This window comes from Thamnophis sirtalis, unplaced genomic scaffold (genome assembly GCF_051295495.1).
Source record: "Thamnophis sirtalis isolate CommonGarterSnake01/CBP01778 unplaced genomic scaffold, rThaSir2_p1.2 scaffold_4, whole genome shotgun sequence".
Classification (NCBI taxonomy): Eukaryota; Metazoa; Chordata; class Lepidosauria; order Squamata; family Natricidae; genus Thamnophis; species Thamnophis sirtalis.
Genome location: NW_028261384.1, coordinates 19,710,473 through 19,988,669, shown reverse-complemented (window position 1 = coordinate 19,988,669; position 278,197 = coordinate 19,710,473). Strand labels below are relative to the sequence as shown.

At 38.3% G+C, this 278,197-nt stretch overlaps 1 protein-coding gene across 4 annotated transcripts; it reads right to left on the bottom strand.

Moving 5' to 3' along the window:
- Nucleotides 1-42,201: 42,201 nt before the first annotated feature.
- NRP1 (neuropilin 1) lies at nt 42,202-212,661 on the bottom strand. Of its 4 annotated transcripts, XR_015696320.1 has the most exons (21): nt 212,509-212,661; nt 212,171-212,278; nt 211,694-211,846; nt 208,373-208,547; nt 151,505-151,686; nt 145,593-145,820; nt 130,144-130,299; nt 127,188-127,354; nt 98,597-98,755; nt 95,389-95,533; nt 89,914-90,248; nt 74,244-74,388; nt 73,006-73,110; nt 69,588-69,647; nt 58,321-58,482; nt 55,255-55,526; nt 52,416-52,521; nt 51,008-51,064; nt 46,948-47,241; nt 46,753-46,862; nt 42,202-45,591 (listed from the first exon to the last, which is right to left on the bottom strand). XR_015696320.1 is itself a non-coding variant. In XM_087712543.1 (20 exons), the coding sequence occupies exons 3-19, from the start codon at nt 211,758-211,760 to the stop codon at nt 46,949-46,951; spliced, it is 2,814 nt and encodes a 937-aa protein (XP_087568669.1). In that variant the 5' UTR covers nt 211,761-211,846; nt 212,158-212,278; nt 212,509-212,661; the 3' UTR covers nt 42,202-46,862; nt 46,948. The 4 variants fall into 4 exon arrangements, 3 of the variants coding, with proteins under 3 accessions (XP_087568669.1, XP_087568668.1, XP_087568670.1); XM_087712543.1 differs by having other exon boundaries at nt 42,202-46,862; nt 212,158-212,278; XM_087712542.1 differs by having other exon boundaries at nt 42,202-46,862.
- Nucleotides 212,662-278,197: the final 65,536 nt, after the last annotated feature.

The following is a 278,197-nucleotide window of genomic DNA, read 5'->3' as shown; positions in this document are numbered from 1 at the left end:
TTCAGTTATATGTTTATATGAGTTGTGGTGGTGCAGTGGTCAGAATGCTGCGTTGCAGGATAATTCTGCTGACTGCCGGCAGTTCGATTCTCATCAGCTCAAGGTGGTGACTCAGCCTTTCATCCTTTTGCAGTTGGTAAAAGTGGACCCAAGTTGTTGGTGACAATATGTTGACTCTGTAAAGATCAATTAGAGAATGCTGTAAAGCGCCATGAAGTGGTATCTAAGTCTTAAGTGTTATTGCTATTGCTATCCGGTTATAACTATATGAAAAAGTTTAACTAGGAGGTAGATTAAAGAATGTGAGTCTTAGATTTGTATAAAATGGTATAGGTGAGGAGGGACTTTGTAAATCTGCCACTTGGATGAGCTTCAATTGTAATAACAACCAGACCATAATGCTAAGGAATAACATGTGAACTGGCACTGGTTTGACCAAAACCATATGAATCATTCGCAACAGATGGCATTAAAGATTGAATTGCTTTTTGGGTATGTAACATATGAAAAATATTTCATGGGGATTTTGCCTGTTCCTCTATCTACTTATTCCTAGTCTACCATAGAAATTACATGTTTATATGATTAAGTTATTTCTCTATAGAAGCAGAAAAATGATCCCCGTACCTACCATTAGATATGAATGTACATTGTGAAGAGCATTTTGGCAAACTCTCCCACAAAGGCAGAAAAGCTGTCTTGTGTATTTGACAGTGTAAAAGTGCTTTGGAAACTTCCAGTATTGTAGTAGGGGTGGTGGATATGAATGCAAGGACTCCTTGCTTAATGACTGATCACTTAGTGACTATTTGAAGCTACAAACATACCCCCCCCTACAAAACAACTACTTATGACCCAGTTCTGGCGTGCACACACCCATGGTTACATTACAACACTTTGGACACCTGACAATCGGTTTACCTGTATGACCAGTTACCATGTTCCCAGTCTTTTCCGCTGGTTCCTGACCCAAAAAAGCCCATAATTTTGCTTTTAAAAAAATCATAAAATCAGATATGATTGCATGGATATCTCAACTGATGACTGTCATGATTTGTGATGTAAACTCATGTAAGCCATTTAAGTCAAAGGCTACCTATTGAAGGATGAAAGCATTTGAGAATAGTAAAGAGTTTCTGAACGGACTACTGCTAAGTGAATAAATAAATACACAGAATGGCAGCAAATGGAGTTAAAACAAGCTCTAATTAGGTCTCTAGATGGAATGGGATAAAGAAGTATTTTATGTATGGCTTTACAGACATATAAACGGCTGTAAACAGATACAATGGTTGTGATTAAGGTAGCTTTTGTTCAATAGAGCTTTGGTAGGAAATGAAGTTTGAGGTTCCAGAAACTTCTCAATCACGTTTTAAACTAAGAGGCACACTTAGCTTAAAACACTCAGAGGAGCAGCTAAGCTTAGCATGCTATAGTCATACACATCTATGTGTCATTCCTGTCTTCTTTTGATATTTAATTGTGTATGAATATTTTAGCAAGAAAGGAAGCATAGTCAATAGGAAGATTTATGGTGTTCTCCTTTACAGCTTATTTGTGTGTGTGTGTGTGTGTGTGTGTGTGTGAGTGAGAGAGAGAGAGAGAAAGAGAGAGAGAGAGGGAGGGAGGGAGGGAGGCAGGCAGGCAGGCAGGCAGAGGGACAGATACATACACACAGAGAGACACAGAGATAGAGAGAGATTTATTGATTGTAGGCTTCTCTTCTAATTTTTCTCTTTCTTACATGTATTTAGAAATGAGTAACCACTCCAAATAAATGAAAAGCAAACACAGATACCACTTTCTCATCTAAAGAAGTGTGAATATTTTGTGAAGGTTTATGTGTTCTGGAGTTTGTAAATCAGCATTTAAACAAATGGGCAAACCTTTGTGTGTGTGTGAATGTGTGTGTGTGTGTGTTTGTGTGAGGGGGGGGGAGAGGGAGAGGGAGAGGGAGAGAGGCAGCCAGGCAGCCAGCCCACAAGATACAAGTTTTTCATACATATTTATGATAAAGTTTAGGACTAGAATTGGGGAGATCCCCCCTCTCTTTTTCTCTCCCCCCTCCCTCTTTCTCTTTACTGCTCATGGAGGTTATTATGGTGAAGAATGGAGGAGAGAGAATCTCATCTTGACCTCCTAAATAAAAGGTGGGTTATAAACTGAACAAAAACAAACAAACAAACATGGAGAATCAAGCCATATGGTTGTTTACGTATCAATAAAGAAAAATGGTAACTGAAACATGGTTAAAATAAATAAAAGAATGGATGTAACAGGGAAGCATCAAAGTATGGTGAAATACTGTGAATAAATATATATGTAACATAGTCCATACTTTTATGTGGTTCTTCAAACAGTAAAATACTTGTTCAAATAAAAAAAATGGTGATAAGGCCTTCTTTAAGTGCACAGTATGACTTATTTTATAATTTCCAAACAATGGAGGATACTTTCTGGAAAAAAAAAAGGGAGACAGATATGCATGATAGAGATAGATACATCTTCTAGGGTCTTATGAAGAAATAACATGATATTGTAATCTGTCTCATCTCTACAGAATCATCATTACTTAACTCCTTAATTTATGAGCCTTCTGGACACAGGCAAAGATCATAAGAAAGGGAGAAACACAATAAAGAATTCTTCCCAATTCATTTAGCTTCTTTCTTTCTTTCTTTCTTTCTTTCTTTCTTTCTTTCTTTCTTTCTTTCTTTCTTTCTTTCTTTCTTTCTTTCTTTCCTTCCTTCCTTTGTTTTTTTGAGAAAAAGAGCTTTTCTTGCTACTTGCTCAGGCTTACTTGCATAATGCCAGTGTGCACTTTACAATTCCAGGAAGGCACAGACAAGGGAGCTTTAATGAATATGTTAGCATGAAAGGTATACTTGCAACCACCTGCTATTCAGTCAGTTGTGTGAAAGTCTGGTGCAAAGTTAGCCCCAGTGAGATTTCCTCTCTTATTGCCTCCTACAGAAAACACTTCTCTGAATGGATTTTGAGCCTCATGCATATCTGTCCAGCTGTGTATGTTGCATTACAAACATTTTCCAACTAGGTGCCTCTTCAACTCTTAGTATAATACTATAAAATATATTAACATTTATTGCATTCATATATAAAATTATATTTATTAAAAGTAATAAAAAATTGCAAAGCAGATAACAACAATAGCAATAGCAATAGCAGTTAGACTTATATACCGCTTCATAGGGCTTTCAGCCCTCTCTAAGCGGTTTACAGAGCCAGCATATCGCCCCCACAGTCTGGGTCCTCATTTCATCCACCTCGGAAGGATGGAAGAATGAGTCAACCTTGAGCCGGTGAACTGCAGATAACAGTCAGCTGAAGTGGCCTGCAGTACTGCACCCTAACCATTGCGCCATCTCGGCTCTTATCAAAAAATGATAAGAGCAGGAAATGTGAAGAAAAAGACAAAAGGTTAATTCTGGCTGCAGAAGACCAAGGCTTAAGAACAAAAGGATACAAATGCAGAATGGAGAAAGCAGCAATAGACAATAAAAACCACTTCTGCAAAGAAACTGAAAAAACTGTGGACTACCTAGTTAAATGGTACAAGAAGATAATCCAGACTCCTTAGAAACAGCAGCATGGAAAAGTAGCAACAATGGTTTACTGGGATATCTGCAAGGAATGTTGCTTGCTTGCCTGCGAGCAAGAACTAGTGAGGTCACAAAATAGACAAAGTAATAGAAAATGAAGAAACTAAAGTGCTTTGGAACTTTAAAATCCAAACAGTCAAGCACTTATCACAAAATACCCAAAGCTTTACAATTGATAAGACAAAATGTCTGAATAAACATTATACTACCTGGAGAGAGCAGAATAGAACTGGAGAAAAATAATAAAATACAAAGATCTGTAAATAGAAGTAGAATTGTGACAAAATGTAGCAAAGGTAGTAAACAATATTGGGGTGCAATCTCAAAATGTCTAGAGCACCAGCTGAATATCATTGGCAACAACAAAATTGCAATTGCAAAAGGCAGTTTTACTTAGAATGGACAATGTAACAATACCTTTAATACCATCAAATAACAATATTGGCCTATCCCAGCACCTTGGAAAGCACTGGATAGGTGGCCTTAATGGCCAGCTGACTCTGTGACCAACAAAAATAAAAATTTGCTTATATGCTTCCTGGCTTGACGAGACTGGGTAGCTGCAAATCCCAAGTGGGGAGAGATTTCAATAAATCATATAAAATAAGCTGCAAAAGAAGACATTTTTGAATAGGATTTTCTTGACATGATAAAGAATAAAGACTGTTAAATCACAAATAAGATAAGGGGTGACTCAGGATTTTATGTTTTAAATTGAATAATCTTTATTGTTTTTCTTAGGATTTGTCCTGTTTGGATTGCAGAAATAATGAAGCTATCAATGAAATGAAGGTGCCTTAATCCAACATTTTAATTATTATACTACACTGATCTTCTAAACTGAATAACTTATGATAAATTAAAAAAAAACATCCAGATCCTATGTCTGGCAAACTAAGTCCTTAAAGTCATAGCCTCAGATTGCAATGCTATGAGTACCCCATCAAAAAAGTTTGTTGCAGATACTATAAGAGAAGGGTCAGGACCTGGGGGTGGAGTCAAAAGAAGAATCACCCTAGAATCTCTACGTGGCCAGAAAAAAAGCTAAATCCAATCCCTCTTGATTTTCATTGATCCTCATTTAACACCAAGAGACTCAGCCATTGTGGATTATTTACATTTATATAATGCCCATCTTACAAGAAGTGACTCTGGGTAGTTTATAGCAAAAATATAAAATAATAAGAATGTTTAAAAAATATTTATACTATTTTTTTAAAAAAAACATTACAGGTAAGTCCTTGACTTGCAAACATTTATTTAGTGACTATTCGAAGTTATGGTGGTACTAAAAATAATGACTTACAATAATCACAGCTTCTCCACAGTTATGTGATCAAAATTTAGGTACAGTATTTGACAATTGGCACAATTGCAGAATCCTGGGGTCATGTGATCTTCTCAGGGGGCTTCCAACAAAATCAATGGGGCAAGTCAAATGCACTTATTCATCATATTCACTTAATTCCTCTAGTGATTTACTTAATAACCATAGCAAAAAGGTTGTAAAATCATGTGTGATTCACTTAACAACTACCATGCTTAACAATGAAAATTCTGGTCCCAGTCAACATAAATTGAGAATTACCTGTAAGATACACAAGTGAGTCACCTCAAGTTCTCATTGGTCTCTGAGACCTTCAGGCCCGATGACATAGCCAGATATTGAAAGGCTTCCAGAAAATAATTAGGCATAGTTTCTTCCCCTTAGTTCTATATGATGTTCACCACAGAAAAGAAGGCCCATAATTGTGGCACATAGCATGCATCTCATTTGGTATGATGGGATAGACAGGTGTAACCAGGGTCAGGTAGACCCTCAAAGTCATGGGGTTTCAGTAGTCAAAGCAAGCACCTTAAATTAGATCCTGAATAGATTGGCAACCACTGTATCTTGTGGAGCAAAGGTGTAGCATACTGTTCTAAAAGGACACATCTGGCACAAGCTGAAGTTTCTAGATAAACTTCAGGGGCAGTTCCATGTAGAGTTTATAAGCCATGGATTTCGGCATAGTATGTTATATAAACCAAACTTATTGATGCTTATTCCATAAATTATAGTTAGATAACCTTGTTGTGGCCTGCCAGCAGTCAACGGAGCTGGCAGAAGATTCAGACAGTGAGAAGGCTGGGGAGGATCATGGCCCAGTCATGGAGGCTGGGGAAGGCTCTGATGAGGGCTCTGTGTCGAAGGCAGAAAGGGGGGCAGAGCCTATGCTAGTTATCAGCTGCCTTCAGAGTCAGATATCAGTGAGGCAGACGAATAGCTGGAGCCTGTTCCCAGTGTGCGCATGCACAGAGTTGCCAGACGAAGGGAACAGCTAAAGAACAGAGGTTGCCTTGGGAGTAAGGCCAAAGTTGGATGATGAATGGCCCCTCCCAGAGGAAATAAAACAGGAGCGAAAGGGGAGTAGAGTTTGCAGGAGACAATTAGTTCGCTTAGTTGATTTGTGACTCTCCGAGACTCCTTGCTAAGTTTTGCAGATATCGGCCTGTCAGCTCTCCAAGCCAGATAAGGTCTGTGACTATAAATCCTCCCTTGAAAGACTTTGCTGGATGAGAATGAGCAGAATTCACAGTAAAGTAATAAACGGGATTTTTGTTGGGACAAGGAATTTGTTTCATGCCCTTGGGAAGCCTAGGTCAGAACAAACCTATACTTTTTCATGATATATGAACTCAATCACTGAATTATATGCATTAATTTGATTCTTAAAAGGTTTGCCAAGGAGGAAATAATTATTCAGGTATTAAAACCAAATATACTTTCCCCAATAACAGCTGGTGATGGAAGAAGATTGCTAGTTCCCATTGACTAAAATGTGGACTGGAGTATGGACTACCAAGTATGGACTGCAAAATTCTAGATGTTACAAAAGAAAGGCAAATTCCTTGCTATCATTTAGTGGTCATCTACTACTAATATATTAGCTGGAGCTGCTACTTGTCAGTTAGACAGTTTGTAGGGTGCTGATCTAACAGACTGAATTGTTTGTTGCTTTCCTGTGCCAGACACTTTTGGCCTCTCTTGCATGTCTTTTTGCTTGTCAGTAGCCAGGTGCAGGAAGCTGCTTCCTGTATGAGTTAGACCTTCCTGTAAATTTGCTGTTGATTACCTTGCATGGTTTTGTCAATTCTGTTCCCTTCAGGGCATAAAAAGAAAATTTTGTAAGTCGTCGCCAAAACATAACTGACAGAGAAAGATGATTAAGGCAGGCATCTTGAGAAGGAATATCAATCAAAAGAGCTAAAATTAGTTTCTGAATTTTCCCATATTTATGCTCCAGCAAGAAGCTCAAATTCATAAAAATAGATGAGGCTTCTCTAAATTACAATTAAATCTTGTAAACATAGGCTTTGACACTATAATATCAAGCTGATTGTAGAAATGTACTTCAATATTTTTTTTTAAAAAAATAGAATTTATTATTATTTTCAAAACAAACACAACATATAAAATCTTCCTTCTTCACATACTGTAGAAAGTGAATCAGTTGGTTACAAACGGCTTTTGTGCATTTCTTCCACAGTCATCAAGCATTTCATATTAACTCAAGTATTTTAACTCAAATATTTATACATGTTACCCTTATACCTCCATTTTTATTTGACTATAATTATTTAAACGTCCATCATAAAATATACCAAGATTTAATACATAATCACATACTGGCATTTCATTTAATATTTCTAAAATCCTCCAATAACACTGAATCCTTATGTCCTATTCTAGCTAAACATTCATAATATTTAATATTTCTAATCCTCCTTTCCAAATCACTGTTGGCAATTTTCATCTAGTTTCCTTATATTGTACCCATACATATATATAGGTTGTCATCATTATTCCTCCTTTATTTGACTATATCCTGTATCATCACACTCCCCCCTAATTATCAAAACTTAACTGTATCTAACTTAGTTCTTTTTTATTAACCTTTATATATAATCCAAAGGACTTCAATATTTTTAATAATTTAGATATATTTGGCACCAGATTGATCCCTGTATCTAGAATTACAATTAGGCACATATGCACGCACAAATGTGCATATGTTCAGTAAGCAGTTCTTGAATTTTGGCCTATACATATCAGATTATACGGTATATCAGACTACGGTTCAGAAAATTTGTTCAAGCATGTTGGCAAAAATTCAGTCCAATTGTCAATTGTTTATTTGATTACAAATGCTTTAAAAAGAAAATGTTTAGTTAATGGAATGCAGTCATGGAATGATGATAAAACAATACATTCTTTAACTGTAAGGTGGGGATTAACAAAAGGTACAGACTAGGATTATGGATCAAGAGCCTCAAATGATGTGTTCTTTGTTCATGGACAAGGGGAATTATAATTATTGTCTGGTAGAAGAAGTCAGGAACTAGGATAGAGTTCAAAAGTTCAAGAATCTGAACTACTAATGATCAAGGAAAATTGGTGCCAAATAAGAATCAATGGACTTCAAATAGCTGGGTTTACATCTCTTATGGAGACACAGAACAGAGGTGGTATTCAGCTGGTTCTCTCCAGTTCGAGTGAACCAGTAGCGGCGGCTGGAGGCTCCGCCCACCTGCCCTACGAAATATGTGAGCAGTGTCCATACCCAGAAGGTGGTACACATGCACAGACGTGGCACCTGCACTCACATTAAGGTAAGTGAATCCCACCACTGGCACAGAGACTCCAAACTGATGATGTGTTTGACCCCGCCTTTGGGATCAGCCTGGTCATTCTTATAATTACCTCAATATTCATGGAAATTAGATGTTATTCTGGCTTCTATGACTCCTTAGATGACCATTCATCTCCCACCAAGCTGAAGATTATGGTACATCTAATGATCTTTCATTTCTGGGAAATCAAAGCTGATAACCTGTGACAAAGAGATCGTACCCCAGGCTAAACCATTGTTGACTTAACAATTAGAAAAGAATAGAATAGAGCTGGAAGAGACCTTGGAGGTCTTCTAGTCCAGCCTCTGCTCAAGCAGGAGAATTTATACAATCTCAGACCAATTGTCTATACAAATTGTACAAAATTCACAGTATACAATTAATTCAAAGACAAAATTTAAACAATGACGAGCAATGAATCCATGTATGCCTTGAGTTTTTGACTAAGCAGAAAGAAAAAACACAGCAAATTGAACCAAAGGAAGGAGAATTGGCTAGCTAGATGTGGGATGTATTGTATCCCTAGAATTCACAAAACTTTAACAAAATGCCTTCAGTTCTTCGACTGATCATAGTTATAATGCTTATTCTAAAAATGAATTATACGTTCCATCTATCCTAACTGATGTACCAAAATGGTGGTTATATATTTCTGCATAGGTCTCCTAAGACTCTCTGGTGACCATACTATATTATTATCTCCCCACCCACCAATTTGTATTTGGCTCAAAAACATATTCTAACATTTATTTTTTTTAGGATGAAATATTTTGCACAATTTTAACAGTGAAAAATTGTTGCGTGAATGAAACTAAGAGTTCTTACATGGAGTGTGATGCTCTATTTGGATTCATTAGGATCCATTCATGTTTTATTAGATTTATATACTACCTTTCATTTTGTCCAACTCATTGCTGTATATAATGTTCCCCTTTCCTAGTTTCCTCCCAACCATAATCCTGTGAGGTGAACTGAGAGAGAGTGAGTGGCTCAAGGTCACCCAGCTGCTTCGATCCTTGAGGGAGATCCAGAATTCATGGTATCTGGGTTTCTAGTGCAATACCATATTTTTCAGAGTATAAGATGCACCAGAGTATAAGATGCACCGGAGTATAAGATGCACCATGATTTTGAAGAGGCATTTTTTTTAAAATAGGGTTTTGCACTCTTCAGGCCTCCCAAACCCTCTGCATGCCTTGTTTTTTGAAAAAAAAAAAAGAGCATGCAAAGCTTTGGGAGGCTTGTAGCGTGCTCCTGAGGGCTGGGGAGGTGCAAAAACAAGCAAAAACCAGGCTGTTTTTTGCAAATAAAAAAAGGCATGCATAAGTTTGGGAGGCTCTTAGAATGCTCCTGAGGGCTGGGGGACAGAACAAGAACGAGCAAAAAACAGCCCGTTTTTCGGAAAAAAGGGGGCATGCAGAGGCTTGGGAGGCTTGTAGAATTCTCCTGGAGGCTGCGGGGGGGGGAATGGCTGTTTTTTGCTCTTTTTTCCCTCCCCTGCTTTTAGGAGCACTTTGCAAGCCTCTCAAACCCTATGCATGTCCATTTTTGCAAAGGGGGTGGGGTTTCGGGAGGCCAAAAATGCTGCATTCACTGTATAAGATGTATCCAGATTTTCACCCTCTTTTCCCCGGTCTGCTTTAGTGAATAACGTGCATATTTTGTGCAGATCCAAATCATTTGCAAAGCCTACACATCCTAATTACAGCTCTGTAAGCAAAAACGGAAAAACTCTGAAGTTCACAATGTATCTTCAGTCCCACAGGAAGAAATAAAAAGTTATAGGGAAAGATTACTGTACAAAAAAAAAAAGAAACTTCAGAGAACAATGCAACAAAAAATCTGTTTACACTGATTACTATGTTCACTTATTCATATATTTTCTAATATAATTAGAAATTATGTTGAATCTAATATTTTATTTTATTATGGTTAGAGTTCAAAAGTCCAGTGTAGGGGGAGAAACCCAAAGAGGTATCAAAGAGGCTGTCTTCCAAAAGAAATTAAGAGAATTACAGACTATCCAGATAAAGAGAAACCATGGAATTCATGATGTTCTCTGAGCTTGTGTGCTTGTTTGTTGATGTTTCATTACCCAACTAGATAACAGTATCAGTGCAAGATAAATCAGCCAGCAGGCATTGCTAATTTTTTTTTTAAGCCAATCACAATCGAGTAAAAATTGACAGCCTTTTGGATGTTTCTGTAGATTTGTGCCTAATGTAACCAGAGAATTCTCCTTAATATAGTAAACCAAGTAGAAAGTTAGTTAGAGTCCTTTTATTTAAAAGCATTGTAGTTGATAGAAAGGACAATGTAAAAATCGCCTTAGTCATTTCATTTAGACAAGGGAATAAGCAATCTGATGGTGCCATATTGAGCATCTGTGGTGAAAGGTTGAGCTTGGCAAATGAAAAGACTCTTTTGTACAACTTTGAATTCAGTCTACATTATCTGATTGATTTGATCTTCACACACACACACACACACACACACACACACAAATACACAAAGAAAGAACTCAAGAAAGATACTGCTTTCTAAGAAATCACAGTCACAACCGATGGTTGAATGAAGCTATAGATAAAGAACTAAAGCTGAATCTTTTCTTTTGCCTTCAAAGGGAAGTTCTGGATACTACAGGGACAACTGAAATCATAACACACAAAAGAAGTGTGAACTTTGACTTTCAACTGCACAAAGTAAAACGTCATCGTGTTAGTTTTTTTTAATGATTAGTCATTACAAATGTCTAACAATTTTAAGGAGAAAGTTAGCATTTGTGCATACAATATGGAAAGTGAAGTTGTATCATACTTTACAAAGAAATAATAGAATGATTCAAAAAATATATTTTGTTGTTTTCAGCATAACAACCCATATTTTGCAAATGTTTTTTGAAGCAAAGGCTAAGAACGGTTCTGGGCATGATTCACACCATTTTTTAGCACAAGTGGTTTTTTACTTTATTTTCTCTTTTTTCTTTAAAAAAAACATTTAAAAGTTGGTAACTTACCAAAACTACTGCTTGAATGGAGGGAAAGCAGGCAAAGATGATGGTGTATGTCAGCTGAGAGTGATGGTGTCAAATGTTGACCGGCTCAAATTTTTAAATGTAACCACAGGGATGCTGCAGTAAAGTTCACAACTGACCACAATTCCATTGTTGCAGCACAAAAGTTTAAACAGTCATTGAATGAATGGATGCTATGTGAGGACTATATGTTTTTACTCATATTGGATTCACATTAAGCATTTATCCCTGTAACATAAATCTGTTTTCATCTCTTGATGAGTCTCTTGATGGGAGGAGCAGAAAGAACACAATTTATCTATTTATAGATAGAAAAGAAGACACTGAATTGACAAGAAAGATTTTAAGCTGAGACATAAAACCAAATCTAAGTCCTACACACTCAGTGTTGGATCACATGCTGTCAAATACTCTGAGAAAGCATAATTAGGTAAATCAAAAATAATGTGATTCATGGATTTAATCACTGACAAATAAATGCAGAACAAAAAGAATAAAACAGTATCTGCTGGGTTTGCTCTTTCATTTAGTGGATTTTTTTGGGGAAACTGTGCATATCTTTTGAAGTACGGCTGCTATTTGAAAAGAACAATATCTCTGTTCATCAGGAATTAAAATACCAAGTACAAAATTTGCATAGCTCTTTCCTTACTATCCAATTTTATACCTATTTAAATTTAATGTTGGGAAATCACCCATAGAATGATTTCTGTCTCTGAGCAAAATGGCGAACTTAGTCCGTTCCACATTTTTTCACTGATATTTAGTCCCGGCTCCCATTGCAAGGATTATTAGATTTATATAGTAACTAGGATGTAGGTTTTTTTTAAAAAACAGAGAAATATTTCTCACCTCCTATCTTATTCCTTAATTTATATTTTCTTGAAACAAAAAGGTTTTAACATATGAATGGACTTTTGGAGCCAGCTATAAATAGTGGATGCTGAGTTAAACTAAACTTCTACAAAATTTGGTTGAAATGTCAAACAATGAACATTTAGCACTATCCAAAGATATTCTAATAGCCCAACCTTTAAACTTTTGGTGTTCCTTAGAATAGATTACCTTCTGTCTTTGAAAATAACTTTTGCTACTCTCTTCAAACAACTGTTGTTTGAAATACAAAGTGAAGATCTTCAGTTTATCAAGAAACATCCATTTTCACAGAAATGTTTTTGGGAAGTTTAGTTATCATTCAAACATAAGAGATAGCAAAAACAAAATCCTGCAGGGAACATTCTAACTAATGTTAGCCTTTTATATACCCAGAATATCAAAACAATGTATACTTCAATTTCAGCTCAAGCAATGGAGCCCTTCATTCCAGAAAGAAAGATTTTGAACATTTAAAATAATTTTCTTTTACTGCTAATATAAAATAGATTTGTTGATCTTTGATCTCCTGATCAGCTCTGCTTATGGGTTGTAGCTTTTATCCCTTAAAGGATATAAAGTTGAACATCAAAAGAAAAAGGTATGCTTTTTTAGTTTAGTTAGAACACTGCCAAAGAATGAGAATTACATATGATGAATCATTCTTAAGAAGGATCAACATATGAATTATTTGATGTAGGAGGAAAAATATATCCACATCTAGAAATAGCCTAAAGATCATAAAGACTTCAAAAGATTTTAGATACTAACTGCTATACTTATTAGAGTGTTAAAAACTTAGAGGCTAACTAAAAATTATAGGTAAGCTTCTGTAACAGCAATTAGAAAAAAGATTATGCTAGAACAGAGGGAGTAATAGTGGGTTCTTAGATAATTGCTTGTTGTTCCAATCTCTCTCTCTATAGTGTGATATGGAAGCGTGCCGAGCTGTCATCGGGGCTGCTGAAGCTTGCGAGGGAGATCTTGAAGCGGAGGAACCCAGGGCTGCGGACACGTGGCTTTGATCTGGTGATTCTGGGATCAGCGGCCACGAGGGATTGGAGAGGATGACCGGTGCTTTTTTCCTCAGCCCCGAACTGGGTTTGATTCCCAGCATGCCTCTTGATCAGCTGAAGAGAATGTGATCCAAAAAGGAAAGGAAAGTGTCCAAATTAGGATAGGCAAAGACGAGAATTCCCGCTTGAGGGAAACCCGGTGGGTTTAAATTGAAGTTTGCCTGTTCTTCATGGCAGCTGCCCTCAATTAGGGATCATTGATCCCTGGGCCCCAACAACGCTTTCAAGCGCTGTCAAGAAAGAGGCTTTTGGCCACTCCGGCAGTATGAAGAGCCGAGGTGGTGCAGTGGTTAGGGTGCAGTACTGCAGGCCACTTTAGCTGACTCTGACTCAATTTGCTAAAAAAATTGTAAACCGCTTAGAGAGGGCCGAAAGCCCTATGAAGCGGTATATAAGTCAAATAAATAAATAAATAATAAATAAATAAATAAATAAATAAATAAATAAATTTCCGCCATTAGGATCTCTTGAATCAGACAGCTGATCCAATTGAGGGCAGCTGCCCTACAGATATTAGAAAAGTAAACTGTCTGTCCTAATTGTATGAATTGAATTATGCGCTAAGTATGAGTTCAGTCAGAATGGCAGTGATTTTGAGGCAGGGTGAAATCCAGCAGGTTTTGGAGAACTGATAGCAGAAATTTTGAGTAGTTCAGAGAACAGGAAAATGCCACCTCTGGCTGGCTCCAAAGTGGGTTGGGAATGGAGATTTTGCAGTATCCTTCCCCTGCCACCCCCACCATGCCACACCCTTCCCACCAAGCCATGCCCACAGAACCAGTAGTAATTTTGCTTGAATTTCACCACTGTAGTAGGGGTTTTTGCCATGAAATAGCTGCCATGAGAGACTTACATATTCAGAAGATGAGTGACATGGGGGGAGTAGCTAAAAGAACAAAGCACCTACAGACCAGAAATCACCCTTAGTGGTGATTACCAGAAATCACCCTTAGTGGTGATTACCAGAAATCACCTTTAGTGGTGATTTCAGAATCCAAATTCCAAGTGCTGCGAAGCTATATAATGTTAAAAGCTGATACTTGGTTTTGCAGTATGCCAGCTTCATATTCATTTCTTAATTAAAATGAAGCTTTTAAAGAGTCATATGAGAGGGAGGAGCTGATGTCACAACGACAAGACGTGCGATCTTGGAGCTCCAAGATCATAGTCGATACTTTTGCAGTTGGACGGTCCTTTTGGACCTAAATCGTCCTGAAGAGATGGTGATAGGGAAGAGTACGTCCTGCTGATCTCAGGGGCACCGCAAAGTCCCTGATTGATCCAGGAGAATCTCTTTTTGCTGGTGACAGAAGCTCAGCCATTGAAGCTGCTGAAGTTGGGACAACTCCAGAACGGGAGGAAAACAGAAAGAGAAAGTGTGTCCATCTGGTGAGGAAATTATTATTATAAAAGAGACTACCCCCCAAAAAATTAAAGCTAAATGAAATTTGAAAACAGATGAGAACAAGCAGTGAAATTAAGCTACATTAGACAGTGTGTTATCCTTTTTAAAAAAATTTCTTTTACGGATGGAACTTTTGCAAATGTTTCCTATTATTTAAATTGAACGGATTAGTTTTTCTTCTACTACTTTTTATATTCTTTTTTTATACCTATGGATTAAAATCTTTTTCCTTATTTTTATAATGCTGATTGGATGGTGTTTTTTTTCCTCCATTTAAGAATTTTGTTTTCTTTAAGCCTGGAATATAAAGGAGATACAAAAGGAATACAAAGAGGGATGTAATAACAGAGGGAAAGGAAGTAACACTGACACTTGGAAGCTGGAGGCTTGGAAATATTGTCTATTCTTTTTTCCTCTTTGATCATTTGATTTTGCATTTCAAGGTTCCTCAGCTTGTTTACAGAGAGTGATAGTGAGAAGAGCATGGGTTGTTTATACAGGTGCTTTTTGGGAGCTTCATTGGCAGCTGGAGTGGAGTGAAAACAAAGTCTTATCTTGAAAGATTATAAATGAACTTGCTTTAAATTTAATAAAAAGTTTTGAATGCCAGAGTGGCAGTGTTTACAAGTTGGAAGAATGACGCAACATTAAAAAGAAACCTTAATATTACAACAGATTATGTTTGAAATCCATAAATTATTAGAAGTAATAGAGAGAATTGAGAAGAGATGGAAGAACATAGATCCTAGAACAGCAAAATTTGATGGAAAATTGAGGACGTTCATCAAATGAAGAAAGTGGAGGTCAGAATTCTAAAAACTGAAAGAAAAAATAAACAAAGAGACAAGAAAATTGTTGATACTGATAGTGAACTGAGCGTGGTGAGAAAAGAAAAGAGTGGAATATGGAAAGGGGAGATAGATGGACTGGAGCTCTAACCCAGATCTCAAAGTATAGAAGAAGAAAAGAGAGAAGAATAGATGGAACTAAGGAGAGAAATCTTGTCAGAAGCACTAGTAATAACCAAAGACAAGCTGATCAAAAAAGCAGATGGAGGGTTTCGAGCTTATACAAGATATTCAATAAGTTGCAAAGAGAAGTCCATACAAAACTTACTAAGGAAATAACCAGAATACTAATGCCACAAATGGCAAGAGACATAAGACTGCACTATTACTCGAAGTTGATGTAATGAAAGATTATAATAAAAAATTAAGTCAAATTTAGTTAAATTTAGAGGATTATGTATAAAATGAAGTGATAATGGATACAGTTAAATAATTGATTGATAATGATAATAAGGCATATATATATTGGTTTGATAAGAGGAAATTTGATATAAATTTGCAAATGGTGACTACGAAAGGAGATTTAGAAACTGTTATTAAATATAACCAATTTTTAATTAGAACATGTTATAAAGATATAATGTAATTAAGTCAAATTTAATTAAATTTAGAGCATTATGTATAAAATGAAGTGATAATGGATACAGTTAAATAATTGATTGGTAATGATATGTTGTATATATATATTGTATTTTTATGCTGATAAATAAATAAAGGGAGACTAGTATAGATCTATTTCAAGCTATTTAGCTCTCATCAGCTAGCCATACCCTTACTGGGATTAGAACCTGTGCTGTATTACATTTTAGGCAGATGTGTATAGGTTTGATAAGAGGAAATTTGATATAAATTGCAAATGGTAACTACGAAAGGAGGTTTAGAAACTCTGCTATTAAATATAACCGTTTGTTATATAGAACATGTTATAAAGCTGTAATGTTACTGGATGATTTTGGGAAGAGCTTATGTAATGCCATTATGTGGTTTTGCTTTAAATTTGGAATATTTTATATAAAAGGATGTAAAAACAATTATAGTCAAATGAAGGTTGAGGTATGATGATAGTAATATATATAAATATACTTGATTTAAAATATATTATTTGATATGAATTGTAGGTGAGGACTGTGGAAGGGATGCACGGAAGTTTTTGTAACCAATCGACACGCTTTCTACAATTTGTAATGGAAGATGGTTTTGTGGTGGGGTTTTTTGTGTTTGGTCTGTATGTGTTTATTCAAAAATAAAATAAAAATTCTTTATAAAAAAAGAGTCATATGGGGCAAGGATCGTCGTGGTCATCAAAGAACATTTCTGGAGAACACCGCTGTCCTCTCATTCATATAGTCATTGTGGTCATCTACCATAACTAGAAGGCAGCTCATATTCCATGTCTCATTTTTGAAATTGCCTCCTTGAGTTGCATCTGCAAATTCAGCACAAAGGCAGTCTGATAACTACCACAGAAGCACATTGGGTGGAAGATATTGCATGGTCTGATGATTATACATTCCTTTTATTGATCAACTGTTGAAAAGCAGAGGCTGCCCACATCCTGTGTTGTGTAATCAGCTCCACAGCTTTTATCTCCAAAGACGCCATAATGTCTGTCACTCCTGAGAACTTGAGTTCCTAACAGCTATCTGGTTAAATAAAACAGACAAAGTGGTAGGTTGCAGGCATGTTTATGACGCTGAGTCCCAGGCTGTCAACATTCTCATCCAAAGATAATATATTATCACAGAATTCCAGGCTGTTGCTGCCACCTTCCCTATCATATTTACTTTGGAATAGGATTTTTTTAACTGATTATTTGTTGAGCTGATAAATCCATAATATTCTTTATGTAATGTGTATGGCTGAAACCCATTATCTTTCTAGCTATGGGGAGTTACCCTCATGGAGTTCAGTGGAAATTTCAGGTGAATAGATCCTTAGAGAATTGTCTGAATTATTTTCCATCACAAGTATCTTAAGTTATCATAGGACCTTCAACATGTGTTCATAATCCCTTTACCTTTTGGCAGGAAGTATGGCTGAAGTAATTCAGACTGCCCAGGTAATTTGAGTAGTAACAGTTATGTAAATCATTGTTTTGAACCTGTTTAGATATTTGCCATCTATCAACACTTGAAATGTCTGACATTATTTTTCATGCTGAAGATAAATTATTTTATAAATGGTAATTTGAATCCATTTCCCCAACAACTGCCAAACCCTTGCACAAAACAGTATATTTCGAATTTTAAACCAGGTCTATATTTTGAAGGCCTGGAGTACAATAATAAACTTTAAAAGCCTTAGGGGGTAGGTCCTGCAGCGTGCCAAATGTTGCTACCAAATTGTAATGTTGAATGTAGTAAAAAAGGGCATTACTAAATGATTGGAGTAATCCTATGAACCCTATTGAATTAACTGTAAGGGTGGACAATTAATTTTCCCAAGGGGCTACATGAGAAACTGGAATTGTTGTGAAGAGCTGAATCAATAGAACTATTGACTTAAGTATAGATTAGGGTAGACTTTATTGGTCAGCAGTATATATAAAAAAGCTAGGTGCCATAATATATCACAGTCTGCATATGCCATCAATGTGGTGCAACTGTTAAAAAAAACAAATGTAATCCTATGCTACATAAACATAAGTATAGTATTAAACTTAAGAGAAGTAGTAGAAAATAGTAAAGACTTATAGTAAATGAAACTTAGGTAGAACTACTCTTTATTGGTGAGGTCCAAAGTATTACATCCAGCTCCCAGTGCTATAATTTAGAAGCACCCTAACAAACTTGAACTTGTTCAGAGAAAAGCAATCATGATAATAAAGGGTGTGGAAAAAGGAATATATGCTTCCAAATGTGGAGTATATTTAACTTAGAAAAATACATTTCTGGGGAAACCCAGGTGCATTTCTCAAGTAGCTGAAAGGCTGTTATGTAAAAGAGAGCACATATATTACCAGAGTTGTTTCAGAAGACAGGTAGAAAGCAATGGATGAAAGGAACAGGATGTAGATATTGGTAGGATTTCAGGATAAATTTCCTATGATAAGGCCATTGTTGTTTTCTTCAGTGGAATTTGTAAACAAAGGTCTTCTACCAGGGATGGTGTATCATTGGATTCCTGCATTGGGCAAGGGATTGGGTTATGGTAAAGATAAATGTTCCCTTGCACATCCATGCTAGTTGTTCCTGACTTTAGGAGGTGGTGCTCATCTCTGTTTCTAAGCCGAAGAGCCAACACTGTCTGAAGACATCTCCATGGTCAGGTGGCCAGCATGACTAAATGCCAAAGGCGCATGAAGCACTATTACATTCCCACCAAAGGTGGTCCTTATTATATATTCAGGAATGAAGACAGAGGCTCGTGTTCGGTAACTCTGTAACCAATTTATTATAACACAACTTGTAACATTAACAGGATACGACCAGGCAAAGGTGCTGGTTGAACAATGTAACAAACAGAAGGATATTCTGTGTAGAGAGGCAGCGAAGCAGCTCCAGCTGGACCGGAGAGTTTGTCTGCTCTAGTGCTGAACAACTGACAGTTTGAAAGAGTCTGCCTTTTATAGTTCCGCAAACTCGCGCGCCTGACAGCCCGGCAACTGACAGGCGCGTCTGATTGGCTAAGACGCGCCTGGCTGCTGCCGAACTGTCATTCGTAACAGCGAGGACTAACTTTAACTATACAACACTTCTTCCCCCCCAGCTGTGCGCATGCGTGATGTTTGCGCACGCATAGTCTTGTAAGTAAACAGGAGAACGGCGGACACACCCCGAATGCCGCAATTGCATTGCAGGCGGATCATCGCAGTGATGTCCCTGTCTGAGCTCCTCCCCTCGGGGAGTGAAGCTCCAGGTGACGTCTGATGGCCGAGGAACTCTGAATGGATGACTCTCACTGAATGGTAAGCTGGGTGAAGGGGGCGCGGCCGAGGATGTTGTCGGCTTGTGACTAGGCCGGTAGGCGGCCTCTGGACGGGGAAGGCTAGGTCTATGTTGGCCTAAACGTAATGGGTTGGGGTTTTCGACTCCGGATTGAGAAGCAACGCTGGGCTGTGATACTGAGCTAGGCTGGCCTGGATTGGAGAAGGCTGGAGAGTTGTGGTTATTTAACTGCGGTTGCGGATTCAGGTCTGGCTGAGAAACGGTTAAGCCAGGACCTTGCGTGTCGGCTTGAGAATTATTTTCTGATGACCGTCGTTGTCTCAATTGATCCAGGTGTCTTCTCCAGGTTGATCCATCTGAAACTCGAATCCTGTAGGAAATGGGCCCTGTTACTTTGGTTATAACTGCAGGCACCCATCTCGTCTCTCCTCCATAGTTTCTAGCCCAAACCAGGTCCCCAGGTTTGAAAGTGCGGGAGGGGGTTGGAGGCCCCAGGTTGCCAGACTGAATTCCTGAATAGACGGGATGCAATCTATCCAGGGTGGTCCGCAGGCGCCTGCCCATCAACATCTCCGCGGGGCTTTTCTGTGTCAGGGGGCAAGGTGTGGAGTGCTGTGCCAATAAGTAAGCATCCACCCTTGCCTGCCAGTCTCCACGGTGTAGACGGCCCAAAGCCTCCTTGGCAGATCTAACCGCCCTTTCCGCTCGGCCATTGCTGGCCGGGTGGTAAGGGGCAACCAGCGCGTGGCGGACCCCTTGCTCGGCCAGGTATGTTTGGAACGTTGTGGAAGTGAATTGCGGGCCGTTGTCGGACACTAATGTGTCCGGCAACCCATGGGTTGCGAACAATCGTCGCAAGGCTCGCACAGTACTGTCAGATGTGGTGGAGTGCATGAGCAATACTTCCACCCATCGAGAGTACGCGTCCACAACTATAAGGAAAGTCTGACCGTGAAAAGGGCCAGCGAAATCTATATGTATTCTAGACCAGGGACCCCGAGGCATCTCCCATTCCCGTGAGGGAGAGGAAGGAGGAGATGGTCGGGACTGCTGGCAGGTTTCGCATTTGGCGACCCAGGCTTCGATCTCCGCATCTAAACCTGGCCACCAAACGAAACTGCGAGCAAGGGCCTTCATTCTGCTGACTCCAGGGTGACTTTCATGGAGGCGTTGCAGAATCTGTTGTCGGAGGACCGTTGGGATGACCACACGGTCGCCCCACAGTAGGCAGCCTGAATGTATAGAAAGCTCCCACTGTCTGTTCTTGAAGTGCTTGAACTGTGGTGGTAACTCACCCGCAGGCCAGCGTCTCAGGACCCAGTTCAATAGCTGTGACAGTGTAGGGTCAGACCGAGAGTAGGCGGCCACATCGGTAGAAGTCAATGGCAATTCTAACTGAGCAATTGCCAGAACAGAACGGCAAGGAACCGCTTGATCTTCCGTGTCCGGAAGAGGGCAGCGACTAAGGGCATCTGCATGCCCTATTTGCTTGCCCGGACGGTAGCACAGGGCGTAAGAGTACGCCGCTAAGAACTCCGTCCAGCGGGTCATCCTTGGGTACAGGATAGGAGGGGTCGGTCTATCACCAGCCAGTAGCCCAAGGAGTGGCTTATGGTCTGTGAATAGGGTGAAGTGCTGCCCGTATAGGTAGTCGTGAAACTTTTTGATTCCTGACACTGCAGCCAGAGCCTCCTTGTCGATCTGGCTGTAGTTCCTCTCAGCCGAGGACAGTGTTCTGGAATAAAAAGCTATGGGAGCTTCTGAGCCGTTGGGCAGGACGTGACTCAAAACAGCCCCCAAACCGACAGGGGAGGCATCACATGCTAGAGTCAGGGGCATCTTGTTGCTATATTGCGCTAAGACTGCCTCTGACGTCAGCAGGGATTTGACAGCCACGAACGCATGCGCTTCGCGGCTGCCCCATTGCCAAGGCGCAGATCGGTCGAGCAACCGATGTAGCGGCTCGGCTAGTGATGCCTTGTGAGGGATGAAAGGCGCGTAGAAATTTAAAAGCCCCAGGAACGATTGGAGCTGCGCCTTTGAAGTAGGAGTGGGAGCGTTCCTGATAGTTGCCAATTTAAAAGGGGTAGGATGAATTCCCTGGGCATCAATTGTGAAGCCCAGGAAGTCCACTTGGGGCACAGCAAAGAAACATTTGCTGCATTTAAATTTAAGACCCGCGCCCCTGAAACAGTCGAGGACTTTCCTCAGTACTTTAATGAGGTCTGAGCGGCTGTCAGCAGCGATCAGGACGTCATCAAAGTAAGGTACCACTCCAGGGAGCCCATGGAGCAGACGTTCCATGAGGCTCTGGAAAATCCCCGGGGCAACGGAAACGCCGAATTGAAGGCGGCGACAACGGAAAGCCCCCCGGTGGATGACGATGGTTTGGGCAGCCGCCGCATCGTCATCCACAGGGAGTTGCTGGTAGGCCTGCGCCATATCCAGTTTGGCGAAAATACGGCCCTGCCCCAAGGAGTGGAGCAGGTGCTGTACAACAGGGACTGGATAGGGGTTTGCCTGAAGGCCAAAGTTGATGGTCGACTTATAGTCGGCGCAGATCCTAATGGAGCCGTCGGCCTTCACCGCAATCACAATGGGGGTCTCCCAAGGTGAGTGGTCGACGGGCTCCAGTATGCCCTGCGCCACGAGCTTATCGAGCTCTGCTTCAACCTTTGGCCTTAAGGCAAAGGGCACCCTGCGGGCCTTCAGTCTGATTGGTGCAACCTGGGGATCCAAGCTAAGGGATATGGGGCTACCTTTGTAATGGCCTAGCTGGTGCTATGTCTGGGGGCGTGTCCACAGTAGAATGAATCCCCTGAAGGGAGATACCCAAGGGAGAAAACCAATCTAACCCCAGAATTGCTGGTAAGGGCTTCTGAACAATTAAAGCAGGTAAAACAGCGCAAAACTTGCCATAAGAAACCCTCAAGGCATATGAACCAAGGATAGAGATATGGGAGCCTTGATAGTCTGTTAAAATTGCGTTAAGGGGTGACAAGTGAGAATGTTTTACGTGGGGGCACAACAGAGAAAAAATGTCCCATGAAAGAAGGGATTTTGAGGAGCCGGAGTCCACTTCCATCTGACACGGCTTCCCTTCAATCAGTATATTAATATTGACTTTGTCCGTACCCTGTGAGGATGAGTTGATGGAAGTGTCATGCAGAGACGAAGAAGCTTGATTGATATTAAAACATTCGTCTTGACGCTGAGCAGGTTTCCGCTGCTGCGAGCTCTTCGGCGGGGGTGGAGGAGGACCATATGGAGGAGGTGGCTCGATTGCTGCAGAAGGAGTAGGAAGTGAGGCTTTGCAGACATGGGCTAAATGTCCTTTCTTTCCGCAGCGGCGGCAAACCGCTGCCTTGAAGGGGCAATTAGCCCGGGCGTGCGCTCCGCCACAGCCAATGCAAGCAGAGGAGTTTGAAGGGAAACGGCTGATGGCTTGATTTTGTCGAGGCTGCTGACGGCGGGGTTGTGCCCCGAGTCTATCTACCTGAAGTTGTTGTAGATAGTCAGGCAGGGGGGCTAGCTCATCAATTAGATTTGTAATGTAAGTTGGCTGCTGAAGCGGAGGAGGCGTTGGAGCGGTTGAGGCTTGAGTAGCAGGTAACCCTCCAGCAACTGTCATCTGCGCGAGGTAGCGTTCTATTTCGCTGGACGATGAATCTGCCAACTCCGCAGCGCGAGCCTCGTCTATGGCATAGACTAATGTGACCTTAGGCTTGCCCAAAAGCCTACGCCTTAGGAAAATATCCTTGAGGCCACAGACGAATTGCTTTGCGAGGTTTGTCTCCAGATCTGGGAACTCACACTGTGCTGCAGCAACTCTCAAGGCTTGCAAAAATTGATTGACTGACTCTGCAGGCTTTTGGACTCGCCTGCGGTAAGTGAAGCGTCTGGCTATTTGAGAGGGAGTAGGCGCGTAATATGCCTGAAGTCCATCTGTTAGTTCTTGCCAGGTGAGGTCGTACACCGCTCTTGGGGCGGCAAAGGACCTTGCGGTGGCAAACATTTCCGGACCGCAAGCCGTAAGGAAAAACTCACATTTCCTCGCTTGAGAATAACCCTGACGGTTGTTTGCAATTAAAAAGCATTCGAATCGCTCAAGAAATGCCTCCCACGTTTCGCCTCCAACCCCAAAGGGGGCAAAAGTTGGCATTCCGGCCATGGCAGTTGGTTGAAGTGTAGACGATCTGACTAGAAGTGGCAGTTGATTTTTTTCTTCTGGTTACAGGTCCCCAGTCCTCGTCGCCAGTATTATATATTCAGGAATGAAGACAGAGGCTCGTGTTCGGTAAATCTGTAACCAATTTATTATAACACAACTTGTAACATTAACAGGATTCGACCAGGCAAAGGTGCTGGTTGAACAATGTAACAAACAGAAGGATATTCTGTGTAGAGAGGCAGCGAAGCAGCTCCAGCTGGACCGGAGAGTTCGTCTGCTCTAGTGCTGAACAACTGACAGTTTGAAAGAGTCTGCCTTTTATAGTTCCGCAAACCCGCGCGCCTGACAGCCCGGCAACTGACAGGCGCGTCTGATTGGCTAAGACGCGCCTGGCTGCTGCCGAACTGTCATTCGTAACAGCGAGGACTAACTTTAACTATACAACAGTCCTTATTTTTCTACTTGCAGTTTTTACGTGTTTTCGAACTGCTAGGTTGGCAGAAGCTGGGACAAGTAACGGGAGCTCACTCCATTACCAAACGCTAGGGATTTGAACCGCTGAATAGTCTTAGCCACTGGACTGGATTAGTGCTTGATAAATGAGTCAACCAGGCATCATGGAGAGGTGGAAGAATCTGTTTATACAGGCTTCGATAAGGGAATTCTCAGCACTTCCTCTGCAGTCTTCTCTTTGTTGTTGTGTTCTGGTATCTACCATCTTCCTTCACTTCAGAAGTTGTGAATGTCCCAACACTGGAAGTCTTTAAGATGGTGTTGGCTAGCCATTTATCTGAAATGGTATAGGGTTTCCTGCCTAGGCAGGGGGTTGGACTAGAAGACCTCCAAGGTCCCTTCCAACTCTGCTATTGTATTGTATTACTTTCTTTCCCCCTCCTCCCTCTTTAAGTTTAGCCAGCCCTTAAGCTTGCAGGCACTTACAATCAGGAGCTATGGGCTATTTACAAGGAGGCTGGCGTTTTTTCTTCACCACACATACCTTCTTCTAGGTTGATTTCCATCTAGAATCCAGAATCATTTTATCATTTGCTTTGTTGTAATTTTTGAAAACAATAGCTGGGCTCTAGCTGTTACTGAATAATTATCCCATTGTTGTATCAACACCATGGTTGTCCAGGCCTGGTTCGAATGGAAACAAGGTAAGGTATACTGATGCTAGACTTGTACTTTTCAACTGTGGAAAGGCTGATTGATTGCTTGAAGCTGTCCATCAGGTGTGAATGCATCTTGTCATAGAGTATAATAAGTGTGAAAACCAGAAGTTTTAACAACATATGCATAACCCCCTTCCCCTCTCAGCGCTTAAAAATAAATCCATCTGTTCTGTTTGCCTTCTAAGAGATGAAAGAATTATATGCAGTTTCAAATACAGATGCTTTACTTGTTTCTCTGTAGCTGGAATGAAGATGTTGGTTTGATCAGAATCTGTATCGAGTAGTACCACCCCCAGCTACATATTCTGCTCTCTTACCTTAATGGATTGAAAATCTGGGATGTTAATTTGGAAGGCTCTGTTGTAAATACATCTGATTAATGTGTGGCCTGTATATTTTCTTGGTTTGCAGGTGTTGTTTTCAAGTTGTCTTTATTATCATCAAGTACAGTATAATGAGCTAATTAGCAGTTTTAATGCCATTAGAACTAATATTGATGAATTTGGCTAACAGATTTTGCAGTTCCACAAAATAGTGGACTATAACAGATGTTGTACATGAACATCCATGTATTCAATGTCTGAAGGTCCTCTAGGAGAAAATTAAATTGGATATAGCAGATTTGTTCACTGTAAATTGCTACAGGGGGGAATATCTGCTCCTGAATGAGAAACAATTAGCTCAGACTGAATATAAGTGCATTCCTTATGTATGGACATAAGAAGGAAAATATTCATGTTGCAAATTGGAAGAGCAACTTGATACACCTAGAAATGTGATGGCAAGCCTGCTTTAACACATTGTCTAAGATACCACAGTGTTTGGGTGACACTCCAGTATCTCACAACTATTCTCAAAAGCATACCCCATTCTTAGTGAAATCACACATTAGCTTCAATCACCTCTGATCTACCAGTAAATTCAAACAAAGAGAAACCACTTAAACCTTTGACACTGGGACAGCAATTGATCAAATGTGTCCCTCTAGGAAGTCAGCAGACACTGGTAAACAAACATAAACAGAAATTGCAATAAGAGAAATCTTATTTCAACACTGCATCATAACAGTACATCCTCATAAAATTCCACACCAAGGAAGAGATTTATACACATAAGATATCATACACCACAGAACTAGAAACAGACCTTTGTCTCCTGGATGTCAAATATCCCAGGTAGGAACATCTCAATTTACAATTCTAACACATTTTATACCGTAGCCCACTACTTCATGATCAAAAAACATTGTCACTATAAGTACTCCCATCCTTAGCTTCCTAACCTTGTAGCTACTCTCGATAGCTGAATTATGTGTTTGTTTTGCTGATGAATAAATTTCATCTCTTCTAACAGGTGTTCTGTGCTCATTTACCCAGCTGCAAAACAGACCAGAATTTTCTTCTAACATACTAAACAATTGTGCTGGTGGTGGCAATTTGCCAGTAGAATCAAGTTACATATTTTCTGATTTTTTGACATGCTGAACCCAAAAAGCTCACCATTACTATCCTAGACGATATACAGTTATATCAAGTCCACGAGCTCTAATTTAGCATTAAATTCAGAGAACTTTAATTCATGTAAGTAAAATATACGAAGTAGAAGATGGCACTATGGAATGGAAATATATCTTTAAGCCAGAGAAGTTGATTGTGAGAAGGCCAACATTTGATTCAGAGAAGAAATGAAAAAGAAACATAGATCCAAAATTTCTGGATTTGACATGAATATTTAGAAAGATGGATACAAAGCTATCCCTTTGTTTCCCGTTCAATTTATGTGTAATACATACAAGAAAGGTGTGGCGTTTCAATCATGCAGTCACAATAACCATTTTGACTTTTTTGATCCATATCAGGGACATCTAGTATGTATGTGTGTACATGTGTGTGTGTGAATGCAGACGAGCGATAGCATTTAACCTAAAAAAAACCTAACATCTTGAACTCCAAACATTCCTGGCCGCCCAAGGAATCCGCCATGCTGCACACATAATGTTTTACCTGATGATTTTCTGCCTGTCCTGTGGCTATGAATTGAGAACACAAGCATTTGATTCTAGAGTTGCAACATATTTCTGTTAAGATAAAATTTTTGGATGGGATAATCTTCCTTCTCATCATCTCTGATCTGTGCACTGCCCTATTCTGATCTATTTAGGGTCTTAGAGTTCTCCCTAAAGCTTGACATAGATGCCTCAATACCCAGCATATCTAGACGGCAACTGAGTAAGTCTTGAACCTTGCTCAGCAGAGAACTAACATATTCCTTTCCAATGCTAAAATGGAGCTTCTGGATTTGTAAAAAAAGCTACCTTAGAAGCTACTTTAGCTGCTAAAAATTCCATAACAATGAAAAACCATTCCAAAGTGGGTGGATCCTTTGTATCCTCTTTGTATCCATATTTCCAAAACTGCATTGGACTTGAACGAAAGATCATTATGCATTCAGGCGCAAAATGACAATGATGAGGATTTAAACTAGGCTGTCCTGTGATGCACTTGTCTGACAATGACTGTTTCCTCTCTCTCTTTTTTAATACCCTGTCAAATGTCATAAAGAGTCAGATTGCAGATAGCATTGGATGGCATTTCCCAACCCACGATCCCATAAATTATGACTTCTTTTGTTTCCTGCTGACGGAGGCATTTTAGCTGTCACAGCTTTCTTGTAAAAGGTTTGTCCTTGCATTAAACTCATGTGTCTTCCTCTTATTAATGGCAAAGGTGGATGTGGTGTTGATGTCAAATAAAGTATAGAGAGGTATTTTAGGGTAGGGGTTTTTCAAAACGTTCCTGGGGTTTCTCAGAAAAAAACAAATAAAAGGTCAGGAGGAGATAAACATCTCCAAAGCACAGCATGTCTATTGATCTACTTTTGGCAAAGAGCAACAATAGGAAATTCTGTGGAGTCCTGAGGTTTAAGTTCAGTTCATTTGAAATAATAAAAACTGACAAGAGGCATGGGGTTCCATGATAGCCAAGCTTATATATATTACCACAAAAGTTCCATGAGAAATGAACTGGCATGCCTGCAAAGATAGAAGCTTCAGGATTATATTTTCCATCTTCTCTTTAAAACCACCCCATAAAAATGAGGGTAAAGTGCATTATGAATTTAGAAATGTTGTTTGTCTCAGGAACAGTGATATCCACTAACTCGTTTTTTTTTTTTTTTTAAAAGAGAGCTTTGGAGATGCAGCATTGGATATTATTTTTCTAGCTAATTTGAATGACTAAATCCCCAGGCTGAAGAGTTATTGGGAGCAGAGGTAGTATTCAGCCGGTTTTCTCTGGTTTGGGTGAACCATTAGCGGCGGCTGCGGAGACTCTGCCCACCCGTCCCTACATAATGCACACCCTTCTGCACATGCACAGAAGGCGGTGCACATGTGCAGAAGGCAGCGCATGTGCTCACATTTGCGAACCAGTAGGGAAGGTAAGTGAATCCCACCACTGTTCTGCCAGTAATGTTTGAGGAGTCCTGAAGAACTGGAAAGATGTGGGAGTCATTAGAGGAAAGCAAGAAAGGGGGAAAAAAAGATCAGTAACCCTCACAAACCCTGGAAATATGCTAGAGCAGATAATTTGTAAATATCTTTTTTTTTCATGTGCAGACATATTACTTTAAGATCTAACAGCCCTCGTCAAGCCTAATATACTTCCCTCCCTCCCACCCCCCCAACCCCTCCCCCAACCTTCCCTCCCGACTTCCCAGAATCCATACACGGTATAAATCTTTAACAAAAAGAGTCTAAAATATATTTGAAAAAAGAATAAGAAATTGATAACATCTTTAAATTGAACTTAGCTCCTCCTTGCTAGGCTAACTTTAAACAATTTATATCATTCCTGATCTTAATCGTAAGCTATCTGAAATTTCTTAGACCCATATTTACTTTGAGTATAATCAATCCATTTTTTCCAGTCTTGTTTATATCTCTCGTTTGAGTAGTCCTTAAGATATGCCGATATTTTAGCTATCTCGGCTAAATTTGTGACTTTCAATGTCCATTCTTGAATAGTAGGCAAATCTTCCTTCTTCCAGTATTGCGCCACCAACAATCTAGCTGCGGTCATTAGGTGCAGAATCAAATTAATCTCTACAGCTGTACATTCAGTAATTATACCTAACAGAAATAACTGAGGGGTAAACTCTATCCTTTTTTTAAAGAACATTTTGCATAATCCACCATATTTTTATCCAAAATGCCTTGACCTTTTTGCAAGTCCACCATATATGAAAATATGTAGCGTCCAGCGAATCACGTCTCCAGCATTTAGGTTGTAAGTTCGGATACATAGAAGCCAACTTTTTAGGATCTAAATGCCATCTATAAAACATCTTGTAAAAGTTTTCTCTCAAGTTTTGGGCTTGTGTAAATTTTACATTTCTTACCCAAATCCTTTCTCATGTATCTAGCAACCAAAAATTGGTTTTATGCAAGTCGAGGATAATTTATTTAAACAAATAAGAGATCAAAGTTTAATGCATATAAAGATATTATATAATGTATTAATACAGATGGACTCCGAAACAGAACTAGTTAAAGACTGTATGATAAAGTGGGCTCAAAATATTGAAGAACCAATAATTTGTAAATATCTTAAAGAAAGTACTGTGGTTACTGAGAGTCATCATAACTGAAGGAGTTTGGGAAGTTTCGTCTGAGGAAAAGAAGACACAAGATATCAGTGCTTAATATATAAAAAGCATGTTCTGCTAAGATGGTGAGTGAAATATTCCTACCTTCACATAAACTAGAACCAAAAATAGGGGTATAAAATCCAGCTTCCTAAATTTCTTTTAAATATAAGGAAAAATAATTTTCTGATGACAAGATCTGTACATTAATGGAACAATCTGTCTACAGAGGTTGTGGGTTCATTTTCTCTCTATCAGATGGATATTATTGTGGAAGAATATGACACAAAGCTTACCATGAACCTCCCAGGCAGTTGTATGGCATTGTAAAAAAATAGGATATTGAATTTGATAGAAACATAAAAAACTGATGGCAGAAAAAGAACCAGTATCTGTTTTTTGAGGTTTTTTATTTTTAATTAATTAATTAATTGACCAAATTATTAATTTTCAACTTTTATTTATTTATTATTTTTATTTTATTTGTATTATTAATTTATTTTAATGTTTGTCATATGGTAGACGAGTCTTTATCTCAAGCATGTTTAAACTCAGCTACTGATGATTGACTCCTTACCTCTGCTGGCAGTTGAATCCAGACTTCCAGTACTCTTTCTGTGAAGTAGTACTTTCTAACTTTACTTTTGAACTTTCCTCTTGTCAGTTTGAGGTTATGCCGCGTGTTCTTGATTGCTGCTTAATATTGAAAATGCTGTCTTCTAGAATGTTATTCACACCCTTAATATATTTAAATGTTTCAACCATTTTCCTCTTTTTCCTTTTGTCCTCTAGGCCAGGGGTCAGCAAACTGCGGCTCTGGAGCCTCATGGGGCTCTTTTCTCCCTCTGCTGCAGCTCCGTCACTGATCGGCGCCACAATTTTGAGAGGAGCTTCCGGTGGGGGGGGGGAGGGGGAGAGAAGCACAGTGCGCCCAGGGGAAGACTCTATAGCAAGGGGAGGGTTTTCCAGTTGTCTCCACAATTGATAGGGCTTTCGGTTATGACAGGTAGAGGAAAAAGTATGCTGCGTTAGAAGGAGACTCTATGGTGGGGGAACTGAACTTCTGGTCAGCTCCAGAATTGAACAGGGGGCTTCTGGTTAGGACCTTTGTGGCTCCCGGTGTTTTCTTTTCTGTGGGAAATGGGTCCAAATGGCTCTTTGAATGTTTAAGTTTGCCAACCCCTGCTCTAGGCTGTATATATTCAGTTCTTCCAGTCTCTGGATCACTATTGTTCCTAAGTACAAAGACCCTAAAATTTAAGATATCACTCAACCTGTTCCCAAGTCTTGCATTTCCTAGATATCTTCACTGAAAGACAGGTTTGAAATGAATTAGTTGATGAGTTAGTCAGTTGATATAAATGTAGTCCATTGATAACTTTATCAATTTATCATTTTTGTTTTACTCTTGGTTCTTGGAAAAAGGATCTACCTTTTAATCTTCTCACTGACTTTTCATGAAAAGGATTGCTGCTGGAGTAGATAATCGCATATGCTTTTGTTCTCAGATATTTGGAAACGGGATTTTTTTTTTCCAGGTTCTGGGCAAATCAATTTGCCTTTCTGTGAAAGCAACATAGCATCTCGAATGTAATCATTTTGTTATGATCTGATGAGCATTTTCTTATAATTTCAGATACGCCCGCCAGCCCAGGATAAGAATTATTTTTGTCCTGTTTTCCGCTATTCTATAAGAAGAGAAGACCACTCCAACTTTATGAGTAAGAGCAGATGGATACTAGGGCATGAGGGACATGTTTTGCCCTCTTTAATAAAATCCTGAAGTGACAAAAGAAACTCTTGCTGAAGGATGTTGCTTTATTTGCTCAGATTCATTCAACTTCTGGGAACTTCCAAATGCCTAAAAATTGATTCTTCCTTAAAATGCCCAAAGGGTAATATTTCCTTTATTTGCCTCTGCTTACTTTTACTTGAAGAATATCTATCCTTAGAGTAATTACGCTTCTTCTGCCAGTCAATAAGAGAAGCTCACTTTAAAATGCTCCAGAGTCATCAGGCTAGGAAAAATCTTAAAGGCTTAATTATTATGGGTATCTTGAGTCCCAAACAGTAGAATCTGTCAGTGCTAGCTCTCACTCAGTGAAATTGTTCAACATTGGATGAAATCCTTGTAAAGATGTAGAATGTTCTGATAATTTTCTTCTTTATACAGACCATTAATTGATAAATATAAATCATATGATGTGTGACTGACTGGAATAAAGAGCCTAAATGACATAGTGGCTAAAGTAATGAACTAGGATTAGGGAGATCTATCTTCAATTTCATTGGGTGGTGAGACTGATTCATTGTTGTGGCCTGTTGGTTACCAGCTCCTCCAGCAGCAGAATAAGGTGTGGGAGTCAGGGCTAGCATCAAGGCAATTTGAGAGCTCTGAGGGTGAAGAATGAATGGAGCTATCAGAGGCAGAGGTAGAGCCTGGGCTGTCTGTCAGCCCTCAGATGGAGAGTCAATAGCCCTCAGGTCTGGAGGTTGCTGATGAGGGAAAGGAGGAACAGCTTGATGCATGGATGTGCAGAAAGCAGAGGAGAGGAGAGCAGTGGAAATCTGTGGGCTAATCCTTGGGGCGGAAGAGCCATTGCTGCTAGTGAAGGCCCACTTAGTTCTGAGGACAAAAGGCAGGGGGCGGAGATGAATAGGTGTGGCAGACAGCTATTTATCTTCCTGCAGACAGACTTGTTAGCTTGCTGAGAGAGAGAGACTTTTTGACGGGACTGCTGATGCTCCTAATAAAGGAATAATTTATTTAACTAAAGCAAATTGGTCATGTATGGGAGCTAGGCCAGAACACTCACCTGTGTCATCTTTCACAAGGTTATTGGTGGAAAAAATGGAAGATGGAATCAGTGATATCTTCAGGATTAGTGTCTTCAGGGTCTCATACCACAAGTTCTACCCTTTGGGGCATTTCTGCAAAAGAAAAAACTCTAGTGGGTGCAGTGGTTAGAATGCAGTATTACAGGCTAACTCTATCAAATGCCAGCAGTTCGATTCTGACCATCTCAAGATTCAGCCGTTCCATCCTTTCCAGATTGAGGACCCAGATTTTTGAGGGCATTACACTGACTCTGTAAACCGCCCTAGAAAAGGTTGAAAGCACTATGGTGGTATATATATCTAAGTGTTATTGCTGTTGTTAGTGCTATTGTGATACTTGTAGAAAAGAAGTGGCTTTGCATCAAAACAGAACAATGTTATTGTCACCAGTCACACACTTGCTCATAACATCTTTCAAGCAGTACTGACTAGGACCCATGATATGATTTATTTTGATGAGTTTGGACAGGGGTGTTAAACTCAAGGCCTGGGGGATGGATTCAGCCTGCAGGGTGCTTACATCTGGCCTGTGGGGTCACCCTGGAAATAGCAAAGGATTGGTCCAAGGTTGCCTCTGCCAGCAAAAACAGAGCTCAGAAGGATCATACACCACCCTCCCATGCTCTGTTTTTGGCTGTAACAGTTTCCTCCTTCCCTCTGCCAATAAAAATGGAGCTTTGCATGCTGTCCCCAAGCTTCGTTTTCACGTTGCAGCTGAAAATGGAGCTCGGGAGCCCATTTTTGCTGGCAGAGTGATCGGCTACCACAGACACCTAACGCGAGTGAAGTTAAGCTGGCCACACCCACCCTGGCCATGCTCATACTGGCTCCCGAGGTCAAACATAACCCTGATGTGGCCCTCAATGAAATCCAGTTTGACACTCCTGAGTTAGGGGAATGGAAATATACAGATATAATTGTTTCTCATTGCTGGTCATGCTCATAGTCTTTTTTAAAACACATTTTACTAAAGAAACAAGAAAGGAGTTCTCTTTTTTATGCTAATCATTGTGAAAAGGCCATTTGCTATAGCCTCCATTACCGGAGCATTAAAAATGATGACAAACTTCTTTTTATTTATATTTGTGAATTATTATGAGTGCCTTTATGCAGCGACAGGATAGGAGACAGAGTTGAAATGTTTCAGATTGAAATTATGACTTGATTTGTGTGTTCTGGTCACATTCCTCAAATGGCTGATCACCAGCCTGATCTCGAAAGATCTATTTCTTGGCTTAGGTGGCTATTATTTAGGGGTACAATAATTTGGGAGAGGGGGATGTCTCTCTGCTTAGTGTATGAATCACACACCAGTGGTGGGTTTCAAAAATTGTTCGAACCTACTCTGTGGGTGTGGTCTCCGTTGTGGGAGTGGCTTGTCACCCATGTGACCAGATGGGAGTGGCTTGCCACCCATGTGACCGGATATGAAGATGCCGACAACACTTGTCAGAACCATCTTAAATTACCTCACACACAGCACTGGCATGCATAAGAATATGATGTAAACTTGTTTTTTTTAAAGGCATCTTTGGTTTGCGTTAAAACAACTTCAACACACGCAACGTTCTGATTGCACCACGAACGCAGTAGTCATCCTTACCTTTCACAGAGGCACTGAGTTTTATAAGTATGAGCATGATAGTTTTGAATAATCATATCCAAGGACCAGTAGTGGGTTTCAAAATTTTTTGGAATCTCTTCTGTAGGTGTGGCCTGCTTTTCGGGTCCACTGGTGGAACCTCTTCTAACTGGGTCGGTAGATTTGACGAACCGGTTCTACCGAATAGGTGCGAACTGGTAGGAACCCACCTCTGTCACACACTGACTTTACCTGGATCCATTTCTTCTGCAGGTGTGTTGCTGTAATGCATTGCTACTTTGGATTGAGATTTACTAATTACTTTGTAGGAAGAAGATAAATAAATTATGAGGGAACAGTGCTGAATAGATGGGCCTTAAATAAGCTAGATGGCCTTTTATTGATTTCTTTATTTATGACAGTTCAGATTTTTCTGTTATCCATTTACCTCTGCCATACAAATCCTTTCTTTAGTCATTCTTCTTCATCTTTAGAAATCCTTGGATGTTGTTAGCTGTTTCAGGCTGTCATTTGTCTCTTACAATCATAATTTCCATCCCTTTTGACTTGTCTCCAACCTTTAGGCATGTAACTTTATATTGGCTGTGAGTCTAGTTTAGATATTTTTGTTATCTTGTTTATTGGGAAGATCAGCCAATTCTTCTTTTTTTTTTTTCCTTTTTCCTTTTCCAGCAGAGCTTAGCATACAGGTATCACTGCTATAATCAGTCCATTGTTTTTGGCCTCAAAAACTAATAAATCTTTTAAAATTCTGCACTCAAGTTGTAGGGAGGTAATAAAACTTGATCAAGCCTACTTGTTAATATTCCCAATGTTTTCCCAACCACTATCAATAACTGGATGGTTACAAAAATCAGTGCATAAAAAAGAGATGACAAAAAAGCAAAAAAGAAGCAAAAAAGAAGTCGAAGGTGCAGACATTAATAGGCAGAAGGAAAATGGGGAATTAATAACTTTTGTAAAGTTGTGTACACTAAATAATCCACAAATAGAATATTTATGTGAAGTATATTGAAATTGAATAGAAATTTTATGGGACATCAGAATGGAATGATCTTCCTACAACTTGATAGACCTTCTGAGAAAAATATTAAAATTGCTCTAGGCAAATTACTCATGTTTTTTTTAATTTTATGGACATTTTGGGGTTGATTGAAATGGAAACTCAAGATAGTATACCTATTTTTAAAAAAGATATAGATGCTTTTAAATCATAACCATGATTTCAATTTTAAAGAACTTTCTAAAATAATATGATTTTGATTTTTTAAAAGAAATATAATTATTTTATGTGAATATAAAATGTAACATACAGAAAGAAGCAATGGTGGAGGACTGTAAAAAGATTAAAATTATTTTTTGAAAATAACAGATAAAGGTACTGATTTATGAATGGTTTGGGTGCAAATAATTTTTATTCAAGCTTATTTTATAAAACAGATACAGTCATGAAACCAAAAAGAAGAATCAAATGAAAACACAGTTTGAAACAGATAAAGATAAAAAAAGATGAGCTAAAGAAATTTCCAGAGAAGTATTTTTCAACAAATTAAGCTTTTACAAAGACAATTATCTGTAGTATGTTAGCAGTAAGAATGAAGAATGTAAAGAAAACCATTTTGAGTTTACAAACAAACCAGAGAAGTGGTTGATATATAAATTACAAACTGAAATGTCGAGATATATATATACCAAGGTATATATATATATTCTCATTATTGAATTTTATCCAGTTAGGTTGAATGCTGCGGGAAAAATCTATAATATCATTTGGACCTTTGTAACAGTAGCCTTGTCTGGAAATACCTGATTAAAAATTCATGGCATATTTCATTTTATGATGGTACAGATTGGAATATTTGCAGAAACACAAGAAGAAAATAGATTAGTCTCTGACATCAAATCAAAAGTAATGACTTGCAAGAGTTTAATTTGGGTTACTAGAAAATGCATAAGTTTAATTAGTATGTGGCTGAGGGGAATTCAGAAAGAAAACTTCTGTCAAAAGCTATTCCTGTGAAGTGTAATCTACAAAGCACACAGCATAATTTTGTTGTCTGTATCATACTGAGTTTATGCCAAGTCATACAGAAATGCTTCAAAATCTTACTTTATATTTTTACATTTGGTATTTTCTGCTTGGATGTGATCCCCCAAAGTCCATTAAGAAGTTACTCTTAGTTTCAACTGTTCCAGAAAACCTAAGCAGAAGTTTTCCCTGAGAGAACATTTTTATCGCAATTTTTCCCAAGAGTTATTATTGAAAGTTGTTTTAAATGACTCCTTGAATTACATTAAACTTTTGAATGTGATTTTGGACGAACTGAATTATTTATCAGGGAATTGTAGGATTTACTAAAGAGCTTTTTATGACTTATAACTTGTTTTTGAACTCTTGGAAGCATCCTTTGGAATCATGATAGCGGTACAAATGACTTTTAATATTTACTGGAGACCCAATGATTGTAGAAAGTTCTGGCTTTGTCATTAACTTGTTTGTATTCATTCTGTCAAATACTTAATCAGTTTTTAAAAAATCAAAGCAGTGATCCCCCCCTCCCGTTAATTGTCCTTGACAAGTTATACTAAGTTGAAGATCTACTTTTTATATATCAATTGGTACCTCACAGGCAAAAAATTGGGATATAATTCTGATAAGAACATCAACAGAAACCATTACAGAAGAACAAATCTTTGTACTGTATTGATATTCTGTTTTCCTAAATTCAAAGGTAATTGGGTGGTGGTGAATGTTTTGGTCTTTGTTTTTCCTGTCAGATAAACTAACAATAAAGATCTTAAGCCCCTGGAGAGTATAAAAATCTTACTTGCCGAATAATAAGCTAACAAGCAACCTCCTTTCAACCTCTCAACAATTAAAACCAAGCCAAATATTTCATCTCAATCGTTCTATTGATGTGACAGTTGCATCATCTGCAGCTTGCTGATGGCGGTGACAATATTAATGTCTGAGAAAATGGGTGCCTAGAACATGCATCAGATGTTGGGAGCTGCTGAGATGTAAATTTTCCCTAAGTCATATTTTCTAACATACACATAGTTAACAAAGCTTAGCCAAATGTGAGATGGAATGCTGTTGTGCATTCCTATGACATGGCAACTCAACATTTTGGAATAAATGAGATACTTGGCACCCACCTCTACTTGTTTCAAGGAACCTCTCAGAAAAATAACTATAACAGAATAACAGAGTTGGGAATGACCTTGGAGGTCTTCTAGTTCAACCCTTGCTCCAGCGGGAGATCTTATAATATTTTAGACAAAGGGCTGTCTAGTGTATTTTTAAAAGCCTCCAATGTTGGAATACCCATATCTTCTGAAGACAAGTTGTTCCACTGCTTGATCATTCTTATTATCAGGAAATTTCTCCTTACTTTTAGGTTGCTTCTCTTTTTGTTTGGTTTTCATCCACTGCCTCTTGTCTTGCCTTCTGGTGCTGTGAATCAAAATTTATTTGCTGTGAAGCTATGCTTTATTTTCCCTTGTTTAAATGCTTTGTTTCTTTCCTTTGTTTAAATGCTCTGTATTTAAGTTAATGTCCTCTTATTTAATGCTAATAGTTCTTCTACAATATTCCCAAAAAGAAACATATAGAAAACTGTAATTTCCTTTACAGTAGTTCATGCTACTTAAAAGTCTGGCATGACAAGCTTTACTCCTCAAAAATTAAAATTCAATTAAATAATAGATTATCCCTTTTAGCATTGAGCTTATAATTTTGACTTTCCTGCTAGCTTTGTCATTTTGGGTGTTAATTTATCAAATCTTTCTCATCTTTCTGATTTCTAATTTCCCATTAAAAAAAATATCTTCATTTTCCCTTCATCTCTCAGTTTTAAGCTTAGTTTTGATTATCTTGTAACTGCTAAATTTATTCATATGAATGATTTTTGATTCCAGAAATCCAGCAAATTCATTTTATAGTGATAATTGGTACATCCTCTCATTGTACCTAATAATTTGTCAGCTTATGGAGCCGTAATTAGTTAAAGCTTACTTTTTCCCCATCTGTTGAACTTGATGCCTCTGGTTATCTATATTAATTACAGTGAAGTCTATTTTTTTAGTTCTCTGTCTAGGGCAGTGTTTTTCATCTTGGCAACAAGATGTGTGGATTCCCAGAACTATCCAGCCAATCTGGAGTTGAAGTCCATGCATCTGAAAATTACCAAGATTGAAAAATTCTGCTTTAGAGAATACCAAACATCAGGGTTTTTTTTCATTAAAGCTATAGAGGTGAATCCATAAGGTGCTTAAATTAATCCTCATGTAGAGACTTCCCTATTTAGTGTCTGTTCACAATGATAATAAAAAAGTAATATCATATGCTATCCTCATTTTTATGGTTTCGCAGGTCTGTAAAAAATGGAAAGCTAAAGTAAGATTATAAGGATTATAATTCTTCCCCAAATCCCAATAACTTTAACCTTATACTGTCTACTGTCGACCTCACCCCATTCCTAAGAGGTGTGTAATGGGTGTGCATAAGTGCACCAACGTGCTTACCGTCCCTGTCCTAATGTTTCTTTTTATTCGTATCCATTTCATGTATCCCAAATCATGTTTATTCATATATATGTTGTCTAATATATGCTTGATGAAATAAATAAATAAAATAAATAAAGTTGTGGTTTCACTTAGGAGCTGATTCACTTAATAATTAAGTTGCCAGTCCTAATTGAGGTTGCTAGATGAGGACTACTTCTATTTAGATTTATCTGGATATTTTGTTCTCCACATTGAATTGTTCCTAGACAATATTTCCATTCACTTCAATTGTGGGAGAGATAACATTTTAGTAGAATTTTCAGTTATTTATTAAACACACACACACACAATAGTAGTGCATAGGAACTACACATATAGTGCATGGAACCATTATGTCCCTTGTTTAATCTGATAATTTTACATCTATATTCCCCAATTTTCCTAGCCAGCACAGATACTGACAAATCTCCTAACATTGTGTTTTTCTTGCATTCTCACCAGCATTCTAAAAATATACTGAGTGTCTACTTTTTAATAGATCCTTAGAGGGTATTTAAGATATTGATATTTTTATTATCCCAAGTTTACTTCAAGGAGTTCCAACCAGCAAATAGGATTGTTTGCCTTCTCATTTTGTTTTCACCAAAATTCAGTAAAATAGGTTTATATTTCATCTAAGTTATCTAGAGCGGGGGCATCAAACTCAATTTCATTTGTGTTTGACCTCGGAGGGCTGGGGATGGGGCATGCCTGGGAGCGTGATCATGGAGGGTATGGCATGAGACTCATGTGGGGGATGTCAAGTGCTAAGGCAGGACTTCCCTGAGATCCTCCCTCACTCTCATTATACAGAAAATCCTTGAGTTACAAATGTAAGAGTCTGCCAATCACATTTGTAACCCAAGGATTCATTTGATTGAATCACGTTAAATGAATGTGATTACTCCCTCCTTTCCCCAATGCATTAATTAATTCAATGTGCAGGTCATTAAATGCCATGAGGTAGATCAGAGTGGGGAAGAGCCTGTGGGGCCCAGTGCTGCAGCAGGCCATCCAAGGCTTCCCCCAATCCACTGTGATACTTCATGCTCCCCTGGGACCCCACAATTCTGTCCCCCAACCCCCCATCCTGCCCAATCAGGTCCCCACAGACTTGGCCTGCTTTGCTAGCACCCCTGATTCCACCTACTCCCCCCCCCACTTCCCATGGAGATCTCCAGAGCTCCAGAAGAGGCAGAGAAGCCTCTACCAAGCCAATGGCAGAAAAGCAAAAGTGTTTTATTCAGATGATGGCAAAACTGTAAGAACGTGAAATCTAAGGAAAACATTTTTGCCAGCTTCAGAGTAAAGGACTTTGGTTGAGGCCATGTGGCCACCAGGCCTCTGGTGCTACCTCAGGGATTGAGGTAGCAGAAGCAGCAGCAGCAGCCAATCAATGAGGAGCTTGCTTCCTTTATCTCATTGGGCTGAACTGCAATCCCCTTGTTGATTGGCTCCTATGGCCCAATCCCTGAAACTGCTCATTCAAACTATCAGTCAAGAGCAAGCAGGAGGCTGCTCATTGTTGGCCAGACTGGGCCCAAACTAATCCTTCTCTGCTCTCATGGCAGAGAAGCCAGTCTTTTATTCAGATGGGAAAAGCTGTTTTCCTTACATCTCAGTTCTTATATCTTCACAGACTTCCTAATAAAAGACTTCAGCTTCTCTGTCATGTGGGTCAGCCTCTTCTGGAGCTATTTGAAAAATAAGTAAAGAGGAGGGCCAGATGTGACCCATGGAGGCTCCATTTCGATCTGTAACAGGCTGGAGGAGGCCTCTGGAAGCCCTCACTGCCTATTTTGGCTGGCAGAATGCTGCAGGAGGCCATTCGGGTAAAAAAAAAAAAAAAACAGGCTGCGAAGGGGCCGCTAACATAGGTATCACGGGCCAGTCCTTTGCTATTTCCAGGCTGGCTGTGCAGACCAAATCTAAGCACCCTGCAGGCTCGATCTGGCCCATGGTTCTTTATACCACTGAATTAGAAGTTCTATGATTGAATTAAAGCTGAATTTGCCCCCCCCCCCCAGTTTTAATCCAATGTTGAATAAAGTTCTTGCACAATTAATCCCATGTGAAGGTGGTATTACATGGTAGTGTTTATCTCTTTATTGAAAGTGAAGAAAGGCCAACTTCAGGCTAGGGCTGAATAGGCATAGGCTAAGTTGCCAAAACTAAGGGGACACTGTTCTCCTCCAGAATCATTCTTAAAAATGCAAATCTTTGGATAGCAGATGATGATTCCATATAACCTTTAGCTGACACTGGAGGCAAAAGCTGCTATTAGAATTGTGTCCTTCCATAGGTTTCTGATTTTAACTGTAGGGATAGAGTACTGGAAGAAATAGGTCTTTGATTTCAACTAGCCTGGCTGTTATACTTTGCAGTTTTCATGAGGGCCAAACCCAACTTCTTTGTTGGAGAATCAGCATCCATTTTCCATGGGGTAGTGACCAGAGAATAATACTGCAGTTCCATGTTTAATAGGGCCAGTTAGATTCTGTGTGAATCTGATAAAATTTATAAAGAAAAATTCATTCGGATCTGACCTGATTTTGACCATGTTGCTGTCCTGCTATCTGACCACTGTTTTCTTCATTTGTCAGTCTGCTACCTCTTTCCTTGTCAATTCTACTGTTTATCTACATTGCCCAAATGTAGCTATGGCTATGATGATGTTCTGTTTTTCAGAGATCAAGGCAAAGCTGGATTACAGCCTCTGATGCCTTAAGACACAACCCAACAATAAACCCCCTTAGCCTTCCCATTTGGTTGACTGACAAAATATTAAGACTCAGCAAGTACTGAACGTGAAATAAGTTTAAAAATTCAGTTTTCTTCCAGGCTAGTCCCCACAACTATATAAATAAGTAAATACTGTTTTAAAAACTTTATTAACACTAAATAGCAGTAAGCAATATAAACACATTATTTATTATAACCAGGACAACAACAAAATATGTGAATTTCAACAATTTAAATGCATTTTTAATAAAAATCGTTATAAAGGGAAAATGTAAATGCAAAACTTTATTGAAAGCTATTTTTAATCATATTTTAAAAAAAATTTAAACACTCTACCAAAAATGGTAAAGCAAAATAAGTTAGGGGCATGATACCTAGGAGTAAGAACTCTGTGTTACTCTTCTTTCCTGGATGTCCTACTTCTGTGATTGATTGATTTAGTGGTTAATCCATAACTGGTCAGAACTGGGCAGTGTGGTATCAATGTGGCTACCAATCTTCATTGTTATTCATCACGCTCCCTGGTCTACCTAGTGATAATTTAGATTATTTTTTTTTAAAGATAAACAGAAGGCTGAAAACTAAAGGGCCAGATTGAAGCATCATTTTTCTTTATCATAATTTTTCCAGGTCACAAATAGATAGTCATAGGTTGCTGCAGTGTTTGAAAATGCCCATAAGCTTAACAAAAACATAAGTAAGACATTTGTTGCATGATTAGGTCTATGATGGCAACCATTTTGGAACAAGATTTTTTTTTTTCCTCATGGAAAACATTTTGTGAGAGATGTTTTTAAAATGTATCTTCTATCCCTGAAAATGCCCCAATTTAACTGCGCTTTAATTAAGAAGTTTGACCTCAATATCTGACAACTAATGACAGTCCTGTAATGTCTTGTGGAATATTCTGGAAGTCCTGAATGTAAATTTTGAATGCCAGCCAGTTTAAGATATGTAATTACAATTGTGTTTCTTAAAGAATGTGTTTCTTAAAGAATGTCTTAAAGTTAATGTTTTTTTTTAATTGACAGAGCTGTACGGATAATAAAAGTCATGAATGTATGGGTATTTTATGAAAATGTTTAATTCAACTGTTTCTTTGGAATGTAGTAGTCATTGTCTGCAAATTTAAATTACAATTCAATCCTTTTTTTTTAATGCTACTCAGTGTCCGAGAATACAAACGTCATTTAAAGTTAAGGCTTTGCTGTTCATTCTGAAATAACAATTTAAAAGTGTCATATTGTCATAGAAAATAAAAAAATTCTGTAAAAAAATTTGCACAAAATTTATAATGATACAAAACATGAAGCAATCATATACCAGTAAAATGAAATCATTTTACTACAGAAGAAATTTTATAGGTTTTTTTTTTGATAAAGAAAAAAATATGTTATTTTACACTTTCAAAATTATGAAACAATCTAAAACAATATAAACTGAACATTTTGTAACACTGCCTTTACAAATTAATAACTTTATAAACATATAATTCTTAAATATATTTTTCAGTGCAAGATTATTTTTTTTTCATTTAAAATTGCAGTATCATTTTTTCTTTCTTTTGCGAAGGGCAGTTTTCATTCAATTTCTGTTTGACAACATCAGAACCCAGTGTTCTGCTCCAGGATTAAACAGCTACATCACCGGGGTTTCTTTACTTTGCTCATACTATTAGCAATCTGGCTAAGTTCACATATCTGCTCTGGCATATTTGCCCAGTGCTAAAAAAAACACACCACACATTCTGAACTTTGCTTTCCATGATGTTGTACTACTACAATTACCAGATGCCTGGTTACAGATTCTTCTTTGCATGGAGAGCAAGCATTAGGATGGAATTACAAAATGAAAGTTTGTAATGGGCTATGCTTTTGTCTTACATACCTTTATTGGTTTAAGCTAACTATCACATTTTGAAACTAATGGAGGATGCAAAGTGGTGATATCAGGTGGATTGTGTCCAAAACTTATCTGTTCCAATGCCAAGAAAACAACTAATCCCACAGTCATTTAAACAAAAGTCAAATAATTTAAAATTAGCCTAGAATTCCAGAAATTTGATTTTCCTTTTAGCTAGAGGGAAAAAAAAGCTGTATGCAGGGCCTATTCATGCTATCATGTTTATATTATCAGAGGACAATGCTTGTGTTTGCATTCTTTATATAAGTATGCAACTTGACCATATTTTCCTTAAATCTTGCTCAATATAGTGTGACATATTGACAATAATGATTAACCAGATTGTATCTTTAGTTTAAGAATGTGTGATCTATAAAGTTGCACTACAACAGGGGTGTCAAAATGGATTTCTTCTAGGGTCAGATCAGCATTGATCCGGCCCTCGAAGCGGCGGGGGAAGACAGGACATTGCCTGCAGCACATTGCCAGCCAAAAAGGGGAATAGGGGGGCTCACATGCCCCACCGTACCCCATTTTCAGCTTACATGGCCCCCTGCAGCACTCTGCCAGCCAAAACAAGGCATGCCCCCCCCCCCCATGTCCTATTTTGGCTGCCAGACACACCGCAGTGCAAGATAGGCCAGATTTAAGCACTCCACAGGTCGGATCTGGCCAATGGGCCTTGAGTTTGGCATCCTTGCACTACAACATCATTAGTCTAAATAAAAATTAATGAAAATTGGAATACAACATTTGGGCAATTATAATTCTTCATTAGTTCCTCTGATGTAGTGAAAATGCCTACTTTGGATTCTGTAGAATGCCTAACACATTTGTTTGTGTTAAGTAAATACAGTGATAGTATAGATTGTACTCAGCTCAAGAATGATGATAGGGGTAGTTCATGTATGCTTTTCAGCTGTTTTAAAATAGCATAATGTGAGTATTCACATGCTTGAATCAATGATGCAGCTTTTATATTATCCAATATCAGCCTAAGTAAAATGGTCTTCAGTAAAGAGTATTTTTACATAATAGACTGAAAGTAACTGAAAAGTTGAATAATGAATGGATGATATTGAATGGTAATAAAAGCCCAATATTAGAGCACATCTTTACATACATAAATTCAGTCACCAGCATATCTAGTTTTAAAAACATTTCATACAAGTGAATGAAGAAACGTGAGAATTTGAGAAATTCTGGAAATTGCTGCCCGTTATAATAGTCAATACCGAGTTACATAGCTTAATACAGGTAGTCCTCAACTTACCACAGCTCATTTAGTTAAAGCTATAACACCACTGAAAAATGTGACTTATGACCATTTTTCACAGTTATGGCCTTTGCAGCATGTGATCAAAATTCAGATGCTTGGCAACTGGTTCATATTTATGACAATCACCTTTGGTGATCTTTCGACTGGTAAAGACAATGGGGAACCAGATTCACTTAACAACCATGTTGCTAACTTATCAACTGCAGTGATTCACTTAACAACTATGGCAAGAAAGATCATAAAATGAGACAAAACTCACTTAACAAATGTCTCATGTAACAACAGAAAATTTTGGCTCAATTGTGGCTGTAAGTTGAAGATTACCTGAAGTCTGATTTATAGGCAGTTCATATGTGCACAAACTGTTAAAAATCCCTTTTTTTCCATACCAAGATTAATATTGCATCTGTTACTTTTTGAGAAAGTACATGCTTTTGCAATTAAATCTGCCCCTCTTAAATGTTTGTATGCACTTTTGTCACAGATCTTAAGATGCCTATGTGATTATTGACATAGAATCCATAATACATGATGCAACTAAATATACATGAAAGAAGTGCAGTAAAAATTATTTGCATCTGATCTTCTCTTTGGGATAATTAACTAGTAGAGCATTCAATTACAGTGTAAATTGGATAACTAAACAATTGATTCATATACTCTTTTGTCACTGATTTTTTTTATCATGGTAGATATTTTACTTCAATAAACCTTCTTTGGATGATAACTCATATTTACAATGAGAGCAGAGTTGTTAAGCGTTTGCTCTGGTGTGGTGAACACCAGCTGTTTTTAATCAAAGGTGCATTTGAATACCACGTAAAACAATGTGACAGAATCAGTTTATGGTGCCCTGAATGCTTGTTATGATTTAAGATCTTTAAGAGTTAACTGTGTCTTTTGGAGATTGACTTAATTCTTAAAACATGGCTACTGTTGCTAAGCGAATAGAAAGAGCACAAGGGCCCCCAATTACTTCTCATTAGAATGTTAACAGTACTCATTTTAAATCCAGTTTAGGATATGTTATACAATGATTTTTTTTAAAGCAAATCCATTATTAGCAAAGTCAATGCATTACTACTTGTAGCAATATTAGTATGCCTCTACATTAGCATGAAAGAGTCCTGCGCAGAAACAATTACCCTTAAATTGGATAGCTAGGATATGGATGGGAAAAACATTCTTTGCTCTTCAACATCAACAACAAATTGTCATTGCCATCGATTTATATGAACATCTTGGACAGAATTAAAAGACTTACTTCATGGCTTACTAAAGGAGAGAGAAAAAAAAGATAATGTCAGTTAATGCTGCTAAAAAGAAATCCAAAGATCAACTCTGGAAGGTAACATTAAAACATATCCCTTATTTTAAAATACAGCAATAAAAGGAAAGACAAAATTGTAACAAAATCCTTTTTTTTTTTTGCCATTACCAACAAATTAGAGCTGCATTTTCCTTACCTTGACAATGGCAAATGCTTATGTAACAATCTATTTAGAGACAAAAGAGGGGGAAAAGCAAAAGACGAAGAGACCTTATATTTGAAAATACATTCTGTATGAAAGAACAATAAAAGATAGGACAGGAGCAAAATGGCAGATTTTAAGAAAAAGGGTGTTCAGCAACATAAAATTGAAAAAATTCATAGAGAGAGGGAGGGAGAGAGAGAGGGGGAGGGAGGGAAGAAGGGAGAGAGAGGGGGGGAGAAAGGGAGAGAGAGACTGATGGAGAGACAAAAAAGGAATTGATGATAAAGCAATGAGGAGCAGTACAACAAAAAGGCACTTGAGAAGACATAAACGAGCCAGTGCCAAGGACTTTTGCTTTTTTTTCTCATTACAATTCAATAATTCAATGCAGGACACCTGGTTTGCCAATTGTTCGTAGGTGATGGCACATATCTCTTGTATGGAATTCACAAGCACAAAGGTGGAGTACAACACTGAGAAACACCAATAAATTCTGACCGTATTGCTTGGTTAACAGAGTTGACACACTATACCAGTACTGACCATACAGTACTCCCCCCCCACCAAAAAAACAAACACCCTAACCCTCCTTTGCCTATGCACGACACAAGCAATTATACACAAATACAGTATCAGGAATCCATTAAATTGCTGTTACTCTGATGTTCTTCCTTCTGGGCACTCAGCTACAAACAGGATGTCCATCCAATGGACTCCTGCCAAATTACATGTTTTGACAGCATCTTGGATTTTTGCACAGTAAAAAAACAAGTACTTATGGGCCCAGGGTGGGGAGGGGAGACAGAAGGAAATAAAACAAGGAATGGAGGGGCTAAGGTAAGAAGAAAGAAAGAAAAAAGGCAGAACCAAAACTGAATACCCCTCTTAGGTCAATCATACTTGGTCTCAACACCAGCATTTGAATAGTTCAAATTAAAACAGAAACAGAAGTAGACTGTACATGATTCAGATTGTTTAACACAGATTGTTGTCCATGTCTTAGAATATCTGGTACACCCACTGAAGCTCCTGAGAAAAGCTTGGCTCAGCGTCTTCAACGCAGTTTTCAGCCTGTACAGAAAAGGGAGATCTATAAGTCTTTCTGTCTCAATTGTTTGAAATATTTGAGCTCCTCCTCCTCCTCCTCCTCCTCTACCTCATGCTTCTGAATACGTATTCTGTGTGTTCAGTTTATCCTTTTTTAATTTGACACCATCCACAAGTTCGAAATTGTAGTTCTCCAGTGCAGATAAGTTTCTATCGGACATCCCATTGTGCCAACAGGCGCAGTACAGAATGACCCCACAGATGGCGCCCAGCAGCACACCTAGGGCACTCATAGCGATGATGGTGATAAGAATAGGGTCAAGTGTTTTCAGAACATTGCCTGGCTTTCGGGAGATGTTGTCATTATAAGGTTCCCCATTTTCACGGTAAACAGGAGTACATCCTACAGAAGAACAGAGAGACACAGAAATTATGGAGTGGCAGCTTAGCCAAAAGTTGGGTAAATAGGACCCAGTAAGAAATAAAAGGACATAGACAAACTTAAGTAGTATTGTGTGCTATCAGTTTATGACTTAGGTTGGTCACTTATTCTGAACTGGAAGCTTCTTCATTTCTCTCGTGTGTGTGTATATGTGTATGTGTGTTGCTATATTTCATAATATCTGAGTATATATTTTCATTCTCATTTAGGCACTAAACATAGTGCCTAAAATTTAGGCATTGAATTAAGAGGCTAATTTTTGCTTTTGCTTTTTCACATTTTACATCTGTGCTGAAAGAGGAGTTATGGACTACTAGGTTGTAGAAAATGCTTCATTTCCAATTTCCACTCAATGGAAACAGAGAAATTGTTTTTCCTGTTTCCAAAAACTGGAACAAATTTATCTTTGCCTTTGTCCTGTTATAAGGCATAGGAAGATTAGGTAAAACTCAAATTATATAGCAGCTGAAAATACATCACTGCAGAAAAATTCTACATTTGATTTTGTGAAATAGAATTTGCTCCCTATAAGAATATCTTATCTTTCATTAAAAAGTAATTTATCCAGCAAACTGCAGCCTTTTCTGGTTTCTATTAAATTAATCTCTTGTAACTATCTTCATGTGTCATTTCAGACTTCGAAATATAGATTGGAGGAGAAACTTCAGAATTATGGAAAGATGTATAATCCAAGCAGTAGTCTTTCTGCCAAAGTAGCCTTACTCTCCAAAGTAAATTCACAAAGATCGCCAAGAATTCTTTGATAATAAATTCTTAAATGCTCTGAGAATAAGTCAAAATATTAAAAATAAGTTTTAGAGCAATAAACCCCCCATGCATATTTGATTTCAGTACTGCATCAATGTAAAGGACGTTATATAAAAATCTCATCTACTTCTAATGCAAGCATAGGCACTTATTAAGAGATCTCCTGATTAGTAAGCCAAAAGTGGATGCAGTCTCTCTCTCTCTCTCCCTCCCACCCTCTCTCCCTTCCTTCTTTCTCTCCCTCCCTCCCTCCCTCCCTCCCTTTTTTCTATGAAGATACAGGCAGCTGAAAAACACAAATTTTACCAGATGTCTACCCTGTTTACTTTCAGAGATGGCTTTGAAATAGTTCTTGTTCTAAAGGCTTAGGAACTAGCAGTATTTGATGTCACATGTTCATATTTCAGGGTAAAGAATTTCCATTCTAGGTGATAGAGCAAATGTCCTGAGATTTAGTATAAAAAGTGGAAAGAGGGGGACATAACTAAGGCAGAATATCAGCAAATAGCCCAAGCTTGTAAAGATGAAGTGAGGAAAGCTAAGGCTCACAATGAAGAAAGGTTTGCCACAAAAGTAAAAAACAACAACAACAACAAAAAAACTTCTTCCAACATATTAAAAACAAGAAAAAGGTTAAGGAAACAATTGGTCCATTGCTGGGAGAAAGTGGCAAGAAGGTGACAAGCAACAGGGAAAAAGCAGAACTATTTAACTCATTTTTTGCATCTGTCTTTACACAAAGGGAAAAAACAGTCCAACCTACCAAAAACAGCACCACAAAAATCAGATTAGGAACACAAGTTGAAATAGGGAAGAAAATGGGAATAGGGAGAAGAAATAGGGAAGAAAACTCATCTACCCTAGACGAGTTCAAATCACCAGGACCGGATGGATTACACCCCAGGGTTGTGAAGGAACTGGCAGATGATATCTCAGGACCACTGAACTATATATTTCAGAGATCCTGGAGCACTGGGGAACTGCCAGAGGACTAGAAAAGAGCTGATGTGGTTCCCATCTTCAAAAAAGGACCAAAATAGATCCAGGAAACTATAGACCTATCAGCCTGACCTCAATACCAGGAAAGATTCTGGAAAAGCTAATCAAGCAACGAATTAGCGAACACCTAGAAGTAAATAAAGTAATAGCCAAAAGCCAACATGGGTTTGTCAAAAACAGATCATACCAGACTAATGTTATTGCATTCTTTGATAATGTGACAAAACTAGTGGACCAGAGGAATGCAATATAGTTTACTTGGAATTCAGTAAGGCATTTGATAAGGTAGACCATAATCTACTACTATATAAAGTAGAAAAATGTGGGTTAGACAGCATCACCACCAGATGGATTTGTAACTGGCTGACCAACCCCACTCAACATGTCGTCGTCAATGGAACTGCATCTACATGGACGGAAGTATGCAGTGGAGTACCCCAAGGCTCTGTTTTAGGCCCAGTACTCTTCAACATCTTCATCAATGATTTGGATGAGGGAATAAATGGGGAACTCATCAAATTTGCAGATGACACCAAGCTGACAGGAATAGCCAACACTCCAGAAGACAGGCTTAAGATACACAAGGATCTTGACAAAGTTGAACATTGGGCACTATCTAATGAAATGAAATTCGATGATGAAAAGAATAAGGTTCTGCATTTAGGCTAGGAAAATGAAATGCACAGGTACAGTATAGGTGGTACCTGGCTCAATAGTAGTAACTGTGAGAGGGATCTTGGCGTCCTAGTGGACAACCATTTAAATATGAGCTAGCAGTGTGCAGCAGCTGCCAAAAAAGCCAACACAGTTCTAGGCTACATAAACAGAGGGATAGAATCAAGATCACATGAAGTGTTAATACCACTTTATAATGCCTTGGTAAGGCCACACTTGGAATATTGCACTCAGTTTTGGTCGCCACGATGTAAAAACAAACAAACGTGGAGACTCTAGAAAGAGTGCAGAGAAGAGCAACAAAGATGATTAGGAGACAATAGGCTAAAACATATGAGGAACGGTTGCAGGAACTGGGTATATCTAGTTTAATGAAAAGAAGGACTAGGGGAGACATGATAGCAGTGTTCCAATATCTCAGGGGTGCCACAAAGAAGAGGGAGTCAAACTATTCTCCAATGCACCTGAGGGTAGAACAAGAAGCAATGGGTGGAAACTAATCAAGGAGAGAAGCAACTTAGAACTGAGGAGAAATTTCCTGACAGTTAGAACAATTAATCAGTGGAACAACTTGCCTCCAGAAGTTGTGAATGCCCCAACACTGGAAGTCTTTAAGAAGATGTTGGGTAGCCATTTGTCTGGAACGGTATAGGGTTTCCTGCCTCGGCAGGGGGTTGGACTAGAAGACCTTGAAGGTCCCTTCCAACTCTGCTATTGTATTATTGTATTGTATTGTATCCTCTGAATAGGAGGAGGAGAAGACTTTTAAAGTACATGATGGGAAGCTTTGTTTCACATACCACCACCCCTTTAAAAAAAAAAGCCTCAAATGCAATTATGGGAGGATTGGAGAAATTATAATTAGATTATCTAATGTTTCTTCCTGAAGAATAAAACGTTTGAATTAAAATGATCAAAACCACTCTCCAAGCCAGTTGTAAAGAAAATACCTCTTTGATTTGCCACTACAATGCATTCTATTAATGCAACTGTTGATATGTTTGAACATGGCTGTCCCAAAAGTGTTGTTTCAAAAGGCAACTTGACTTGAAGACACTTATATAAGGTGGATGGACCTACTTGGCAGTGGTGATGCATACATCATTGGAACAGTTGAAGGACCAGGTTAGGAGCAGATTATGTCATGAAAAAAAATCTATATGATTATTAAGAGACAACACCAAGTTGATGGCACAATCAATCAACTACAAGTTAAAAATAAACTCAAATGCCACTAAGATTGACATGAAAATCAAGTTAATTTTTAATTAAAAATATATTTTACCTGTTTGATTAATATCTGGCTCTACTTCAACTATTTCATTCCCTGCACCATTTGATTCTGTTAAGCAAAGAAAATTGACATTGATTATTTTAATGACAAATACTGACGGGTTATCATGCTGCCAATATGATACTGAGCATTTTTCTTTCTTTTCTAAGCATGATTATGTTGGTTTGATGGAGCTGTTCATTAACCTGATTTTTCCAAAATTAGCAAAGAAGAAAAAAGCCCTCTCTCTACCATAGCATGGCACAGTTTTAGTGCTATCAGCGGGGGATTCTTGTCTCAGAGAAATGAAAATCCACATATAAAATTAGCATGTTTCATTCATTGCATTTATAATCTTGAAAACCAATGCTATTAATCAGTCATAAGTATCCTTTAGCCATGAAAAATAATTATGTTAACTGCAGTGCATATATAAGGATATTAGAAGAGAAACCTGCTGTTTAAACTCTTATTTGATAAGACTTTGACCTGAATGACCAAAAACACGTGAAATTAATTCCAAAATTAGCCTATAGTAAGTAGGTTACCTATAGTAAGTTTAGAATCAATCTTTTCACTCAGAACTTTAAGGCTAAACAATTTTGAAGCTTTGAACTGTGATAATTTTAATTGGTTTTAATTTTTGTAGTGTTGGATGGCTTTATTGTTGTCCAGTGGTTCTAAACTTGTGGTCTGCAGACTTCTTGGAAGATTTGAAGAAATGTTATGATTTAAATCTTGAGTTAAATCTTAGGGGTCCATGCCAAAGAAGCTATTTAAAGGGAGTTTGTAGTGAAGAAAAGGTTGAGAACCACTGTTGTAGAACATTCTAAGATTGGCATTAATATTATAGGATTACAGCCAGTATTTTTCAATTTTTTTTACTACCAGTTCTGTCGGCGTGGCTTGGTGGGCGTGGCAGGGGAAGGAAACTGTAAAATCTGCATTCTCACCCCACTCCAGGGAAAGTTACTGCAAATTCCCCATTTCATCCTGATTGCAGCTGCACAATTTCATACTTTTATGAATGGTCAACCTATTTCTACTTTAAGCAGACTTATTTAGGGTGTCCAGGTCAGCTATGAAGCTTACCTAAGATTATTTAAACTTAAAGTACTCAAATCAAGCATGTTTAAATTAACTAAAATCACCTATTTTTCCACAGGACTAAGTTCTTCGGGTAACTTGTGAAAACACATGGTAGGGAAAAAAATAAAGGTAAATCAACTATTGATATTTAGGATCCAACATTTGTTAACAAGATTACTATAACCTTTATTTTGTATATAGGTAGAATCTCTGCCTTGAGTATTTATTAAAAAGTTGGAAATAAAAACGTAATAGCAAAAATAATCATCATCAATAGAATCCACAGTGTTTAGTATGGTAAATTTTATATCTGCTACCAAGTGTTACTTACTTCGGCATTCTTCCTGTGTTATGTGGCTGTCAAAGTTGATATCATCAACTGCAATTCCTCCATTTCCCTTTACATTTCCCTTTCCAATTTCTCCTTCCACCATTACCTGATAAAAATAATTTACATTTTGCTGTTTAAAACACTAATGGTCAGAACAAAGACTAATTATTGAATTTTTAAGCAAGCATACATTGAAGAGACCAATCTTTTGTTATCTATCAAGGCTCAAGATGTCATGTGATAGTATTACTTTATGAAGAAACAACTCTTTCAGAGAAAGTGCAATTTTACCCTCAGAGGTAAAGTGTAAAACAGATTGTATTTTTGTGAGGTAAATCAGCATTCAGAGATCCATTCAGTTCTAATATAATCTTTGCAGGTTTGCATATTCCCAACATAATTGATGAGAATTTTTTTTACAGAAGTAGCTAATAAGGAACACGTTCCCTTTATTTAATTCTGTTATCATGTGATGGATTAAATTACCCTTTGGGATTGCAGGCATTTTAGATGGATATTCTCTCAAAATGGCTGCTATGGGATTTACCAGACCGCAAAGTGAGGTTGTTCATTCCTTTTCTTAGTGATCTGGGATGTTTTTTGCAACCCCAACTTAATTTTCCTCTATTGTTTTTTTCTGAGTGTGAAGATAAGACTGAGCTACACTCATACATTATTTTATTTTCTAAAAATATCTGTGGGACCCATATGAGCTTGCCTCCCATTTCTTTTAAATTTAAAGAACAAATAAAAGCTGTGGAGCCTTACTGACCCCCAATGTTGAGTGGGAATGGGACAGCTTGCCACACAGCCAACTCACTGCCATGGCCAACTTGCTGCTTGGCAACTCACTGACACAATTTAACAATTTGATTTAATTATTTAAAATAAATAAAAATATTTTAGTTTTTGCCATTTACATTCTGTCCCTCCTTTCTCATCCTTTCTTTAATGATTCTATTCCATCATTTATTTGATATTAGTGTAATTTTTGCCTGCAACAAGTTGGCCTGTGACAGGTTGGCCATGGCGAGTTGGAATAGACCCAATATGAACAGAACTTTAGTGAAAGGGGAAGAGGGAACAGGAGAAGATAAGAGGTTTCCCAATATACAGCTGAGTATAAACCATGGTGGAAAGAATAATTATTTTAAGCTTCAAATGAAAATACCCAGAATAGCTAAACCAAAATCTTATGAAAGGTCATAAGGAGGATTAAAGTACAGGTGTCTCACCATCTGATGGATGGTGCTGGTGATAAGGAATCTCCTGTAGTGGAAGACCCTCTTTTGGGAGATTCTCATGTGGTCTTCAAAGAGATTCTTTAAATATGTTTGCATATTACGATATTTAGCTATTGCTATAATTCTGTACTTCTGCTTGGCTTATTTTTGACTCCTGTACTTTTTTCATAATATAGATTCATGTATAAAATATTAAACAATATGAATTTGGCTCAAAGAAAGGATTCATCTCCCCAAAACAAATGACATATGAAAGAAAATGAGAGCAGACCTGTAGATTTGATAGGGTATACTGTAGATGGCAAATTCATATTTAATATGGAGTGAATAATTCAGATTTTGCTTCTCCCAAACGCAAATAGTGTAAATATAATTAGATATGATGATATGATTATGTCTGTCTTTGGCAACCTAGTGCTCTATAGACATGTTGAGTCTCTCAGAATTTCTAGCCAACAGTTTTTGAATGTCATGATTAGGAACTCTGGAAGCTGTCCCCCAAGCACACCAGGAAAGCATCACATTGGGAAGCTGTTTCATATTAAGCGAAATAAACATCAATATTGCCAGCCTTCATTGGCTGCAGATTCTTGGGTCTTTCATACTCCTGAGACCCTTTTAAGACATGGGTAGTCAACCTATGGATTTAGGGCAACCCGAGGACCTATGTTTAATTACAAATGCCTTTTGCAAATAATTGATTCAGACTTATGGCAACAGCAATGGGTCCCTCCACCAGCACTCCAATGGGCATGAAGGAAGGAGCAGGAGAAGTATGTATTATGGAAAGGAATGCAGAAGATCAGTAGGTGTCATGCTTTCTAGGCAGACCAGGCAAGAAACATGACCAATTCTATGTTATCGTAAGGTTGTGTTAACAGAATCTTGCAAGTCTGAAAGTACAAATCTCACCTTGTCTCCTTTGCAGCCTAAGAACTTGTGGGGTGTGTGTTTGTGTGTGTGTGTATTTGTGTGTGTCCCTACTGAACCTCTTTCTCTGCTCAATATGCAGCTGTTGACCCTTTCTTATCTGGCTGTTTCCAAGACAGCATTTATCCCACCCACCCCCTCTTTCCATACTCATTCTTACATATCATTATAGCAAGAGACCTTTTGTTTTGCATGCAGGAGGTTCACTTGAACTACTTCAACACTTAAGCAATTATCATTGAGATTTAGTTTTCTAAACCGGAGTTTAGAAGTCTGAATTTTATTCTCAGCAGTGCAGTAAAAAAAAAAAGGAGGAGGACATGGGGGGAGAAGGATGGGGGGGGGGGGAGGAAGAGGACAAAGAGGAGGAGGAGGAGGAGGAGAAGATGATGACTACTGCTATCCTTTTGATCTAGCATATTTTTGTCTCTTACTAAATAAACCTCACTCACCTAAGCTCAAGGGTCCCATTTTACTTTGTCTGGGGCCCTTTGCTCACTGCATTGGTATCTTAATGAAACTCAGGTCTCTGTGGCTCTAGTTCTTATTTTATCCCTATAGCATTTCTCTCCACGAAAGATAACTTAACGTGGAGATTCAGTCATGCACAATGCATGGAATGCTATTGACCCAGCCCCCTTTTATGCTTAAATTTCTTGGCCTACCTGATAATGTTTCACAGATTTGTGGAGAAAAACCCGGCCTTCCTTCCAGCAGTTTCCCTGATTTCCACTTAGTGTCCATAAGACCCGATCGTATTCTTTAGGGATCTGGTACCGCAGTTTGATTCTTAGTGTGCCGACGTGAGGGCCCAACATATGATACCAGAAAGTCATGCAAAGGGCATAATTTTGCAGGTTGATGATAGGGCTGATGAGGCGGACAATTTTGCCTTTCTGGTTTTCATCAGCTTGGGAATAAATAAAATTGCCATCTCCTATTGTGACAAAACACTTCATTAGACACAACGACCAAATTTTGACTGCCTTAAACTTCAAGCATTACAACACGAACAGGCTTTTTCTAAGGAGCTGCAACTGAAAAGCTTTTTGAGAAATATCTTGGCATATATGGGTATGTCTGTCTGACCTTCCTCTTCCAACAAACTGAAATTCATTAAGGCATGGGCATTCCTGATTTTCTAAATGATAAGGCATCATTTTAGTAACAGCATGGAGAAATTCTTAAGAAACAATGTGCTGGGTAGTAAGAGTGGAGATATTAAGATGTGTTTCCGCTCAGATCAATTCATCCCATCCAGTTTTCATTTGTGCTGTATGTATTTCTTGTGCTATATGGTAGAACACTTATAAAATATGTACATATTTGAAATGCAATTTGTCATAAAATATACTCGTTGCCTGGAGTTGCAGTAAGTTATTGAATGGGAAGCTGCGTTAAACAAGTAGAAGAGCAGATAACTCTCCCTCTCACATTACTTTGAAAAGTGAATGTCAGATTAAGTTGCATCCATATGTGGACTGATGAATACTTTAGCCATAGCTTCGTCTGTACTTTAAAGCAAGGGAAACCATGAAAGTTATTGTTAATGTTGCCACCAGAACCCAAATTCAAGTCTTTAGATCACTCCAGGTATAAGGGGAAGTACAGAAATCCCATCTTCATCAACATCCTCCTTCCTCATTTGCTGCGTAATACACAGAATTTCTCTTTGCCCAAGCTCCTTCCATGTCCCTGTTAATCTGCCCACCAAAGAAGTACTTGCAATTGCATGCTTTCAAACTGCTTGTTCGGAAGGAGCTGGAGAGAATGATAGGAGCTTATCCCATCACACAGCAAGACCTAGGTCTGGGTATGCTGGCTTGCTAACCCAGCATCCTAACCCTCTGAGACACCATACTTATTTTTTCTTCATCAGCCCCAAATTGAAAGAACCAATGGTTGGGATAGGGAAGGAATAGGCAGGAGGGATCATGGCTACTTGGTGTATTTCCAGGCTTTAAAGAGATATTTTAATTGCTGTTGGTGTATATTCCAGCTCAGTTATATTTGATGGGATTTAGCTGCTGTATGTGAGGGAAGATTTTCCACCCCATTTTGTGTTTCTGCATTCCAGACTGTAGTTTTGCGAATGTGCCTTCACAGCTCTTCAGTAATCAACCAATTTATTTATTCATTTCCATATATAGTCAAACCATTTTTCAAGAGAGAACATGTCAAATGGCTATACTATGTAAAGAGGTGCAGGAATAGCAATTGACTTGTTCTTTTAGCGGTATCATGAAGCTGAAGATAGTTAAGCAAAAAAAAAAGATATCAGGTATATGGTGTGTGTGTATGTGTGTGTAATTCCTTGTGCACATGTTTTCAGATTATGGTTTAGAAATGTGGAAAGCATTGAATATCTGTTCCTAACAAAATCTCGTTTAAGAGATATAATTTCCCCATTCCCCAACCCTTCAGTGAGAGGACAAGTCATGCTTGTCTCTAGACACTCATGGCAAAGTTCAAATATTTTTCATTTCAAGAATATTATTGCAATTCTGGGTCAAGAACTCTGCCTTTTTTGTCTTAATTACAGCTGAACGTATGCATGCCTTTTAGATTCTGTCAGCCCTTGGCTAACGTGGCTTTTAACCTCCCTTCAATGTCAGTTCTCACTGAGTCGTTTCATTTTACTTTGCATCAATTTTTCTCATTATTACAGCCTTCATTTCAGCTAACTGCCTTTTGCTTAATTTGATGCCGTTTATTTGTACGGTGCCATTCATAGTCAAAGTATTTAAAGTTTTTTTTCCCTACCCCTTAAAAACTAAACCGACTTGTCTCAAGATTCAATTGAACTGTCTCTAAATTTAAGGAGCCCAATTTCCTTGTCATTCTCATTAAGTAAAATGGGGATTGGGGTAGAAAATGGAAATGGGGAAGGAAGGTTCATTGCTAGTACTTCTGACTATCTACATAAATGAAAAAAGGGAATGAATAATTGAAACATGGGTCACAATGTCACCCTTTGTTCAAAAGGTTTCTGTCCTCAGAAACAAGCAGTTAGAAGACCTAAAATCTCACTCTAGGAGGGTTTGCACCTGATAACAAAGCTTCTGAAAACATCTTTAGGAGTAGCTAAAATTATGTGAACTTGCAAGTTTAAGAAAATATGCATACACTTAAAAGCACCAGTTTAATTATGCACAGTAATTAAATCTAGTAATTCTAGGGCGGGATTTGAAATGGCACCATTGTTTTCATCAAGGCAAAGCAGAATTGACATACAGATACAAGGTACAACCGTAACGGGGTCCGCCCAAGACAGTGGTAACAGCTATCAAATTGGTCAGTCACATGACCCACCCGATTTTACAACCTTTTTGCAGCAGTTGTTAAGCGAACACAGGAGCCATAAAACAAATGCGCCAGCTGTTTAACTAAACCCATTTTTTGCTATGGTTTGGTTTTGCTGATACTGGAAGGTCTGATTTTCAGCAAAACCATCATGAAGGGTGATTATGTGACTGTGGGATGCTGTAAATGATTGTGCTGCTGCATGCTTGAAGTGCAATCATGTGTCTGATGGAGGAGGGCGATCAATGGAACTTTGTACCTGGATTTTAAGCCCTTTTTTGGATCTGTTGTAAGTTCGGACGGTGACTAAGTAACTGGCTGTAAGTCATGGACTATCTGTAAATGTTAGTCCTGGAAGATCTTTTATTTTAAAGACAATATTTATTTCCGTCCACTTGTCACTGGATCAGTTCTTAATCCTACTTTACCTGTGTGGTCCTGAATGGGCCCTGTTTTGCTGGTGAGTACTGCCCATCTCAAGTCCAGCTGGGCATCATGTTCCCAGCGACAGATTGTCTTTTGAGAACTGTAGCCAAATCCACAGTTGAAACCATATGCTGGAAGTTCTTCAGTAATGGAATAATGGATGGCTGCAAGAAACCAAGATTTAATTTGTGAAATTATTACTGTACTTTAACTTCTTTTCAAAAAACATAACTAAAGATAATTCTAACAAACTGCCAACAGCTAGCCACTGGCTAGCTTTGATACCTACTGCATTGACTGGCATGCAGTGATCGGCATTAAATAGCAATAGCACTGTGCTGGAGAGGGAAAAGAACCATTTTTTAGCATTCCCATATGGCATTGGTCCGAATCATTGTATAACATGGGAAAGACAGCTTCATAACAGCAAAGCCACCATGGCATAACAGTAAGCCTAATGTCTCACTCAACTAAAGAAGGCTGTCAAGCACTGTCAAACTGGTTTGCCCCATGTTGAAATAAATGGAGTCATGCATAGGATAATCTAAAACCATAGTTTTCAACTTAAACATCTATACAGTGGGTGGATTTCCTGAATTCCTCCAACCAGCATGAAGTTCACATATCTTAAATTTTCCAAGGTTCAGAAATACTGATCTAAAGAACCTGTTGCATGAGATCATTAAGTCTGAAATCTAAACTTACCTAATTCTGCATGATTCCTCAATTGCCTGTTATATCAGAGATATGGGGGCATCAGTGCCAGGGGAAGCTGCTAGAGCTGAAACTCTTTCAAATCAGCTAGAGGCATGGTCAGTGTTTCATTGCTCAAGAGGCAGAACTGGGTAAAAGACTGCAAAGACTCCTTCCATTGATATGGGAATAAACTATAGTTTGGATGACCTGGCACATGTAAGTCTTTTCCCCAGTTGCATCTAAACATGGTATGAAATAGATCCTGCTTTGAATGCAGCCACATAAAATATAGAACCTTTGATTTCATTGCTTTTAGGTTTGGTTTAGGTTTTATTTGACTTGTATGCCGCCCTATTCCCAAAAGACTCAGGGCGGCTAACAATCAGAAGGGGAGGGGGTACAAAAATAAAAATAGAAAACAGAAATTTAAAATACAACAACAGTCATAACCTTGAAGGGGGCTGGATAGTTCAACAGCCCCAGGCCTGCCGGAACAGCCAGGTCTTAGTTGCTTTGCGGAAGGCCGGAAGGGTGGTAAGGGTCCGGATCTCAATGGGGAGATTGTTCCAGAGGGCCAGAGCAGCCACAGAGAAGGTTCTCCGCCGGGGAGTCGCCAGCCGACATTGGCCGGCAGATGGAATTCAGAGGAGGCCTAGTCTGTGGGATCTAGTAGGTCTTTGGGAGGTGACTGGCAGGAGGCGGTCTCTCAAGTAACCAGGTCCGATACCATGTAAGGCTTTAAAAGTAACGACTAGCACCTTGAAACGTGTCCGGAGACCAATGGGCAGCCAGTGCAGCTCGCGGAGGATAGGTGTAATGTAGGTGTACCGAGGTGCACCCACAATCGCTTGCGTAGCTGCATTCTGGACAAGCTGAAGTCTTTGAACACTCTTCAAGGGCAGCCCCATGTAGAGCGCGTTACAGTAGTCCAGTCTTGAGATGACGAGGGCGTGAGTGACTATCCAAAGGGCCTCCCGGTCCAGATAGGGTCACAATTGGTGCACCAGGCGAACCTGGGCAAAGGCCCCCCCTGGTCACAGCCGACAGATGGTGTTCTAGAGTCAGCTGTGGATTCAGGAGGACTCCCAATTGTGAACCCTCTCTGAGGGGCGTATAATTTCACCCCCCAGGATGAGAGATGGAATAGCTGGACCATCTTTGGGAGGGAGCATCAATAGTCCCTTGGGCCTGAATAGAAATCATAAATAGGACAGTAAATTTTAATCTGACATATTTTCCTGCCTTGTCAAAAACAGGTGGATGATACCAGTACTGAGACCAGGTTTTTACTTTAATTCAGAAGATTCCCACAATAAATATACAATTGAAACCAGAAGTTTTGTTCTGAAAGCTGATGGGCAAAAAACTGGAAAGAAAATTTGGAACTTTGTTTATTATGTATATTGACATCAGCAAGAATCTTATTTGTGTAAAGATGTAAAGAACACTAATTTTCACAATGGAAGAGTACATGATAAAAGTACTAGCTAGTAGAGATTTGGCAAACTCTTTTAATTAAAGAAAATAATTTATCTAGTTTTGTTTTTACTTGAAAACTGATTTTTGCTTGAAATAGGTAAAAAGTGAATTGGATCAAAACTTGGATTTTAGGTTTTGATGATTAAAATGGTTTTGTTATTATAGAAATATCTTGCAGTGGTCTGTAAAGCAGAAGCTTGATGTTGTATTGTATTTATATTTTATTACACTGAAAAAAAGTCAGAAGTCAATTTTTTTCTCTTTCTAAACTTTTTTATTCTCTTAGTTTTCCAAGTATCATTTCCCCCCTGAATTTTTATCTTCTGACAAAAGTTAATAAAAGTTATATTAAAAAATAATTGATATGTGATACTAACCTAACCATAAGGAACAGCCCACAATCATCCATGTACATTTTTCCTATGTAAACTGGATCTGCTAGTAAAGATTTTTTTTTCCTCATTTGTAATTTTATTATAAATATGCTATGGCTTCTAACTACGTTTTGCTCATTTTATCAGCTGGATAGATGTAGTTCACGGATCTTATGAAACTGGATACATAATACATCCACTTGTGCACCCAAATGGTTATGCACCAACATCTATATAAGTGTATGAACAATATGTTTTTCTTTGTTTCTGTTTTAGAACCAAGCTATCAATGACAAATTTCTGAACAAAATTACATGGACAATTATTTTGGCAATACTACCAACCACCGTATTCTTATGCAGACAGTGCGATAAAAATACAAAGTACCATGTTCTGGCAATCTGCATGCTTTGCGTGTCTTCGTTTAAAAATATCTGGTAGCAAGACATAAAAAAGAATCTGCTTTGATAAAATTCCCAAAGAGCTTCTATCAGTCTGCAGGCTATTCTAGATTAGACAAGCAGCAAATCCATTGTAAAACAAATCTATGCAGTTGATACATCTTGAATGCAATGTTTTATTTTAAGTAAAACTCTATTGCAATCCTACAATTCATTCCTGTATCTTACTGCACAAATGGAGACTCTCAAATATATATCAAAGTTTTCCTTGCAGGTCTGCTTTCGATATAAAGGGATATTCCACATGTGGAAACTATATTAAGAGAATTTCCTGATGGAGTTCAGAACCTGTCTGGCAACCAAAGAAAGCTCTCCACAATATATGAATTCCTGTTCTACATTTAAATAATCTGTTTCCCCCATCTGCTTCCTGAGCTTCTACTTCAAGGATTTCACAGAATTCCAGAAAGGCTATTCCCTGTATTAAAAGAATGATTTGTTATGTTTTGGTTTCATTAGCCTTTCTGCATCTCCCCATTGCATCTCCATTCATGTGTGAAACAGGTTGAAGAACTGCAGAATCAGGTAACAGGGTTCATATCTGGAATCTGGATCAGGATCCAGATACACATCCAAATGCAGATGTTAGTTTTACACACTGAGATATCCTTTCCTGCACTTTGCACAAGTTACTTATCAATAGGTCTAGTTAGCGAGCCCTTTGCCACTAGAGGTACACAGAGCGGGTTTCTTTGCATTTCTCACAATAGAACTGAATCATAAAGTAGTTCCAAATAAATATAATCATTTCCACTTGGGAATGTTGAATTAATCGACTACTTATCTATCCTGCTTTTTCAAAGTAATAGCAGTAGACTTATATACCGCTTCATAGGGCTTTCAGCCCTCTCTAAGCGGTTTACAGAGAGTCAGCATATTGCCCCCAACAATCTGGGTCCTCATTTTACCCACCTCGGAAGGATGGAAGGCTGAGTCAACCCTGAGCCGGTGAGATTTGAACCGCTGAACTGCTGATCTAGCAGTAGCCTGCAGTGCTGCATTTAACCACTGCCCACCTCAGCTCTTGTATAAATATATTGCCAATGCTGATCAATATATACCAAGATTTTTAAATTATATATGCTCCTCAATTAGCCCACAAGATGGCAGCAGTTATACAAATAGTTTTGGATAAGAAGAAAAGACAATATGGCTGACAGCCAACCAAGAAGACTATAAAGTTCCTTGTACAGCATGAAAAGTATGGTGTTATGCAATTTCTTTTGGTCAGGGTGAGATCATGTTTTGCTTTCAGCTTCTCCCAAAGTCTGCCAAATAGTCTTATACGAAACTGTTTATTATTTTTCAAGGGAACTTGGAATTTGAATTTAAAAATAAAGTTGTTCAACATAATGGGAAGATTGCTTTAATCCACAGTTTCAAAATATGCCAAATTCTTTTATTATGATGATGAACTACAAGAAAGTGTCCACCCATAACCTTCGATAACTCCCAAATGAATTAATTCTACTGTTCCTGTCGAAATAATGAGGCCTGTCAAGGCCTGAAGACTCAACTAAATTCATTTAAAAAATGTATATCCCTAATTTTTTAAAAAAGGGAAAAGCAATTCCTATATATATATCATGGGAAAACTGAGGAGCTCTTGTTTGATATATTATGTTGCTGTTATATTGGATTATATTTTGGCTTCAAGCATTCAATCCTTTTTAACAGGAATGAGGTAGCGTATTGATAGCATTTCTGTCATACTGTGCTATCAATTGTGGTTGGCATAGCTGTATCAGTTACATAAGAACATTTAAAGAGTATTTTAAACTTTTTTAAAACCAGAGGAGACAGAGAGAAGTAGAATGAAAAAAAGAGAAGAGATGACTATTTACTAGAAAGTTGTAATACTGAGTTGTTAAGTATACTTCAAGCCTGCACCAATATATAGCTTCTATATGAATTCAGGAAGCCTGTATCCGCTGCTTACATTTGGGCATACTTCTTTCTCTGAATAAAAGAATATCATTTGCCCTTGACATATGACCACAATTGTAACCAGAATTCTATTGCTGAGTAAAGCTGTTGTTAAGTAAAAGGTGTCCAATTTTATGACTTTTTTGCTTGTTCAGTGAATCAATGCAACTGCTAAGTGAATCATGTGGCCATTAAGTGATTCTGGCTTCCCCCATTGACAAGTTGCCAAAAGCCAGTTGGGAAGATTGCACATGGTGATTATTGATCCCGAATCATAAATACATGTGGATTGCTAAAGACCTGAATGTTGATCACACAACCATGGGGATGCTGTGATAGTTCTGAGGACTGGTCATAAATTATTTTTTCCAGTGCCATGGTAACATCAATTGGTTACATATATTGTATTGATATATAGCAATAGTAATCACATTTCTATACTACTTAATAGTGCTTTACAGCTCTCTATAAGTGGTTTAGAGAGTCAGCAACAATTGCCCCCAACAATCAGAGTCCTCATTTTACCAACCTTGGAAGTCTAGAAGTCTGAGTCAACCTTGAACCAGGTGAGATTCGAACTGCCAAATTGTAGGCAGCCAGCAGTCAGCAGAAGTAGCCTGCAGTACTACATTCTAACCACTGCTCCACTGAGGCTCATATCTAGCTGTATATTGATGCAATTGTTAATTTTAGTATAGATTATAGCATAAACACTTGAAAGCAATTGATATCTGATACACCCAACTAAGTATTTTAAAACAAATGGGAAAACATTTTACTCCAAGTTCTGCATAGGTCAATGGAATGTATGTTATGATGCACATGTCAATGTTAGCTATACACAGCATTATACAGGATTCCCTGCTGTCTCTGAGAGGCTGACATAGCCTGCCTTCCACTCTCAGAGTATCACAAAGATCAACTGTCAGTCAATGCCAATTTGGGTTAGCAGAAACCCACCATGTTGCAACCTTGCAAATTATTTCACTCTGTATAAAGCATTCCCAAACAATCCCAGACATATATTCCCTCATTCATCATTTCTGATGGCTGAGCCAATACAACAGGGATCCTCTTATACAGCCCCAATCTTGCTTCCTGATTACAAGAACAAAAATAAAACCCACAACAAACCCCCCACAAACCACCCAGTTTGTATATTTGCAGCTTTCCAGATAAGCAGCAAAATGCAGCAGCACGATAGATGCCTAACAAGCTGTTTAAATTAGAGTTGAGGACAAAATCTCACCATCCAAATCTCTATAAGACTCTTTGAAAGCACAGACATTACATGCTATTGTGTAATTAAAACAAATCTGGCCTATGAGAGTAGCCAGCAGCTGCATTTCTTGGCCACATCTTGTTCACAGCTGGAACAATTAATGCTCCACATGAGCAGCCAGCTAGCCAAGCCCTTTGCAATGTCATTCGTCTTTCTTGGCCCACCCAGTTTTGATATGTTTTGACAGCTTTTCTGCAAGTAAAGGAATATGATGCAGCTAACCACATAGCCAGTTTTGAAGTAATGGTGAAACAATGGAACCATCAAGCTACCAAGCACCAGAGTAAGTTTGACTATGAATAGACATTCAAAATAGTCACCTCTGTGACATATTTCATTTTTAACAGGCATTTTAATTGCTGGAATGTCATGGAAAAGGATGGATCATGCCTCGGTGCTGTTGCAAACTCCACTTTTGAAATGCTTTTAGTAGTACGGGGAACATTGATTGGTCTAATGTGCGTTAAGATTAAAGAGTTTGAGAGTGTAAAGATCTGAGTTGGAAAAATCTAGACTAATCTAGATGGCAGCAAAGAGATATAGGAAAAAATACCCCATTCCTAAGAGGTCTGAAAAGGGTGTGCATTAGCACATCAATGTGCCTACTGTCCCTGTCCTAACAACCCCATTTAGTATATACTTCTTGTAATCTTGTATATACTTGTGTCTATTATCTTATACATGCTTTACAAAACAAATAAAATAAAAAATAAAATAAATAAACTCTTTTGCAACTCGTTGGTTGTAGAAATTTTTGCAGTTCAAATTTGGTAGGCATATTCATTTAAACTGACTAGGAATTCTGAGACAGTAAGATAGGGAAGTCAAAGCATCAGAATGGCATATATCAAGTTTACTTTTCTTTAATTACTTAATGAACTAAATTCATACAGCATTTCAGTCCAACTGGACTCCAACAGTCAAAAGCTGTGCTGTTCAACTTTGGCACCTTGAAAATGTATGTACTTAATGTTCCAAGATTTCTAAATGCAAACTGTTGAATGAATTCCCTTCTCCAAAAATGCCAGCTACAGGGTACCCTCCAAAATGAAGTTTAACAAAATGTGTATAACAAATTATTGTATAACATCCTTATTTTTCCTTTCGAAATAATAGGATCATCCAACGCAGATGACAGCCTCATATGATATTATTGCTGGAGAACAGAGAAAGCCAAATAATAAAAAATGAGTTTTATGTGCTTCATTGGTTGCAGAAAGATGTTCTATTGAGTCTATTTTGTCAAGCTGTGGAATGAGCTTAGAAAAAAAGCGAATTTCAGAACATCTCAAGATGCTCCTATGCCTTGTCAGGAAGCCATAGTACAGACAGCACATGGCAAGACAAAATGGCTCCAAGTTGCCAAAAAAGTAAAGCAAGGCTATATATTCTCCCATTATTTATTCAACCTATGTGCTGAATTTATATTAAGGGAAGATGGTTGGAAGAAGATGAGTGTGATTTTAAAGTTGGAGAAAGAAATATTCATAACTTTCATTAAACTGATGACACTATTCTGACAGTCAAAAATGCAGAAGGTCTGGAATAATAAAAATCAAGGAACTCATTGCATTAAAAATAGGGCTAAAATAGGGCTCTTTTAAATATAAAAGAGACTAAATTAGGGACAATAAGTAGAGCATCCAGCCTTAGAAATGACAATAAAGATATAAAAGTGTTAAATACTCTCTTTTAGATCAACTCTCAATAGTAAAAGGAACAAACAATTAAGGATTATGCCATTGACTAATACTTGATACAGGTAGCCACAATTGCCTTGGAAAAGATATTTGAATGCCATGATGTGTTTAAGCCTACAAATATCAATATTGTGAAAGCCATGGCCCTGTGATACTTTAAATACTAAATTCTAAATGCATTAGATACTAAATTCGGACTTTGAAGAGTTGAAAGCAGAGGTGGGCTCCTACCAGTTCACACCTATTTGGTAGAATCGGTTCGTCAAATCGACCGAACCGGTTAGAAGAGGTTCCACCAGTGGACCTGGAAAACAAGCCATACCTATAGAAGAGGTTCCAAAAATTTTTGAAACCCACCACTGGTTGAAAGGGTATCAATGCTTCTGAATGTTGGTGTTGGACAAGACTCCAAAGAATACCTTAGTGATATCTACAAACAAGAAGTCTGAAAAACTCTGGTCAGAAAACTTAAGAGGGACATCATGATGGTGATATCGTGTTTTTATGCTTTTAAAAATGTAATACACATAAAAGTACAGGTGGAGCTTTGATGGAGATATCAACTTGCTATTTTTATCATAACCTATAATTACAAAGAAAGACACAGACAGATTTTTCTGTAATAGAAGTTCGCAACCTTATAGCTGTGGGCTGCATTTTGTGACTGATTGTGAGCTACAATGAAAACGTTAACATTATAGTATCCATGAGGTCATGATCTTTTGATTTCTTGGATTTTTAACATTGGGGATAGAGGAGTGATTTGGATATTTTCCCACTTTATTTTAAAAATCTTTTTAGGATTTATACTTTCCATTCTAGTAATGCAGGAAAAAAGTGCAGAAATGCAGTGCTCTGGAAAACAAGGAAGATCTGAGAGTCAAAGACGAAAGTGAAAAATTTGGATTTGCACCTTAATATCAGCAAAAAAAAAAAAAAGATAACAATGGTTGAAGAGAACACACGGGTCATAGTGAAACATGACAAGGAGACCATCAAAATTCATCTTTCTAGGCTCTAAAATCAACCAATGTGGTGACTGCAGTCCTGAGATCTGAAGACATAAAGTCCTTGGAAGAACGGCAATGTTCAGGATGAATAACATCTGGAAGAGTAAAGATAGCAGCCTCCTAGCCAAATGAAGATTAGTTAAGGCAATAATTTTTGAAATTGCTACTTATGGTTGCAAAGCCTGAACTCTGAAAAAGGCAGACAGGAGAAAGGTGGAATACCTTCAAATTGTGATGCTGGATATGATTATTACGCATCCCATGGACTGCAAAAATAATAAATAAAGAAGTCCTAGACCAAGCCTTACCAAAAATATCACTCAAAGGCAGGTTCGCCAAATAAAGGCTGCCATACTTTGGCCAAGTCATGTGAGCTCGTTCACTTTTAAAAAAAAATCAATCATGCTGGGGATGGAAAGAGTAGAAGGGCCTGCCCTGGTAGCCTTTGGCTGGACTATAAAGGATGACACCAGGATAACATGGCATATCTGAAGGAGGTACTGCAAGACAAGGGGGCATGGAAAATGCTGATCCATAGAATGACCAAGAGTCAGACACAACTGAATGGCTGACAATGGATGCAGGAAACTACGTTTTGGCAGTCACAGCAATCTGCCTGTTTTTGTTTTTTTTACATAAGTCATTATTAGATGTAGTTCAGTGTTTCTCAACCTTGGCAAATGCTGGCTGGGGAATTCTGGGAGTTGAAGTCCAGACATCTATAAGTTGCCAAGGTTGAGAAACACTGATGTAGTTAGATTAGCTTTACAGTCCTCAGAGGTCATACAAAAGCAGGGTCATTTCTAATGAAACACAAATCTTTCTTTGCTTAAGAGATGTGAATAAAATACACATATTCAAATGACAAAACCAATAAAAATAAGAACCAATAGTAATACCTTATTATACGTTTCAGTATATAAGCCTTGGAGATGTCCCAAAGGTTCTTTTTCAAAAGATGACTGGACTTTGTCTTTCTCTGAAGACATTTAGCTTCTCATCCAAGAAGCTTCTTCAGTACTTCTGAAGAAGATCTGAAGAAGCTTTTTGGATAAGAAGCAAAACATTTTCAGAAAAATAAAATAAAATCCAGTTGAAAAAGAACCTTTCAGACAACCATGACCTGGATGACTGAGAATCCCCATAGACAAGCCTTCAAAACACAAAGAAATCAAACAATACTGAATCTAAAGTTATAGTCAAGAAAAAAATAGCCCTCAAAAAAGTAATGCTCCAATAATGCTTTTTTTTTAAACACTCTGAAGATAGAAAAAACAGGATGCTGCTCACAATAGTATATGCTGACTGAATAAACTTGGAGGAAGAAAAATTAATTTAAAGCATGGAAAGCGTTTTATGACAAGGAAATTCAGAGGTTAAGAGACAAAATCTTGGAATTAATTACTTTACTCTGATTGCTTTTTGTCACACTGTTGTCTTTTATGGAAGCTTTTTTCATTATTGATACACTCTTTTTTTTTTTTTTTTGCTTATAGCAAAAGCCTCTGTATGGCAGAAACGCACACAAAGACACATAGCCTGTGAAATTACTTTTGAGGCTGTGCCTGATTGTCATTTAATAAAGGAAATGGGAGTAACGGGAGGAGTGACCTTTCCCCCTTTTTACAATTATTAACACAAAGCATTTAAAACTGCTGATCAGACTTAGAGAATTTGAGGGGAGGGGGATCTTTCTGCCGCTCCCACTCTCTCCATGCGGGATAATAAAATAGCCCAATGAAACTGCAAATTAAGAGCTTTTCCAACCACTATTAGCTATTGTATTGATTGAGGAGAAAGGACCAGCTGCCAGTAATAACTTTTTTTTTTGTCTCTGCTCAAGTTTAAGCAATTTGCATAAAATCTTTCAAAGAAGTCTACCTAGGAAAGAATATTGTAAAACTACCAAAACTGTATGATTGGAGGAAAAAAAAAACCTGGCAAAGTTTTTCCAGAAGAGTGGAAGATATAAATAGCCTGAACTTTACTTCTGTTCTTGAGGGCCTTTCTCCCGTTGGTTTGCAAACACGTAATGTATCATAGACAAGATATCATCTTTCTCCCAGAAAGTACAGTGTGCAATTCAGCTGCTGAATATTTTCATAGTATTGTCACAATTTGGCATACATCAACACTCATTCTTTACTGTATACACATTTGGATAAAAGAAGGAAAGTGTTTCGTGAACCGAGCTTAGAATTCAGATGTTCCATTATCCTTCAAACATTTTGAAGGAAGGCAAGTTGGAAGATACTGCAATTCATTTAAATTGTTGTTGACACAACACACAATTCAGAAATGTAGTGCATTTTATCCAAAGACAATTATTTTTATAGCCTACCTGGCTGAACTGTAGTATCAGTTGGTACTGGTTTTTCCGTGATCGCAGCTGTGGTACTCCCTGGAAAAAAATGAACACACACACACGCACACACACACACACACACAGAAAAGTCAAAGTCCATCCATTTATCATCTTATTTGTAAGTGTTCATGCAAATTGAATCATCAAGGTTTATGTATATATATTTCCAAGAGACACTTTATTTGAAAAACATCTTGAATATAACACAACTTTTTTCATTTCCCCCCAAAATTGTATTTAAAATCGTTAGCTAAATTCTATTATTATTCTTCCACTGAACAATCTGCTAATAATGATGTAAGAGACCTAAGCAAGAACAATTGGCCCAAGAAAAGTTTGTAACACTGTGAGTTTGATTTTGATTGTTCCTATAAAGGGGTTTCCCTAATGATTCAGACCTGTCAAATTGGGGGCCTGCAGGCTGGATACGTCACGCACAGGCCACGCCAACCCTAGCTCTGCAAAGCCAAAAAAATGTCATGATATGTCATGATCCGGCCCTTGAAGTGATCGAGTTTGACACCGTGTAATATCTAATTCCATTCCTTTGTCTGGGTGCTGAAGAAAAAATGTTAAAGTGACAGACACAATTCTTTCATGTAGTATATTGTCTTATGGAATGTTTTCGGGGAAACTACCATAATATTTATGTTATGGAACTGAGAATGCTGAGAGTTTGCTTAACTTTGATGTCTTTAAAAAACTACTTAATAAACTTTAATTGTTTCCATAAAATTTTGGGTGGGATGGAGAGGGAAACTGAGCATCATCACTATGTGATGCTTAATAAGAATGAATTTTATTTGGGCTATCAATACCCTCCATGAATCACACATTATATAAGGATAAAACCTACCCTAAGCATTTAGTGATGTTGGGAGCTGCACTATCATGTAAGAAAGAATAAATATTAACCAGACCAGCTATATATATATATATATTACTTCATTAATTATAATTGGACAATAACTCATCAGGATGAAAATGAAGTCCACTTATTTATAGGGACATCACTTTGATTAACAGACAAATCCTAACTAACAAATTAGAACAAAGTTTTATGAGATAAGAAAATTTCAAACAGTAACCAAAGTGTAGTTTATATAAGAAACAGATACCATTTTAGCTCTCTGATTTTTGCAGCTTCTTTTAATTTGCTGATGCTTAGATGTTTTGTACAGACTTAAATGCATTTCTGAAGTGGGAAGAACAGACTACCACCAATAAGTTCTAGTTTAGGCTGAATATTAATGAAAAGGAAAAAGTAGGAAACCACCCCCTTCTTCCTCTGTTCCAATTGTAATGTCTGCTAAATGGAATTTGGAAGAAAACTACCCCAGGTTATAAATAACTGGATTTCAGCCAAGATTGCATTAGCCTACTTAGCAATCTAGCTAAGACAGTTAAATTACAAGTGATTAGCATACTTCTGTATTAAAAGGTTGTTTCAGGGGGAGGAAAATATATCTTTCTCTTTTCTTATTTACACATTGTGTTTTAAACAATAAATGCCAGGATTTTCATTAGGGCTAAAGTTGTACTACAATTGGTTAACATGTATTTTACAATTTAATACTAATCCATTGTTCTTGTTTTAATCAACTTCAGCAAAATAAAATGGCACTAAATTACCCACATACGCATACATTTTTTTCATGTTTGCCTTTTCATCTTTATTTTTCATCTTTGCCTGCTACATAGTAGAATATTTCTGTAGTTTCTTAAGCTATTTATGTAAAACTTGTAATTGTTCACTTGATTTCCCTGTCAAAAACATCAACCTTGGTCTTTGATACATTAATTTTCAGATAACATATTCCTCACTGCAATATACAATGAAGCTGCACTTTTCATACCGGCATTACATGTTAGGTGTCATCATCTGTTCTTTTCTAGAGTCTTCAAAACATCTCTGAGTACAATGAATATGTGTAGCTTAAAAAACTCATCCTGCATTGTCTATGAGTATCTTGTCCTTGTTTTTTTTGTTGGACATTAACATTTTATCATTCATTTCATTTCTATTCTTTGACAAATGACTATTTCTTATTCCATAATTAATTTTAAATCTGATCACTCTGTTAGGCCGATTTGGCTCTGTGCCACTCCATTTACTTCCACCATTACTTCCTTACTATGAATTTTCTCCACTTTTCCTCCACATCTTCATATGGCCTTGCTCTTTGTCAACATTTTTGCAATTGTCTTTTATTCTCTACATGCTTTGTACAACTTACATCATTTTTGCAGCAGTTATAAGCACTTCTCTCCTCATTCAATCTCTTTTACTACATCATACCTTCAATATCTAAACCCATAGTATATTCATTTTGTTGTTTTTAGATCTATGTTCGTTCGTTCGTTCATTCGTTCGTTCGTTCGTTCGTTCCTTCCTTCCTTCCTTCCTTCCATCCATCCATCCATCCATCCATCCATCCATCCATCCATCCATCCATCCATCCATTCATCCACTATAGCTGTCCACCTCAACCAAATGACTCTGGGCAGCTCAGAATTCTAAAATTGTATGACTTACAGACTTATGTTTAAACCATGCATTTGAAGCAAAGTATTTTTTTCTAAACAGATATTTGTCACATAGTGACCATTAATTTATTCTTAGTCTCCAAATAGCCCAATTGTTTATGTTGAATTTTCTTATCTTCTCCTTATTAATCTGTTCAAGTTGCTTAGCAGAATGGTTTCCCCCCCTGGCTCTCATTTTTAGATTATTGCACAATTTCTCCCCAAATATATCATGATTCTTCCATTATCAATATTCACTGGTATCTACCACAACCCAAAATGACACCAAATAATATTTTCTAACATACATGTTATTTCTTCCATTCATAACTAAATTTATACCATCACTTCCTTGCCATCTTTACTAACCTTCCTAGTTTGACAGATAGATCACAGATATTGAAATTAACTATGTATCATAACTTTAGTTATACCTATTTTATATCATTTTTCTGCTAGGCAATAGTACTGGTCAGTTTGTGCATATTTGAGGCATACATTCGCTCACACTAGTCTAGGAAAGCTAAAATATCTCATCTACCTATAGGCAACATATATTGTCCACATCCCTCAATTAAGAAGTATTTTCAATTTATTAATGTATTCAGGTCACATATCTAATCAAGCAGATTTAAATCAAATTATTAATGAAAAGAATTGAAAGGCAGGCATATTAAAGTGCTCAAATTTACAGATGTATTAGAGCAAGTATATCTAAGTATGAATATTAAGTTCAATACCTTGTTGCATATTATGCATGAATATGTTATAACTTTTCTAGTAAATAATAAAGATAAAATAAGTATGGCATTGTGAAAATGATTTATATGAAAACAGAGTTGCAATGAAATGTGGATGGTTTCTGCACCTGTCAAATGGAAGTCATCACCTGTTCCACTGTAGCAGTTGGCTTGGTCATCATCACACTCATCCATAGGACTGGTATCAGCAGAGGTTGGGACTGAAGTAGGAACTGAAAAAAAAATCCCAGCTTCATTCAGTTAAGATAAATCTAAAGGCAGAGCTTTTTTATTTAGTAGAATGCATATACCAGTGATGGCTAACTTTTTTGTCACTGTGTGAAAGTGTGCGTGCACCCCCTGTGCGCTCCCCCCCGATGCATACAACCTCTCCCCACATGCACCCCATCCCCGTGCATGCATGTGAAAGTCCTGCACATGTGCCCTACCCCTTGCATGTGGGCGCATCTTTCACATGCACCCCCCCCCCCGTGCATAGATGGCAGAGACTCAAAAACCAGCTGGCCGGTGGGAGGCGCATGCACATGCATGATAGAACTGAGCTGGTATGATGGCTCTCATGCCTGCAGAGAGGGCTCTGTGTGCCATCCATGGCACGCATACCATAAGTTCGCCATCACGGGCATATACATTACCTGGGAGCAGTGAGAATTACACTCCGAGTACTAGTATTGAAATGGGGAAGTCTTGAAGTGAAAATTATTGAAGTCACTTATGGCTCATATGGACAAGGTGTCTTTTAATGAGTCTTTAGTTAGATATGGAGTCTAAAGCTAGATATGATGAACAACAGTGCTCATTCTCCTTAGTCAAAGTGGGCAAGTCTGATCTCAATGTTCTTCATTTTGATTAAATATGTGAATCAGATTTACTCAAGTTATGCAAGGGAAGGATTTTTTTTGGGGAGGGGGAGGGAGTAGCCCCATCTTTGAACTTTACATATGTTTAAAAAAAAAATGTTCCTAGAATTTTCACTTCACTTTGTTTTGCAGGGAAAGTCTGCATATCTTTAAGCCAGAGATATAATAAAATGTATTAATTGTGTGTCTGAAGAAAGGCTCTGATTTTAAGAAACTTAATATATGGGAGATTGTAATTAAATGGATTAATCATATTGAAATGACCCCTTCATTTACTAGTGTCTTCATTTTTCATTTTGAAGAAGGAGGAAGAGGAGGAGGCAAAATTGTTGAATTCTGCTAGCATCAAAAAAAAGTCTAATATGCTAGTTGAAGATAGGGAAAGCATGATTAAAATCACGCTAAATATTAAAAGCTAATGGAGAATCAATAGCACTATAGGAAAGTAATCAATGAAACAAATTTATCAGGGATTATGCAATTACCTTCAACTTCACAACCGAGCAGTTCCAACCTTAGTCCCAATCCAGCATGTGTAGCTCTTTCTGGATAAACACGGATAAATCTGGTTGTCAATGGGTCAAAGATGCGAAGTTCAGGAGTATCATAGTTGGTGTTGCCTTCAAAAATCTGTAGAGCATACATACAAAATTGCTGCTTTAACAATCAGAAATAGGTTTATTTTTAGCTAGCTGGCAGTCCCTCCTCCTCCCTGGCCATTTGCTTAACAACTAAACAATAATCACAGTTCTGACTGTTCAAAGACGCTCATTTCTTTAGAAAATAAAAGAAAGAAAGGATAGTTGAAGACTCTCTAAGAAGTTTCATGTCTTGTTTTCCAGAAATCTATCCATCAGGACTAGTAGGAAAGTCCAATGTTTCAATGGAATATCTTTTTAATGAAGCTACATTTGAAAAACACATGATATATTGATATATAGAATTTACATGATATATGATACATGATATATCCAGGGAAAGATTTCTTCTAAATGTGTCACCATTCATGTAGTTACAAGGGAAAATTTCAAGAGAGAAATTTTGTCCTGATGCTTACAGTTGTATTGCACATATGCAAATTAAACTTTAGAAGCAATAGCTGCTTTAAAATAGCAGATGTCTATAAAACTAAATCTAAGAAAGATAAATTACTTGTAATACGATACTGCTACAGTATTTGTGGGATTGCTTGGAAAACCAGTCCACTATAGAACTATTTGATTCAAATCTCATTAGTTTTCATTGTATTAATAACAAAAATCTCAAACAGAACTTAATTATACTGAAGCCCAAACTTTTTAATTTTATATGTCAACCTGCTCCCTGGAAGCATAGCTATTTAAAGCCAATCTTGTGGTAGATTCCTAACTTTTCCTACAATAGAAGATAATGATATGTAATAAAGAACTTTTGAACTAGCACAAAATATATTTTATTGAAGCTGTCACTGAAAAGATGAGAATAAAACTACTACACTAGTCAAATGGTTTTTGTGAAAATGCCATAACATGGAAATCAACCATATTCATCTTGATTCATACTTCTGACCTCTTACTAGCTTTGTTACAACTCAAGCTTGATTTAGTTTTCATGTTAGCTCTATGGAAACCAATGAGAAATGTTTCCAAGGGAAAACTGCTTTGTGTCAGGGATATTGGCAGGAACACTTCAACTGAATGTAAAATGTTTTTGACAGTAGCCAAAGTATAGAGAATCTTCACTCAATATATCTAATTTATATGCTAAATTAAGCATTTATTTTATAATTCTGTTCACTTCCTTGAATAGCCACAAATAGTCCTCAACTTATGAGCAGACATTTTATGAGCAGACACATAAAAAGTTATGACAGCCATAAAATGGGTGCTATACAGCTCATAAAGTGCTTCCTTGTTGACATGAGGGCCCCTCCATAGTCCCATGACTGCATGTTGCGTGGATCAGTTGACCATGATTTCCAATGATTTTTGCAGGTTTTTGCGGCAAAAAACACTCATTCAAATGAGTGGTTTCGCTTAACAACTGTAGTGCTTGCTTAATATCTTCAGTGTTCACTCAACGACTTCTGCAAAAATGACTGGGAATTTACTTCTGGCCATATAATGGAACCCAACATATGATTATAAAGACTTCTGATCATTAAACCAAGAACTTCCTGTAGTGAATTACTTAAGCACATAATTTTTTTTTTGGAAGAAAAAGATTTCTTGTGAATCAGAATGATGCATAAATTGAACGGGCCAATTATTGATGCTTCAAAAGAATGTCTCAGAAGTTGAAAGATTTCTTGCCCTTTTAAAATTTTGTTTGCACAAATATTCAGGTCAACCCTATTCATATGTAGCATTGAATTTTTTGGCTTTTGATTTATGGCCTGGATTTAGATTATTTGTTATCTAGAAATTCCTTAGTATGACTTGGTCACCTGTCTATTCCTCGTCTATTTTCCTTTCTGTGAAACATTCAATAATGATTTTATTCATTCATTAAGCCTATTCCAAGTTCATGTTTGTCAAAATTTGTCAAAATACGTTTGAAGGAATGGTGCATCCATATATCTCTTCAGAATTCCATGCTTGGTATTTATTTATAGGTATAAACCATACACTTTATAACAGCACAGGACAGGAGTAGATGTTCTGTGTATAAACTCTCTCTATATATTTATCTAAAAATAAATCCTTTTGTGCTCAAAGGTAGGTATTTCCAGCTCAAATCTAAAAAAGAGAAGTGATTGGTATATTGAGAGCATTTAGAAAATACATTAGAGGGTACAACTACATATATAAAAGTCATCATCATTTATGTAAGTAAAATTCAAATTTCAACTATTGTGAAAGTCCCATTAGAAAAGTGTGCTGATGTTGGACAAAGACAAGTTTATTCACTGGATGCATGCCTTCAAAGAAGACCAGATTAGGAAGTCAAAGTCGTGCAAGGTAATACTACTTTTACTCTAAGGTTACAGCAACAGAATCTTGCAACTCAGAATGTGTTTTCCCACTTCTTTATCTTTATAAGAATTAGGGAGGGTTATGTCTGAAGTGCTTTTTCCGATTACAATTCTGGCCCAGATTCAGATTTCTTTTATTTGGCCATTTTTCTGGGTAGTGGCCCTTCTTGCTCCACAAGGTTATTCTTTCATCCCATTACACTGGATGACTTTGAACCAGTCAGCCTAATCTACCCCAAAGTTGATAATAATGAAGACAAATAATAATTAGGAGTTAACTTGGAGATCCTAACAAAAGGAGTGATATGTATAAAAATAAATTCAAATGAAATTCAATGGTGAAAAGAGTAAGATTCTACATTTAGGTAAGAAAAACAAAATGCACAGGTACAGTATAGGTGGTACCTGGCTCAATAGTAGTAACTGTGAGAGGGATTTTGGAGTCCTAGTGAACAACCATTTAAATATGAGCCAGCAGTGTGCAGCAGCTGTCAAAAAAGCCAACACAGTTCTAGGCTACATAAACAGAGGGATAGAATCAAGATCATGAGAAGTGTTAATACCACTTTATAATGCCTTGGTAAGGCCACACTTGGAATACTGCATTCAGTTTTGGTTGAAATGATATAGAAAAGATGTGGAGACTCTAGAAAGAGTGCAGAGAAGAGCAACAAAGATGATTAGGGGACTGGAGACAAAAACATATGAAGAAAGGTTGCAGGAACTGGGTATGTCTAGTTTAATGAAAAGAAGGACTAGGGAAGACATGATAGCAGTGTTGCAATATCTCAGGGATTGCCACAAAGAAGAGGGAGTCAAACTATTCTCCAAGGCACCTGAGGGTAGAACAAGAAGCAATGGGTGGAAACTAATCAAGGAGAGAAGCAACTTAGAACTGAGGAGAAATTTCCTGACAGTTAGAACAATTAATCAGTGGAACAGCTTGCCTCCAGAAGTTCTGAATGCCCCAACACTGGAAGTCTTTAAGAAGATGTTGGCTAGCCATTGGTCTGAGATGTTATAGGGTTTCCTGCCTAGGCAGGGGGTTGGACTAGAAGACCCCCAAGGTCCCTTCCAACCCTGCTATTGTATTGTATTGTATTGTATTGTATTGTATTATATTGTATTATATTAAATACATAAATAAATGCATTCTATAAAAGGAAGAATGTTTAGAGAGGAACCCATTCTTGTAACTATGATGCTTAATTATTGTTTAGATAGTAAAATATAATAATGGCTATTTTTCTATAAAAGATTTCAGAACAGTGTATTGACACATGAGCATAGAAGTCAGTAGAAATTTAATGCTATCTTAGGTATCCTTCAGATGTCAGATATGGGGGACATAATGAAATTATTATAATACCTACCTAGTTAATCCTAAATAAATATATTAAGTATCACGGGGACAGTGAAGACTAATCACTATTTTTATTAACTGAGAAGAACAAACTTCACTGGGGTCTCTATTCAGGGGTAGGCTTCAAAAATTTCAGCAAAGGGTTCTCTGCCCAGTTGCTAGGTGGGCGTGGCCATGGTGGGTGTAGCCTAGTCAGCCTCCTGCACCATGGTGGGGGCCCATTTTCTATCCCAGGCTCTGGAGGCTTTTCTCGAGACTGAGAGGGCAAAAACTGCCTCCTCAGGCTCCAGAGGCCTTCTGGGAGGCCCATTTCTCCCCTTCCTGAGCCTCCATGTGGACCCTGCACTTACCTCGCATCCATCATGTGGAGACTCCTGGGAGAGGAGGGGTCAGTCAGGGGTGGGTTTTAAGTTTTGACGGAGGGACGACGCGCAGCCAGGTTTCAACTAACAAAACTATTTATTCAGGTTGACGGCGATTCAAGGAACGAAAACTCGCGCCAAGGTATTTATACTCTTTTTAAACCAATCACTGGCCGGGGACGAGACAGCAACTGCTGACGTCAGTCCCTAGGCCAATCAACAGTAACGTTAAGCCGGCAACACCCTCTAGAGCTCTCAGCCAATCAGAGAGCTAGAGGGTGTTACTGGCAGCAAGAATATTTAACTAATATTTAACACCCCTTTCCCCCAGTTCTGCGCATGCCCGTAACGGAGCATGCGTAGTCCTTAAGGTACGTTGGGCGGCGCCGGACCCGCCCAGATCTTCTCAGTTCAGGGGAAGTCGTCGGCGGAGGAGGACCTCCTCGTGGTAGCTCCTCCCCGAAGGGAGTGTAGCTCCGAGGCACGCCCTTTCGGGAAGGCCCAGAAGGCGGGCTCAACTGTAACGGTAGGTATGGCCGTGGGGGCGCGTCACTGGTCGTAGGAGGGACCCTCTGGGTAATGTCCTCGGATTGAGTTGTCAGGCCGGCGTCTCTGTGGTTGACGCTTGGGTAAGCAGGGCCTGGTGTGGCGAAGGCCCTTGATTGCGGTCTTCCTGTTTGAGAATGTTGTGGTTGATACATGAGGGGGCCTGGTGTGGCGAAGGCCCTTAGTTGCGGTCTCTCGGATTGAGGACTTTGTGATTGGGGCAGGTTGAGGCCTGGAGTGGCGAAGGCTTCACATTGCAACCCCGGTGCTGCGGTGTTGTCACTCGGGGGTTCGCGGCCACCAGCCTGCGACGGGAGACGCCTCCTCAATTGATCCAGGTGGCGTCTCCATTGGGATCCATCAGCCAATTGGACCCTAAAAGAACATGGGCCGGTCAGGGCAACGATAGAGCCAGGCACCCATTTTGGCTCCCCCGCAAAGGAGCGAGCCCACACTGGATCCCCTAGCTTAAAGGACCGGGGAGGGAGAACCCCCAGATTGCTCGGCTGATCCCCTGAATAGAGCGGGTGAAGCCTATCCAGGGGAGTCCGCAGGCGCCGGCCCATCAAGAGCTCCGCGGGGCTTTTGTTGGTAGTTGGGCAGGGGGTGGAATGTTGGCTTAGCAGGTAAGCCGCCACCCTTGCCTGCCAGTCGCCCCGGTCCATGCGGCTCAGTGCCTCCTTTGCTGAGCGGACCGCCCGTTCTGCCCGGCCATTGCTGGCCGGGTGGTACGGGGCTATGGGCGCATGCCGGATCCCTTGCTCGGCCAAGAACTCCTGGAAAGCGGTGGATGTGAACTGGGGCCCATTGTCCGAGACCACCACGTCCGGCAACCCATGGGTCGCGAACAGTCTCCGTAGGGCCCTAACTGTACTCTCGGCTGTGGTAGAGCCCATGAGGACTAGCTCCACCCACCGAGAGTAGGCATCCACCACAACCAGGAAATTCTGGCCGTGGAAGGGACCAGCGAAATCGATGTGGAGGCGCGACCATGGGCCTCTCGGAGCCTCCCACTCACGAGCAGGCCCGGCTGGGGGGTTGGGCCTGGATAATTGACAGGTCGTGCAGCGGCCTACATGGGCCGCTATCTCTGTGTCCAGCAAGGGCCACCAGACATAGCTACGGGCCAATGCCTTCATTCGTGCTATGCCCGGGTGGTCCTTGTGGAGCAGATCCAGAACTAGTGGCCGGAGCGCGGTGGGGATCAGCACCCGATCCCCCCAGATGAGACACCCCCCATGGAGGGAGATCTCGGCCTGGCGATTTTTAAAGGGCTGGAAGCCCTCTGCCACTTTGTCTGCTGGCCATCCTCGTAACACCCAGGAAGAGACCTGGGACAGGACCGGATCGGCCTTCGTGTGGGCCGCTACGTCTGCGGCAGAGAGTGGAAAACCGGAGGCGGCAATGGAGAGGACAGAGAGAGAGGGGACGGGGGCGGTGTCCGTCTCCGGTAGTGGGCAATGGCTGAGGGCATCTGCATGCCCTAGCTGTTTGCCCGGACGGTAAAGCAACGTATAAGAATACGCTGCGAGGAACTCCGTCCAGCGAGTCATGCGGGGGGATAGAATGGAGGGAGTCGGCTTGTCCCCCGCCAAAAGCCCAAGGAGTGGCTTATGGTCGGTGACAAGGGTAAAGTGCCGACCGTAGAGGTAATCGTGGAACCTCTTAATCCCGGACACTGCAGCCAGAGCCTCCTTGTCGATCTGACTGTAGTTGCGCTCCGCCGAGGAGAGTGTCCGGGAATAAAAGGCCACAGGGGCTTCTGAGCCATTAGGGAGGATATGGCTCAGAACCGCCCCTACACCAAATGGGGAGGCGTCACACGCCAACGTCAGAGGCATCCCATCATGATATTGAATGAGAACTGCCGATGACGTCAGCGTCTCTTTGACAGCCGCGAACGCATGCGCTTCGCGGCTCCCCCAGCGCCAGGCCGCGGATCGGTCGAGCAACCGATGCAGCGGCTCGGCTAGTGACGCCTTGTGAGGGATGAAGGGGGCGTAAAAATTGAGCAGCCCTAAGAACGCCTGTAGCTCCGCCCTGGAGGTGGGAGCAGGGGCGTTCTTAATGGCGGCAATTTTAGATGGTGTAGGGTGAATGCCTTGGGCATCTATTAAGAAGCCCAAGAATTCTACCCTAGGGACAGCAAATGAGCATTTGCTGCTTTTCAATTTCAATCCCGCGCCCCTGAAACGACAGAGGACCTTCCTTAATATTTCGATGAGTTCTGAGAGGCTCGTTGCAGCGATCAGAACATCATCGAAATATGGAACTACCCCCGGAAGTCCATGGAGCAGGCGCTCCATGAGGCTTTGGAAGATCCCCGGGGCCACGGACACACCGAATTGTAGGCGGCGACAACGGAAAGCCCCACGATGGGTGACGATGGTCTGGGCAGCCGCCGCATCGTCATCCACCGGGAGCTGTTGATAGGCTTGCGCCATATCCAGTTTGGCAAATATGCAACCCTGCCCCAAGGAATGGAGCAGGTGTTGCACAACAGGGACTGGATAGGGGTTTGCCTGAAGGGCCAAGTTGATCGTCGACTTGTAGTCGGCGCAGATTCTCACCGAGCCATCCGGTTTGATCGGGAGGACTATGGGTGTCTCCCATGGAGCATGATCAACTGGCTCGATGACCCCCTGCGCCAATAATTTGTCAAGTTCGGCGTCAACCTTGGCCCTTAAGGCAAAAGGCACCCTGCGGGCTTTCAGCCTAATAGGAGCAATCTGAGGATCCAAACTAAGGGAGATGGGGGTTCCTTTGTAACACCCTAGCTGTCCATCAAACACATCAGAGAACTCCTGTAGGACGTCCTCAATTGTAGAAGAATTTACCCGGTGCACCCCCCCAATGGACAGTCCCAGTGCCGGAAACCAGTCAAGGCCAAGAAGGGCCGGCAAGTCATTCCTTACAATTATAATTGGCAGCTCCCCCTCAAATTTGCCATACTTAACATGAATAGGAAAGGATCCCAGAACAGGGATCAACTTTCCCTGGTAGTCCCTTAAGAGTACCCGGGATGGGGCTAACTTAGTTTGGGAGACGGTCGGGCAAAGGTGTGAGAACATGTCCCAAGATAATAATGATCGGGAGGAACCAGAGTCCACCTCCATTTGGCAAGGCTGACCTGCCAGGTGGACATTGGCTGTGATTTTGCGATTTCCCGAGGAGGCCTGATTGATGGAACTTTCCGCTTCCTGCGGCTCGGACACGTTGTGGCAGTCGTCTCCTCTGCGAGTTGGTCTCGGTGGCTGCTGGCGGCGCTGCTGCGGCTTGGGTTTCTCGTTAGTCCGGAAGAAAGCAGGAGCTGGCAAAGAGGCTCGGCAGACTTGGGCGATGTGCCCCTGCCTCTGACAGCGGCGGCAGATTGCGTTTCTAAATTGACAAGTTTGGCGGTCGTGGCGGCCTCCGCAACTAAGGCAAGACACCTTGGAGTTTTGCGGTGTGGCTGTTGATGGTGCAGGTTGCTTCCGCCGCGGTTGGGCACGGACTTGGCCGACGTTGTCGGGCTCCAGGTCCTCAGTAGGTGAAAAATCATCATAGTCAATTTCATGTACTTGTGAGGCCATTGGAGTGAAGGAAGCTTGCCCTGTCGTTTGAGATGACAGCTGCAGCCGCTCCAAATCTGCTGTTGATTGTTCAGAGAGCTCAGCTGCTCTGGCGATCTCTACTGCCTGGAGAAGTGTAATGTCGTGATGGCGGAACATGCGGCTTCTTAAATGTACATCCCGCACTCCGCACACGAACTGCTCGACTAAATTTTCTTCGAGGTTCGAAAAATCGCACTGGGCCGCCACAGTGCGCAGGGCTTCCAAAAATTGACTGATCGTCTCCCCCGGCTTCTGTACTCGTCTCCTGAACGCGAAGCTGCGGGCAATTTTGGACGGCGTTGGGGCATAGTGCCCCTTCAATTTCGCCATCAAGTTGTCCCAGCCTAATTTGTATGCGGGTCTGGGAGCAGCCATAGCTCTGGCTGAGGCAAACATTGAGGGTTCGCAGCATGATAAGAAGAAGCTGCACTTCTCCTCATCTGTTTGAGCCTGGTTTTTGGTAGCGATTAAATAAGTTTCAAAACGCTCCATGAATCCTTCCCAGGATTCGCCGGCGGAGCCGAAAGGAGCGAAGGGCGGCAATGAATTCATTTTAATTAAGAGTTCAGTAGGCTGACGTGTGAGGAGCGGAGTGACGGAGGTCGTGACAGGAAAATTTTTCCTCAGCGTTCGGTGCCGGCGCGGATAGCGACTTACAGCAGCTAGCTGAAATAACCTCTCTGTACTCTAACCTAGGCTTGCGTGGAATCGCCGGATCCCACCTTCGTCGCCAGTTTTAAGTTTTGACGGAGGGACGACGCGCAGCCAGGTTTCAACTAACAAAACTATTTATTCAGGTTGACGGCGATTCAAGGAACGAAAACTCGCGCCAAGGTATTTATACTCTTTTTAAACCAATCACTGGCCGGGGACGAGACAGCAACTGCTGACGTCAGTCCCTAGGCCAATCAACAGTAACGTTAAGCCGGCAACACCCTCTAGAGCTCTCAGCCAATCAGAGAGCTAGAGGGTGTTACTGGCAGCAAGAATATTTAACTAATATTTAACAGTGGGATTTGGAGGTTCTCCAAATTGGCCATAATATTAGTTATGGGTTTTTCTGAACCTGGGCAAAACCATAGCAGCCCACTCCTTTTGAGTTCTGAGGCATCAATAACTGAGGAGGCAGCAATTCACTTAAATTGCGTTTATTAACGATAACAACTAAACTGACAGAACCGCACAAACCCTGTCTTACAGCTATTTATACTTGTAGCTGCCAGACGGGAAACCAATGGGAGAGCTGTATTTGTTCCGCTGGCCGGCAGGCATGTCTGGACCAATCAGGGGCTTTTTTCTTAGACGCCACCTGCCGGCTGTGTCTGATAGAACACAACAACTCCTGTCTCTATTGATGAAATGTTTACTTAGGAATTAGCAATTGTTTTCAGTTCAGATATCTCATTCCATTCGCCATTTGGCCAGGCATTAAAATGCAGAAGGATGTCTCCAATGGTGGGAAATATAATTAAGCAGGAAAAAGGACACAAGCAGCAGATTAGGGCTTAGTATTCTTTGAAACATTCTGGATATGTCTGTCTCTTTTTGAAATTTAACAGCGCTTGCTATTTGGGTGGTAGCAGCTACTCTAGAGAAAGGAAGCTCTGGAATGCATCAAGGTCATAATTATACATAAATAATTGCTCTCATTGTGTGCTTCTGGCTGAAATGATCGAAAGCAACTGTGTGTGCTCTTACTGCTATGCGTCTTTTTACCAGATCAGGGCTGGAAACAAAGAATTTGTACAGTTTGGAAGGAATGACTACCCTTTTTAAAATGGGTACGTCTGATAGTTGGATCCCAGTCTTCACTATCAGTTTTACAGAATACCATGTGAAACACCTCCAATACAGTCTATAAATCAGATAATTTAATAAGGTGGTTACCAACCAATCTAGCTTTTAAATCATATTTATTTTTGCAATATCAAAAAGCTGAGAACATGGACCAAAAATTAAGAAACATTCTATCTACTTATCAATATTGTAGGAAAGTAAAAAAAAAAAACACACACACACAATGCCAGTTGCAAATCTTCCCTCAACCCACACCTCAAAAAGGGAAAACTTTGCTAGTGCTCTTGCTATTTTTTAAAAGTTCTGTTATATGCAGGTATATATGATGCAAGTTGTTTTTAGATACAAAGCTACCTTTCTTCTTACATTTAAAAGTCCCTGCAAGATGTGATAGTGAAATTATATCATGTTGATGATTTTTTCAATACTGTATTTATTTATTTAGTTAGTTTATCGAACATGTAGAAGACAATAGGTATAAGTGTAAACATGGCCATGGACTAGGAAATTAGTACAGATAAATGGGAACAGTAAGACAGGGATGGTAGACACACTGGTGCACTTATGTACGCCCCCTTTACAGACCTCTTAGGAATGGGGTTGAAGTGGACCAAGGAAGAACAAGGCAGGAGGCTCCTGAGGTAAAGTAACAGCTCTTTATTAAACAGTTCCGAACAGTAGACAGGCTAGCAGTAGATCAGGACTCCGCCCTGCTTGATAGCTATTTATATGGAGCTGTCAAGCAGGGAGGCCAATAGGCGTGCGTCTGACAGCCCGCGCTCAGCCATGCCGCACCTAGGGTGAATTCCCTGGGGGTCAATCATGAAGCCCAGGAATTCCAACTTAGGCACAGCAAAGGAGCATTTGCTGCACTTTAATTTGAGACCCGCGCCCCTAAAACGGTTGAGGACCTTCCGAAGTACTTCGATGAGCCCTGAGGGCTGGTAACAGCGATCAGGACGTCATCGAAGTAAGGGACAACGCCAGGGAGCCCATGGAGCAGCCGCTCCATGAGGCTCTGGAAGATCTCTGGGGCAATGGAAACGCCGAATTGGAGGCAGTGACAACGGAAGGCCCCATGGTGGGTGACAATGGTCTGAGCAGCCACCGCATCATCATCCACCAGGAGCTGCTGGTAGGCCTGCGCCATGTCCACTTTGGCAAAGGTGCAGCCCCGCCCAAAGGAATGGGGAAGGTGCTGCACCACAGGGATTGGATAGGGGTTTGCCTGGAGGCCAAGGTTGATGGTGGACTTGTAGTCGGCGCAGATCCTGATGGACATGTCGGCCTTGACAGGGACCACTATTGGGGTCTCCCATCGCGAGTGGTCGACGGGTTCCAGGACTCCCTTGCCAACATCTTGTCAAGTTCTGCATCAACCTTAGGCCTCAAGGCAAAAGGTGCCCTGTGGGCCTTCAGCCTAATAGGGGCAACCTGGGGGTCTAGGTTGAGGGAGATAGGGGTCCCCTTGTACTTCCCCAGCTTACCATCAAAAATGTTGGCGTACTCTGCCAGGACATCTTTGATGCCAGAGGCGTGTCTGCTGTGAGGTGCAACCCGGAGAGGGAGAGGCCCAATGGGGCGAACCAATCCAGGCCCAAAAGAGCTGGCAGCGGCTTGTGGACCACCAGGATAGGAAGGCAGCAACCCCTTCCCCCATACTCCACCCGCACTTCATAGCAACCCAGGGTAGGAATCTGAGTCCCCAGGCAGTCCCATAACATAGTGTCTGGTGGAGACAGCTGGGACTTCGGGATGCTGGGGCAGAGGCGGGAGAAGGTGGCCCATGAGAGGAGGGAACAGGAGGACCCAGAGTCCACCTCCATTATGCATAGCAACCCCTCAAGGAAGAGGGGCACAGTTATCTTTTTAGAGCCAGCCGACGCCTGGCTGACCGACTCTGCAGGGGTGGCAGGGAGGTCTTTGTCAATGGCGAAGCAGTTGACAAAGTGGCGGGACTGCTGACGGCGGGTTATCTGGTTCCGCAGCGTGCGGGCTGGCCGTAGGATTGCTTGGAAGCCTCAGGCTGCGGAGAAAGTGGCAGGGTGGTCTGGCAGACTTGCTCCAGGTGTTGCAGCGGTGGCACACAGACACAGCCTCCGCAACCAAGGCAGGTGGCCGCTGCCGCAGCGGTGCAGGGCAGCGCCATCTCAGAATGGCCCTCAGGCGGTCAACCTGGTCTTCCTTGTCAGGGTCAGGCAGTGGCACCAGCTCATCAATCAGGCAAGCCCGGTGCGCAGGCAGAGGAGGCAGAAGCAGGACCCTGGCCATCTCAATGGTAGATTGCTCGGACAGCTCTGCTGCCCTAGCCTTGTCTACAGCTTGTGGCAGGGTGATGTCAGCCTTTGCTAGGAGCTGCCGCTTGAGCCGGATGTCCTGCACTCCACAAACAAATTGCCCAACTTGGTTGTCATCGGGGTCTGGAAATTCACACTGAATGGCAGCACTTCTGAGGGACTGGAGAAACTGGCTAACCAATTCAGTCTGTTTTGAACACACTGCTGGAAGTAATGGAAAAGGTAGGAGCATAGTGGTTCTTCAGCCCAGCCATCAGCTCGTCCCAGCTCAGCTCGTAGACTGGCCTCGGAGCTGCAAAAGAGCGGGCTGTGCCGAATATTTCGGGACCGCAGGCACTAAGAAAAAAACTGTACTTGTGTGCCTGCAAGTATCCCTGCCTGTTGTTCGCTATCAGGAAACACTTGAACCGCTCCAGGAACCCGGCTCACGACTCGCCGGCGGTTCCGAAAGGAGCGAACGGGAATATAGCAATAGCAGTTAGACTTATATACCGCTTCATAGGGCTTTCAGCCCTCTCTAAGAAGTTTTTACAGAGTCAGCATATTGCCCCCAACAACAATCCGGGTTCTCATTTTACCAACCTCGGAAGGATGGAAGGCTGAGTCAACCCTGAGCCGGTGAGATTTGAACAGCTGAACTGCAGAACTGCAGTCAGCTGAAGTAGCCTGCAGGGCTGCATTTAACCACTGCGCCACCTCAGCTCTCTAGCAGCCATGGCTCTAGCGGCTAAGGTCTCTCGGCAGCGCGGAGAGAAATAAAAAATGAATTCTCTGTCTCTGTCCTAGGCTGTTAATCAGGGCCTGTGGATCCCACCCTGGTCGCCAGTGAAGTGGACCAAAGAAGAACGAGGTAGGAGGCTCCTGAGGTAAAGTTAACAGCTCTTTATTAAACAGTTCCGAACAGTAGACAGGCTAGCGGTAGATCGGGACTCCGCCCTGCTTGACAGCTATTTATATGGAGCTGTCAAGCTGGGAGGCCAATAGGCGTGCGTCTGACAGCCCGCGCTCAGCCATGCCGTGCCTTAGCCAATCAGGCGGGGCCTGGCTGTTGCTGGCTGTCAATCGTAGCTGCAAGGACTAAACAGGGGTGAGGTCCACGGTAGACAATTTAAGATTGTCGTAACCTTAAGGTTGGGGGTTAAAGGATGTAACAATGGGTCAGGTAGAGCATTCCAGCCTTGACACTTCCCCAACATCTGTTGTTACATTGTCATAACTGAAATGGATGAGGTACCACAGTATGGCTTTATCCTTCATTACCTTGCAGATGGAAGTTAAAATCCAGCCCAATTATAAGAATATTGTTCTGGCTCAGATTTCTCTTATTTGGCTTTTGTCTTGGTAGTGGCTCTCCCCTTTGTCCTCAAGATTATTCCTTCTGGAAGAATAACTTTGGACCAGTCAGCCTAATCTAACCCACAGGTGGACAGTTGTGAAGAAAAACAATAAGGAGTTCTCTGTATATTACCATGCGTTCCTAACAAAATGAGTGATATGAATAAAAATAAATACATAAATTCTATAAAAGAAAAGCCTATTTATTATAGGGATCCATTCTTGTTACTATGGAATCCATCCTTAATTACTGTTTAGATAATAAAATATAATAATTCATATTGTGTGGTGTGTCTGATTTTGAATATGTTGTACAAGAAAAAGAGCAAAATTATTAAATAAAAATAGCAGTTCAGCTGATTATTACAGCAATATGAACAGGTAAAAATCTATCACATGGTGCTTTCCCTCAAATAATGTATTCAGTAAATTCTGTTTCTTTTCAAGAAAGATATTTGCTTTTAATTTATTCTTTTAATCAGTGTAGTCAGCAGTACATATAGCAAAGCTTAATTAATATTTTAAAATTGCCTGTCCTGTTTTAAATTCTTGTAGCTTTCTAATATCTCAGGATTTTACCCAATTTCCCCACAGACAGAACAATTTAAAAATATTCTGAATATTTACTAGGATTATGCATGTTATAAAACTTTTTTTAAAATAGATTTTGAAAACTAACTTTTCTAAGAAATTAAGACTCTGAATGGACATAATATGTCTGCCAGCATTCATTTTGCCCGGACTGCTAGTTTTGACAGTAAGAACAAATGCTCTGAATTAATACCAGAAGACTAAGTAACCCAAAATATGTCACAGCAAAAAAATATGCTATTTATTTTCTGCTTCATTTAGACGGCTATGTCAGGACAATCTGCATTTCTAATACAAGACAATGTAAGATCCCATTGCTGGAATTATTTATTTTTTCAGACTCAAGGCCATTTAAAAATAGATCCATGATTTTCTTTCTTCCTATAGAAGTTAAGAAGTGGATACAATTTCTGGACAGGTCAAAGTTCTAGCAAACTGCTTTATATTGTGCCTGATTCTAGTAATATGGCCAAGCAATAGTTCATCATGGATTTTTTTTTAAAGTGAAGAAACGTGGGATAGTTTGCATGTACAGATAGAATAGATAATCCTGAATTTACAACAACAATTGAGTGTAGAATTTCAGTTGCTAAGCAATATGGCCATTGAGTTATCACATGATCAATTTTACAAACTTTTTTTTACCCTAGTGGTTAAATGAATTACGGAGTAATGGCCTCCCTAATTGACTTGCTTATCAGAAGTCAACAAGGAAGGTAGTAAATTGCAGTCACATAACCACCAAATGCTACAACCATTGTAAATTAGAGACGGTTGCTGGTACTAAGTACTACTTATAGCCCACAACCGAGCTATACATTTCACATTGACAAAGGGCATGATAGTTAACCAGGATGAGAGAGGGTTAATACTTGGACAGGAGACCACCAGATGGTCTTAATGCTATAGACTACACTACAAAATAGAAACATAATAGTAAAACTCTTTAAGGCGGCAATGTCTAACCATATCCACAATTTGACTAAGAAAGAATCCTTGTAGTTGCCAAACATTAAGCTTGATTCAATAGAGCCTTTATCTTTGTGTAAGTTAAGATAAAAGCATTTGAATTAACTATTTTCCTGATTATCTTAAATTAAGAGGGCAACAAATAGGTTGCTGCTAGTTCATGGATATAGAAAACATCATTATTTTCTACATTAACTGCATAGCTCTGTAGCATTTTAGGCAAAGGCCTAGCATTCCACCTGCTATTTTTATTTGGAAATTCCCAAAATGAGCCTTTTGCATGCAGATCAAAATCCTGGATATAAACAGTACCTACTGTGCTCTTCACCATGCAGGATTACAAATTTACCTTGGCTTTCTTTTTGCTGGCATCCATAATCCATTTCCAGTCTGATCCATTGTAGCTATATTCAATTTTAAATTTTCTCATGAAGACCTTGTTTTCTCTGTGTTTACCTCCTTGGACAATTATGCCCTGGACTGTCTTTTCTTCACCAAGGTCTATTTGAAGCCATTCTTTTGTATATGTATGACCAACTGGGGGTGGCAGTGCCCATCCTATACGACTTGTTATAAGACGGACATTTTCTGGAAGCCAATTCCGATCCAATTCATTTGATGCTGTAATCTGAGAGTCCGTGATGAGCCCAGACACCATACCCAGCATGCCAGAACAAGGATAATCTAAACCAAAGCAAAAGAAAGTACACAAGTGATTTGTATACACATCCCTACCATATCCATATGCATATCATTTCTGAATAGTTTTTCTGCTCATGTATTTTTTTATCATTCTTTTTATCAGCTTTTCTATCATCATTTGCAGAGAAGTGTATTATTGAATGAATTAAAATAGAATAACCAATAAGACACATTTAGAAAGCCTTGTGTTACAGACCCATAAATTGACTTATTAGGCTTAGCCAAATCTTTTCTTGATTGATGTGACTGAGCCAAAGCATGCTTCTGCAAATTTTAATCATTCTCATTCAATTTGATTGAAAAAAGAGAGGGGAATGAGGTCCTGACCACCCAAATTCCAACCTTGAAAGCACTTTATTCAAAAAGGAACATGTTCTTTTCAGTTTATTTTCATCTTGTCTACATAGAAACTCAGAACACGGAGATACCAGCACCTTATCTAGACCAGAACAAGATTTATTCACTTGATAAGGACCTCTAAAAGCAAACCCTACAGAGAAACTATAGCTAGATGCACAGGATGTGGTTCAGAAAGCATATAGAAACTTGTTGCAATAAACCTGGAACAAAGGAAGGCAACAGAGTGGGATGGGAGGTCCAGATGAAACTCTGGAGATAATTATTTGCAAGCTAAAAACTAGCTCATGCTAAGAAAAACCTGGCAAACACATCTAGTTGCATGTGCAATCTAGAAAATGAAATTTATAATCAAATGATTGAACTTCTGCTTTGAATCTCTTTTGGCTGAGGGTATAAAAATAGAATGCAAGCCTTACTTAAAGCTCCTCTTACTCTTTTGCTTTTGCTAAAGCAGCAGGAGAAGCCCCTTTGCTTTGGATCAGAAGTAAAGTGACATATTTCAACTTTCTTTGACTGCATGATTGATTGGCCTTCATTCCGGATAAACGAACCAGAGATTAGCATTTGGCCATCAGTAAGGTACAGATCACAAGCCAAGAGGACTACAGAGTAATGGAATAGTGTGTTGAAGGAACAAGTACCGATAAAGCCAACAGCAATAAAATCTTTGGCCAGTTTATAATGATGATGTTGATTCAAAAGCACCACCAGGACAAAAGTAAGTCCAAAGCACTCTGAAAACACCAAAAATAGGTGGAGGAGGGGAAACCCTTTCACATCAGAAGTTTCTTTAATTGGTAGAATATTTTCAGGAAATTGAAAGGTAGAACTTATCAGCATGAATGAAGATATTTGAGATGGATTTTTTCTCCATTCTTAAGTATTTTTGCAGCTAGCTGCATTGTGTTAAATTTTTGATTACATTGTTTGATAAAAAATAGATTGTCATCTGTATCGTATTCCTCCACCCATCCATTCACCTCTTCCTGTTATTTTCCTTTCTAATCTTTTTAGAAAGACAGAAACACTGGAAAATATGCAACAATTTTGAAATATGCAATTAATCTGATTAATGAAATATCTTAGATTAATGGATTTTATTTTAGGTAGAAAGATAGAATTAACCTCCTAGTAATTTTTTCTTTTAATTAATCTGCTTGCTTGTTCCTTGCTTCTAAAACACCCTCTTTATCTGAATAATGCAATATGAATGCACATATCATTATTACAGGTAGATATGACAAGTAAAAAGCTTACATTTCTAAATTCACTCAGACACAAGGAAGTGTATACCATCCATATGCAACATGATCTTTATTTCTTGTTCTCCACATAACTGAATAGAAATATCTTACAAGAAGAAGGAATCTAGATGACTGGTAGACTAGCACAAACATTTTTAATCATTTTTATTAATCTTCTGTATGCATTATCTCCAAAGCCTTGAACTGTTCGATTTGAAAAGAAATTAGTAACTAAATTATTATTCTATTCTTATGTAAGGTAGGATAAATGATGGATTTTGTCTAATGTTAACTTACTCCTTATACTAAATGGATAAGCATTGAGATGTTGATGTGGCCTCTGGATTGTTAGTGTGTGTTAGGATGTGGTTATTATTTACATGGTTTCATTTCCTAATTCACAAAGTTAGTATTTAGTTTCATAAATTTTCATGTTTTGCAAGTGCTCTACATATTTAATCTCTACGAATTCAGAAAAACCCTAGGTGGCAACAAAATCTACTTTTTTGAGTAGCTGTTTACTCCATCTAGTGACCGCTAAGTTTTTGCAGCTTCTATCTGCTCACATATGCTAGCCCCTCTCTCTGTTTCTCGTTTCCTCCCTCCATGTATGGATGTTGTGTGTGCATGTGCTTGTTTGTGTGCGAGCCCTTATAAAACATCTTATGAATACATACACATTATATGTATACAGTTATTTTTTAAATATTTTCCCAGTGCTAATTAATAAGCACATTAACATTTTAAGTGCTGTAGCTCAAAATACAACTACTGATTTGCACACTTGAAAAAATAGAAAATCACAATAACAATTTGCTGTCTTTTTAAGATAAACAGGAATTATTTACATGCAACCCCAGGGTTGCATGTTGAGTCTCTTACTCTATATACTTTATGTCCATGACTGCATTCCCATTCATACTAGTAATACTATTAGTAAATTTGCAGATGATACAACAGTGGTGGGACTCATCTCCGGGGACGGGGGACGGGGGGCTCTGTCTATCGAGATGAAGTGGAGCAGTTGCTTTGGTGGTGTGGAGACAATAACTTGGTCCTTAACACCAAAAAGACCAAGGAGCTTATAGTGGACTATAGAAGGAATAGATCAGACATCCAGCCTTTGCTTATCAATTGAGACCGAGTGGAGCAAGTGGGCAGTTTTAACTTTCTGGGTGTTATCATAAAAGAGGACCTGACCTGGGGCACTCACATTGCAGCACTGGTCAAAAGGGCCCAGCAGAAATTATACCAGTATGTTTCCCCAAAAATAAGACAGGGTCTTATTTTCTTTTGACCCCCAAAATATGGCTTGGGTCTTATTATCAGAGGAGGGCTTATTATTTTGGGGTTGCTGGGCATCTGCTCTCTTGTGAGTAGGCTCCCAAAGAGCCGGGTACATCCTCAGGGGCAAACGGCTGTGTTGGGCTGTCACAGCAGTGCAACACAGCAGCCATGAGGTGACCACGGTCATGAACAGCCACCTGGCAAACCTCCTTTCCAGCCAGGCATAGCGCCATTCACTGACCTAGGAGTATCCTGAAGGCACCAAGCCGTGTGAGCATCTGTTCCTCGCCCCCTGCCTCCCATGGCTTGGCACCTTCGGAATACCCCTAGGTCAGTGAATGGTGCTTTGCACTGCTGGAGAGGGTAGTTACATGAGCGCCTGTTCCACTCCCCGCTTGTGCACCTCCCAGCCTCACCATGCCATGGCCCAGCTGTTCCTGCCAGGCCAGGCACCGCTGCCGCCCCTGCTGCCATTCCAGCCTGGCTTTTTCTTGGGCTTCCAAACTCCAGAGATCGCCTGCCTAGTCTTCTGGCAGTAGTCGCTCTAGGAGTGCGCTCTATGGTTGATTGGCTGTCCCAGCAGAGTATTCTGGCAGCCAGCGCACAACCATAGAGCTCACTCCCAGAGCGGCCACTGCTAGAAGACTTGGCAGCCGATCTCCGGAATTTGGAAGCTGGGAAAGAAGCCATGCTGGAATGGTTGGTAGCGGCAGCCGCGGTGTCCTGGCCGTGAGAGCTGGCCAGGGTATGTTGAAGCTGGGAGGTGTGTGAGCAGAGGGTGGAACAGGTGCTTGCACAACCCTCCTTTCCAGCCGTGCAGAACGCCATTCACTGACCTAGGGATATTCCGAAGGTGCCATGCCATGGGAGCCAGGGGGTGGGATACAGGCGCTTACATGGCTTGGTGCCTTCGAGATACCCCTAGGTCAGTGAATGGCACTGTGCCTGGCTGGAAAGGGTGCGACAGTGCAACACAGCCGTTCACCCCTGAGGCTGTTCTCGGCTCTTCAAGAGCCTGCTCGCAAGAGAGCAACCTCCTGGCAACCCCCTTCTCCATCTGGGCACAGTGCCATTCATCAACCTAGCAGTATCCTGAAGGTGCCAAGCAACACGAGTGCCTTTGCCCCCCATTCCCATGGCTTGGTGCCTTTGGGATACCACTAGGTCAGTGAGTGGCGGTCTGCCTGGCCGGGGGTGGTGGTGGGGGAAGAGCTTATATTTTTGCCCACCCGAAAAATATGGTATGGCTTTATTTTCAGGACGTCATATTTTCATCCTGGTCCATGGTACTGATGAAAAATTGCTGGTGACCTTTTACCGCTGCACCATAGAGAGTATTTTAACTTACTGCACCTGTGCATGGTTTGCCAATTGCACAGTGGCAAATAGGACAGGGCTCCAGAGGGTTAATGTCATTGCCCAGAGGATCATTGGTTGTCCTCTCTCCTCTTTGGAAGAGCTTTATAGCTCCCACTGCCTTAAGAAAGTTCTAAACATTCTTAAAGATCCATCTCACCGTGGGCACCCTTTTTTTGAACTATTACTATCTGGCAGATGATATGGGATACTAAAAAGAAGGACAAATAGGCTGAAAAACAGTTTCCCAGGGCAACTATAACTATATTGAATTATATGGTGTAGTGCAATATTAATGCAATATTGGGTTTCCAATTTCAATTATATAGCATGAGAAGGATGTATCTTTGTATTTTTATTTTTATAGTTACAATGTACACTGAAGATGGCATTTAATTTTGTTATATGATGTGCAATGACAATAAAATATCTCTGTCGACTGTCCAGTTGGCAAATCCAGAAAAAGAAACTCCTGGTACATTATTTTATTTTATAAACTTTACTGAATAAACCACATTGGCACAGAAGAAGCGAAACCAACTCTGAGCTTCCTGTGCAAAAACAAGCATAGTTAATCCCCCTTTCCCTACAGACCACCCACAGTCCATTACGTCCACCAATAATTTCTATTCATATTATTATGGGAACCAGCAGGCCACGCTGGGACATCTGCTTGGGGTGTCCTTGAGGGGGGAGCAATGTCTCACAGAAACCTACAAAGATGAATGTCATTCCTCCCATCCTTGCATTCCATTCCACCCCTCCCTTTTCTTTGTCAAGTTGGAATGAAGCGGAATATAGGTAAAAGTGTAGATGAGTCCTGACAATCACTCTTTTAAAAACAAACAATAAGGTAAATTCTTCATCATCCTTACCAGTAATTTTACAGCCATAGATTTCAAATCTCAGTGATATTCCAGTTTCCCAGGTTACAGGCTTGATTCTAACAAAACGTGTCAGAACTGGCTTGGGAAAAGATCTATAAGCAATCTCGGTTGGGTTGGTGTTCCCCATGAATAGCTATAAAAGAGAAACCATTTAAAAGATTCCTTAAAATATTTCAACTGTGTTTGTTTACTCACATAAATATATGAGTTATATTGTAAAAATGATTGATGATAACAATGTTAGTAACAATTATAAATTCAAAAATGATCACATTCCTACAGAAGAAAAGAATAATGCAGAGTAAACATAGAATACTGAATTCCTGCAGTTCCATATCGTAACTTATAACTGACAATTTTTACTTAGATAAAGTTTAACAATATAGAACTGTAGAATAAAACATAGCGGGATTAAGATTACTGCTAAGGACAAAATTTGACTCATTGAAGGTGAGGATATATTGTTTTGACCAATTTAAGGTGAGGCTACCTTACTTTCTTATGAATAATTTGAATGCATAGTTTTCTTATGATAATTCCAATATTTAGTATAATCTAAGTATTCTATTTTTCTATGTTTCACTAAAAATTTAATACAATCAATAAAGGCATTTAAAGACTGATAACATCTATTCTGCTCTCTTAAGAAAGTTTATTATAATAGAATTATATTTAGATGCAAAAATCCAGAAGATTATCATATGGAAGCAAAGATATATTTTAATGTTTAGTGTTATCATTTTAGTATGATTTTTGGGGGGGTTTAGCTTTTAATTGGGAGTTGCCTGGAGTTGGTTAGAAGATGGATCGCTATATAAATGTTTTACATAAACAAACAAATTTAGATTTTTTTTTTGTATTGTCTGGCTTTTTACAACCCAGACATGAATACACCTATAAGAAAGTCAAATTCTCCATTGACTAAGTTCAAGGAAGGTGACTAATTTCCTTTTTTATTAGACAATGCAGTCTCCATTTCCTGATATTAGGCATTTTTCCGTTGTTGGGTAGTAATTTCTTAAATCTTTCCCCAACTTTCCTGCTTTGTATTTTCTTAGAGCGGAATATAGTAAAGGAAGTTGACCATGTTATTTAAACCTGTGCATGTAAGTAGCTAAAATGCAATCAATTGTAATATTAATTTTAGCTGCTATTTATCCATTATAAATGGGTTTTAATTGTTCAATTGTTTCTATTTTCTTGGGACTGGACAGCTAGAAATATCTACGTCTCCATTTTAGGACATTTAAAACATTATTGTCTCCCTTTTCCTTGTAATAGTCTTGCTAAAAATTGCTCTTTCTGTTGTTGTTTTTTTTAATGGGAAGGAAGTAGGAATGGAAGATCTGCAGGAATCTCTTGCAAACATTAACTCTATTTAGTACCAACCATCTGTTTAACTTATTAATATTAATTGCACAGGAAAGTTAGGCCAAGGCCTGTGGTAAAGTTTGGCTGTCTTTCAGACAAACAGGATGAAACAGCCAAGTGGTTATCTGTTATCCATGATAAAGGAAGTGCAGCAGAAGTACAAAGATTGGACTGTGTAAGACTTTTAAGGTATTTCCAAAATAAATAAGGCATATCTGGGAAAATGTACGAAGCTTTGACTGACCACTTTTGCTAAATATTATGGAACCTATAGCAAATGGGAGGACAATATATCCATCCAATGTAACATTTCAATGCGGCATTTCCTTTTCTCCAATTTTTAAAAGATTACTTGTTGATAAAATAGAAGACAAGCAAGCACCAGCACACAACTTCAAATATAATTACATGATGCTAATTTAGTGAAAATGAGAATTTTGAGTTGGTACCATTCTGTAGACTTCTTCAATATTTTCATATTAAGGAGTCATAATTAACTGGGAAACACATGACTCTTTTATTTATGCTTCAGACATTTACTACGAGATATATTATTATCTTGCATGGATTTTTTTTAACCATCTGCAGTCTTAACAAAACCTGGGAATCTCAATATCCTCCCCCCCCCCAATTTAATAAAATTAGACATAATCCAGACAAGACCAAGGATGTTTAGCTTGGGAAAGCATTTAAATATCAACAATTACAATTAATGGGTTTAAAAGTGTTTCATTTTGGTGATTTAACCTCCTTGTTTTCCATGATGCAGCAATGAAGCATTTTATTATAGAATTACTCTGTCATTCTTGCGTCTATAAGTTAGTAATGAGTGATAGAGCACTAGCAAGAAAAAAAGTATTAGTGATTGGGAAAAAAACTGTAAAACTTATTTCAGTGTGTTAGAATTTGTCTTTTGAGGCTATTTTATTGGCACATTGCTTTTGATTGATTAGTAAAATGACCTATAGGGATAAGTATAATTGATTCTCAAGTACTTAGAATTTTGTTTAACACACTAGTAACTGTGGGCAGCGTAGTGGCTCAGGGGCAGTGTGGTAGTTCCAGACCTGAGCGTCACATGATGGGATGACCTCATGTTCTCGCCCCAGTTCCTGACCACTTAGCAGTTCAAAATGCAAGTAACTAAATAGATACCACTTTGGTGGGAAGGTAACAGGAGTCTGTGCTGGTCATTACCTATAAAGCCCTACATGGCATCGGACCTGGGTACCTGAGAGACCGCCTCCTGCTGATTACCTCCCAGAGACTGATTAGATCTCACAGGTTAGGTCTCCTCTGGATTCCATCTGCCAGCCAATGTCGGCTGGCGACTCCCTGGGGGAGAGCCTTCTCTGTTGCAGCTCCGGCCCTTTGGAACGACCTCCCCATGGAGATCCGGACCCTTACTACCCTCCCGGCCTTCCGCAAAGCCACCAAGTCCTGGCTGCTCCAGCAGGCCGGGGGCTTGTGAAATATCCAGCCCCATGGTAACTGTGAATGTTGTGTATTTTATAGTGTTGTTTTGTTTATTTATCCCCTTCCCTTGTTTATTGTAAGCCGCCCGGAGTCCTTCGGGAGTGGGCAGCATACAAGACCAATAAACTCAACTCAACTCAAACTGTGACATCATGCTAGCCACATGACCATAGAAATGTTTCTGGACAGCACTAGCTTAATGGCCTTGAAACAATGATGAGCACCACCCCATGCAGTTGGCAGCGACCAGCGGAGTAAAATCTGCAGGGACGCCTTTTACTGGTAACTGTAACTAAATATTGCATTTTATAAATCTCTAAATAGTCAAGATACAGCTGAAAAATATTACCAAAGGTTTATTGTTTCCATCTTTAATGGATATCCAATCTTCTCCATTGGAGCTGATATCCACTCGGTATGTTTTCAGGAAATACATTTTTTTAGTTTCTTTGGAGATGGCTCCTTGAGTCCCAATGGCAGATACAAAGCGGAGAACGCCTACGTCTACCTGTGGGAAAGAAAGAGGAAAGATAGGGAGAGAAGGGAACAAATTACATGTAATCCATATTCTAATGTCTCATATGCTGAACAAGTAACACTTTCCTTTTTTAGGATGTGATAAGATAATCCTGTTATTGCTAGTAGTTCTCCTGTTGATTAAACTATGACATCTGCTTCAGGATTTTGCTCTGATAATACTGTTGGGGCATAATGTAGTCTATCTACATTTCCCAACAATAAAAATATATCTCCTCAATATATAAATGCAATCAATCATTAACTCTGATGGGAAGAATGGTTAGACAATGTGTAAATGGTCTAAACAGCCAGAAATGTTCTACATCCAGTAGCTTCCAATTCTATTATTCTGTTCTGTTTTTCCATTTGAGCAACACTTCAGCAGGCTGATAAGATATTTTGCTAAGATGAAATCAGAAATTTCCAATTTTGTATTCATGAGAATTTAATTTGCTTACATAGATAACACTTTTTATTCACCTATATCTATATCCATCTATCTACATCTATCTATATCTACCGGTATCTATACCTATATCTATCTATATATTTCTGTTTGTGTGTGTGTGTGTGTGTGTGTGTGTATGTGTGTGTGTGCGTGTGTATGTGTATGTGTATATGTGTGTGTGTATGTGTATGTGTATCTATATATCATTTATCTGTCTGTCTGCCTATCATCCATCCATCCGTCTGTCCATCCATCCATCCATCCATCCATCCATCCATCCATCCATCCATCCATCCATCCATCCATCCATCTATCCATCCATCTGTCTATCTTTATCTATTGCATATTTCAGTATGTTATTGCAACTGGAAGATTTCAAAACATGTATATTTCACTAATTTACAGTCTGCATGTATTAAATAATCATTTAGGGAAAATAAACCAAATCAAAATAAAACACCCCCTCCCAAAATTGCAAACCCAAATCCTTTTACTAAACTGGTTAAAATGGCATAAGATTGCACTGGGAATACATACCTACCAATAACTGAATGTTAAAGGTAGAATGATAATATAAAATAAAATATTTTCTTATCTTACAAATATGGCATCTATGGACTTATATTTTGTTCATGGTGAAATTCTCTAGGAGATTATTCTCCAAACATTACCCAGACATTAGAAAGGTTCTTTGAAACTGCTTGTCTTAAATATCCACCACACGTCAACCTTTTTAATTATTTTGAGGTATGCCGGATGCAGATTGCATGTCTCTAGTGTCCGTCAAGCATCCTTTTTCCTGGAAGCATGTCATACATCCAAAAGCAAAGAGAGTGGGTGGATGGATGGGTTAAATCAACATAATCTCTTAGGGAAAATATGAAGGAAGTCCTGTTGAAGATAGACAAGCTGCTATTTAGATTTACCTAGATAATATACAACCACTAGGAAACTAACAATCTTGAGGCACAAAAGTTACAGAGCAAAGCATTTGAGATCAGAGAGAGAAGCATTGTTCCCAATTCTGATTTTAGACAAGTTTTGCTTGCCTAAAGTTTTGGAAATGCTGAACAGTTTAAATATATGTTTGGAGAAAAAACAATAAAAAATGAAAAAGAGATCTATAATTCTTTTCATCTGTTGTTTTAATTGTTATTTAATCGATATAGCTAGTTCCTGTTTACTGACTGCCTCATTTAGTGATTTTTCACAGTTAGGATGGTGGTGAAAAAATTACGATCAATCCTTGCATTTATGACCTTATGACCTAAAACAAAGAAACGAACAATAATAAGCAAGTTATGGCTTCACTTAATGACTGCTTCACTTAATGACCAAGTTGCTTGTCCCAGCTGGAGTTACTAAACAAGAATTACCTCTAATCAAAATCATACCCTTCTCTCGTCCACTCACCCTATATGATAGAAAAACACAGCATTCACACATTCTTTTTACATTGCATAAGTTTGGCAGACTATTTTCGGCATTCTACTGATAGAAAAGGGGTTATCACCTCTGTTTTTACAGGTATGTAATCAAAATCAGGATATTAAAATATTTTGAGCATGGGGAAAAAGAAAACTGCTACTCTGAAAGAAAAATGGTCTATGGTAGAAAGTTAGGAATATTGTCCAGATCAACTTGAACTGATGTATCCCCCAGATATTGTGGTGTTGGTTTGGGTTTTCCATCATGTCTAGTTAAATATGAAATTTAAACCTGAAGGGCTGTTGGACTTAAAGAATGAAGAGACATGCCAAATGAACAATTAAAAAAACAACTCCTTCAAGTGTGAAATAGTGAGTCGCTCAAGATCATACTTTGAAGTAAGTTAAAATGTCTGTAAGTGGGATTTTTTTGTGGGTGGTTTTTTTAAAAACAACAACAACTCCTATTTTCTTTTTATCCTTTCTCTTAAATAACTAGTAAGAACTTTATTGTGAATGAAGTCAGGCAAATAGCCCATAATAAGAGTTTAACAAATTAAAACCCAGTTTCTTTGAAAGGAAGAGGAAAACTCTTGAAATGGAGTCTAATTGTTCAATGATTTAATTGCATGAAAGTCAGTAATTAAATTATGCATTTGCTTTACTGGAGCAGCTGATTCTCAGTGCCACAATAACAATGGAACAACACAACAAAATGCCAACTTGGATAGTCCATGCCGAATCCATCTGTACTTCTCAACTGAGGAGAAAGAAAATAAAATATCAAAATAAAAAGAGGAAAGCAACATCTAAGTCAACAACACTGAAGAATATCTTGGGTAATGTAAAAGCTCTTAATGCTTAAAAAGCCAAAAAAGCAAAACAAATTTATTTAGTCTATCATTACAAATATTTACTACAGATAGTCCCTGACTTACAATCACAACTGAGTCCAAAATTTCTGTTGCTAAGAGAAACAGTTATGTGAATTTTGCTCCATTTTGTGACCTTTCTCCCCACATTTGTTAAGTGAATCACTGCAGTTGTTAGGTTAGTAACATGGCTGTTAAGTAAATCTGGCTTCTTCATTAACTTTGCTTGTCAGAAGGTCAGAAAAGGTGATCCCAAGACTCCTAGACACTGGAGCCATCATAAATATGATTAGATGCCAAGCATCTGAATTTTGAACACATGACTAGGGAATAGCAATAGCGCTTAGATTTTTATATCATTTCACAGAACTGTATAGCTCTGTCTAAGCGGTTTACAGAGCCATCATATTGCCCACAACAATTTGGCTCCTCATTTTACCGACCTCAGAAGGCTGGAAAACTGAGTCAACCTTGAGCAGGTGAGATTTGAATTACTGGCAGCTGGCAGTCAGCAGAAGTAGCTTGCAGTACTGCATTCTAACCACTGTGCCACCACAGTCCTTCTGCTGCATTGGTCATATGTATGAAAAATGGTCATAAGTAGCTTTTTTCAATGCCGTTGAAAATTTGAACAGTTATTACATGATTGTAAATCAAGGATTATCTGTATATGGAATCAGCATGTTATTGCTACTTACATAAGATTTAACTAGACTGCAGTGAACGCTCTGGTTCTCTATTATCTCTAGACTATTAAATCAGAAGAAAGCTTTTCTATATCTTTCATGGGGGCATTTAAAAATCTGATGCCGTTTTTCAGGTTTTGGGAAATCTCCTCTAAACTATGGTAGCAAAATAATTGCTCGGCAGCTATTTTCTCCCCTTTCCCACCTACATTTCTTTTGACTTTTCCTACTTTCTTTTCTAGGCCTTTTTATCGGGAAAAACATCTGTTTCACATTAAGATGAATAATATAGGAATGCAGTGATGAAAGGCTGTATATCTGATGCTAAACATCAAATAACCTGGCAGAAAAGCATGATTTAAACATGTGTGCAAGAGAAGACTGAGAGATTGATATTTGAAAGTTCTATAGTATCAGCCCAATTTAAAAACACCTTTATTCTTCATCCTAAAGATTAAGCGCTTTCTTTGTTCAATATTTTCTTCTTTGAATTCTACATCAAGCAAACAGAATCTGATGACATTTTCTTTTCTATTATGGCCAGATTGTATACACAGAATTAAGATGGCCTGATTGTTTTGTTAGCAAGAGAAAACTGAATGTTTACTTCTATTAAAAACCATTAGCCCAATGGATTGTAGTGGGCCAATGTGCTGTGAGATAAGGATTTCATATCATTTTTAAAGACCAAAATATTTGGGGTATTAACATTGGTATAAAATACTTCTTTGCAGAACTAACCATACTTTTTGGCTTGATTCAGTTATGAGGATTTTTGCCTAATAGCATATAGTTTACTGGACTGAGAATACTGTCTTTATATATACAGCTCACCTCATATTTAAAAAGTTGTCATTCTTTAGAAAAATGAAGACTTGAAATATTGAATATATTTTGTCCAATTGAATTCACTAATATTCCATTTAATTCTTTCCCAATTTGTGTTTGTTTAAATGTATGTATACAATTTATAATCAAATGAATATGTACTGCATCCTAAGTAAAATTATTACTACCAGTCATTAAAAATAGTAAAAGAACTAGCAGAATAAACATCTTAAATATTGATAATATACAGAATAAGGTTAAAAAAAAGGTAAATGGAAAATCAAAACAACATATTTCTTTTAATTGGACTCCAACTAGAACAAGTGGCACTAATGTCTCTTTCTATTTTTCTCTTGGTAATTTGTACATATATTTTTACAGCTCAAGTTTTAATCTGTGCTGTAGGCAGAACAACATAGAAAGGTCTGCTTATATTGTGATGCAAGAAGGCAAATAAAGCCACCACCATTAGAAGACTATCTTATAAATACTAAATAAACTTCAGGGATTATTTTTTTATGTGATAGATTTAAAAAAAAATCAAGGCAACGAATAATCAACCATAGAGGTAGTCAGTGGGCTCTATTGAACTTGGTGGACAACTAAATTGTTCAAGTATGAAGTTTCTTCTTCATTCAGAGTCCATTTAGCAAGAGCAAAGTAGTGTATTTAGCTACTGTGCAGTAAATCATGCAGCCAAATGGGTGGTTAAACAGTCTGTGAGCACAACACACAGTGTGAAATGAATCTTCCTGCTTCCTACAATCATGCAAGCACAACTGCACCATAAATGCAAAGGACTCATTTTGAAAATGAAAATCTGTCATGCATAATAAAACATAGCTGAGACTGCTGTGGCAAGGGAGCAACTGTTGATGCCAGGCTTTTAACACTTTTGCTGTAGCTTTATTTGTACTGCTGCCTGAAAAAATAAAAGATGAAGAGCTGGAGTTTGATTAACAGGAAGCATTTTATTTGTGAGCATGTCTTGCAGCTTGGAAAACTGCATAATCTGTCACTTGACCCCAGATGCTGAAAAGTCAATATTTTAAGAGAATTGTGTCATTTCCTTATAAAGCAAGACCTGTTCTGTATTAAAACATCCCTGACTGTTCCAATCCTCATAGAGTATTTATTTCTACAATATTCTACAATAAACTGGCATATTATCCGTCTGATTTAGCAGTTGGATGCAATAGTCACATGATGTTAATATGTCCTGGTTCCCTGCAGGACCACTGCCAGAATCATATACATACCTCTGTCTGGTTTCATGCATTGCGCTAAGCCATAATTTGTTTACATTGTAATTTTCTGAACAACAATGGCCTAATTTGGAAATAAAACAAAACCACAAAGCATGGTTTGTAAACCATAATGGCTAAATTCACATATTATGCCAAGACACAACTAAACAAAACACATCATGGACTACTGTAAGTGCAGTCTATTTCTAGCTGAGCCAATGTAGATAGAAGATATACAGATCTATCTGTATAAAGATAGATCTGCTAAGTGCTAGAAGTATAATCCATCATCTGGTTCACACTACCATATGTGGTGGACATGACCAAGAGATATCTCTTAACATTTCATATTTGAGGACCTAGTTGCAACAAAATAATAGATGTTTTATTATTCACAGCATCTCAGAAATGAATTGAGAAAATTATGCATTTGATATAACCCTGTTTTTTTTATAAATTCCTCTAAATTAAGCCTAATAATTTAAATTCTTTGGACTGTTCTGCAACAATTTCTTATTCCCTTATTTAAAAGCCAGGAGGACATTTGTTCTTTTAGATAAATAAACTTGGAAACCTACAGTAGATGTCTCACAATAGATTAGAATATGTATTACCAGAGTGGTGTGAATTTATAGACTCTACAAAGCTCTTAATATTTATAGCATGCCATTTATGTAGAAAAAACAAGATACTTCTACTTTCCGTTAAAAGTTTCATCTTCCAGAGAACCTGGAATATAACCTAGTTATATATATGTATATCTTTTCGTAGATTTTCACGGGTACAGGTATGCAGGTCTTGGCATATTCAGGTCTTTTCCCTTGTAAGATTGAGAGTATCTTGGCGACGTTTCGACGAGGTCCCACTGCCCATCTTCTGGTGTGAGGAAAGTGTGATCGGATCTGCTGTCTTTCTATAAATATTGGTGGGGGTGTGTGGAGTGCTGGCTTTGTTGCTGTAAGCAGGTTGGTTGGCTGTGTTGTTACATCTTGATTAGTTGATGGAGTTGATGTATGCAGATTAGTCGGCTGTTTTGTAACATCCTGTGTGGCTGAGGTACTAGCTGTGTGCCCTTTAGTCTTTTGTGTTGTAACAACCTGGGTAATGGGCTGTGTGATGACATCCTGAGGTCTGGTGTAGTGATATCCTGAGCCCTGTGCTGCAACATCCTGGGAGGTTGGCTGCATTTTTAACATCCTGAGAATTTGCGTTGTAACCTCCTAAGTTCTGTGATATAATGTCCTGAGCAGATGGCTGTGATGTAACATCCCAGGCTTTGGTTTGATTTCAAGTTTGCGGTCTGGCCATGTGTTCATAGCATGTGCCAGTTTGTTTTGTGTGGGGGTTAGAGGGGGGTGCAGCAGTTGGTGATGCCGCCGTGGTTTGGCTTCTGGATGGTGGTTGCATTTGGTCTATGCAATGGGTTTGGGTTTGAGTCTGGTGAGGGCGATTGGTGGTGGTGTCTTGTATTGTTCCGGTCCGGTGTTGGTTTTCGTGCCTGGGACTCGTTTGTTGACTAGGGCTAGTTTCCAGATGTCTGGTAGGCAGGAGGTATCGTCATATTTATTCATGTTGTGGGGTGTTTCTCTATTTTGATGGCTTCCATAATTATTCTCTTTTTGAAGTGTTCAGTTTTGGAGATTAACCTGGTTCCTTCAAAATTAATGTCATGTCCTGTAGCTTTAAGGTGCTGGAAAAGGGAGGAAGTTTTTTTTCTTTTTTTCTGACTGCATTCTTGTGTTCTGCGATGCATGCATTTATTTTCCTATTAATTTGTCCAATGTATGTGGCTGGGCAGATTTTGATGGTATTTCATAGACTCCTTGGTTTTCTAGCTGGATCTTGTCTTTGGGGTTTTCTTAAGATGTTGGCTATTTTTTGGTCAGTGCTGAAGGCTGTCTTGATATTGTGTTTGTAGAGAATTTTGCTGATTTTATCTGTGGTGGCTTTGATGTAAGGGAGGAGGGTGATGCCATTGTCCTGTTCTGTGTTTCGGTTCTTGGGGGGGGGGGGTGTCTCCTTTTGGATTAGGTTGGTAATTGTGTTTCTTTGGAATCCGTTGGAACTTAATACGTTTGTGAGAGTGTGTAATTCAGTTTTCAGGTGGTCTTTGTCGGCTAGGTATTTGGTTCTGGAGATGAGGGTCTTGGCTATTGAATTGATCTGTGCAGTGTGGTGATGGGATTGTGCATTTAAGTAGCGGTTGGTGTGTTTTTTTTCCAGTAGATGGTGTGTGCTAGGGAGCCATTGGGTTTTTTGTAGATTAGGATGTCCAAAAAGGGAAGTTGGCTGTTAGCTTCTATTTCCATAGTAAATTGTATTTTGGGTTGTAGGTTTTTGTGTTTGGATTTATTTAAGATGCTGGTTTCAAAATGTTCCAGGTATAGGTATAGGTTGCGATGATGGATGAGAGGGGTGATCCTATAGGTGCTCCTTCTATCTGTTTGTATCTTTGTCCATTATAGATGAAGTATGTGTTGGTTAGGCAGTGGTTGAATATAGATATAGATATAGATATAGATATAGATATAGATATAGATATAGATATAGATATAGATATAGATATAGATATAGATATAGATATAGATATAGATATAGATATAGATATAGATATAGATAGATAGATGAGATAGATAGATAGATAGATAGATAGATAGATAGACAGACAGACAGACAGACAGACAGACAGACAGATAGATAGATAGATGATAGATAGATAGATAATTTCTCCTTCCAGAGTTTACTACCCTCCCCAGGTTCTCTGGAAGATGAAACTTTTAAGGAAAGTAGAAGTGTCTTGTTTTTTCTACATAAATGGCATGCTATAAATATTAAGAGCTATGTAGAGTCTATAAATTCACACACCACTCTGGTAATACATATTCTAATCTATTGTGGGACATCTACTGTAGGTTTCCAAGTTTATTTTTTTACACACACACACACACACACACACACACACACACACACATATATGTTTTTTATTTGTGCTGATAAATAAATCCCAGTAAGGGTATGGCTAGCTGATGAGAGCTAAATAGCTTGAAATAGATCTATACTAGTCTCCCTTTATTTATTTATCAGCAAAAATAAAAAACACAAATGTAACAAAGGCAACAGTAAAAATATTGGGTTTCTGTCTGGATGGTCTCTTGTGACGAGCCGATAGACAGAGAAAGGAAGCAATAGGTTTCCTCCAATATTTGGGCATACCAGGGGTTGTGACACTAAATACATACATACATACATACATACATACATACATACATACATACATACGTACGTGTGTGCGCGCGTGCGCGTGCACCCCCCCCACACGTATATATAAAACATTCCCTAAAGTCAGAAAGGGAACAAAAGCATTTTTTCCCCCAGCGTCAGATGAGCCAAGTGAGAGCAAGCTGGAAGCGTGATGAGTTTTAAGAAACAGATTTTAAGCAACAGACACGAGTAAGTCATGCTACTCAGTGACAGGAGTGGAAAATTACAGGTAGTGCACAATTTCTGAGCACAACTGAGCCCAAAATTTCCATGGTTAAGCAGAGCAAGTGAATTTAGCCCCATTTTTAATCTTTCTTGCCACAGTTGTTAAGTGAATCACTACCATTGTTGAATTAATCATGCAGTTATTAAGTAAATCTGGCTTCCCCTATTGAATTTGCTTGTTGGAAGGTGGCTGGGAAGATTACAGACACAATCACATGAACCTGGGACACTGAAACCGTCATAAATACTTGCCGGTTGCCAAGTACCCAATTTATGATCACAGGATCATGGGTATGTTGCAGCTGTCATAAGTGTGAAAAACAGTGATGAGTTATTTTTTGTCAGTGCTGTTGTAACTTTGAATGATCACTAAATCAATGGTTGTAATACGAGGACTACCTATAATAGCAGACTTTCTTTACTGGTTTCCTTAGCACTTTACCAGTAATTGGGAAAATATCCTTTAAATACCTCTTGGGGGCAACCATTTATAGTTAAGGTTACCTGAGTCCCTGTTCTCAATATTTTTGACGTCCTTATTCCAAAAGGGATATGGCCACAACAACATTTTTTTTCAATTGGGAATTTTTAAAAAAGAGAGAATAATGAAAAATAACATAAAATTATTATTTTCTTTCCAACTGGAAAAGTTCTGAATGCTGAAAAAAAAAACCTGGCTTGCAGGTAGGTTACATGTGTACTTTTCTCATCACTACTTGACAACGAAGCATGGGCTGTCATTCAGTTATTAATATAGTCCTTGTTTAGTGACCACCATTGACCCTGGCAACCATTAAATGAAATGGTTGCTAAATGAAACCATGGTTATAATCTTACTTCTTCTAACCATATTTATTTACTATAGTTATAACCACATAACTATGGTTATAATCTTACTTACTTTGCTGTAAAGCAAAGCTTCCTTTGCTTTATAGCTTCGTTTCTTTTACAGATCTGCATAGGTTGTAAATGTGAGGATTGTTGATAAATTACTTTTTCATAACTGATATAACTGCAAATGATGATCAAACAGGGCAGTTCAGAGGTGGGTTGTTGGGGGTTTGCAGGGAGAACCTCTAATTAAGATCCTGTACAGTTCAGAGAACCCCCAAATCCTACTCCTGGCTGGTCCTGCCTATCCCACCCCACCCCTCCCAGGAGTCCCCACGTGGCCTGTTTTGGGTGCAGGGCGTGCATGGAGGCTCAGGGAGGGCAAAAAACTGACCTACCGGAAGTTTGGGAAGGCCAGAAGCAAGCCCATTTCCGGCCTCCAGAGGGCCTCTGGAGCCTGGGGAGGCTGTTTTTGCCCTCCCGGAGGCTCTCAGAAAGCCTCCAGAGCCCGGGGAGGGCAAAAACGCCTCTACCACCATGGTGCAGGAGGCTGACTAGGTCATGCCCACCCAGCAGAAATTTTTGAAGCCACTCCTGGGGCAGTTGCTAAACAAGTACAAACTGTGAGAGAAAATGAGTGATCCTAAATCAATGATGGAGCTTCCATGGCTGAAAGGACTTTAGTCTGCACTGTATGAGCCTGTTGATCCAGGAATTGCAATATGTATTGTTTTTCTATCTTACATACTTTCTATAGGGAAGTTATTTGCACACTAAATCTTTACTTGTAGAAGTAAATGTCCTTCAAGTCTCCTTCATTGAATCGACTGAAGTCTAAAGGATTATGAAATACTGTTTACGGCAGAAAAAACTAAGCTACAGAAATGATAGATTATGTCCTCTGTAGAAGGTATGCTAATTTTCAATTAAAATGGGTGAGTATTTTTAAATGTTGCCATTATGGAGTGAAGGCAGGTCTTTGCCATTTGTCAATGCCATGCTTATAAGTCCTGTCACCCCCTCCCCAAATTATGATGGGGGGGGAAGAGAACCTATCTTTTTGACAGGGAAAAGACAGTGCTTGTCTAGGCTGTGTCACATCTGGATGTATGGCACATTCTCCTTGTCTTATGTTAATTTTTTCTTGCATAAATCAGAAGCAACTAATTAAAAAGAGAAATATTTAATTCTGACATGTTCTTTGAACTGGCATTCCATCTGGTTCTGTTTTTGAATAATAAAATCTGCTGTAGCTATAAAATTTGGCAATCAACATTCGGATACAGAGAGACAAACAGGATTCAGTTTAGCAGGTTCATACACTACACATTTTGGCTTGAGATACTTCCAAATTTCAGCATAAAAATTGTTCCAGCATGGAAAGTATAAAAATTAAATGTGAAAGAAGAGAATAAGAGAAAAATGCTATTCCTATCTTGGGAAGTAAAAATGTCACTGGTATACATTAGCTCTGATTCCTTTTTTTACACGTAGGCCATGAAAAATAAAATTGGTTCAGAAATATGCAGTACATAATATATCCCCTGGAACCTACATAAGCCTACATTTATGGTAATGGTTTGCTTGGCCTTGCAACCAAATTGGAAATGCCCTTCAGGTATTCCATTAAATTATACCTTTATGGACTTCGTTAAAATCAACATGTATTTTCAAAAGAGCCATAAAAGATATCCTTTTGTGGTTCACCTCTTGTTTGGTAACATCTTAAAATCTGGAGATGAAAGCATAATCAACACATTTCTATGACAACATGGAACATTGTAATCCAAAGTAATCAGCTTTTTATGCAATTGAAAAGTTATTCTTTGTTAGGAACAGAAGCTGATTAACTCCTGGCACCTTCGAAAAAGATTGCTTTCTATCTGCAAGGAGCATGGCTGATTGTACAATATTCCTGCTCCAAAGCCAAAAGCTTTGCTTTGGCAATGAGGTAGCTTACAAATGTGCACCTAAGATATTTCACAATCACTGGGTCAACAGAGAAAGAAATATGAATGAACTCCCCTGCCTCTTCCAAGGTTCTTAGAAATCCTTTGCAAGCCATAGCTTATTCAGAAACTAACTCCTTTTAATTAACATTTTGAATATATTTTGTGATTTAGATTTGATTTTAAACCACCGCTTAATCCTGTAGTTTCAAATGCAGAGGAATGTTTAGCACAGCCTGGATAAAAACCTTTCTGGAACAGAGTCCAGAGACTATAGAACCGTGAAAGCCTCTTAATGAATTGCGCTCTTGAAATTGGAGCTTTCAAAAATCCTCAAAAGTAAGAAACAAATGTCCCAAACTTTTTGGATTTCTTCCATATCTTCCCCTACTTTTACAGCCCTTCTGCCAGTCATTCTTGTAGAAGACAAGTATTGCTTGTGATTACAAGAAGTTCTGATTGCTGGCAAGAAATACTTTTTTAAAAAATTATCCTAATAATTTTAGTTTTGTATTCTCTATATTAAACAATTGATGCATTTTAATATGCAGCCAGGCAAAGCCAAGCAGACTTGAGCTCAGTATAATTACAACAAACCCTTTTCAAGAAACTTGGGTGAATGAATGAACAAGAGAAAATAACTGGTCCCTTGTGGCATGTTGGGCTTTGTATTAGGCTTCCTAACTTGGGTTTGATTAGATTGTTCCCAAAGTCCTTTTTCCAAAAGACAACTGGAGTTTTTCTTCTTCTTCCTTTGAAGATGTTTTCACTTCGCATCCAAGAAGTTTTTCCAGGAGCCATAGTGGTGCAGTGGTTAGAATAGAGTATTGCATGCAAACTCTGTCCACAGTTGGGAGTTTGATCCTGACTGACTCAAGATTGACTCAGCCTTCTGAGGTCGGTAAAATGAGGACCCAGATCGTTGGGGGCCATATGCTGACATTTGTAAACTGCTCACAGAGAATTGTAAAACACTATGGAGGAGTATATAATTCTGTGATATAAGTCTTCATGGTATTTTTAAAGAAAGTCAAGTTGCTTTTAAGGAAAAACAGCACCTTTGGGAGGACCATGACTTGGATGATTGAGAATCTCTATAGACTTGCTGAGATATTCGTTCGTTCTGCTGGTAGGGAATCCTGTTCTGAAATCATGTCTTCATGACATCTCTACCTCTCATGAAATTGCTTGCTTGGACATGTTAAGAGCAGAGAGAACAGGCATTTTTAATTCATCTAGCTCATTCCTACTTTATCCAGGAAAGCCAGATGTTCATGTATCCATTTTCCTCCTTCACTAAATTTTCAGTATGGATATTCTTGGACTAGAATACCCTATCAAAATTAAAGGTGCTAAAACAAAGTGTTGCTATACAGTCTATCTAGGTGAGCGTTTTCCTGGAAAACATATGGGCGCTTTTAGGGAAGTAAAGCTGTGATGAATAAATAAATGACTTTATTTTTCACACAGTTTTGCCACTGAAAATAGTTCCAATATTTTGGAACTAAAGGCTGGGTAGTAAGTTCTTTGGCAGGAAGAAATGTTTTGAAACTTTCTGTACCATTAAAAAGAAGTATGGCATTTAAAATTGCTTGTTAACTCCAGAAATTCCATTCACATACTTATATTTGGATTATTTTATTTATATAGTATATTTCTTCCAAATATCAAGTAATTCTTAAGAGAATTTTCCTTCACTTTATTCTCTCCACAATCTTGTGAGATAAATTGAATATGATAGTGACCGATTTAAAATTATCCCATAAATTGCTATGAGTGATCTTGAATGTAAGTCTCTTTGTCCTAACCCAATACTTCAATTACTCTTCATGGTTGACCAAGGAATATATATTCAATGTTCTTTGAAGAGTTAATATGATCTCAGTAAAATTTTACAAGGATCTCTATCTGCAATCCAGCTGCATTTTTGCATCAGGAAGCAAGTTATGAACATACAACAGAAGTAATAAAGTTGATCTAATGAGTTCAGCACAGGAGGCCATGCAAAAGAGAAACAACAAGCTACATAGGTACCAGCTGCTTGTCAGATGTTCAATTTAAACATCCCATCTGAGTCTGGTTCCTTTTGTAAAAGACAACAGAGATGGATTTCGTTTAATCAGTGTGGGATATTTCTTTTTTCTTTCTTTCTTAAAAAACAAAGCTGCAAGGAACTTTTGTTTGTTGGGCAGATGTAAAATCTAAAACGAAGAATTCCTTTTCAGGAATGTTTTAAACTGGAAGAAAACCAAACCGTTTCAGGTTCATCTAAGATGGAATTGGTTCTCTTTCTCTCCTGACTCCTCTGATGAAAGGAAGTGAGAAGAACAACAAAAGCAAGAAAAAGTTTGCAAGGACAGCGGAATGCACTGATTCTGGAGGGGCAAGTAGTTAACTCACTCAAGCAAAGATCCTTTTGACCTCCTATCCCCCAACCCTACGAGGGAGTTGTAAAAAGGGCAAAGTTCAGTGGAGGAATAAAAGAAAGCTGGAAAACACATGGATGGTAGCATAGAATGACTAGGCAACAAGAGACTTAATGGGACCTGATAGAGACAAAATGACTCACGTGGCCTCTGGACCTTTCTATCCTATATCATCATACAGCCTGCAAACTACTCTAGGCAAAATATATAAGAGAGCTTCAATTTTGCAAAGTAGAAGATTCTCTCCTCTATCAATTTTGAATCTCTCTGACCTACTTCGGCTCCAGTTCATTCATTATTATTTTATGGCTTGCCTAATATAGATTGTGATCCTCTCTGTTCGAAAAATAATTTTTATTACTAGAAAACTCATCACCAACAGTTTATTCTGTCAGGTTTACTTATCACTTAGGGCTTATCACTAGCCCATCATTTAGGGCTACAGCTTTCTGTTTCTAGTCAGGCTTCAAGAACAGCATGACAAATTTCTTCATTATTCTATCTGCATACCGGGAAATGCAGCACCTATTCAATTTCTTCATTTCTTCATTCATTCATATAAGGAAAGCCAACATGGTTTTTTTAAGCCTGTGGCTCTCCACAGTTTTGTAGGGTTAGTTAGCTGCATTCCAACTTATTTTAGCCAGCTCTGCCAAATTCACAGGAGCCACATAGTTTGGTGATAGCTAGGAATAGATTTGCTGCTTATGGCTTGTGTACTGAAAAGAAAATTATTCATGGATTTGGATTTGTCAAAGTCATGATAATACATCTTTTAATGGATAGATTCACTTATCACTTTATCAATTCATGACATGGCTGTTTAAGTATTAGAAGAACAGAAGTCTCACTTTATGTTTTATTTGAATGAAATACAGGATTCTATGCGCTACAATATAATTAAACCTATATTTTATCTTGTGATAATATGTAGCACCAACACTGCTTGCATACAAATTCTGAGCATAAAACATAGACAAAAGAGATTCTCTTTGACTTATCAATATGAAAGTTGCGTTTGCATGCTTATTTATACAGAAAAAAGTTCCCTTGAGCTTAATTTGAGTTTTTATTTGGACTCCAAACAGAAAAAACTTCTTAGAAAGATATTGAAATGAGTACTGCAGCAGCCATGGGACATTTATGTCACTCTTTAACAAAGCTTCAACATTTCCTGGCCCCACCCAGGTCCCATGGAAGGCCTGGAAGAGATACAGGTATTAATCATCCAAGGGGAGGTGTGATGAACTCCCTGTCCATTGAAGTAAGTAATTGCATTCAAATACAGATAGCATTCAATTTCTAACATTTGTTTAGTCAGTTACCATGGTGTTGAAAGAAATGACTTATAACGACTCCTGGGATTTATTATTGTTACAGTGTCCCAAAATTCACATGATCAAAATTGGGCCCTTGGCAAGTGGTTTGGGTTTATAATATTGCATCAATTCAGTATTACATGATTTCCATTTGCAATCTTCCCAGCCAGTTTCCAACAAATCAAATCAATGCAAGAATCCAGATTCATTTAATGAACACATGCTTCATTTAACAATCATGTTGAATAGCTTAACCACTATAGCAATAGTTTGGAACATTGAGTGTAATTCACTTAACAACTTCCCTGCTTAACGCTCCCATTAGAGTTGTAAGGACTACCTATAATGGCATATCCCTAGGCATAATGTGACATCTTTATTTTAGGGTTAGCACAGTTGATAAACTTAAGACACTGAATTTCGTATACTGTAATCTAAGGCTTAACAAGTTTTGTGATAGCAATAGCAATAGCACTTGAACTTATATACCGCTTCACAGTACTTTACAGCCTCTCTAAGCAGTTTACTGAATCAGCATCTTGCCCCCACAATCTGGGTTCTCATTTTACTGGCTTCAGAAAGATGGAAGGCTGAGTCAACCTTGATCTATCTCTCTATTGAGTCAATAAATCATGGTTCATCAGATTGGAATAAAGACATGGAAAATATATGGTCCAAGAGGTCTTTTACCCAAAGTTTTGCTTCAGCATCTAAAGTCTTCTAAATGTACTTTGGATTTTTTTTAAAATATCACAGAGTAGGAAATTGATTAAATGTATGACTGAAAAGTGGTCATATCAATAAGTAGTATGTGTGAAGCCAGCTTTTATAAATAATCAGATATATAAAACTTTTGCCTACCATTAAAGAAACTTTTCTGCTATATGAAACAAAGACAACATGAATAGATAAAAGGAAATAAAGGAAATAAATCACTGCCCATTGTAAAATTCTATGGAGATTCCAAGTCATGGTTATTCCAAAGGTGCTTTTCCAAAAAGCAACTGGACTTTCTTGGTTTTTTTCCTTTGAAAAATTTTCACTTGTCATACAAGAAGCATCTTCAGTTCTAATCAAATTGTGAGGAATGGAAGAATTTATATTCTTGGGAATAAAAATCTTTCCAAGCAAGAAAAACAAGAGAAAGTGCAGTTGCATTTTGGAAAAGTACCTTTGGGATAACCATTGTAATTTTTTTTTAATCTACTAAGAGCACATGAACAGCTAGGTTGATCCTCTAAGTTGACCAGAATTTCCCATGGTTTTTTTTGTTTGAAAATCAGCTGTAAAATGTTACCTATTTGCCTAGTGAAGCCTGGTGAAGTTAAGTAGTAACACCATTGTTTGCTATCAATTTAATGTCCTTTAATTCAATGCTAATATTTGGACGATGTGCTCTTATATTTAGGTGTATGTATCTATCTGTTTATAACACTGCTTCAAGACATTAATGAGACTTTATGAGCAGTATGCTTTCTGGTTTATGTAGAAACCTAAAGAAGTTGATTGTTACAACAAATAGCAGAGTGCATTTTGCTCATGTGAGCTCCAAAGTGCTTCTGAATTGATTTTTTGATATACTATTGCAGATGCTCCCAAGTGGATTTCACTTCCTTTTCCATTCAATTTATGAAACAACACCCTATTCTTTTAATATTTATCATTTTGCAATTGATGGGAAAATGAACATTGATATGCACTGAGGTGGGAAGGATTTTTCTAGAAAGATTTCCAAGAAAAATCCATTTAGAAAATGATTTTCTAAAAATAATTGCAGTTTGTCATATGACATCCTACCTTAATATCTGTACAAATGTTTGTTTCCATAGCAGGCAGAAACACACACACACACACACAGACAGACAGACAGACACACACACACAGACACAGACACACACACAGACACTTTCATATATAAGTTGGCTGGTGAATGACATACAATTTTTTACAGCAAGTTTATATTTCTTTTCTGGCAGTTGTTTAGATTGGCGTTTATAGGAGAGCTTATCTAAACATCTTGTACATGTGCCTGAGGGACAGGCAATGAAAATTTTGAGTGAATGTTTGTTTTTTCTTTCTCTTTCTCGCTCTCTTTTTGATTTTAGGAACATATATCCAGTACTATTTTACAACAACCTCTGGTAATAAGGTGCAGCTAAGGTAAAGCCATTTTCTAGGATTTCTTTCCTCTAAAATATTGCTTTGAGTACAAAAATTCACAATCAATTTATTTAATCTCCCTACATATCCACATTTGATAAACCAAGTGTTCTATTCAGTTTATGTCATTTCATTTTTTTATTATCACACCTGGAAATGATAACAACAGGCATTTTGCTTTACTATGAGGAGAGCACAATAGGGGCAAAGCCTTTGTTTCTGCAGAGCAATTCCACCCATCCCTGAACAACAAAATTGGTTCAATAATACTTTTCCAGGGCTTTTTAGGTAAGGGCAAATGAAAGTATCCTCTACTACATCCAGATCATCCATACATTCAGCTCAGTGCTATGGATTCCAAATGTAGAATCTATCTGTCAGGTCCTCTATGAAATGGGGGTTCCATGAAAAATCAGGGGGCAACATTCATTCAAATGCACTGACATTCACACTAAGTTTTTTAAGTTCATCAGAAGAGAAAGGGCTCATCAATTTGCACTCAGAAGCTTTCCCCCAAGACATTTGTGGCCATAACTCATTGCTTTGCCTCTTGATTGTAGGTCTTGAATATTTTTTAATATACTAGCAAGCAATATAATTCAGCCAACTCATTTGAAACGTGCCAAGCTTTGCAACCCATCTGATTTTATTTTTAAGACTTCTTTTAATGGAAAATAAAAAATGCTAGCCTCTAATTTCGTAATCCCTGTAAAATAATAACGGCAGGTGGCTGCAAGCCAGCACTTTGCTTGAAAGAGTTCCCATGTGTTTGGAGGGTGGGAGGAGCAAAGATAAAGTGGTAAGGAGCAATGTAACCAGTTAGCTTTTTCCATAATTACAGCAATAGTTGCAAATTACCCAGAGTTTCTGTAAATCAGGCGGCATATAAATTTTATATATTGTTATTGTGAATGAATGTTTTGCATTTGTTGCTACGTATTTGTGACTGGGCAAAACTCCTTGCCAGCAGTTGACAGCTTATGTGATTTCTTCAAAAGTCAAAATGTGCCTTTTGTTTTCAAAGGGCTGCCCACCTTAGTCTACTCTGACTTGTAGCAGTTAACTACCAACTTTTATATCACTTGTTCCTTTAGCCTTTCACCAAAAATTTGCCTATCATAAATTCTGCTTGCAAAGTATGTCCTTTGGAATACTTCTCCAAACAATAGAATATATATTCGGGAATACACATGTCCTGCTCATTTTACAAGATTGTGTGCCAAAATTACTGAATGCATTGTTCTTAAAGCAAATAATTTGTTTATGTGTTGACTTTTGTCCAAAAACCTTTATATTCCTGTTTCCTGTTCCTAAATTTGCATTAAATTATAACTATACAGCTGAAGTCTATGAAGATGATTGGCTGAGTTTATATATTGTACTAAACTATGGTTTTGTTTAACTATATTTATGGAATAAAATGCAATTGGATGGATTTGGAATACACTTTGGTTTACAAATTAGAGTGGCTGATTTCACATGACGAATTAAGCAACATTAGAACCTCATGTGATATGCTGAGTCATCAATAGACATGGAATGAATCCTTCTGAAAAAATAAACCTCTGAAGTGATTTGAGTGACTCAGTTGTAATTCTCTTTGTCTGAGAGGGTTTTCTAAATGTTTATTCAAACTTGTTTAAGTTTAGTGAAAGAATGGATATTATTATGCTCATGGAAATGGCTCTATCACCTATAGCAGAAAGGCAGAGTATATTTATTTATTATTTTACTATTATCCAAGGTACAATAACTGTGGTGCTTCTTATGCAATGGCTGCGTTGATTGTTGTTGATGGAAGTGACCATTGTAGCGATAGATAAATATTTTTAGCTTATTTTTCTTATATAGAAATTGTTCTGTTGTTTTATATCGCCGGTCATATAGCTAATATGATTACATAAATTAAATAAATAGAGGTAGTTGTTGACTTACAACCACAACTGAAAATTTATATTGCTTAGCGAGACATTTGTACATGAAGTTTGCCACAGTTGTTAAGTGAATCACTGCAGTTGTAAAGTTAATAACACAGTTGTTAAGTGAATCTGGCTTCCCCATTGATTTTGCTTGTCAGAAGGCTGTAGAAGGTGATCACATGACCATGGGACACATTTATGGCCAACTGTCATAAATATGAGTCAGTTGCCAAGCACCTAAATTTTGATCATGTGTCCATGGGGATGCTGGAAAGATTTTAAGTGTAAAAACAGTCATAAGTCACATTTTCTATTGCTGCTGTAACTTTGAATGGTCACTAAATGAATGATTATAAGTTGAGGACTATCTGTAAATAGCTCTGGAGTACTTCTCTCACAATAGACTCTTTTCTGTAGCTGGAATAGCTTAAGGGTTTGGGTCAGGGGTGGGTTCCAGCAGTCTCTACTGCCGGTTGCTTGTGGATGCGCCACCCGCCTGCTCTTGATGCACGCTGTGCACACATGCACAGAGCAATAAAAATTGATCTGCGTATGCGCAGAAGCAAAAAAACCAAGATGGCGATGCCTATGGCACCGCCTGGAGAACTGGTTCAGGGGCATGGCAGGCCTGGATTGCTGCCGGTTCCAGTGACTGAGGCTGCCAAACTGGTCTGAAGTGGTAGGAACCCACCATTGGTTTTGGTAAAACCAAATCAATCACCTTCTTTCATTATCAGCTGATCAATTTGACCAGTTTCCCCTGGCTAACTTATTTGACTGCATGTAGATGGGAAGTGACACTTTCAGGATAAGCCTGGGGTTTTGGTTATTATTTCTTTCAATGCAAAAAAAAATAATATTTTCAATTTCATTCCAAATGCATTCCTTGCCTACCCAGACAGCTTTCTCACTTGGAGTCACTTGTGCCAATGTTGGAGCCAATATGGGTAGATAAACATTTCTGTGATGGTACCAGCTTTTATTTTATTTTATTTGGAGTTCTAAGTTCCTGTTCTACTAGTAGCATGCCTGCATTTGATTTATACTTTCAACAGCCTGTGTGTTATCAAATACACAACTTACATATACTGAACATTTCTATCCAGCACATAAGAAGCTGAACCTGCATCTTATTAGATTCAAGGTCTACATCTCTTTAGAAGTGTTTTTAGGGTCAAGCATTAATATGTCAGGATTTTCAGGGCATATGTGCACATCAACTTTAAGAGATGATGATAATGACTGTAGATGTTTTGATGTTTTCATTCAAACAATAATCTAGAAAAGCAAGTGTTGACTATTGCTCTTTTCCTTATTTGGCTTTGATTGCTAGTGATCGGAATGTGATATAGGGGAATAAAATAAAATGGGCTTTAGACAAATGTGTCCTATTCTGTAATGTAAGAAAGTGACAATGGTCCCCCATGAGTTAAATCTCAAGCAATAAAACAAACTTGTAATGAGTTAATTTTCTCTCTCTCTGCCACCTCAGAATTTAGCATTTATGTTCACCAGTTTTTCCATGTGTTTCCTTGCTTAAGTTCTCTCTTGAGTTTCTTTTTAAGAGCAATGGGAACCATTCTTGATGCAAGGAAAAGTACTTAAACATCTGGTTTCAGCTTTATTTGACACTGGTCTGCTACCCAGCCGTAACCTGTAAACACATCTGCAAAACATTGTTTCCCTTTTTCCTTTGTTAGTTCAGCATCCTCTTGGTTTGACGATATCTTTTAAAAAGTTCATTAGTTACTAGCACAATATTGATATGTGAAATTCCAGAGGATGCCTTTTTATTTTGTTCATATTTCAAAACATATCCCATACATATATGTATAGTGAATATGTATATTTACACATGTCTCCAAAAGTGTTGATCATAATGGCTAGAATTATTACTCAATAGTAAAGTTAGCCTCTCTTTTTCCTCTTTCTCCTCCCATCAACCTATTCCTCCTATCCATCCATCCATCCATCCATTCATTCATCCATCTTTTAATCAATGAATATGGTTACCATTTCACTACTATAACTCTGAATATATTTAAGATTTTTTTCTATGCACTTCATTCAGTGTTTACTACAACCATTACTACTTCAGCCCTGCCGAAAATCTGTCTTTACTTTTGGTTAAATAAATAGTTATTTTATTTTATTTTGAAACGTGGATTGTTTTTGCTGAACTTTCTGTAAACTGCCCAGAAAAATACTGGTTGAAAAGTGGGTTATAAGCAAACATCTTTATAATTAGACTGGAATCTTCAAGCATGCATCAACATGACTTAGTGATCTGTATGTATAAAATGGAAATTTAGAACAACTATTTTGATTTCATACGCAAATCTGACCACAGGAGTAGTTCTTATACACTCTTACGTGTTCAATTCAGTATAATATTCAACATAATAAGTAATGCATTCTCTTGCCATTTTTGTGTACTTTGAGATTCCTCTGCGTGAGTAGAGCACATGCAGTCATACAAGCAGTTAATTTTCGATTTTTATATAATTTTGTTCCAGATTATATTCCTTTTGAAGGAAATGTGGATAAGTAAATATCATGACTAGGAATTGCTAAAAAAAAGAAGCAGTAACAAGGCAATTCAAAACTCAAGAAATAGAAGGTGCTAACTATGTTTACAAACATACAGGTTTTGCTTGAAGACTTCTAAATTATTGAGGTTATTTAAATACAATGTTTCTGAAATATAACTACTGGTTCTAAATGTACAGACTAAATGTGTTTTAAAAATTTAATTATTGCTGCCAGAGGAAAAAAATCTGCCAGCATTTTAAAAGGAATGTATTGAAAGTACAATAATAAAATCCTTACATGTTATGGATTTGATTAACATTTTACTCCTTTGGGATTCTAATTGAACAATAACAGGAGTTCCTTAGATTTTAAATACCACAGGCAGGAATAGATTTCACTAAAAACAGATGTGGAACCCTTATGTTGGTCTTCTTACTGGTTTTAAGAACTAGCACTGTTGGTCATTGGTACCTATTAACATGTTTGTTATTTGGACTACAGAAGTAGAAAAAACTATATTGTTTTTCCCCATGAAACTATATGTTAATAAGGGGCAGTTATATTTGCATTTCAACTATGCAGCCCTTTTCTCTTAATTAAATGTAAAGGTAACTTGAAGAAAAAAAAGAATATTCTACTTCAATGTAAAAAGGTCCTGAAACATAGATTTCTTAGAACACACATAGATGAATGGACTCAATTTTGGTAAACTTGCAATTTTGGGTTTTATTTCCAATGAGAATGATTCTTGATTACTTCTCCTAATAGTTCAACCTAAGAACCGTGATTTCATGGTTCTTTGAGGTTATTTAAACCAGTTGTTTTATTTTTAAAATGTTAAGTTTTTGTTTCTTTTTTTCAGATGTTTTACCACTCTCAATTACTCTTGGTCATATTTATTTATGCATGTATGTCTTTATTGGCTACGTTGTGCTTATTTATATCCTTGAAACCCATTAAATCATAAATGACTGATTTGGCAATGCCATCTAAGTCCACTGACCAAGGTTGAATACACTTGGCTAAGTCCAATGAAAAGGTTGAATACACTTAGCTGGAGTGCAAAACCTTTACTAAACACTGAAGCCACACAAACAGCCTCTCCCACTTCCAGTTCCCGGCACAGCTCCCTTAACCATAACTTTTTTTTCTTTTTGCAATCCTGTAGTTCCTTAATTGGGCTAGAATCAGAGCAATTAAGTAGAGCTGAACATTTAGCAATAGCAATAGTTAGCAATAGTTAGGCTTATATACCGCTTCATAGGGCTTTCAGCCCTCTCTAAGCGGTTTACAGAGTCAGCATATTGCCCCCAACAACAATTCTGGGTCCTCATTTTACCCACCTCGGAAGGATGGAAGGCTGAGTCAACCTTGAGCCTGGTGGGATTTGAACAGCCAAACTGCTGAACTGCAGTCAGCTGAAATAGCCTGCAGTGCTGCATTTAACCACTGCGCCACCTCGGCTCCTCCTTCCTGGCACCTATGCAGAGTTTGTACCAGATATTTTTTTCTTTGTGTACTGAAAGAGAAATATCTGCTGCTATCTAGTATTAAATTCTCAGCCTTCTGAGGGGAGGGGAGCATCTTCACCACTAAGACACCATGCTGCTCCTTCCTTAACCATCACTACTGTCATGTTATTGCTTGTTTTTAACTTCCCTGTCATACATTCCTTCTACGCACAAGCAAAATCTACCTCTTATAAAATGGAGTTCAGGTATCAAGAAGGCTTCTGCCTTCCAATCCCAGGCCAACAGCTATTCTCCATCCACAAACATTTCCACAAACTGGCCAACCAGGGTAAGAAATAACAAACAGTAACAAGTTAACTATGAAATAGCCAGTGGTGTGATTCAATTTTTTTTTACTACCAGTTCTGTGGGCATGGCATGGCTTGGTGGGCATGACAGGGGAATGATATTGCAAAATTCCCATTCCCTCCTCAATCCAAGGAAAGGATACTGTAAAATCTCCATTTCCACCCCATTCCTGGGGGAAGGATACTGTAAAATCTCCATTCAGTCCCCACCCCACTAACCTGCTTTCCAGCTCTGTTCTGTGCAGGGCAACAAAAAAAGACCCATCTGATCAGCTGGGACTCTGATTGGCTGGGACTTGGGAGGCAGTGAATAGATGGGAGTGGGGCCAATCATAGGTGATATTTGCTGGTTCTCCGAACTACTCAAAAGTTCTGCTACTGGTTTGCCAGAACCGGTAACAACCGGCTGAATACCACCTCTGGAAATACCCATGCACCCCTTCCATCTCCCACCTGGAGGGAGAGCAACTGTTAGTAGATCCAGCATCCCTAACTCAATAAAAACTTCCAACATTGCTCCATCTGAAGCTCTTTCATAAGTTTATGAGGGAAAATTGACAGCCCACCAAGATTTTTTTTATTTAAAAACCTAAAACTAAGCAATCAAGGTGATGAATAATAGTGGGGTTTTTTTTTTGGAATGTATTTTTTTCTCTTGAAAAAGTTGGATGAAAAGATAATACAAATGCAAATCTGTGGAGATGATTGGCAATAAATAGTGCATTTCATTTTTTTCCAGGCTATATTTGTTGAATTTTCCTGTTATTTATTTGTTAGGAGTCAGAATTAAGTGATTTTGGTTTGCCACACCAAAGTGGGAATATGCTTACTTCTTGCCATTAACTGGTTTTTAACTGCTCAGGCTGTGTTGAGGTCTCAAAAGCTGGACATTTGAGAGTCACATTGTGGATTAAAAGTTGAAGAATGAAAGATTTCCTCTGTCTTTCTTCCACATGCTGATAACTACTCAAAAAAGTTTGTAAGCTTTCTTGCAGACAGCTAATCTCAAAGGAAACATTGGATATGACTGTTCTTATTGATGACTAATGATGCATTATTCCTATATGTCAGTTAGGTATTTCCTATGGAAAACAATAAAAACACGAATATTGGCCCATTTTTTTAAAACTACTGGAAGTTTTCAACACTACATTAGTATTAGTATTCTAAGAAATGTGAAAGTTTTTGCTTTGTACCTATTGTCTTCAGATGAATTTGGATAACAGTTAAAGAGGAAAGTGAAAGTTCTAATTAAACACTGCAAGACAAAAAAATATTCTGTTAATTAAGCCTATGAATTCTGATCAGACTCTTAAAAACAAAGACCTGGTGCTTTAGCAGCATTACTTTGATTCAGCTCTACAGCAATTACACAAATAGTTTTTTTTTATTGCCATAAATGATTAAAAGAAAGTTTTTTGCATTTTCAGTTGTAAAAAAAATTAGAAGGAGAGGGATGCAAGTTGTTTGGGTAAGTCTCCCTTACCTGTCACATGCCTCACTCACATGCATCCTATAACCTCTTTCTCAGCCTTCTAGTGCTCACACACACACATGTGCTCATTCCATGCCTTATTTCCCCTGCTTCCTTTCATTTATATGTGTCCTCATTATCTGAGCTATCTGAACTTGCTCCACATCACTGAATTCCCCTCTTGCAACTCATGTATGACCTAGTCTGGGTCTCCCAGAACTTCATCAATACCCCTGTGGCACTTCCACCCTTATTTATTTATTTGGAAAATTTATATTGCCGCCTACTCACTCCTGGCGAGTGAAGACGGCTTACAGGAAGTAAAAATAGAATATAAAAGAAACAACAACAACAAAAATAATAACAACCCCTCACACACTCCAGCGACAACACACACTAATACCAGCCATTTAATGGGTTCCATCCCACCCTGGGTTCCCCAGACCCACTGGCAGAACCGTGTCTTGAAGGCCTTCTGAAAGAGTGTCAGATTAGGAGCTAGTCTAATTTTTAGAAGGATGTTGTTCCAGAGGGAGGCACCCACCACAGAAAAGTCCCTTCTTCTGGGTCCTGCCATATGTACCTCCTTAGGGGATAGGACCCTCAAGATTCCTTGCCTCTCCACTCTAGTGAGTCGGATTGTTGTAGCCTGTTGGCACCCAGCAGCCAAATCAAATGAGGAGGAGACGTGGGAGTCAGGGTCAAGGCAACCTCAGAGCTCCAAGGGAGGAAGAGGGGGCTGGCAGAAAGACAGAGGCAGAGCCTGGGCCGTCTGTCAGCCCTCAGATGGAGAGTCAACAGTCCTCATGCCTGTTGGTGGCTGATGAGGAAGAGGAGGAACAGCTGGGTCCAGTGCCTGCCCTGCAGATGTGCAGAAGGCAGAGGAGAGGAGAGAAGTGGAAATCTATGGGTTGATCCTTGGGAAGGAAGAGCTACCGCTGCTAGTGCAGCCCTATCCTATCTCTGGCCATAAAAGGCAGGGGGCAGAGATGAATAGGTGTGGCAGACAACTATTCATCTTTTTGCCAGACAGACTTGTTAGCCTGTGGTGAAAGAGAAACTTTTGGCTGGGCCTGTTGGAACTCCTAATAAAGGAATCATTGCTTCAACTATAGAGGGTTTGTTATGTTTGGGGAGCTGGGTCAGAACACAGATGGATGTGACTGGCAAGAGACGATCCTTCAGAAAACCTGATCCCAAGCCATTAAGAGCTTTAAAAGTGACAACCAGCACCTTGAATGGTACCTGGAAGCAATCGGCAACGAATGCCCCTCTTGCAGGAAGGTGACACATATGCACTGAGGTATGCACAAAATAATGCAGGACAGATTGTAGAAACTATTATATTTTTCGGAGTATAAGACGCACCCTTGCCCCTCAAAAAAGAGGGTGAAAATCTAGATACATCTTATACACTGAATACAGCATTTTTTGCCTCCTGAAAACCCATCCCCTTTACAAAAAAATGGCTGTGCATAGCTTTTAGGAGGCTGGGGAGAGCAGAAATGAACGAAAAATGAGCCCCCAGCAGCATTCTAAAAGCCTCTTAAGTGCTATGCATGCCCCTTTTTTTTTTGACAAAAAAATGGGTCATTTTTGGGAGGTCTGCAGAGTGCAAAAACGTTTTTTTTTAAATTTGCCTCTTCAAAATCTTGGTATGTCTTACACTTGGGTACATCTTATACTCCGAAAAATATGGTAAGTGATATGATCCCATGATGTCATGTAAAGTACCCTTCAGAAGTTTCTTTATGATACATTGTGAGCTACCATTTTTAGATGAAATCAAACCAACTGTGTTGCTTTGTGCTGCTTTGTTTTAGAACTCCCTCCAGCTTTCTCCTACAGACCTTGCATTACAGGAGACTGAGAAAACTCTTCAGTGGTGGACACTCTAGGGAAAAAAAATTCCATGGTTCCATCCAAAATGTTTCTAGATGGCTTTAGCAAGCACTTTGGGACTTTTCACAGACTGCAAACTCTGCTAGTTTTCTAAAACTGCCAAAGGTTTTTCTTGGCTGGACATTTTCTGTGAACTATGGGGCAATCCTATAGCACATGTTGAGGTTCTTTAATTTAGAATGTTTGGGTTCATGACCCATTTTTTTCCATGATGCAGAATGAATCCTATAATATTACCAAAGTGGCTCGGGTAGGAAAATGTTTTTGAAAGGTCTGGCAGAAAAGGCAGAAAGAAGTTTTTTCTCACAGCAATGACCCACATTAACTTAAGGCAAAGTGCATAGTTTCATTAAGAAAAAAATGCATTGTCTTTTTGCCTTGACAAAGCTAACCACATGTCTTTCAGAGTGCAAATGTTTTTGCCAAGCTGAATGTAGGTTACTTTGCACCAGCTTAATAACTACTTCTTGACTTTTTCTTTCACCTCTGATGAATAGGGCTCTAGTCTCCCATTTCATGCTTCATTTTTAAATTTACAAAAGCAGCTCCTCCTTGGCGCTACTTCTGTGTCATGGACCCAAGTCTAATATTCTGGTATTTAAAAAAAGTATATACAATTTCAACTTTGGTCTAATTTTGTGAAAAGCATAGGTCACAAGTAAAATGTTCAATTGTATATCCATATCCTAAGCAACTCTTGAGTATCATTCATCACCGAGCCTGTTTCATCAGACCATTTCACTTTAAGTGCCTGTTAAACTAATATTGACTTTTCCCATTAAAACAAAATCTGATATTTGTGCCTAGAAGACTGGAAAAAAAAATCCAGGAAGGAAAAGAATGGGTCTTCTTGACCTTTTCTTTATTTTCCCTCTATACCTTTGAGAATTAGTTTATTTGTGATATAAACCTAATAGGGGATGCAAAGAGTGAAGACATTCAGACACAGAATCTATATTTTCTATAGACCCCCCCTATTGTTTTTAAAAAGAAAAAGGAAAAAAAAAACCCACAACATTCTGGAAAATTTTGTTATCCTTGAAAATCTGCAAACAAATTTGAATACCTTTTATAAACATGGTTTGATTTTTCTTACCTGTATCCATTCTCTAGTAGAATCAACTTCAGGTGTCCATCCATTTTCAGGATAATTTAAACGGGACCTTTCAGATGACCACTGAGGGTTATATTGGGAAGAGGCAGTAATCTGGTCAGAATGAATTTCACCAGATTCCATGCCAAGTGGTTCCCTGCACTGGAAGTCTGAGCAAAAAAACAAGCATTGATATTCTTATTGCATCCTTTTTAGAAAGGAATACTTAAGTATTATTATGTTACTTCACAAATAAGAAACTGCTGCAATATAAAGATAGTTCTAATTTCAGCTTTTAGGATTATGCTAGACAATCCATGACCTGCTGGGAGATCATTTCAGAGACATTACCTTACTTAAACGGAGAAACAGAATGACTATAACAGGGCAACGAAAAGTGGAAGTAGGAGCAAGTTTCAACTTCCTGCTTGCTTCTCCATTGACTTTCCTTGTGGAAAGCTGGCAAATCGTCATTGGCAATGATTATCATATGACCGTGGCTGATTGTGGTGGTAGTAGAACAACTGTGGGCCATGCTGAAGAAACTACAACTTTGCCAAATTTCAATTTCACAGAAGGAATGGATCCACAGTAAATTAGCTTATTTAAGGTACACCAATTCACCTTGAATAATTGTCTGTAATTGGTATTTTGATTTTTTTTTTGCATTACAACCTGTCTATCTGCTCTTTACATACACTTTACCCCCCCTTCTAGTCATTATAACAAGCATTAAATTCATACAAAGAAAACATTTGTGTAGCAATAAATAATATAATAACATAAGAAAGGACAAACGAAGGGATGAATATAATTAGTCTTCATTGTAATTTAAATCATGTGTGAAATTTTATTAGAAAAGATCAAATTGGATCTGGTTGGTCAGCAAGTTTCCCCATTGAAGGAAATATTTTTATAAATTCAAGGAGAAAAATTATAACTCATTGTACCAGGATTTTATATAGATAATAAGAGTTGCTACTTTGAAAATGGAAAATGTATTTTAGATATTGTCTGCTGCAATTGCAATGTGCAATTAAGAGCTCTGAAACTTAAAGTGGAATCTCCTATAAAGCTGCTTCATATCAAGAGCCCTCAAGCTTATTAACTGAAGGATTATCTCCATAAAACAGAGAATAAACAATTTTTAAACATTATTTTGCTTAGAAAATAAATCAAGTGAATGATGGGGGAGGAGGTGCAGATCACTTGGCAATAGATGGGATTCATAATTCTTAAAAGACAACAGAGCACTTGTCCTTGTTAAGAGATTCCCAAATTTTGAAGTAGAATAACTTTCCATTCAGAGTGGTAATTAGAAGTCCTTGGTGCTCTCTGAACTTAGCTGTTTTCTTGGAGACATTTCAGGATGTAACTAGTTTGGATAATTAAATGTCTACAAGAAAACAACTAAGGGCCCCTCATTCCAACTGTGACCTACAAATATTCTTCTTTATTATGAGTAGTAATTTCTAGCCTTGCTATGGAGGGATTCCTTCTATAGCGAGGTTGTTGTTTTTTCCTTGACATTGACAGTTATTTCTAAATTTAGGTCCCACTACTCCTCTTTTTTCCTGATCATTCCTCCCTTTTTTTCTGACTCTGACCTTTAGCTGCATCTTGAAATTACTTAGAGCCAAGTTCTCCTACATGGAGAATGAAAATAGTCAAAAATGCCGTTGCCCTCTGAAACTCAGCTTTTTGTTGTTATTTTAATATTATTCATGGCTTCGTGTTTTTAGTTGCATTGTCTTCAGCTGGGCTACGAATGGAATGAGATTTTGATAGTTTTTACTTTCTGAAGATATTTAATTTTAATTGTTACTAAATAAGAGAGTAGCATCTCTATACCAATTCTATCTACTTATTGTACACCTATCTACCTTATCTTTATATTTAATGAAGTCTTTAAATGGTCATATTTGTTTCAGTAATCAGATTTAAGTTGAAAAGTGTTCTGTGCTTACAAAAATAATACATATTCTTATTTTTAATTCTTGAAAACTGAAAAAAACAGGCTTGTGAGAAATTTATATATTACAAAAGCTCCTGTGTCTGTTGATTGTATAACCTTCATTGGATGAAATTGTGCATCATAGTGCGATAGTTTTTGAATCAACATACCTCAAATGGACTAACTTACAGGATGTATACAAAATATGGGTCTTATGATTCCCCTAGAAATGAAATTTTGCAAAATTGTGACTCTTCAGAACTACAGCGCTGTCGCGATTATCTGCAGTCATGTGACTGACACTTCCAAAACTCCTTGCAAGCTTTCTACAAGGAAAGTCAAAAGAAATCTAGCAGGAAATTGGAAGTTTCTCCCATTTCCATTGTTTTTTTGTCCCCCCCCCCCATTCATGGTCATTCAGTTTCTCTGTTTAGGTAGGAAATATCTCTGAAGTAATGACCCAATGGGTTATGAGCAGTATAGGTTTAGCTAATGTTTAAAAATTAGTTAAGCGGTGGAGCAAATTACTCGTATCAGAATGCTCAAGTCTCCAACTTAATGCCTAACATATCTTCATATTCCTGTATTCATATTCTATAAATGAAAAAAAATAAATGAGCTGATCTCACTGATATTCCTCCTCAATGTTTTGCAGCAATGAGATGCCAAATACAGGTTGCAGTATACTTGAAGAATAAACCATATACATAAATAATTAGAATTTATGAAGTCTTGGACAATTGATATCTAGGTTGGATTTCATTGTTTAAATTTAATGTTCTCAGTTTCACCAAAAGTAGGGGAATTCTATAACTTAATGACTTTTTACAGGAACTTATAGGAGTGGATATGTCTCTTGACACTGAAAATGAGAGGAGTTGTGCAGGCAAAAGGACACAAGTCTTATTTAGCTATAGTTTCCATGTGTTTCATACAGCACTTAGCAGGAGAGAAGATACAGAGAATGTTTTATGCAGCACTCTGAAGGATGACTAAAACACTCACCTTCTGGAACATTGTTGTGGACCACAGTATAGTTTGCAGAGAAACCTTCTTTTGCTATTGCACTGTCGGTATAGAAAACCATAGACAGAATGCCAGTTGATGAGAGGACACGACCGGGAGTATTTTGTCCACAGTACCGCCCAATGTGAGGGCCAACTGAAAGGAAGATAGTAATATATGTATGAAAAGAAGAAAAGGGTTGAATGAATCTTTCCAACTACAAATGGTTAAATCTTTCTAACAACAAAAGTGTGCATTAATAGAAGTTCCTCAAGAGATTATAGGAAGACAGACCTATAAGAGAGGAAGTAGAAATTATCCTCCAGTGTTTGTATTTTATTAATCTGAAAACAATCTATTGTTCAGCTCTGCAACAAAAGTATTGCTTTCACAATATTCTGATTACAGATATTTGAAAAATATGTTTAGATATCTTTAATAAAATAAATTTGATTTTTATACACTGGGCCACATACTTTTTTGAATTTTGTGATGTATTCTTAGAGAAGTAAGAAAAAATACATCAAAGTGACATTTTAAAATAAAATACAAGAAGTATAATTATGGAAGTACATAAATATTATTTTCTTAAGTTTTTAAATTAAACATTATACATTTATGACAAATATGACAAAATGGAGTTATGAATGAACATGGAGTAAAAGACATTACAAACAAAATTAGACTAATCCATCTAACAATAATTCAATTAATAATGCAAGATATAGGAATAAACAACATATATTTCCAAATAATGTATTTTAGTTTGATGTCATAAGTTGTAAGATAGATGATTATAAATATGAAGAACATTTTTCAGGACAAACATAAGAACAAACAAAAGATTTTGGCTCTCACAAGCAGGTCTAGGAGATAAAACACTCTAAATGAAAAGCTAAAAAGAAGGAAAGGAAATAAAACAAACAAACAATATCTTATCTTTTAGAATTAAACCAAGCAATATAGAAAAAAGAGAAATACACAGAACAAGAATTTCTTAAAGAGAATTTTCATTGTCTAGATTAGAATAGTTTTTTATTTGATTATTCTTACCATCTCACCAATAAAAGGAAGAAAATAATGTACACAATCTGATTCCATGATAAAACACATAAAAAGAAATATAGTGATGAAACACATATCTGGTAATACAAGTAGTCAGCAATCAGGCAAATGCATCTCTCTTCCAGGAGGGTACCTCAATTTGTTTGATGTAATAGATTTTCTGCTTAATTGCCTTAATTATAAACTTAGCAGTTCTGCTTACAATAGATACATTGGAGTCCAGGAGGAAATAAGAAAATCTGTGATTGAAATTCTAATTGGCTTCACCATGTCCAACATCTTTTTTATTTTTTTAACAATAAAAGTTTTTCAAAAAAATTTTTAAAAAGAAATTCCAATTGGTTGTTTTTTCCAATAGGGATGGTAAGTATCTATGCCTTACTAAGGGGGCATGTAATTGATAGTTGAACAAAACATAAGCAGTATTTTTGATGGCTGAGGTACCGCATATGCATATCCTCTCCACGATATGCCAACTGGTAGAAATACATGGAGTACAACAACTCAAATCTTGCTCCAGAATGGGCCCCCCTTAAAAATCACAATGTATGTATTAAAAATGTTGTATTTAGGTGATATAAAACATACACAGTTAGATGAAGTTTTGGTCAACTTAGTTTGCTTTGGATTCAATTGAATAATAGTACAGTAGTCATCATTTCTTTTTCATAGTGACTTTATCTGGAAACCCAACCAATAATTATGAATAATTTAACTCTACAGTTAACCCTGGTTTAATGACCATCCACTTAGCAAAGTTATGATTGATCTTGCCAGAGCTACTTACAACCTGATTCTGGAGTTCTGACTGCCACCCCCAACCCCGTAGACACATAACTCAGAATATATATATATTCTATTCTGAATTAGCATTCCCTGGAATTCTGGGAGTTGAAATTCACACATCTTAAACTTGTCAAGTTGAAAAACACTGGTCTATCCCTATACATGCTTTGTAGCTTTAAGCTTTCCTCCATTGCTCATATTATTGCCACCAAAGAAATAATTCACATTCAGTATGAAATATTTCCTTTCCATTACGATAATAGTCTTAGAGGTATTCACTGAAGATATATGCCAGTGAACTAGCCTCTGGAAGCTAAGAACAACAAATCTTTTGCTAGTTAAAACCTATAACAGGATTGGCTAAAGCTCCTAAGCCTAAGAGCCTCTCACCACAATTTCCATATGGCTGGGAGCCAAACACTACACAGATTCTGTTCCTTCCCCATCATCATTTCTCCACTCTCAAGAATTAAATCAATATACTTGCCCCTTCCTTCTCTCTCAACAGCTTTATCCATAAAGCCTTATTTCCCTTCACAACTTCCCTTCAAACTCTCCAGAAACCTTTCCAAAATAACCCTTTATGTTTCCTCCTTCTTGCGATCCACTATCTGTTTTCATTGTTTTTTATCCTCAGGTCTCTTTCACTTTGAGAAACCCTTAGAAATTTTCACAAATTTTATCAAGTGCAACCTTCTACTGCTTTCTATTCTAAAGGCAATATTTTGGGAAAGTAACAAAGAGTTGTGTAGTTCTCTGTGTAGTAAGTAAACTAACAAAAACAAAACATGCCTCTATTAACCATTCCAGGTCCCATTCCTATTTCTATTCAACTTTGTTTTTTATTTGTAACAATTCACCTATCATGAATAAATGCAAAATTGTGTTTAAAAGCTTATACACCTTTTCAATATGAAAAATGTCTAGGTTTATTTTTTTTACCCCAATACTAATTCATGAGTTTTTAACATTTTATAGTTAGATAAATTGCAATAGAGGGACACAGTGACTCAGTGGCTAAGACACTGAGCTTGTCGATCAGAAAAGTCAGCAGTTCAGTGGTTTGATTCCCTAGCACCATGTAACCGAGTGAGCTCCCGTTACTTGTCCTAGCTTCTGCCAAAATAGGGACCACTTTGATGGGAAGGTAACAGCAATTTGTGTGCCTTCAGCATTTAGTCATGCTGGCCACATGACCACGGAGACATCTTTGGACAGTGCTGGCTCTTTAGCTTTGAAACAGAACTGACCACCACCTCCTAGAGTCCGGACTGTGCAAGGGGAACCTTTACCTTTAAGTTGCAATAATTATAAACAAACTGTCCAGTATCACAAGCCACCATTTTTTACTGTTTTCAAATATATTTATTAAATTCAAAATGGCAGTTGCAAATCACAGTCAATGTGTTACTTGCAATGAGTGAATGCAATTCTGACCATTTATTATTAATTTGGGAACCATGAACCTTTGACTCCGGAAGACAACATGGACCAATCTCAATTTTCTTGATAACAGTTTTGGAAATGATTTGCCATTGTCTTTTTTTTGTCCTCACCCATAGGCTTTCCTCGACTGTCCAGGATGGCAAAAACAGCCTCTCCAGGCTCCGGAGGCCCTCTGGAAACCAGAAACGGCTCCATTTCTGGCCTTCCTGAACTTCTGGTGGGCCCATTTTTCACCCTCCCCGAGCCTCTGCATGCGTCCTGCACTTATCTGCATCCAAAACGGGCCATGTGGGGACACCTGGGAGGGGAGAGGTGGGCGGGGCTAGCCAGGAGTGGGATTTGGGGGTCCTCCCAACAACACAGAATCTTAGCTAGAGGTTCTCCTGAACCCATGCAAACCCCCAGCAGCCCATCCCTGCTTTAATCACTACACAAAATGGGCTTGCTGTGTGATAGCTATGAATAAAAAACATTGGCAAAAAAGGCAACATATTATAAAATCTTAAGAGAAATCAGGAAAAGAAACTTGGTCAAAGAGAAAGAAATTTTGGACAACTTGTTTTATTTTTGCCAGCTGAATAGCACTTAGCACTTAGACTTATATACTGTTTCATTGTGCTTTACAGCCTCTCTAAGTGGTTTATAGAGTCAACATATTATCCCCCCAAAATCTGAGCCCTCATTTTATCAACCTCAGAAGGATGTAAGGCTGTTAACTTTGAGTCAATCAGAATCGAACTCCTGGCTGTGAGTTGAGTTAGCCTGCAATACTGCATCCTAACCACTGTACCACCACAGCTCTGAATAACTTGCTAAACTTGGACTTTGAAAACTGGCAATATTTTTACATAATAATATATATTTTTAATTTGTGGTTTATTGTTCTCTTCTATGTGTGAGCCATTCATTCTAGAGGTGGTATCCAGCCAGTTCTCTCCGGTTTGGGAGAACCAATAGTGGCTGCTGCAGGTGGCTCCGCCCACCCACTCCCACGTAATGCGTGACCTTCTGCACATGCTCTCACATTTGCAAACCGGTAGGGAAGGTAAGTGAATCCCATTAATTCATACACATCTACAGTATGTGCATACAAACAATATGTAGGAAATGCTGTCCTTTATTTTACATGGGACTAGTCACTATCCATCCTTCTCCTCTCATTGTATTGCTGCCTTCTGTTCAATGAGCAAACATCTGTGTTTAGCTCTTTTTCACTAAATCTTTTGATCACTGTAGCCACTGAGTTTAATTAGGGGGAAAAAGGAGACCCATTAAATTGTACTGCAGTACTTATTCTGATTACTTGATGGGCACATGTTTTATTGGCAGTATGAGTGATTTGCCACTGCCTTCTTTTATAGTTTCTAGGCTTTAGATCTGATATTCCGTGCAAAAAAAGTTTTCTCTAAGTAGTAAAACCAAACTTATTTGAAGTTAATTCAAAGTTCCATGTAAATCATGCCTTTATGAAATTGAATTTTAATTCATTTGAATACCATCAGTTTTCACAGTTCAATTTGACTCCTGTATAACTATGTACATTCAGCAAATGAAATCCTTGTAGAATATCATATTAAGAGGTAAGCAATTTTATTATGTAACAGTAAGACTATCGTATTGAGATAATGCAATATTGATTTGAGTTGAGCAGGATGAAAACAGGTTTTTTTTTTAAAAAAAAAATCTTCCTACATAAGTACAGAGCATACTTGAAAAAATTCTCTCTTTTTATTTTCAATTTCAGGCTCCCAAACCCTTGCAAGTGACAATAAATTACTTAATGTAGTGTAAAAGGTGACCATAGTCAGATGATTCACTGCAGGGAAAATGTCTTGACCAATAATTTATGAGAGTATATCACTACTTGCTTAGCTAGTATGTGTCAGTCTTTTCTGAAAGCTGCTATTAATCCTTCTTTGCCTTGTAATTTGTGAGCCAAAGGTCAAATAGATTTCAGCAGAGCACATTTACTCTTAACTGTTTAAACTGAAATTATAGATTAGCTTGGACCCATTTAAGTTACTGCTGAAAATTACTACATTTTAATACATACAATACTCAGTCTTATTTTTAAAGCATCAATTCTAAAGCTGGAGTTGTGTAATTGGGAAATACTAAATCTTAGTTTAGGGAGTGGGAAAATGAAAAATACATTTTATGCATTACTTTGTCTCTTGGTATAAGAAATTAAAACCATAGGGAAAATGAATTTCACTGCAGGAAAATAGGTCAGCTTTAAATACCAGTTGTCTGCCATGAAGGAATAGGGAGTAATACAAGACATGGAGTTTGCTCATTGTGGTTGTAGGTCATAACAATTGTAAAACTGGTCCAGTGGTGGGTTGCAGGCAGTAAGCCCTGGTAGGGGCATACCAGAGCCTGCACAGAGCACTGGGTACCATTCCAGTATGGTGCTCCGGATGGCCACTCACCCGCCTGAGCTCCTTACCTGTCCTTTAAAGCTTTTGGCACTTCCACGCACGCGCATGGCGCATACAGCAGGTGCGTGATGCTCTGCTGAGCAGCTGGAGCATCGCAGGGGCTTGCAGAAGCATCACTGGCAGCTACAATGCATGCGCACGCACTGCGCACGTCAATTTGGGCAACGCCAGGTCCGTTCCAACCCTACCGGTTGGAACGACCACTGAACTGGTCATTCACATGACTGACTTGATTTTTTTTCAACCTATGTTGTAACAGTCATTAAGCACACAAGGCTGTTGTTAAGGAAATGCCATGGTTGTTATGCTGGCCAATGGTTCATTATGGGCGTGGTTTTGCCAAAAACGAAAAGTACAATGGTAAAACCATTGTAAAACATGGTCACACAACTGTGAGATGCTGCAAATGGCAATAAATGTGAGCAAGTTGTTAAGCATTCAAAGTTTGATCTGCAGAGGTGGAGTCTGAATCAGAGCGGGAAGATGAACAGGTGACAGAGAACGGGAGAGTGGCTCTAGTGCCTGTGGAGGAAACTGGGGAAGGGCAAAGTCAGGCTGGGCAGAGCAGGGTAGAGGTAGAACAAGGGAATTGGTTCAGATGGGGCATGCAGGGAAAAATGGAGAAGAGAGCAGTGTGGATTGCATGGCTTACGAGGAAGGAAAGGGCCCAGAATCCCTTCACAAGGCACTCCTGGGGATGGAGTTTAAAGGAGAGGCAAATGGGAGGCGCGGTGGCCAGGAACAAATGCTGAGTTCATCTGGTATTAACGGCTTATCTGAATTTCTGCCATCCTCCCAACTGGTTTGATTTACTGCTGTGCTACTTCACTTCTGGAACTCCTTATCTTGCTTGCTCTGCCAGATTAATTACCTTATCTTGCCTTGTTGGATTTATAGTTGGAAGTTTTCTGCTTATAACGTTTGGACTGGAGTATTTCCTGCCAAAGGCTGTTACAGGTTTGTGGAACAGCTTTTCTCCAGGCTGGAGAGTTGAAAGGGACGTTGGGGGACACAGTTGGTGTTAATAAAGGGACTGTGTTGTGTTTGTGGCATGGCCCGGGTCATCACAGGAACTTTGAGTCTGGGTTGTAAGTCCCTTGTTGGGTGGCCATAACTTCAAGTGGCCTCTAAGTGACCACTTATAAATCAAGGAGTACCTATATATCTGCACACCTGTGAGCTCCGAAGTATTTTTTGGAGACAAACACAAACCTATAAATCACATGTCTAGTATTTTAAAAGTTAAGCAATTGAATGGCACTTTGGAGATTTCACACAGGGATAATCCAATTGCTGGAATAGATAGAAGCCACAGTTACATTTCCTATTGAAATAAATGGAAATGTGACAAATCTAATAGACGTAGGTTGTTCAAAGCATCTCCCTCATCCATTATGCTACTCCCCTCTCTGGAACAAAAAACAAAATAAAACAAAAAACACAAATTACTTTTATGGAGTACTATCCTTCTCTCTTTTTGCCTATAGAACTTGTATCTCTTATGATTTCTTATTTAATAGTAGGATGGCCAATATCCAGAAAGTGTTTTATAAAATGAATTTATTGGCAATGGCATGTTAAAAGCAGATTATAGACTAACAGAGAAGATGTAGATGGATGTTGACCTCAAAAATGTCATTTTCGAGGTTACATATCACTTTGTGGCATTGACTTGAGTTACTTGCAAGAAATGTTCTTAATGAATTGATTTAGGTATGGTGTTCAGTTATGAAAGCAAGGGAATCTGTTATGAAATAGCAAAGCCTACCACCCTTGACAGATGGAGGCCTATCTTATAAAGACTCATACCACAAAACCCAGAAAAAAATATAAATGTTCGATTTTCCAAGATGAGCTTCTCCTGGGCTTTTCTTTGAACATTCTGAAATTCAATGTTAATCTTCTACAGCCATAAAAGAGAATATAGTCTCTTTGATAAAATACTTTGGCAAAGAGACCAAAATCTATGATAGCAAAATATTGTCCAATGTTATATTTATTGTTAATAGGTCTATGAATGTTACAAAAATAATTGAAAAGAATTGCTTTGGAACTTGAACAGACTCCTCTCTATTAATCATTAAAGTAGCTCTATCTAAAAAAAAAAAAAGATGCAGCTAATTAAAGTTAATGTAATTCTTAAAGCAGCAGTGTCATTTTAATCGTCACATGAAGGGCTGAAAAATAATAGACTGATTTAATGAATAGCCAAACTGGTACTGTACTCAAGCTTGGGAAACTCGGAAGCACTTTCTGAACTAGGCACAATTTAGTTGTTAATACACTACTTATGCTAGTAGATTTATTGTCATCAGTTAATAGAAAAAGTTAATATGGAATATTAAATAATGATTTGTATTAAAAAGTGACATTTATATGCTTACACATACTAAATAATGCACATTTCAAAACTATTGTCATCCTAGAAAATATATAATGGATAAGCAATTACAGAAATGTATATTTAAAATGTTTACAGCTTAAATAAAGGGCATTTTGTAAATTCAAAGATATATTAGAAAAACTATAATACTTGAGCATAATAGTTTTAGCTCCATCATTCTCTTGAACCAGAAAATTGCTACCTTAGGGAAAAATCTTGACACTAATCACTTGGAAATATTTCAAATAATTTTTCTAACTAGTCTTTTTTTCCACACATCAATTGCTGTAAAGATTATTGCAGGTATTCACACCATAAACCTTTCTGCAACAGAGAGAAGCTAATTATTATATTTAAGGCATAGTTACACTATGTTATAAAGCTGTTGCAACGGACAAGTTAAACACTACACAAATGTTTTATTAAAAGTTTGAAAAAAAGATTAACAATTAACAAAAAGCTTACAAAGGAAAAGAAGAAAGAAAAAGAAAATGACAAAAGAAAAATATGCAGCAAAAGATGAAAAGAAATATAAAAATGTAACTTCCAATTTTCTTAGCAGCAAATACAAGCATGATTATAAAATTATCTCTTACTCTATAGTTACAAAAAAGTTATCTTATTTCTATTATCTTATCTTTTTCTTAATCATCAAAATCAGAAGTCATCAGTTCCATTTTTTTCCATTTTTTGAAAAAAAGTATAGGTTTTTCTGTTCGCAATAAATATAGATGCCTTTTCACTAATCGGTGAAGTTTAGTCATGTCTGCAAATGGGATCATACCTATCAACCATTTCTGCATTGTGGGTAATGCTGAATCTTTCTACTTTTGATATAATAATAATATATTTTCAGTTGTCATAGAATAAAAATAAAGTTTCATGACTTTTTGTTCTGTCTATTCGTTACTTCCAAAAAAAAAAGCCTCTCATTTCACTTTAAAATGTTTACAATTAGTGAGTGTATTCGTAACCAAAACTGTTTGGCTTCATTATATATTTATCAAATATGATAAAATGTCTCTTCCTATTATTCATATTTCCACATAAATTTGAAGTACCTTCATTCATTCTAGACAATTTCTCTGGTGCCAAATATCAACATTATATCATTTATAAATATTCAATTTAAGGTTAGAGTTTAATGTAAATTTTAACCATTTCAATCACGTTTTCCTATTATTCAATTTGTATACCGTAATCAAGTTTTAGCCCATTTTATCATTCATAATTTCATGTAATTTCCTTTTGTCTCAAATTTTCAACAAGTTGTACATTTTAGCAATATATGTCCATCATTTGTACATAGTTTTGTTTCAACTTCAGTGTTAAAAACTTTAAAGTATTTCATCTATTTTAAATCTTTCTGATAATTGTATATAAGCAAACAAATACATTCTTTTATCAGATCTTGATTTGATTTTATATTTCCCATGGAAAAACCTAGCTTATCACAATACTAATAATTTATACTTACTTATCACTTATATCATTTATAGAATGCTTCTTGCCATGATGAGAGTCACAGAGGTTTTTTTTCAGGTTGAATCTAGATTTAAATTTACTCCATATTCTCAGAATGGCTTGTCTAACATAATGATTTGTAAAATCTATATTAATTTTAGCTTTGTTATACCATGCTGTCTATACTGACAAGTTCAATACTAGGCAGTCTTTTAGTTATTGTTTTTCCAGCTGCATTGTTACTTACTAATAGGGACTTTTGATGGAGGTAGTCCTCAACTTAAGACCATAATTGGGACTGGAACGTCTGTTGTTAAGTGAGGCATTATTAAATGTATGATGTTTGATTTTATGATCTATTTTCACACGTTCATGACGTTCATGACGTTGTTAAATGAATCATCAGATCATTAAGTCAATCGAGCTCCCCCCTTGATAATGCTTGTTGGAAACTGATTGGAAAGATTGCAATCATGTGGTAATCATGTGATCCAGGACACTGCAATCATTGTAAATACATGCCAGTTGCCAAATGTCCAAATATGGGCAATGTGACAGTTGAGAATGCTGTGACGGCTATTTAAAAGTATGAGGACTTGCAATATAATTATAACTTTGAGTAGGGTGGTTGGGCTAGAAGACCTACAAGGTCTCTTCCCTCTGTAAATTTGTTAAATTTTGATTGGCTTTTAAGTGAATAATAAAGGATGAGCTGTACGTGGGACACAGTGGCTAACATGCTGAGCTTGTCGATCAGAAGGTCAACAGTTTGATGGTTCGAATCCTTAGCGCTGCATAATGGAGTGAACTCCTATTACTTATCCCAGCTTCTGGGAACCTAGCAGTTCGAAATCAGGTAAAAATGTAAGTAGAAAAATAGGGACCACTTTGGTGGAAAGGTAACAGTGTTCCGTGTGCCTTTGGCGTTTAGTCATGCCGACCACATGAGCATGGAAACATCTTCAGACAGCACTCTCTTCAGCTTTGAAATGGAGATGAGCACCGCCCCATAGAGTTAGGAATGACTGGCATATATGTGCAAGGGGAACCTTTACTTTTACCTTAGAGGTACGTTAAATTAACCTGTAAGTGGATAAAGATGTGTGTGTATTATTTTAAAAAGATTCCTATTTAAATCATTTATATACTGTAAGTCTCTTACAGATATAAAACTATTCTTCAAGTTTATCATTGCTTAGTGTGATATGCCAGTGTGATATGCCAGTGATATTTGCAATTATGATAATGATGAAAAAATAATTTTGCAACCAATACATATTAGTTGTATACATTTGCGACTTTTCATACATTGTCACCATCAATTAATATATATTATCCTGTGTAAAACTGTAAGCACAGTTGTATTAGTGACCATTTCACTTATCACTGAATTGATGGACCTGATTGCAGTTGCTAAAAGAGGACTATCTGTATATTATACATAGATTTATTTCATGCATGCATGTTTTTACAAGGAGTCAAAATTCAAAAAGGTGACTCTACAAATTGAAATGATACTACCAAGATAGTAGCAATGAAGTCTGCATACCATTATGACATCAAAAGAGTTGGGGGCAATAACATTATAGGGCTGCCTTTATTTCTGAAAATGTTGATCTACAGTTTTGATTGTGTTCTGTTGTCAGAGCTGGTGTTCTGAAGAGTGCCAGTTAATAACTGAGATTGTCTTACAATACCCTCCAAAGAGAAATGGGGTAGATGGAAATTATCCACTTGTTTTTCCACCTGAAGCAATAGGAAAAGACTAACCTCTTAATCTGAATTAAATTTGGGATGGAAAAGGAAGAGTTTTGATCTTTGGAAGAATTCCTAAGGCATTAATTATTCTAGAAATCTTATGAATAATATTTAGAAGAGTTATTGCTCTTAATCTGCTTAGTGTGTATGTGTGTGCAAACAATTTCTTTATCTCAATGAAACTGAAAAACTAATTCTTGGTAAGCATTTTCTTGTTAAAAGCTGGGCTGTGTGTAGAAACATAAAGAGCCCTGCCAGATCAGGGTAAAAACCCATCTTATTCATCTAATCCAGCAGGTTCTGGAGAACTGGTAGCAGAACTTTTGAGTAGTTTGGAGAACCGGTAGCAGAAATGTTGAATAGTTCAGAGGACTGGCAAATCAGGGGTGGGTTCCTGCCAGTTCTAACCTCTTCTATAGAAGAGGTTCCACAAATCTACAGTGTCATTTAGAACCAGTTCCAGCTCCCTCCCCCCGCCCATCCGCACAGCATCAAGATGAAGAGTGAGAGGAAGAATTCTGGGAGTTGAAGTCCACAAGTCTTAAAGCTGTCAAGTTTGAACGCCCCTGAGGTTTCTTTTCTAAAGGGTTAGGGGTGCAAGGGTCTTGTAACTTGAGAGCTTTAAGACCTGCATGCTTCAAATGCCAGAGTTTCTGAGGCAACATTTCGGTTGCTAAACAAGAGCGTTGTTAAGTGAGTTTCACCACATTTTACAAGTTGGCCACACCCACTCAGTCACATGACTGCCAAGCCACTCCCATTTGGTCACATGACTGGCAAGCCACTCCTACCCAGTCACATGGCCAGCAAGCCATTCCCACAAAGCAGGCCACACCTACAGAAGAGATTCTAAAAATTTTTGAAACCCACCAAATGCACCACTGGCCCCGAGGGGGTGTGAATGGAGATTCTGCAGTATCATTTTCCTGCCATGTCCACCAAACCACACCACGCCCATCATGCTACGGCCACAGAACCAGTAGTAAAAAAAATTGAATTTCACCACTGATCTAATCCATCTTTTGGTCTGACCAGACAATTATCAGTCTGATGTATTCAAATACCTCAGAAACATTGTTCAGAAGATGATAGCTCTTTTTGACTTATTTCCCGGAACTGCTGCTTAGAGTATGTTGTTGCCTATGATTCAGGAGATAATCACATATTGTAGCCATCAATGCTAATGTCCCCTGATCTGCTATGAATTTCTCCAGTTTTCTAAAAGTCCTCTAAGACAGCTATGAGAAAAGTGTTTCACAATGAATTCCTCAATTTAATAATGTTTCATGGATATTAGTTATATTCTTCCCTCACTTTGTTTTTAATATGGCCAAGGAACCAATTTTCTCTCTTTTGCCTCATTGGATGGAAAGTGGATCCATACTCTTACATTCTAAATCATGTTTCACACTCATTCAGCTAATGGTAACTGCCTTCTAAAAATAGGCTGTGTGAATAAGATGTTGGCAATTAATAGCTTGTGATATGGCAAGTATGAGGAGGAACAAGGAAAGTGAAAATATTCTGGAAACCCAGGTCAGGAACAGCAGGAGCAATGGATTTCTCTCTCTGCGTGTGTCTGTGTCTGTGTGTGTGTGTATCTGTGTGTACTTGAATGCCCAAGAGTCTATAGCCGTGATGTTGCCATGCAGCACCCTCTCTATGGGCAGGTGAGCTGTGACCTACTTCAGCTCCGCAGTACATGGACATGTGCCTCCCATGGGCCAGCTGGTTGTGGGGTTGGTGGGAGAAGCGTGTGCATGTGGTGCACAGGGCATGGGTGGCATGGAGCATGCGGGGGATGGGAAGCGTATGCAGGGGCCACACAGGAGTGGGACGCATGTGCACACATGCATTGCATTTTGGGGTTTGGGGTATGCATACTTTCGGCAATGGGTCCGGAAAAGTTTAGCCCTCATTAGTCTATAGCAGTGATGGCAAACCTATAGCACGTGTGCCACAGGTGGCACGTGGAACCATTTGCGAGATGCTGCCCTGTCAGCTGGCTAGCGTGCATGCGCGTGCTGGCCAGCTGAGTTCGCCTTTTTTTAAAGCCATTTCTCGCCTTCCCCAGGCTCCAGAGGCTTTATAGGAGCCTGAGAAGGGCAAAAAAAGGCCCTCCTGAGGCTTCATGAGATTCCCTGAAGCCTCCAGAGCGCAAAAAACGGCCCTATGGGCAAACTGGAAGTTCGGAAATGGACTTTGGGTTTGCTCAGAGGGTCATTTTGAATGCTCCGAAGGCTTCTGGGAAGCCTCCTGAAGGTCCATGAAGCCTTCAGAGTACTTAAAATGACCCTCCGAGCAAACAGGAAGTGACTTCCGGTTTGTTCGGAGGGTTGTTTTGACTGCTCTGGAGGCTTCAAGGAAGCCTCCTGAAGGTCCCTGAAGCCTCCAGAGGGCTTCCGGGGGTCGGGGGAGGCTGTATTCGTCCTCCCCAGGCTCCTATAAAGCCTCTGGAGCCTGGGGAGGGCAAAAAAAGCATGCAAAAAATGGGGGGAACTCCTGTAGTGCGTGCATGTGCACTGGGGGGTCACAACTCATGCATTGCATTTTGGGTGCAGGACACCCGCACACGACCCCCCCCTGCACTCCCTCCACTTATGGCACATGAGCCCAAAAAGGTTCACTATCGCTGGTCTATAGAGTTCCTCCGCATGGATTTATGTAGTGGCCTTGAGCTATCTGTGACATTGTAGGTGATTATAATAATTGTATAAAATATTATTGCATATATTTTATACTGGTTTCTATATAAAACATATCTAAACAGCTTACAAATGTAACAGCTATAACAGAAATAATATGAAGATCATATACAACAAAACAGGAGGGGGAAATAAGTAAACAAAAACAGAAACTAAAACCATTTATCCAGGCTTCCTACAAGAAATACCAAAGAAAATTAAAATATCTAGTATTAAGTGCCTCACAAGCTTCAGGAAAGACTACTTCAGAAAGTTCAGTGATAACACAGGACCAACCACACCCATATACAATTGGCACTAGATGGTTTTTGGCACATGGAGAAAAAAACTCCCCAGACTGGGCCTGCAAAGACCTGTCCCAAATTCTTAGGGTCCTTTTTTATGCCAAAAACAGAACCCTGATCTTGACTAATCAGCCAATTGGCAGCTAACATGACTGCTTCAAAAGATTGTAATATCTGCCACAATTTGCAACAACTTCAATTTCTGAGAGTAAAAGTATCTCCCTATAGAACACTTCATAGTAGTCTAAACTTAACCAACAGTAGTAAAATAACACCATATATCACCTCTCCATTAGTGCTAACACCATGTAAAATTTATCTCTTTAGCCCACATCCGCAAGAATTTGATGTAAGATCACTGTTAACAGCAGAACTCAATGTTAGCAGGATTAAATTCTGTACCACTCTATAATATATAATTGAATTAACTTTGTATTTTTATACCATTATTTTGTGAATGCTCTTATAATCTTTTATCATGACCATATTCAGCATTGGGTGCGGAATGTCAGCTTAACGACCTTAAAATACAAGCAGAATTGCATTTCATTTGATGGACAGCATAGGAAACTCAATACATTTCTGCCTGACTTCTGATAAAGCCTAATGACTTGAAATCTGGACACCTTTCAAGGTTAATAGTAAAATACTCTTTATCTCCTAATTTTAACTATAACATAAAGGTAAAGGTTCCTCTCGCACATATGTGCTAGTTGTTCCCGACTCTAGGAAGCAGTGCTCATCTCTATTTCAAAGCCGAAGAGCCAACACTGTCTGAAGACATCTTCTTGATCATGTGGGCAGCATGACTAAATGCCAAAGGCGCACAGAACGCTGCTACCTTCCCATCAAAGGTGGACCCTATTTTTCTACTTGCATTTTTACATTCTTTCAAACTTCTAGGTTGGCAGGAACTGGGACAAATAACAGGAGCTCACTCCATTATGTGGTGCTAAGGATTCAAACTCTTGAACTGCTCACCTTCTGATTGGCAAGCTCAGCATCTTAGCCACAGAGCCACCATGTCCTTAATTTTAACTATAATGGTGATTAAATCAACCCTTGTTAATCATGGCATCAGTAACATCATGGTAGCTATCGGGGATGGGACTCTTACCTTCCGGGAAACCTTCCCAGACTTCCAAACGATCATAACGGCAGAATGCACCTCCTGGAGGGTTTGTATCTGGCTCCAGTTCAAAGCTTTCAAATTCCAGGATAATCTCTGACATCTTTGGTGCAAAGATAATGTAAGTACATTCAAGGCTATTGGGATATTTTTCAGGGAATCCTGGTGATTTGATCATACCAGTCATAGATGTGAAGTTTCTGGAGCATTCTGGTCCTGCATCACAAAACAGACAACAACATATATAACCCCTTTTGTAAGAGCATTAAAATTAGCAAGAAAACAAATTATACCTCTTCTCTTAAAAAAAAAAAAAGCAGCATGGCTTTTTGCCCCATGTTAATCCATGTATTAGTTGCATAGCAAACTTGTTCCTAATACTGATAATTGTGACTAAAATGCAAGTCCCATTTATTACATAAAGCCCATTTTTCTACCTGACCAAGCTGAAAAAGTAAACTTAGGCCAGTTCTGAAATAGAGGAAAAAATTATGATAATGTCACGTGGGAACAATGAAAGTGTAAACTCCAGAAATATTGTTAGCCCAAGAGAAATAATTATAGTCCCTTTAAGCTTAAATCTTTTCAACTCAGGTTGACAGCCCTTTATTGGTAAAACAGAATGTTTTCCAAGAAGAGGGAGTGTGGTGTTTGGTCTATGGAACAATGGTTTCATATTCCTAGAGTAGTGGCTCAGTAAGTCTGCCAGATGTGACCTATGCCTTCTTGACAAACTAGATGTGAAAGGTAATTCGTACTTGTATCAAGGGTGACTGACTCATTCTGAGCAGTGTTGACACAGGTGCACCAGTAAAGTGATGCTGTTAGTGAAGGTATGATAAATTCTTCGATTACTAGCAATGTTGATCAAATCTTACTAACTTCAGTATTGTGCAAAGCAATTCTATTATAGTGCTACAAACTTCTTACGTGGATGGGCAATGTCCATTGCCCCTGGGACTTCTATTTTTTTGCAGAAGTAACTTCTTCTGATGCAATCACAATAGATGAGGAAAACAACTATCCTAAGCACTGAATCATATCCTGCAACATTGGTGCAGACATGTATACAGGAAGATGCCGTTTCTATAAGAAGCAGCAAGGAGATTTGAAAAAACACTTCCCCATATGGGAATGAATGAGAGTTTGTTTTGAAATTTCATTGCTATGAGGATAACTCCCTGCTGTGTTGCAAATTCCTTCCTTCCTTCCTTCCTTCCTTCCTTCCTTCCTTCCTTCCTTCCTTCCTTCCTTCCTTCCTTCTTTTCTTCCTTCCTTCCTTCCTTCCACTCACTCACTCACTCACTCGCAGCATACTAAAGGGTGTGGGAAGAAAAACTTTCCACAGCAAGGACAACATAAGGACAAAAACTACAATACATTAAAGTCAACTACGACATAAAATGGCAACTGGACCAAAATATATTGAAACTCATTCAATTAGGGCTCCACTCAACAGCCTAAGAGAAAAGCCAGGTCTTGACCACCTTTCTAAAGGTTTGCAAGCCTGGGATCAACTATGTATTTGGAACAAATTGTTTCAAATGTAGGGTCACACTGAATTCCACAAATATATTAGAAAATTAATCTTTCCTTTTTCAGCTGCAGCCTTCATAAAATCTCTTTTAGGTTATCTGATTTTCATTCATACACCAAGGTAGTTTCAAAATAAGATAAATCTATTGTCCCACATAACAATACAGTCTGGGATGATGGATATTGCAGCCTTATATATCCGGACTCCACCAAGTTTGGAAAAACCGTTTTATAGTTAAAAATGTACTTGATCCTTTTACATTTTCAGGTAGAGAATTTCCCCGTATGACAAGAGATATTAAGGCCTAGGGCTTCAGATGTTCTGTACTGTATATCTACAAATAGAATTTCCTTGTTGACAAAGTTATAATCTCTCTCTCTCTCTCTCTCTCTCTCTCTCTCTCTCTCTCTCTCTCTCTCTCTCTCTCTCTCTCTCTCTCTCTCTCTCCCTCCCTCTCCCTCCCTCTCCCTCTCCCCCCCCTCTCTCTCTGACAATTAAATTTTGATGAAGGCTAATCTAAGCAAATGGCCATATTTATCTATTCATTGATAAAGCTAGTGACAACTCTAGTCTGTTGCATATGTTTATAAATAAAGTGACAATATGCGATGGTGTAAAATAATTCAGAACATGTGTCTTCCTGCCTACTCGTATCATGTCAATCCAAAGTTAGCAAACAAGAGAAAAGAATTAGTTCATATTTGTTTCAATTTTTGCTTAGTCTCAGAGATTTATCAAATATTTGTTTTCAATATATTTTGCTCTATTTTTGTAAGCTTAATAAAAGAAAACAAAACTGAATCAAATCGAATTACAGCTATCTTCATGGACACATCCATATTGATATTTTGACAACAATATATTTATACTTTGCCTCTGATTTCTTTAGTTGTTTTTTGTCCCCAATTCCTTTTATAGCCAGACAGGGTAAAATTATGAGGGAGTCATTGGTGCTCTCTGAGCTTGCTTGTTTTCTTACAGATGTTTCATTACCTAACTAGGAACATCATCAGTGCTAGTCCTGATGATATTACCTAGTTTAGGTAATGAAATGTCTGCAAGAAAACAAGCAAGCTCAGAGGGTACCAACGACCCCTCATGTCATTACCTGAGCTGCAAATATTCTCCTTTATTAGGGTCAAACTATACTAATCTGAACACATTATGTGAAGATCTAGCTTTCTGGAGAAGACTCTAATGATGGTAAAAATGAAAGAGAAGAGGACAACCAGCAGAAAGGTGGATGGACTTGGTTACAGTGGCAATGAGTACACTGCTGGATAATCAGTTGAAGGATCAGATTAGAGATAGTTATGGAAGTTCAGAGATTCATCTCTTATCTAGCCTAACTTCTACTCAACTACTTTATACCTGTGCAACATGCAAAATTTATGCTGCAGTTGGGGGTTAGCAAATAATTTTACAGCAAATTGTAAGATGGAGAGATATTTAGAACCACAAATATCTAGAACCACAGCATAAATTAAAGATATCATTTTTTAAAACAGCAATAAATTATAAAAAACCTGTTAAAACCATATGACAGTCTATAGCATAATGTGTTCTATAATGTCCTAATTAACAGGACAAAATGAACAGGTAAATGAGGTTAAGGTAAAGGTGAAATACATAGGGTTTTGTAGCTTTGCCACCCAAGCCATGTAAGATAATTTTCTATACTCACTTATCTATCTCATTGTCCTGTAATACGCATATTCACATTTTTATTACAACTTAATATTAAAATATTAGATACAGATTTCAGTTTATTTTATTTTTTAGACTTTTTATCTCACTTTTACAAGTAGTCCTCAAGTATAACTGACCCTTGGATTATGATCATAGATCATTGTGGTTGTAAATTGATGGATCATGTGATCACACCCAATTTATTTTTTTTGACATCTGTGGTCATTAAGCAAATCAATTTTCCACAGTGAGCATTTTTTTTGCTGGAAATGGAAAGTAAATTTGAGAAACTATCAAAAAGCACCTGAAATTGCAGTCACATGTCCACAGCATATCACAAATGGCTGTAAAGGTTGCCAAATGACTGAATTACAATTGTGTGTGTGTGTGTGCGTGTGTTTGTTTTGTCTGTGCATGCACAAGCAATTGCAGTTGTCATAACTTTACAAATGGATCTTTGGGGGCGTGACCCGACAAAAGGGCAAACGACAAAACCGTGCCCGACTAAACCGCGTCGCTAAAACCGCAACGTCATCAACGTGCCAACAACAGCGCGTCGACAGAAGGGCGATTTACAACCGTGTTGGCAGAAGGGCGATTTAAGTTAACTTAAGGGTTATGTTTAGGGTTATGTTTAGGGTTAGGTTTAGCCTTAGGTTTAGCCTTAGGTTTAGGGTTAGGGTTAAAGTTAGGTTTAGTTTTACAGTGCGCTTCTGTCGCCGCGCTGTTGTCGCTGCGATTCAGCGCTCATTCGTCGGAGCGCTTTAGAACACGCGGTTTTGTCACTGCGGTTTAGTTGGGCGTGGTTTTGTCGTTTGCCCTTTTGTCGGTGAACCCTTTGGGGGATCTACTGTAACTTTGGTCATTAACTGACTGTTTGTAAGGACTATCTGTATTATTTTTATAAATAATTGAAGGTGGCAAACATATCAAATGCTCCTTCCTTCTGCTATTTTTCCCATAAGAATAACTAATTGGAGTGACGGAGAACGACTGCTGCAAAGTCACCGAGCTAGCTTTGGACCTAAAGTGGGATTAGAACTGCTGATATTTAGCCTGGTGCCTTAACTACTATACCAAACTTAACCACTAAACCAACATGGTTTTACAGCAACTGTAATTCTCAAACCACACATGTGCATGGGAACTTCTTCTTTTCTGAACATAGAAATTGCATTTTCACTTTGACATACGATGGCATAAACCTGAATTAATATTACTTTGGGGACAATAACTTTAAATATTCTGACTTTTGAGTGTGCATGTTCTCATTTATAATGTTGCCTTAATGTACCTAATGTCTTTCTGAAGGAGATTTAAGACATCATATAAGGAAATCAATAAAGGGAACTGTTGAGTGTCACTGAGATATCAAGGGAAAAAAATCTGTACTGAAAATGCTCACTTTCACTATATCTTTATGCATCATGACCTTAAAAGATCATTGTTTAATTAGCATGGTATTAAAAACCCAACTTGTTAGGTATCTAAATGTTGGAAGCAAAAAAATTTCTATAAAAATTAACATCTTGGAATAGGGTGAAATTTTGTTTTTTGTTTATTCATTATCTAGCTTTGTTCAGAGCATGTTCCTGGATGCCAAATATTTCTTCATTCTACATCCAAGCAAACATAAGGCTTATTCCAAAAGTGACTGTGATCTCTACTCACAAAATTACTTCAAAAGGAATTTGACCATGGGACAGAAACCATTTGCCAGTCTTTGTCAGAGCAGAAAAACTCCCAGATCCCATTCATGTGGAATTTTGTTTACAAAAATGTTTGCATTCATCTCTCTTCACTGAAATAAATCAGGTGGTGTTTGAAGCATATGTTAATTATTGCACTCTTTCTAGAACTTTCTAGCAGCAAAAGTTTAAAAAAATATTCTGGTGTCCATCCATTCTTAATCCATGATGGACACAATGAGTTAACAAAAATTACCATATTGGGAAAAATATTTGTAATATTATAAAAAGACATGAAACAAAACCAATATATTAAAGGCAAAGAAAAAGATGCATCAATTAAGCAGGACTTTCAAATTAAGCTAATTTATTTAATTCTGACCATTTGCTTTCAACAAATATTTAATTAGTCAGTTAATTGTAAAAAAAGATCAGGAAATCACATTAATAAAATCAGCAATAAAATTAGGAATATACTTCTTTCTCTTTCTCTTATGTTACAAGGTTCAGAAGTTTGCATTTCTTCACTACCATTTTGACATACAGTAACCATTTTTAAATGAAAAAGCTTATTAATTTAAATTAGGGATACATATAAAATACCAAATTTGTTGATCTGCTTATTTCAAATTCAAAAGTTGCTAAATCGATATTCACCCATGAAGGCTCAAATTAGTAGCGAAACTTTGTGAACTTGTTATAGGCAAGTAATAGGTTATATTCATCATGATCTTGCTTTACAGAGTAATAGAATTTTCTATTATGAGAATAGAATGCAAAAAAAAAAAAAAAAAAGAATAGACCAAAAGTTAGGGACTTGATTCACAATTCCACAATCCTATGAAAGCAATTTTCTAGAAGTTAACATTAAATGTCCTTTTAATTACCCTCTCTCCAAGTAATAGTGACCTTCAAATTAAACAATCCCACTGTCAATATTTCATATTAAAAACAATTAGCATGATAAGATTAAGCACCTTGCTCACCTTTTTTAAAAATTTCATAGCGAATGGAGAAGCCTGCTCCATGAGTTTCATAATCAGAGACAAACTTGATTAAGAGGTATGGTCCTGTAGATATCACAGGTGGGGGGGCAATTTTGCCACAAAACTTTCCCCACACTCGCCCATTTGCACTGTCTCCATCAATCACTTCAACATAATCGTACCTAGTAGATAAATTGAAGAAAAAAAAACTTTTAACTTCCAGGGAAGGGGGGAAAAAAGAAAACTAATTAATTTAAGAACCATAGCCATACAGCATAGATAATGAAGAATAATGCTAGTCTGTTTGGAAGCTGTATTATCCTAAAAGATGTGTGTAAAATGAAGAAAAAAAAATTAAAATGGACTACATCATGTCGGTAGACATCATCTGGCGAGATGGAACTATTAGGAAGAATAGCACCATTATGGTTACAGACAATATCAGCTAAAGTAACCAATTAACAAGAAAAAGGAAAACTCGTGAGCACAATACTGTATTATTAAATTGCATTCCTTTGTCTATCGTGGCATTGTTATCAATACATAATACACTAAATTCTTTTCAAATGGTGGTGTTCTTGTCTGAATTCTAAAACATCATTTTGGCTTTAATTTCTGTATAATACTTGTATTCTGATATGCAATCCTGCAAGTGTATAGTCCACAGAATAATAAATGAAGTTTCACATATTATGCTACCTTTATTGCTTTGCTATTTTCTTAATTGTTACACATCTGTGTATTTTTAAACATCATATTACTTAAAATGACTGTGGTAATATAAAAATGGATTTTGCATAAGGATTGAGAAGCTCCATAGAATGGTTTGATTCTGTCTCCTACACACAAGCAAGACACATGTATAAAATAATAAAAAAATAAATATACAGTAATGAAAATGAAACTCGGCTTCAGCTGCATGAGTATATTAAACAATCCATTTTATCAATTTCCAAAGATTGTAAAATAACAAACGCATATAATGCAGCATAAAAATATGGACTTGCTTCTTGCCAAATCAACTTGTAGACCAATTAGATTGAAACTGTCAATTCAATTCTAAGTTAGCTCCCAAAATTGAAATTAAAAGATTATTTTCACAATTATCTGAAGAATTACATAATGGCAGATTATAAGTGATAATTTATATTATTAAAGACCCCAATTATTCGCATAAACACAAAAATGAAAAAAAAAATGGTTACCAAATTTCTGAAACATTAATTGGAGACAAAACCCTGAATAATACTAATGTATAGTGGCATTTATCCTGGCTGTTGTTTAAAGGCTAGATCAGTCAGTCCTCATAAATCTTTGTATGGATATTGCCAGGAAGCTCCAGAAATGGAGACTATACATTCGACAACCTTAGAAAATAGAACATAAATGTCCTAGACCATAGAGACAAAACAAAAGCGGTTCCACCACAAAAGCGCGTAGGACAAAATCGCGCTCGACAAAAGCGCGCTGTGACGTCATCACAGCGCGACGAAAAAGATCGAAAAAATGTAAAAATAAAGCTAAAACCTTCCCCTAACCCCCCCAAACCTAACCCTAAACCTAACCCTAACCCTAACTCTTAACCTAACCCTAAACCTAACCCTAAACCTAACCGTTAAAGTAACGAAAAACGTAACGCTAACCCTTATCCTAACCCTAACGCTAACGCTAACGCTCTAAAGCTAACCCTAACCCTTACCCTTACCCTAACCCTAACCCTAACCCTAACCCTTACCTTTATGTGAATCGGCTTGCTTTAATTTAATTTTTATTAATTTTTATTTGAATTTTTCGATCTTTTTCGTCGCGCTGTGATGACGTCAAAGGCGCGATTTTGTCGATCGCGCTTTTGTCGTCCGCGCTTTTGACGGGTCACGAACAAAAGCAACTCATTTTTACACTGATGACAACAAACCTCCCAGAGATGTCCATGAATATATCAGGAGTTAAACCAGACTCCAGAAAAGTTAACCTACTGCTTCTCAACCTTAGAAATTTTAAGATGTATAGACTTGAACTCCCAGGATTCCTTAGCTAGCAAGTTAGGGTTGGTAAGCTTGAGAAACACTGATCCAACCGGTTATATCTTAAAGAACTCTACTGTACTGTGGAATATGAATTAATCCCTTCCCCTGCTATTGCAATAATCCTCAGAACCATCAGGTTTAATAGGGGTATAGCCTTTATTGTCATTGCACATCACACACACACACAAACACCTTTTTTGTAGATTTTCATGGGTACATGTATGCAGGTTTTGGTATAATCTTGCACGAGAAAAGACCCGAATACACCAAAACATACATACATACATACATACATACATACATACATACATACATACGTGTGTGTGTGTGTGTGTGTGTACATATATATATATATAATGTATTTTGTGTCACAACCCCTGGTATGCCCAAATATGGGAGGAAGCATACTGCTTCCTTTCTCTATTGGCTCATCCCAAGAGACCATCCAGACAGAAAGCCATTATTTTTACTGTTGCCTTTGTTACATTTGTGTTGCATTTGTGCTGATAAATAAATAAAGGGAGACTAATATAGATCTATTTCAAGCTATTTAGCTCTCATCAGCTAGCCATACTCTTACTGGGATTTGAACCTGTGCTGTATTACATATTAGGCAGTTGTGTTAGCCACTAAGCCACAGATTCTCTTCCTTTATCAGCTGAGCCAGGGAAATAGGTATGTATTTTGTGTCACTGGTATGCCCAAATATTGAAGGAAGCGTACTACTTCCTTTCTCTGTCTATCTGTATACACACAGACATCTACACATATGTATGTATGTATGTATGTATGTATGTATGTATGTGTGTATATATATATATGTGTGTGTGTGTGTGTGTATGTGTATGTGTATGTGTATATGTGTATGTATATGTATATATGTATGTATATATATGTGTATATGTGTATATGTGTATATGTGTAGATGTGTATGTGTGTATGTATGTATGTATGTGTATACACACACACACACACACACACACACACACGCACACACACACACCCCAAAATTGGTTTTAGCCTCACTGGTGCAATCCATGACAAAAAAAATACAAACAACATAAAGAATATAAAGAATAATCCCTATGCAAGTAATTAGGAAGAGAAAAAGAAAGAAAAAAACCCCAACCATACATTTCCATGTGTGTGTGTGTGTGAAATGATTGGGGTTGTGTTTAAGAGTCTGACACCCCAAGAATAGAAACTGTTTTAAAACCTATTTGTTTGGCTGGTTATGCTTCATTGTTTTCTGCCTGATAGTAGAAGTGTGAAGAGACACTGACCTGGCGATGTCATCCAATGGTGTTAGAGGGCAACCAACATGATGCCCTACTCTTTGCATTTGAACCAAATGTATGATGGAAAAACTAGGCAAGAAGGAGGGTGGGAAAAACTACTTTTCCCTCATACAGTATATTTATCATTACTGCAATTGCTCTTCCCAGCAATTACTGATACAGCAAGTATAAGAAAGTAGTTTGGGAGCTCATGGGCTTGTTGGAATGCTTTTAGGTTGGAAAAGGGATTTTGATCTGGAATTTTGAAGCTGGGGGAAACATTGGCTCTATCTGACAAAATGCAGTTCAGTGCTGATAAAAATAAGATCTTACACTTAAACAAGAAAAACAAAATGCACATGCATAGAAAAACCAAAGCACATGGTGCCTTCTCACAATTACAGTTGTGAGAAGGATCTAGGATTCCTAGTGGACAAACATTTAAGTAAGAAAGAGAAGTGTGGTGCAGCTGCCACAAAGGCCATTGCAATCCTCGACTGCATCAATAGAGGGATAGTATCCAGAAATGGGTTGCTGCCGGTTCGGCCCGGTTCAGCTGAGCCGGTAGTGGAAGTCAGGCCTGGATTGCAGAACCAGCAGTGACCCAGGCCTGCCATGCCCCCAAACAGGTTCCCTCACTGCCGCTGGGCCTCCACCATTTTGGATTTCCATGACTGCATGTGCACAGTTCACTGTAAATTGTTCTGTGCATGCACGCAGAACGATTTACATTGAAGAGTGTGTGTGTGCATTGTGCATGGGTTGCGAACTGGTAGTAAAACTGGCAGCAATCCACCCCTGATAGTATCAATCATGTGAAGTGATAATCATGCTTTACACTGCACTACAAAATTGGAATACTGCATCCAGTTTTGGAAACTGTGATATAAAAAAGATGTTCAGATGCTAAAAAGAGCACAGAGAAGAACAACAAAAATGATAAGGGGTCTGAAGACTAAACCATACAATGAACATTTGCAGGAACTATGTATGTCTAGTCTAACAAAGAGAAGACTAGATATCAAATGATAGCAGTTTTCCAATATATGGGATGTAGTCACAGAGAAGAAGAAGCTGACCTATTCTCCAGAGCACCTTATGGCAGAACAAGGAATAGAACTAAGGAGAAATTTCCTGAGAGTAAGAACAATTAATTAGTGGAACAGCTTGCCTCCAGAACTTGAAGATGCTCCATGGTTTTAAAGAAGAGATTAGACAAATATTTGCCTGAAATGGTATAGGGTCTTCTGCTCTAACAGGTGGTTGGATTAGAAAAACCTCCAAGATCCCTTCCAACCTTATTATTCTTTTATGTTCAATGATTATATAAAAAAAATGAGTTTTAAAAACCTTTATTTATTTAAAGCATTTTTATAGCCTCCCATCTTATATTGAACTCTGAGCGACTCCCCAGCTATTGAAATTCAGATCTTATTAAAACTTAATTTGGAGATACTTTCCCAGCATTACTCATTGAGTGTTTGATTGATTATCTGCCTTCATGTCAGCACTGACTTTTAGTAGTTACACAGTTTTTCTCCAGGATAATCTATCCCTAATTTGGTCTTGAGATATTCCAATTGTGCAACACTTGCCACTGTAATTGAGTCCATCCACTCTAAGTTGTCCTCTATTTTTTTCCCTTCCTGTTTCCCCAGTATTACAGACTTCTCAAAGTTCTTTAGAAGATGACTAAAATATGATAATTTGACTGGTTATTTGTGAGAATGGGCTTGATTTGTTTTATGATCTATTTCAGTCTTTTTCAAATTCAGATACTTTAAGATATGAATCCCCAGAATTCTTCTGCCTGCATGCTGGCTGGGAAATTCTGTGAGCTGAAGTCCATAAATCTTAAAGTCACTGAGATTGAGAAACACTATTTTTTAAAAAAGTTTTTTGGCTATCTATGGTATTTTTACAATCTTCTCCAACGCCAAACAGTTGATGTTCTTTCTATTATGCAATTTCAAAATCTAAATTCCATTAAAGTAGAACATCAGTAGCCTAATCAACACCAAATGTTTCTATTAGGTAAATACGGGAAAATATAGATTACCGTATTTTTAGAATATAAGATGTACCTTTTTCCCCTCAAAAAAGAGGCTGAAAATATGGGTGCATCTTATACACTGAATACAACCGGTTTTGCCTCCTGAACCCCTGCCCCTTCACCAAAATGACTGTGCATAGCCTTTGGGAGGCTTTCAGAGTGCTCCTGGGGGGTGGGGAGGGCATAAATGAGTGAAAACAGGTCACGTTTTGCTCAATTTTTCTCCCCCAGCCTCCAGGAGCACTCCATAAATCTCCTAAAGGCTATGCATGCCCTATTTTTGACAATAATGGGCCCATTTTCACAAAAAAACAGACTGTTTTTTGCTCATTTTTGTCCCTCCCCCATCCCCAGGAGCACTCTATAAGCCTCCTAAAGACTATTCATGCTTCTCCTTCTTGAAAAAAAATGGGCCCATTTTTGAAAAAAATGAGTTGTTTTTGGGAGGTCTGCAAAGTGCAAAAACTTTTTTTTTTTTTAAATTGCCTCTTCAAAATCTTGGTGCATCTTATACTCTGTGTGTCTTATACTCTGAAAAATACAGTATATTTCTTCATTTCTTTGTCTCTCTACTCTTCCTGTGCATTTTGTTTTCTTCTGTAACTTATTACTCCTTCTTGATTCAGTTCCTTCCAGCCTCTTCTATTGTTCTCTGCTCTCCTTTCTAAACTATTTTGTTCTTGTTTCTTCTGTCTTCTAAACTTTTCTTCTTCCAAACATTTTTCCCTTTGATCTTCTTTTCCCATCTTTCAGTCTTTATCTTGGATTAAAATATCCATCTTCATTCCACTTAGTTGTCAGGTGCCCTCTAGAAATGGGATCTATTTGGCTAGGAAGTATTTCTTTGTTGTTATGGCAACCAGATGAGATGGGAAAATCTCTCACCAGGTAGAACAGATGTTACAGAATTGACATCAAGTCATACTTCAAATTCTTTATGGGATTTTAGTTGCTTCCTTTTAAGAAGCTAATTAACCTCCTTTCGTTAGAGATAGTTGAATGTTTACATTTTCCACATTCAAGCTGTCAAATCTAGATAATTCCAGAATACTGGCATCCACCATTAAGTGGTCAAAACATAAATAATGGTGGCTATGTTATTGCCACTGAAGTTCTAGCCCTTTGTATCCTAGCAATATCAATGAGGCAGTAATGATTTTTCATGTTTTGGAACTATTCTTTTTCCCTTTCCAGTGTTGCTTCTAATTGGGAATCTTTAGGTCACTAATAGAATCCTGATACCAATTCAATGCAGCTATGGATTCTGGCTTTTCATAGTCATATCTACCAGGTCTATGTTTCTGACTTTAGTATGACTTAAGTTCTTGTATTGATTAAATAGGATTTAATATGTATGTTTAGCTTAGTGGGTCATCATTGTTATGAAATATTTCATCAGCTTAATTAACCACACAATTACTCATTTGGGCCTTTTTTTTCATTTTCATGCAAACATAATTATATAAAGCTGTTTTCTAGATCAAAGCGAGTTTATATCAGGAAGAGACAATGGCTAAAGGCATCTAAATGAATGTGTACCACGGTTAGAACTCAGAATTATAATTCTTTGGATAATACTACAATAAGGCTTATTTTCCTTGGCCAACTTCTAACATAATCTAAGGGAAGACTCACCGTAAAAAAAAAAAATTGCTAAAACCTGCAATTATCAAAATGAAATGAAAAACAATGACAGTTAATTAGATCTGAGAACGATGGGAAAGAATCAAATCATCTTTCTTCTGCTAAACATGTATTTCAGTCTCTTGTTCATAGTTTTTTTAAGAGATTTGTCCTTAATCATATTATTCAATTTCATAGACTGAATGTGAACTGAATGTGAATATGTCCATAACTTTGCATACAATTAAACCCAAACACCTGTAGTCTTTAAAACTGAATACATCAAGCCAAAATGTTTATGTTGACTTAATTAAAAATAAAGAGTCTGTATCTGCTTGTAAAGGAAAAAAAAAACATTGTCAGCAGAGGTGGGATCCTACCAGTTTAACAACTGGTTTGCTGAGTGTGCGCTTTGCACACATGTGTAGTTTATAGAGAAATCACCTCCTGCATTACTGCTGGGGAGGAAAACAGATGAGGCATGGCAATCTATTCTGCTGCGCCTATCAGCTGGGCTTCAGAAAGGGGAATATAGGTGAGTATAGTGCAGGGGTGGGGTGGGCCCAACTGAAATTTGGAAAGAACCGGTTCGCTCCCAACTGATAGTTGGAATTACCAATTTGCCGGAACTGTTCCGAACAGGTAGAATCCCACCCCTGATTATTAGGAAACTGCATTTCAGGTATTGTTTTATTCTATTGTTTCTTAATAAGAAGCTAAAGGTTTTTTTTAAATTACCATAAGGAATATCCTAGTTGTTGCCTTTTAAATTCATGGAATGAATTTTTATTTGGACAATCCTATTTTATCTGATTATACCTGAAATTAATGTTGTATTAATTTGTTCTGGCTATTTCATCTATTATTACATATGTGAAAAAGCTCCCAATTACATTAATGGATATGGAACTTTTTACAAAAATGATAACAATTTAAACTGTATCTGACAATTTTGTAGTGAACAATAGGGGAAAAAAGATATGATGACCACTGCCACCCTTAACAATTAAGTTCTAAACTGTCTGGGGTCCATTAGTTATGTTTACAGGAGACCTCAGAGAGCACTATGAAGATGATATCACTAGTTAAAGTGGACAGTTAAAGGCTCTCTAAATTAAAAATGACATTACCTCACCAGTTAAATTTGTATGCCAGCTTTGGTATATATCAAACTGAAAATAAAGCTGACACTGATGGCACTGTAAGCATTAACATATGTGAAACATTGTGCTAACAGCATTTCCTCTTCCACACTGATGTTTTAGTCGCCATTGATCAGCTTTGTGTAGAAGCTTTGTGATTCTTTTTTTACAAAGACAAAGGAACAAAAAGAAGAAATGCTCTCTTGAAGACAGCTTTGCCGATGTTTCATGTGATTAAGCTGGTTTACAAAAGAGATTACAAAAATGGCTTGATGCTACAGTTGCCCTTCTGTCTTGAAGAATACTGTGAATGGAGATTGTTTTGCTCATTCCATGCCTTAGATTATAGGTGCTGCAAGTTTACTGATAAGAATAACAGTATTTCTATGGATGCAAATACGTTTGAGGATTTTATCTCTCCTTTTATTCCTCAAAAATGCCAACTGATGCAGGAAGGCTCTACCCAAATTGTGAAATATCTATTGAAAAGTTAAATAAAAGAAACAAGATGCCGCAGATTCTAAAAGTAGTAAATCTGCTGCTTGATAGGAAAACTATCTGTGATTATAATGCTACTCTAATCTGATGGATTAGGAATAATTCAGAATGAATTTTCAAATAAAAAATTGTAAGATAGGTTCAACTCCTGAAAGATATATAAACAAATCAGGGGTGGGTAACTGCCAGTTTTACTACCATTTCACAACCTGTGCACAGTGTGTGCACTCCACGCACACTGTTCAATAAAAATTGTTCTTTGTGCATGCACAGAACAATTTAAAATGAACTGTACATGCACAGTCACTAAAACAAAAATGGCGGCAGCCCAGCGGTGGTGAGGGAAACAATTCGGGGGCGTGGCAGGCCTGGGTCACTTCTGGTTCTGAGACACAGGCCTGAATTCCACAATCGGTTCGGACAAACTGAGCTGAACTGGGAGCAACCCACCTATGAAACAAATGCTCATTATTCAAATCATTCATCTAGCTTTTCTGTTCGGCTTCCCTTTTGCGTCTCTCAATTTTGTCAAGAATAATAATTTTTTACCCTAGCTATAGCTATCCATAAATAACTTACTTGGTGAAAAAATGGTAATGAAATTAATTCAGCACACTCCTAACTCACATTTTCAGAAATATTTCAATGAAATAATAGATGAGCTAGTATTTAAAATAATCATTACCTGAAGATTACCATATTATGGATAGATTTGGGAGAAGGGGAAATAGCAATAGGACTTTGACTTGTACACCACTTCATAATGCCTTACAGCACTTTCTAAGCAGTTTACAGAGTCAGCATAATGCCCCCAACAATCTAGGTGCTTATTTCACCGACCTCAGAGGTTTGGTAAAAAGCCGAGTCATCCTTGAACTGGTGAGGATTGAACCTTTGGCAGACAGCAGAATTAGCCTGCAATGCTGCATTCTAACCACTGTGCCACCATGGCTCCAATGTACAATCTAATATATAAAATACATTAGAAGATCACAAACTTCGCTTCCCAAAACTTCTAGTTAAAAAGAATAGAAGTTGACATAAAATATTCAGTATCCTGTTACTGAATATTTAAAAGCTGCTGTACATAGCACTACATTACACTACATTATAATAATGATAGACAATATTCTGGACTACAAGTAGAAAATTCTCTTCATCTTTTCTATCAATTAGAATTCAAACAGACCAAAAAAAAATAGACATTCTTTTAAATGAGATTATTTTTTCTTGAATAGTGAACTTGTTAATTGCAAGATTGTGAAAGTAAGTAAGAAACTCTTGTCATACAATTATTTTTCCACTGGTCTATGGCATCCCAGGCTACCCATGTTTTAATCTGAAAAGATTTTTTTTTCCAAGAATGGCGTTACTATCATTAATTGCATGGAGAAATTTTGGGAAAGTTTCTCTTATCTCTGGATAAAATAGACACCTGAAAATAGACTTTAAGAATAAGTATTCAATAAGAAGTATGGAAAGGCATTTTCTTTTTTAAAAAAGCAGGTTCTAGCAAAAGGCCAGAAATATTGGTTTAGGAACAGGAATAGTTCCTAAGAGATTCCTTAGAACAATCTTGATCAATTTAGAATCAGATCTGTTTGAATTATAATTCCCAGAATTGTCTAGCTAGCATGACTTCCAGAATTATGGGAGAATTATAGGAATTGTAGTTCTAATTAATTAGAGACCCCTTGCCTGGGGATGGATGATTTGAGTGGAAACAGTTTAGTTTTTGGTACTTTAAAAATTTCAGGAGTTGTATTATCAATGTCTACAGCTTCAATACCAGCATGGCTCCATCTTAACTGATAAGTACTATGTGTGTTGTTGTCTCTGAAAATATTTAACTGTTGGTCATTTGGAGGCCAAGTGGAGAACAGTTGAAGAAAGATATATTTGATTAATGTGCTGTCAAATTGCTGGGAGCAATAACACTAACATTCTTCATCTTATTTACAAGTTTTCTAAGTTTCTTAGATGAAATTGTCAAGGCTGGCATTTGACCTTCTGTTGACACTCAAAGAATAGCTAATGAAGGTTGCAGCGGAATCACTAAAGGAATAATTCTAGTAAATATTCAAGAAGATCAGCAATGTCAAACAATTGATTTATAACCAGAACCTCCCCATGTACCTTACTACAATATGCATTATTTAAATACTTTTTAATGCCTGTGAAAAGAGTGAAACAACAGTATACTCCACATAAATATATTATAGGAAGCATATTATCTAAGATTAATGTCTAAAACTTTGAAATTTGCGAAGTTAAAGCTAGCTACATATTCTCCGTATTGTTTTTGGTCTTGGATGCAAATAGATATATTTAAACATCTAGGAAACCTTCGTGAGAAGGCCACATATGAGTTAGACAAGTCATTGTGTTATTTGGAGAAAGATGTAGTAGCCTCAGAATAAGGCCTGGCGTCACCAGCAACTGCCTTGTAATGTCCAGCTGGCATGGAGGAACTTCAGGACAGTGAAAGTAGCTGGAGTAGGGTGATTGAGCTGGGACAAATGGATCTTCCTGAACATTTGGTCTTTTGTGACTTCTTTGCACTATGTTTCTGGAATTTCTTGGGTGTTTGGCTTGTCCAATGGGGCAACTGTTTTATACCTTGTTCTGGAGGCTTCCAAGGCATTTGGTGCGAAGGGCAAGCCAACACTGCCTCATGAAGAACCAAGTCAAGCATGCTTGATCAGCACAACATTTACAGAACCCATTCTATAGGAAATTTTTGACAGCTATCTAGGATAAATAGAGTATTCTTCCATTCATTAACAAGCATCTGTCAGCTGAGGCTCAAATATCCACAATAAAGTAATTTTCTCTTATTTTCCTTAATCATGTAAACCACTGAAAATAAAAATTGTCTCCTGAATTCTAATATAATAGAGATATTCCTTGTATTTATTTGTTGTTAGAATCTTTACATGTGATAACCTTTTTGAAAAATAAAAACTTAGAGAAATCAAATTTAGAGTTGAAGGATTTTTATAATGCTTGACAATTTCACAACCATACAAGCAGAACAAAGATGATTCCCCAACCTTCAAATTCATCTGTATAAATAGTCAAATTGTTTTCACAGATGTAGAAATCCCAAATAATATACTCTTGCCTGCAACAGATTCTGTACAGTTCCTAGTCTAACAAAAACCAAACATTACATGACAGTTATATGGCACATTTAGCTGTGCAAATATGTAGACAGGGAAAGGGGAATTGAAAAAAGCCAGTGGCTTAGAATTCTCATACTAAAAGGCTGGCACCCAACAATTACAAATTTTTGGAATCTGAACTAGTACTTGATGTTCATTATGAGGAAGGAACTTCTACTCAATTAACATGACTTAAACTATTGCATGAGAACTCCAAAATATGATTACGGATCATCTCCATATTTCTATTAAAAATACATTTTGAGATGACAAAGTTTAAGATTTGGAAACAAAACAGGAGAATATATGGTTCTAACTTGCAAGTAGTGTCATTATTGGAAAAGACAGAAGAAGCAGCTTGCATCTCCCTCTGGAGTTGGTACCGGTTCCACTCCATAAGTTTGTCATAAAAAAAATGCTGTGCCAGGGATGCATTAGAAACATTGGCATTCCTCAAAGGAGACTAAAATGTGTCACTTCAACATACCCAGACAGGGTTGGCATCCATCCTAGGAGGCTGAGCCTGCAAGTGTGGCTCTCTCAGCCAGCAAAATCATTGCTCAGTTATTGCTACCCAGTGGCATGGCAAATATTTTACAACATTATAGCTCTACAGGATCCATGAGAGCATAGCTATACAAATATGTAGCAAAACACTACTTAAAGCTTTGTGTGTTTTATGTGATACGCAGCAATGGCATTTTGGAAAGTGGTTTGCACTTGGGTTCATGCCCAGATTATGGTAAATAAACATAACCAAGCAATCACATTTGCAATCCTTGGATTCTCCTGAGAATTCAGAGTTCCATGTTTTTAGAAGCACTGCAGTGTATGCCTTGTTATTATGTGGAAAGTAGCTAAAGAGCAATATAGGGATCTCTCCCCTTATTTTCCAATTCTTCAATCAGTGGTGAACATGCTGCTACTAGACAGTCCTAATTTTATGGTTCAGCAATGCAATGTCTGGGAAAGGTTCCCACTAGACTTATGAAAGAATACAGAGTTCCTCTAACCTCTCTTCTATGAACTTTTCTCACTTGGAAAGTTAAGGTTTTATATAAAGGGCAGGCAATTGTATATTCTCTGTCTCCCTCTTTGCCAATCTTTCCAACTTGGTTTCCTCCAGATGTGTTGGTCCCCAACCTTGTAATCCTTAAATAGAATAGCATCTGTAGCACACCAAAATTATTGAGCACTACATTCACTGAAGTTTAAAGCACCATAAATTAAGTAGTATGGTATCTATGAACATTAATGTATTTGTGTGATGTGCAATAATAAAACTACAAAAACTACAAACTACAATTACTACTCCACTCCCTTCTCCTTGCTTCTCCCCTCACTCTCCCTCTCTCCCTCCTTTCCCCCTCCATCCCTTCCTTCCTTAATAAATATTGTGGACTGTGAAATTTGAATAAAACATAGTAATACCTTTACATTACAGTTAGAAGTATTAACTTACCAAGCTTTAACATGCTAATGAAAAACCATGATAGCAGATGTGTTTTATGAGTATTTTAATTTTAAATATTTCTGCTCTAGGCTGTACCACCACTATTTTTCTTTATAGAATAGAATAGAAAGGAATTATTTATTGGCCAAGTGTGATTGGACACACAAGGAATTTGTCTTTGGTGCATACGCTCTTAGTGTACATAAGAAGAAAAAAATACATTCATCAATTATCATAAGATACAACACTTAGTGATAGTCATAAATTCTATTATATTTTTTCTTGGGAAAAAGTTCCATTTTTATGAAATAAGAAATATTCACAAATGTAGGAATTTCAAATAATGTCAAACCATATTTTAGATTAGATAACAGCTCTCCAACTCAACATGGTAAAGTTAAGTCTTTCTGGGAAATTCAGATGCCTTTAATTATTCCAAATTAAGCCCCAAGTATGAAGGTGCCATCTGGAAAATATTAAGAGTTATTTACAACTTGTTTACTTGTCCAGTTCACTGCAAAATCTTAGTTTGGGCCATTTTCTGCTGTTCAAAACAAAATTGAAATTGTAGTTATATTTTATTGGATATTACAATATATTTTAAAAAGTGCATGCCATTTTCTAATAAGTTATTTTAAATTTTGTTAAAATAGTGCAATTGATTACTATTTAGTGTTTTATTCATCTAAACTAATCCAATGCTCAGTGAAAGAACTTAATGCTTTCCAACATCGGTAACTTCTGAATGTATGGGCTTCAACTCCCAAAATTTTCACCCAATGTCCTACTGGCTGTAGAATTCTGGGATTTGAAATCCTCATATCTGGAAATGGTCAAGATTCGGAAACGGTGCACTAAGCATCTCTCAATCTCCTTTTAAGTTCATTGCCCTTCCCCTATCTTGTTCTTGTTTCAACAGAGATGGCTCTCTCATTCCTTACTTATTTAGAACATTTTTGGCTGAGGAGAATAACCACAGAAAAAAGCTAACATAAATTAAGAAATCAGCAAAGAAAAACTGCCAATTACATTGGTATTACATTTTTTCTTTTAAAAAGATTGCTGCCTTTTGTATATTCTCATACGCATTTCAGACTTTTGAAATTCTTTATTTATTTTGCTTCATCGATCATCTCTTTGGCTACAATCCATTTTTGGGAAGGCAAGAAGAGCCAAACTGTCAGCATGCATTATAGCTATATAATGCAGTTTATAGAAATTTCCCTCCAGGGTAATCAGGTAACGATAATCTATAAATGGAGCAGAATGATTGATAGGTAGATAAAGAATTCCACCAAGTAACACTATAGGCCATTAAAGCCAATAGCTAAGCACACAAAAGATTGTACTGCTCCACAGCTTTTACTTGGATTCAAATCCTATAATGAACTCCCTGTGAGCCGACCCAGAATATACAAAGACTTGGCCACCTGCATACATCATTAGCATGAATTAATAGCTTCCTCTGTATACTTCTACAGTCAATTTTTCTGGCATTCATACAGTCTGCAACATTTAGATAGTGTTCTTTGAAATGCAAATTTATTTCCACCATCAAAGCTTTTTTTAAAGGTCAGATACTTTTAATCACAATAGCAATAGTACATAAAGAAATATATTAGTCTTCATCTTGATTACTTTTATAGATAATATAAAAAAATAGGTAAAGCCACATTGTTCCATATTTCTTGAAAAATATTGGTCCCTTTCTGCTTGCTAGAATGTTTCCAGGTACCATTTGAAGTGCAGACTGTCATCTTTAAAGCCTTCATGACGGAACAGAATAACATGGGACCTTGGAGGTCTTCTAGTCCAATTGCTTGAGTAAGAGATCCTGTACCATTTCAGGCAAATTGTTGTCCAATCTCTTCTTTAAAATCTCTAATGTTAAAGAACCTACAACTCCTAGAGACAAGTTGTTCCACTGATTAATTGGGTCTAGGTTACTTGAAGTGAGATTTTCTCTCTTTCTACCTTTTCAATCCAATCTAGCACAATGGACATTCTTCAGGTCCATCAGTCAAGAAATTTTGGCTGTCAAGGAGCAGGAAGTCTGCCTTCTCTGCCCTGATCTTGCTAGTTTTTTGGAAGGCCATGAAGATCTGGCTAAGTGCCTGGGCTTGGAGTATGTGGAGGGCTCAGTTGTCTGCTTATGTTGATACCAACAGATTATAATAATCTTTGTCTGCTATTTGTATTTTTGCATTGTGTTTTAATTATTTTAGTCACTGCTCACCACACAGAGCCACTGGTTTAAGATGGGTGGCTGTTCCAATTGAAAAACAAACAAACAAACAAACAAACAAACAAACAAAAACTTTTCCAGGCAATGGATCAAAACTGAAAGATGTATGCAAGGATTCATTCCTTCCACACTTTTCTTCAGTGCAGATGTTATGACCAGATGAAGAAAAAATGTATTTTTGTGGAATGAAGAACAGTATGAAAAAGTGAAGTAGTACACTATCATTGTAATTTCCAAGTTTACTATGTAAACTTGTAATCAGAACAGAATAAATAGAATAGAATAGAATTCTTTATTGGCCAAGTGTGATTGGATAAACAAGGAATTTGTCTTTGGTGCATCAGCTCTTAGTGTACATAAAATATATGTGATAAATGATGATCATAGACATCATAAAAATACATTCATCATAAATCATAAGACAATAACACTTAGTGATAGTCATAGGATATTAAATAAGCAATCAAAATCATACTAGGAAACTAAATAAAAGAATATGAATAGTAAATATGCAAGCAACAGTATTACAGTCATAACTAGAAAAGGAGATAGGGAATAGGAAGGATGAGCAGAATAATACTAATGTAGTCTTAGTAAATAGTTTGACAGTGTTGTGAGAATTGTTTAGCAGAGTGATGGCATGCAGGAAAATACTGTTCTTGTTGTTCTGATGTGCAGTGCTCTATAACGTCATTTTGAGGGTAGAAGTTTAAACAATTTGTGTCCAGGATATGAGGGGCAGGAATGGGTTCTGGATGCTGCTACTGCTTGTTCACTCAGGGATGCGCTGTGCACACATGCACACTTGATGCACGCTATGCGTGCATGTACAATACTTTAAAAAACAAGATGGTGGTGCCTATGGGGCCGTCAAGAAAACCAGTTTGGGGGAGTGGCAGGCCAAGTTACTACCTATTCAGCCAAACCGGTCCGAACCGGTAGGAACCCATCTGTGGTGAGGGGTCTGTAGATATTTTCACAGACCTCTTTTAGCATACCACAATTGTAACTTACAATATTCAGGTTTCCAATGCTTGAAATAAAATGAGAAATTTCACAGAGGATGGAAGAGGATTTGATACTTCTAATGTCACTTTTAGTTCTTAGTGTAATTTCAGCAAAAATAATCCCCTACTTTTGTCAGGATTTAAATATGAGTTTAGATAAATTTCACAAGCCCAAGGATTCTTTTCTGTCTTGAAATATACCTGTTGTACATTAAAATGCATATAAGCATTTACACAAGTACAGGCTGTCTTACTTTCTTCTAAGTAAATCTCACTGAAAGTAGAACCTTCATCTGAGTGGATTAAAAAAAGATTGCACTGCCAACCGCTTAATCTCATTATCTAAATTCTCCTAATAAAGTCCTAATATGTATTGCAGCAGACCAATGCTCTGCTTTAAACTTGCTGACACACATTAAAGCAGAATTAAATGTAACATGGCATTCATCATAATTTCTCTATAAAAATTAATCCTGTTCAGTAAAATTTACTGCTGCTTTTACTGTGTGTGCTGTTTAAACTAAAATGTAAATATTATAACTGTACTGATATTACGATAAAACATGCCATAGAAATATAAAGCCACTAAGCCCAACTTCAACCACTCTTTGTTTCATATATAATTCAAATATCACATATTTTATGAGTTATGTGACCGTGTGATTTATATGAGCTTTAAGAAATAAGTTTGTGTTTGGAATGGGGGAAACAAAGGCTAATAAAATTTCCCAGTAGCTTAAATGCAGGAGTATATGCTAGTTAAGGTCAGTAATATGATACTAAGTGGAGTGCCAGCTCACAATTACAACTGCAGCATGGATGAATATAGATGATACGGCTCTGGGAATTTCATAAGCATATTCTCTCTCTCTCCCCCTCCCTCCCTCCCTCCCCCTCCCCCTCCCCCTCTATGTATGTATGTATGTATGTATGTATGTATGTATGTATGTATGTATGTATGTATGTGATCTTTACAAATTGATACTTCACAAACATATTTAGTATATTCTATGTATATATAGGTGATTTAAAATATTTAAATATTTATTTGCAATAGAAATTCTCTCTTTCTCTTTCTCTCCCTTCAAGTCAAGCAATCCTGGTAACTAGCTGGATAACTCATTGCAGTTTTCTTGAGATTTCAGAAGTGCTTTGCTATATATTTATGTATGTATATAGTATGTGTATATCAGTGATGGGTTCTGGATCACATCGCAACCGGTACTCTGAGATGGCCCGGGCATCCACCATGTGCACGCATGCTGTGCACACCTGTACACTCACCATCTGTGATGCTCCAGCTGCTCGGTGGAGCATCATGTAGGCGTCTTATGCTGCGTGTGCATGCACAAATGGTCCAGTTGGGTCAAATACAGTTCAGGAATGCAGGTGGGCGGGTGGGCCCTCTGAAGCACCGTACTGGAACGGTGCCCGCTGCTTCCAGCAGGCACCGATACACCAGTACCGGGGCATACTGCCCGCAACCCACCACTGGTGTATATGTGTGTTATTTCTGTGTTTGGCTAGCTATAAACTTTATCTTGATAGCAGGCAACAGAATTCAATTTTTAATGTGGGCCAGTGCGCTCACAGTAAATAAAAAGAGAATTAAAAAGTTATCCTCTTCTATCGTTACACTCTGTTTTATTATTTTATTATTACAGTTTTTTTTAAAGAATACAGCTTAATATAATTTTTTAAAATATGTTGGCTACAGAATCCAACTTAAGCACAGCCAGGAAATCAGGTTTGGGGTGCTTTTAAGCTTTAGAAGCAACAGACATTCATGATGGCTTGTTGTTTAATGTGAGTCCCCTTAGGGGAAAAGGGCGGCATAGAAATATAATAAATTCAATTCAATACAATACTTTAGGAGCTGACATTTCAAGCTTTTCTCATTCTACGGAAGGTTGATCTGACTATTTCCTCTTGAAAGTTTACAATGTGAGAAAAACCCACTTGCTCCTTCATAAAAAGTATTTAAGAGACAGCATCCTGTTCTTGATTGCATGTCTGAAATAGTTAACATCCTCTCTAGGCACATTTAGAAATCCCCATTTACCAATAAAATATACGTAGTCATCATTAATTGTAAACTTAATTTGGTCTCTTGGGTAACAGAAAACCAAGGAGACTCGTTTTTTCTTTCTTCTTTCTTTCTCTCTCTCAGGAGTTAAAACTTAAGGAATTTAAATGAGCCCATTTTAAAATTATATACTATATGGCAAATCACAAACAATGCAGGAGTTGCAATTTCAAAATCAACTCTAATTTTTATAACTCCTATAGAACTACTCGGTGGTTATTTTGAAGTTTTAAGAAAACATAAAAGTAATCTGCAAGAACCTGTGTTTTCTTTTTCTCCCCCAATAAATCTCAAAACTATTACTGTACATTATAGCAGTTAAGGCATCAGGCTAGAAACCACAAGTCTATAAGTTCTAGCCCCACCTTGAGCCTGAAACCAGCTGGATGACCTTGGTCCAGTCACTTTCTCTCAGCCCTAGGAATGAGGTAATGGCAAGCCTATTCTGAAAAATCTCCAGCAAATTCAGACAGCAAAGCGGTTGGGGAGGAACATGAGCCAGTCCTGGAGTCTGTGAGGCTCTGATGAAGGCTCTGTGTAGGAGGCAGAGAGGGAGCTAGAGCCATATGCCAATTATCAGCTGCCATCAGACATCAGTGAAGCCTGTTCCCAGTGTATGCATGTGCAGAATTGCCAGACAAAGGGAACAGCTAAAGAACAGGAGTAGGCTTAGAAGCAAGGCCACAGGTGGACGATGAATGGCCCCTCCCAGACGAAATAAAAGAGGAGCAAAAGGGGAGTGGAGTTTGCAGGAAACAATTAGTTCACTTAATTGGTTTTTGACTCTCTGAGACTCCTTGTCAAGTTTTGCATATATCGGCCTGGCAACTCTCCAAGCCAGATAAGGTCTGTGACTGTAAATCCTCCCTTGAAAAACTTTGCTGGATGAGAATGAACAGAATTCACAGTAAATTAATAAAAGGGGTTTTTGTCGGGCTAGGAAGAAACCTGCAGGAACCTATACACGGAATCTCCAAGAATTTTCTATTCACAAAATGAACAGAAAAAAATATTGATTAGAAGATATACTTTCAGTAGCACACAGTGGGATGAGGATGGGATCCTTAGATTAAATTTTAACTCTTGCCCCATAATATTGAGTGGTTCTAATTCATCCCAGTTCTTTGAGGTAATTTTGTGCTTATTCTTCCTCTGTTGGGGTGGCATGATAGCTCAGTGGTTAAGACACTGGTCTTGTCAACTGGGAAGCTGTTGAGTTCAAGACCTGAGTACCCATTTGGGGGAACCTCTCACTCTTGCACCCGTCCTGCCAACCTAGCTAGCAATTCGAAAGCATGTAAATGCAAGTAGAAAAATAGGTATCACTTTGGTGGGAAGAGAAAGCAGTCTATGACATCATGCTGGCCACATGTCCATGAAAATGTCTTCAGACAGCCCTGGCTCAATGGCCTTGAAATGTCCATTGAGATGACTATCACCCCATATAGTTGGAAACAATTGCAGAGTAAAATCCACAGAGATTCCTTTACCTTTTTACCCTTTCCTCTACTGCAAAAATTGATCGTGTAGTGCAGTTCTTCGCATATCTGTATTCTTCCAGATATTTTGAAGACAACTGCATGGTTGACAATTGTAGGCAGAAACATGAGGAGAAATTTGGCTTGATTTCTATTCTTGTTTTGTGTTTTAACACATTCTTAATCTATAAGAAAATTCATACTCCTGTCTCAAAACTACTTCTGCAATACATTGTTTTAAATAAGCATACTTTAAAAATTTTTTATTATATGATGTTGTTGTTCCTATTTCTTCCTAAAAATCTTAAAATTTAGCAAAACTGCCCATACCATTATAAAAGCCATATGGCAATCCATCTTGATTCTGATCACAACATATTGCATGGTGACCCTTTTGTCCAGAAATTTTAAATAACAAGGAGATCAACCAAACATGTCAATTATTTTGTTTTGGCTCTACATTTATAGAAAATATGGCATCTGACATTAAAATATGATTTTCACAAATAAAGGACAACTGGTTTGTGTGTGTGCAGGCGTGGGTGTGTATGTGTAATTTAATGGTGTTCAAACAATATGAATCAATGAACTATACTTAAAAAGCAATAAAGCCAAGGCAGAAATAAATATAATAAAACAAAAAAAATAAATAATCAATGTCAAATATGCCTTATGGGAGATTGGCAATTCATAAATACCCAGTGAAAAAGAACAGTTTAGTTCAGTGCCAAGATATAAAGCAGAGAATTTCATCCTCGGGTGTATTGAATACAAATGCAGTATTTAAGAATATTATAGCATGTCCATTATATAAGGTATCATGTAAAAATTGATGGTACCAAATATTTAGTTATAATGTCCCTGTCATTCTATTCAGCCCACATTCTAAGAAATTTTGAGCGAATACAGCTTTACATTTTCTGTTTACACTAAGTCTTAATAAAAAGAACAAAGAGATGCTTGGCAGCTCAGCCACTTTATGTCTGTCAATGTGGTCTGTGACATTAACTATAGTGCCATCCTTCCAATTACATCAAATCTGCCCATAATAAGCATCATTACAATAACATCTCTTCATAACACATAAATGCTTGGGGGCACAGACTTGTCTAAATGAACAGGGACTTACGCACATAACTCCCATTAGTGTTAATAAGAGTTGGCTGTGTAATTCCCAAGATATTGGAAAATGTCTATTGTGCACCCAGACATGAGTTTTAATTATGAGGGTAGAAAATATAGGCTGCAATACTAAAAACCCTTAAATCTAGTTGACTTCTACATAATATCTCTTCAAAGAGGGATATTCATGAATTTCTTTTTGTTTGAGATGAGTGATTCAGGATCTTTTCACTTACTTTTGAAAAGGGATTTTTTTTTTAGTTGCAACCTTGCAACACATTAAATGGCCAGTGTGACCTCAGCATTAATTAAGGACTACCATGATATTTCTTATAGTTCAGTTAAATGTCCCAAAGTAATAAATTTTTAATGCATCTAAGAAATAGTCATATTCAATATTTATTTTATCTGGCTTTGCTGAAGAATATTTTTTAAAAAGGCCTTTCTTTGAAAATAGGAATTTATTTTAGATGAAAAAGGGAAAACTCCTGTATATACTAGTCTCTCAGCAACTATCTTATTTCTCAGATTTAGATCTGATTGAGTGCTCAGTACTCGAACAATATTATGAATAGAAGATATCTTTGATAACAACTGGACGGTAAATATGCTAGCGTATTAAGATAAAACACCATAGGCAAAGCTGATATAATACTATTTGACAATAGTAGCTTTCCCACACTTACAAAAGAAAAAGCAAGGTCATTTCATTGAGGACGTTACCTAGTTGAGTAATGAAATGTCTACAAGTAAACAACCAAGCTTGGAGATCACCAAGGACTTCACAAGGTTATTTGTATTACTATTTATTGTGTGCTTATTTCATTGACGTCTTGCCATGTAGGATGATCAAAGTAGTTGACAATGTAAAGGTAAAGGTTCCCCGTGCACATATGTGCTAGTTGTTCCCAACTCTAGGAGGTGATGCTCATCCCTGTTTCAAAGCTGAATAGCCAGTGCTGTCCGAAGACATCTCCGTGGTCATGTAGCCGGCATGTCTAAATGCTGAAGGCACACAGAATGGTTACCTTCCCACCAATGATGATTCCTAGTTTTCTACTTGCATTTTTACATGCTTTCAAACTGCTAAATTAGCAGAAGCTGGGACAAGTAATGGGAGGTTACTCCGTTAAGTGGCGCTAGGGATTCAAACTGGTGACCTTGCTGATCAACAAGCTCAGCATCTTAGCCACTGAGCGACTGCATCCCTAGTGTCTACATGCACCCAAATTTTTAAAAATGCTAAACACAGACTTAGATTGTTCCTTAAAATAGTTTTTAAAATCCTGGTTCAAATTGTGTGCCTTAATTTTCTTTTTCATAAAATGGAGAAAGCAGATCAAACAATACTGCAGAAGTGACACAGGAAAATATATTCTGGATGACCAAGAAGCATGAGCATAGAAACATTTTGAAGAGGATCTCTCCTGAAAATCTTACTGACTAGATAAATCCAGAACAAGAAGAGTGGTCCCTCAGAAAACAAACTCCAAATTGTTAGTATGGCAGGCTTTATTCAACTCCTTTGTAAGATTGTAATATCTATTCATTTTGAAAGCTGTTGTAACTACTTTTCTGAAAATCTCATTGATGCAAACACAGATGTATCTGTGCAGTTTAATATTTAGTTGAGTAAAATGCTTCATATCTCACATAGCCAGATTTAGATTCATAATTATTTAATCGTTTATAATGATTTATTTTCATGATAATAATCAGTGGTGCTTAAGTCACGACTGCAGAAAGTAGCTCTCTAGTTTCTGATCAAAATTTCAAGTATAGGTAGTTCTCCATTTCAAACAGTTAATTTAATGACTGTTCCAAATTATAACAGTCCTGGAAAAAGTGACTTATGACCGTTTTTCACACTTATGACCATCGCAACATCCCCATGGTCATATGGTCAAAATTCAAATGCTTGGAAACCGATTCACATTTATGATGGTTTCAGTATCCTGAAGTCATGTGAGCTTTTGCCACCTTGTGACAAACAAAATCAACAGGGAAGCCAGATTCATTTAAAACAAGCTTAACAGCTGTGGTGGGTCTCTTAACAACTGTGGCAAGCAAGGTCATAAAATGGGGTAATGTAACTTAACAACTGTCTCACTTAGCAACAGAAATTGTAGGCTCAATCGTGGTTGTAAGTCAAGGACTTACCTGAAATACAAAAGAATATCAACTGACACAATGGGAATGAACTGCTGGAGATATATAATTATCAAATCCATGTTCTGGATCTTCAGTTTACATATTTTTTCCATGAATGAAGGTCAGTGTCCTCATATTTGTGAGACCCACAAAGAAATATGAATTGGGGCCCACCAGTGGCCATCAGAGCTGGCAGCAGAGTTGGACAGTGAGGCGATTGGGGAGGAACATGGGCCAGTCCTGGAGTCTGGGGAAGGTTCTGATGAGGGCTCTGTGTCAGAGGCAGAGAGAGAGAGCCAGAGCTATATGCCAGTTATCAGCCGCCTTTAGAGTCAGACATCAATGAGGCAGACAAACAGCTGGAGCCGGTTCCCAATGTGTGCATGTGCAGAGTAGGCAGATAAAGGGAACAGCTAAAGAACAGGGTTGTCTTGGAAGTAAGGCCACAGGTGGTTGATAAATGGCCCCTCTCAAAGAAAATAAAAGAAGAGAGAAAAGGGAATAGAGTTTGCAGGAGAAAATTAGTTCGCTTAATTGGTTTGTGACTCTCTGAGACTCCTTGCTAAGTTTTGCAGATATTGGCCTTTCAGCTCTCCAAGCCAGATAAGGTCTGTGACTGTAAATCCTCCCTTGAAAGACTTTGCTAGGTGAGAATGAGCAGAACTCACAGTAAATTAATAAAAGGGTTTTTTGTCAGGACAAGGACTTTGCTTCAGGCTCTTGGGAAGCCTAGGTCAGAACAATATGATAGGATGAAGCCACAGACACACTAAGGATGATACAAAGTAGTTGGTTGTACCAAACGTCAGGTAATACTTGTAGAGAAACGTTTACTGATTTTTAGCATTAAGAAACAAGGCAATAATTACTAGGAAAATGTGTATATTAGGACTAAAGCTATTAAACACATTTGCTGTTGCAGCTCTATATAATACTTTAGCAAGCCATATAAAATTCAAAAGCAGGCTTCCTGAAGTGGTTTAAAATAAAATGTGCATTTTTTGTTGAGTGCTAATCATCAGCATAGCTTTCTATTTTTCAATATTTATTTGTAAATGCATGCACACATTTTTTAATAGTCAGGCACATGAACTGTGGAGTTCTAACAAAGCAAAGCAGAAACAGACTTTCCAAACAAACTGAAAGAGAAAAAAAAAAGAACATAAGTAGAATGGAAAGCTGTATAAGTCGTGTGCCTTGCTATTACTGAAAGCAAGAGAGCATCAGGGGTAATAGGCTAAAACACTGTCCTGTTGTGTGACATTTAACAGACTTTTGATCATTTTGCCTCCTGATTTCCTGTGTTGTGGACCACTGCAGGGTGCTGCGCATAGAAGGTTATAGATTAAATACCACGCGTAGTCTTCCAATAGCAGTTTTGGTGAGAGGGTTGTGATGTGTACCTTTTACAAAGACTATGATCCCTAGGTATCTCAAGCAAGCAGTTCTTTATCTAGAACTTCTAAAAGCTTTCTAAGTACAAGGCAATCCATAAGCCTGGCAGCTTCAAATTTTCACCTATTATTAAGGCATTAACTTTTCACCATCCTTGTCAGTTCAGTCAAGGCAAATTTGGATCTGAAAATTAACTGGTGCAATCTATGTTAAACTATCTTCTAACCGTGAAATACTAATCAATTTATTTTGTGTCTTTTGTCTTACAGTTGGTTGACATCATAGATCACCCCAAAAGAGCACTTGTGGGGGTTTTTGTGTGTGTTAAAAACAGAAGATATGCTTTCATCATGTAAAAGTAAATGTAATAACAAAGCATGAATGTTAATTAACTTGTAGGATATTTCATAATAGCAACCAGAGGAACCGTTAGGATGGATTATCTGTTCTTGGGAACAAATTCAAATTCACATTCAATCATAAGTATATTTGCCTGTGAATGAGTATAGCATTGGTAGTATCTGAAAACTGATACGCATAACTGTATATGTCAATCAGCTTTTCCAACATTGGTTCGGAAAAGAGGCACTGTAACCTTCATCAGTGTCAAGCAAAAGACCTCTCTCATAGAACAGAGGACACCCTTATTGATGTTTCAAAGCATTAGAGGTACTATGGAAAAGAATCACAGAGAGATAAAGAACCTATTGCAAGGCATAAACGGGAAAATAGAAAATATGCTACAACTGATAATGAATGAAGATCAAGGAGTCCAGGAAAGAAAGGAGACCGCAGAAAGATTTGGATTTGGATTTGGATTTATTTGATTTGTATGCCGCCCTATTCCCAAAGGGACTCAGGGCGGCTGAACAAAAGCCAAGGGGAGGGGAGAACAATACAGAAAAGTAAGACAAAAACAAAACAGGACAATACAAACAATTTAAAAAACACAACAAGAACAGCCAATTCGAGTAGGGGTGGAACTCAACAACCCCAGGCCTGCTGGGACAGCCGGGTCTTAATGGCTATACGGAAGGCCTGAAGGGTGGCGAGGGTCTGAATCTCCACGGGGAGATCGTTCCAGAGGGACGGAGCAGCCACAGAGAAGGCCCTCCTCCGGGTGGTCGACAGCCGGCACTGGCCGGTAGATGGAATTCGGAGGAGGCCTACTCTGTGGGATCTAATGGGTCTATGGGAGGTAATTGGCAGAAGGCGGTCTCTCAAGTACCCAGGTCCAATACCATGTAGGGCTAAGAATGGAGGAAAAGATAGAATAAACAAGCCAGCAAATAAAGTAAGAAGATGAGAAGGAAAAGACGATAAATATAATAATGACTGATGAAATAAACCAAGGGAAAAGTACCTTCAGACCTTTTAAAATGGAATTGGATAAGCTGGAAGATACTTTCAAAAGGGAGATAGGTGCTTGGATGGACACCCTGGAGATCTGCTTAGGAGGATAGAGATGGGATAAATATTCAGACTCAATAGGGAAGACACATGTGCTTATAGAGACAAAGATCCAAGAGGAGTGTGGGAGGCAGGCTAAAAAAAATGAATAAGAATTGAAGTATTAAAACGGGTAAGAGATGATGGATAGAAAGGATATATATATATATATATATATATATATATATATATATATATATATATATATATATATATATATATATATATATATATATATATATATATATATATATATAATATAATATAATATAATATAATATAATATAATATAATATAATATAATATAATATAATGATGGCCTGATTAAAAACTAGAATAGAGGTAGAAATAAGAATACAGACCTTTATATAAAGCAATAGTTAGAAGGAAAGATTGAAATATGGTACTACTAGGAAGGTTTAAATAATAGGATAATTGGTACTTGAATGGTGTATTGTGATCTTAAACAACCAAATAATGAAGGACTATGTCTTAATATAAACATGTGTACAAACACTAGGATTTGTAATTGTGGCCTGATTAGAAGCTAGAATAGAGGTAGAAATAAGAAATCGAGGGCATATTAGTAGATATAATTTTTATATAATAGAATATACCGTATTTATCGGCGTATAACACGCACCGGCGTATAACACGCATCCCCCATTTTAACACAAAAATTTGAGTAAAATTTTTTTTCATTAAAAATAAATGACTTGGAAGCTCGGAACTTAATGTTGGATTAAAATTTATAACATTAGAACATGAATTATAACATTAACTCCTCTTAAAAGGCAAATATGAAATGAAAAAACACCTCTTTGAGCAAAAAGTTATTTCCATTTTCTTCCTTATATAATATTTTCTGTTTCAACATAAAGTGCCTTCCTTCCTTCCCTCCCTCCCATCCCTTTCTTTATGTTTTCTTCATGCTTTCTTTTCTTTTTCCTCTGCTCTTTTTAAATCCCCCCCCTTCTTCTCCTCCTCTACATTTAGGTTGGATTAGTTTGTACAACGGTCATCAAACTTCTGAAGTAAAAATAAATAAATAAATCATATTTAAGAAGAAGAAGAAAAAGGAAGACGTTTTTAGTTAAGTCAAACGTTTTAATAAAAGTTTCATCTTTTAAGATTTGTCCAACACATCCAATTGTAACCTTAACAGTAAAGAATATCACCCCAGCTGCTAAAGGTTCAACCAGTCTGAGAACCATTGAAAAGACAACAGTGCAAAATCCAAAAGACACAACTTCCTCACCACCATTGCTTTGGTACCAAATCTTTGAGGAAGGGGCTCCAGAAAGAAGGAGGAGGAGGAGGAGGAGGAGGAGGAGGAGGAGGGAACCAAAGAGAGGCTTTTACCGAGTCTGCGCCCCACAGCCAGGACCGTCCTTGCGCCTCCAGCCGCGTTTCTTCCCCGCAAAGCCCTTCGGGCAACCCGAGAGTTCCGCTTGACGCCAGAAGGGCTTTGCAGGAAGAAACGCCGCGTTTCTTCCTGCAAAGCCCTTCGGGCAACCCGAGAGTTCCGCTTGACGCCAGAAGGGCTTTGCAGGAAGAAACACCGCGTTTCTTCCTGCAAAGCCCTTCGGGCAACCCGAGAGTTCCGCTTGACGCCAGAAGGGCTTTGCAGGAAGAAACGCCGCGTTTCTTCCTGCAAAGCCCTTCTGGCGTCAAGCGGAACTCTCAGGTTGCCCGAAGGGCTTTGCAGGAAGAAACGCGGCTGGAGGTGCCAGGACGGTCCTGGCTGTGGGGCGCAGACTCTGTAAAAGCTCTCTTTGGTTCCCTCCTCCTCCCCCTCCTTCCACAGTTTGTGTGACGCTGCCGCCAGGCTGAGATCGGCGTATAACACGCAGGCAGGGTTTAAGCTTCCAATTTTAGTTTTAAAACTGCGTGTTATACGCCGATAAATACGGTAAGTAATATCTAGATTAATATCTAGATTAGAGGTTGAATGATGGTACACTTAATAATATTATTGGCTTTAAAATGGAACATAAATGAAATATTGAATAATTACTCTAAAACAAATATGTATATTAATAACTTTTATTAATGTAACAAATATTGCTATTATTGCTATTTGTATCAAAATGAATTATACCCCGAGGCCACACAGTTCATGTATTGATATTGATGTATATTTAAAAATGAAAATCCAATTAAACTTTAAAAAAAATACTCGAAGTTATTTTTAAAAGTTTAAGATATCAACATGTTTTTCTAATGGAAGAACAACCAGCTGAATTTTACTTTAAATTATGGCCATCAGATGATTGTGGAAATTTTAATTTTAATGCTATGACCCTGAAAAAAATAAAACCCACTATTGATGGTATATATATTTTAGGACAAGAGTTTGAAAATTACAGGAGGGCATTTGGTTTTTTTTTATTGGACATTACAGATATGGTACTTTGAACCAGCTTTTGCCAATCAAATTATTAAACTATTTGAATTATTGCAAGATGAATTTGGATTGCCTATAATTGTGAAATGGCAGCATATAAAATTAAAGCATCTCTGAATTGCATAATTTGGACCAGATTCCTTAATAGCATCTAAAGCTCATTAATTATTACGGCATGGCAATGTGTTTTGGATTATTTAAATTGGCAATATTTCTTTTAGAAACAGTTTAAGAATACTGCTGAGAAAACATGATCTGATAGACTAATGCTATTTCATTATAAGGCTATATTAACAGAATCTTGTAAGTATGAATACACAAATTGCTATCTCTCTCCTTGTCTTTCTTTTAAGGAGGTCTCTTTTGATTGCAAAAGCAATAGCACTTAGACTTTTATATCACTTCATAATGCTTTTCAGTCCTCTATAAGCAGTTCACAGAGTCAGCCTATTGCCTTCAACAATCTGGGTCCTTATTTAACACATCTCAGAAGGATGGAATGCGGAATCAACCTTGAGCTGGCCAAGATTGAACTCCTGGCAGCCTGCAATACCTCATTCTAACCACTGCACTATCAGGGCTTTTCTTGCCTACTCATTATCCAGCTGTGGACTATGCTGTCTCTTATCTAACCCTTCCTTAGGTAGTGTCTCTGGGCCCAATCTCCCAAGGCCAAATCCAGATACCATAATAGATGGATATTAGTTACCGTATTTTTCAGAGTATAAGATCCACCGGAGTATAAGACGCACCAAGGTTTTGAAGAGACAAATTTAAAAAAAAAAAGTTTTTGCAGTCTGCAAACCTCCAAAAAACGGTCCATTTTTCGCAAAAATGAGCCAGTTTTTTTTTAAAGGGCAGGAATAGCCCTTAGGAGGCTTGTAGAGTGTTCCGGGAGGGGGGGAATGAGCAAAAATAGCCCATTTTTTGCTCATTTCTGCCCTCCCCATCCCCCAGAAGCTTTCTGAAAGCCTCCTACAAGTTATGCACGGCCATTTTGGTGAAGTGGCGGAGTTTCAGGAGGCAAAAGTGCTGTATTCAGTGTATAAGACGCACCCAGATTTTCAGCCTCTTTTTTGAGGGAAAAAGGTGCATCTTATACTTCCAAAAATACGGTACTTTCCAAAACTTTAGAATTAAAATTTGTGATACTTTACAATTGTCACAATGTATCACCAATAGTAGGCAGACTCCATTTCAGTTGTATGTCAAGGACTATCTTGCAGTTGGAAAGGCAACAGATTTCTTGGAGTAACATGTGCCCATATTCTCTTTATGAATTATTTATTATTGTAAGAGAAAGAAGGTTGTGTAGTGAAAGTGTAATCAGAGGTGGGTTTTTCCTGGTTTGCCCCGGATCGGGCAAACTGGTAGTAGCTGTGATGGGAGGCTCCGGCCAGCCACCCAGCTGCTTCTGCGCATGCGCCCAAACCAGTAGTAAAAAAATTGGCAACCCCCACTGAATGTTATGATGAATCTAAAATTCGCCTGAATTATTTTCTATATTTAATACATAATGTTATGTTCTTTGTTGTATGCTTTGTTGTTTTTGTCATTTTTGAATGTAAAAGCAATAAAATAAAAATGTTAAAGCATTAGATCCATTGAACTGATTTATCTAACCTCAACTGACAGTGGAATGAAACAGCATTGGTAGCTTTTGAACTCATCTGTATTCTTATGATGCACTATTGTTGCTAGCATCACATAATTTTGGGAACAGTAATTCCTAGAACTAGTTGGCATTCCCCCCCCCCTTTCTTTAATGTCAAACCATCTGGAAAAGGCAATTTAATATTTCCATTTTCTATTAGCGAGTCCTTTAATTATAAAACATGCTAATTCTAACTTCAGTTAGGAAACATGATAATAATTAACCTACTTATCTGAGTTCAGAAGAAATGTCATTAAATACAAATTACAACATATGAAGTCAAAACCAGGAGATTAGTCAATGCAAGACCCATAGTTAATTTGGGCTACATTTTCAGTTTATGCGACTTTAGTAAAATCAATGACATCCTGAAAAGTTAGGCTATTGTTCCACTGTGGTTATAGAGCAATTATAAAAGCTTGCCAGTAGTACACAATATCATTTTATTTCTTGCACATACCACATGAATATGACTCACTTTTAGACAACAAAAATCAATCATATACTAATTAAGCTAAAAGCACTTCAGTATAAGAAACCCACAAGTTTTTTCCAAACAAAATTGTTTATCTGATTTCTGTACAATTTTAAACAATACTTCTGGCAACGCCTGGATAATTCTTGAAGGTTTCTTGGTGAGAAACCAGGAGATTGTAAATTGCCTTAAACACAAAGCTGGTTGATCTTGGGAAAATCACTTTCTCTCAGCCCTAAGAAATAAGCAACGGCAAATGCTTCCATGTCAAGAAAACGGTAGAGACCAATCCAGGAAATCTCCAGGAGTCAACCCAGATTTGAAGTGACACAGATACAGATCAGAAATGGCTCAAATGACAGCTGTGTAAGGAAGACCAGGGAAGAGAGATTGCCCATCCCTGGTATTCAGCCTCTGAATGTAAAGAATGTCATATGAATTCCAATAACATTTAGGGAATATCCCAATGGAAAAACTGGGGCACAAACATTCTTAGAAAAAGAACATTAATTGAACAAAATAAAGTTTACTGCTGACTAAAGACAAGATTGTTTTGTAAATACAACCTCAACAGTCTAGAGATTTTTCAAATGAACTTTATATTTGATAAACAGGAAATTCATCTGAAGAGGCAGGATGGTTTTCCATCTATTCTATTCCTATTCTATCAAAGGGAAACATTGACCACTATGATTTTTTTGTAGCAGAGGTATTATTTCACATAGCATTTTCAAGAAGTTATATGCAGATATCAATATAAATTCTCATGTCAAGGAGATCTGCTGGGTCCTTGAACAGATCTTATGTTGCTTGTTGCTTATTACTGTTGCATGAAAATTATGGAAGATCTCTTGGAATCCTGAAAAATGTCTGATCCTTTTGGCTAGTTCCTCAGAAAGGAAAAGTCATACATTATTACTTCTGCTCACTATATTTGATTAAAATGTCAGATAGCTACTTGGAGAGATTCAAAAATGAGTATGGACAAGCTATGGTCTATGGTTCATTGATTTAGCCCCTATCAACCCCAAAAGAGGGAGCTGATAAAACATGTATACTTGCCACAGATTTAGACCAATATAATTTTAAAATCTAAGCTGTGAAATTGGTATAAAGTATCTCCAGCATGCTTAAAAAATTATTTTACTTTTTAACAAATTCTATCCTCAAAAATTGCTAAAACGGGGACAAAAATTTCATTCAGGTTCCACTATCAGTGCATCATCATTATCCAAGAGATCATTACAGGCTGAAAATATAACATTATTAATAATAAAAACAGTGTTTGACTACACAAACGCTGCATAATTCAGTAGACACATTGATTTTTTAATAAAGTGAAATATAATGTCTATCAGTTTTGATGTAAAATTAATTAGCATCAGTTACTAAAGGTCTCAGCATAAATGTACCATTTCAAAAAGTCTAGAAACAAATGTGAGTATGCTCATAAATCACGACATTCTCTTTCCCCTAGCTCTCATTGAAATTTCAGCTTCAATTTTGACGAAATATGCAATAAGGTTACCATCTGTATCTTTTAATTCAGGCCAGATCAACATTTTCATAGCATTCCCAGATTGTTACATAGCTTGGTTATTAGCAATTACAAACATGGCTCAGTTATTAGCAATGGGATGTCTTTATCCAGTTCATGTAATCTTTCCCTCTTTTATTTATTTTGGAGGAACAATGAATATAAAACGTCTCTGCTGGACTCTGACATGGTGTTTACAAAGGCAGATGTCTATAGCAATCAAGAGGGGTAATGGGGGAGGTGGAGATGTGAGATGCTAATACAGCCACTGAAAGTTTCTTTCATCCGAGTTTGACTTGTACTCAAGAATTGCTGTAAGTTTTTCTTTTTTTCAGAAATACAAAGAGGAGAGAGTGGGAGGAAGGAACGTAGCTCTAGACATCAAAAGACTGAATGTCTTTCTTATTGTACTAAATCCAGAAGCTGTCTTGGGAGCTAACTTTAGGTCATCAGTGACACACGCATAGAGTCACCAGATAACTAGATTTTCTGTTCCTTCAACCTCTTGGGTATAAGGAGAAAGGCAAGACTGGAGTCAGATGCAAAGGAAGAAGAAATGCTTCACTGTGTCAATGCCAATCTTGGTTGGAGCACAGTGTATCTATCTATTATAGTTTCAACATTCATTTCAACGTAACTAAACTTAATTGGGAAAAGCCCTTTTCCAAATATTGAATTAAAATCTTGATTTGTACCTGGTTTTCTTTTCTCAGGTTTCTCAGTTTAATGAAATGAGAGACAATTGATATTCTTATGGAGTATTAATGAAATGCTCCAAGAAGGGAATTCAAGATCACACAATTGAGATGCTATACAAGCAACACACGACAATAGTAATACAGAAATATAAAAGGAAGAAGAACTCAATAATATTTTTCTGCAAATTTAGGCTTTAAATTTGACATGTATGATCTTTGTAGCCTGAAACGATGTTGATGCAATTTGGTGCTCCTGGTCTCAAAGGGTAGAGTAACATATGACTAAACTGGTGCTAAAATGAGATTGAGGACAGTCCCTCTTAAGATCCAAGGTGGGCCTTGAGCCAAGGTGGCGCAGTGGTTAAATGGAGCACTGCAGGCTACTGCTAGATCAGCAGGTCAGCGGTTCAAATCTCACCGGCTCAGGGTTGACTCAGCCTTCCATCCTTCCGAGGTGGGTAAAATGAGGACCCAGATTGTTGGGGGCAATATGCTGACTCTCTGTAAACCGCTTAGAGAGGCCTGAAAGGCCTATGAAGCGGTATATAAGTCTACTGCTATTTCTATTGCTATCTCCTTGTTGTACCAAAAACTCAGAAATGAGGACACACACCTACAGAAGACATTGATGGTGGAACCAGAGCATAAGAGTAGCAATTCCACTGTGAAAATAGCTTAGTATGAAAAGTACTTTATGCTAATAAAAAATAAAAAATAAATTAATATGAATTGCAAAGAAATAAAATCAATTTTAATATTCATGGTATGTATAGGTATGTTTAATTTGTATTGTTCGGCCTTGTATTGTTATCCTGCTATCTAAAACGGAATTATCAGCAACCATCAGAGCAAAAGAAGCATTCAAACAGCCAAACAATAAGGATGCCAAAGGAGGCAAAGTAATTTTGGTCTGAACTCCCTTAGATCAATTTAGGATTGAAACTTTAAATTCATACACATTATTTTAATTTGAAGCTTTTACTGGGAAGATTAACTAATCAGAATCTTGCACATTTCAAGCCAGTTTAGTTCCCCAGTTCAGCAGAGGCTATAGCTATTCCATGCATTCCCCCTTAAGTTTGGCCTGTTATCAGGGAGAATGAAAAATATGATCAAATTCAAACTTCCTTTACCAAAACAAATATTACTATAAGAGTATACAATAAGGCAGATTAGTTCCTTTATCATCTTATCTCTTGTTGCATGAACATGTTTCTATTCCACCTTCTTAAATTCATTTTCAACAGGAAGGCAGGCCATTGAATAACAATTTCTGACCCTAAAATAGTTAAAACAAAAACCCTTACAATGTTTTTGTTTTGCATTTTGTTCACTGGAAGTGGCAGTGACCCAGGCCTGCCACGCCTTGAACTGCTTCTCCAGGCGGTGCCATAGCTACCACCATCTTGTTTTTTGCTTCTGTGTATGTGCAGAACCATTTTTATTGCACTGCACATGCGTGCATGATGCACACATGAGCGAACCAGCAGTAGTGCCTGCCCGAATCCACCCCTGACCCAAAGGCTAAAAGATAGGATACCAGAATATTAGCCCTTTAGGTCAGAGAAGAGGGAAAGAGCGGAGGGCAATTATAAGTATACCCAGAAAAAAATGAAATGGCTGGGGGAACCCTGTCTGTTCTTTGGAAGAACAGAAAGTGAAGCTGAAGCCTGAATACTTCGGCCACCAAATGAAAAGAGATGCCTCTTTGGAAAAGATTCTGATGTTAGGAAAGATTGAAGGCAAAAGGGCAAGAGACAAGCAGAAGATCAGATGGTTAGATAGTGTCCTCAATGCAATGAGCATGAATTTGGGTAAACTCCAGGAGGACAGGGAAGCCCAGCATGATATGGTTCATGGGGTTGTGAAGAAAAGGATATGACTTAGTGACTGAACAATAGTAACAAATTCTACTGCACCAAACTATTAATGCTGACTATTCATCCATGTAACAAATTCAGTGTTCTATATTGACTATTGCATTCTGCTTATAGAGTTTCTCTTCATGGCCAAATTAGGAAGAAATGGAATAAATTGTGATCTCCCAAGAACATATTCAGGAAAGACTGCATTTTCCTTGAGCCTCTAAAAACACTGAATAAGTATTCCTATTGAGATTTAATGCTACCAGAGATAATGATTACCATGCTAGAAAATGTAATTGGTTTATTTATAGAAGAGACAGCTAAATAAATGTGCTACATTTATTTGAAAAAGCAGAACATGTAAATTTTTGATTTTTTTAAAAGGAACTATTTAGCAACTATTCTATTTATGGCTTAGGTCTGCTTCTAATTTCACTACCTTTGGAAATATTATTTGCAACTACTTGGTGGGAGCACTGTAATGTGACAAAATACATGGAATTTAAGCATTCAAATGCGGGTTTGATGTCAAGGGTTTACCAGTAAATCAGATTAATCAGCATCGCTGACTAGAGAGCTCTGAGTTGAAGTCCATAGGTGTTAAACTTGTCAAGGTTGGACACTATTGTGGTAACTGTAGAGAATCTCCTTCATTACATTACAATTAAATCCAATATATAAGCAAGCAAATGGCAGTTAGTTAAGTTAATGAAGCCATGAAAAGTGAGGACCATGCAGTATGGACTTTGTAACACTTGCAATATGGTTTTTGCAGTACTATTGCACTGGTTAACTACTATGGGTATTTTTGTATTTTAATTAGTCTTGTTTCTTTTTTCTTTTCAAATGCATTGCTAATTATTTGCATAATCCGTAAACTTCAAGAAGAATGTAAAAAAGCCTTTTCTTTTAAAAACTAGGATTGGCCAAATGTTTGATACATTCTAAATAAAATACTTTGGTTTTCTGCTGTTCCAAGTTTCAACAAACAAAATAAGGATTTGAGCTCAGTGGTTGGAAAAACACTTGAATGTATCTTTACCAATACGCATTTTGATGTTTTTTCCCTTTGCAAATGTTTCTTTTACTTTTATTCAGAATACAATGTTCTTTTCAACTCTTATGCTTACATTATGTTGGATGTCTAATTTTTCATGATGTAATAGACAGATGACTTTTCCTAATCCAACCAATTTTTACTTTGAAGTATCTTTGTTGTGCAAACTATAAAAAGAAATGCAATTCTATGTTCCAGGTTCTCTTTCTTATAAAATCCTTTTTTTATCTTGGAACCTTTCAAATAAACCATAAATTAAGGGCCTTCCTATCTCGAAATTTTAATCGGGGACCAACATACCAAGACACCAACCTAGAGTCACATTTGGACATTGAAATTGAATAAAGTAATCAGTTTCTTGTTTTGCCTGAAACCAGAAATTCTGCAGGAGGTCAGTCTGGCTTTCTGATTACTGCAGCCACACTCCTGCTGCTCCATGTCAAAAAAAGCAGTTGCCAATTGCCTTCTGCAGTGAGGTCTCGCTGGTCACATATAGTTCGTAAAAAACTTATTATTTTTTACAAATTTAAAGCATCAGCGTGTAGGCACAGCAACCAGATTTAAAATTTCTGTCCCAGCTACTGTTATGCAAATGTCACAGTAACAGAGAAGTTATATTTTCTTAATACAAAGCATTACTGAGCTGAAATTTAGCAGAATTATATTAAGAAGTTAACCATAATTACTTAGACCCGTGATGGTGAACCTATGGTACATGTGGCAGAAGTGGCATACAGCACACTCTCTGTGGGCATGCAAGCCGTCGCCCCAGTTCAGATTTGCTGTGCATGCGTGCACGCCTCCCACCTGCTAGCTGGCGTCTGCCACACATGATGAGGCACATATGGAGCGTATGGCTATATGCGCATGCACAGATGCCGGGGGGGGGAAGTGGTTCTCCTACCTCTCGGACAGGTCGCAGTCGGTGTTGGTGGGGGGGCAGAGATCGTCCCCGAGGCCCCTAACTTATGGGGTGCCGCAGGGCTCGGTCTTATCCCCCCTACTATTCAACATATACATGAAACCGCTGGGTGAGATCATTCGGAGGCACGGGATAAAATACCATCAATACGCGGACGATACTCAGTTGTATCTGTCCGCCCCGTGCCAACTCAATGAAGCGGTGGACGTGATGAACCGGGGTCTTGAGGCCGTTAAGGACTGGATGAGAGCTAACAAACTGGTACTCAACCCAGACAAGACCGAGTGGCTGTTGTGTTTCCCTCCCAACAATTTGGCCAACGTTCCATCACTCAGGCTGGGGGGTCAAAATTTATACCCCTCAGACAGGGTCCGCAACTTGGGAGTCTTCCTGGACCCACAGCTGACTTTTGACCATCATTTGTCAGCTGTGACCAGGGGGGCATTTGCCCAGGTTCGCCTGGTACGCCAGTTGCGGCCCTACCTGAACCGGGAGGCCCTCAAAACAGTCACTCGAGCCCTTGTGTTCTCCAGGCTGGAATACTGCAATGTGCTCTACATGGGGCTGCCCTTGAAGAGCATCCGGCGACTTCAGCTAGTCCAGAATGCGGCCGTGCAAGTGATCGTGGGCGCACCACGGTTCGCCCACATAACACCGATCCTCCGTGAGCTGCGCTGGCTACCTGTTGATCTCCGGGTGCGCTTCAAGGTGCTACTCACCATTCATAAAGCCCTCCATGGTAGTGGATCTGACTATTTGAGAGACCGCCTTCTGCCAATTACCTCCCTTCGTCCCATCAGATCGCATAGAGTAGGCCTCCTCCGAATTCCATCCGCCAGTCAGTGCCGACTGGCGACTACGCGGAGGAGAGCCTTCTCAGTTGCAGCTCCGACGCTTTGGAACGATCTCCCCATGGAGATTCGCACCCTCACCACCGTCCAGACCTTCCGCACAGCCCTCAAGATCTGGCTATCCCGTCAGGCCTGGGGATAAGACCCTAACTTCGCCCCACCCGAATGCTGAATGAATGTTGTGTTTTACTGGTTTATTTTTTTATTCACATTTTTTTCCCTTGTGTTTTGGCTTGCACTCCCTTCCTATTAATTGTAAGCTGCCCTGAGTCCCCTCAGGGAAAAGGGTGGCCTATAAATGTCAAATAAATGAAATGAAATGCAGGAGCATGCACGCATGTGCGGTGGGCAGGGAGGCATGCAGGGGCGTGTGTGCATGCATGGGGACAGGGTGCATGCATGGGGGTGGGAGTGCACATTGCATTTTGGGAGTTTGGGTTCCAGAAAAGGTTAGCCATCACTCACTTATACCATGGTTACATCATGATTAAGAAAGAATTCTTGCATTTTTCCAGTGTTACATCACCACTTTAATACAACCCTCTCATCTGATTCTAGTCTAAAGACCTGAAATACCACAAAGATAGACCAATGGCCTGTTTTAATTTAAGATGGGTTTGCTCTTATTTTTCCAACATTAAACAAGTATAAATAAATACTCACAAAAAACATACAAAGCAAACAGTTTCTTAGAAATGGTTTTCAGTTGGAAAGAACACTTTTTCTAAAACGATGTCTGTTGTGACAAGGGCAAGCATAATTTAAAAACACAGAAAGTATACTTTCTTCACCACTAAATATGTTCTTATTTATATGTAAATTTACGCAGATTTAAACTATTGACAAGGCAAAGCTCACTGCATTAAATAACTCGGTTTGTGCTGGTTGAGTTAGGTATGAATTGCTTCTAGATAAATGTGCTCTGAAGTGCATCCTAAAATATCTTTAATTAGCTTGCACTATTCAGCCTAGACATATCTTAGGGTAATATATAGTTCAATCAGTTGTATTTTTCCCCCAGCAATAGTCATTTCTACAGATATAACAACAGAAAATTTTATAACTTTACCTCTCATGATGATATTAGCTTTACTAATATATAAATGTCAATTTTCATTTTAATCCATGTATTTATTTGGCTTGATAAAATTTGCTATTATATTATGTATTTATTATGCCCACAAAAAATTCCTAAAGTTAACAGCCCCGATCATCAAGCTTCTAAGTTACTATTTGGCCTAAACCCTATATTAGTCAGATGAGTGCTATCTCTTTTTGAAGTCTATGTATATATAACCTAAACTGCAGCTGTTCATATAATACAATGTAAGACTTTTATTTTTGAATGTTAGTTTTCAAAAGGACTCCGAGACATGAAAATATGCATTTACTTAATGCATTTGGCATCTTGTTTTGTAACAGAACAATCTACAATGTCTGTTATAAATATATGTAAAGACATTCTGGATTTGAGCCCAGATATGAATATAGAAATGAATAAAAGTTTGTAGGATGATGATAAAGTTCCCAAGGCCTGTATGGGAATAGCAAAAAACAAACAAATAAACCACTCTGTAATTGAAAGATATGCTTGATGAACAAAGACTATTTGTGCTGTATATAGTGCTAAATGAGTAGTCACTGAAAAAATGATACTTTTTCCACACTTATGACCATTTGCAACATCCCCATGGTCAGATGATCATATTTGGATGCTTGACAATTGGCATATATTTATTGGCATATCCTGACGTCATGTGGCTTCCTGCCAAGCAAATTCAAAAGGAAAGCCAGACTCACTTAACAGCTATACTACTAACTTAACAACTGCAGTAATTCACCTAACAACTGCAGCAAGAAAAGTTGTAAAATGGGGCAAAACACACACTGAAGATAAGATATTATTGCTATCATGCACATTGTGGCTATAGATACCAAGATATTAATATCTGATGTTGAATAAATGTGCTTCAGTCTAAATGTGTATATGTTACACCTTTACCACGGCTGCCTTGGTGTAGTTCCAGTATCCATACACAATTATGGATTTATCTTTTCTGATTGGTTGTGTAAATGCTAATTCTGTTTGAATGGGATAAGTTATTTGTCCCACAGAGACATTCTTGAATATTTCACACTGTGGACTACCTGGACGTCCATACTTCAGACTTAACCAATATTATTTATTGGGATCAGAAGGGACTCATTATATGCAGTCTCCCATTCATGTAATAGGTGCTTTCTCCCACTGGGCTAAGCTGTTTCATGTTTCCCAAGTATGATATGTGAATTCAATCAATGTATTGTGACATCAATGCATGTGGTACCCTGGGGAAATTTATCATGGATATGGCTGCTGCTTCTAATTGAAGAAAAGACCATGGGTCTCTTTAAAAGTTGAAAATATTTATTTCCCATGATAGGGAACCTGGTATTTCTTCCTGAATACTTATTTTGTTATTTAACTTTAAGAACTCATAAATACTAAGAATACAGTAAAGACCAGGCAATGAATAAGTCATGAAACTAGAAGGCCACGGGGAGCAGAGAACACAAAGATCTACTTCAATTTTCAGCGTTCTTTGTACAATTCTATAGGAATACAGCTTACTCATTTCAGCAAGCTCTGAGGAATATTGTATTAAAAATTATGAGCTTTAGGCAGACTTCTAGTGTTCTTTTGAAAAATTCCCAGAGATGGTAAGCCAAATTTGTTTGATAGTATGCCCCTGGAATCCAAGCGAAATATTACAATCAAGCCAACTAAATAGAAAAATAATATAGAAAAAGCTTTTGAAATTCTTTTTGTTTGTCAAATCACAGCCTCCTGTAATCAAGATTGATTACAAACAGACAATTAAGAAGTATTTGGAACATGATCTGAACACTAATCCTGTCTTGTGTTCTTTTTTAAACCTAATTATCAGCTTAAGATGACTATTATGGCTTAATTACTAGATTTATCCCTGGAACTTCTATAGAAATGGTTATATTGTGTGTGTATGGACAATGTTCACTCTGTAAGTCTATGCACTTATTACCTTAAACTTAGAAAGAAGAACATAAAATTAAAGAAAATTTAACAAAACATTAAGTAAATATTAACAATCTACAAACAAATTCATTGTATTTTTTTTTTTACCAACGTAATGCATTATAATCACTAACAGGCAGAGACTACAACAAGTTGCAGTTTAAGCAAACAGATCTTGTTCCAGCACATGGAAGAAAAGCTTGTTTAAATTAAATCAACACCAAAAAGCGTAATTATGGAAGAAGAAAAAGTCCAATTACTAGATTTTCAGTTTGGAAAGCATTATGACCTTTTGTTCTGCTTTTTGAATTCTTGTTCTCCAGGTTTCATATTGGGGTTGTTAAACACACAGCCCCTGGGCTGGAGGGCACCCTTGTTTTAGCGAAGGGGCAAAAGTCACGATATGTCACGTGATGACAATGTGATGACATGCGTTTGATACCCGTTTTATACAGTCTATATATGTGATGGTGAACCTATGGCACACAATCCTGAAGTGTCACACGGAGCCATGTTGCCCGGCATATGCGGCATTGCCTGTTCCTCTTCCAGGTTTCTGGCACGCAGGCACACATGATGATCAGCTGGCCTTTGTGCATTCAGCAGTGCCGGAAACCAGAAGAGCTGGTCTTCTGTTTTCCAGCATGAGCATGTACACCGCCCAGCTGATTGGCACATGTGCATGCATGGAAGTAACCAGAAGACCTACTGGACAGTGTGTATTTACCCACATGGAAGTACATTTTACGGGCATGCATGCACCCTGAGCAGCTTCTTTTCCTGGTCACGGCCCAGATAAGTGCATGTGAATTACCACCTTTTTGGCACTTAGTGCTGAAAAGGTTCGCCATCACTAGTCTATATATACATTTCAAAACTTTTATTTTAAATGTTCCTCTCTATGTTAATTTAGAACAAGGGGAAATCCAGATTTGCTTAAGGATCACACAATTCAGTTAACTGTGTAATTCATTGAAGACACATGGGGAAAAGGTTGTCAAATCAGGCATGATTTTGCTTAACAACAGAATTTCTAGTCCCAATTGTGGTCATATGTTGAGGACCACCTGCCCTAAACTTTCCCAATTCTGTTAATTGGAGAACTTTAACAAACACTCCAATTATTCTTCAATATATTTGAATTTAGATACAATCAATGAAACTATGCATAAATACGAGTGAAAGTAGTTTGGGTATTATTACATTTTGTTTCTGTAGTATGACTTCTGCTCTATTGAAATGTTTCTTAGTTGTTGTATTTTTTAAATAAAGGAAATAAGTGTCTTCATGGGAAGAAGACTTTAATTGTCAATATTTGGCAATTGTCTAACTCCTTCTTCAATTGCTCAGGCTATATATGATTACTTAGCAAAACATTATTTAAATAATTTGACAATGGAGGCTTTCCATTGTACTCCAGTGTTTGAATAGCAATAGCACTAGACTTATATACCATTTCATAGTGCTTTACAGCCCTCTCTAAGCGGTTTACCGAGTCAGTGTATTTTCGCCAACAATCCGAGTCCTCATTTTACCTACCTAGAAAGGATGTAAGACTGAGTCAACCTTGAGCCGGTGAGATTTGAACTGCTAAACTGCAGCTAGCAGTCAGCTGAAGTAGCCTGCCGTACTGTACTCTAACCACTGCACCACCCTGGCTCATTTGTGAATATGTAACAAACAATGTTTACCCAAAGCAAGACGCAGGAATACAGGTTATAATGTTTGTTTAGTGACCATTAGGTTACAACAATGCTAAAAAAAAGAATTTATAACTGGTCCACATACTTACTATTGTTGTAATATCTTGCAGCCACATGATTGCCATTTGCAACTTTTCTAGCTGGTTTCCACTATGCAAAATCAATGGGAAAGCCAGAAGGGAATGTTGCAAATTGCAGATATGTGATGTCTTGTTAACAAATGGGGCAAGGAGGTATCAGACAATACCACAACTGATAGATCAACTGCACTCAATGAACTACATCAAAATGGAGCAAGCATTCAGTGGTTCTGCCTTAGGCCCAATATCTTCAACATCTTGATTTAGCCAAAGGGACATGAGAAATATCAAATCTGCAGATGATACCAAACTTTGGGGAGAGGTGTGGGATGCGGGAAGCCAACAATTTAGAAGAAAGACTCTTCAAAAGAACCTTAATAGACTTGAATACTAGGCCTTATCCACTGAAAAGACAATTCAGCAGTGAGAAAAATTAAGACTTACATTTCGGCAAGAAAAACCAAATGCACAGGTACAGAATCAGTAGTATCTGCCTCAACAGTTCACTACTGACTATGTCCTAATGAACCAACACTTAACTACAAGTCAGCAGTGAGTTGCAGCTGCTAAAAAAGCCAATGCAATCTTAGACAGCATCAACAGAGGAATAATATCAAGATCACATGATATGATATTACTGCTTTATATCATACTGGTAAGTCCACACTTGGGATACTGTCCTGTTCTGGTGACCATGATATAAAAAGGATGTTGAGAGGGCAAAGAAAAGCAACAAAGATGATAAGGAGCTGGAAATTAAATGGTATAGCAAAAGGTTGCAGGAACTAAGTATGTCTGTTCTAATGAAGAGAAGGACTAGGGTAACATGATAACAGTCTTCCATTATTCCATTAAATGTCCAGAACATGCAATATAAAGGTTAGTTTGGCTGATGCAAAATACAGTGAAACTATTATTTCCTTTGATGTGGACATTATGGTTTGGTTAATTCAGTTGAAATTTACACAATTTTTTAGCATCTCCCTCACAACTGGGTCACATGGAATTTATTATTCATGAAGAAAGTCTTCCCCAGTCTGATGCTGCCAATTGTGTTGGACCAGTTCTCAGGAATTCAATCTTTAGCTATTTTTCCAGAACATCTAGAGCACTTTCCTCCCCCTAAGCATATCTTCCAAACTATACCTTACCAACTTTCTCCCTTTGTGCTAAAGGCTAACAGTATGTCTGTTTTACTTCATATAAATAATTTTAAACATGGGTCCCACTTGACAGAATTCTACTGTATCTTAAATCTGTTTTCTATAATATTGTTTATTCCTCCTAGTTTTGTTTTTTGCAAATATGATAAGCAACCCTTCTTCATGTTCACATGAAGGCTGTATATAAAAATATTGGTTCGAACACCCCTACAACAGAGACCTGTAGCATCCAATTTGAGACCGCCCAACAGGTTGATTAATGAACACACACTGAGTATGGTTGTTTAACCAGCTGTTATATATCATATGGACACGTCAAAAGACATTATATCAACTCTGTTACTATCATCAGCCAAACTTTAATTTCATCACAACATGAAATCAGGTTTGTTTGACAAGACCTATTTTTTTAAAAAATCAAGTTGACTGGCATTAATTACATTTTGTGTACTATATATAAATTGGAGTAGTGGTAAATAAATGGCAAGGACAGGGCAACTAGACAGCACTATACAGATTGCCTGATGAGTTGGGCTCATTCCAACTATGTGTTGAATATAGCTAAGTGTATAGTCCAGATTCAATTTGTAAAATGAGAGATGAAGGAATTCAAACTGATACGTTATTCATGCTCTCTCCCTGGGTAACCTGTCAGCCCTGTTTTAATATGGTAAAAATGTCCTCTAGAAGGAAATATGTGATGCTGTTGCTGATGCTGATGAACTTATAGTTCTAAGAAACATGTTGCCTTCAGCATATTTTCTTGTGGCCAATGTCTAATTTAAAAAACATCCTCCGAGCAAGCTGTTCAGATTTCTGACAAGAATGGTCTGCCTCTTGTTTGAGAGCTGCTATATGAGCAAGAAAGAGAATGAATAAAGAACTAAGAATAAGAGTTTTAGATCAGAAAAGAGGTTTTTAGAAAGAGGTAATGTAGAGAGCCAACCACTTTTGGCTCTGATTCTGCAACTATGTTGGCCTCAGAATTACTCCAGGGAAAAGCAGATAGAAAAAAGCATGTACATCCTTATATCTTAACTTGGCAAACATGAACAATACATATTAGCCTTCATCAGTCAATGTTTCAACTGCATATTACAGAATTGTTTGGAAATTCTTTAGTATTCTAGCTGAATAATTATGTGATTTATAAGGAAGGTTAAAAAAAAAGAATAAACAAGTGTTGGAATTAATTTTTTAGTCTGGTTAAATTGTAAATCTGAAAATGCTTATTGGTTCATCACAACTATCTGTGCCAACCTTTATAATATTTCCTCTGATTCCATTATGTCTGAAAGCCCACCTTGTTTTATGAGTTTTAGAATATTTTTTTCCAGACTGATTTATGGCAAAATTATGTTATCCATACTCCTGCCCAACAGTAAATGATACTGAGTGGATTTCTGGTTCAGAATTCTAACTGCGGTTCAGAATTCTAACTACAGCATCTGTTTTAGATTTTTGACCCATCTACATACATACATACATACATACATACATACATACATACATACATACATACATACATTTTCTGAAGTTTTTGCGGGTGTTAGTATGTAGGTCTCTAGTTATTCAGGTTTTCTCCAGCGTACAATTGGAGATGTCTTGGCGACGTTTCGACGAAGTCTCATTCGTCATCTTTAGGCTTCTTCAGGCTTGATGCTTCCAGGAGCAATGTGAGATCTTGGCTATTTCTTCCTTTTAACTGCCAGTGGGGGGTTGAACTAATTGGGTGGGAGCTTGGCTGTGTCCTGATTGGGTGGAGGTGTGTTCTGATTGGTTGGAGGTTTGTGTTTCATGTAAAGATAGGAGGGGTTTAAAGAGGCTAATGGTGCATTTGCAGTCTGGCTTCTGGTCCTTGGTTGTGTCTCCTCATCAGTGTGGGTTTTTGTCTGCTTTCTTTGTGGATGTTTGGTGGTGATATTCTGTGTGGCTCTTGTGAGTGTGGGCCTGGTGTCATTCATCATGTTCGGGACTCGTTTATCAATAAGGGCAGGCTTCCAAATGGCTGGCAGGCGGGAGGTATCGTCCCGCCTGTTCATGCTGTGTGGGCATTTTTCTATCTCAATGGCTTCTCTGATTATTCAGTTGTTAAAATGTTCAGCCTTGGTGATAGTTCTAGTCTTATTAAAATTTTATGTCCTGTGGCTTTAAGGTGTTGGACCAGGGAAGAAGTTCGTTCCTCTTTTCTGATTGCGTTTTTATGTTCTTCAATGCGTGCACTTATTCTTCTGTTGGTTTGTCCGATGTATGTGGTGGGGCAGGTCGTGCATGGGATTTCATATACTCCTTGATTTTCTAACTCAATTTTGTCTTCTGTTGGTTTGTCCGATGTATGTGATGGGGCAGATGGTGCATGGGATTTCATATACTCCTTGATTTTCTAACTCAATTTTGTCTTTGGGGTTTCTTAGGATGGTGGATATTTTTCGGTTTGTGCAGAATGCTGTCTTGATGTTGTGTTTGCGGAGGATTTTGCTGATTCTGTCTGTGGTGCCTTTTATGTATGGGAGGAGGGCTTTTCCATTTTCTTGTTTTCTGTCCTGGATTTTAGTGGGGGTTTCTTTTTGGATTAGGTTGGTGATCTTATTTCTTTGGAATCCATTGGATGTCAGTACATTAGTGAGAGTGTGTAGTTCGTTTTTTAGGTGTTGTTCATCAGCTAGGCGTTTTGTTCTGGAGATGAGTCTCTTGGCTACGGAGTTGATCTGGGCTGGGTGGTGGTGTGAGAGTGCGTGCAGATAGTGGTTAGTGTGTGTTTTCTTCTGGTAGATGGTGTGTCCTAGGGAGCCATTAGATGTCCTGTAGACTAAGACATCCAGGAAGGGGAGTTGGTTGTTTACTTCTGTTTCCATGGTGAACTGTATTTTGGGGTGTAGGCTGTTGAGGTGTGTAAGGAAGTTGTCCAGTTGTTGTTTCCCATGTGGCCAGATTATGAAAGTGTCGTCTACATATCTGAGCCAGAGTTTGGGTTTGTGATCAGATTTTTCTAGAGCTTGGGTTTCAAAGTTTTCCATGTAAAGATTGGCAATGACAGGTGAGAGGGGTGATCCCATGGGTGCTCCTTCTATCTGTTTGTATTTTTGTCCATTATAAATAAAGTATGTGTTAGATAGGCAGTGGTTGGTCAGATCAAGGATGTGTTTGGGGGGGGTTATATTTGTTTTGGATAGCTGTCAAGGCTTCTTTGATTGGCACTTGGGTGAAGAGTGATACGACATCAAAGCTCACGAGTAGGTCACTGGGCTGTAAGTTTTGTTTCTTTATGATCTCTATGAAGTGGAAAGAGTTTTTTACATGTGAGGTGATGGAATCTGCATAGGGCTGTAGTTGTTTGGCGAAAAATTTGGCTAGATTTTGTAAAGGTGAGCCTATGGGGCTGACTATGGGTCTAAGTGAAGTTTCTTCTTTGTGTATCTTGGGGAGACCATAGAGCTTGGGGCATCTGGATGATTTCTCTCTGGGAATGATTATTTGCTGGATCTCTTCGCTGATGGGGGAGGCTTTTATTTTGGATCTAATGGTTTTTTCCAGGTAGGTGGTGGGGTCCGTGTTTAGGGGTTTGTATGTGGAGTCTTGGAGTAGGTTGGTTAATTTGGTTTGGTAGTCAGAAGTGTTCATAACCACCGTATCTGCTGGTAGGATTATTATGCTGGTGTCTTCTTTCAGGTTAAGTAGTGTGACCAAGGACCAGAAGCCAGATTGCAAATGCACAATTAGCCTCTTTAAACCCCTTCTATCCTTACATGAAACACAAACCCCCAACCAATCAGAACACACCTCCACCCAATCAGGACACACCTCCACCCAATCAGGACACAGCCAAGCTCCCACCCAATCAGTTCAAACCCCCACTGGCAGTTAAAAGGAAGAAACAGCCGAGATCTCACATTGCTCCTGGAAGCACCAAGCCTGAAGAAGCCTGAAGATGACAAATGAGACTTCGTTGAAATGTCGCCAAGACATCTCCAATTTTACGCGGGAGAAAACCCGAACAACTAGAGACCTACATACTAACACCTGCGAAAACCTCAGAAAACACACACACACACACACATGTGTGTGTGTATGTATGTGTGTATACACACACACACACACACACACACACACAGAGGTATATTTTATAATAGCTCTTTTTTAAAAGAGCTATAATAATTGATTACAATCCTTGTATAGCTTTAATCTCAGCTATGTAACTTTGTTAAAACCAATTTAAGGAACAATTAACTGCTGAGTCCTTCCTGTTACACTTTCAATATTTCCAAAACTCAAATGAATTTTCTGTATGAACTGATCTGGCAATATGGCATGCAAACCTAGGAACTGTCAAACAAAGGAGCTGGGTTTTTTTGAGTATCTAAGCTGCGGTCAATTAAACCAGCTCAATATTAATAACTTTTACCTATAAAATAATAGTGTTAACAGTGGAACAGGATGAATAGCTTGTTTGCAAAAACCCCACTGTTTGACTTCCACTAGCGATCCCATTCTACTTTGTAAAACTTTGTTGTCTAAAACTTCACATCCATTTTCTTAATGTTTTTAACTCAGTGTCTGTGAAATTTTTATTGCTCCCTAGTTGATGACATTTGATCTGAATGTAACCACACACCTCTAAGCTCAGCAGCATTTGTCACAAACCATTATAAATTATTATGCTGATAGTTTGCAGTGCTGGGAAACCGGAAAACTTCCATAAATCCAAAAGCCTGTGAATCAGTGACATTCTTGTTTACTATTCAGACATAAAGTTTTAAAGAATAAAGTTTTAAAAGGATATATATGGCTAATGTATCAGAGCGAACAAATCCCCAAAATATTTGCAATAAGCACAAACATGAAAACTTAAGTATTGAAAATATTTTCTTCTATTCATTAACTATATTGGCTCTTCTTCTTCATAAACAATGCTAATAAAGTACAATGAATCAATACAAAAATATTACTTATTATTCTTAAGCTTGTCTTAAGACCCAATTTCAAATGTGAAACTAAATATATAACAAATATATATTATCGAATAGAAACATTCATGTGCATTTTTAAAAATAATAATACAGCTTTATAACTCTATGCAATGTTTTTAAGGTTTAGCATTTGCTTCACAGATTTGAGGATTAGAACAATTTTCAATTATTTTCTTCTTATTTCCAACAGTTCTTCTTTCCTTGATTTACAGTTTTCTTTTATCCCATAATAGCAATCCCTGTGAGATAAGTTGGGCTGAGAAAGAGCAATTGGCTGAAAGTTACCTTGGAAGCTTCCATGATGGATGGCAGATTTGAAGTGGAGCTCCCTGATTTGAATTCATCACCTCAACCATTACACCATGCAGATTTTCTATAAAACACAGCAATAGCTTTCTACTCCCAAAGGCAATTATAAACATAGTTTTCTGCATAAATATGGCATGATAGAAACGTTCACAAGATCTTTAAAATTACAGTCTATCCAAAGAATATCTAAGGAAGAGCAAAGAAAAAAAATTGAAATGTAGTTATCAAAGTATAATGTTAAAACATCTCAAATATAATCATGTTGATTGTTTTGACTGACGCTTCCCAAGAACATGAAGCAAACTCCTGATCCTGACAAAACCCTCTTTTATTAATGTACTGTGAATTGTCCTCATTTACATCCAGCAAAGTCTTTCAAGGGAGGATTTACAGTCACAGACCTTATCTGGCTTGGAGAGCTGCCAGGCCGGAGTCTCGGAGAGTCACAAACCAATTAAGTGAACTAAATGTCTCCTGCAAACTCCACTTCCCTTTCACTCCTCTTTTATTTCCTCTGGGAGGGGCAATTCATCATCCACCTGTGGCCTTACTCCCAAGTCGACCCCGGTTCTTTAGCTGTTTCCTTTGTCTGGTAACTCTGCGCATGCGCACATTGGGAACAGACTCCAGCGGTTCATCTCCCTCACTGATGTCCGACTCTGAAGGCAGCTGATACATGTCATACAACTCTGGCCCACTCTCTGATTCTGACACATAGCCCTCATCAGAGCCTTCTCCAGACTCTAGGACTGGCCCATGTTCCTCCTCAACTCCTCACTGTCCAAATCTGCTGCCAGATCCTCTGGTGGGCCACAACACTGATATCTGCTGTTGTAGGTGTGTGTGTGTGTGTGTGTGTATAATCTGTGGTAGATATCAAAAAATGTTCAAGATATTGGCAGCAATGTTGCTTTGATTGTGTAGTCATGGCTATCATTTTGACTTAATTTTTTTCCCCTGAGGATACCTCTATCACTACTCTAAAAACTGTATGCACTCATTGCCTGTTCAGGTAATCCTCAGGTTATGACCATAATGGAGGCTGATCATTACAGATGTAGTAGTTGCAAAACGGGTAGGTCACATAACTGTCCCACTTTTGTGGCAGTCCTTAAATGTGTGACGTAGTCATAAGTGAATGCTCATTAAATAATGCCATGGACATTAAGTGAATCCATTGTTGGCTATGGCTAGGCACTGCCAAAAACTAGAAATAAGGGCTGGTTTTTGGCAAAACCATCACAAGAATAGGGTTATGGACTGTGGGGGCATGCTAGGGCCTGTCAATATGGCCATGCTACCAAGTGCCGAAAGTAGTTCACATGACCAAGGAGAGGGGTGATGTCAGAACTTTGGATCCAGATCTTAAATTCCCTTTTTCTTAGAGATATAATAAGGATTACAAGATGAAGTTAAGGCGTTTGAGTTTAAATGTTTGGAGAGCTATTCAACCCGCTGTCCTCCGCATTTGTAATTAAAAATTCAAAGGAAAATGGATTAGTTGGAGAAATAAAAAGTTTCCACTTTGAAAATTCACAGGACATTGGAGCAGCTTCACTTTTCCCCCCTTTTGTATCTTTAGAATGAATGCTGCTTAGCTTTATAAATAACAGAGGTTTCTTCCCCTTTCCTTTTCTAGAAAGTCCTGTAACTTCTCAATTAACTGGTTTTCCCAGTTGCTAAGGCTATGGTTTTCCCAGTTGCAATGTATGGCTATGAAAGTTGGAGCATAAGAATGGAGGCCTTTGAACTGAGGTACTGGAGAAGGCTCCTACGAGTCCCTTGGACTGTAAAGTGATCAAACCAGTCAGTCCTAGAGGAGATCAACCCTGACTGTTCTTTAGAAGACTAGATTCTGGAGATGAAACTCAAATACTTTGGCCACCTAATGAGAAGGAAAGAGTCACTGGAGAAGAGCCTCATGCTGGGAAAGATGGAGGGCAGAAGAAGAAGGGGGCGACAGAGAATGTGGCTGGATGGAGTCACTGAAGCAGTAAGCTTGAACTTAAGTGGACTCAAGGGGATGGTAGAGGGCAGGAAGGCCTGGAGGAACGCTGTTCGTGGCGTTGCGATGGCTGGAGATGATTTCACAACTAACAACAACAACTGTAAGGAGACCAATTTGTTGGCGAATGACCTTTTGCAAGTATGAGGCAAGTCCAGTTGTACAAATCAGGGCATCACTGAGAAATAAAAGGTGAAAAGGTGAAGACGTAGAGCAGGGGTTCCCCAAACTTGGCAACTTTAAGACTTGGCTAGAGAATTCTGGGAGTTAAAAGTTCCACAAGTCTTAAAGTTGCCAAGTTTGAAGACCTCTGATGTAGAGAGGATACTACTGAGTGAAGAACTGCAGCCTATTAGGGATTATTCGTCTCTGGGCAGAGAAGGAGAAAGGCTGGATAGGAAGCAAGAAAAAAGATAAACAAAAAAAAGAGGCTTGCAAAAGGCCTGCTGGGCCCAGACAAGGAACAGAGGCTAGTGAAATGGAAAGAAATTCAGATACAAATTCCTGGAGACATGAAAGCGGCTTAAAAGGGAGGGAAACAGATTTGCATTAAAGTGAGATGATTAAGGAGACAACAGAAGCAGCAAATGCAGCACCTTGATTGTTACTGAAGCCAGACTGAAATAAAAACAAGAGAATTGTTTAGTCTCAGTTGGGCAGACCCTGAGTTTGTTTGCTCAGATCTAGGCAGGGATGTAGCTGCTCTTCAGACAGCTTCAATGTGACAATTATTACCACCTTCCAATGTCTCCATAACTGTTATTAAGGGGCAGATGCAATTAAGATGTGACAATAAACACGAACTCTTATTTGTATTTCTTTCATCAAAAGCAGTAATTTGTTGTCTCTGGTTTGAGGTTACCAATATATATATATTTGTTCATGTGCAAGTGTGTGAGGTTTTTGAAGTTAAAACATCAACTGCTTTGATTGCAATATTAAATCTTTTTATCTATACAGCTGTGATAATAAACCAAAACCCAGAACTGGAAAATAATAGGTTGCTTGATGCTAAAAACTTTCACCACCTAGAATCTGGCAGGAAAAAAAAAAAAGTAATTTTTGAAAAGTGTGAGGCTTTTTACGATTTGTACAGATTTTTTAAAATTTCCTTTGAATATTTTTTTTTTGACAGATTTGCTCCTTTGACACAAATCTCTTCATTTGAGTTTAATTGTAGTAAGGTGAAAGTCAAAGGGTCAGTATTTAGAATGGAAGACAAAATAACATAGGAAGCATTTAAGTTGTACAATGAAAGACCGATTTAAGTAGGCTTAACTACAAAGCTTTTGGCTGTAAAATTACCTACCTTTGCCTGACAATAAAACTGCCCAATTAGAGTGGAGTAAAAAAAAAAAAAAGAAGACGACACTAATTAGGTTTCAAAGCATGCTCTAAAGGGAGCAAATATTCTGCAGAAAAGGAGAAATACATTAAGCCCATGGGTGCAATACACCTACCACAAGCCAAGTTTGTTAACTTTCTACCTTTATAGGATGGTCATGTGGTGCTATAATATAACATCTCAATTACTATACCGCTACATTGCCATCCAGAAGTTTTTCTAAATAAATAATACATTATTTATATTACAACAATGTAGATTTCTTCTTTGAATTGCAGAAAAGAGAAATACTAAAAACAAAAACAGGAGCTTTAAAAATTTCTTTTAAAAGCTCATTCTAAAATCTTCCCAATTGTCACATTTAGCAACTGTGACTGCCTTGATCCATACAAGTAGTTCTCCACTTATGACCGCTCATTTTAACAATGGCTTGAAATTACATCAACCTTCAAAAAAGCTACATGACTTAACCTCTCATTCATGACCATTGCAACACAGCTTTCTGTCATGTGGTCGCAGTTTGGATACCCTCAACTGGTTTACATGTATGATTGGTCTCAGCATCCTGTGATTACATAATCACAATTTGCAACTTTTTTTATTGGATTCACTGGGGAAATTAAGGATTCACTTAATGACTGCATGATTAGCTTAATGGTCATGGTGACTCGACTTATGATTTCTGTAAAAATGTTGTTAAAATCAGGTCCAGTTCTGACCTAGGCTTCCCGAGAGCATGAAGCAAACCCCTTGTCCACTTTTATTAATTTACTGTGAATTCTGCTCATTCCCATCCAGCAAAATCTTTCAAGGGAGGATTTACAGTCACAGACCTTATCTGGCTTGGAGAGCTGCCAGGCCAGAGTCTCGGAGAGTCACAAACCAATTAAGTGAACTAAATGTCTCCTGCAAACTCCACTCCCCTTTCACTCCTCTTTTATTTCCTCTGGGAGAGGCCATTCATCATCCATCTGTGGCCTTACTCCCAAATCTACTCCTCTTCTTTAGCCGTTCCCTTCGTCTGGTAACTCTGTGCATGCACACACTGGGAACAGGCTCCAGCTGTTCCTCTGCTTCACTGATGTCTGCCTCTGAAGGCAGCTGATAATTGGCATCCGGCTCTGGCTCCCTCTCTGCCTCTGAGACAGAGTCCTCATCAGAGCCTTCCCCAGACTCCAGGGCTGGCCCATGTTCCTCCCCAACCTGTCCGAATCTTCTGCCAGCTCTGCTGGCTGCTGGCAGGCCACAACAGTTCCAGTCTTGTGGTGACTTGACTTACAACCACAATGACTTACAATGGAAATTTTTGTCCCACTTGTGGTCACATGTCAGAGGCTACTTCTATGGCAGATTCAAGCTCCTTTCCATCAGACCTAGGTCATCAAGGTGTTTTCTCTTCCACCTGCCAAATATCCTACCCAAGTAGCCTTATTTTAGACTTCCTGCTCACTAATCATTCAATCACTCACCTGTGTCAGAAGAAGCAGTCTGTTCACTAGTTAGGCCCAGCGATAGAGATTTTGCTTCCTGAGGCAACCTATGGTATATAGAGTATTCCTCCCACACAAGTTTTCTTTATTTATTACACTTAAAATGCCACCAAATCAGAAAGACTCAAGGTGCCTTATGATAAAAACTCAGTAGAGACATACAATCAGAATGCAGAAGCTATAAAAATGAAATGATGCAATGAGGAAGTACATAAAACACCAGTTTGGCCATCAACAAACTTCAGCAGTCATCAGTTGGCAGGATCACAAAACTTCTTGGCTCATGTTCTGTTTAAAAAGCCAAGTTTTCAAGTAATTCTTGGGCAGTTAAAAACCAAATGTCCAGTTATAGATTAGGAAGCACCTGGCTCAACAGTAGTAACTAGGAGAGCATTTAAGTGTCTTCATAAGGATGAGCTGCAGCTGCCAAAAAACCCAATGCAGTCCTAGACTGTATGAACAAAGGGATAGCATCTAGATGGTGAAAAGTGATACTATAATTTATACCCCACTAATGAGACCACACATGGAACATTGCATCTAGTTCTGCTCATCACGATACCAAAAAAAAAAGGCCTGAGACCATAGAAAATATACAATGAAGAGCAACAAAGATGATGAGGAATCTGGAGATGAAACCATATGATGAATAGTTAAGGGAAGTAGGTATAGTTAGGGGTACCATGATAGCTGCCTTACAGTATTTGAGGGACTGTCATGGAGAATAGCAGATTGATTTGTTCTCCAAAGTACTACAGGGCAGGACAAAAAGTGGGAGAAAAAAAGAGAAATCTAACCTAGAACTAAGAACAATTTTTACCAACAAAGAGAACAATTATTCAATGGAATAGCTTGGTTCCTGGAGTTGTGGGTGCTGTATCACTGAAGATTTTTTAAAAATAGACTGGATAACCATTTGACCTGCAGAATATAAGGTTTCCTTATATCTTGAGCAGGGGGTTGGAACTAAATGCCTCTGAGATTCCTTCCAGTCCTATGATTCTATGTTCTATCTTAGGAAGAATGGTAGAATCCAGAAGCCAGGAGTGGCAACAGAGAAGGCACACCTTCTTTAATGGAAGGGATGTGGGACACGCCCATCCTGTCTCATCTTACAGGACAAAGACAATTGGAGAAAAGAAGAGCAGTTGTGTAGATAATCAGGTCATGAGCCATGCATGACAACCAGCATCTTGAATTTCACCTGGAAACTTTCTGATAATTGGTAGAGATAGCAGAGCATAGGTGTCACATGCAGGGCACATTGCAATGTGTCATGGAACTCCATTCTGGATAAGTTGAATCTTCCATATCATGTATAGTAGAGTGTATTATATAAAAGCTCATAAAACCATTGGTCAATGCAAGAAAGGGTATCTCTTCCCTTCCCTGTGCTAAAAATACAAGGGAATCAAGTTATGTGTCTCTTCAGAATACACAACATTTGTTGCTCAAGGCCACAGCCTCACTGTCTAACGGTGGGTTTATTAATGGTAGGATAATTAATGCTAAACATTTCCTTATTTAATCACTTTATCCAGCAATGATAAAATTTTGGATCTGGTCCTCCAGCTTTGTAACAAAAGCAACAAAAATAGTCCCCAGTGAGAAACAAAATAAATCTGCTTATGACAAATAATTATCTTTTATCCCACTTGTAACAATGTAAGTATTATTAATTTATGCCATAGAGTCTTTTGAAGATTACAAAGACTCACAACCTCAATTGGATGACATTCTATATCACAGGAAGAACTTGAGCCTGCCTCTTCACATATTGCATTGCAATTGCATTTAGACTTATATACCACTTCATGGTGCTATACCATGGGTCTGCATTTTTACCAATCTTGGAAGGATGGAAGGTTGAGTCAACCTTGAGCCGGTCACAATCAAACTCCTGGCAGTGGAATGCAGAGTTAGCCTGTACTACTCCGTACTAACCACTACACCACCACTATGTAATCACAGAGAAGTCACATTACACATCCTATATAACAAAACCTATATCAGCAACCTATGAACTTCCAATTTTTGTCCAACTACAATGTTAGCACCCCATAAACTGACTACATGGGTTATAACTACTGGGAACATTCAACAACATCCGGAAGCTAATGGTTCTCATTTTACATATAACCTCAGAGGGCAAATTCTTAGGTCCTCTTTGATGGAGTACATTTTTATATTGGAGTACTGAAACTAAAGAATACCTGTTTACACTCAGTCAATGATGTGAGAGTACTGCTTAAATAAATTATTTCATACCAATCTCAGAACTAATGCCTACATGTGATCACTTGATGTACTTATTATTACATTTACATTGTGCTGTTTCTCTAAGGTGCAAGTGTGTGATTATCTTAATTTCCTTCACAACAAGAAAACTGAAATACTAGCCAAAAGTCACCAAGTGAGCTTCCATAATAAAGAGCGACCTAACCAGTGAAAACACTTTAACCACAACTAACTTTTATTTAGATGTTAGTGCTATAAAGCATTGTGAACATTACATTCTATAAACTATATACTTATCAGTACAATTGTAAAATTATCAGCTAACTCAGCAATTCATATTAAAAAATCATTTATGTTAATTAATATACTTTTCTTGACAGTACACCAACACCTTCTAATTACAATATGGGCAAACTCTAAAATACATGTACAGAGATACACATATGTATACCCAGGCTTGTTCCACTCTGTTATAAATACGATCACTGCCATCAATTGAAAAAAAAAGAAAGAACTACAATTAGTCAATAAGGTGAGCTTACTTTTTAAAAAAAGCATGACTGTGTTTTTCTTTTCATAATTATAACATTTTTTTTTAAAAAAAGGAGCAATTGCCGTTTTCTTCCTGTACAAGAAATAGCTGCTAATTGGTCCATGTTCCCAACAAAATAAGCAGACGGATTCTAAGATTATAACTATGATAGTGTCTACTATGAAATATGTACTTGCTTTTACACACGGTCCAATCTGAAGTCACACTACCAAGAAATGAATTTTGCACACACAATTTCACACTTATCAGCTGTTTCAACTCCCCACCCCCTAGAACAAGACATCGTGAATGTATTTTGCCCACTAGATGGTGCTGTGGTTCCCCTTACAGACCAATCTCACTTACTTGCATTCTCTGTCCTCTAAATCAAAGTGTGGGTTGAAGTTGATCATAATCCTCTGGTGAGGTTGTGGAGCTTGAATCAACCATTCACATTTTTGACTTGGATGATAACTATTGGGATAGCCAGGAGAGGTGAGATATCCAGGCTCTAAAATTTTTATGTTTTCACCACATCGACCTGCAATTAAAACACACGAAGATACATGTATTATATTGTGAAATCACAACATTTGATCGATGCATCTTATAAATAATAGGCTGTTCAGTACTTCAGCTGAGGTCAACTCAAGCTAATATATTTCCTTTCCCATAGCTTTACAACTGTTTATTCAGTTGTTTATAGAACCACCCCCTGTAAACAAAATAAATAGTGGAATCAACTTCATCTTCTTTCAGATCATTTTTTAAAATACATGCAAACTGTGTAACTTCGCCAAATATCTTTTGCCCAAATTAAGGTTTTTGTTACCTAATGACTACATAGCAAGTAATTAATTATAGATTGTGTAGCTACAATGCTATTAAATATCAAATTTTACACAGGGAGCAACTTGAAGCTAACTAGTGCCTGCCTCCCCCTCCCTTTATTGTTAGCTTTCTGATAATGAGCCTGTTCTTTGTCATTAGACAATCTGACTTGTTTACAGCATCCCTCTCTTTCTGGTTTATCAGATACTAAATCTAAGCCATTTGAAGTTATCTGTGCTCCAGAGATCCAGACTACCCAGCAACAAAGCACATTGTTAAAGCAGCAAAGGTTTACTTAGCTCCATTACGGAAGTCTCCCCCCCCACACACAATCTATGCTGCTTGGGGAGCAGATAAGGGTTAGCAAAGCAGAAAGGAAAGAAAAACAAAACAAACTTTAGTTCCAATTACAAAATCCTTGCATTCCCCAGTCTTTCAAATCTCATGCCTTGTTCTTGAGTAAAAGTGCTCTGACTCGTGTTAGGATTAACTACAATTTATAGAATTATAAAGATGGAAGAAAAGACAACTCATGAACCTCCAGTGTCAATAATGCCACTGTTGCTTTTGCGTCTGCACTGGTTAGTTTTAAAAATTATGGACCGCTAATCTAAATGCAATGATACATATATTCTATTAACATCACAGAACCAAGCATGTGTTGCTTGCAATGCATAGCATTTTCCCAAGAATGGTGTACACAGGTTGGAAACTTGCTTCTAAGAGAAATCTGGTGATATGAAAATGGTTACCAATAATTCTTAATGTGAAATTATTGGTGTGCAGAATTTTAGGATAGAAAACCAGGTTAGCTTGAAAGAAAGAGTACATAAAATGCAGTAACTCCAGCAATTATAGGAAACATCTGCCAAAAATTAGAAGAGGGTAAGATGGTTTATTTCCTTCAATAAATTATGATTTTTTTGAGTTGGTTGTATGTTCCCATTTATCCCTGCTTTGGCAGTTTGCATAGTATGTGTTTTCCCTGAGAACAAAAGATGTTGTCCTTAGGAGTTCAAAGTGAGCAGCCAATGATATTCCTATGCAAGCCTATTGCATGTGGCAGGAGAGATAATCTGGTATGATTTAAGCATCTGTAGCAGACCTAGGAAGAAAAGTATCCCACTTCATTAAGTCTTCTCTAATACTATGCAAACAACATGGCATAATCTGGAATATGTGAAATGGTTGAAATGAACCAGTGGATCAATTTATAGAGTCACTCCAGGAAACATTTAGTGGACCCACCACCAAAAACACTTTAATCGTTATCTCCTGGGAAAGTGATAATATAATAAGATAATGTGGGCTGTTAAGACTCGCTGGCTCTGTGAAATCTCTCTCTTACTTGATTAAGGGAAGCCGTTTCTAATGACTTTGGACCATTAGCTCTAAATAGAGTTAATGAATTAATTTTGCAGACACTTGAACTGGACAGAGGAAGATCTGGCATTCGTGGGTCGGTTGAACTGTTGCAGATCCAAGGAACTGCGATGACTTCAGTGGGGCTAAAAATATTTTGTCCACAATTACTCAGACTCAATGGTAGCATTGTAGTTCCTTCTTAGATTGGGCTCATCAAAGAATATTAGTTGATGGCACAAAGGCATTTAGTACATCTCACTCCACCAGGCTTTCAATGAATCTCCTCTGATTTATACCTCCCAGTTAAATTCGGTTCCAATTCATGTATCACTGAAGATGCACAGCCTGAATTTGCAATCCCCCAAAAGAAAGACTTGACAACTGAAAGAGAAGATCTAGTTCCAAAGCATCACTGTCGATCTGAAACTGAACCCAAGGTACAAATGCTTCCCTGCAAACTGATTTCCAGATCCTACTGTAACGTTACTCAAGAAGCAAACAAGGGAACTTGTGAGTTTTGACCGAATTAGCCAACTTCCTTATATTGGAAAAAGATTAATTTCCTTCATAACATATGATTTAAATCTGTTCCTGTAAGACACAAACACTACATGCAGTCGCTTATTAAAACAATATACCACCCGAAGTACAGAGGAGGATGTCCCTTCATTTAATTACTTTGATTGAAATCCTAGTCAAGCGAGAAGTTAATATTTAGTAATTAGCTAATAACTGCTCAGACTTGGTTCTGAGAGGAAAAACCCAGGTGATTTCCCTACTCCATGCATGCCAGCCACTCCTAAAGTAAAAATATTTAAAAAAATGCATAATATAATGAGATATTCCAGATGCTGGACCACTATTGTGCCAGAAATCCATGTTGTTTTGAAGCTGCTGCTATCAAGCATTGCCCCAAGGCCAGTTACAAAGATTATTTGAGGGAAATCTTTCTTAAAATTGTTGCTTGTGAAGAAGAAAGCTTTATATTCCTTGCATTGAGACAAGAATTCTGTAAACTCAAGCCTTTTTTTTTTTCATTTTATAAGTAAAAACAAGGGAAATTGTACCTGCATAGTTAGCATAGATGGTTATATAGCCATATATGCCTATCTCCCTTAGCTTTCACTTCCTTAGAAGTAAACAATACTTGGGTATTTGAAATACTCATCTGTTTCATTTTTATGGACAATCTTGTGCAACTGCCAAGGGAAGGAAACATTAAAATGATTGGCTATTATGCGAAAGCCGTAAGCCCAGTGTTACATATTGCATTAGAGCATGGAGCCAAAAAGGAAGGGCTGACAGACTAAGCGTGTTGATTAGGTGTAATTCTAGATGAATACCCAGCATGTTATCCATCAACCTTTCCTTCTAGCCAGTACAGTTAAAACCTGTTTCATGGTTGGCTTATCATCATCATCTCAGGCAAAGGGGCTTCCAACTTGCAGACTGCAACCTGGATGCACCTGAAAGTGATCTTCAGTCACTTACCACTCTTCAAAGCCCTGCCAAGGGCGACTATCAGGGCTGCACAGTGCAAAAGTAGACCCCAGGCCATCTTCTGCTCTGGATACGGGAGGTTTGAAGAAAGGGAACAAGATTATCCAATCTCTCCAGGCAATTCCTCTCAGATCTTAAATCCTCCTTCAGCACGGGCAGTTAAAAAGAAACAGAAAACTGATTCAGCCGACAACAATTGTAGTAGTAGCACCAGAAGTCTCGTCGATTGCAGTAGGCGCTCTCTCTCTCTCTCTCTCTCTCCCCCTCTCTCTCCTCTCTGTCTCTCTCCTTTTTTCTCTCTCGACTATCTCCTTAAGTCTCCCGCATCCTGTCATTTAACTCTGGTTTCCTGTGCTTTTTCCCAGACTGAATCCATTTCCAGGAGATACTGTCCTTGCCATGTTCAAATAGAGGTTAACATTGGGGAGGGGGGAGCAAACAGCGGAAAAACTAACAAGGAAGTCACACCCGCGGCACAGATGGACGAAGCGCGCGGAAATCCTCGCCGCTTTCTTCTCCTAAGCCAGTTGCACAACTCTCCCAAGGAAAGCCTCAGCAGGGCGCCTGCCTATAGCGCTGAGGAGGAATAGAAAGCAGTTGGTAAGGCAAGAGGCGACTTTCCCCCCAACTTCTCTTCCCCTCCCTCTTGCCCTCTTCACCTCCCGATCGTCTCGCCAGACGGGGAAGGAGGGGCGCAAGACCCTAGCGATCCCCTCGAAGGGAGACGGATCTGCCCTCGGGGGGAGCTCGAGACTTGCCCAGTGCCCGGACCCGGCGCGCGCTCGACTCGCTCGCTCGCGACTGACCTGACGCCTCGTGCGCCCTGCAGACGCGGCTGGGGGCTTGCGGTCCCAAAGCCCCTGGGCGATGGGACGCCGCCTCTGCCTGCGCTGATCCAAGCGGACTGGCAGCGGCGGTGGGAACGCTGGCAGAAGTGCCAAGCGGCTCCTTCGTGCAGCCTAAGGAGAAGAAGCTCAAATCAGTGGCAATAAGAGAGGACCCGACGCTATTTCCAAAGCCCCGAGTCCCCACCCCTTCCCCGCCCCCACGTCCGTCCGCCCCCCCCCCCCGAAACAAGAATCCACATTCACCAAAGCCCCGAAATCTACTCGAAGGGTGAATGGGTGGAAAAGGAGAAAGGGGTGGAGAGGCTCGGAGACAGAGAGGGAGGGATCGACGGACGCACGAAGCCGAAGCAAGAGGAGGCGGGCAGGAGTGCGCCGGCGGTGAGGAGCCGCCTTCTCCTGCTCCGCTATTTGACCGCCTCCGAAGAAGCAGGGGTCTTCGCGCAGCAGGTAAGCGAAGTGAGGCTGGCACGGCTTGAAGCGCCCGTCTGAAGACGCGGGTAACCTGCTCCCAGATCTCGTCTTGGCTGACTGCCGTCAACCCAACACGCCCACCTACTCTGCCAGCCGAGCACCCCGGGGATTTCAGGGCGTCCCTGTGGCCCTTCGGCGGGTCATCTCCTTTCCCCTCCAGGTGTAAGATGGCTACTCAGTGCACACAGAAAAAAGTCCGGGCCAGCTATGGGGTTTATCCGAGCTCTCAATCTCCGCGCGGCTCTCCAAAGGTGCCAAAACAGACGCATACCTGGAGGGTCTGAGCGTCTCTTCCCCTTAGCCCCGCTCCCACCGTGGTTAAGAGTGTGCAAGATCGACTCTAGTGCAGCATCTTCAAGACTCTCGCCATCCAATAGATCTTTGGCGCCCGTCTGGCTTTCCCCAACGGATGCGCTGCCTCCTGTCAGCCACTCAGAGCTCAGTGCGCCCCACAGCGACCTCGACGATCGTGGGCATTAACAGCCTGGCCTCAAGCTTGTGCGCTGTTTGCGCTTTGTCCTCCTTCCACTTTTTCCTTGTCAAGCCCAGTTCAGCGGTATCCGCCCCTAGGTTACGCCTCCAGTTTTGACCCCGAGCCTGAAAACGCACAGCCTCTTCGCAGCCTCGCCAATTGCTCGCTCGTAGTTCTCTTTAACGCTCCCCTCTCCTCATCAAACCCCCAGGGCAGAAGCTTTGTACTGTGAGGGAGGAACCGCCGCCTACACCTTGTACGTTGGCAATTTTCCAGCACCTCACACCTGCCTCAGGTTTGTTCCCTTAAGTCTCTCCTCCGCCTCCTAACTCACCGGCGGCGCCTTATGGCCCGCGGGGATCGGGCGTGTTCTGCTCACGAACCTTCCTCCGATGCTCGCCACTGAGCACTTCCCTCCGCTTGCCCACTTCGTAGCTGCTTCTCTCCCGTTCCTTCAAATAATCACGAATATCGTCCGCGATGGCAACTGAGGTGGCGGATCACTGTGGAGGGTGAGCGCAATATTCTGTTTGTGTCAGCATAAACAGCAAGGATAAGGCGAAGCGACACCGCGCACATTTCTCTTCTCCCCACCCCCTCTCACCCACACTCACACTCCTGGTGGGCTCTGCGGAGAGAAATGCCACACATTTCCTTAGCGCTTCCTCAGTTAGGGAAGGGCAGCGCCCAGGCGGATAGAAGAATGAAAGTTGAAACAATACAACAATAAACAATGTGAAACAATAAAAACGGTAAACCCTGGCAGTTATTCTCAATTAAACACTCGAGATTGAAAGAAACGGTTTACTTCCAAGACATTACTGTAGACCTGGAGTAGAAATGTTTAGAGAAACACGGAGGAAGAGGAGAGGGAGGAAGAGCAGAGGGCGTGCCCGCCTTCCTGCTTCGCTAGAGGGAAGGAGCGGATGAAGGGGCCGATGGGTGGCAATGGGGGGATACAATGAATCCAGAGCAGTGTTTCTCAACCTTGATAATTCAATTCTTGAGAAATAATGGACGTTGAAATCCAGACATTTTAAAAGTTGCTAAAGCTGAGAAACGCTACTCTGGAGTTTCATACTGGCCTGGTAGCAAGTTCATATAAGACAAGAAAGAGTAAATACGGAACCGAGATTGTGACCATCCCATTTGGAACGCAGAATTGCTGTCTGCTCTGAAGGACTAAAGCACCACAATAATGAAATTAGGGAATCCAGCCTGCTGATTTCTTGAGTGTCTGAATCACCCATGGCAGATGACTCCATGCATCACCTCCCAACAGCCCAATTGATACTTAATGTATTTAGCAAAGGGTGACAGGATCAAACTTCTATTTTTTTCAGGCCCAATGAGAGTATAGTATGCAGACTGATTTTTGACTGGTAGTTCCCGTTGATTGTGTTGCAACATCAGGAATGTAAGGCACAGAATTTGAATGAAAGAATTGGTCCTAGTGGAAGCTAGGCCACTGCAGCTGATAATTTCCTGTCTGAAAAGTCCCCTGTAACATCCGCCAAGATCAGTATCTAAAATCAAGCTCTGTTGATGAATGCTCACCTCAGAATCAAGAAGTTAATTTGTTGTTAGTTGTTTCCTTTCCCAGGTTCAACGAGTTAGCAAAAGCATGCGGAGCATGGCTCCTATAATATTTTTCTAGCTCCATCAGCAGAAAAGGCTATAGAACAGGGGTATCAAACTTAAGGCGCTTAAATCTGGCCCTCTGGGTTGTCCTGGCAACAGCGAAGGACCGGCCCACATTGCCTCTGCCTGGGAAAATGGAGCTCAGGAGGACTGCACGTGGCCCTCCCAGGGTCCATTTTCCCTGGCAGATGGCTGCAGAACATCAAGTTGGTTACCCTAGCTATGCCCACCCGGCCCTCGGAGGTCAAACACAATCCTAATGAAATCGAGCTTGACACCCTGCTATAGGAGGCGTCTGCATTTGGTTTTGTGTGAGAGGCAGGTACCAAAAAAGCCAACACAGTTCTAGGCTGCATAAACAGAGGAACAAAATCAAGATCATGTGAAGTATTAATATCACCTTATAATGCCTTGGTAAGGTTACACTTGCATTCAGTTTTGGTCGCCACGATGTAGAAAAGATGTGGAGACGCTAGAAGTGCAGAGAAGAGCAAGAAAGATGATTATGGCCCCGAAATCTACTAGAAATCTGGAGACTAAAACATATGAAGAACGGTTGCAGGAACTGGGTATGTCTGTTTAATGAAAAGAAGGACTAGGGGAGACATGATAGCAGTGTTCCAATACCTCAGGGGCTGCCACAAAGAATAGGGAGTCAAGCTATTCTCAAAGCACTTGAGGGTAGAACAAGAAGCAATGGGTGGAAACTAATCAAGGAGTGAAGCAACTTAGAACTGAGGAGTAATTTCCTGACAGTTAGAACAATTAATCAGTGGAACAGCTTGCCTCTAGAAGTTGTGAATGCTCCAACACTGGAAGTCTTTAAGAAGATGTTGATAGCCATTTGTCTGAAACGGTATAGGGTTTCCTGCCTAGACAGGGGGTTGGACTAAAAGACCTCCAAGGTCCCTTCCAACTCTGCTATGGTATTGTATTGTATTGTATGTGTTGCACCTGTTATTATGTTTTTTGTGCATTTATGGTCTCCCTTGTGTTGAATTGATCTGCACTTCTATGTGCAGATGGAAACAGATGGACTGCATTGATTCCATTTTTGATCATGTGTCCAGAAGGAAGGCAGGAAACTTAGAATGGAGAATTCCAGTAGCATTCTGAGTGCTGACCAATTGCCTCTTCCATAAGAATTCCCTGGGGGAATATTTTTTTTTTCCTGGAATTATTTTCTCTTTCACAACTGGGCCACTTTTAAAACCATAATTTCTTTTGTTGGTTTCCTCCATCATTCCAAATTTGGTTTCTTTTAGTTTTAGTTTTGGAGAGTTATCCTGCTCAAGGATACCCAGACTGACAACAGATTCCTGAGACTCTTTAAATAATTCCTTTTTAACCTTCTCTTGGATTGAAGTGAATTTGCTTTTTTTTTTAAAAAAAGTTTCTACTGGAGGTTCTGCAAGGTGCATTAATGTCATAAAAGTCACAAAAATGATGTACAAGTATATTAATGCATTCACTTTATTTAATTTAGAATTAAATTTAGGGTAAGGATTAGGATTACACTAAAACCTAGGATTCCTGGAGTATATATAATTCTGGGAGATAAGTGTTTTCCCCCCTGATTTTTGAGAGTCTTAAATTCAGGATTTTTTTCCTTCTGAACAACTGTATCATTTCCTTTGAACTTGACAAATCAACACTTGGTGCAACAAATAACAATTCTGGTGGTGTTAAATCATGGGTGGGCAATTTTTATGGGTAGCAGTGAAAGCTAACCAGATAGATGGATTTGAAGTTAAGTTAAATTAAATTAAAATTATTTAACTAATTGCAGTTCAGTAATTATCGTGTGTGTCAATCATACAGTAGTATTTGGCATCAGTTGTGGCTCTGGAAGTAATATGGGTTATTGCAGCTTTGCTTTATCACCTTTGAACACTTTTCAAAGAGAGAAAAAAGACTAAAAGTAAATAAATAGCATGCAAAAAAAAAATCCATAATGGAGCATTTGATCCAAACAAACACAACTATTGCACAGAAATCTTAGTAGCATAAGGAAGAAAAGTGTCCCTCAAGTGATATGTGATGATGAACATGGAATTACATTACAATCCTGTACATCCTTCTGAACAACATTGTTGACATACAGCGAATGAGGGACAAATATATTAGTACAGGTCACAGAAAGTATGTTTTTTTAAAAATTAAATCAGGCGGGGAGGGTGGGGAAGAAAATTGCTTGTGTCTAGAATACACTTCATTTTCTAGGCCAGCCAGAGCATAAATCTCTATTCATACACATCAAATTATAAATTTGTTTGAAATACTTTTCAAACAGTTGTTACAGTTGGCAGACATAGACAGCGAAACTACAAACGTTTTTCATTTGTGTGTGGTAACCATATGGATCCTATAGCTCATTTCCTTCTTGAGTGCAATCTCAAACTCAGCACATCTGAAGATGCTCATAGACACTTTCTCATTTAGAGAAGATTCCGTCTCTGACGTCCAAGAAAACTGTATACAATCAAATACTCACCTCAATGACTCTCAGCCCATTACACTGTGAGCTGTGCTAGCTCAATACCATTATCTTGTCAGCCTTTTGCACTATCTTTGACTGTATATTCTCAGAGCTCATCCATGTCAAATTTGGCACCAGAGTCAGACAAAATGGTAGACTCCATCCCAGCTTGTCTTACTCTTCATCTCTAGCCAGTCCCTGAGCGTATCTTATGCAATACTTATACATTTACTGGACTAAGAGTAATGCATATTTTATAACTAGTGCATCAAGTTCTTTCTTTGTTTTCCTTAAATGACATCCGTATAAGTTAGCAGTGGGTTAACACGCTGTGAAAATCCAGCTGTTAACCTGCTTCATAATACAAACCAATGAGTTGAATCTTTCCTCATAATTGCTAAATTAGCACTCTGCAGTTTATTCCTGAGAAAACATAGGCAAGGTTAAAGCTGTGCGTTGCATATTTAAAGTAATTTTGGGAAATATGTGTGCTAAAGAGCAACAGAGGCTTATTGTAAAGTGTGGCTTTGCTTAGTGAGCAGACATCTGGAAAATAAGTCGCTGGTATTAAAAAGTTATACCTATCATATGAAAATCGTGGTTTTCTTCTTCTTCGGTTAATTTCGTTCTATCTCATTATCTCTATGAAGCCAAGGGACAATGAATTAGAACTCATCTGTACTTTGTTAATAGTTTTTTTCCCTTGCTTTTGCAAAACAATATTGTAGCTTCCTTAATAGTTTGTATGCTTTGATGCTTTGCTTATTCTACAAAATGGCTGTTTACTATTATGATGAATGACACACCCACCATTCTAGTTGTTTTGATAAACAATCCATGGACTCCATTCTAATATTGAGGAAGAAGGAAAATGCTCCCATTTTCATGAGGTTCTAAACATTTAACCTACAATATCTGTTCACAAAATAGCGAAAGCTAAAACTTTATTTTCAGAAGTCCAATGTAATCCTGCTGTTGTCAGTGAATTAATATTTAATTGTAAACCAGGGGTGAAATTCAGCAGGTTCTGACAGGTTCTGGAGAACCGGTAGCGGAATTTTTGAGTAGTTCAGTAGTTCAGAGAACCAGCTGGCCCAGAGCGAGGTGGGAATGGAGAATTGCAATATCCTTACCCCAGGAATGGGGAGGGAATGGATATTTTGTAGGTCCTTCCCCCAGGAGTGGGGAGGGAATGGGGATTTTGCAGTATCCTTCCCCTGGAGTGGGGAGAGTATGGAGATTTTGCAGTATCTTTCCCCTGAAGTGGGGTGGGAATGGAGATTTTGCAGTATCCTTTCCCTGCCACGCCCACTAAGCCACACCCACAGAACTGGTAGTAAAAAAGTTGAATTTCACCACTGTTGTAAAGGTATTATCAACATCATCATTCTTGGTAAAGTTAACTGCCACATTACCAACAGCTCTAGTTTTACATTTTTTATGCTGAATGTTGCACTGATCCTTTGACATACATTTTTGATGAACCCAAGCCAAGTAGCCCCATGCCATGGCAGTAACTTGTGATGGTCAAAGAGCTTTTTCCTTTTAATACCTTACTTTATGACTCTTTTTGTCCATCAAGACACAGCTAGCCTCATCAATAGTCAATAGAAAGACTTCTAGTAGTTCAAAATTCAGTCAATGGAAAGTCAGTGAATGAGAGAATATGTAGGACCATAAATAATATTCTTTGCTGTTTGTGCAAGCCACTCCCCCACTACTACTAATACTTAGTGATGCAATTTGTTGCCATAAGTAGACACTGAATTGATTTTTAAAATCTCTTTAAATATTTAATGATGATTGCTTTTAATTTCCCCCCCATCTCTGTCTACCTTTTTGACATGTCTTGCCTACCCTTTTGAATGTGGTCACAACAAAGGTCAAATATGACCTCAGATTGAAAAAGGACTATCTAGTTCTGGGCTAAATAAATTTAAATAGACTATCCCTGAATCAATATGCTGATTATTAAATAACAATTTCATGGAAAACAAAATATGAAAAATATAATGTATCAATAAATTAAATATATTTATTTCTATATAAAATTAAACTTTTTCTCTAAGTTTTCTTGTATCAACGCATACAAGTAAATTGGAATTTTGATCTGTATCAGAAACCTAACAGAAGCACATTATATTCTGTTGTATGTACCTGTATTTTGGCCAACTTGGATAAGTTAATCTCCTGTTTTACTCTGCAATTTGATTCTGTTCTGAGCTTAGAGACTTATTTTGGTTCAGCTATTGTCTGGTTTGATTTTTATATTCACAATGTTCTTTTGAAAATTATTCTGTCCTCTGATTATAAACCTACTTCCTGGAAACTTTAGACCAGTCTTAAAAACAAATTCCCTAAGTTGTGTAATATAAAACTGCAGATGAAAGCAAAGCATTTTATCAGTTAAACAATGTGTTTAAATACATTTGAAGTTTACTCTTTTTATGAATTTACACAAGCTAAGAATAAAATAATTTTAAAAATAAGCTTGGCAAATGATTAATCATGACAGGTCTTACTTACTTGATGCTATTTTGGAATAAAGATAAAATAAATGAAAATAAACTTGATACTTGCATTGGAAGGTTGTACGGTGTGTTATTATAAAAGAAGAGATATACATGCAATAGCTCTTGGATCTTATGAGCCACAAATATATTCACTCAGTCTTGAGTAGAAAATCCTTTGTTACCATAGTGCCTAGCACATTATTATTAGTTGTGTTTTGGGCAAGGAGAACTGGACAGTGGGGGATCTGCCACAGCTATCAAATCTACATCTCTAGTAACTAATAAGATGCTAATACTTTGGAGTGAAGAATGTAATTCAACAGTTGACACCATATCAATTGCAGGGTATTTATTTGGAAGGGATTTATAGTGTGTTCCTTTAATATCATCCAATCTAAGCTGTGATGATATAAAACCTACCTTTATTGCTCTTTTACTGCAACAATGATACTACATACCTTATAGAACCATAGACTCATAGGGCTGGAAGGGATCTTGGAGGTCTTCTAGTCCAATTTCCTGCCCAAGGCAGAATCCTTATACTTCCAATGTTTGTCCAATTTTTTCTTGGAAACCTCCAACAATAGAACACCTACAACTCAGAGAGACAAGCTGTTCCATTGTTTAACTGTTGTTAATGTCAGGAAATTTCTCCTTAGTTCAAGTTTGGATCTCTTGTAAATGAGCTTCCACCCATTGCGTCTTGTCCTGCCCTCAAGTGCTGTGGAAAATAAATCAACGCCCTTTCCTGGTGACAGCTCTTCAAGTGTAAGGTTCTCTACTAAGCCTTCTGCTCATTAGGCTAAACATACCTAGTTCCAGTAGCTATTCATTCTATGACTTAGCCTCCAAACACCTTATTATCTTTGATGATAAGAACTTATCTTCATTATTTGATAGGCAGTGTAAAATAATAGTAAGGAAAAGACCTTTGGGTTTGAAAAGCTTCTTTGGACCATGAAGTCTAAACACTTAATCTTTGTAGATATCCAAATTAAAGTATCCCCCATGTAAGCTGGCTTGGCCTTGTTGAACATATTAAGTGAAAGAGAGTCTGCTATATCTACAGGTAATCAGATCTACTTCCCTGTTTCTTAACTTTCAAGAACCAATCTTGCTGTTATTTAATCTATTATTATTTCCCCTGGTATGATGGAGAACAGATCATGGTCCTCAGTGAACTGAAGGTTGAAGATCTTTGTATAAATGAGTGAGCATTCCTGAGAATGGGAACTTAGCCTAAGGGAAAAGTAGTGAAGCACATTTCATAGCTATAACAAAACAAATATTTATTTGCAGGAAATATTTTATAAGGGTAGGAAAAGCCTAGCTCCTAGACAACTGTTTTCATACTAGGAGTATATAGGGAAGAAAGGCAGAAGAGACTGACATCACATTAGTAATCTCCTAGATCATTGGTGTGAAACTCGCCATGTCACATTGCCATCACATGACATATCATGACAATTTTTCCCTGCATGGAGCTGGGGTGGGGATGGCCTGCACGTGACGCATCCAGCTCAAAGGCTACCATTTTGACACCCGTGTCTTAGATGCAGAGCAAGCAAAATTAACTATCTGTCATGTCCCCCATTGGGGCTGAAACCACAGAGGAATATGAACTGGAGCTGGAGCCAAGGGAGATTGGCTTCGGAGGAATGTGGGAAGGAGGCAGGGCAGGGCTCCTCAGGAGTGGGATGTCTTGCTAGGAGGGAGGAATGGGGGGCGGCGGCAGGATGACAGAGGGCAAGCAGTGGAAATGAGGAGCGAAGGAGCTCAGGCAATGAGCAAGACCCACCCCCTCTTGATTCCCCCAACATGGAGAGTGGAGAGTAGGTGGGAACAGCATAGGCCAACCTGACAACTCTGGAGGAGAGCACCCTGGTCCTCTTGACAAGGCACACCTGGGGATTGAAACTTAAGGTCATGCTGTGAGGAGGGGTGTTTGTTGGGAACAAACACTGAATTCATGGAGTTTTGTGTGCCATTGCCGATGTTTGGAGTCCCTGGACCTCTTCCTTTATATCTTGCTCCCTGGATTAATTGCCTTGTTCCTTTGCTTCCTGAAACTATTGTCATGTTCCTTTGTTTTCTGGACTCATTGACTTATTCCCTGCCCCGCTGGATTTCTTACTTTGCAGCCATTATGCTGACAGCATTTTGCTGGACTACTTGTAGGCTGGTGGAGGTTTGTGTGTGTGTGTGTGTGTGTGTGTGTGTTTGTGCGCGCGCACGCATGCGATCACTTTGCTCTGGGGCTTGCCATAACATGGGAATGTTTGAAGGAAAGTTGGAGCAATAAAGGGGCGACTTGCACCATCAGCTGATTGTGTTGCGTTTGTGCCTTGCCCTGGGTCATCAGACTATTTATACCTTAGAGTTGTGTTGTGGCCCATAGACTGTGAGATGCTAAAGAATGCCATTAGATATTTTGCCTTCACCCCTTCAAAGCTACTTTTACTTATATGAAAAGTGCTGAAAGTTAGTATTCTCCTCTCAATAGTAAACCTGCCTAGATCTTTGAAGATCTTTTCCTAGCATTTATATTCTATTATTTTGATTTGGTTGTAGCCACAGAGAACATCAACCCCCCTGCTTTACTATGGCATCAGAATAGACTATTACCAGCAGCTGCTGACTATATTAATGCTTTCATACTCTACTCTCTTGAGAATCTCAGAATGACTTGTAGAAAACTCTTTGAGGTCTCCCATTCAGAGACTTTCAGTTGTTGCTTACTTAGCATCTACACTATTACAGTATCAGGTACCACCAGATACAGTCATTTTCATTAACGTTTTAGTAGAGTTCAGTAACATTTCACCACAATATGTCTCCTTTTACTCTAATGACAAAATTCCCATTTGACTTCACAGGGAGTAAGAGCCAGCCCTAGATAATTAGATAATTAACTTACACAATTAGCTTATTATCATCAATTTTTATTCTGCCGGCAAAAGAAATTAAATACTAATGTTTGTGTTTCAGGAAAGCAGACTTAATAACAAAGAAAGGCGTCTGTTCAGCCTGAAATAAAATATATAACAAGAGATGTTTTTTTTTAAATAAAAAAAATTGACTATACAAAATAAAAGCCCTTTGCTTTGGCTGAGTTTGGTTGGCTTGATAACAAACTTTGCATCAATATAATCTATCTGCCTTTGTGCATTTATAAATTGACATTGTACCATTATTGAACACCATAATAAAAATGCAACCATTTAATATTTTTCATAATAATACCAGAAGGGATACAAACTTATTAGGAAAATTGGAGCTATAATCATGATTCGACCTGTTTTAATGCATTCCCTTCAGATTCAACACAGTAATCATGGTAAACAGCAGTTGTACTGCATTCATTACAGATCAGCTCCCATTTCTCTGAGTCATATTTCATTTTCTTCAATAGGTGTTCATCATAATTTGTCTGTCACTTATTACAGCTGATATTAAATGGCTTTTCAACTAAATGCGTGTTTCTGTTATTTATGAACCTGAGTACATTTGCAGGAGTGTACCTTCCTATTTCGCGTGAAATGGCTAGACCCACTTACCGAATGCTAGAAGCTGGCTGCGCCGTGCGGAATTGTGGGGAACGAAAAAGCTGCTGAATGGGTTTGCTTCCGATGAATTATGGGAGACTGAATGATTCTCTGTCTCAGATTCCATTTGTTTGATATGCGTTCTCTAAACAGGTAGGATTCAGATTGGCATTTCATTCTGAGCACCAGAAGCAACATTTTCCACTTTGCCTCTTCAAAGGGAAGCATCAGAAGCAATGAGAAACACCTCATGGTTTGTAAAGGAGATACTAGTCTGTGTCATGAGAGTCCCTTTGTTTACAAGCAGATGACTTCCAGGCATAGATAACCCCCCCCTTCCCCCTCTCTCTCACACACAAAACCACCTAGGGCAGGGGTGTTAAACTCAAGGCCCATGGGCCGCATCCAGCCTGTAGGGTGTTTAAATCTGGCCTGCGGGGCCAGCCTGGAAACAGAAAAGAAACAACCTGTGGTGCCTCTATCAGCGTGTGCCCCCCCCCAGCTCCGTTTTCACTGGCAGAGGGCTACCAAAACAAACTAAAAACAAAACAAAAGGAGAAATGTTTTCCCTTTTGTATTTGAACATGCAAGAAGGGACAGGAAAGGAGAAAGGGAAAGAGGAAAGAAGAAGAAGGAAAGAGCAAAGAAGGAAAAATAAGGAAAGAGGAAGGAATAAGAAAGGAGAATCAATGGAGGAAAGGAAGGAAGGAAAGAGGGAGGGAGATTATAATGAGAATGAGGACGGGTTCTCAAGGAAGCTCTACCTTAGCACTTGACTACCACAGGTACCCCAAAACAAGTGACTTTGAGCTGGCCACCCCACATAATGTCCACCCCACCTCCAACCATGCCCCCTGAACCTCCAAGGTCAAACACAACCCTGATGCGGCCCTCAATGAAATTGAGTTTGACACCACTGACCTGGGGTAAAAATTATAGTCAGAACAATGATATGCCTGCTCCAATCCAGTTTACCAATTCATTTTGAGTTACTGATTCAAACCACCCTTAGATTGAATCAACTCTCCCCAACCTTTGCACATCCATACCACAGTTGTTCATGAAGCATGACTAGAATTCAGATGATAATCTGATAGACGTGCAAGTAAGCTCTTCAGCAATAGTTCATTTTTATAAATCTATTTATGAGCTGTACATGGAACAATCACTTTGAAGAAAAGTAATTTACAAAGCCACACAAAAGCATCCTGAATAACAATGTTCAAAAGCATTTCTTTTCAGAGGAATTAGCCAGCAAACAAATGATTTCTTTTGGGGAAGCTAGCAATCAAAATCTAATATGGAATTAATTAGCTCTTATAGATTAAAGATCAAAATGCAAGTTACAATAAGACAGAAGAATAAATGCAAGTAATAGAAATCATAGGTAATAAATGGAAAGTCATGCATAGATCTAAACAAGGATTGGTTAGAGTTGAAAACTCAATAATTATACAAGAATAGCTAGTAAAGAAAGAATCCTATCCCAGGAGCTAAGAGAGATTGGAGATGATGTGATCCCTTGTCTCTTGCTAGGGGTGGTTACATCTAAAAATTTTCCATGTCAAACTGAAATCCTTTTGGTTTTCTTTGCTGCATACAGAGTCTTGCTTAGCTTCAAAGACCGAGACAATATCAACTACTCCTTTCTGAAAACCGAGAAAGCGAGGTTATAGTTGCAAAGAGAAAGGTTTGACATGGATTTTAAGTGCCTTCTGAGCAAAAATTCTCTTCCTGCACAAACTTAGCAAAACCCAAGATGCCTTGTGGAAGAGTATTATATTAGAGTATACAATATATGACACTATTCTGCATTCACTTTGTGAGTCACCTAAATAGATATTCTGGAAAAACCAGAAACTAGAAACATTTAGAGACCATTGTGTTGGAAACAGAAAAAATAAACTTTGGTTATGATGCTTGCCCATAGATTGTCAGGACAAGATTGCAATAATGATCAGGCTTCATCATTTATTATTCCAACAATGGCAAAACATTTTCTGTTACTAACATATTTTCCTGAAAATAAGACAGGATCTTATTTTCTTTTGACCCCTGAAATAAGCACTTGGCCTTATTTTCGGGGAGGTCTTATTATTTTTGAGCTGCAGGAAGCAGCAAACAAAGTCACCTCATGGCTGCTGCTCTGTTGCAATATTTTTGTGGAGGGCTTATTTTTGGGGGAGGGCTCATTTTAGCATATGTGCTCAAAAGCCCAATTGGCCTCTTATATGGGTAGGTCTTATTTTCAGGGAAATGCTTTGTTAATTTCATTAACAAATCACTACTGGGAGAGAGAAATCTGTGAAGTGATAATTGTGGACGATCAGGTTTTCTTTAGATATTTTACTAATATAGAGACAGCCCTCAATTTACGACTACAGTTAAGACCAGAATGCTAAGCAACACAGCTGCTAAGTGAGACACGCATAATTTTATGCCATGATTGTGAAACAAATCCCTGCAGTTATTAAGTGAATTATGCAGTCGTTAAGGAAAACCATCTTCCCCCATTGACTTTGCTTGTTGGAAGTCAACTGGGAAGGTCGCAAATGGTGATCACATGATGATAGGATGGTGCAACTGTCCTAAATAAATGCTGGTTGCCAAACATCTTAATTTTAGTCATATGACCATCAGAACAATGCAACAGTCATAAGTGCAAGGACAGGTTAGAAGTAATTATTTTCAGTGTGCTAATTTGGAACAATTGCCAAACTCTTTGTATTTTAAGGAGTATTTATGCCAAGATGTACTCTAATTGAGGAGGTGTCTAGCAAAAAATCTGTTCTCTGCAGTGGAATGGTCAGCAACAAAGCCAATTGACTATGTGATGATGTCATCAAAACTAGTGCTCTCATTGAATATTTGCAACTTGGCATTTGGAGATATTTAAGTTGCAGCATTTGTATGATGAATTTAGACAAACATCCTCATCTTTATAGTGGCCCCTTTAGCATGCCAACTCTAGGATTTTGCATGACATTTATTTTATTGTCATTTTTGTATTACGGACAGGCCGTTTTTCAATCCAATTTTTAAAAGTGCTGGTTGCTTTATGGTTTTTTAATTATAGAGTGGGATTAAAAAAAAACTTATATGGTGATTGAGATTCGATTCTGAAAAGATACTTCACAGTTTGTAGGTACATGAACGTAGCACCGATTGGTGATTCATTAAAGTGATTGAATCTTTTTCCAGATGTGAACCTGAAAATAGATGTGAATGCTTTAATGAGCAGCCAATAGATACTATATTCGTGCTCCCACATAGGACTAATAAAAATACTTATTTCAAATAATATGAAATTATGTTAATTTTCTAAACATTTTTCCTTTTGACAATAAAACTGAGGAATTCATGAGGTTTGGATAATTAAGAAAAATTTATGGAGGGAATCATCCAGGTTGCCATAGCAGCTACAAGCTATTCCTTTTATGAATGTTTTATCTATCCTTTAGCTTCTATGTACTGTGTAACTGGACACCTTATTAGCTTAATGAAGGATCTCTTCAAGAGGCTTATTTGTAAATTATATGTCTAACAAGTAGACTGCTTTATTCCGAAAGGCCATCTGGACGGGGTCCATAAGACCTTTGATAGTGAATAACTTATTTGATTTGGTGGGGTGTAAAAAGGGAAAATATGTGATACTATGAATGTATATTATAAAGCTAGGTTTAAAAGGAAATCCTCCCTAGGCTTTAGAAATCATCTAGATTTATCAGCATAATGCAACTTTTATTGAACCACTGAATCTGAAAAATTGTCTGAAATTCAACTATTCCGTTATTAGCTCTTGTTTAAATATCCTTCAGAGAGTTGAATTCCTGCTATTTGTCCATGGTTTAGAGGCAGTGTTACTGGCCAACCATTGCATAAATATTAAATTCCTCACCTATCTTTGGATCAAGTTCTGTCAAGGAAGTATAAAGCATAGGTTTTGAAACAGCAAAAGAATAAAAAAGAAATTCACTTTGAGGATTTGAAAGAGGTGTCAAAAATGTATCACTTGCTTCTAGGCGTAACCAATTCAGAAAAGTTTCAGCAAAACCATCAGAGCCAAAATGGGGGATTTGAGAAAAGGAACTCACATGAAATATTTAAAAACATCCCAAGAATAATGATTACAATGGATTGGATCCAAGTTTTGTCGTCCATAGAGAGTACTGCTCTTTTTTTAAAATATCTCAATAATGTTCTAATAAACTTCAGAGGCTGCACCTGAGACAGGCTTGATGAAAACCATGCTGTTACTTCCCATGTTGCAAAAAATAACCCTTTAAAGATGTATGCATGAAGATACAGAGAGCTGAAAGCATCGTTCAGAAGATATAACACATAATAGCCATTTGCCTCTTTCCAGTCTGCATAAATTTGAGCTGGAGAATAAGTGGACTCGAATAAAGCAATCAGATCATACTACACGTAATCTTCGACTTACAACTACAACTGAACTCAAAATTTCTGTTGCTAAGCAAGTTCATTTTGACCCATTTCACAAACCTTCTTGTCAGATTTTTCTCAGAAGCACCGTAGTTGTTGAATGAATCACAGGGTTCTTCATGGACCTTGCTTGCCAGAAGATTGCAAAAGGTGATCACATATAACCCTGGGACACTTGCAAACATCACAAAGACATACCAATTATAAGATATGGGGATGTTTTTATCACTGGATAGAAAATGAATATAGACAAAAAGAAACAGAAAATTGAATAATTTGGAAAATAATGCAGAATTATAGGGGAGAAGTTGAATTAAAAGAAAATTGAAATGTAAATATAAAAGTAAGATAAAATAGATTAAAAATGATGTAACTGTTAAATATGATGACACTAAGATTGTACCCATATGGCACACTTTAAGATTAACGATGTAAGATTAGTTATGGGAAAAAACTTTTTTTTAAAAAAAGACATGTCAAGTGGCTGAATTTTAATCATGTGACTATGGGAATGCTGCAATGGTCGTAAGTGTGAAAAACAGTCACAAGTCACTTTTTGTAACTTCAAAAGATGACTAAACAATGGTTGTAAGCTGAGGACTACCTGTAACAAGTTCTATGTACAGGGCGGGGCATAACCTTTTCCTAGGGGGTCACAGCAACACTTGTAATAACAACACAAATAATTCATACACCATTCGAAAGCCCATCAAAAACTGAGTTTATTGACACGATTTAATAGTCAGTATGACCACCATTAGCCCTTCGAACAGCATTCAAACGAGGTGGATAAGAACACAACAAATCTTCAAACAGTTCCGTTCGATTTTCCAGATTATTCAACACAGTTTCCAAATTCATTCTCAAAGTTTCAACCGAATATCGATTTTGACCTTGCTCCTGAATCATCAGAGCTTCCACTTCATCCTTAATTATGGCCCCAATGTTCTCTGCCGGATTGAGATCTGGCGAATTTCCCGGCCAGACGTCATTGCCCCAAAATTCGACATTGTTTTCCTTTAACAATTGCTGAGTCGCATTTGCACGCATGCAAGGAGCTTTGTCATGAAGAAAGACAGCCTCACCAACCACCATTCACCATTTTGTGAAACATTCTTGGGCTGTTTTGTTCCAATTATCAGTAACCCAATCCGGATGACGTTTCAATTTGTTTGCAATCCATTTTCGATTGATAAACGTCGCTCCAGCATCGCGAGCCTCTCGAAAGGCAATGCATTTTATTCTGTCAATGATCCTTTGTTCTTCCGAATCGAATTTTCCAGCCATTCTTAAAGCAAATTTAACATTTAATAGCTCATTCAATTCAGTTTTTTATGGGCTTTAAAATGAGGTGTCGCGGAAGTTGTAAACTGCTGTCGATCTTGCTGTGACCCCCTAGGAAAAGGTTATGCCCCGCCCTGTATATTCAAGTCCCTGGTGTCTGAAAACTGCCATGAGAGCCAGAAAGAATGGGAGAAAAGCTATGTGTCCCTTATTTCCAAATTTGAGTTCCTCACACATTAGGGAATGCTTGGATGTTTATGTTGTTATCATGTTTCTACTTGCTTATCAAATTTACTTGTTACCCATCCTGTGGTTCAGTCAACTCTGAGCAGCTTATATCAAGATAGAACATATACATATAATTATAGATTTAAAATAGATTAAAATTACAAACATTAAAACAAACACATATAGCAATAGCACTTAGACTTATATACCACTTCACAGTGCTTTACAACCCTCTCTAAATGGTTTACAGAGTCAGCATGTTGCCCCCAGCAATCTGGGTGCTCATTTTACCGACTTCGGAAGAATGGAAGGCTGAGTTGACTTTGAGCTTGGTGATATTTGAACTGCCAAATTGCAGGCAGCTGGCAGTCAGCAGAAGTAGCCTACAGTACTGCACTCTAACCATTGTGTGCCACCGGTGCTCAGTGTTATAAACCACGTGTGTTTATAGAGTATAAATCACATCCTAATCTCTATGTGTTTCATAATTGCTGTAATATTGTTAGACATAATAATGACTAGAGAGTTCTCTAAAACAGGGGTCCCCAACTCCCTGGTTATGACCTGCTACTGGGCCACAGTCTTTTGGAAACTGGTCCACGAAAGTGGTGGATAGATGTGCTAAGCTTCATTTGCACATGTGTGTGATTTAGGTCGTATGTGTAAAACCATTCCCCATCCACTACCAAAAGCACAGAAGCTACCACCACTGGTCTGCAGAAACAGAAAGTTTGGGGACCTCTTCTCTAGAGGAACCCAACTTACATTTTACTTTTTATATCCGATGGAAATAGAGGTAAGAATTTTAAAAATTTGTAATGCAAAATATCTTTGATTTGTATGTAGCATCTTTAATATGTCAATTTATCTTTAGCATATATATGGTAGAGAGCTATTTTGGTGCTGTGGTTGAGGTATTGTTAGAAACTGGAAGAGTGAGTTCTAGTTCAGCCTGAAGCACAAAACTAAGAACAGTAAGTGACATTTGGATGTTCACTTTCTCGGAATCCTAGAAAGGAGATAGTGGCAAATTACTTTTGATAAATCTTGCCAAGAAAACTTGAGGGACCTCTCTAGCCAGTCTTTACAAACTGTACAAGATTGAATGGAAGTAACAGAAAATACATTTGTAAGAAGATATTTTAAAATCTTAGAGATAGAAGTAAAGAATATATTTATTTTTAGAGGTGGGCAATTTTTTTCTATTGTAGAAAAACACAGTGAAATGTTTCTATTAAAACAAATATAGTATGTCAAAGCTTGACACGATTTGTGAATTACAAAAAAAAGTGCAATATTACGTTAAAGGAAATTTTTAGACATGAGTACTAAACAAACCTGCACACAAAATTGTGCATGTACTGTTTTTTCTTCTAAAGAAGCACAAAATGTTTCACAAATAAGATGAAATGAACTTCAAAATTCAGAAGGCTAATGATGCTATCCCTTGGCATAGGACCAGCCTAATTTAGGGACCATCTCTGTCCAATCACATCTACATGAGCTTTGTTGGCACAGTAGTTAGCGTGCAGTACTGCAGGCTACTTCTGCTGACTTCCGGCTGCCTGCAATTTGGCAGTTCAAATCTCACCAGGCTCAAGATTGACTTCACCTTCCATCCTTCCAAAATGGGTAAAAGGAGGACCCAAATTGTTGGGGCCAATATGTTGACTTTGTAAACTGCTTAGAGATGGCTATAAAGCAGTGTATAAGTCTAAGTGCTATTGCTACATGTTCCATCAGGTCTAGAAGAAGAGGCATGATGAGTCCTATCACCTAGGAAGTGTTGTGTGGTAGGACCTAGGAAGACACCTCTGTTGTGATTCATTTCCTTTGGAACTTCTTCACCCCAGAGACTAGACTGGCCCCAACCCTGCTAGCTTTCCACAAGTTCCTGAAAATGTGATTTTGCCAACATGCCCCATGGGGACCTAGGACTTAATAGAGCCTCATTGTAATGATTGTTATTGATGGATGTTAGAGTATTTTGTGTATGGATTTTGTTGTATGGTTTTATATGGTTTTTATTGTTCTTAAATTATTGATTTTGTATTGTTCGGAGTTTTATATTGTTTTCTTTAATTTCTTTATATCTAAAGTCATATATTTGAGATGGTAAACTGTATAAATTGAAATAATAAATAAAATATCAAAAAGAACAAGCAGAGAGAAACAAAGATTTATCCCTGGCTCTATTATTTAAGCTCTGCTTTCCTTAAAATTAGAAGTATATTCCAAGCACTTTCCCCCCCAAATATATATAATTGTTCATAAAAAATTCAGTTTTGCACTACATGAAGGATAAACAAACTCATTCACCACCTATTTAGAGTATTTTACTAATATGCAGGCTCACTATGCTGCTCTTGATTTGCATATACTATTTTAATTTATTGGTTATGTTTCCAATTAAAATGTATTCAAATATTAACATTGAATATTATTTGAATGGGAAAAGGGTTCAATCAGGCATATGGTTAAAAATGTTAATATTAATTAATTTATTCTTCTATATGGTCATATGCAAATTGTAAAAAAATGCACTTGCTGAAAAGTTGTAAAGCTTTTTTTTTGAAAAGTTTTAAAAAGACAATTTTATTTAAAGTTATAGTGATTTCAAAGATTCAGTGTTGTATTTGTGGAAAATATCATGCACTGTGCATGTAAAGTAAAGTGCAGGAAATTATTTATCTCTCCTCTGAGGGGAAAAAATAATAATCATAAAATTCTGCCTTATTCTTGCCATTCTCAACTACTGCAGTGCAGCTCTGCTCTTAACTGATAGTTCTTTACTATGATACTAACCTATTGCCCTATTGATCCAAAAAATGAGAATGCTGTCAGCCATAATCAACTATAGACAGCAGGGAAAAAAAGTCCTTTACTAGCAAAATATGTAGTTTATTTTGTCTCCCCCCCCCCACCAACTTAAGCCTTTGAATTACAGTTAGGTGATGATTATTCCCTAGACTGGTTACACCTGGATCTTTCTGCACTCACTTACATTCCAGCTCTATTCACACAATAAATAGGTGTTAATTCAACACATGGAGGATGAAGTCAGCTGCTGGCTCACAATTTCTCTTTTTTTAAAATAATATTTTTTATTAAACAGGTTTTTTTTTTCAAAAAAGGAAAAAATTATTTTAAAAAGAATTTTTTTTTAGGTGGCTCACAATCTCATTCATTTCTTAGCTACATTTGTCCTGATAAACAAGTGCCAATAGTCATCTAAACCAGATACATATGGGACAGAGGTGGGATTTGCTTACTGTTACTACTAGTTCACCCTGCACCAGAAATGTGAGCATGTGTGCATGCATGTGTGTGGTATCACAAACCGAGGAAGTTCGCTTGTGCACTCAAAAACACAGTGATATAGGATGGGATTGCATCCTGGCGGGCGGGCGGGTGGGCGGGTGCCACTACCAGTTCGCCTGAACTGGTCTGAACCAGCAGAATACCACCTCTGATATAGGCTATATGCATATATTTTATATGTCTGCATTCAATTCACAAGTCCTGATAACCAGGTAGAGAAGAAGGATTTATCTGAGAAATTAGAAAAAAGAGATTTCAAAAGAAACCAGCATGGCTGCACAAAGAACTGTCTGATAAACTGAAAGTAAAAAAAAAAAAAGGAAAGTATAAAAATAGGAAAAGAGGAGCACACAATTAAGGCAGAATATCAGCAAACACCCCAAGCCTGCAAAGATGAAGTCAGGAAAGTTAAGGATCAAAATGAAGCAAGGCTTGTGACAAAAATCAAAAATAACAAATCTCTTGTCCACATGTAAAAAATAAGGAAAAAAAATCAAGGAAATGGTTGGTCCATTAAGGACAGTGGTTGCCAGAAATGGCAAGACCCTGACCAGCAGAAGGGAGAAAGCAGAGCTGCTTAACTTATTTTTTGCATCTGTCTTTGCACAAAAGAAAAAAATCAAACCAAGTCCAATCTGTCAAAAAACTCAAAAACAGAACAAAACCCTGCAGAAATGCAGATTAGGAATGCAAGTCAAAATAAGCTAGAAAATGGTAAGAGAACATCCATCCATTCTAGATGAGTTCAAATCATCAGGACCAGATGGATTGTATCCCAAGATCCTGAAGGGCCTGGCAGGCGTGATTTCAGAATCAATGAACTGTATCTTTCAAAGATCCTGAAACTACCGGGAATGAACTACCAGATGAATGGAAAAGGGCTGATAAGTATTCCAATCTTCAAAAAAGGGGGAAATAGATCCAGTCTGACATCAATACCTGGAGAGATTCTGGAAAAGAAAATCAAGCAACGTATTTGCAAACACCTGGAAGCAAGCAAAGTTATAACCAGAAGTCAACATGAGTTTGTCAAAAACAAATCTATCAGGATCAAAGAAATTCTCTGGACCAGTGAAATTCTGTGGATATAATTTATTTGGACTTCAGATCGCAATTGATAAGGTAGACCACAACCTACTACTTGACAAGTTAGAAAAATGTGGGTTAGATAGCATCACCACTAGATGGGTTCGCATCTGGCTGACCAACCACACTCAATGTGTAATCCTTAATGGAACTACATCTATATCCACATGAATGCAGATATGCAGTAGGTTATGCAGGCCAGAACGCTTCAATATCTTCATCAATGTTTTATATACAGAGGATAGAAAGGAAACCTATTAAATTTGCAGATGACACCAAGCTGGAATGAATAGCCAATACTAAAGAAGATAGACTTAAGTTACAGAAGGATCTTGACAGACAGGAATACTGGGTCCTGTATAACAAAATGAAATTCAGTGGTGAGAAAAATAAAGTTCTATATCTAGGTAAGAAAAACCAAATGTACAGGTACAGAATAGGTGGTACCTGGCTCAATAGTAGTAATGTGACAGGATCTTGAAGTCCTAGGGAATAATCACTTAAATATGAGCTAGAAGTATGCTGCAGCTACAAAAAAAAATCAACAACAACACAGCACAGTTCTAGGCTGCATTAACAGAAGGATAGAATCAAGATCACTCAAAGTGTTAATCTCACTTTATAATGCTTTAATAAGACCAAACTTGAAATATTGCACGTTGCCATGATATAAAAAAGATGTTGAGATTCTAGAAAGAGTGCAGAGAAGGCAACAAAGATAATTAGGGGACTGGAGGCTAAAACATATAGCACCATTTGGGTATGTCTAGTGTAATGAAAAGAAGGAATAGGAGTGACATGATTACAGTGTTCCAATATCTGAGGGGTTGTACAAAGAAGTGGGAGGGATCAACCTATTCTCCAAAGCACCTGAAAGCAGGACAAGAAGCAATGGATGGAAACTAATCAAGGACAGAAGCAACCTAGAACTAAGTAGAAATTTCCTGACAATTACAACAATTAATAGATGGAATGATTTGCCTCCAGAATTTGTGGGTGTTCCAACGTTAGAGATTTTTAAGATGAGATTGGACTGCCATTTGTTTGAAAAAGTATAGGGCTTCCTGCTTAAGTAGGAGTTGGACTGGAAAATCTCCAAAGTCTCTTTCTGTTATTCTGTTAAAATTTCACTCTCAGTTCAAAGTTATTGTGAAGTGAAGATTGAGAGACTTCCAACCATTTGTCTCCTATAGTTTCAAAGCAATTTCTGTCCCAGTACTGTATGGCTTATTACATGCTTTCTAAATGTCATATAATTGTCGAAAATATTACAGATTCAGTGATATTCACACATTACACATGATGGCAATTCTTTTGGCATATAGTTAACAGAACTACAACAATAGGTAGACATTTGTCATATAGTTAACCAGAATTGCATCAATAGATAGAGAATTGATACTTTTTCAAATATTGCTATTGTTTCCTAGGTTACAAATACCTGTTTTCCCCAGCTCTGGCAAATGTGGAAATATTTTGTTGTTACTGATCACTGCGTAACATTTCAGGTTGTTTGTTTATTCTGTTTTTTTTAATAATGATGAATATGATTGACTTCAGACAATGGATCTTGTTGTCCTTCATTTAGTTAGCTCTACTAGTTCAATTTCACTTGAGTTCTGCTTAAACCTAAAAACAGTATTAACTTTAATAAGCAGATTAAGCATCTGGTTTTTTTCATGTTTTCACAGAAGCCTAAAACCTTTGGGCTACTTTCATAAACAGCACTTCTACCTCCTTTTCAAGTGTGCAGAATTGCAATGGCATAACAATCAGCTTTTACAGTTTGCGAAAGTGGTAATATAACTATCAACCAAATAAATGTTATGATCCATGCGGTTCTTGAACACGAATATTACTATTTTGTTTTATAATGGTTACAATATAAGCCCAACATGTGGATTTGCCTTAAATTCACTTATAAATACTGACTATTGGTATGAAACACATTTCTCACCTTTATTATATTTTTAATAGCTAGTGAATTAGAAATGGAAAATAATTACAAAGTGCTATGCAATAGGCAATCGGCTGAAATGTGTCAGCCTTAAATATTCTTACTAGCATTATTTGCTAGCATGATCCGTCATTTGTCGGCATATCCATCTGTGTTGGCCTCAAATAAACAGATTTATTCCAGCTTTCATCCCTGTAACTTGAAATTAGTTCGGAAAAATGTATTAATAATAAACTATTTATTATATGACAATTTTAATTAATTACTATATCATGGCAGGTTATTATATAAATGTTAGAGATAGTAGCACACATACTTTTTAAACTTCATGGGACTTCCTGTGGAGACATGGCTGACACCTGACACACCCAGAGAATCCTCTCTATCTTTTTTCCAACTCAGCCACAGAAGGAACAGGCTTCCATTTGTCTACTTAACTCTTGGAAGTTAAGAAAAGTTCCAGAATTGTCCCCGAAGATCCTCCAAACAGCAACAGTTTGCAAGCAGTTTTTTAGAAGCTGAGGTTCAAGAACAAGCTGGGAGGTGGAGTCAAAATCACATCGTTGTTTTGATAAAACAGCCATTTTGGAATTTATTTTTCAAAAGGACAATAAACAGTGCCTTTAATTTCTTAAACAATTTATGAGGCTATTATGAACCATGGTGTGCAGTGGTTAGTGTGCAGTATTGCAGGCTACTTGCAATTTGGCAGTACAAATCCCACCAGGCTCAAGATTGACACAGCCTTTCATCCTTCCGAAGTGGGTAAAATGAGCACCAGGATTGTTGGGGGCAATATATGCTGACTCTGTAAACTGCTTAGAGAGGACTGTAAAGCACTGTAAAGCAGTATATAAGTTTAAGTGTTATTGCTATTATCTTTTCAAGCTAAAAGAGCTCTCTTTAGTTACAGCCTACTGCTTCTTTTTGAAGCTTTGAATGTCATTTTTGAGACTTCTTCTAAAAAATGACAGGGAGAGGATTCCTAGGGTTAGCCAAAATAAAGAAACATGGAACATTCTTTCTTTTGAAATATAAACATTCATATATTGAAGGATGAAGTGCATAAGTTACACACAACTTCCTTGAGAAAGCAACTCAATAATGATATGTTTCCAAACCCAAAAAGTCAGCCATTATCATATTTTTATGGATCATCTTTGCTGAAGGAAATGCAAATATACATCCAGGTTCTACCAAAAGAAAAATTAAATGCTAGCAATTGAATCATAATTATGTTATAAAAATACGCAGTGAAATGGTAACTGTGATGGTGGCAACCCAGGAGTGCTAAGAAAAACAGAGGCATGTTTTCACAAATGTCTACAGTTTAATAAACACCTCCAGGGAAATTATACTATATCTGGAGTGCCACAACCGAGAAGACAAAATACAGTATGCTAATTTCCCAGAAATCTCCCTAGAAAAGCCCAATTGGAGGCACTAAGCAGATGGGTGAATTCTAAGAGCTTTGGATGCAACCATAAGAAAACTTCCGAACATAGCTACCCAATTTTTAATTTTTCTTAATAACTAAGTAGTTTACTACTATATTTATGAAGAGTAAAAATATAAAATGAACTTGCCTGGATTGAGGCAATTTAATCTAGAAGCTTTAATCTATATACATTTTTATTAACAAAATAACAGAGATGGAAAGGATTTTGGAAGTCTGCTAGTCCAACCCACTGCTCAAGCAAGAAACTCTATACCATTTCAGACAAATCATTGTTCAATCTGTTCTTGAAACCTCCAGTGTTGGAGCATCTACAAGTCTTTGAGCCTAAGGTAATTGAATACAACCATGATTATTTCTGTCAATATATACATATAGCATCATTCAAGAATTTCGGGGAAATAATGGTAAGGAGTTAAAATCATCCTAAATCCTTGTTTCTCAGGTTGTATGGTATTTTTGATTTTGGCAGCCTACACTTCAGGAAGAAGTAGACTAGAATGGTATTTCTGACATTAATGGGTCCTAAAATAATTAACATTTCTGTTCATTTTCAAGTTAACAGTTTTTCTATCTAAGAAACACAGTATATATGACCCAAACAAGCAAATTTCACTGCTTCCTACTGCAAATGTCCTACTTTTCATAGTTGTTACACAAGTGTTGCCTCTCTCTCTCTCTCTCTCTCAAAAAAAAAAGATGCTTAAGCTCTTCTTGTGAAAGCAGGCTATTTTTTCAAGACAGTTTAACATATATAAACAAAATCTGTTGCAATAACTGTGAAATCATTTGCATTCATAATTATAGCTACTTTTCTCATACACTGCAGTCATATCCAAGAACATATTCAAAAATAGAAAGGCATTATTTATACTTTATTGTTCAAAATGAATTTCTGTTTTATGAAGCTGAAAAGATAAGGAATTAAATTTACTCAAAACAAAAAAACCTGAAATACCATGATCTGGCAAGGTGATAACAGATCAAAATAATTATTACCATAGTTCCTTTTAAGAACTGGAGAACTTTTAAAATCAGAAGCACCGTAAATGAATGGGAAAAAGGCACACTAGAAATAACATCACAGTATGCAAATTCTGAGGATGACATTATGCCAGCTGAGGGTCTCTATTGCACCAAAACATTTGAATTTTTTATAAGGTTTTACATTTTTGATGAATATCTTACTGTGGAATTACTTTCCTAGTTTCCAAAATATGCCTGTCATATAAAGATTAAGATCTGTTTTTTTTTAAAAAAAGTCTTAAAAGTGATGATGGATTTTGAACTTGACCGGTTGTTTTAAATATTTCCATAAAAATAAAACCATGTAAGCAAAAAAAAAAAAAATTAACTGAAGAATAAAAATGTCCTTATTTCTTGTGGTGATATTGTCACTTTTTCAAATTGCTTTGTACCAAAGTCTACGCCGAAACTATATTTTTTCCATTCCATAAAACTGTACAATATCTAAGCATCATTGCTTTAAGATGTTTCAGAAATATCTTGAATGTTCAAAGTATGTCTCCATTGAACATGTAGCACAACGGATAGATGCATTTTAGTTCTAGGCATAATGCCATAAAATGGATTTTCACACTTCTATGATGCTGGAATGTATTTTGTCAATGGTTTCTTTGAAAAACCAAAGCTGCTGACAAGGATAAATTGATTTAGCCATAGTTAATAATGGCTGGTTCTTGTATGTTTGTAACCATATATATTTGTAAATATCTATATGAAGATTGTTGGATTGTTGGGACATCAGTTTAGTGCTTCTTAGTATAAGATTATACCTAAACTTGTATAAAATTATATCTCAAACCTCAGAACTGAACATTTATGGGTCAAGTCACACCAGGGGTGAAATCTATTTACCTTTGCTACTGGTTCGCAAATGTGAATGCATGCTCTCTGTCTTTCTCTCTCTACTTGCACATGCCACCTCCACACATGCACAGTGCACCAAAATCAAACATGATGACATCTGGGTGTGTGGGCGGAGCCTACTACTGAGCTGCCTGAAAGGTAAGTAGAACAGTGAGGGGGGGGGAATCCGCTGTGCCATGCGATTTAGATTAGCTAGAAAAAAGGAAATCCTGCTTTCTAGCTAATACAAATTGCACGTCACAGCTGATTGTTGGAAATACTGGTTCACCTGAACTGGTAGCATTTTTTTTACTACCAGTTCAGGTGAACTGGTCTGAACTGGTAGCATTTCACCCCTGTGTCACACCTTAGAAAAGGTGATACTAAATCAGATTCATAGCTTAAGAAGATCTTGTGATGGCTTAAAATCTATTAAAATTCAATAAGAGAATAAAACGACCATATTTTTTGGAGTATAACATTCATCGGAGTATAAGATGCACCAAGATTTTGAAGAAGCAAATGAAAAAAAAAAGTTTGCACTCTGCAAACCTCCCCAAAACGGCCCGTTTTTTGTGAAAACAGGCCCGTCTTTTTTTTAAAAAGGGCATGAATAGTCATTAGGAGGCTTTTAGAGTGTTTTTGAGGGGGAGCAAAAATGAGCAAAAACCAGTCCATTTTTTGCAAAAATGGGCCCATTTTTCCCCCCAAAAAACCTTGCAGAGTGCTATTGGGGGCTGGGTGGGGCAAAATTGAGCAAAAACAGGATATTGTTTGCTCATTTCTGCCCTCCCCAGCCCACAGGACCTCTCTGAAAACTTCCTACATGCTATACACAGCCATTTTGGTGAAGGGGGTAGGGTTTCAGGAGGCAAAAAAATGTGTATTCATTGTATAAGACTCACACACATTTTCAGCCTCTTTTTTGAGGGAAAAAGGTGCATCTTATTCTCTGAAAAATAGAGTAAGGAAAAGCAATAATATTACTTTTTTTCTTTGAACAGGCCACTGTTCAAAAGCAATAGTAACATAAGACAAAAAAATAGTAATGGAAACTAAGAACAAAAGGCAAGTGCGGGCTGTGAATGTGGAATCTTGAATGTGAGAGCAATAGCACAATTTAATGTGTAATATCAGTAGATAGATGAGATCAGGACCAGTCTGGTCTGCAAGAAAGTGTATTCAAAAATTAAGGTGTCACAATAAAACTCCTTGTCCTCATCCCTACATAAATTATGCGGGACGTGGTGGCTCAGTGGCTAAGATGCTGAGCTTGTTGATCAGAAAGGTCAGCAGTTTGGCAGTTCGAATCCCTAGCATCGCATAATGGAGTGAGCTCCTGTTATTTGTACTCGCTTCTGCCAACCTGGCAGTTTGAAAGCATGTAAAAATGCAAGTAGAAAAACAGGGACCACTTTGGTGGGAAGGTAACAGTGATCTGTTTGCCTTTGAAGTTTAATCATGCCGGCCTCATGACCACGGAGATGTCTTGGATTGCGTTGGCTCTTCAGCTTTGAAACAGAGATGAGCACCGCCCACTAGAGTCAGGAACAACTAGCTTTTACCTTTACCTTTTTACATAAAGTATTTTGTCCAACCATGGGATATTAAGACATCCCTTCTATTCTCATGTAGGTACACACTGAAAATAGTGTTCTTTCAAGTTCTGAAATTCTATAGTATTAAAGGCCTTCAGCATCAGTACTAAAACCCTAATGTAAAGGCAGATAATACATTTCTTTGAATAATTAGTGTTATGTGACTGTGGGAGGGAGTTAAGGGATAACAGCTCTTCTGCTGGGCCCTACACATTCAAGAGACAGAGCTATGTAGCTAGAGGATGTTGTGTATATTCTGTCCACATATCTTCTCCTTCAATAAGATGGGATCTTGAATCTCATCCAGAATCAGAAACCAGCATTCATCAACTTTTAATCCACAGGTCTTCATTCAACCTTTAGACATAGTCTCAGGCAGATGACCAGGACTATAGCTGCTGTCATAAGCATATTGGTAACAGCAAATCAGTGGTGGGTTCCAGATCTCATCGCAACCGGTATGCTACAATGGGACTGGGCATCCATCTCGGGCACGCACACCCACTGCCCTGCAATGCGCCAGCTGCTTGGTGGAGGTCGTGCAGGCGCTGTACACTACGTACTCATGTGCAAATAGCCTGGTTGGCTTAAATACAGGTAAGGAATGCAGGTGGGTGGTGGGTCCTCCAAAACACTATTCCAGTACGGTGGCCACAGCTCCCAGCAGCCACTGGGAACCCATCACTGCAGCAAACCCTAAATCCCTGAAAATTACAATATCTTCTATACATTCTAAACAGATTTGTAGTGGGTAAGAGCTGAGCTGTTTATCTCATTTCCTATGGACATTTATTTTAATGTTTTCAAAAACAATTCTTTTTACTAAATTTTCTACCATCCAGTTAGTAAGTAGCACAGCGTGGGTTTTCAACTTACTTATTTTTATAGGTTGAAAAGTAAAAGAAGCAGTAGCTGACCTCAAATTCTCATGATTTCCAATATATGAAATAGTCAGAAGTTACTGTAATAATTCGTTCTAGGAATTCAAACTGCACTTAAGAAATCTCATGGGAAGCTCAATGACTCTGCCTGAGTAGCTTTTATTGCAGGACTATTCTGTAGACCTAGTAATGACTAGGATCAGCATATAAGAGTCTAGTTATATATAACTTCATACTCAAAATGTTAAAATCTGAGTTTCTTTTTCCTACTCTTTTTCCAGCCTGTAATGGGGTGGGCTGGGTGACCATCAGTGGTGGGTTTCAAAAAGTTTTGGAACTTCTTCTGTAGGTGTGGCCTGCTTTCTGGGTCCACTGGTGGAACCTCTTCTAACTGGTTCGGTAGATTTGACGAACCGGTTCTACCGAACTGGTGCGAACCAGTAGGAACCCACCTCTGGTGACCATTATAGTGTGTTAGTAGAGGAGGAATCTATAATATGACCAGCTGGCTAGATACTCTTGTATTTGCACAGCGTCTGAAGAACAACTTTCAACTATACATACTCATAATGTAGAAAAAGCAAGACACTTTGCTTGTTGTGGCATGCTCTAACAACTCTCAATAATAGATAAAGTCACTATCTTTTCTAACTTTTGAGTGTTCTGCTGGTTCTATATCAGAAACTTATGATTCAAGTTTCCAATTTGAACAAATCTTAGGTCTTATACATTTGAAATTTATGAAGTGAATATTTATAGCCTAACGTTGCTGAAAAGAGAATACTTTAGAATATGATTTAGAAAGACCATTCTTTGGATCTTAGAATATCTTACAAAGCAAGTTTCCAGTTTACTGGGATAGCTACCTTACATTATGTGAAGATGTGGCATTATTCCAATAAGAAGAATAATGTTATGTGCTTGGACTTTACGAAGGAAGAAAATGTAATTGCTTAACTGGATGTCACCCAATTGTGACAGATCATATCTCTCTGCTGGTAGCAGCCACTTGCATTGTCCTTCCTTCTGAGAATTCAAGACAGATGGTTAACAGAATAGTGAATAGTTGAAAAACTAATCTATTTATAGAGAAACTGTATGCACAGACACACAAACATACACACACAGAAGTTTTTATTTTATCACTTTTTGCTTTATTACCTTAGCTGTAATTTCTATATGTAATTATTTTTTTTAATGTAAATGGTTGCACAATATACTGTCATTTTGATTTTTATAATCATGTAATATAATATGAGGGAAATTTGGTAAGCATTTATTCTTCCTACTTACTCTTTAGAACTCTTTTAACTGATCTCATGTGGTGTAATTGCAAAGTTAGAGTTATAAAATCTTGGCTTGGACTGCAAAGTACCAAATTTTAGAAAAAATCAGATTTGGCTTTGTATACAAATGTGTCCTTATAATATAACAAAATTAGTTATCTGGAAAACTAGTTTTAGGGCCAATGACTCTTCACAATGCACCCCTGCCAACCTGTTGTTGTTTAAGCCTGCTGCAAACTTTCTAAGTGACAATGATGAAAGAGGAAATAAAGTGCCTAGTCTCAAACATTTAAGCTGGATGCAGAAAGGCAAAATATACAACAATTTACCATAATGGAGAATGAATAAGGTGGAGGAATGTACTTTCCTAGAAAGTAGTAGAGTTTAGTGTGCATGTAGTCAAAAAACCCTGATGGGGCAGAGTTGCTATTACATTTTGGATTGAAGAAAATCAGACTTGTTAGAAATACAGTATATATCTTCATAGTCCACCGGTTTGTCAGTCCAATGATTTCACTGCTTCTTTTATCAACAGTGCATTCTCACTCTGTCTTTGTAGATTCTAAATTTTTAAATGCTTGCCTTTCAATCCAGGATATAAAAGTACAAGCTAATTGCTTGTCACTACTGCAGCAATCAAATATCCAAGGCTGCAGAAGATCTGGAGAAAACTGGTAGTAAACCTTTTGTCTGGGTGAAATTGATAGAAGAGTTGTCCTCTACAAGATATGGATTTACAATCTGCCTTGTCATTTGACAGTCAAGTACACTTCAGGATCTGGATTATTATTATTTCTTCTCCTACATTTGTTTTAGATTAAGACATCATCACTACTGGAGTTTCATATATTTAAATTTAATAAATCTTTTCTTGGTTGCCACATCCGTTTCACATGAACTGTTAAGAAATCCAGGATTTATTTAATATTTATTAATTAAATTTATATGCTGCCCATCCTGCCTAGAGGCAACTCTAGGTGACTTATAAGCATGTATTAACCACATCAACAAAATTTAACTTTAAAATTGACTTACAATTAACACAGATGGGAGGAAGGGAGCAAGTCATGCATAGGTAAAAGTCTCAGTCCATTAACCACTCCAGTATGACATGCATCCATCAGGGCTACAGGTCAATTGGCAGAGTTAGGTTTGAAGCCTTTCTGAGAAGCCAAGAAGATGGCCATGGATCTAACCTCGAGACGTACAATGTTCCACAGGGAGGGAGCCAAAGCAGAAAAGGCTGTTTTCCTGGATCTCGCCAGGTGGAATTTCTTGACCAATTGTGTCCATACCCTTTCTTCTTTTTGGGTAAGATCGGCCAATCCCATGTGTGTGTGTTTGTGTGTGACATGATTCCTGAGGAAACTAGAGCCCATGCTACAAAAGTCTTTAAAGGTCCAGCACCCAGAATAACCAGAAACAGATTCTCACTTTCTTTCCCTTTTTATTATTTTTTTCTGAAAATTACACGTGTCTCATATTTCCTTTTACAAAGGAGCCCACACTCCTATTTCCTAAACAGCTGCACTGTGCAATTGTCCTGTAATTTCTCTGCAATCTGAAAGAGAAATTAGAAATCTTTACATATGAAATCTGTTACACAAATTTTGCCTAGATATTGTAGAAAATTCAGCAAGCTATTTAAATTTGTTTATTTGTTTTTTTCACGTATCTCAACCTCCCATCTTCCTCAGAGAGGGACCATAATTTAAAAGATGGTATCATTTAAATTATCTCTCTAACATTGAATCTATTTGACGAGAGTCAACTAAATTGGAATGAAAATACGAGAAAGCAGTTTTAGGAGAAGGCTGATAGTAGAAAAGAACTATGCGTTTTTTTAAAAAAAAATAAACTTAAGGAGGCAATTCTTTCGTTCTCTGAAAATAAAACCCCATTCAGAAGGTTGAGAATATTTAAACATGTCTTTATGTGTTTGTGTATCTTATGAGCTTTGATAGTTTGTTAAGAGTTTATTTTAGAAATGTATGTCTCTTAGTAAAAGAGGACATGGGAATACTTATTGTAGGGTTCTTTAGTTCTCCACTATTTCCAATTATTCCTTTTACCCAAAACACAATATATTTATTTAACTACTACATCCTACAGAATATAAATAATCATGTCTGAGTATTTTGTCTGCAATTATATAAAAATACTTAAATGTACTGGGCAACTCATTCACTACTCAACAATAAATAGACTGAATATTTAAGAGGAAAATTCTTCGCATGTTATCTAAACAATAATCCTACCCTACTTCAGAAATATTTTGTTTGAATTGGGTCTCTCTTCTACCTTTCTGAATTGCACTCTTAGGCTTGACTCAGGGATAGGTGACAGAGATGGCTTGCAACCCGTTCGCATTGGTTCAGGTGAACTGGTAGTGGGATTGGATCGCCAAACTGCTAGGGATGGCAGGCTGGCCATGCCTTGAACCGATTCCCTAGTCGTTGCTTCCATTGCTCGCTTGGTTTTTAATAATTTTTTCATGTTCTCCGCATGCACAGGACAATTTACACTCAACTCTGCATGTGCGTGCAGCACGCATCTGGCACACGCACAAAATGAATTGGCAGCAACGCCGGCACCAGCCCGCCTGGTAGGCAAGCCTCAATATTCTGGCAATGGCCAAAATCAAAAACATTGTTTCTAACAAACAGCATTCCTGTAGAAAAAATGGCACCCTTTCTTCTTCTTCTTCCTTTTTCCTTTTGTATCCTCCAAGTTGCTAAGCTAGCTAAGCCACGTGGTGATGTGGAAGATCATATGATGAAACAAGAACAGAGAACTCCTTTTCTTTCAGAAGCTATGAATTTTTTTGTCTATTTGTTTCATTTTTTTGTCTCACAACTCAATTCCTGCCCCCCCCAAAAAACCCTCACATTTTCTTCTCTTAACATAGCTTAATCCATGAGTCTTTCTATTCTTTCCCTGTATAATCAGCCTCTGACTAACTGTGGACTTAGATTTCTATATTAAGCTGAAAACTTTTAGCATCTTTAAACTTTTTATTAGTTTGGTAAAGGTCTTCACATCACATTTCCATTACTTTTTCAATTGAATTCAATGTATTAAATTGCCCATAGAGTATTAACTATTTAAGTTAATTTGTGTTAACTTGTAAATGACTAATTGTAACTACAGTAACTACGGTAATTCTTGACTTACAACAGTTCTGCTGTAGTGGCAAATAATGACAGTCAATGACATGATCCTAAATCCTTAATATCTTCTCATCCTGACACCATACAGCACACTTCGATTGGAAAAACACAAAAATAATTGGCCATGCTACCATTCACCATGCTCTTGAGTTCATGAAATTCTGGTACTCCACAAGCAATTCCATCAACAGAAATGTTGACCTACAGCCAACCTACAAACCCCTCACAATCTAAATCAGTCACACAGCTAACCAGAGATAGCACCAACCCTCAACCAACCCATACAAGCCCTCCCAACCAGACCGTCATCTCCTAATGACCCTCACCTGATGTAACCTCATCATAAGACCCACCACAAGACTCCCATTGATGACTCACTACAAGATCCATTACAAGACCCACACTTGACACACCCACACCTGGCCAATCACAAGACCTAATGAAGCCCTTATCAACAGAAGAATACTGACATCCCCTAAATTCCTCTGATGTTACTTAGCCTGGTAACAAAATGTTCAAAAACTAACCCACAAGCTCAGAGAACAAACCTTCACCCTCTTTACAACAATTCATTTAGTGACCATTCAAAAGTCACTGAAAATGTGAGTTATGACTGTTTTTTAGTTATAATCTTTACAGCTTTCCCATGATCCTGTGATTCAAATTCAGATGCGGGGCAACTAGTCCATACAGTATTTATGAACATTGCTATATCCCAAGATTTTGCAATCACCTTTTTTTGAGACCTTCTCACAAACAAGTCAATGGGGAAGCCATGATTCACTTAACCACTGGAGCAAGAAAAGTCATAAAATGGGGCAAAACTCAATTAATAGATGTCCCACTTAACAACAGAAACTTTGGGCTCAATTGTGTGAGTACCTATACTGCATATCAAATGATTATCTGATTATGTTATAATCAAATTAGCTTCAAATATCATTTAATATATTATGTTGATTGGTTGTTCATTATTATTTTCTTTTTGGGATTCAGAAACGGATGAGCTTATTTAATTACCTACTGTATTCAATCACCCCAAAACTGGTATTGAGAGAGGCGGAATTCATTAAAATTACCTTTAAGTTGCAGTGCCTCAAACAATGATCAAAGTCTTATTCTAACACTGCAGAAAGATAAGAGTTTAACTGAAGGAACACACTTGTCAAGGATTATATGACGTCTTCCACTATAGGCTGATTTTTATTTTTCCTGATATGTAGCTTACATCTAGGACCTTTTGGGTTTGCAGAGCCTGAAAACAAGATTTGTTTCATGTGACATTAAACTCAAAGGTTATTTCAAACGAAAAGAGTTGAGGACTAGATATAGATTTAGAAACAAGCATGAGAGAAAGATACAGTTCTGTGCCTCATCCTTTTCATTCCAAGTAATAGCTATGATTTCCTTTTGAAGACAGCTACAAGGAATCCAGTTTCGTGTGAGAACTAAAGTACTTTGAATTAGCCTCTAGCTTTTCCTTCTGAAACCAACACTTATTTCCAGAACTGTTTAGTAATGCCCTGTATCCAGATATTGCTAGTCCCACTTACTATTAAAATTTATGTTTCCTTTCTGGAGTTTTAGCTCGTCATAATCTCTGAATCAGGAATTTGGGATACAAATTTCAGTGGTGTAAGTCAGTGTTTTTCAACCTTTTTTGTGCAAAGGCACACTTTTTTTATGAAAAAAATCACGAGGCACACCACCATTAGAAAATGTTAAAAAAAATAACTCTGTGCCTATATTGACTATATATAAAGTAATTCTCTCACGGCACACCTTACACTATGTCATGGCACACTAGTGTGCCGCGGCACAGTGGTTGAAAAACACTGGTGTAAGTAATAGTCAAAGGAAAATAAGCTGATAGCTCAGGTTCACATAAGAGCAGAAATATTCATGACAAAAGGAGAAAAACAAGATTTCTTAAAAACAGAAGTTAGTCAAGACTATGTTCATTACCCCAATAGCATCTTTTAGCAACTTCTAAAAATCTTTCCGCCACTATTTTGCCACAACAACAGTGGAAAGATCAATAGTGGTTTCAATTTATTTTTTGACTGGTTCCCTTGTGCGATGCTTCTGTGCATATGCAGAAGCATCCTGGTGGGTGGGCCACTGCCACCACTATCAGTTCGCCCGATCTGGGGCGAACTGGCAGAAACCCACCTCTGGGAAAGATCTCCTTTGAATCATTTCAGCAGGGAAATAGTATGAAAATGCCATAAGTAGCTACTGGGAATTACTACTATCTTAAGTAAGAAAGTTTTAGTGTTATAGTGAAATCAATGTCAAGCTTAGATAGCCTTGGGTCTTCCTTTCTAGAGGAGAAAACTCTTTTGGAATTGTTGTCATTTGATAACCTTCACTTTGAAGATGTCTTCTGCTTGAAAGAACATAGAGACACATTTATAGGTAAAGAACAGTAAGAAAAATAGCTTAGACGTAACTCTGCATGTCCTTCTTGGGCTTTGTGGTTTGACATAAAAGTTGCAGCTGTTGCAATGTCTTCATGGTCACGTGATCATGATTCTGGAACTATGCAACTGGTTCACAGTTATGACATGACAGCACAATTGCCATTTGGAGACTTCGCTGCTTGATTCCAACTAGCAAAGTCAATGAGAAGTTGACAGATGGTCATGCCCAATACGTGATATCATGTGGAGTTCTCAGTCCCAAATACTAATATTAACTAAATACTAACTTTATAAATTTCAGCATTATTTTGGGGAAAAAAAGGATTGAAATACATATTTTAAAAGAAAATATATGTTGATTAATGCATTCGTTCATATATAGAGGTATTCCTTGACTTACAATCAAAATTGAGCCCAAAATTTTTGTTGCTAAGCAAAACACTTGCTCAATGAATTTTGCCACATTTTATGTCCATTCTTGCCACAGTTGTTAAATGAGTCATTGCAGTTGTTAAGTTAGTGACATGGTTGTTATTGCTTTCCCCATTGACTTTGCTTGTCAGAAGGTTACAAAAGATAATCTCATGACCCCAGGACACTGCAACCATCATATGTATGAGTCATTTGCCAAGCACCTGAATTTTGATCATGTGACCATGGGGATGCTTTAAGGGTTGTAAGCAGTGGTAGGTTCCAGATCCCATTGCAGCCAGTATGCTGCAACAGAGCCGGGCATCCACCACGTATAAGTGCACTTCGTGTGCTTGTGCACCCACTGCCCATGATGCTCCAGCTGCTCGACGGAGCATTGTGCAGGCGCCCTATGCTTCATGTGCATGCACAAATGGCCCAGTTGGGTCAAATACAGGCAAGGTGAGAGGGTTGGCCCTCCGGAACACCATACTGCAATGGCACCTGGTGCTCCCAGCAGGCACCGGTATGCCTGTACCGGGGTGTACCAGCTGTAACCCACCACTGGTTTTAAGTGTGAAAAATGGTCATAAATCCCTTTTTTCAGTGCTGTTGTAATATTAAACAGTCACTAAATGAAAAGTTGTAAGTCAAGGACTATCTGTAAATGTATTAATCTTGCAAGGATGATTTTAAAGTACCCCCATTTATTTATTAAAATTAGTTACAAGTATCCAACTTCAACATACTCTGTAGAAATGGGGTTGAGCTATGGAAAAAAAGTGTGTACTGCAAATGTGAAAATATGTTTCTCTGCATCCAATTTGTTCTCTGAGTTTAAAAATCACACTTCCCCAAAGAATGTTGTCACTTTTCTACATATTGTCAACAGTGCTACTTCTGGCCTTAAGAGTAATCAAAAGAATTGCCAAGGCTTATAAATTGTTACTGAAATTGAGAAGCATTGCATGATTCAATGGGGAAAGAATTTTGGGTATAATATAATACTTGAACAATGGGAAAACATATGGATGAAACATATATAAAATTGTAATCTAAAAGAATTTTTTAATAAAATGATGTATTGCTGGTATTTAACACTCAATAAATTGTCGAAGAGGTATAAGTTTTTTAAATGTATGTCGGAAATGTAAATTACAAGGAGGGAACCTTTTGCTCCCTTTCATGTACTTGTGACAAAGCAAATAAATACTGGGGTAAGATTCATATTTTAACGGAATATTCTTACAGTGAATATAAAAATTAAATTAGAGACTTTTTGTTTAGGCTTAATCAACAAAGAGCTTGAAAAAAAATCTAGAGATTTGCTGTTATGTATGTTGACAACACAAAACAAAATGGAAAGGTATTTTAATTCCTACAATGGAGGAAGGATGGGGGGAAAAGCCTATGGAAAGAGCAAAAATGGTCAAATGAACTGCTATACTCAAATAAAAGAATACATCAAACTTTCTCTACTTGGAAACTGCTTATGAATTTAGTTTTTGAGATGGCAAAAAATATATATGGAACTTTGACTTTGGATTTTGATGATTTGACAAGTTTGTTGCTATGGAAATGAATAGGACATATTTTTTATTAGCATTTAATTTACATTTCACCTTTAATGTTTTTATATAAACAGCTCAAGGCAGAGAACATATCTCCTTTGTCTTCTTATTTTTCCCACCAACACCAACACTGTGAGGTGAGTTGGACTGAAAGAAAATGACACCCAAGGTCCTTAGCTGGCTTTAATGACTAAGCTGGACTTGAACACATAGTCTCCAGGTTTCTAACCTGGAGCTTCAACCAATTGAATCAAATTGGCTTTCTATATCTAAGCATTTTAAATCTTAAGTATGTAAAAATAAAATGTTGAGGCTGTAATGTTAATATACCAAATAAAGCTGGAAGTCAATGCTTTCCTTTCTCTTTTCTCCTTAATGTAAAGGTTCCCCTTGCACATATGTGCTAGTTGTTCCTGCCTTTAGGGGGCGCTGCTCATCTCCATTTCAAAGTCGAAGAGCCAGCACTGTCCGAAGATGTCTCCGTGGTCATATGGCCGGCATGACTAAGCGCTGAAGGCGCATGGAGCGCTGTTACTTTTCTATCAAAGGTGGTCCCTATTTTTCTACTTGCATTTTTTAATGTGCTTTCAAACTATTTGGTTAGCAGAAGTTGGGACATTTCTCCTTTTCTCTTTTCCCTACTGATTTTTTATTTCCCTCTTTTCCATCCCTCTTTCCTGCTATTTTTATTTTCATTGGTATTTTATAAGTTTAATAAAATTAAAAAAGAATTTATAAAAACATCAGATTATTATTATTTTCAAATTCTCATATCCTAGCAATCAAGAATAATCTAATTTTCTACTATTAGCATATTTTAAAAGGGCATTGACCTCCTTTCAATACCACTTTTTAAAAGCAATTTCACTGCAGGTACTAGTTCTCCAGTTAAAAAGTGGTATTTAAAAAGGAAAATGCACATTAACTTTTATATGGGGTTATCATGACCTGGAAGTATTCAGATATGTCAAATCAAGGGAACGCCATATCCATTAATATCCCATGGAGAATGGTTATAATGGTATTTATATTTATATAGTATCCCACAAAATTATTTTGCGTGGGCTTTTAACATCTTCTATTCTAAGTTCATGTCTTAACCTTCTTTCCTTCTTCTCCTTCGTCTTCTTCAAACTCCAACTTCTTATTTGAAAAGCAATCCAATGCACACTCTATAATGTAAATGCACACTCTATAATGTAAATGTGTTACTAATGAATTTAAGTTAAGCTTTGCAGTGCAGCATTCAATATGCCCACAGTGAGAATTTTGATGTCACCAGAGTTCAGAGTTCATTTTGCCAAAGCATTTGTTCCTCTTTCGAAAGCTTCATATGCAGTATAGCAGCATGTGATTGGAATGCCTAAGAGGAGAACAATATTACAGGTTATCACTAAAATAGAAAGGATTAAAATGACACTTTGAAATACAGCTCTGAAAGCAGGATGTAATATGGAAAACATTTTCAAAGAAAGGAAAAGGATTTACATGCTGCCTAAGGATTAGGGAAATGCTGTTAAAAGAGGTGATAAGAAGGTTGCAGCTATGTTTTTGCTAAGAGAAACCAACAGAGGGGGGGGGGAGAAAGGTCAAGGAATCGCTCAGGATGCAAAGAATAGGATTTGTATATGCTTGTAATTTGCATAAATTATGTGTGTAGGCCAGCACGGTGTTTTAGAACATAGCATGGGTAATGCATCATATAAATTGGGAGCATTTTCTGGCCAAGAAACATTTTAAGGATGATTACAAATCCTGTACTCTCCTCACTTTAGCTTAATACGAGACTGGTCTGACCAGAATGTACAAACAGGAAACTAGAAACGTAAATGGAAAATAGTATTGTTCTAAAAGGGAGCCGAGGTTTGCCTATATATAATTTCCCCCAAACTATAAAACAGATTGTCTGAACTATTGTTAGTATGAAAAATATTCTATGTGTGGGCTTGAAATAAAAAAAAAAGTAATAGACTCTCAGTACTGAAATCTCTTCCTAGGGATTGGGCCAAAGATTAAGATTATTTATTTATTTATTTATTTATTTATTTATTTATTTATTTATTCATTCATTCATTCATTCATTCATTCATTCATTCATTCATTCATTCATGCATTCATTCATGCATTCATTCTTTCATTCGGCATATGGCAAAAATGTTAAAAAACACATCGCAATTACATTCTCAAAGAGCAAACATGAAACTATTTACTCTATTTACAAATTCAAGGGTTGACTATACACACACACACACATTTATATATATATATATATATATATATATATATATATATATATATATATATATATATATATATATATATATATATATATATATATATATATATATATATATATGTTTTTATTTGTGCTGATAAATAAATAAAGGAAGACTAGTATAGATCTATTTCAAGCTATTTAGCTCTCATCAGCTAGCCATATCCTTACTGGGATTCGAGAGCTAAATAGCTTGAAATAGATCTATACTAGTCTTCCTTTATTTATTTATCAGCACAAATAAAAACACAAATATAACAAAGGCAACAGTAAAAATATTGGGTTTCTGTCTGGATGGACTCTTGTGACGAGCCTAATGACAGAGAGTGGAAGTGTGACCTTCCTCCCACACTTGGGCATACCAGGGGTTGTGACTTTAAGTATATAGTCTTTAAGTATATAGAATCCCAGTAATCCCAGTAAGGATATGGCTAGCTGATGAGAGCTAAATAGCTTGAAATAGATCTATACTAGTCTTCCTTTATTTATTTATCAGCACAAATAAAAACATATATATATATATATATATATATATATATATATATATATATATATATATATATATATTGGTGTTTTTATTTTGTGTTTATATATGTGTGTGTGTGTGTATGTATGTATGTGTGTATGTGTGTATGTACGGCAAAGCGGCCCAAGGCGGCAGGAGGAGGGGCAGTGGTGGCTGCAGCGGCTACTTTAAGCACTGCCTTGTCTCGCAGCCGGGGCTGCTCCAGGCCGCCGGCTGCTGGCACGCACTCCTGCGAGAGCCTCTGCGTGGTGCCAGGAGGCCGCGGAGAAGCTTTGCTCCGCTTCTCGCTCAGCCTTCCCACAGAGGTGATCCGGGTCTTGCAACGGCAGAGCCTGGAGAAACATCAGCAGCAGGCCAGGGCAGTGGGTGGGCAGCAGCATCGGGGGCAGTGGGGCAGTTCACATTGCAGGAGCCTCCAAGCGCCTTTGCTGAAGACCCAGGCGATTGGTGGCTCCCGCGATGCAAAGTCCTCCCCTGCTGCCGAGGCTGACCGCTGCCCCGCTGGCTACCGGCCGGGGCAGTGGGCAGGCAGCAGCATCGGGGGCAGTGGGGCACTTTGCATCACGGGAACTTCATCGGCCGCCACTTCAGCTTCCTCCCCTGCTGCCGTGTTTCCCTCTGTCTGCTGTCAAGCCACTTTTTTTCTTTTTGCCTCACCAGGCATAAACTTCACCGCACATCACTGGGCAAAAGAGGAAATGCAAATCCTAGGTATTTGTCTGAGATCCCAGGTATGGTTGAAGTTTTGACTGCTTTGAGATGATGCAATGATTGTATTCTGAAAGGGTATTGGGCAATTCCTATTGTGGCTTAATGACTTTGTCCTGGTTTGGGTCTTGAGTGAGGGCTAATCCTTTCATTCTGCCTTTGCTGCAGGGAGTTTCAAAATATCCTTGATATTTTGTCTTGAATGGATTACCGAATCTGCATTTCTAAAAGCTGCTTTCTCAGTACCTGCTGGGGCTATTAAGAGTCTGTTTTCTGCCCCCCCCGTCTCTCTATAAAACCAAGACACGGAACAGGACAATGGCATGGCCCTCCTTCCTTACATCAAAGGCACCACAGATAAAATCAGCAAATTTCTCCATAAACACAATATCAAGACAGCCTTCAACAATGACCAAAAAATAGCCAACATCTTAAGAAACCCCAAGGACAAAATCCAGCTGGAAAACCAAGGAGTCTACAAAATACCATGCAAAACCTGCCCTACAACATACATAGGACAAATGAACAAAAGAATAAATGCACACATCACAGAACACAAGAATGCAGTAAGAAAAAAAGAAAACTTCCTCCCTTTTCCAGCACCTTAAAGCAACAGGACATGAAACTGATTTTGAAAGAACCAAATTAATTTCCAAAACTGAACACTTCAACAAGAGAATAATTATGGAAGCCATCGAAATAGAGAAAAACCCCACAACATGATTAAATGTGATGATACCTCCCACCTACCAGACATCTGGAAACTAGCCTAGTCAACAAATGAGCCCCACCTACCACCCAGGCCATTACAACACGAAACAACAATAGACACACAGCCAGCACCAATCAGTACCAATCTACCAATCATGATACAACCACACAACCAATCATTCCACTTACTGAAACAAAGCCAGCACTCCACACACCCCCACCAAGATTTATAAAAAGACGGCAGCTCCAATCACACTTTAAGCCCCAAACCCAGCCTGAAGATGGACTCGAATCCTTCTTTTTATTAGACTAGACATACACAATTCTGGCAACCTCTTCTGAATGATGGAGTTGCATACCAAAAATCTCTTGGGTTTCCCTGATATGCGCTCAGACAGCACTGTTCCACAACATATTGCACTGTCTCCTTTGGAGCACTTCGGCTACATCCCAAAGAGTAGATCTTCCCCCATTAATGGAAAAAATCTAGCGCATCTCCCATGTTGAGTGCTAAACCTATTGAAGATTTAGCAGGTATTACAGGGTAGATTGAATCCTTTTCTAGAAAGTTGTGCAAATGCAGAGCAACATCTGTTTCTAATAAAATATCACTTGATTTTGTTGACCATGCCCTTTAGATCACCAATTGCTAATGCATTTTTTGGGGATATTTGAATGAGTCTCCTATACATGATTGTCAGTAGCAACATTACTACAGTCACTTTTCCTTTTTTGGTGGATTTTAATTCCAAGTCATGCTTCAGAAGCAGCTATTAACAGTTCTGAAGCGAATCTTGTCTATTGATTTTGGACTTCTTCATGGACCACTATGGCTAAAATTATTAATACCAGTGTTAGCAATATTTGAAATTCTCATTAATATGTCATTGTCTTGCTGGAAGAAGCATGGCCTGTCAATATTTCACTCCTCCAAATCTGAAAATTGTACATCCTGTCATCATTGATATCCCTTATTTATTAATGCAATGTTTTTTGAAATTAAGGATACAGAAATTAAGGATACAGAAATTAAGGATACAAAATAATTTGATACTAGAGAAGGAAGGAGACTATTTGGGTTAATTCCAAACTCTTACAATTATTTATTTAGGGATTTTAAATTGCTTAACATTAATATTTCTGTAAAAGTCACTATGTTTTGAATCTAGAATAAATAAATAATGTTTAAGTCACATACGCCTTCAGAGTTAGTTGAATAATGTCCATTCACTGTCCATTTAATTATTTTTTAAGAATGTTTGCTATCTATCTAGGCCTCATTAGTTCTCGGCAGGAACCATGCTGTATTTTGACACAGATAAACTATCTTGTGGATACTATTGTGGGCTCTCCTTGTGATAATTCCTAAGTATTTCCACCATATTGTATGTAACCCACAGATGAGTTCCTACCTATTCATCTGAACTGGTAGTGATATGGTGGCTAGGTTGCTGAAACCAGCAGCGACTCAGGTCTGCCATGCCCCCGAACCAGTTTCCCGGTCACCACCGCCATCTTGTTTTTTTAGTTCTGCACATGTATAGAACAATTTTAATTGAACTGCACATGAATGTGAAGTGCACGCATGAGCGAACCAGCAGTAAAGCCAGCCAGAACCCACCATAACACTTTGATATGCATGATTATGATTCACAAGTGTTGAGATATATGTAATCCATAAAACATTGAGGTTTTAAGGTTTCCTTCTTATTTAACTTGAACTGTATAACCGAAATGTAGTTATAATTATTCTTTCAAACTTCTGAATAAGTGCTGTTACCCTATGCACATTGTTGTTGAGACATAATGGAGTTCAAATTGCAATCAAAATTTGTTAAATCATTATCTTTGTCCTTTTCCAGCCATATTCTTTGAGTTTGCAGGCACCAAACCAATGAAAAACTAATAATTTTAAATTCTTCTGAGTATAACATCTTTCAGGCATCTCAATTTCTGGAATTGCTATGCAGTCTACTAGAGGGTATTAATGCTATGTTTGTATTCCTTGCAGAGTGGTTCAGTAAGTTAATTGCCTAATTTGCTTAATACCATAGTAAGCAGATCCATTGCTTAGCACAAATTGTTTTTATATTTGCTTTTTTAAAAGTTTAGTTGTAGCATTTTTCTAAGTACTTGAACTGTTTATAGGATGATTTTTCTAATGCTGGAATGCTTCAAACAAGACCTAATTTTATATAAATATAATATATAAACTACAATATAATATGATGATTATATCAATATGATTAATGTGAACAATTAATCATTGGAACAGCTTGCCACCCTGAGTTGTGGGTCCATCGTTGGAGGTTTTCAAGAAAAGATTGGACATCATTGTCCAGATGGTATAATGTCTCCTGTCTTGGACAAGTGACGTTCTATCCCAATGATTCTATAATTTGAGAAGAAAAATTACCTTCTGTGTGAAAAGTAGATTTCACAACTATTGCCATAGGACAAAGCAAGACTAAGTTGGTTCCTTTACTCTAGATCTCTATTCTAAAATTTTAGAGGCCTGCAAACTGGTTCACCATGCAGCACCCATAAGAAAACTAACATTAAAAATCTCTTTTCTCAATGAACTAATTTATAATTATTTCCCATCTTTCTTCTTCCCTCCCTCCCTCCCTCCCTCCCTCCCTCCCCTTCTCTCTCTCTCTCTCTCTCTCTCTCTCTCTCTCTCTCTCTCTCTCTCTCTCTCTCTCTCTCTCCCCTAAACAGTCCCATATATTCTAAACATATTTATTGATTATTATGGCCACTTCTTTCTGTACCTCCTCCAGCTTTACAGTTTCCCAATTTCCTAAATGGATTCTGTGGAGTCCTTGCTCTCTGAGCTTGCTTCATGTTTCATTATCTACTAGGTAACATCATCAGTGTGAGTAAATGTGGAGTTTCCTACCAGTATACATACAGTTCAACAAATCAGAGGAATACCCAGGGATTCACCATTCTGGTGGCATAGCAATTGATGTCCAGAATTGCAGGATAATTCTGTCCACAGCATGGTGTTTGATCCTGACAGGGTTCAAGGTTGACTCAGCCTTCCATTCTTTTGGGGTCAGTAAATTAAGGATTCAGATTGTTAGGAGCAATATGCAAATAATGCTTCCATATTGTAAGCTGCCCAGAGAATGTGATAAAGCACTATAGCAATAGCAATAGCAGTAGACTTATATACCGCTTCATAGGGCTTTCAGCCCTCTCTAAGCGGTTTACAGAGAGTCAGCATATTGCCCCCAACAATCTGGGTCCTCATTTTACCCACCTCGGAAGGATGGAAGGCTGAGTCAACCCTGAGCCGGTGAGATTTGAACCGCTGACCTGCTGATCTAGCAGTAGCCTGCAGTGCTGCATTTAACCACTGCACCACCTTGGCTCTTATGGGATGTATATAAGCCTAAATGTTATTGCTATTGCTATTCTTGGGATGCATAGCAGGACTGTAAAGCAGCATCTAGAACCCTGTCAGATAACCAAAAGTATGAATCTGGTGTAGGTGATACCTTTGTCATAGTAAGAAAACTAGAAAAGGCAGGCGAAACTATCAACAACATCTTCAAAGGAATAACATTCTTTGAAGGAACTCACAAGGGAAGAAGAAAACAACAACATACTAGCTTCCTGGATATCCTCATCAACAGAGGAAACAGTGGGAAATTAGAAAATAAAATTTATTGAAAAACAACCCACACTAAAGTGCACAATTTTTTAAAACATTTTTTTAAACTTTTAAACAAACAAGCACAGGCAAACATAAAACATAAAACCATCTTCCAGTTTCGTACAGTGTGTCGATTGGTTACCAAACGTTTGTGCTTCCTCACCATAGTCTTCACTTATAATTTCTATAGAATTTCGTATTATCAATCTGATATATATGTATGCAATTATTATCACTGTTAAACATTTATTTGACTGTAACAATTATTACTTCATTTTATGTGAGATCTTCTAAATTTTGAATAAATTTATATTATGGCATTTCATTACGTCATCCTAAATCCATCCAGTAGTAATGCATCTTTATAAAATTATCTAGCATATTTCACTTCCATATTTTTTTGCCTAACCATTGAGAAGATAAGTCCCATATTTTATAAAATTGTTTGTCTTTGGTTACAAAACTTTTGTGCATCCTCTCCATAGTCCTCACTTACATAAAGTGCACCATTTCTAAACCTGACCTCTCACAAGAGGAACTGTGTAGGAACATTACTCAGACAAATACTCTGCAACAATCCAGAAAAAGAAAAAAAAAGGACCACCTAGGCTACATCTTTCAACAAAATGAGCCCCATGTAACTTGACCAAAAAGTGTCTGATAATTCAATCCACTAAAGCACAATCAATCTATGAAAAGGACAACTTTACCATACATCAAAAATGTGTCAGAAACAACTGGTGGACTATTACAACCATATGACATCATTATAGCATACAAATTAACTAAAGCCCTCCAAAACCTCTTAAGTAAACCAGAAGATCCAGATCCTAGACCAACTTAAATTAAAAAATGCTAAAGAATTCCTGGCATTCAGGTAAATCAGACATGGTAGACACATAGAAATAAACCATATTTACACATCATTTATTTTATGATTTTAGCATATGGCATTGGATGATTATACATATGAGTATGACGTGTAGACTACTCCATGATGGTAAAGGGCTAAAAGTGTACACACATGACAGATGAACTGGATATTGATCTCATGCTCAAAATCTACAGAGGCAGCAACTAGATTACAATAGTTCTTTTAAGAACTCATGACAAAAGGTATTGGACCATAGGTCCAGATTCTGCAACTAAATATAGAAGGCTTAAGTAGAAATACACACCATTCAAAAGAGAAAATAAAAAAAACCTAAGAAGAAAGCAAAAAGCTACCAACTCCCTACTAAGAGCCGAGGTGGCACAGTGGTTAAATGCAGCACTGCAGGCTACTTCAGCTGACTGCAGTTCGGCTGTTCAAATCTCACTGGCTCAGAGTTGACTCAGCCTTCCATCCTTCCGAAGTGGGTAAAATGAGGACCCGGATTGTTGTTGGGGGCAATATGCTGACTCTGTAAACCGCTTAGAGAGGGCTGAAAGCCCTATGAAGCAGTATATAAGTCTAACTGCTATTGCTATTGCTATAAGCAGGGATTAGCAGCAGGCAGAAAACACTTCCCTAATCAAAGCCGAAAACACTTCCCTAATCAAAGAACTATGAACGAGAAAATCATGCCTCTACTAAAACTGCCAAAAGCCCCATACTCACTTGCACTGAAATTGTTACCTAGTTGAATAATGAAATGTCTTCAAGCAAACAACTAACTTCAGAGAACACCAAGGACATCACAGCACAGCCTATATTAAAAGATTTAGATCATATCTGTATGAGTTTTTACATAATTATGCTATAGATTACATATGGGCATCAGATTGACCTGTTCAAATATAACTCATTTTATCTGACTGCCATGTTTATTAAATAGTCTATAATGGTCTATAAATTTCTAATGTAATTGTATTCTGTCCATTGCTCTATGAGTTGGCCCTGCCGTGTGAAACCTGCCATCTTGTTTGAAACAGATGTGAAATATGTGCTTTGTCAAAACTATCAAAATAGACATTTTGCTGTCTCATTCTTCTAGTTAATGAAAGACATAATTGGAGAAGAGCAATATTCTGACAGCCCAAAATTTATTGTAATGGTACCTTTAAACTGTTTGTGGACTGGGCTGAATTAAACATATTTGTGTTCCAACTGTCTGAGTTATGTTATACTGCAGCCAGAGATTGAGCTCAGCTGTTTACTGTCAATAGTAAAATCTCCTGAGTAACATAATCTAAGACAGGTGACTATTATAATTTACTTAGGATGGTATATAATGTACATCCTCATATGTTGCCAATTTACAAAAAGAAGTTTGTTTCTAAAAAAAGAAATGGCGTAAGTGAATTATTTGATACTCTGAAATTCACTATGAAATTCTATTACATCCATCTACCATACCGAAAGCTTAGAGACAAGTATTTATTTTTGATAATCAATATAACAAATTGAAGCAGAAGACAATGGAACAACAACAATAACAAACTTTTGCCTACTTGCAAAACTCTCTCATGGGACAATGATCTGCTAAATTGGGTTGGGCATTCAGGAGATATCACAGAACAATAAGGTTGAAAGAGACTTTGGAGTCTTTTAGTGTAGTCTAAACCTCTGCCCATAGCAGGAGATCCTATAGCATTCTGTAGAAATGATTGTCCATTTTTTTCTTCAAAATCTGCAGTGATGGATCACCTGTAACTTCTGGAGGCCAATTGTTCCATTGATTAATTGTTCTCACTGTCAGGAAATTTCTCTGTAGTTCTAAGTTGGGTTTCTCTTTAGGAATCCTGTATCTGTTTTTCCTGCCCTCAGGTGCTTTGTAGAATAAGTTGACCCCTCTTCCCTGTGACAGCCCTTCAAGTACTGGGAGACGGTCACTGCTGCCATGTCACACCTCCCTTTGTTAGACTAGATATAACCATTTCTGTTAATTGACCATTGTATGGTTTAGTTACAGTCCCCTATTCATCTTTGTTGCTCTTCGCTGCACTTTTTCCAAGGGTCTCAATATATATTTTGTATCATAATAACCAGAATTGATCAGAATCAGTCACAGTGGTTAGAATGCAGTACTATAGACTGCTTCTACTGCTTGCGGACCGCCTGCAATTTGGCAGATCGAATCTCACCATGCACAAGGTTGACTCAGCCTTCCATTCTTCTGAGGTGGGTAAAATGAGGACCCAAATTGTTGGGGAAAATATGCTGACTCTATAAAACAGCTTAGAGAGCTGTAAAGCACTGAAAGCGGTATATAAGACTAAGGGCTGTTGCTAAGTGCTATTGTTAGTATTCCAACTGTGGTCTCAGCAGTGCAGTATAAAGCTATAATACTATCACTTCACATATCTTGAAACTCTCCTTCTGGTGCATCCTTTTGGTTGCATTGACTTTTTTGCCAACTAAAAACCTGGGCTTTGGCAAGAGTAAAATGCTGGGATTCAAAGAATTAACTTCGACAAATATAGCTTTATTAATGATTATTTCAGTTGCATATTTTTTGCATTGAATAAAACTTATGTTGTAATAATTTAATTAGGTCAACTCCACTAGCTGTACTTACTCCAGACTTTAGAACTATTATTATGCAACCTTGCGTGTTCACTTAAAGCCACAGAGATGTATTCCTAGAATCCTCCTAGGTCCTCCTACACTGTAAGGCAAACAGAAATATTTCCAGTATTTAATAGGAAAACATATCCAGCCTGTAGGGACATGGTGGCTCAGTGGCTAGGACACTGAGCTTGTCAATCAGAAAGGTCAGCAATTCGGCAGTTCGAATCCCTAGTGCTTGTCCCAGCCTCTGCCAACCTAGCAGTTCAAAAGCATGTAAAAATGCAGGTAGAAAAATAGGAACCCCTTTTGGTGGGAAAGTAACAGTGTTCCATGAGCATTTGGCCACATGACCACAGAGACGTCTTTGGACAGCGCTGGCTCTTCGGCTTTGAAACGGAGATGAGCACTACTCCCTAGAGACGGGAACAACTAGCACACATGTGCAACGGGAACCTTTACCTTTATTTATCCAGCCTGTACTCCAACTTTGTCCCTTGTATATTTTTGCACAGAGGGGAAAAAAAATCATAGTTATGGTGATGGAGAGTGGCATAAGTGCCATCAGCTCAGTTAAAAAGCACAGTAAGAGGGTAGTGAGGTGCCTGGGTGCCTGGACTTGTTCAGAGAGCTGAGATGGTGGTAGGTGGCATGCAGTGACTATTTTTACCTTTGGAAACCTTTTCTTTTATGGCCTCAAATTGTTGCTGATTCTTGGTAATGCTGAACAAGTCCCTGCAATTTTCAAGGCAAGATTTCAGAAGCTGTGTGTCATTGGCTCCTTCTTAAATTTAGAGGTGGATTAGGACAGTTTCCTGGTTTTTAGGCAGATGGCTCAACCTGTACACCAGTGGTTCCCAAACTTGGCAACTTTAAGACTCCCAGAATTCTCCAGCCAGCTCTGCTGGCTGGAGAATTCTAGGAGTTGAAGTCCACAAGTCTTAAAGCTGCCAAGTTTGGGAACCACTGCTGTACACCAAATGGGCTCTCTGTAGGAAAATACATTGCTACAATATGATGTTTATAGCATTTCTTCTTGAACTACAGGTTAGCAGGGAGTTAAATTGGCTCAAGAATTTCTAAAAATTCTGATGTTGTGAAACAGCAATTCCAGATTGACACAATATATTGCAGAAGAAGCTATAATTATAAGGTAATAGTAAACTCAGACTAATAGAATTATTCCTCAGTGAACATAGAATTTTGAATCCTTATTTTTTTTATTAAACAGAGATTCCTAAAGTCAGATTGTACATTGAGTTTCTGACTATTTATATACATTGATGACTATTTCATGGAAGTAAATTGTCTTCATTCCATTTCTTAACATAATTATTTTGATCTAATATCCAATTCATATCTGTCATAGTAATGTTCAAATATTTTATCTTCTTCTCAGAAGTAGTTTTAATCATCAATTTATTTTGATTCTGTGTCTTCATAATCTTTGCTATCCTTTTTGTCTCCTTTTTTTGTTATTTTTAAAACCTGCCGGCACTAATGTTTAGCTTAAGTCTTGAGTTTCACAAAATTCTGTTATTACAACCATCAATTCCAGTTAATTCTAGTTATTATCATGCTAGAACTGTACATTGAATCAGAATTAGAACAGAGCTGGAAGGGACCTTGGAGGTCTTCTAGTCCAACCCCCTGCTCAGGCAGGAGACCCTGTACAATTTGAGACAGGTGACTGTTCCCGTCTCTTCTTAAAAACTTAAAAATGCTTTGGAGAATAGGTAACCTCCTCTTCTTTCTGGTAGCCCCTCAAATATTGGAATACTGCTATCGTTTCACTCCTAATATATTTTTTTTCTCTAGACTCCCAAAACTGCTAAGAATGTTGGATTGTTTTGACTTCACAAGAAGTGGAATGGATGGGTTAGAAATGTGAAAAATGAAACAAAACAAATAAACAAACATAACAAGAATTGAATTCTAACTTGAAGAATTAGTGGGAGATTCTGAAGACTTTACTTAGAAAATTAGGAAGGACTGGAAGAACCAATGTATTTAATGCCCTGCCCATAATGTTAAACTGCACATTCACATCTAGTTTCATTACAAATTATTCTGTCCACCATCCCTAGGATGCAGGGGAGGGGGAAGATGATGATAGTGATGTATGTTATGCTTTGGTACAACTCCCACTCATTTCAGTATGTTTTATGTAGGTTCTTGTGGATAGTACTTGGACTATATAAAATTTGAATTATAGAAATATTTACACTATGATTCATGATTATGGTAATTTTGTCCTTTCTGTACTGCTACTTTTGATATGTTTTTTTTTACATAACTGTGTTTTTACTCTCACATTCTCTAATGAGTAATCCTGTCCAATTGCAAAATTATAGGTTTGGGATAAGGTTCTGCATTCCATGACCATTCAGTTTGTGGATTGTGACAGTCCCATAGATTTATGTCTTCCATCATTTCCCTCAAATTGCAGTTTTATTTTCTCAGAGTTCTTTGTTTCCTTGCTTCCTATTAATAGGATATGGACTTATTTCAGTGGTGGGTTTCACATTTTGTTACCACTGGTTCGCGAGCACACGTGATCCAGTGGTGGGTTCCTGGTCCCGTCACAACCAGTATGCTGTGTTGGGGCCAGCCTCCCACCACATGTACATGCACTGTCTATGCATGCGCACCCGCATTCCTTACCTGCGACGCTCCAGCTGCTCGGTGGAGTGTTGTGCAAGCGCTGTACACTGCATGCATATGCGCAAATGGCCCTGTTGGCTCAAATACAGGTAAGGAAAGCGGGTGGGCCCTTTACAGGCACTGGTACACCCGTACTGAGGCGTGTCTGCTGGAACCCACCACTGATGTGCCGCTTCTGCACCGCCTTCCATGTATGTGCTTTGCTCTCACATGCACCTTCCACGCATGCAGACTGTTTAGTCCTCAAGGCTACGACTGACAGCAAGCAACAGCCAAGCTGCGCCTGATTGGCTAAGACGTGGCATGGCTGAGCGCGGGCTGTCAGACGCGTGCCTATTGGCCTCCCTGCTTGATAGCTCCATATAAATAGCTGTCAAGCAGGGCGGAGTCCTGATCTACCGCTAGCCTGTCTACTATTCATATCTGTTTAATAAAGTGCTGTTAACTTTACCTCAGGAGTCTCCTGCCTCGTTCTTCCTCGGTCCACTTCACAGACAGCCTCAAAAATGTGCCTAAATAGGGCAGCATAGAGTCAGGGCAGATGGGCAGGTGGGCAGGGGCCAATCAGTCCGACTGACCTAATACCATCTCTGACTTATTTATTTCTGAAATTGTTTTGATTTATATGTCACCTTTTCACAAAGAGCAAAAGGAGTTTTTCTCCCCAACAATTTAGTAAAAAAAAAATGTTAGAAATGACTGGTCCAAAGTCACTTGTGGAGCTAGTACAGCTAAGGATGAATGCGAATCTGGATTTTCCTGGTCCTTGTCTAAAAGGACCTTAACCTTTATCATAGCTAATCTCAAGGTAGCCACACTAACTTTATTCTGATTGAGTTTTTTCCCCTTTCTATTCTTTTGTGACATTACAACTTGTCTATTAATTAATTTCAGAAGTCAAGCACCACTTCTGAGGCTTTTATCCCTTGGATAATCTTACATGACATTTCATACAAATGAAAACATGAAGACTGATTTTCATATGTAAGTGTTCTTTATGTGTAGGCATTTATTTGCATGCTAGCATGAAATTTAGCCGCTAAATCATTCTGAATATTGAATGTTTTTCTTAAAATAATCTGTTCTTCTACAATCAAAAAACAGACAGAAAGACACAACTTGTCAAATAAATTATTCATTGCAAGTCATTAGGCTAGCTCTGTCACCACCCTAGCCTTGTGCTGTAGTTTGCACTTTTGCCATATGGAGAAATAAAATGCATTCTAATTTGTTTTCTAATAAGTGCTAATTAGTTTAGGCCTTTGAGAGATCTATGAGGAAATAAAGAGTGTCCTTGTCCAAATAATAAAAATAACTCTATAGCAGCAGTTGATAGAGTCTCATACTGCTTTCTAACTGTATCCTATAAGAAAAAATTGAAATAATCCCTCATGGAAATTGTAGCATAAAAATTAAATAAATGCTACCAACTGCAGTCACTTGATACTGGTTGATTCTTTGCTTTTGCTTAATACTAGACTTCGCATAGAGCGAGGAAGGAAATAATTATGGTTGGATTGTCTTCCAGAAGTTCTTAATAATAATTGCTAGGAGAAATGTTATAGAAGTAAAATGCTATAAAATGCCAAATCTCTTTCATTATAGTAATATGTGCATATCTATGATATATAGTAATATGTGCATATCTTTCTGTGTAATTCATTTCATGAACAAAACTCTAAATTTCTCTAAACTTCAGGAAGATTTTTTTTAAAGCATTCAGGAGGAACCTGTTTTCAGTTCATTGTGGTATGACAGAAGATAGATTCTAGCCATCTTTTATACAACTTTGTATAACCTGCTCAGAGTTGCCTTGAACCATGAGATGGGCAGCAAATAAATTTAATAATAATTAAAGTCCGAAATACCAGCAAGTCAATTAACACCTGGGCAATTCCAGTCATTCGATATACAGATGGAAAAATGGACCCAAAAAGAATTTAGGGCCCTGGATAGGAAGACCAGAAAAATAATGACAGTGAATGACGCCCTTCAACCTTTCAGCAATATTGACAGAATCTATTTATCAAGGAAAATGGGTAAACATGGTATGTTGCAAGTACATCAGATAATGAAGAAAAGAAAAAAAGGGCATTCGGAAAATATCTGAAGGACAGTGAAGAAGATGAAAGACAAAATTTTACATAGCTGGTAGATTAAAAAAAAATAGCAAGTAGTGCAGACAATAACAAGACCTGACAAGGGATAACAGCAGGAAAGTTGAAGAAAGACTACAATGAGAGGCTAATTCTAGCTGTACAAGACCCATTATTAAGAACAAACGCATATGAAGCCAGAACTGAAAAACAGAAAAAGACAGCAAATGCTGCCTCTGCAAAGAAGCTAAAGAAATAGTGGACCATCTGGTTAGCTGCTGCAAGATCACACAAACTGACTACAAGCCAGGGGTGGGTTTCTCGCCCCGTTCCAACCGGTTCGGTTGGAACGGGGCCGGCAGCGTCCTCGTGCACGTGTGCGGCGCGTGCACGTGTGCGGCGCACGCATGCATACTAGCGTCTGCGCGATGCTCCAGCTGCTCCTGGAGGATCGCGCAGGTGCTGTATGCGTCCTGTGCATGCGTGGAAGCGCAGAACTCGTCAAAACCGGGTAAGGAGCGCGGGTGGGTGGGTGGCCCCTTCGCCGTTCCCAGAAGTTACTTACTTCTGGGTTCGCCGACCAACCGGTTTGCAGGGACCGCCGCGAACCAGTTGAAACCGACCCCTGCTACAAGCAATGGAATGACAAAGTAGCAACAATGGTGCATTGGAAGATATGAAAAAAAATGCCTACAAGCAAGAACTGGTGGAATCATAGAGAAAGTCATAGAAAATGAAGAAGCTAAATAGCTCTGGGACTTTAGAATTCAAACAGATATCTTTGACAGAACAACCAGACTTAACAATTGTTGATCAGAAAGACAAAAAAGTCTGGGCAATGGATGTGGCATTACCTCAAGAACAGAAAAATAGAAGAGAAAGAACTGGAGAAGATAACAAAATACAAAGACCTGCAAATAGAAATAGTGTGTTTGTGGCAGAAGAAAGCAAAGATAGTACCAATAGAAATAGGTGCCTTGGGTATAATCCCACAAAAATTGGAGCACAATTTGAACACCATTGGTATTGACAAAATCATCATCAATCAATTGCAAGCCAGATTTACTCGGCACAGTTTACATCCTGTGATGATACATTTAACACCATCAAACAAGAACATCAGTCTATCCCAGATCCTTGAAAAGGACTTGATAGGTTGATAAAAATGCCTAATCTAGTTTAAACATATGACTGACTATATGATGAACCAATAATAATAATCTCTTAGTCACTGAAACCATTGTTCATGGATATGAATATCATACAAAACAAACACCAAATTGAAGGTGGTTGAGTTTAATTTCCACCTACTTTGAAAAAAGAATGATTGGTGAGATACTAGAGAACATTTTAGAAAGCCACAGAAAATGGCAGAAATGAAGAAATAACAAAGATGAGGTCCATTCATCTTAAATTTTCTGAGGTTGAGAAACAGTGGTCTAAAAGAACATAATCCTTTTCAGTTGTCTCCAAATTAAGAGCTTCAAGCCTTCTTGTGCTGCATTTCTTTCTACCTAGGAGCCAAGGTGGCGCAGTGGTTAAATGCAGCACTGCAGGCTGACTGCTAGATCAGCAGTTCAGCGGTTCAAATCTCACCGGCTCAGGGTTGACTCAGCCTTCCATCCTTCCGAGGTGGGTAAAATGAGGACCCGGATTGTTGTTGGGGGCAATATGCTGACTCTGTAAACCGCTTAGAGAGGGCTGAAAGCCCTATGAAGCGGTATATAAGTCTACTGTTATTATTATTACCTAATCCAGAACACCAGAGGCAACCACCCAACTATCCTAGGGGAGCAAATTGTGTTTAAAAAAATATTTTAAGGCCAATGTTTTCTTTTCAGTAAGAAATCAGCCTTCTATGCTTTTTCCAAGACTAGTCCCCCAAAATAGGATTTTCTACTTCTTTTACAATCATTATTGAAATGCAACATTTGGCTATGATTTTTCTCTCTCTTGGAGATTCGTACTTTTCCTTTCCCTTTCTCCAGAAATGGCTGGGTGCCATGGCCTAAACTGTGGGGTGAGTGAGATTAGAAAATATCTATGGAAATTGGAACAGGTTTAGAAATAGCAATGCATATGACCAAGGGATTAGAAACAAGCACGATTAAAGGAACTGGGCATGGTTAGACTGAAAGGGTACATAAAGTACAACTTGAAAGGATGTTTCAGACAGAATACGGGCTGTTTTTTATTATTCCAGAGTGCAGGACACAAAGTAATGAAATCGTATCACATCACATCACATGTATCACATCATATCAAATCATATCAAATCAAATCTGGAAGATAGATTAAAAATCAGGAGCCAGGTAACATCTTTTCAGATCAACACATTTTATTAAAAGGCATAAGCCAATGTGAAGCCTGTTTCATCAGATGCATGGAGTGGCTAAACTGATATAGGATTACAACTGGGATGTGATAAAGGACAAAAGAGAAGAGGCAGAGTGGTTTTGTAGATACAGGCTATGTGTGAAACAAATTACAAATATCATTGTGTGTATATGTATGGGTTTTAGAGGGGGGGGGGAGATTGTGCTTTCAAGACAGTCTTGATTTTTCTTGGCAAGAAAGTGGTTTGCCATTGCTTTCTTCCTAGGATGAGGGAGTGTGTGAATGGTCTGAAGTCATTAGCTGGCTTTATGCCTAAAATGGGATTCGAACACAGTTCCCACAGTTTCTAGCATGATGTCTTAATTACTACTTCAGAATGTTTCTCTGCAAGTAGTATAGTGTTATACAAGTACAAGTGTTAAAAACCCATTGTATAAAGATCTCCTGAGATAGCTCGAAACCTTTGTTCCAGAGGAAGCTACTTTGAGATCAGTAATGGAAAGTCCTGGAAGGTTAAAATGCTCTGCTATTACTCTGCCCTTGTTTTGAGTCCTAATGTCAAACTTGTGTCCATTAATTCTTGATTAAATGCTAGCAGAAACTTCCAACCATAAAACACTTTGACAGTGAACCCAGTTAACCAAAGATAGATGGTGACCTCCCTTTTGCTGGGTGTGTTTAAGTAGAGGTTAGGCATACATCCTTCTAGGGATGCTTTAATTTGAGTTTGAGCATCAGAGAGGACTAATTGGGCTAAATAGACTTTCCAACTCTGCAACCTTATAATTGTATGGCTCAATATAAATTTAATCAATGAAACAAAATAGCCAAAATGGTATGGGTTTGGCAGGTTTGAGAGGCCCACAAGCAGAAAAAAGGGAAGAAATACTTTAGGGAGCATCTCTCTCTGCACAGATAGGAATTTTGCAATAGAGGCTAAATATGCCCAGTAACCATGGAATGAGGACCAACATCATGAAGGGGAAGAGAAGGGAATATTCTGCACTGTAAATTTTTATAGAGCTCTGACTTTTCATTTCTGAAATGAAAATCTCCCAGGCTGATCACCCAGAACAGGTTTTCTTTGAATTCAGATTCTCTGATACCAAACTCTTCTCAGAAATTATAATGCTGAAAGTTAGCTGATAAAATAACCAGAAGTGGTATTCAGCAGGTTCTGACCAGTGCTGGAGAAACAGTAGCAGAAATTTTGAGTAGTTTGGAGAATCGGTAAATACGACGTCCATCCCTATCTATTCTCTGCCTCCCGAGTCCCCACTGAACGGGAGGGAATGGGGATTTTGCAGTAACCTTCCCTGGGAATCGGGTGGGAATGGGGATTTTATTGTATCCTTCCTCTGCCACGGCCACCACACCATGCCCACCAAGCCAAGCTAGGCCCAACAAGCCACACCACACCCACCAAGCCAAGCTCAGGTAGTAAAAATGTTTGAATCCCATCACTGTTAATAACTAGTTGCTTAGTGCTGCAAACATATGTACGGATATACCAAAAACCATCTCTGTGTACTGTATATACTTTGATGCTTTGCATCTGTTCAAAAGTATTGTCTAGGCTGCTACTTTAGAGATATGCCTTTACCATAAAGTTAGGTCAGATTAAATATTAGTGTTTGAAGCAGCCTTCCTGAACTCGTGTTCTGAGAATCTCTTTTCTTGTCTCTCTTGGAGAGATCATACTTTTTGTAAAGTGTGCGGTTTTCATGTCAGTTTATTTTTACTTATCCATTCCATCTTTACCATGCTCTTTGATCCAGGCATACACCCAAGGGAGCATGCAATATTAATACCAAATGCAAATATTAAAAATGGCTATGAAATAATAAGACAATAAAACATTAAAGCAGAAGTAAAGCAATTAAAAAAACAATCAAAACAGTGGAACAGAATTAAACTGTTCTTTACTGAAAGTAGGAAGAGAAGAGGTCTTTATAGTGCTTAAACTAGTCCATAACTCAAGCAGAAGAAGCCAGAACTAATATTTGCATTTTGCAGTTAATGTACATTTTCAATGCTATGCAAAATTTTAAAAAGTGTTGTACAAGCAGATGGGTGCATTTGAACACTTTCCTACCCATAGCAGTCTGGAAAAAAAAAACCCTCTTCTGAAAGTATAATTGATATTGAGAAAAATCTTTCTCATTAACACCATGTTGACTGTATATGCCATATGCCCTTTCTCACGGTTTTTAAGCATTCGTGAAACCAGCCTTATTCTAAACACTAGGATTCTGCTATCCTGTGGCTTTAGAAGAGGGAAAAGTGGTTTGGAGCATGTGTCAGCAACACTTAAAATCTAAACTAAATATTCTCCTAGAATTATGCTGCCCCATTGTGGAGTACAACCTGGAAAAGCACATCAGTGCATACAGTGGTTATATGAGTATAGCAATAGCAATAGCACTTGGACTTATACACCACTTCACAGTACTTTACAGTCCTCTCTAAGTAGTTTACAGACTCAGCATATTGCTGCCCACAGTTTGGGTTCCCATTTTACCCACCTTGGAAGGATGGAAGGCTGAGTCAACCTTGAGCCTGGTGAGATTTCAACTGCCAAATTGCAGGCAGCCAGCAGTCAGCAGAAGTAGCCTGCCGTACTGCATTCTAATGACTGTGCTACCACTGCACTATCGTATCCCATTCACAGTGACGTGCGGTGAGGTTTACCGTTGGTGAGGCAAGAGCGCAGCAGCGGCGAGAAGCAACGTCCCCACCGCTGTGATGTTATGACGGACATAAACGCGAGATGCCTGTCGGACACAGCGGCGGGGGTGTTGCTTCTCGCCGCTGCCGCATTCTGCTGCCTCGCCCCCCTGCCTCCTCCGTCCCCGCTGACATTCGCAGGAGCAGAATTAGCATCATTGCTGTGTCTGGAATCTCTAATCAGCCACTGAGAAAAGCATTTATAAATAAATAAATAATAATAAAATAAAATAATTTGTTTGCTGCCAGTCTTGCTTTGCAACCAATTAAAATATGGTTTTACTGGAGGGATGGCCAATGTGTGGTACATAAAATACCTTCAGACTAGGCCTACATTTTCATATGAGTTATTTTCACAGTTGTGGATAACTGTGAGGGAGGGAGAGAAATGTTCCCCAGGAAGGAAATGTGGAAGATGATAATCAACCCAGTGGTGAAATTCATTTTTCACCTGGGTACCTGAGAGACCGTCTCCTGCCAATTACCTCCCATAGACCGATTAGATCTCACAGGTTAGGTCTCCTCCGGATTCCATCTGCCAGCCAATGTCGGCTGGCGACTCCCCGGGGGAGAGCCTTCTCTGTTGCAGCTCCAGCCCTCTGGAATGACCTCCCCGTGGAGATCCGGACCCTTACTACCCTCCCGGCCTTCTGAAAAGCCACCAAGTCCTGGCTGCTCCAGCAGGCCTGGGGGCTTGTGAAACATCCAGCCCCACGGAAACTGTGAATGTTGCATTTTTTTAAAGTGTTGTCTTTGTCTATTTATCCCCCTTCCCTTGTCTATTGTAAGCCGCCCGGAGTCCTTCAGGAGTGGGCGGCATACAAGACAAATAAATAAATAAATAAATAAATAAATAAATAAATAAATAAATAAATAAATAAATAAATAAATAAATAAATAAATAAATAAATAAATATTTTTTTAAAACTACTGGTTCTTTTTTTTACTGCTTGGTGGGCGTGGCAGGGGAAGGATACTGTACAATCCCCATTCCCTCCCCATTCCTGGGGGAAGGATATTGCAAAATCTCCATTCCCACCCCACTGGGGCCAGCCAGAGGTAGTATTTGCCAGTTCTCTGAACTAGTCAAAATTTCTGCTTCCGGTTCTCCAGAACCTGTCAGAACCTGCTAAATTTCACCCCTGAATCAACCTACCGGTTTTATGCTATTTCAAAATAGTTGGTGGGTGTATGTTATATTCTTTCCTTTGTAATTAACATATAATTCTGAATAGACTACTCAGTATATAATAGGAAAATATCTGTACAAGCCTAGGTATTCATATTCTTATGTTTTTCCTGGATGACCTGTACTTTCTCTTTCCCTCTTCAAATTGGTGAGAGCCTGAGGGAAAAGTTGGAAAAAAAGGAAGGGCAAAATTGTCCATGAGCTTCTTATTGCCGCATCTGTCAGATACTGACTAATCAAAGCTTCCATCTCAATGCTGACACCAATTCTTGTGGAAAAAATTGATTTCTTTATTCAATTAAAAGTATGCCAGCACGTAATGAGAATTTTTTCTTTATTAGAAACTTCTTTAGCAGTGATCACTGGTCCTATCCCACAGGATCAGATGCCAATGCTATCATCAGCAGAGTCTTTTATTAACTTTTACACATGTGCAATGCAAGCAAACACATGGTGCATACTGATTGGATGAGGTGTCCCCTCTGCAGGAAAGGTAGGCATCTAAAAAAAAAACAACTACAAATGAAAAGTTACGGAGTTATTAAGATAGTTTATCTCTCATTTCTTTATTATTATATAAGTGACCCAACTATTCATGTCTACTTGACTGATTTGCTTAAGTTTATTTAGTTTAGTTGCTCAAGTTTAGTTGGTGCTTATTTTCTTATGAGTCGTGGGGTACAATGGTTAGAGTGCAGTACTGCAGGCCAGTTCTGCTGAGTGACGGCTGCCTGCAATTTGGCAGTTCAAATCTGACCAGGCTCAAGGTTGATTCAGACTTCCATCCTTCTGAGATGCAGAAAATGAGAATGCAGATTGTTGGGGGAAATATGCTGACTTTGTAAACCACTTAGAGAGGACTGTAAAACCTTGTGAAGCAATATATAAGTCTAAGTGCTATTGCTGTTGCTATACAGAGTGGTGTTGTGCCTCCGAGTCAATGGTTTAATCCTGGCAATAACTCCTTTAATAATGACAGCATAAATAATAATGACAGCATAAATATCCTAAGGGTGACCAATTTTTACCAGAAGCGCCCTACAAACAAAATCACCCCAAGTTCTTTTATCAAAACCTGGGACCATGACTTCAGGGGTGGGCTTCTGGGGGTTTGCAGGGGTTTGGGACAACCTCTAGCTAAGATTCTGTGCAGTTCGAAGAACCCCCAAATCCCACTCCTGGCTGGCCACACCCTCTCCTCCCTGGGGTCCCCTTGTGACCTGTTTTGGATGCAGGTAAGTGCAGTTTCAGGGAGGGCAAAAAATGGACCTACCAGAAGTTTGGGAAGCCTGGAAACGGACCCATTGCTGGCCTTCTAAGAAGGCTGTTTTCACCCTCCTGGAGGCTCGAAGAAAGCCTCCGGAGTCCGGGGGAGGCAAAAATCCCCCCCACTATGGTGCAGGAGGCTGACTAGGCCATGTCTACTATAGCTACACCTACCCAACAACTGGGCAGAGAACCCCTTGCTAAAAGTTTTGAAGCCCATCCCTGCATGACTTCATGGCCCTGTTTTGGTTATAAGAATTGCTTGGTAACCTTGACTTCTTGGTACATAGTTTTGGGATGAGAACTGGAAGTCTGAGAGTTTTGCAGGCTTGCAGCTTTGTGAAGAAGGCCTTCTTTATTTGGTAGAAAAATAAATAGGTTAGCTTCAAATGAGCACTAGACTTGTAGACTGCTACCACTCTAGAAAGAGTAAAGGAGAAAGAAAAGTGAAGGAGGAATTAAAATATGTCACTAAATTCCTTAAAATACAGTGGTCTTACACATCATCAACACATTCATCCAATGCACTATTAGCTAGTTAGAACTTCTCTCCTTGGAAGCTAATTCCACTAGCTAGAAAGATAAACTGGTTTGTTTTAGGAAGCTGCTGAAAAGTAAAGAATAGTCTTTATTGTTGAGATGCAGGAAATTGTCTGTTAACCAGGGGTGGGTTTCAGGTGGTTCGCGGCGGTCCCCGCGAACCGGTTGTCGGCGAACCCGGAAGTAAGTAACTTCCGGGAACGCCGAAGTGTCCACCCGCCCGCCCGCATTTCTTACCCGGTTTTGACGAGTTCTGCGCTTCCACGCATGCGCAGGACGCATACAGTGCCTGCGCAATCGTCCAGGAGCAGCTAGAGCATCGCACAGATGCTAGTATGCATGCGTGCACTGCGCGCATGCACGAGGATGCCGCCAGCCCCGTTCCAACCGAACCGGTTGGAACAGGGCAAGAAACCCACCCCTGCTGTTAATTATCCTTAAAAGATAAAGGTTCCTGATAAATCTATACATTTTGGTTACAGAACGTATATAGTGTGTTATTTTCATTCGCAGCTAACAATTTCTAACATTTTTTCTGTCAGATTCTTTAGAACAGGGGTGTCAAACTCAATTTCATTGAGGACTGTATCAGGGTTGTGTTTGACCTGTGTGTGGGGGGGGAGTGAGTGTGGCCAGCTCAATGTCACTAGTGCCAGGGATGCCTGTGGGGGCCCGAACACTCTGCCAGAGAATTTGGGCTCTCAAGCTCTGTTTTTGGCTGTGACGGCCTCCTACAACCCTCTGTGTGCAGCCCTCCCAAGCACCATTTTCTCTGGGCAGAGGCACTGTGGGCCAGTTGTTTGCTGTTTCCAGAGCAGCCCTGCAAACCAAATCTAAGCACCTCACGGGCTGGAACCATCTCCCAGGCCTTGAGTTTGATATCCCTGCTTAAGAAAATATACCAAATCCAGAAGTTGAGTTTCTTTAGTACTTGTGGTTAGCGTGGGAGAAGTCCTACTGTTATGCCATGCTGATTATCATGTCCACCTGAAATTTGTGGAGAACCAAAGAAAGTTCTGGAAAAGGATCCTCACCTTCTTTATCAGCCCAACAACTCTATACTAAAATGTGGACGGGGAAAAGATAATAACAATAAGGAATGTGGTGGGTCATGAAGTTAAGATGCTAGGCTGAGGACTGGCAGGCTCGTGTTTGAGACTGGGTTGATACCATATAACAGGGTGAGCTCCCATCACATGTTCCAGCTCCTGCCAACCCAGCAGATCGAAAGTGGGTAAAAAATGAATAGATAGATGGTTACCACAGTGGGCAACTTAACGGGAACATAAAAGGATTGGACATACTCCAACAAACAGTGATATCACCAGTTGATATTTCACATGGAAGTGCATTGGTGCTTCTGCCACAGCACTATAGTATTTTTGATCCTGATTGTGTTCAGGAACCTATTAAAGACCTAGCTACTCTTCTAGGCCATGTGGCAGAGGGAAGGTCAAGTCCCCGATGAATAAAATTTCTTGTTGCATGTTTCTGGGCACACTTATGATTGTTTTGAGGATTTTTAATTATAAGCTAATCAGAGTCGCTGGGAGTCAAGTAGCTAATAAGATGTATAAATAATTGTCCATTTTCTTTTGCATAGAGTGAAGAAGCAAGGGGCTGGTTTTGCATTCTCCTACTGGTATTCTGAGGATAGCATGGGTTTGGTGATATCTGGTTTGCCCTACCTTTTCTTAGCAATTTGAAACTTGTTAAAGGAAAAAAATGGTCTGATGTCATTTTGTTTTTGTTTTTCAGGGGACTGAAATTTTAATGGTATGGAACAATTGCATGATTCATAATAACTAGTTCTCAGTACTGTATGGAAGATGCTTTTATATTTCTCTCTATTCTCTTCCCTTATTATTTCAGAAGTGTTTAAAATGATCTTGCATATGCCATTTGTGTAATCACACACCTACATTTATAGATTTTGATTATCCTTTTTGAAAAGCACATTTTCCTGACCTGATGTTGTTCAGAACTATTGGCTGTAACATCCATTATCCCCAAAGAGCTTGATTAATGGCAGAGTTGCTATGCACAAATATATACTAAAATATAACATTGATGGAAGAGCTCAGTATGGCTAGCTTAAACTACCATAAGTGAAACTGACAAGCAAGGACTTTGTTTTACTTTGGCATATTTCAGAATCCTCTGTAGGACTCTAATAACAATGGCCTCACCTCAAGTTTTCCCATTCTTTGTTACATTTCCATGCACTTACTTGGTTTTTTACCATTGCTCTTTTTTTCCTCATTTTTGCTGCTCATTTCCATAAATAAACTATTTATTTCTTTGCTTGTCCCCTGATTATATCCCACTGTGGCCTCCATATAATGTGGTTTTCTTCTTTTACTTGAAACAGCATGCCATTGCATTTCTGTGTTAAATGAGCATAGGAAGAAATGCAGCCAAGATTTGACACAATTTCCCGAGTCTCTCCTACAGGTTTGGCTCAACTTTTCAGCTGACGCTTTTATTCTGTTGGTTTTATTTATCACCCACCATGGGTAGAATGTTTTAGATGTTGTTTGGTATGCATTGGAATTGCTGGAAGTGGATTTTTAGCCTTAGCTTCCAGAAAAACCAGCCAGTATTCAATTCTTGATGTTTCCAGTAAAGTTAGATTGGTTCTTTGCCATCATTAAAACTGTAAAATATCACATCTACTTGTCTTGCATTCAATGCAAACTGTATCAGGGGCCTTTATGAGCTTAATTATCTATTAGATTTTCCTTGACTTGAGTGTCATGGCCCCTTCTTCAACTCAACTGTCTTTTACAATCAGAAAGACTCAACACTATCAGTCTGTAGGTAGTAATTTTAATAGTGACTACTGGGAATTATTAAGTCTAATAACCTAATTTCTTGTGCATTATCAGAATTTTGGAGAAGCTGCCATGGATTCAATATTTTTTAATTCATGGTTTGTAAATATTTTGAGACAAATATTAAAAAGGGGGAGGGGGAGAGGGATGGATCATGTATGACTTTCTATAGAAGATTGTTCTTGCAGTCTAATTTAATGTGCACTTATTAGAATCATAGGAAATTTACCCATGTAGGAGAATAAACTGAATTATCAGTAGTTTAGGAAAATCCCTCTGGACAGTGAGAATGCCTGACATGGCATTAGTTACCACCACCTCATCATATCTGTCATGATGAGCAGGCTGCCTACACAAAATATTGCAAGAAATCCAATAGTGCAAAGAACTCCCTAAAGGGAACTCAAGTATACGTTATATACATTTAGAATAAACGCAATAGCCCTAAAATTCAAAATACAGTTTATTGCTAAAAGCATTATTCTGAACCTTGACTTTAACCTGGAAGTAGA

Excerpts from the sequence above, each read along its gene's own strand:
- NRP1 (XM_087712543.1), bottom strand. The coding sequence starts at position 211,760 with ATGGCCTGGGGTCTACTTTTGCACTGTGCAGCCCTGATAGTCGCCCTT. Across the intron at positions 130,300-145,592 it reads CTGGGAAGGTTTCCCGGAAG|TTGGCCCTCACATTGGGCGG; the intron begins GTAAGAGTCCCA and ends TCTTCCTTTCAG. Across the intron at positions 127,355-130,143 it reads CCACAACAATGTTCCAGAAG|ACTTCCAGTGCAGGGAACCA; the intron begins GTGAGTGTTTTA and ends TTTTTTGCTCAG.